General features: G+C 38.5%; 1 protein-coding gene across 2 annotated transcripts; it reads left to right on the plus strand.

Moving 5' to 3' along the window:
• The first annotated feature begins 106175 nt into the window (after positions 1-106175).
• Positions 106176-242881, plus strand: wdr11 (WD repeat domain 11). Of its 2 annotated transcripts, none has more exons than XM_026279099.1 (26): positions 106176-106380; positions 113362-113473; positions 116638-116791; positions 117182-117355; positions 117778-117970; positions 133355-133520; positions 136563-136674; positions 138390-138594; positions 147454-147554; positions 150419-150598; positions 158114-158198; positions 163028-163134; positions 167119-167194; positions 169233-169341; positions 172890-173014; positions 173849-173996; positions 191964-192070; positions 192289-192403; positions 211078-211249; positions 211654-211762; positions 216393-216455; positions 216736-216801; positions 220455-220644; positions 232265-232360; positions 234187-234352; positions 242648-242881. In XM_026279099.1, the coding sequence occupies exons 1-26, from the start codon at positions 106283-106285 to the stop codon at positions 242752-242754; spliced, it is 3336 nt and encodes a 1111-aa protein (XP_026134884.1). In that variant the 5' UTR covers positions 106176-106282; the 3' UTR covers positions 242755-242881. The 2 variants fall into 2 exon arrangements, with proteins under 2 accessions (XP_026134884.1, XP_026134885.1); XM_026279100.1 differs by having other exon boundaries at positions 136563-136665; positions 242648-242880.
• The last annotated feature ends 17268 nt before the right edge of the window (positions 242882-260149 follow it).

Here is a 260149-nt window from a genome sequence, read left to right on the forward strand (position 1 = left end):
TCATATATATCCAACAAAAGAATTTTTAAGAACGAGATTTAATGTTGGGGATTCAAATTTATGTCAAATATGTAAGGTAGAGATAGAAACGGTTGAACACTTGTTTTTTCAATGCAGTTTGGTAAACAAATTTTGGAATGATGCATTGAGATGGATGCAACAAAGAATACCTGTAAGGTTGATACTGTCGTGGGAATTTATTAAATTTGGGCTATTAATAAAGGATAAAAAGGTATCCTATGTTATTAATAATGTGTTGCTTTTGCTGAAATTTTATATACACAAATGTAAATTTTTCAAAATCCCTCCAAAATTAGTGGTTTTTAAGGAGGAGTTTAAAGTATATTTGGAGACCGTGAGAAGGATGAAAAGTCCTAAAGCAGTGTATTTGTACTCCTTATTGGAAGACTTTGATTTTATAATTTGAATATTGTCCTACTCCCCTACTTTATATATTTATTTGTTCATTTAACTTTATTTGTATTTTATTTAAATTTTTTCTTTTTCTTTTTCTTTTAGTTTTATTTTCACCTAGGCTTCAACTTTTCTTGCCTGCTGATGTGAATATGTATATTGTGTTGTAATATTTGTATGTACGCTCAGGTTTGATTGTAAATCTGAAACTTCGAATGCCTTTTTTGTTAAGGTTCAATAAATGTCAATAAAAAAAAAAAAAAAAAAAAAAAAGCTACATGCTAATAATTTTAGGAACATGCTAACGATATGTTAACAACATGCTAATCATGCTAGAAACATGCTAGCAACATGCTAATCATGCTAGAAACATGCTAGCTACATGCTAGTCGCATGATAATCATGCTAGAAAAATGCTAGCAACATGCTAGTAATGTTAGAAAAATGTGAACAAAATGCTAGCAACATGCTAATCATGCTAGAAACATGTTAGCAACATGCTAATCATGCTAGAGACATGTTAACGACATGCTAATCATGCTAAAATCATGCTAGCAACATGCTAGTCGCATGCTAGTCATGCTACAAACATGCTAACAACATGCTAATCATGCCAGAAACATGGTAGCAACGTGCTATTCAAATGCTAATCATGCTAGAAATATACTAGCTATGTAGCATGATTAGCATTTGAATAGCACGTTAGTCATGATAGCATTTGAATAGCATGTTAGTCATGATAACAATATGCTAGCAACATGCTATTAACATGCTAATCATGCTAGAAACATGCTAGTCATTCTAACAAAATGCTAGTAACTTGCTAATCATGCTAGAAAAATGCTAGCAACATGCTAGCAGCATGTTAATCATGCTAGAAAAATGCTAGCAACATGTAGCGGCATGTTAATCATGCTAGAAACATGTTCGAAACATTGTAGCGACATGCTAGTCATGTTAACAACATGCTATTTGCATGCTAATCATGCTAGCAAAATGTTAGTCATGCTAGAAACATGGTAGCGACATGCTAGTCATGCTAACAACATGCTAGTAACTTGCTAATCATGCTAGAAACATGTTAGTCGCATGCATTCTTTCTGTCAAACTAATCTATCTATCATTTTCTTCTTTTGAACTAATCTATATCATTCTTTCTAACTAGTCTATCTGTCATTCTTTCTAACTAATATATCTTTCTTTCTTTCAACTAATCTATAAACTTCTAACTTCTTTAAACTTCTTCAAACTTTCTGGTCAGGCTTTCTCAAGCCAACTTAAAGTATCTCTAAAAAAACTTTTTTTTTCTAGTTTTTATTTGTAATGATATTTTTCAATATTATCATTTGTTGTATTTTCCTGTCAAAATAGTAAAGTTCATTTAGAAATAATCAACTTTTTCGAACAAGCAGAAGATATCACAGTTTTGCCGGTAGTGGGCGTAGCTAATGCACAAATGGCAATTTCATTGGCTGGCACTCAACTACCCTGTTTTGATTTCAGCAAATCAGTTTGACTGAACGCAGACAACGTGATTAATATTCATGAACCCAGCAGCTCATTGTATATTGTTAGTATGGTAGTAGAATTAGTAATAGTGTTATCTTTTAATAATAATTAATATTACTTAATAATAAATATTACTTTTTTTTTTACAGAAAACCTCAATGACCAAAAATATCTAAAGCATCACCGCCAGTCTTAAGTTCAGTTAAAATGAAAAATATGCATTTATACATGGTTATCAAGTTTTAGCTCTAATCACTATAGTTCTAACATTAAATAGTGCTTAATACCATAATATAATGTTTGACTGACTGATTAAGAAGCTAAGATTTAAGAAGCAGTGCCATTTTACTAAGATAAGCCATTTGGAATCATATATATATGTATGTATATGTATGTATGTGTGTGTGTGTGTGTGTGTGTGTGTGTGTGTGTGTGTGTGTGTGTAAAATAGTATACAAGTCTGGCGAGTAAACTAAAAAGTTTACTAGCCAATGGCGATTATATTGCCAAGGTGTGTGTAGAGAGTTGTGTAAACTGTAAATGCAATAAACATTTTAATCATCTTGTCATGTCATGTTACTTCTGGATCTTTTTTATTGTTGTTTTATGAACAATCCTATTAAAATAAAATTTATAGTATGATAAATGTAAGGATATTGATCTGGAAGAAATGGGGCCATAAAGAACCTATTCATCAGTGGTTCTTTGAAGAACCTTTAATCTGTCGTGCATTATGCCACTTCACTCAGTCCTGTAGCAATGACCCTTGGGATGAGATTTCGAATACTACACTAATGCTTATAAAATGCCATGTTTATCAGTTTTGCTGGCAAAAATGTGTCAGATTAGGCTGCAATGCCGAATTTATGCTTTTTTCAAGGGAGCTGTCTATTCTGGAGGAGCAATTATTTGGCAATGCTTTCTTCAACTGTCAATAAGAAAGTGTGAAGACTTTCAAGAGATAATAAATAAATAAATAAATAAAAAACACAGGAAAACAATGCAATCCCATAGGTTAATGAATAAAAGCGAATTGGAGGATTCAACTAACCTTTAGCATTGAGCTGAGATTGAAAGTGTTTGTTAGAGCCACTTTGCACTCTAATAAATTGTGAATTCTATTCACAAAATCCATTGCTTAAACCATGTCTCACTTCAAAACACCTGCTTGATGGTATTAAGAGTAATCTAGACTGTGAGACAGTCTGAGATTTAAAGACAGAAATTTCAGTTCTATTGAACATGCTGACAAGTCTATGACACGTAAACCAAAAATTGCAAAGAAAACATTGCAAAGGTTTACGTGACCTCTTGTGCGATCTTGGCAAAAAGACTCATGATATATTTTTCAGAACTTGATGCATGATGGGGTACACTAAGCCTTGAATACCGCTCTGGAGGATTTAGTGGATTTAGTGTGTGTTAAGGGGATTGTTCTTTGGAATTTTTAAGATCTGGAGTCTTGCGCAGTCATTACTTCCTGTCGCGCACATTGCTCTCAAGGGGCCAATACCGCAAGAGTGGGTACATCAGTTTTACATTACAGACCAAAAGTTTGGACACACCTTCTCATTCAAAGAGTTTTCTTTATTTTCATTACTGAGAATTGTAGAGTCACACTGAAGGCATCAGGTGCTATTTGATCAAGAAGGAAAGTGATGGGGTGCTGCGCCAGATGACAGAAGGCAAAAGGGCCAACATGTGCTAAGCATCTCTCGGGGAACCGTTTCAGGTGACTACCTCTTGAAGCTCATCAAGAGAATGCCAAGAGTTATGTGCAAAGCAGTAATCAAAGCAAAAGGTGTTTCACACTTTTTTGTTATGTATATAATTCCATATATAATTCTACATGTGTTTTGATGCCTTCAGTGTGAATCTACAATTTTCATTGTCATGAAAATAAAGAAAACTCTTTGAATGAGAAGGTGTGTCCAAACTTTTGGTCTGTACTGTACATACATTCTAAATCATAAACATCTTAAAGACATTTTCTAAACATCTATTTGACATCTGAAAAGAAATGTCCAGCCACCACACCAGAGCCTCTCCACGGCCCTGGTCCTCCATTGTTCAACAGTCTGACATTGCTCCACAGTCCAGGCTTGGCATTGCCCCATGGTCCAGACTCACCACTGCACCATGGCCCTCTGCTCCATGGCCCAGGCCTGCCATTGCTCCATGGTCCAAGCCAGCCACTGTTCCACAATCCTGGTCCTGTTCCCCTTCACAGGTCTGGCCCTCTATCCTGCCCCTTGAATTTTGGTTTTATGTTAGGGGTCTGGAGCTGCCCTTAGAGGGGGATATGTAATTTGGTTTTTGGGTTTTGTTGGACTTATTTAAACAACAGGGGCCCTATTTTAATGATCTAAGCACATGGTTTAAAGCACATGGCGGAGGTGCACTCAGGGCATGTCTGAATCCACTTTTGTTAGTTTAACGAAGGGAAAATGGTTGGAGTGCCCGGGTGCATGGTCTAAATGGGTTGTCCCTATTCTCTTAACGAGTAATGGGTATTTTTTGGGCGTAATGTGCAAAAAACCAATGAGAGTCTCAACTCCTATTTCCTTTTAAAAGCCAGTTTTGCTCTTGCCATGACAGAATGCCTTCAGAGAGGAAACAGAGCTTCTTGTGTACAAGCAAATAGGTAGCCTAATAATGATACAACTATAATAGCATTTTTTTGGCTTTACTCTTGTTTGTTGTTAATATTTGCAGCATGTCTAATTTTAAAATGTGTATTCTCATATATGTATAATGGTTTGGAAATTTTACATGTGCGTTTATGCATTTGGGAGATGCTTTTATCCAAAGTATACATTTTATTGTTTTATCCCGGTCACTTGATAGAAGAATAACAAAGTGTGTCATTAAGAAGAACAACAAGTTTTGTTTATGATTGTGATCATCTGATGTATAAATAAATATCAGTTTGCAGTTTTAAGCAACATAAAGGACTATTTTTATACAGCTAAAATAACTGGAAGCGACTGACATGGCAAGCCTTGCACATTCAAATTGAATCTGTGCCCACTCTTATGTTAAAAATAAAGTGTTGCTCCTTTCTCTGTGATCATTAAAACCATACAAAACCACTCACTGAAAGTTTGTGGATTACATTGATTGCAATGTGTATAGCAGGGTTCTTCAATTAGGGATAATGCCCTGAAAATCCAATCAAACTTACCTCCCTGTATTTAGTAAGACCTTGATTAGTTTGCACAGTGTTGAACGTGAGGGATCCTGGTGTACAGTCTCATTATCTCTGCCTTTTATTTAGGTTCACAGAGTTCCTGGAGCCTTTTGAAAGAGTTATCCAACGTGAGGAACTATGGCTCTACAAGAACCCTCTGGTGGAATCAGACCACATCCCAAAGAGAGTCATGTTTGTAAGTATACGTCAATTTAGTACATTTCAGAACCATTGTGCACAGCTCATAATGGCTATGGTGATTAAATATGTGAAATCCACACCTTCACAAAATTCATCATTCACACGCTTCTACATTTTTCCATGTTTTATTAAATATTATGGCTAATTTGATCATGCTTCCAGATACCAATAAGACTGCATCACTTTACCTCGGCCAAACATATTTAGCATTTTGAAATCCAGCCTGTAAATGTGTCAATCACTAAGTGCACTGGTTGTTTTAGATTTTATACTACTTTTTTTTTTCTTTTTCTTTTTTTTTATGATGTTATAGGTGCACAAAAAAATAAATCTGACAACTAAAATGTTGTATTATCTTAAGGAAATTTGTTTGTTTGTGTGTGTGTGTGTGTGTGTTAGTTAAAAAGTTTGACATGGTTTTATTTAAAAGTTAAGAAATATGATAAAAGGAAAAAGAACAATAACTTGGAAAAATGCTCAAATTCATATTCTCCCTTCAGATCAACAAGAATGGGAATAAACACAGATGTTTATTTTTTTAATGTTTATTGCAAAGAACAATAATTGAGATGTAAAATGCACTGGCATGATCTCACTCTTCTTTAGATTTTACATTACTTTAAATCTTATCAGTTGCATCCATCAGTTTGAGCAGTTTTGGGAGGCTAGTATGAGAATGTATATGAGCATTTAATGATCATATAAAGATTTCTTTGCTCAGTCCATTGATATTGTCCTCAGTCATAATAAAATTGCTACTAGATTTTTTTTTTTTTTTTTTTTTGTGAATTTTTACTAGACAGACTACCAAGGTTACTTTGGTCAACCAATAAATTTAGTACCATGTTTCAGTAATCATTTTGACCAACTTAACCTGGTATCCCTCATTGTAGAGATTACTTTCTGTGGATGGTCCCACAAATGTCACAGTAAAGCTTTAGAATTTTTTGAAAATGCATCTCTCTATTTTTATTTTAGGAAAGCAGTATCTTGTGTCCATAGACAGCATGGAGACTGAACATATCTCAAAATAGATTCACATAATGAAGAGGCAGAAGAAGCCTTTGCTTTTTTCAGGCCAAACAGCCTTACAATAGAAAAACAGCTTTTTTTAAAATCACAATTATGTTGGGTTTTTGTGTGAAATAGGATGCTTGAAAATTAGACATTGTGTTCTTTTTTTCTTTACAGACAATTTCATTCCTCACCCCGTTGGCTGTGATATTTGTGGTGAAGATTATACAGAGGACAGACAAGACAGAAATTAAAGAGGCTTGTTTAGGTGAGTGCCCAAACCATGGTCAAAAGATATAGGGCCCTATTTTAACTATCTGAAACGCAAGTGTCAAAGCGCCAAGCGCAAGTAACTTTGTGGGCGGGTCTCGGCGCTGTTGCTATTTTCCCGGCGGGATAAATGGCCCTTGCGCCCGGCGCAAATCTAAAATGGGTTGGTCTGAAGTAGCTTCATTATTCATAGGTGTGGTTTGGGCGTAACGTGAAATAAACCAATCAGAGCATCATCCAACATTCCCTTTAAAAGCAGGTGCGCAAGTTCCATTATGGATTGCTATTATTATGGCGTATTTACCAGGCGCACGCCAGGAACGGTTCACAGCCGAGGAGACTGATGTTCTTGTAAGAGCAGTGAAAGACAGAGAAGTTGTGTTGTATGGGGATGGGAGAATAATTAGCCTGAATAATTTGTAAGCTAGATTTATGCCTATTTTTTCACATCTTTGTGGCACACCACAATGATTTCCGTCATCTCATGTGTTAATATTTTTTTAGTGTAACAATTTATGATTTGCAAAAATAACTGTTGCATCTGTGTAGATTACATGAGCAAAGTGTATGCGCGTTGTGCACGCTATACATTATGGTCAAGCATGCGCCCTTAAAATAGCATAATGAACAACGCGCAACGCGCCACTGACTTTAGACTAGGTTTTTTCTGGTCAGTGGCGCAATTGTTTAATGGAACAGCAAAATAGCACCAGGGATTATTTGCGCCGGAACACGCCTCCTTTTTTGCGCTGAACCGCCCAGGGAGCGCAAGTTCATTCACTAGTTTAGCGACGTGCTTCTGTGGAGGGAAAAGCGCGCTTTGCGCGGGTGCAAAATAGGAATGACACATGCGTCGGTGTACAAAGTCAATTGCGCTGGGTGCAAAATTATCGCAAAAAAACACAATTATCGCCTTGCTGGATTTTGGCCTCCCCAGATTCTCGTTGACGATCGGTAACCATTGATAAATTTAACTTTTCCCACAACATGTCAGGAGTAGGGCCACAACATCACCTCCATTTAAAATGTGAAACAAACACTCTTCTTGTTCGGGCTTCAGTTCACAAATGCCAGGAATATTCTCCACAACAAAGCGAATAGCATCCCGTGTCTCCATGTCTGCTGTCGTTTTCGATTTCCCTAACCTAAACTACAATCTTAAATTTGGCACTTAGCATCTACGTCACTGCTCTTAGCCCGCCCTCTGTTCATTGATTGGACGGTTGGTGCGGACCCGGAGGAAATCTGGGAGCTGGTTTGTTAAGTTAATATTTAATTAAGTTAACTTAAATTTTTAATTGCCATAAGCAAATTATAACTTTAAACATTTGATCAAACTCACAATGAATAATTCATCTTGCTCAGGATTTTAAGTTACAATCAATCAATCAATCAATCACCTTTATTTATATAGTGCTTTAAACAAAATACATTGCGTCAAAGCACTGAACAACATTCATTTGGAAAACAGTGTCTCAATAATGCAAAATGATAGTTAAAGGCAGTTCATCATTGAATTCAGTTATGTCATCTCTGTTCAGTTGAAATAGTGTCTGTTTTTACTTGCAATCAAGTCAATAATATCGCTATAGATGAAGTGACCCCAACTAAGCAAGCCAGAGGCGACAGCGGCAAGGAACCGAAACTCCATCGTTGACAGAATGGAGAAAAAAACCTTGGGAGAAACCAGGCTCAGTTGGGGGGTCAGTTCTCCTCTGACCAGACGAAAACCAGTAGTTCAATTCCAGGCTGCAGCAAAGTCAGATTGTGCAGAAGAATCATCTGTTTCCTGTGGTCTTGTCCCAGTGGTCGTCTGAGACAAGGTCTTTACAGGGGATCTGTATCTGGGGCTCTAGTTGTCCTGGTCTCCGCTGTCTTTCAGGGCAGTAGAGGTCCTTTCTAGGTGCTGATCCACCATCTGGTCTGGATACGTACTGGATCCGGGTGACTGAAGTGACCCTACCTAATTAATGCAGCCTAAAAATCCTTTAACGGATTTGGATATTAAAAGCATATTAGTATGTTATAGGTATGCCAGGTTAAAGAGATGGGTCTTTAATCTAGATTTAAACTGCAAGAGTGTGTCTGCCTCCCGAACAATGTTAGGTAGGTTATTCCAGAGTTTAGGCGCCAAATAGGAAAAGGATCTGCCGCCCGCAGTTGATTTTGATATTCTAGGTATTATCAAATTGCCTGAGTTTTGAGAACGTAGCGGACGTAGAGGAGTATAATGTAAAAGGAGCTCATTCAAATACTGAGGTGCTAAACCATTCAAGGCTTTATAAGTAATAAGCAATATTTTAAAATCTATACGATGTTTGATAGGGAGCCAGTGCAGTGTGGACAGGACCGGGCTAATATGGTCATACTTCCTGGTTCTAGTAAGAACTCTTGCTGCTGCATTTTGGACTAGCTGTAGTTTGTTTACCAAGCGTGCAGAACAACCACCCAATAAAGCATTACAATAATCTAACCTTGAGGTCATAAATGCATGGATTAACATTTCTGCATTTGACATTGAGAGCATAGGCCGTAATTTAGATATATTTTTGAGATGGAAAAATGCAGTTTTACAAATGCTAGAAACGTGGCTTTCTAAGGAAAGATTGCGATCAAGTAGCACACCTAGGTTCCTAACTGATGACGAAGAATTGACAGAGCAACCATCAAGTCTTAGACAGTGTTCTAGGTTATTACAAGCAGAGTTTTTAGGCCCTATGATTAACACCTCTGTTTTTTTCTGAATTTAGCAGTAAGAAATTACTTGTCATCCAATTTTTTATATCGACTATGCATTCCATTAGTTTTTCAAATTGGCGTGATACAATGGCAGTCACATACTCAGTTATTCCCGTGTTTTCATAAAATATACAATGAAGTATATAGGCTACATAAGAAATTAATTTTTTATTCATTATTGACAGCTTTTGTATATATTGTATTCTGTAAATATTGTACACGTGTTCACTTACGATTGACGTGACAAACTTTATTTTCCTGTTGCACAGTTACATAAACGGAGCTCTTTTCATTTTTTTTTTTAAACGAATCTCTATGAACAAATAATGACTTAAACAAAATATTCTAACTTAACAATTAGCTAAAATAGTTGGAATAATTATATTGCTCCAGGTCTTCAGTTAAAAAAACTGACAAAAAGGCACAACTTACAAAAAAGGACACAAGACGAACACAGATGCATAAAAATCGTATAAATCATATTGACAGCTTCTAAGAAAAAATATTAAGATTCAAATTAGCCTACAATCAGCTAGTAATGCATAGCCTACTTTTTTATTTAGCTCTACATAGGCTAAATACATTTTGATATTCCTACTTTAAATTAAGTTAAAATCCACAGAATAATTTAATTCAGTTACAAAAATGGACCTTAATCACAAGTGATTTACATAAAGCATATTGACAGCTTCTATAAGAAATGGACATGGACATTATGGACACACACTGAGCTATAACTTGGTTAAAGTGCATGCGATTATATGGGTAAAAGTATGCATTGAATTTTTTTTTTTTAAATAAAAACAGCACTATGACTGAAAGAAACAACATGAAAGTAGCAGTGTAGCACCTTTTAGTGCTACCAATGATGTGGCTAGACTCCTAGTAGAATGAGCCACCAGGTTCCCTGGAACTGGTAAGCTCTGGGTGGAGAATGCCTGTGCAATAGTGTCCACTATCCAGTGTGAGAGACGCTGCTTCGAGATTGGTCGTCCAATACTTTTTTTATGAAAACACGGGAACAACTGAGTATGTGACTGCCATAATTCATGTGTGTGTTCAATGTATGTGTAGAGTGCTCTTACTGGGCACAGACAAGAAAGGTCAAGACCTGTAGATAAGAAATCTGGGTTAGGTTTAAACGCTCGATCAGAGACAGACACACGAGTAATCTGTTCCATCTCAAAAAATCGTCACATACTGACAAGGCATGGAGCTTGCGCACTTTTTGCTGAACTGAAAACAGTTTTCCACGATAATCTAAGATCAGCCTGAGCCAATGGTTCAAATGGGGCATTAGTCAATGATTGAGGCGTTGTTCACCTTTAACCTGGCTTACACATAACATAAAATTGTGTACCTTTATTTAACGGTACAAAAATGGACCCTTCAAAAAGGGTACAAAACCGGCTTCGACAGGGTACAATCCTTGATATGACATACATACATACATATATATATATATATATATATATATAATTTACACACACACACACATTTATTTATTAACTTTATTGACCAAATGGGCAAACTGGCAACTTTAAAGCATATACCAGATGTGTAGAGGTTAATTAGTTACATTCATTAAGTGTTGCACAGAAACATAAAATAGTTAATAAAACACAACATCATAAAATGTACCTAGACAAACAAATATGGCGTGAAGATCGGAGTTGTGAAGCATTCATGAATGATGTTCCTCGTTGTCCCATCAGCGAGCAGGTACGGCTGTGTTGTCTCTTCTCAGCAGTCAAACTGTTCTTGTTAGTGCCTGCAGATAAAAGAGAAAAGTAACACTAAAGGTCAGCTATTTATTTTGATGACTGATTTTATTTATATTAAATGTGTTTTTCATATATCAACCATCTGGCAATATTTTGAGGCAGAAAATAGGTAGTGACAGAAATGTCCAAATGTACCTTTTTGAAGATGTTTTTCAGCTTGACAGGATGATATTTTTCCAGGTCCCTTGCAGCCTTGTGATGATGTGGGAATCAAATGAAATAGAAGACCAATGGATGCAATATCGCTGTCCATTCTAGATAACAGATATGACAAAATCAACAAAAAAATAAAATAAATGCATGAACACAGACTACAGTTACAGCAAAATACAGCAAAAATATAGATGTTCTTATTCTGAAATATAATCTCACCTTAGACAATCGGTTTCTTCCTCCTTTACAGCTGACCAGAGGTCAATTGGGTCCTTGAAGGTCCTGGGAGAAGCAGGGACTTGGCTTCTTGAAAAAAAAAAAAAAAAAAAAAAGAAAAAACAATGACAAAAACAAAACAACAATTAATGACAACATCTCTCTCAGGAACCATTCTGCTAAGTTGATTGTGTAGACACACTATGGCTTTGTTCACAACCTGGCATTAGCACACATCTTGGTTGACACATATGGCCATATAAATATATATTACAGGGTTCGTTAAAAATGAATATTTAATCAGTTTACTCAGCCTTTTGTTATCTTTGTAACACAACTGAAGATATTTTAATAGAATATAAGATTTCTGTCCCTTAACTACCACTTTATTACTTCATAAAGAGATCTAATCCATAAAGAGAAGTAATTTAGATGTTTCATGTGGTTTAGTCCAAATTTTCTGTTTATGTTCCTCTTCAGTCTCTTCAGAGATTTGGTCTGAACCACTCAATTCATTTGGATTAGTTTTATGATCTCTTTATGAACTTCTTGAAGTATTAAAGTGGTAGTTGTGTCTCATTCAAAATATTCATGTGTTCGGAAAATGAATGCAAGTCCTGCAGGTTTGGAATCACACAGAGTGGGAAATTATGACAATTTTTCTATTTTTGGGTCAGCTTACCATTTATCTTTTTCCAGTTTGATATCTTAAATTAGTAATTAGTAAATTCCAGGAGTAAACATAAACTAAAATTGTGTGCCTGCCCAGTTAAACTTTACATTTTCATATTCATTTGTGCGTTTTAAATTTCTACTGCACACAGAATAACAAATGCATGAGACAGACTCACACTTCTGGCGTCATCTTCAGCCTTCTGTTCCTTTCTTGAAGGTCTACATCACTCACACTCAGAGTCATCAGACTCACAGGAGCTTCCTTCTCTTGATACTGCAGAAGTCTGAGCCAATTCTATTGAAAAAGGATTTAAAAAAAACACTTATTTCAGTTATTTAAATAAGTAAATGTGGTGAAACAATTGTGATTACCCCTAATTATGAGTACGATGAGAACTGTCTATAAAACGGGTGTCAAATCATAAACTTTATTATTATTTTTTATATAGCCTTCATTATAGGCCAATTAAATGAAACATGCATTCAATATTCACATGGAGGCCTGAAACAATTTAAGTATTTATTTAATCTGATTATTAAATACATTTGTATTTTTACAATTTTTATTCAAGTATTACATTTGTACATAATTTTAATGAGTAACATGAGTAATAAGACATCTTAAAATGAACAGTGTACTACATTACTTGTTAATAATTTATTTATTATTTATAATTTGAAAAGAAACTATAGATAGATTCAGACGTATTGCTCCATTAACACGTAACCTTGTATATCTGGAAGCATTTGGGACACGATTTAAGCATTTGGGCCACGGACTGTACTTCTTTCTCCTACAGGTGAGGTAACGTTACGTTTATTTAAGTATCGTGAAAGTACGTGCATACTTAAATAAACGTAACGTTAATTGTCTTAAATTAAGAAAAACTTGATGATAGCGCGTTTGTGTCTTGATGCAGATATAAAATGACATGATATTCAGCACTGAGAACAAGCAACGCAAGACAGTGGCGAATATAAGTTTTTAAACGTGCTTTAGTCTCAGAGTTTTGCTTTAGATAACGTCCATCAAATGACTGGTAAATGTCCCTCGTTATAGCAGCTCTGGCTGCAGAAAGACTGCACATCTGCAGCGGCGAGACAGACACTTCAACACAGTGTTATGAGTCACAAAAACAAATTTGTTATTAGCGCGTAATGAAATGCTGCACTCAATGCTTTCAACACAAATACATTTACCATTTGATGAATTCTCTCATTTGAGTAGAAAACCTAATGAATGTAAATTTAGCTACTTCAGTCTTCGGTGCCAGACTCCAGTAAACCCAGGCCTCAGCGGGAACAGAGGCGAGAGGACGTGTCGACCAGCAGAAATGAAAGAACCGTAAAGCATAAATGACTTACATTGTAAGCACATTCCAAAAAGTTATTTTACACGTAACGTTAATTACCTTTTTTCAGGAAACCGAATGATGAGAAACTTTAACGCTTCTGTAACTGACATTTCTGCAACTCACGATCATCATTAAACCTGACAAAAACAATCGCAGTTAGTAATTTCTAAATGTACTACCAGATTCTCTCCACGTCTTTGCTGAACTACCAGAGCCTCTCTTGCCTATCCAGACTTGCTCTCCTGTGTCATCGATCCCACTGTTGTGGTCCTTGGTGCTGCCCTGGTGGGCTCCTGTCTTGACCACACGGCTGTGGTGGTCTTCTGCGCTGCCCTGGTGGGCTTCTGTCTCGACCGCACAGTTGTGGTGGTCTTCTACGCCGCCCTGGTGGGCTTTTGTCTCGTCCGCACAGATGTGGTGGTCTTCTGTGCCGCCCTGGTGGGCTTCTGTCTCATTCGCACGGATGTGGTGGTCTTCTGCGCCGCCCTGGTGGGCTTCAGTCTCGACCGCACGGTTGTGGTGGTCTTCTGCGCCACCCTGGTGGGCTTCTGTCTCATCCGCACGGATGTGGTGGTCTTCTGCACCGCCCTGGTGGGTTTCTGACTCAACCGCATGGCTCCAATTCCACCTTGCTCCAGCCTGGATTCCTGCCCTGTTGGTTCGGTCCTGGGCCACTGAACTTTCTTTTCTTTCATGGACTTGTGTTTTGTTGTTGTTGTTGTTGTTTTTTTTGTTGTTTTTTTGGCACTTCCTGTCTCTGTTACCCTCTATTACCTGGCCCTCCGTCCCTCCCCCTGATCATCCGCCGGTCCACCTCCCTCCTGGGTTCCTTGTTTTTGTTTTTCTTTCTGTTTCCCTCTATGGACCTGACCCTCCGTCCCTCCCCCTGATCCTCCACTGGTCCACCTCCCCCCTGGTCTCTGTGTTCCTTGGTCTCTTCTTGGGTTCGGGTGGAGCATCTGGTAGCTGCTCCATGGAGGAGGGAGTAATGTCACGCTGTCTGGTCTCTGTTTCCCTGAGTCTCTACTAGGGGTCTCACTTACCCATAGCCACCTCACCATAAGCACTACAATTCCCACTAAGCCTTGTCCATTCATTCTCTCCACGTCTCTGCTGAACTACCAGAGCCTCTCTTGTCTATCCAGACTTGCTCTCCTGTGTCATCGATCCCACTGTTGTGGTCCTCGGCGCTGCCCTGGTGGGCTCAGGTCTTGACCACACGGCTGTGGTGGTCTTCTGCGCTGCCCTGGTGGGCTTCTGTCTCGACCACTCAGTTGTGGTGTTCTTCTGCGGCGCCCTGGTGGGCTTTTGTCTCGTCCGCACAGATGTGGTGGTCTTCTGCGCCGCCCTGGTGGGCTTCTGTCTCGCCCGCACAGATGTGGTGGTCTTCTGCGCCGCCCTGGTGGGTTTCTGACTCAACCGCATGGGTCCAATTCCACCTTGCTCCACCCTGGATTCCTGCCCTGTTGGTTCGGTCCTGGGCCACTGAACTTTCTGTTCTTTCATGGACTTGTGTTTTGTTGTTGTTGTTTTTTTTCTGACTTTGCTGCAGCCTGGAATTGAACTACTGGTTTCGTCTGGTCAGAGGAGAACTGGCCCCCCAACTGAGCCTGGTTTCTCCCAAGGTTTTTTTCTCCATTCTGTCACCGATGGAGTTTGGTTCCTTGCCGCTGTCGCCTCTGGCTTGCTTAGTTGGGGTCACTTCATCTACAGTGATATCATTGACTTGATTGCAAATAAAAACAGACACTATTTAAACTGAACAGAGATGACATAACTGAATTCAATGATGAACTGCCTTTAACTATCATTTTGCATTATTGAGACACTGTTTTCCAAATGAATGTTGTTCAGTGCTTTGACGCAATGTATTTTGTTTAAAGCACTATATAAATAAAGGTGATTGATTGATTGATTTTTTTGTTTTTGTTTGGCACTTCCTGTCTCTGTTACCCTGATCATCCACTGGTCCACCTCCCTCCTGGGTTCCTTGTTTTTGTTTTTCTTTTTGTTTCCCTCTATGGACCTGGCCCTCCGTCCCTCCTCCTGATCCTCCCCCCGGTCTCTGTGTTTCTTGGTCTCTTCTTGGGTTCAGGTGGAGAATCTGGTAGCTGCTCCATGGAGGAGGGGGTAATGTCACGCTGTCTGGTGTCTATTTCCCTGAGTCTCTACTAGTGGTCTCACTTACCCATAGCCACCTCACCATAGGCACTACAATTCCCACTAAGCCTTGTCCCTTCATCACAGTAATTGAGCTCCTGTTAATTGCACTCAGGTATCTTCACTTGTTAGTCATTATCCTCCCTATATTAACCAGTCTTTTGTCTGCATGGAGTCCTTACTTTCCGTCACCTGGTTGCCTCGCGTTCCTAGTTTTCGAGTTCCTGTTCCTGTTCCTTTGTTTGTTTGTTTGTTTGTTTGTTTCTGTTTTGGACTGATGTTTGGTTACGACCCCGGCTTGTTTTGACTCTGATTTTGCATCACCCAATAAATCTCACACTGCACTTGGATCTCTCGTCTGCTGTGTTCCCGGACGTGACACTTTCGGACTTTCGAAACGAGCACTGCTTGTTCACATCATCTTGTTTTGGATATGAATAAATTGTCCTGTCATACATAGACTATCTAGTGTCTTTGCCCATGTGCACACACATACAGAGCATGCACACAGAAAAAGTAATTTAAAATAAATCTGATTAAAAAATAAATCATACTTGATCTATCAGCCAGATGCACATAAAAATGCATGCGCTCTTATTTCAGTGTTGTTGTTAATGTTGAGGTTGTATTTTAGCTTCATAAATTTAGTTTAACTGCCCTGTTAAAGAGGGCAATTTTTACCATTCAACAAAACTGTGTGGATGTATTTTAGATGCTTACATTATTCTTGCTCCATCCATGCAATAATTCTATGATTCAACTGAGTTTTCTATGTACTTAATACTGCTGTGTTCTCTGGTTATATCAATTGTATGACCCATTTCAGGAGCTGACAAAATTATGATTTAGAATCAGACATCAGTTGTGAAGGTAACCATTGCTGTGAAGGACAAATTATAGTGGATGGTTTAAGGCTGATATCAGATTGGAAAAGTCATTTACAGTAACTATGAATTCTGTCTAGGTAAAAAAAGTAACTATTAATCTGCCTGTCTCTTGTTTTTTTTTCTGTTTTGCAGCAGTATCTCTCACACTAGCTTTGAATGGCGTCTTCACAAATACAATCAAGTTGATCGTTGGCAGGTAATGTTTTCCTGTTTTCACCAGAACACTTCTGACCAGAAGGAATCTGGTTTAAAATTAGCATTCAGCTGAGCTGCTTTTATACACTTAACATTCCTTATTATATTTACATTCCTCACTCCCTCTAAATAAAAAAAATATTGTGAATAGAGATATGTAATAGAACATCCATACCTTGAAAACATCCATCCATTCAATCTTAAAACTTGCAGGCAGTGGGGTACCCTGGAAGAATGGCCAGTAGGACATTATATAAGCATCCACACTGTACATAAAGAGCTATTTTTTATTTGTTCTGTCATTCATAATCATGATTTTACCATTGGTGTTGATCTTGATCACAGGCCAAGGCCAGACTATTTCCACCGTTGTTTCCCTGACGGACAGATGAATGCAAAGATGCTGTGTACTGGAGAGCCAGACCTAGTGTCTGAGGGCCGGAAAAGTTTTCCCAGCAGCCATTCCTCCTGTAAGTGCCAGTGTCTACATTTAATGACTTATACATTTAATGTTTTCCAGTAAAGGAAAGTTAGAGCAGAGGTGCAAAAAAAAAAAAAAAAAAAAAAAACATTCTAACAGTACATAAATCAATGATTGATCAGCATCAGATTGAATACCATAATGCTCTTAAAGCTGCAAAAATGACATATTATTCTACAATTATTAGCAGTGACATCTATAATTCCAGAGCTCTGTTTAGAACAGTTAATAATCTTATTAAACCTCCTTTCCACAACAGTGTAATGAGTTTCTCAATTACTTTATCATCTAAAATTGAGAATACCTATAATTTTATTGCCGGTGAACTTGCTTCAGAATTTGTTGAGCTGCATCCTCCAAATCTCTCTGACTATGTCTTCGCAAGTTTCTATGCTTATTTATATATATATATATATATATATATATATATATATATATATATATATATATATATATATATATATATATATATATATATATATATTATTATTATTATTATTATTATTATTATTATTCAAGCTTTTGAAATTTACAGGGTTTAAACACAGTTGGCACATCTGAGCTAATACAAAATGCCCAGGTGACTATAAATTTGAATTCTCTACAAAGTACACATTAAAGTACATTATATAATTTTTTTTTTTTTAAATAAATAAATAATAATAATAATAATAATAATAATAATAATAATAATAATAATAATAATAATAATAATAATAATAATATATGCAACGTAGAATAAGCATACCAATATATTACATCACCATTGGGTAATTATTCAGTCTTTCCATGCCAGGTTCTGTATTCCCAGCTCTAGCAGATGTGTCTCTCCCGCCCAAAGATAATTGAAGAAAGGGTACCATATTTAATAAAATGTAAAAGGTTTATCTTTTAATTCTGTTGAAAAAGCTTCATATGGAATAAGGCCTTTGGCCGTGTTAATCCACTGTGCTATTGATGGGGGTTTGCCTGTTATCCAACAAACAAGTATGCATTTGCGGACACATTGGTGTAGGATTTGAAGAAGGTGGGCCCCCTGGAATTTGGATGGGAGTTCTTGGTTCATACCAAGTAAACATATCTTTGGTCCTAATTCTAATTGTAAATGAAAATGTTGTTGATTCTGATTTTATTTCCAAACTTCTTTTGTCAATGAATTCAACTACTTGTATATACTGGATCCTTTCCCTAATACTGTAAAACTGTTTGTTATATTACCCCATATTTTCCATCAATGTCTCACTTAGTGTACAGATTGTTTCTCCAGCATTAAAAATAGCAGCAGTTACACAAGTTCTAAAAAAAACCTGGGAGTGATATTGGTGATAATGTCCAATTATCGGCCAATTTCTAATTTACCATTCCTAGAGCTAGTGGTTGTTAGCCAACTCCAAACTCATCTTTACACGAATAGCCTATTAGAGACTTTTCAATCTGGAACTGTGTTGAACTGGTTTAAATCTTATCTTTCAGAATGTTCTGTTTGATTACATGGGTACTAATAGATCTCAGACTGTGCTTTTATGTCAGGGTGTCCCTCAGGGGTCAGTTTTAGGACCTGTTCTATTTAGTACTTACATGCTGCCTCTTGAGCAGATTATTCAGAAGTATGGCCTGGGCTATCATTATGTGGACAATACCCAAATTTATATTAGCACTCAGCCTGATCCCACTTCTTCCTCTTTAACTCTTTCTGCCTGTTTGCTGGAAATTAAGGCATGGATGAAACACAACTTTCTAAAAATAAATTGTTCTAAAATTTTATTAAAGGTCACTCCATCTAATTTTAATAAGTTCAGTAACTTTCAGTTTACAATACCCAAATATCTCCTTCTGCTCAGGTCCATAATTTGGGTGTGATTTTTGATGCTCAGTTGACTTTTAATTCTCACTTCAAAAACATAACTAAAGTTGCTTTTTTCCATCTTCATAACATTGCTCACATTAGACTCTTTCTTTCTAGGCCTGATGCTGAGAGGCTTATTCATGCCTTCATCACATCATGGCTTGATTATTGCAATTCTCTCTTTGGGGGTTTACCAGTGTTACGAATCAGCTCAAGGGGGAAATATAAATAATCAATCATAACTAGTTATGATAAGTTATAATTATTTAGATCCGCTGTAAGTTTTTACTTGGCCTCTCCGTGTCAACTACCTGTCAATTCTAAGAACATTAATTTCCTGGTTAAGGAAAAATAACTTTCTTACCATACAATACTACTCAGAGCATGTAGCAAAAATCTGCATGATAAGGGACTTCAGTTATGAGCAAACAATGAACAACCTCAAGTGTTATACGAATAAGAGTGGTTGTATGAAAGCTGTTATACTCCACAAAGCCATTCATCTGCTGTGTCGGGAAGCTGTTCTGGTTGGCGGTACGGCGCAAACAGCGGTGTCCCTTTCAGCGATTCCCCTGGGCGCTTCAACTAAGAGAGCAGATTTCCTAAAAGAGCAAATCGTGGACGATTCGCGTCTTTTTCAAGACGCCGTTTCGTCCGCGTCCTTCTGGATGCGGTCGTTTCCTGTTCTCTGACAACGGCCACGTTCGCTCTCTTCCGTGTCTGGGCATTCAGCACGCTGAAGGCGCGTTCGTGGATGGTTCATGCACACACTGCGTGTGTGACCATGGCAACGCTGTGATCGCGTCTCCCCTTTCTTAAAGGGAAGGGAGCAGACCCCTCTGTCACTACCCGTTCTGGTTTCTCTGTCCTGAGCAGAGGACCGCCGGCTAGTGCTCTGGGAGATTTGAAGGTGACAGTGAGAGCTTCTCCGCCGGGCCACGCCCCACGGACCTCTTACCCCTTCCGCAGTGTTTGTCCTGTGCGGCTGCTGGGTGATTTTGCTGGGCTGTCTTATGGCAGTCCCAACGGGTCATTCAGTTTGCCGCCGGAGATCAGATGTCGATTGCAGCATCGGGGATGGGCTGTTGACCTCTGTGGATGAAGATTCGGCGGGGCTGCCCCCCTCGGGTGTTGTCGCCACTGCCGAATTGGACCCAGAGTTGACAGCCATGCTTGCCCGGGCAGCTGTGAGCATCAGGATGGAGGTGAATGCACCGCCCAGCCCTGAGTGCTCATGGCTGTTTGATTGGTTCTCGGTGTGGAGCGCGACTCACAACCGCGTTTTACTCTGGTTCCTTTCTTCCCGGAGGTGCATGAGGAAGAGATGTAGTCGTGGATGGCCCCTTTTACGGCCGGAAGCAGCTCATTTCGTTCCTCCGTCCTCACTACCCTCGATGGCGGGGCAGCTAGGGGTGTGTTGACATTCCCCAGCAGGAGAGTACGATTGCGGTGCACTTGTGTCCGCAAAACGCCGCCACTGGGAGGGATAGTCTGTGCCTCTCACCCAAGGCCTGTAAGCTGTCGGCTGCACTCGCTACCAAGGCTTACAGTGCTGCGGGCCAAGCTGTCTCTGCTTTGCATGCCATGGCTATCCTGCAAACCCAACAAGCCAAGGCTTTAACAAATGCACGAGGGTAGGACCAACCCGAGGTTGATGCAGGAGCTGCGCATGGCGACTGACCTCCCCCTTCTGGGTGACGGAAGTCACAACGCAGTCCCTCGGGTAGGCGATGTCCACTCTGGTGGTTCAGTAGTGCCGTTTCAGGTTCAGCCTGGTCTGTATGAGAGACATTGACAAAGTGCATTTTCTCGATGCTCCCATGTCCCAGGCTGTCCTGTGTGGCAACCCTGTCAGGGGCTGTGCCCAGTAGTTCCTGACAGAACAACAGCAGACTGAGGCCATACAGCACATCTTGCCACGACGTGATCCTCCGGTTGCCACCATTCCGTCGCAGGCAGTGCCTCAGCCTGCTCGTCGCCGAGGGCGCCCCCCTGCGTCCTCCACACCAGCTCCGCCCCGTGCTGAGAGTTCTTCGAGGCCGGCGCATCGAGCCCCGCGCAGGAAAGCGGCGCCCCCCCATGTCACTCCCGGCTGCAAAGTCCTCGAGGAAGTCGACTAAGCGGCCCTGACATGGGCAACTCGGAGATGTGGAGAACTGCTCTTCAGGAGATGGCGAAGACAGCGCCACTCCTTCCCCCGGAGGAGGGCCGGGTGGAGAATCTTCTGGTTCTGTTCCGCCGCTGGTCGAACGGCCAGTGGCACCCACATTTTCATTGAAAGAGCAATTTCTCCTTCCTCCGAGTTGCAAGGCTCGTGGGCTGACAATGAGCGACGCACAGCTTCCTCATTCTCACCCACGACACCCCCTTTCGCCAGCGGCCAAGAGGTCGCGGTTCGGAGACGAATATGGCTGGGTTCCTTACGGGTAATCCCATATGTGTATTCTTCCACGGTAAGGTTTCCCTCTTGGCAAACCCGTGTCTTCCCTTGACAGATCATTCTGTCAGTCTCTTCTGGCAGCCGTTCCATCCCTACTCCAAGGTAGGACCTGCCTCAGAGACCCTTCCATATGTAGTACTGCCCCCTGGGTCAGTCCATATCGGTATATCCACATGTCACCTCCCTACGGGTAGGATGTGGTCTCCGTAGCGACCTTTTCCTAAAGGCTCGCTTCCCCATTGTCTTGCCAGCTGAAAGAACAAATAGGGAAGATTTGAAGCAATCTTTCACTGAAGGTTGAAATCCCTTCCATTTACTTTATGTGGGCGGAACAGCAGCATGGCCTTCTCCAGCAGCGATGTACTCACCCTTTGGCCCCTTCGGTACCAAGGTCAGTGTATTTGCGCTGGGGCTTTGGGAAGGTTACGACCTTAAGCGTAGCTTTTGTGGCACGCCAAGGCTTGCCAACAATTGCAGCGCCTCAGGGTTGTGACGAGGTTCAGGTTATGGCGTTTTCCATAGGACCCCATTTGTCGGTCCACATAACTCGTAGTGACCGACAGATAGGGAACGTCTCGGTTACGTTGTCCCCATGCCACAACCTTGAACCATTCGCTGTTGCCGGGACACGTTCTCGGCTCCTCAGCGTAAAACCTAATGAGTGGATGCACCTGTCGCCCTATTTATACCCGTTGGCACGGGGAGTGGCTCAGGTGTGTTAATCCACTTGCCAATTTCATTGGCGTGTTCTCTTAAAATCAGAGATGATTGGCCTCCCAAGTGAGACCCCATTTGTCGGTCGACATAAGGTTGAAATCCCTTCCATTTACTTTATGTGGGCGGAACAGCAGCATGGCCTTCTCCAGCAGCGATGTACTCACCCTTTGGCCCCTTCGATACCAAGGTCAGTGAATTTGCGCTGGGGCTTTGGGAAGGTTACGACCTTAAGCGTAGCTTTTGTGGCACGCCAAGGCTTGCCAACAATTGCAGCGCCTCAGGGTTGTGACGAGGTTCAGGTTATGGCGTTTTCCATAGGACCCCATTTGTCGGTCCACATAACTCGTAGTGACCGACAGATAGGGAACGTCTCGGTTACGTTGTCCCCATGCCACAACCTTGAACCATTCGCTGTTGCCGGGACACGTTCTCGGCTCCTCAGCGTAAAACCTAATGAGTGGATGCACCTGTCGCCCTATTTATACCCGTTGGCACGGGGAGTGGCTCAGTTGTGTTAATCCACTTGCCAATTTCATTGGCGTGTTCTCTTAAAATCAGAGATGATTGGCCTCCCAAGTGAGACCCCATTTGTCGGTCGACATAACGTCTCCGTTCCCTCCATCAGGGAACGAGGGTTACGTACGTAACCGAGACGTTTCTTAGTTCAAACAAACCTTTGTAAAAGGTGCATATGATACTTAATGTATCATTTAATAAGACTAAGTTTGATACTTGCAAGTCTCACCTGTTTGATAAAGAGTCCTGATGCATTACGGGGCTCCAGTTGATTTCTGCTGAAGAGAATAAATGAGACCTGTTCGAATCAGAGGATCTTGATGAATGAATAGTCAAGGCCGAAGCCTGTCACAAGCTTAGCGTGGTTTTAAGAGATCTTAGCTCAGCATCTTTTCCTGAAATTCCAGAATCTAAAAGACCCACCTGATCTGGTGATTGGTGATCTATATAGGGGGATGATGTCACACCCTCAGGATTTGAATGAGCCAGTGAGGAATGGTACCTTTTGGAGGGAAGTTTTACAACTCTTTGTTTGTAGTCTGGTGTCTTGCATGAAATTAGATTGGGGGGTTCAAGAGAAGAATCTTTAAGATTCTTATAAAACGAATGTGTCGCATAGGCATTGACATATAATATATACACTCTCATTTAGATCATGAAAATACGAACTCATAGATACCAAACATCATATACTGTAGATGAGGTGATCCATCATAAGCATTTATAAAACATATACAATACACAAAACACAATATACAAGAACAGTAACAGTATACACAATGCCCTATATGTGAATTAATTCAAGGAAAGGTTTTTCTTTGAATTGATCAGAGAAGAGTCCCTTTTTATGTGCCTTAGAGTGAGCTGCAAATATGGCTTGACCCCCCCAAAAACTCTAACAAAAGGTTTCTCAATGGTTTACAGTAGTATCAGATGTACTTAAAAACATACTAAAAGTTTACCAAAGTTTGACTCCAAGAAATGTCCCATTTTCAAAATCGTCAGGTCCTTAAAATTACCATTACTCCTTTGTATTCTTCCTAGAGCAGGAATACTGGTACCTGATACATTTTTTGGGCATGTCATATTCTATTTATCATATTTGCATGATAGATAATTGATTTCAAGTTAAATGATTACAAGTACAATTATATATTAAAGCAATTTTCTTTAAATAATTACATATTTCTCCTTTCTCATATCGTTTTGCTTAGTATTGGTGGTTTCAATGGTTCATAACCATTCTTTTGATTCCAATAAAGAATAAGTTAATTAGAACTGTGTGGTACTGTAAAATTAGTCAAAAATAAAAAATATTTATTTATTTATTTATTATGCTTCTTCTTTTTTTTTTACTTTTCTCATTTATAAATATATTTTTCTATTTTCTTCAGTTGTTTCCTCTTATTCTGTTTTTTTTTATATATATATATATATACTTTATTGCACTTTGACCTTCACTACAGGTGCTGGTCATATAATTAGAATATCATCAAAAAGTTTCTTTTTTTTCAGTAATTCCATTCAAAAAGTGAAACTTGTAAATTATATTCATTCATTACACACAGACTGATATGTTTCAAATGTTTATTATAACTATTGTATTTGTTCACGTTCTTATTATTATTATTATTCCTTCTTCCGACTAGGAGTCTATGGCAGCCCATAGAGCCAATTGCGGGAAAGTTGTAACGGTTTGACATTCTGATTTAACCAACATTTAGTACACCAATTTTGGTGTGTCTAAGTCATTCGCCACCAACTGTCCAAAATTTCACTTATATTTTGTTAATAACTTTTTAACCGTAAGGCCAATCAACAATTTTTTTTTCTCTGATTCCTGACCTCATGCCGATTCGATTGCACCCTATGAAGTCATTTTTCATCATAGAAATATGTCCGCCATTTAGAATTTTTTGAAAACCCTACTTTTTCGAACTCGTCCTAGACGGTTTTTCCGATTCACATGAAAATTGAACCAGATCATCTTCAGACAGTGCTGACCAAAAGTTATGGCATTCAGATTGATTCCGAACCGCTATTCCGATCGAGACGGAACCACCGTCAGGAGTTCGAAAGCATAGGTCGATAGCTATACTCCAATGCCCAAATGCGAAAATATTGATAGTAAGGGGTAGTACAATTCAATCAAAGTCATGTGTCAGTCATTTTTTACGTGTTTTTTCATACAAATGTCTATAACTCTAAAGTGAATTGAGATATTTTCACCAAAATTGATACACATATGAATGGGCTCCCTCTAAAGAAAAATAAAAAAAATGGTGGGACTCCATTGGTGCCTCTTGGTGGCGCTATAATAGAACAAAACATGAAATTCCCATTGACTTCAATACAGTTTTGTGAAATAAAATGCTATACTAAACAAATGCATTGGTGTAATATTATAAAACTCAGAATTTGCCAACAACACCATCCCCTGAAGGTACTCAAAATATTTCGAAACAGCTCCACCTAATGGTCAAAATTTATAACAAAATTTCCAAAAAGGCTAATAACTTTTGAATTAATCTGGCTATTGAAATGACGCTGGTCTTATTAGATTCCCTGGGTCAAGCTGAGAACATAGATACCAACTTTTCCTTATTTGGCCGAACTTCCGATTTTCACCAAAATTTATTCAAATCATCTTCAGACTGTGCTCACAAAAAGTTATGGATTTCGTATCGATAGACGCAACCGTTTTCGTACAGCGCCACTATGAACTTTAAGCACTGTGTCTAAATGAATCTAAGGCTATATATATTCAAATCTTTGACATACTGACACCAAACTTTGTATGTGCAATAGTCACCTCACACTGACCATTCCACACTAATTTGGTAACAGCTATTGGTTACACGTGAAAGGCCAATAAATCCTATTACTAGATGTTGTGTTTATTGTATTCAAGCCATTTTGCCTAAAATAATCTTAAAACGGTTTTAATTACTCATTCCTGCCGTTCGTCTGAAGTTTGCTTCTTTAGTGCTTGGCCCCGTTATTGCTGCTTGCAGCTATATTTTCTTTTAGTTTTGATGATTATAACTGACAACTAAGGAACATCCCAAATTCAGTATCTCGGAAAATTAGAATATTACTTAAGACCAATACAAAGAAAGGATTTTTAGAAATCTTGGCCAAATGAAAAGTAAGAACATGAAAAGTATGTACAGCACTCAATAATTAGTTGGGGCTCATTTTGCCTGAATTACTGCAGCAATGCAGCGTGGCATGAAGTCGATCAGTCTGTGGCACTGCTCAGGTGTTATGAGGGCCCAGGTTGCTCTGATTGTGGCCTTCAGCTCTTCTGCATTGTTGGGTCTGGCATATCGTATCTTACTCTTCACAGTACCCCACAGATTTTCTATGGGGTTAAGGTCAGGCAAGTTTGCTGTCTAATTAAGAACAGGGATACCATGGTCCTTCGTACCATCGTCACTCACTCACTTAAACCAGTTACTAGAAGCTTTGGCACTTTGTGCAGGTGCCAAGTCCTGTTGGAAAATGAAATCTGCATCTCCATAAAGTTGGTCAGCAGCAGGAAGCATGAAGTGCTCTAAAACTTCCTGCTATATGGATGCGTTGACTTTGGACCTCACCAGCAGATGACGTGGCACCCCAAACCATCACTGACTGTGGAAACTTTACACTGGACCTCAAGCAATGTGGATTATGTGCCTCTCCTCTCTTCCTCCAGACTCTGGGACCCTGATATCCAAAGGAAATGCAAAATTTACTTTTCATCAGAGAACATAACTTTGGACCACTCAGCAGCAGTCCAGTCCTTTTTGAAGCGAGACGCTTCTGACGCTGTCTGCCAGAGATGAGACCAAGTCACACATGTGCAAGTCTCAAGTAAGTCTCAAGTCTTAACCTTCAAGTCTCAAGTAAGTCCCAAGTATTTTTTTCTTGGGCAAGTCAAGTCAAGTCAAGTCACAAGCTATGTCAAGTCAAGTCCAAGTCAAGTCACCTTAATATTGTTATTTTACCTGCAGAATCTGATCTTAATAAAGTTAAAAGACAAGATATAAGTAACTGTCAGTAAATTAAAATAATTTGGATTTGCATTGTAAATACTCATGTTCAGTAAAATACATCATGGAATCAAACAAAATTGTAACTTCCTAAAATATTTATTTTTCACTTCTGCCAGCAGTGTTTGAAATGTTTTACATTTTCAACATTGAGTCCATAAAACTAAACATCCAACAGAGTCCTCTCTGAACACCTCTCTCTCTCTCTCTCTCTCTCAAACACAGTTTACATACAACATTAAACTTTGTTACATTTCTCCTCTCTCTCTCTCTCTCTCTCTCTCTCTCTCTCTCACACACACACACACACACACACACACACTCTCTCTCCCTCACACACACACACACACACTCTCTCTCTCTCTCTCTCTCTCTCTCTCTCAGAGTATAGAATATAAATATGACGTATTTTCAGTTGTTTCATACTTTTTTGTTATGTACAGTACAGACCAAAAGTTTGGACACACCTTCTCATTCAAAGAGTTTTCTTTATTTTCATGACTATGAAAATTGTAGATTCACACTGAAGGCATCAAAACTATGAATTAACACATGTGGAATTATATATGGAATTATATACATAACAAAAAAGTGTGAAACAACTGAAAATATGTCATATTGTAGGTTCTTCAAAGTAGCCACCTTTTGCTTTGATTACTGCTTTGCACACTCTTGGCTTTCTCTTGATGAGCTTCAAGAGGTAGTCACCTGAAATGGTCTTCCAACAGTCTTGAAGGAGTTCCCTGAGAGATGCTTAGCACTTGTTGGCCCTTTTGCCTTCTGTCTGCGGTCCAGCTCACCCCTAAACCATCTGGATTGGGTTCAGGTCCGGTGACTGTGGAGGCCAGGTCATCTGGAGCAGCACCCCATCACTCTCCTTCTTGGTCAAATAGCCCTTGATGCCTTTAGTGTGACTACAATTTTCATAGTCATGAAAATAAAGAAAACTCTTTGAATGAGAAGGTGTGTCCAAACTTTTGGTCTGTACTGTACATAACAAAAAAGTATGAAACAACTTAAAATACGTCATATTTATATTCTGTACTGTACTGTATATATGTATATATATATATATATATATATATATATATATATATGCATTTCTCATGATTGGGTAATCGCGGCAGCTACATTTGTTTTTCTGATTAATTGTTTTGCTCTATGAGAAAGACAAGGTAACAAAATATTCGGGGCTTATGCCCCCTTAGCCCAGCCCCAGCGCCGCCCCTGGAATGCGTATTTTTGAAGGCCTGCTAGTGGATCATTAGGGGCCGTTCACATCACGTCTTTTGCGCGTGCAAGTTCGTTATTTCCAATGTAGGCGCGCGGTATGCGCGCTCATAATGGAAGCAACGCGCTCACGACGCGCTGCACCGCATCAAGTTAAAAACATCTAAACTTTTCAGAATGCCGCAAGCGCACCGCAGTTCATGTGACAATAACTAACCAATCAGCTTCAACCTTTCCCGTATCAACGTTGAAAGCTCAGCTTAAGATGAAGGAACAGCTGATCATAGCTGTATATGGATTGCCATTTTGAAATGAATTTAGTAGCAGAGCTACTGCGAGAGATTTTTAGTGCTGCAAATCCATTTATCCTTTGCTGAAATTTCCGCGTCTTCAATGAGAGAGAGCGTGTCATGGATGCTTAGCAACGACAAACACCCCAGGAGCACTTCTTCCCGAGCGCTTTGCAAAGAAGGAGAAAGTGGCGCGACTAGCGTTTTCCACGCGTTTTTAGGCGCGAACTTTTGAAAACAAAAGCGATGACCCTCGGTACCTCTCATGCTGACATGTTGATGTGATGTGATATCTGATTTAAGTGGGCGTGGTGTGTGTAAGGTAGAGAGGGCATGACTGATGATAGTGTCCTGATCCAGTCACGACGCTATTCTCAGCCTGCGCTCCAGCTGAGTAATCAACTTTATTTTAAAAAATAATTTATATATTTTATATTCAAACTGAAAACATGATGTGATTAACACTCAAGTCATTCAAGTCATCGTGTCTCAAGTCAAGTCAAGTCCCGAGTCTTTAACTTCCAAGTCCGAGTCAAGTCTCAAGTCCTAAAAATAGCGACTCGAGTCGACTCGAGTCCAAGTCACAAGTCCCCATGTCTGCTGTCTGCTGTTCAAGATTGGCTTGACACAAAGAATGCGACAGCTGAAACATGATTGGAAATGAGCAACACCTGCTCGACCCACCAGGCTCGAGTCCCATGGAGTGGATCGGAAGGATACAAAAGAGGAGCGATGACAGTGAAGGACGAGAGAGGACCAGCCCTGGATTTTAGTTTGTGTTTGGTTTTTGTTTGTGCGCGGCAGTCGTCCGCGAGGGGCTGTTACTCTATTTTGTCTTTATTTTGGTATTAAAGTTTTAATTTGATTGTCCGCCGGTTCCCGCCTCCTTCTTCCCGTGATCATGGAGTTTATATTGTTACAAAGGCCTTTTCGGGTGTTTTGACTTAATTAGCTGACTATAGTGTGGCACCATGTGTCTTCAATTTTGAACCTTTTCACAATATTCTTATTTTCTGAGATACTGAATTGGGGATTTTCCATAGTTGTCAGTTATAATCATAAAAATTTAAAGAAATAAACATTTGAAATATATCAGTCGGTGTGTAATGAATTGATATACAAGTTACCCTTTTTGAATGGAATTAGTGAAATAATGATGATATTCTAATTATATGACCAGCACCTGTATATTTCCCATTATTCATCATAGTCTTCCTCCAATAGAGGTTGATTATAATGATTCTAACAATTCCCAACTTGACATGGTCCACAAGCAGGCATGCATGGCAGTCCACATGCCCTGCAACTGCACCGTTGTGTTCGGCAGTTGTGTAATAACAGTGGATCATCTGAGTAGCAGTTACATGACATAGGCTCAATTGTATACATCTCTGGTTCACCCCAAACAATGATAAAATCTTACAGTAATCTCACAAAATCATGTATTTCATAAGTATGTAATCATGTCAGTGCAATTTAGACATCGCCAATTGATTCATAGACCCAGAAAACATTGGGTTAGACACCAAGATTACTTGGCTAGGTCAAATAATGAAGCAGTTAGAATATTTTAAGGGCTCTCTGCCCATCTTGGACACCATCTTGAAAATCACACATTTCTAGTGGTCAAACGTTGGTAAGCTTTTTGTATGTTATCAAGTACACCCAATACTACAAAAAACAGCTGACAAACCTTTTGTTAGTTTTTTCTTTTTTGAGTTGTTTTTTTTTCCATAAATGGAGCAGTCTATTATGTGTCTGCTTTTGAGAGACCTGAGTTAAGAGTTGCTCAGCCACATTCCTAGGCGTTGTAAACCTAGGGTTGCCACCGTCAATACAGAAAAATAAGGGATGCCTGGGTGGGACAAACCCTTCGGGGCCACGATAACCACAGGTCCGATGACATTGCAGTGGTGGTAAATCACAACTTAAAACATGTTTTCATAAAATATTAATTGCTACTGAACTTTAGTAATTGTTTTAAATAATGTATTGTTAATTCTACAGTAGCCTATTGAAGAATACAATCATTAAAATTAGTTAAGTTGTTTATTTGCTTCACATAGGCACTGTTTTTTATTATTAAATATATCTCTCTTATCTCTTATTAAAATAATGCTTATGTGTCTGACTGTACACCTTAACCGTAATAAACAAATCGGTAACACTTAAAAAATAAGGTTCATTAGTTAACTACATTAATTAACATTAACTAATATTGAACTGCACTTATACAGCAATTGTTCATCTTTGTTCATGTTAATTTCCACTAGTGATGGCTGATTTGTGAACGAAACGTTCAATTTAACCGGTTCTTCTTAGTGAACCGGTTGAACTAGTTCACCAAATCGAACTGAAACATTTGAAACGGTTCACGTCTCCAGTAAGCATTAATCCACAAATTACTTGAGATGTTAACTTTTTTAACATGACTGACACTCCCTCTGAGTCAGAATAAACCAATATCCCGGAGTAATTCATTTACTCAAACAGTACACTGACTGAACTGCTGTGAAGACCGAACTGAAGATGAACACCGAGACGAGCCAGATAATGAACGAACACGCCCACTGCTGGAGCAGTTCTTGTTCTCGAGTCAAGAACCGGTTGCTTCGGCTTTCGGATCACCAGTAAACTCAACCGAGAATAGTTTCTGTCGGATGTGTCCGATTTGAGAAGTATTTTGTTAAACATCGGAAAGTGTGATAAAATAACTATATTTTATTTAGATTTTTTTTTTTTAAATGAATGTTTCCAATCTCTATATTGTATATAGTGTATAGGCCAAATGGGTTTTCAGAGAAGTTGGACAATAATAAAGACTCTTATGTTTAATAGGAATAAGGGATGATTTATGAAATATCTGTACTGTATTTATAGTTAATGATGATACATACACAAATTGAGTTTGTAGTAAACAGAACATGAACACGAGGAGAGCAGCTGATGACACTGAACTGCAGCACGTGCCGGTTAGAGCGATTCTCGTTCTCGAGTCAAGAACCGGTTGCATCGGTTTTCGGATCATCAGTACACTGAACCGAAAACCATTTCTTTCGGACACATCCGATTCTAAAACCAAGGAGCTGATTATATTGCGCATGCGCGATTCAGCGTGAAGCCAACTGACTCACAGCATGTCTGAACCGAAGTGATTCTTTTGGTGATTGATTCTGATTCTGTGCTAATGTTATGAGCACGGGTAATCCGAGGGCTTGGATGAAGGGCAATCTGGTGAAACGTAAGTTCATTTAATAACAAATACATCGCAATGGATTATGTTTAGTAGAAGTGGATCATGGTTTCTGCGCTGATGACACCTAATTTATTTACTTTATATCTTCAAGACTTAAATCCTCATATGCACATTATTGCTGTTACTGTATTTGGGTGTTGTTGCAAAACTCAAATGTAAACTTTTCATGATTATGAGGTTTTTAACTGACTAAAGTTATGATTACTGACTTTATATATTTGAATGTTTGATAGACGTGACGCCATTACGTCATCGCAAATGACGTCATTACGTCGAGCGTTAAAGAACCCCTGAACCCTGGAACAGCCTCCGCCATTCTTTCAAATCAACTCTCTGCCAAGAGACCCGCCCTCCTCTGTCTCTGATTGGCCATGAACCTGAAACAAACCAATTAATCCAATGATGGCAGCGAGTATTACCCAATCAGGGGCAGAATAGGACGAGTCTTCACAGAATGTCGGTGGGATGATTTGCATGAGATGCTGCACTGAAGACAACTCCGAAAATACGGGACAAAGCCCGTCCCATATTGATTGAAAATGGGACGCGCTATTTTATTCTCAAATACGGGACGACTCTGTATTTTAAGGGATGGTTGGCAAGCCTATGAAAACCCAGTTGTCATGAGCCTGGCTCTTTTTATCCTCTTCCGCCCTCTTCTGTCCACCGGCCTTTTAGCACACGCAATCATTCACTCTCCTCTTCCCAGCTGTTCCCTATCTTCTCCTGCTTTACTTTAAGTACATCACACTTGTACCCTTTTCCATCTGAATACATTTGCTACTTCTCCCTCTCTTCCTCCTGTCTCTTTGTCAGATTGTTCGTTAACCACTGATTAAGAAGTCTCATGTTGCTCTTCCTCTCTATTTAGTCCTGTCCTGTCCTGTCTTGTGGTGGTTTCATCTAGCAGCTAGTATTATTTGCTTTGCTCTAACCTATGTTCTGCTCTGTATCAGTGCTGCACTTGATAGAAATACTGCAGTTGCCCCGCTGTGCTTCATCTGTGTATGCTCCTGTGTGACCAGAGGCTAGCCACCATCTGTGCCTGAGCTTCCTCGTTGAACTCTGTCTAAGCTCGTATTCAAGAAGATTTCTCCGTTGCTGATTACTGGCCTGATGTTTTGGCTGTGTCCGTTGTGATTATTTTTCAAGAAGATTTCTGTTTTTTTCACCATACTGGTGGCTGCCTCATTTACCTTTTATTAAAAAACCTATTGACTGTCATTTCGCTATTGGGTCCTCTCTCACCTTATAACACCTAGTGTTATCAGAGTGTGGGCCTTTTGTTGCTAGGGAACCAGAGGCCTGTTCAGTCCATTTTGAGGTGACCGATTCCTTTAAGGAGAAGGGTCCATAGACCCTTTGGTTAATGGAGACAAGGGGATCTGCCAATAGCCCTTTGTTAAGTCCAATGTCTAATAAAAACGAGCCATGCCTAGCCGATCAAGCAACTCGTCAACCCGCGGCATTGGATACGCGTTAAATTGCGACACAGCATTCACCTTGCTGTAATCTACACAGAACCGGACTGAGCCGTCCGTTTTTGAGAACTAAAACTATCGGGCTCGCCCAGTTACTATTAGATTCTTCTATTACCCCCATGTCCAGCATAGCACCTAATTCAGCCTGAACTACTTTTTTCTTGTGCTCAGGTAAACGATATGGCCGGCTGTGAACTACCATACCCGGCTCGATCTCGATATGGTGCTTAATGAGGTTAGTACGGCCCGGTAGGGGCGAGAAGACGTCGGCAAACTCTTTCTGCAATTTCGTTAAATCAGTGAGTTGGGACGGCGAGAGGTGATCTCCACCTGGAGCCAGGGTGAGGGATTGTGATTTGATATTTGCCTCTGGCCCGAGATCATCCTCCACCCCAATCACCGTTGCCAACATCACTGATTCCGCCTCATTCCATTTTTTAAGGAGGTTGAGGTGGTAGATCTGATAATCAACTTTGACTAATGCAAAGCGATGTCCTCGTGCCGATCTCTCTAATGGCCCGATGAGGTCCATACCAATTCTCTCGAAGGGGACCTGCATTAAAGGAAGAGGGCGCAAAGGCACTTTTAGGGCGGCCAGTGGGTTCACCAACTGACATTCTGGACAAAGACGCGCACCACCTGCGCATGTTGTCATGAATGCCCGGCCAAAAGAAATGGGTCATGAGGTGATTTAGTGTTGCTGCCTTTCCCAAATGGCCCGCCATAGGGTTAGAATGAGCCGCATGGAAAAGCATTTCCCTGTAGCTCTTCGGAATTAACAATTGGGTTGTATTCATTTTTGTCCGAGCATCTTGGGTCACTCGATACAACCGGTCTTTTAAAATGGCAAAATACAGATAGGTGAGCGGGAAGGCAGGTTGGAGAGGCTGGTCATCGATGGAGCTGACCTGTTGAAATGCATGCTTTAACGTCTCATCCTGAGACTGCTCCAGAGGAAAGTCATCACGCTCCGAGAGAATCAGTCTCCCGATTTCATTCAGTTCCCCTGAAGCAGACCCCAGCGGTCCTGGCTTAGTTTCTCCCACCTGTACCCCTCGCGGTCTCCTTCTGTGCCTTATTTCCCCAAGAGGCATCCACACATAACGACCCCAATAAAACCGTAAACACGGGCCAATTTGTTCTCAAAATTAATCCACCAAGGCCGGATATGTACCCCCCTTGATACTCACAGGTATTTGGTACTCGCCAGCCTGACCGGGGGTGACCAGTGGGACGTCTGGGACCCGAATCATCGTCCCCACCTCCATCACTGGACAACTGTCCACAAAATGCTCTGGGTCCCCACAACGCCAACAGGCCAGCCCAGACCTACCCGCTGCCCCAGTGGCAGGGAGTGGATTGGAGAATTGGCACCTGGTGTTGTTCGCGGTGCAGGAGCGCGAGGGAGGCGATGATATCCGCTAACGGTGTGGAGGACGAGCTTTGCATGGCGGCGGCGGCGGTCCTTCTTCCTTCCCGGGTTTCGGCACAAGTGTAGTAAGTTCGTGCACGGCAAGGAAGAGGACAAAGGGGTCGGCTGGACTGCTGACGTATTTATTTAACAGACAATAACTAAAACTTTGCAAACACTAAATGGTGACTTTTATTCTGACACTGTGGCAGAGCGCTTTCGGTGTACTCCTTCCGGTTTCCGTCTCTGGTTTGGGTCAGCAGTCCGTCTCTCTCTCCCTTGCTTCCGTCTCTCCTGGCGTTTTATAATCTCTCCACGCCAATTACTGGAACAAGAAACAGGTGATGATAATTTTTGCCCAAACCACTCACTTACCGCTCGTCTCCTGATTCTCTCTCCCGCTGCAGACGTCGCTAAACCATGCCCCCCCTGCCACAATATTCATTTTACATTTTAACATATAAAGCGGTGTATGGGCTGGCTCAAGATTACATTTGTGACTTTGGTAATTCTTTCCAGACCTTCTCGCTCTCTCCGCTCTGCTGGTTGCTTTTCCATTTTGATCTTTGCCACACGGACTCAGACAACGCAAATGTATTAATTAATAATTAAAATATCTCTTTACTATTTCCCCCGACACATTCATGTTAATTACTTTTGCTGGGGCATTGCGACACACTTTAGCCTATTGCATGCATTTTTTTCTGTCATTTGCAAGAATATGTTTGCCGATTCTGCACATGACTAATTGATTCACTGTTTGCTGTGTAAATAAAATCAACACTCTTCCAAAATGCAGCTTCGATGTATAATATTTATAATATAATCAATATAACAATATTCCACACAGTAGCCTATGTGTGCTCTGCACATATATGGGCACAATAAAATGAGATTAGCTAAATGAGCCTGATCTGTAAAATAAATAAATAAATAAACGGCCTGAGCCTGGCCTGAATGGACTTATGGTGTCGGGCTCTGTCTGGCTTCGACCGGCTTCGACCGGCTTGCAGGTTTTTAGTTCCTGTAGCTAATTTTGCATAATGATTACAATATTTGTGTATTTTTTCAAAATATTATTATTTTTTTGCTGGCACCTGTTATGAATAAATAATGATGGCATTAAAACCGCCAGCAGTTGGTAGCATGATTAATGAAATTGATAAATGATAAATGACAAATAATTTGTTCAAAACGGCTGATTCAATTAGAAATTAAAGGAACACTCCACCGTTTTTTGAAATAGGGCTTATTCACATTATTTCCTACATTTAGATAGGTGGGCAAATGCATTTTTGTGTCAGTGCATGCATTGTTTTAGTTTGACCGGGTCGGCGTTAGCTTAGCTTAGCACAATGAATGGAATCCTTTGTTGCCAGCTAGCATGGCCTGAGTAAAAGTGATCAAAAAAATAAAAAAACCCACACCTAATTACTTCTTATGGCCTGCGTATTCACAACGAGTACAAATAGCGATCCAGATTAACACTAGGCGATTTCCTAGGCAGATATTGACTTGGGACTATATTATGGGGAAGCACAGGCGAAGCACTGCTACTTCGGCGCAGAGATATCACGCAACACATGAAAACATCAACTCTATGTGAATACAGGTATAATATGGGTCGATCTATACATGCGTCATGATTAAAATAATCACTTACTCTGTGGACAGCTGTCCATTTGGTCCATTCGGCGTGGGGCGTTTTTTCCAGTTCACTTTGTCACACCGGAAAAAAAATCGAGTACTGCAGAATGGATCAGCGCCGTGAAATCCTCTGTAGATGTGACACAACTTCGGGCACGCTCATCTTGATCTGACGTGTTGAGCCTGGTCATCAACTCTCTATAGCACAGACACTCTTTTTCCGTCGGCATAGATTGGCATATTCCCCCACATTCACACCACCAGATCATGTTGGCTCTCATCCTCACGTCCTCAGGCTGTTGAGCGATCGCAACTAATACACGCGCATATAAATTTCACTCGCGGCTGGCTTGACGGTGTTTTTCTGAAGTGCGGCTGGCTTGACCGCAGTCTCCTACTGTCGTTCTATTTCCAAAGCACGCAGCTCGTCTTCTGTAAACTCTGGTTCAAATAGGTATGGTTCTGGTTCTTGACTGTCTGAGAAGTCACCCTCTTCGTCTCTCTCAAAATCAGCCATGTTCATCGCCATTCGTGTACTGTAAGGAAAATAGCCAGGCAGCTACTATTCACGCCGGTATGTTGACGGAAGTCGTGGGATTTCATGTGTTGCGTGATATCTCTGCGCCGAAGTAGCAGTGCTTCGCCTGTGCTTCCCCATAATATAGTCCCAAGACAATATCTGCCTAGGAAATCGCCTAGTGTTAATCTGGATCGCTATTTGTACTCGTTGTGAATACGCAGTCCACAAGAAGTAATTAGGTGGGGTTTTTTTTATTTTTTTTATCACTTTTACTCAGGCCATGCTAGCTGGCAACAAAGGATTCCATTCATTGTGCTAAGCTAAGCTAACGCCGACCCAGTCAAACTAAAACAATGCATGCACTGACACAAAAATGCATTTGCCCACCTATCTAAATGTAGGAAATAATGTGAATAAGCCCTATTTCAAAAAACGGTGGAATGTTCCTTTAAAGTGAGTCCATCTGAACGGACTGTTGCATCACTGGCTCACTCGATTCGTTCAAAATCTGATGCATTCAAGGAACGAAACGGTTGCTGTTGTATAAAATTAATAGCACATTTGTACCCTCGCTCTTGTGCTGATATTCAGAAAAGTACATTGCTTGTGCAATGAATATAAAAATGGAAAAATTCATACATGGGTATTTGTTGTGTGGCAAAGTGGTAAACCAATAAAGATTTAGCATGAAAACGCCAACTTGGGTCTAGCCCAGGGAAATTTATTATTTTTTATTTTATTACAACACAGGTAACCCCATGATAAATTGGCAGGGGATGTAGATATACAAAATAGTTTATCACAATAAAAAATTTGGGGTCACTTCATCTAAAGTGATATCGTTGACTTGATTGCAAATAAATGCACAGACACTATTTAAACTGAACAGAGATGATATCACTGAATTCAATGATGAACTGCCTTTACATTTACATTTTACATTTAATCATTTAGCAGACGCTTTTATCCAAAGTGACTTACAAATGAAAACAATAGAAGCAGTCAGGTCAACAAGAGAACAACAACAGTATACAAGTCTCAGTTAGTCTAGTATAGAACACATAGACAGGTTTTTTTAGATAAATGAAACGGCAAGAAAAGGAAAAGTGCTAGTGTTAGTTGGTTAAGTGCAGGCGAAAAAGATGAGTCTTTAGATGTTTCTTGAAAATGAGTAAAGACTCAGCTGTACGAATTGAGATTGGGAGGTCATTCCACCAGCTGGGCACAGTCCAGGAAAAGGTCCGTGAGAGTGATTTTGAACTTCTTTGGGATGGTACCACAAGGCGTCGTTCACTTGCAGAGCACAAACTTCTGGAAGGCACATAAGATTTAACCAGTGAGTTTAGGTAAGTTGGTGCCGTGCCAGTGGTCGTCTTGTAGGCTAGCATCAGTATCTTGAATTTGATGCGAGCAGCTACTGGTAGCCAGTGTAACATGATGAGGAGAGGAGTAAAGTGAGCTTTTTTGGCATTATAATAGTCCAGTCTGGAGAGAACAAGAGCTTGGACAAGAAGTTGGGTTGCTTGCTCTGACAGGAAGGGTCTAATCTTCCTAATGTTGTATAAGGCAAACCTGCAGGACCGGGTAGTTGTAGCAATGTAGTCTGTGAAGCTTAAGTGATGATCCATCACAACTCCTAGGTTTCTGGCTGTCCTCGAAGGAGTAATGGTTGATGAGCCCAGCTGTACAGAGAAGTTGTGATGAAGCTATGGGTTAGCTGGAACCACCAGGAGTTCTGTCTTCGTAAGGTTAAGCTGAAGGTGATGGTCTTTCATCCAGCTAGAAATGTCCCTCAGACAGGCTGAGATGCGAGCAGCTACCGTCGGGTCATCTGGTTGGAATGAGAAGTAGAGTTGGGTGTCATCAGCATAGCAGTGGTAAGAAAAGCCATGTTTCTGAATGACAGATCCTAATGATGTCATGTAGATGGAGAAGAGAAGTGGTCCAAGTACTGAGCCTTGAGGAACCCCAGTAGCAAGGTGGTGGGACTTTGAAACATCACCCCTCCAAGACACACTGAAGGATCTGTCAGAGAGGTAGGACTTAACCCACAGGAGTGCTGTTCCAGAGATGCCCATCTTTCTGAGGGTGGACAGGAGAATCTGGTGATTAACAGTGTCAAAAGCAGCAGAAAGGTCCAGTAAGATGAGTACCGAGGATTTTGTAGCTGCTCTTTCTAGTCGCAGGGCTTCAGTAACCGAGAGCAGAGCAGTCTCAGTTGAGTGGCCACTTTTGAAGCCAGATTTATTGCTGTCCAGTAGGTTGTTCTGTACAAGGAACATAGAAAGCTGGTTGAACACAGCTCGCTCAAGTGTCTTTGCAATGAATGGAAGAAGGGATACCGGTCTGTAGTTTTCAAGAAGTGCTGGATTTAGAGATGGTTTCTTGAGCAGTGGGCTTACCCGAGACTGCTTGAAAGCTGAGGGAAATGTTCCAGAGTAAAGAGAGGAGTTGATAATATGAGTAAGCGAAGGTATGACTGAAGAAGAGATCACTTGAAGGGGGTGATTGGGGATCGGATCAAGTGGACAAGTAGTAGGATGATTGGACAGGAGAAGTTTGGAGACGTCCATCTCTGAGAGTGGGGAGAAGGAGGAGAAAGAGTGTGCGTCGGTCATTGTAAAGTTGTCCTCAGTCTGCGGTGTGGAGAATTGGTCACTGGTGGATCTTGTCTTATTTGTGAAGAAAACTGCAAAGTTGTCCGCTGTAAGAGTCGATGGAGGAGGTGGTGGCGGCGGATTAAGAAGAGAAGAGAAAGTCTTGAAGAGTGTCCGAGCGTCACAACAGCTGTTAATTTTGTTGTGGTAGTAGAATGTTTTAGCCGTGAAGACATTTGCAGAGAAGGAAGAGAGTAGAGGCTGATACACACTGAGGTCGGTAGAGTTTCTTGATTTCTGCCATTTCCTCTCTGTAGCCCTGAGTTTAGAGCGATGTTCACGGAGAACCTCGGACAGCCAGGGGGCAGATGGGGCGGTGCGTGCTGGTCTAGACTACAGTGGGCAAAAGTTGTCCAAGCAAGATATTAAAGTGGAACAAAGAGTGTCCGTAGCGCTGTTCGTGTCCAGAGCAGAAAACTGAGAGAGTGCAGGAAGCAATGATGAAACTACAGAAGATAGGCGAGATGGAGAGAGGGAGCGTAGGTTTCGTCAAAAGGTGACCTGCGTTGGAGTGTGAGGCACTTCAGGAGTAAGTGCTAGGTTAACAGTAATGAGGAAGTGGTCTGAGGTGTGCAGTGGAGCAACTGAAGAGTTGTCCACAGAGCAACAGCGCGTGTAGATGAGGTCCAGTTGGTTGCCTGATTTGTGAGTTGCTATAGTAGACACTAGCTTGAGATCAAATGAGGTGAGCAGTGTTTTGAAGTCAGCAGCCTGGGGTTTATCTAGGTGGATGTTGAAGTCACCAAGCAGTACCAGAGGAGTACCATCTTCAGGAAAGTTTCCCAATTGACCTGGGGGATGATAAATGACCACAAAGTGGATTTTAACAGGGTGGGTTACAGTAATGGCATGTGATTCAAATGAACCAGTACCTGTAGGTGATGGCTGAAGATCAAATTTCCCGTACCTCCACCCCTCCCAGTGGTACAAGGAGTGTGGGAACAAGTGAAATTAGTGGAGAGGGCTGCAGGAGTGGCAGTATCTTCAGGTTTGATCCAAGTCTCTGTAAGTGCCATGAGGTTGAGACCGGAATGAGTAGCAATAGAAGAAATGAAGTCTGCTTTGCTAACTAATGTGTGTAAATTTTTTTGTGTTCCTGTAGCTCAACTGGTAGAGCACTGCACTAGCAAGCAAGCAAGCACAATGTTGGGGGTTCGATTCCCCGGGAACACATGATATGTAAAAATTGATAGCCTGAATAAGTTGCTTTGGATAAAAGTGTCTGCTAAATGCATAAATTTAATATATTTAATTTAACTGCAGACTGGCAGTTCCAGAGATCAACTGGAATAGAGAGCATAGTAGTAGTAGAGGTCAGAGAGACAGGCCGTAGCTTTGTCAGACAGGCCATCCTGCAATGTACATAGCGTGCTCTCCGAGTGTTTAGTAGTGATAGTAGAGATCTGAAAGCACATAGTGACTACAAGTGTAAGAGATATTTGAGAACAAGCTATACAAAAAAGAAAGAGGAGAAAAGCAACACTCAAGTGCCCTGTCAGTGTCCTAGCTCGGTGGAGCCGCGCAGGTAGAGTCGATTGTCTTCACACTCGTCCGTCTTCACACTCGAGGGATCACACGAGGGCTGCTGCGGCATTTGTATTTGCCTGATTACCTTTAACTGTCATTTTGCATTATTGACACACTGTTTTCCTAATGAATGTTGTTCAGTTGCTTTAACGCAATATATTTTTGTTTAAAGCGCTATATAAATAAAGGTGACTTGACTTGACTTGATCCCTAATCCTACCCAATAACTAAACATAACAACTAATGATTCATAAGCAAACTTAACGATAAATAAGCAAAATTAATAAGCGAATTAGAAATTTATTGAGGGAAAATTTGTAGTTAATAGTGAATAAGTGTTGCCGTTGTAGTTTGTTTTAATTATTGTAATTAAAGCACTTTTCTGATTCTTGATTTCTGTGCATTTGCTGCAGAGCAAGCTTACAAGGCACGGTGCCAGTGGCATTTGTGAAAAAAGGGGAAAACCTGAAACAAAAATATAAAGTAATATAATTTTGTTACTTCTAACACAGAAATCAAATGACATTGTGCTATTAAAATAACTTATTTTATATTAAAATAGCCAGTGAAAGCATAAAGACCAAAAATCATTGAGGATGTGATTTTGGTCAAGTTTGCTCTGCTGGTTTCTGTTCATACAATGGAGCCAGACTTTTAGTAGCTTCAAAAGCATCATCATATAATGTCACAAAGCTTTTGAAAGTAGGCTCCATTTACCGATATTGTATGACCGCAAACCAGCAACCAGTAGTATTAACTTGACCAAAACCAACTTTTGTGTTCAGGAAAAAAAGCAATGGGATTAAAGAGGTTGAAGGCCAGTAAATAATGACTGAATCTGTATGTCTGGGTGAACCAATCCTTACATTCATGCCAAATGTAACTGCAACAATACATTGTCCTCAGACAGAAATAACTGACCAACTGCATTACTGTGAAACTGCAGTTTTCTGATCTTCAATCAACACTTCAATCTTTCTTATATTATTTGCAGTCCTGTCAAATAATATTACAGTAGCCTAATTATTTGTACTAACCTACAGTAAAAATGCTGTTTTTCAGTCCCATAACTGAAATGAGTTATTTTTTGTAAGGGACAATTTAATTTTCAGGTCAAGTCACCTTTATTTACATAACGCTTTAAACAAAATACATTGCGTCTGAACAACAACTGAACAACATTCATTAGAAAATCACTCTGTCAATAATGCACAATGACAGTTAGAGGCATTGATTTATGATGTCATCTTTGTTCAGTTTACATTTACATTCACATTTATTCATTTAGCAGGCACTTTTATCCAAAGCGACTTACAAATGAGGACAGTGGAAGCAATCAAAAGCAACAAAAAGAGCAATGCAATATAAGTGCTATAACAAGTCTCAGTTAGGTTAACATAGTACACGTAGCATGGGCTTTTAAATAATATAATAAAAAGAAAACAGATAGAAAAAAAAAGAATAGAGCAAGCTAATGTTAGAGGTCTTTACACACACACACACACACACACAATTGCATAATACATGAAAATAAAATAAAATATAAAAAGATTAGAAAGGTAGTTAGATTTTTTTTTTTAAGAATAGAATTAGAATAGTGAGTGTTAAAGTTAGAGGGTAAAATAAAGATGGAAGAGATGGGTTTTAAGATTCCTTGAAGATGGCTAAGGACTCAATCCGAGCATGGCTGCTCGGATTGAGTTGGGGAGGTCATTCCACCAGGAGGAAACATTTAATTTATAAAAGTCCATAAAAGTGACTTTGTGCTTCTTTGGGATGGCACAATCAAGCGACGTTCACTTGCAGAATGCAAGCTTCTAGAGGGCACATAAGTCTGAAGTAACAAATTTAGGTAAATGGGTGCAGAGCCAGTGGTAGTTTTGTAGGCAAACATCTTTGCTTGAATTTTATGCAAGCAGATATTGTAAGCCAGTGCAAATTGATAAACAGAGGTGTGACGTGTATTCTTTTTGGCTCATTAAAAATTACTCTTGCTGCCGCGTTCGCGTTCTGGATTAATTGTAAAGGTTTGATAGAACTGGCTGGAAGACCTGCCAAGACGGCATTGCAATAGTCCAGCCTGGACAGAACAAGAGCTTGAACAAGGAGTTGTGCTGCATGTTTCGAAAGAAAGGGCTTGATCTTATTGATGTTGAATAAAACAAATCTGCAGGATCGGAGAGTTTTAGCAATGTGGTCTGAGAAAGTCAGCTGATCAAAAAGGCTTCTAGCTGTTTTTGAAGGAGTTATGGTTGATGTGCCTAACTTGATGATGAAACTGTGATGAAACGATGGGTTTGCTGGAAGCAGTTCTGTCTTGGCAAGGTTGAGTTAAAGGTGATAGTACATCATCCAGCAAGAAATGTCTGTTAGACAAGCTGATATGCGAATAGCTACTGTCGGATCATCAGGATGGAATGAGAGGTAGAGTTGAGTGTCATCAGCATAGCAAGTGGTATTAAATGCCATGTTTCTGAATGACAGAACCTAATTATGCCATGTAGACAGAGAAAAGAAGTGGTCCAAGAACTGAGCCCTGAGGCACCCCAGTAGTTAGATGTTGTGACTTGAACACCTCAGCTATCCAAGATACTTTGAAGGACCTATCTGAAAGGTAAGACTCAAACCATTGAAGTGTGTTTCCTGAGATGCCCTTTGCCAGTAGGGCTGATAGGAGGATCTGGTGGTTAACCATGTCAAAAGCAGCGGACAAATCAAGCAGGATAAGTACTGAAGATTTGGAATCCGCTCTTGCCAGAGCAAGGCAGTCTCAATTGAATGTCCACTTCTAAAGCCAGATTGGTTGCTGTCAAGGAGGTTGTTGTGTGTGAGAAATGTAGAGACTTGGTTGAACACAGCTCGTTCCAGTGTTTTTGCAACTGGTCTGTAGTTCTCTAAAAGAGATGGGTTGAGGGTGGGTTTCTTAAGTAGTGGAGTTATACGAGCCTGTCTAAATGATAAGGGAAAAACACCAGTGTGGAGGGATGTGTTGATGATGTGAGTGAGTGCAGGTACAATTGCAGGAGAAATGGCTTGAAGGAGATGAGATGGAATAGGATCAAGCGGGCAAGTAGTAGGGTGATTAGAAAGGATGAGTTTTGAGACTTCTGCATCAGAGAGTGAAGAGAAGGATGTAAATGAGTGTATGTTTGCTGGTGATATGAGGTTGACCGATTGTGTTGTGGAAAATTGTGCACGATGTGTTTAATTTTATTAATGAAAAAGGTGGCAAAGTCGTCAGTGTGATGGGTATTGAAGAGAGAGGACTCAAATGCAAGGGCAAAATGACAGTCTTTAATTAAACAAGGGAAAGCCACAGGTAAATCCAACCAAGGAGTACAAACGATGAGAACCGAGGGAGGCCCGAAGGCTGGGTATAAATAACACAGGTGACCTCTGTGGCTGGAACGACCAGCAGGCTGGCTAGGCGGAGGCTAGACCGGGCTCAAGGGAGAACCGGAGATGAGAGCTCGCAGAGCGGGGAGGCCGCAGCGTTGGACAGCAGGTAAGGTTCTGTGGGGTGCAAATGGTGAGCACAGAGAAGTACGGGCAGTAATAGCAGTTAACTAACCCAACAACGATTATACAGGACACGACAGGACAAGACCAACTTCTAGTGAAGATGCCAAAGACAACAGCCTCATACGGAAGTAACAATCTGACAAAGAGACACGAGAACGAGAGGGTAGAAGTAGCCCAAATAACAAGGCAAGATGAGAACCAGGTGGAGGGGGAATTATCTTAATGAGAAGTGAAGTCAGCTGTGACACAGAAGCGAAGAGCGAGGGAGACAGGAGGGGAGAAACCAGCAGGGGGAGACAGAGAGAGAAAAAGAGAGAGATAGAGACAGGATCATGACAAGACCATGACAGTACCCTCTCCTCAAAGAGCGCCTCCCGGCGCTCCAGCGGGGAAATGCTGGCGAGACCGGAGGAAATCATCAATGAGCGAGGGGTCCAGGATATCCTTAGGGGAGACCCAACTCCTCTCCTCAGGACCATACCCCTCCCAATCGACTAAATATTGGTGACCATGACCCCGACGCCGCCTATCTATGATCCTGCGGACGGTGTAGACCGGGGACTCTTCGATACGAACGGCAGAGAAAGATGTGGGGGGGGGGGGGCGGGAGACCGGTTTAATGCAGGAGACGTGAAACACCAGGTGAACACGACGAAGATTCTGCGGCAATCGGAGTTTGACGGCGACAGGGTTAACGATCTTGATAATGCGGAACGGTCCGATGAAGCGGGGGGCCAGTTTACGGGAGTCAGACTGGAGGGGTAAATTAGATGTAGAGAGCCAAACCCTCTGACCCGCGACATAGCGAGGACTTTTGACACGCGATCTATTAGCAGCCACGCACATGCGTCTCTTAGAACGACATAGAGCAGATCTCACCCTCTTCCAGGTTCGCTTACAGCGGCTGATAAAGGCCTGAACGGACGGGCAGTGAGAATCGGTCTCTTGGGAAGAAAATAAGGGCGGTTGATAGCCGAGGCAACATTGAAAGGGAGAGATACCAGAGGCCGAGGAAGGGAGGGAGTTATGAGCATACTCAGCCCAGGAAAGCTGTTCGGCCCAAGACGAGGGATTGCGAAAGGCTAGACAGCGGAGCATGCGGGCAACAACCTGATTGGCTCGCTCTGCCTGGCCATTAGTCTGTGGGTGAAAACCCGAGGAAAGGCTAGCAGTGGCACCTATGAGACGGCAAAATTCTCTCCAGAACTGCGAGGCGAATTGCGGACCCCTATCGGACACGACGTCGGTGGGCAACCCATGAAACTTAAACACATTATCAATCATAATCTGGGCCGTCTCCTTAGCAGAGGGCAGTTTGGTAAGGGGAATGAAGTGCACCGATTTAGAAAAGCGGTCGACTACCGTCAGGATGACCGTCTTGCCGGCCGAGGGAGGGAGACCGGTGATAAAGTCGAGAGCGATATGGGACCACGGGCGAGAGTCTTGGTCTGGGCACAAACAGAGCAGGCGGCGATAAAACGGCGTGCATCACGTTCTAAAGAGGGCCACCAGAAACGCTGGCGGATAAATGCGATAGTACCTCGAACACCGGGATGAACCGCTAGTCTAGAGGAATGAGCCCATTGAAGAACGGCTAATCGTGTGGGAACTGGGACAAAGAGGCTGTCCCTAGGGCAGTTACGGGGAGTAGCGACGTGAGAGAGTGCGCGCTTAACCTGTTTCTCGATTCCCCAGACCGTAGCCCCCACCACCCGACCGGGAGGAATAATTGCCTCTTGGGGGGTGCGGCCGGTCGAGGGATCGAAAAGTCGAGACAACGCGTCCGGCTTACCGTTCTTAGAGCCCGGACGGTATGAAATGACAAAATCAAAACGCGTAAAGAAAAGGGCCCAACGCGCCTGACGCGAGTTCAATCTCTTGGCGGAGCGAATGTATTCTAAATTGCGATGATCAGTCAAAACAATGAAAGGGACAGAGGAACCCTCTAACCACTGCCGCCACTCACCTAATGCCAAGCGGATGGCGAGGAGCTCACGATTCCCGACATCGTAATTACGTTCCGCGGGGGAGAGGCGGTGTGAGAAGTACGCGCAAGGGTGTATCTTATTATCCGACGCTGACCGCTGGGAAAGAACGGCTCCCACCCCTACCTCGGAGGCGTCGACCTCAACGATAAACTGTCTTGAGCTATCTGGAGTGAGGAGGATGGGCGCAGACGTAAAAAGGGTCTTAAGCCGGTCAAACGCCTCCTGCGCAGAACCGGACCAACCGAAACGAGACTTAACCGAAGTGAGGGCGGTGAGTGGCGCGGCCACCTGGCTGTAGTTGCGTATAAAGCGGCGATAGAAATTAGCAAAACCGAGAAAGCGCTGTAGCGAGACACGAGAATCAGGGACGGGCCAATCGAGCACGGCCTGGACCTTGGTGGGATCCATGCTGATCCCCTCTGCTGAGATAACGGAGCCTAGGAACGTTATAGACGAAGCATGAAAGGAGCACTTCTCGGCCTTAACAAAGAGTCGATTCTCAAGCAAACGTTGGAGAACGCGGCGAACGTGCTGCACGTGAATCTGGAGAGAGGGCGAAAAAATCAAAATGTCATCGAGATAGACAAAAACGAATAAATTGAGCATATCCCGAAGAACATCATTAATCAGAGCTTGAAAGACAGCGGGGGCGTTAACCAATCCGAAGGGAAGGACTTTATACTCGAAGTGGCCGAGGGGCGTGTTAAAGGCGGTCTTCCACTCGTCCCCCTCCCGAATGCGTACGAGATGGTAAGCGTTACGTAGGTCGAGCTTGGTAAAGACTTTTGCCCCCTGCAGGATATCAAAGGCTGAGGACATCAGCGGCAGTGGGTAATGATTCTTTACAGTGATGTCGTTCAGCCCCCGATAATCTATGCATGGGCGCAATGAGCCGTCTTTCTTCTTAACAAAAAAGAATCTGGCGCCAGCAGGCGACGAGGAAGGAACGATTGTGCCGGCGCTGAGGGACTCAGATAAATAATTCTCTAAAGCCTCCCGTTTGGGAGCGGAAAGAGAGTAGAGCCTACCCCGGGGGGGCGTGGTCCCCGGGCGGAGATCAATAGCGCAGTCATACGGGCGATGGGGCGGAAGAGACATGGCTCGAGAACGACTGAAAACCCCCCGCAAATCGTGATACTCCTCCGGTAGCCCAGTCAGATCTCCTGTCTCCTCCTGCAACACAGAAACAGAAGACACGGGGGGAACAGCCGAGGCTAAACACTTAACATGACATGACAACTTCCAAGACAAAACAGACCCCTTAGCCCAGTCAATGTGTGGATTGTGAAGTTCTAACCAAGGGTGCCCCAGTACTAAAGGAGTAAAAGGAGACTGAAAAATAAAAAAGGAAATTGTCTCTTTATGGTTGCCAGAGACGGTCAGAGATAATGGGATAGTCTGTTTCTGTACCCTAGGTAGGGCGCTGCCATCAAGGGCAAATAAAAGGGTGGAGTCTCTTAGCGGTGTGAGCGGAATACCTTGTTGGAGCGCCCACTTCTCATCCACAATGTTTCCCTCGGCCCCAGAATCGATCAAGGCCACACAGGAGGCTGACGACCCCGCCCACTGGAGATGCGCTGGAAGTGTCGTGCAGGAAGTGGAAGGGATAGTCTTAGAGGTAGCGCTCGCCAGTAACCCTCCTCCTCCTGGTCGAGCGTTGGCCTTAACCGGACAAGAAGACACACAGTGAGAGGCACTAGCACAGTACATACAGAGGCGGTTATGAATCCTCCTCTGACGCTCCTTAGCTGAGATACGCAGGCCACCCAGCTGCATGGGTTCAGGTTCAGAGTGGGAGGGGCTGACACGGGGCGGCGAGAAAAGACTCTCCTCCAGGCAATGAGCATGACGGCGTTGATCAAACCGTCTCTCCACACGGATGGCCAGGTCGATAAGGTCGTCGAGCCGGGCAGGGATCTCACGGACGAGGACCTCGTCCCGCACCTCTGGAGACAAGCCCTCCAGGTAGCGAGCGGTCAGAGCGGGTTGGTTCCACCCGCAGGTGGTAGCGAGGGTCCGGAACTCAATGGAGAAATCCGGCACGGATCGTCTCCCCTGCCGAAGTGTGGAAAGCTGACGGGAAGCCTCCTCTCCATAGGCGGAGCGGTCGAAGACCCGGATCATCTCCCCCTTAAACCGCTCAAAGCTTGAGATGCACTCCGCCTCAGTCTCCCAGTTGGCCGTTCCCCACTCGCGAGCCCGCCCGTGGAGGAGTGAAAGAACGAAAGCAACCTTGGCCTTCTCCTTAGCATATGTGACGGGCTGGAGCGAGAAGACCACCTCGCACTGAGTAAGGAAAGCGCGGCACTGTGTTGGCTCACCCGAATAGGCCGGAGGATTATTTATGCGAGGCTCCGTCTGAACAGGAGGACAATGAGAGGCGGATGGCTGGAGACGGAGGTTGTGAACCTGGTTGGACAGCTCGGACATCTGGGCGGCCAAAGAACCGACGGCGTGTCGGGTAGCGGAGATGTCCTCCTCATGCTTCCCGAGGAGGGCGCCCTGATGCTCAACGGCGGTCTGGAATGGGCTGCCACTCGCTGAGTCCATCATTTTGGTCAGATTGTTCTGTGATGGGTATTGAAGAGAGAGGACTCAAATGCAAGGGCAAAATGACAGTCTTTAATTAAACAAGGGAAAGCCACAGGTAAATCCAACCAAGGAGTACAAACGATGAGAACCGAGGGAGGCCCGAAGGCTGGGTATAAATAACACAGGTGACCTCTGTGGCTGGAACGACCAGCAGGCTGGCGAGGCGGAGGCTAGACCGGGCTCAAGGGAGAACCGGAGATGAGAGCTCGCAGAGCGGGGAGGCCGCAGCGTTGGACAGCAGGTATGGTTCTGTGGGGTGCAAATGGTGAGCACAGAGAAGTACGGGCAGTGATAGCAGTTAACTAACCCAACAACGATTATACAGGACACGACAGGACAAGACCAACTTCTAGTGAAGATGCCAAAGACAACAGCCTCATACGGAAGTAACAATCTGACAAAGAGACACGAGAACGAGAGGGTAGAAGTAGCCCAAATAACAAGGCAAGATGAGAACCAGGTGGAGGGGGAATTATCTTAATGAGAAGTGAAGTCAGCTGTGACACAGAAGCGAAGAGCGAGGGAGACAGGAGGGGAGAAACCAGCAGGGGGAGACAGAGAGAGAAAAAGAGAGAGATAGAGACAGGATCATGACAAGACCATGACAGTCAGCTATTAGAGATGAAGCAGGAGGGGGAGGGGAGGACAAAGAAGTGAGGAAAATGTTTTAAGAATTTTAGACGAATTGTTAATTTTGTTATGGTAGTATGTCATTTTAGCAGTAGAGACATTAGCAGAGAAGGAAGATAGGAGTGACCGATACACATTAAGGTCAGTAGTATTTTTGGATTTGCTCCACACCCTTTCAGCAGCTCTAAGCTTAGAATGGTGTTGAAAGACATGTTAGTCGACTGTGGATTGGTATATGTTTGTGTGTTTTAAGAGCTGTTATTTCTTCAGGAAAGCTCTGAGCTTGACACTCTCTCAGTAGTAGCAATTCTGCTTCACGGTGATCTATGAGCTGGGTGATTTCCGAATCATCTGTTACCTTTCGACATGTCTGTCGAGTTGCCTCCACTAACTCTTTCCATGTGCTGAACTGAGTAACATCTGGAAGGGTTTGATCTGGCTCCGTAATGGTTAGGCAGCAGATAGTGAAACCTTTCAGTTCAGGTAGCTCTTCTGACTTTACCTGTTCATGTCTCTTTGGCCAGTGCTCATGACCCAATTTTAAAAATGATGACCCCTGACTCCAACGACCAGGCCCAGTAAAACTTAAGAGTGATTTATCCCTTGTGATATCGTCTGCTGGGTTATGCTGCGTGTCCATGTAGCACCAAGCACTGTGCTCTGTCAACTCCTGTATTTCTGAGACTCGTGTTCCAACAAAGACTTTGAACCTACAAGAATCAGACTGTAGCCACCCTAACACAGTTGTAGAATCTGTCCAGAGAATTGTCTGCTCGATGGTAAGAGTGAGTTCGTCATTCAAAAGCTTTGCTAACAGTACTCCCGCTAATGCTGCGCATAATTCCAAGCGAGGCATGGACTGTTGCCTCTTGGGAGCAACTCGCGATCTAGCCATTACAAAGTTAGTATGAATGACATCTTCGGTGGCCTGTACTAAGTAAGCCACTGCCCCATATGCTCTCTCAGATGCGTCACAGAATAAATGGAAGTCATACTTTTGGTGAGCATTGTTGGGAACTGATGAATTACAGCGAGGAATGGTTATGGCACTGAGATGCTGTAACTCACTTTCCCAGGTGTTCCAGGCAGCATGAAGATCAGGCGGCAAGTTTGGGTCATCCCATTCTCTTTTTTTTGGACCATAGCAGTTGAATGAGCACTTTTGCTCAGGTGGTGAAAGATGTATTCCACCACATTCACTGCATGGCTTTTTGAGGTTGCATATCTCGGGTACATGTAATTGTGCACATCGCCAGCATCTCTTTCCATCAGAAATCCACTTCTGAAGGTCAGTTACCGACTGCTCTTTGACTTTATCACAACGGGTAATGTAGTGCTCTTTACTGTTGCAAAAGAGGCAGTGTACCTTGAATGGTTTCTTAAGCTTAAGCTCTTTAGAAGAAATAGAGAGTGCTGTCACTGCTTGGGATGCACCATGATAAACAACTAGATTCGAACCCTTTGGTTTAACCAGGGGTTTCTCTTAACTGACCCCTGGAAGTCTCATGCTGGTAACGCTGTACTAACCGAACGGACAGTCTCTGCTGCTGTGCCTTAACCTGCAGCTGTAGCAGTTGTGTATTTAGGAAATTATTTTGTGATTCCACTTGCCATGACCATATTCTTTATTGAAGTTTCTTTTTAATATCTGTCATTTTCCCTTTCTCAGCGTCATGCATTGCTGCCGCACGCTGGTTTATGTGCTGCACGAGTCCTCATATTTCCATTTGTGTTATACAGGTACATGTTCCATTGTTAGATTCGTAAAATGTGCTTAAGTGAATGTAAATTGCACCAGTCTGCATGAGATGACACAGCGCGTCGTGCATTGGTGCCGCACGCTGGTTTATGTGCTGCACGAGTCCTCATATTTCCATTTGTGTTATACAGAATAAACGAGGATCTGCTGGCAAGAACTTTCGTAGTCTGTCTTTCGTTTAAACACAACGCAGAAAACACCGCTACAACTGGTGCCGTGATCGTCGCTTCACTCTTCGTGGGATCGGATATTACACGTGAGTGGAGAAGCTGCTGGGGTGTTAGGCCAATGAGTGCACCGCTGCAACGTGACTGAGTGGATGAAAGGTTCGCCATTTGACAATATAAACTTTGAACTGGATACCTGATTCGTGAAATCTTCTTAAGTATTTAGTGGACTGAAATATATATATTTTTGTATTGAATTCATTCTTTAAAGGACTTTAAATACTACCTTGGGTTAATTTAGAGTGTTAATCGCTGGAATTCTGAATTATATTGTTGATTTAAATTCTATAGATTATTTTTTTTATTTACTTATTTTTGTTATTGCAAAAGAAAAGAGAAAAAAAGTCATTGTGATTTGAATAGTTGATTCAGATATGGATGGATTTAATAGTCAGAATGGTATGGGAAGGGGGCGAGTAGTACTGAGGTTTGCGCATGCACATCAGATTGGTGGGGCTGATAAAATAGGTCCACTTTTCTCAACCCCTATTCATACAAGAAGTGTTGATGTGCAGACACCTATTGTGTCACAGTCTTCTGCCATCTCGGATGATTCTGTGCAATTATCTGATTTGAATGCTGTGCCGCTGAATCTGATTAATGACATAGTGAAACAGATAGGCAGCAGCACTGGCCAGAATATTGTCACCTGTCTTGAATCTGGGGTTTTTGGCCAAAACAAACAAAGTGATTCAACTTTTAATATGAGTGAATTGTCAAAAGTTAGCTTGGTTGTTAAGCATGATGTTAATGGGCCTCTATGTTTCAGAGGTGATGGGGAGGAGAAAGTTTCTGTTGATGAGTGGGTGGAGAGTGTAAAAGTGTACTTGAGGAAGCGTGAAGTGCCCTTAAAAGACCAAGCTGACGAAGTACTGACTAAGTTGCAGGGCAGAGCATGTGATGTGGTGAAGGTTGGACTGAGAAGTAACCCATTGATCGACCTCAGTAAGGGTCCAAAGCCAGTTTTTTACCTGCTCAAACAACATTGTGGTGAAACAGTGTGTTCGTGCATGCCGTTGGCAGATTTTTATGCCACATTGTCTTTGCAAAACGAGAAGCCATTCGACTATTGGATTCGGCTGCACAATGCTATTGACGTTGCTGTGGAAGGACTGAAGAGACAGGGGAAAACTCTAGATGACCCCTTTCGTGAAGTTACTGTAATGTTCATCAGGAACTGTCCGGATCCAGAGCTGTCTCTTATATTCAAATGTAAGCCTCTGCACGAATGGGCTGCAGCTGATGTGCAGGTTAGACTGGATGAGTATCAAAGGGAGAATAAGCTTCAACAATGCAAGTCTAACACACATGTGAGTGGCATTGCATGCCATGCTCAGTCAACTGACGTTTTGTGTGCCTACGGTCGTGGTTTGGAGACTGCTGCTGCTGTGGTTCCTCCATCCCAGGTGACTGAGCAGTCTAATCAAGATCAGTCACTGAGTCGAGTGATCAGTCTTTTGGAACGAGTTTTGGATCAGGGATCTTGTCAGCAGACAACAAGAGTGTTCAGACCTCAGTATAAAGGAAGGACTGCTGTACCCAGACAAAATGCAACATGCCAATTATTTGGTGATGCAAGTCATGATACTTTTTCGTATAACCCGTCGTATAAACCGTCTTTGCTTTAACTGTCATGCCTCTGGCCACAGAGCATCAGCTTGCTCTGCAGGGACTGCCAACAAACCACTCAACAGAGTAGTCCGGACTCTGGCCAGCTGGGAAACTAGATGGCCCACATGAGGAGGGGACTAGTGGAGGGCCATGTGTAATGTCCCCTGACAGTGAGGATATTGATTTAGAATCTGTTTATTCTGACTTTTGCAGTAATGTTGATGATAAGACAAAAGTGATTTTTCAAAATGTGCAGAGACTAAACACAAATGATGAATTGTTCTTTACTGATGTCTTGGTACGGGATGTTGTTTTGCTTCGAGGGATGCTTGATAGTGGGTCTATGGCCTGCACTATGAGTTCTCGTGCCCTTTCAAAACTCATGGAAGCAAATGTACTTTCCTCCGACGATGTGGTCTCAACAATGCTCACACTAATTGGCTGTGGTGGTCAAAGAACTAGCCAATTAATATCAATTAATATATAATATGAATATCACAAGATTATAAGAGTTGATCTTCAGCTTAGATACCTTATGTATCAATTTCCCATTATCTTGATATCTTTGAATTTAATTTGCTTAACTGTGGCTTTGACTAGTGACCTCAATATAGGAAGTATACAGTAAAATAGTAAATATCCTGTCATTAATGCAATTCCTAAAAACTTTCCCTATTTAGTTATAAACTATGCTCCCCATGCTCCTAACTGTAAATCGAACCAGTCTTACATTTTATTATCTTTTCCAACATTTTCTTTATCTACTATTCTTAGCCTTTTCAATTTGATCATTACTTCATTAAATGCTCCCTTCTATAAATACAGCATTTTCCCCAAACATAACACATACTTTTCCTTCTTCAATTCACAAATCTTGAGCTTTTCTATTTTGCTCCTTTCATTCTATTTGTTGCTCTATTTTCCCTTCAAATCTTCCTACATCCATATTTCCCTTCTCATAACCTTCAAATTCTTCATCTACCATTACTTAAAATTCTCTTTCCATTTTTTCTTTTCTATTTGTTGGCTCATATCTGCTGCCAAGTATTTTGATCTCAGTAGCAGTCCCATCATTCTCTCATTCCATCTTCACCAGGGAGACTCTTTGCGAGTCGTTGCAATGGTCTTTCCCTCGTTCGCAAGGGTGGGTCATTACTAGCACGCCCTTCATCCCTCACTTCATGCTGTGTGGAGTTGTTGAAGCTGGTTGGGGTATTTTAAGGTTAGAGATGTGAACTCAGGTGTCACTCTGTAACCGTTTTGCTGATTAATGCAAGGCTCTTCCTTGAGCTCATAACTGCACCCTCACTGGTTCTCTTTGATGGAGCGAAGCATTCCTTGGCCTTACTGGGACTGCTGTGACCTGTAAATGGAAAACTTAATTTTTTGTTAGTGTTATCAAGCATGCTAATTTGTTCATCTTGCCAGTCGTCCTTCTTGGTGTGACCTGTGGAAATGTAATGTGGGTTGAGGGCTGTCTTGGCCCCTTTTTGAGTTTTCACAATTTCAGTGCTGTCTTTACTATTTTTTTTAATTCCTTTCAATTTTATTCTCAACAATTTGCTTATTCAGTTATCTCTTTGTTTTGTAAACTAAGTTCCACTATATTAATGGATAATTTATCTAGGCCTATGTTGCTCGGTAGCATAGGCCTTTTGCCCTGGAAAACACTCAACCCACTGTATTTATTTTAACAGTCAGAAAGACAATATTTCATCCTTTTGACACAATCAGCTCCATCATGATATGCTGAAAAGAAAGTTAGATGTGGGGTTGACAGAGCAAGCTTGCTTTGCTCTGCCTTCCCATGTTATACGCTGCGCATGTGTGGCACTGTTTTTCTTTCTGCCACAACAAAGACCTAGGTACTGACCAGGAAACTTAACCAAATTCATCCATGGTCATTATTTTTCTGGGCATAAGTTTGCCCTGTGGGCCCACATTCAAATTTGTATACAGCTGTTTGGGCAAATTAATTGAATTGCCTCAGTGTCTCGGTAGACACTCTCTTTCATGCCATACAACACCATCATTCATACTTTTTCACACACTTTCACTCCCCTTTTTTGCCAAAAACTTTTCTTTTCTTTCTTTCCTTCCTTTTTCCAAAATCTCATAGATGAATTTGTTTAGAATATTAGGTCTAGGCATTGGGCATTTGAAAGAGCCAATTTTCATTTCTCAAATGTCATGTGTTTGTCTAATTTAAAGTTTAGTCAAATACTTTTTTGTTATTGCTCATGAGCAACTCTGAGAACCGGATTGGAGATCTCTGCATAATCTAGGATCCATGGCCATCAACATTTCCATTTTGTTATCCCCAGTGTTGACAGTATATGTTATTACATGATTTTGGATCTCTGGAATAATTTTTTATTCAATATTATTTTATTCAGTTTTACCTTAGAAAATTACCTTTAAACAAAATGGAGTGACCAATATTTTTATTTTCTCAACAATATATATTTTTTCTATTGTTCATCAAGATACCCTTTTTCATTTTATTTATTTATTCTCTTCTTTCCCAAAGAGCTCAGCATTGTTGTCAAGTATTCAGTTGTGCACTTTCCCCCAGTTGGTTAATGAAACAGTCTTACTCTGCCAAATCCAGCTCCATGTTTATCTGATTGGTGAGTCAAGTACTCACTTCTGTCTGTCAAAATTTTTTTTTTCTTTAAGACATGAGGCTGGATTGGTACCTATTGAAAAGCAGATTGTCAGTCTGTGATGGCACTCAAAGACCTAATGTTGTGGTGTACGGTCTCCGTTGTTTTTCTGCTTCTTCTCAGTCTGGCTTCTGGTTGCTTTCTGCCAGAGTTTTGCATTTCATAATGTTCTTTTCACCCTCAGGAAAAGTCTCAAGTGAAAGATTCACCTTTTCCTGCTTTAATTCAGTCTTCTCCTTGCTGAAGTGTGTTCTTCTCTTTCAAGAGGGGAGGGGAACATCCATCAGCCCCTCCCTCTTCTTCTCTCTTCAGCTGTTTGCTGCTTTGCCATTCCTCGACAGACTCCATTTCATTGCTTTCCTTTGTCAAGGCACTGTTCCGGAAGTCATCTGAAATTTGAACACTCAGAGACTGCATTAATCAAATGTACCTATGTAACTTCTGACCAAATTGTTTCTAAGCCGTCAGCTCTTTTTCTAATTTTCACTTTTCAACCTCTTCTTTCAGTGGTCCTTTAATAAAACAAAATCATCTGGTTGAAAACTTCAGTTCTCTTATTCTTTGTTAGTAAAGCAAGTTCTTCATTGCAGGAAAATAGCAAGCATTTTTTCTTCTTTGCAAAATGCAGAAACCAGCTACCTTTATTATCTACGTATACTGCAATAAAATAAAATAAACCTTCCTTTTATAACAGTCAGACATGCATATGGTAAAATAAAGACTTCGATCATAATTTTTCTTCTATATTTGCATACATGATTCAGAATAATCTGGTATTTGTGAATTAATGTTTCCTAACCAACATATTATTGTAAATAAAATAATTAAATCTAATTCTTTAAGCAACTAGTTCCCTTCCTATTATAAATGCCTATGGCTTTTAAATCAAAATGTCTATTAACTTGGTCACCCAATCTTGCTTTCATTCCACATTGCACAAGTTATTTCTTTTATTTTTGACATTTACACAAGCCCAATCTCTGAAGCTCTGTAATGGATTAACTTTCATACTGTCCCAGGGATAACAAGACACAAATTTTAGATGTCTTCACATATTAGATTTAAAGTTTTAAGCACGTGCATCTTTTAAATTAATCTATTCAGACAAGTTATTAAATAATAAATGCATATCTTATTTTAATTAATTTATTATTATTTCTATATTCCACCATATCTGTCATCTCTATATTAGTCTATTTCTTGGAACATTTGTATTTATTTTTCTCTAAAACAACCTTCATACAGTTAACTTTATTGTTTTAGGGCTCCTGCACTTATCCTTTCTCAACACCAGTCTCTGTAACCTGATCACTCCCAAGTGGTGGTCCAGGAGGGGAGAGCACCTCTTGCTCCACCCATGTAATACAACTTTAATGTGGAAACTTCCTCCTTTGTTCTCACTCCCACTGCGCTGAGCTCAGAAAATTTTTCCCCCTTTCACACAGACATCCAAAATGCAAAAATCTATTATAGATCTTGGTTCAAACTTTATTGATACTATTTTCCTAACCTCATTCACACTTTCTGCACTCTTTATTGAGCCAGAGTGCTTATTCTTGCATACTTTTTCCCTTTATTTAAGGGATAATCACACATTAATTTTCCTTTTATTATCAAGGCTCATCATAAATTCATCCCTCTCAAGTGGATACTAGTTGTGTCCAACTCCACCCAGCCACCCTGAAGTGACGGTCCAAGAATGGTGCGCAACTTTTACCCACCCAACACAGAATTTATTTGTTCACACATTCATTCGTCTGGACACAGATACATCCACACAACAAAACACAGCTCTACCTAGAGCTCCTTAAGGGCCCACCTATTTCTGTCCTTCGAGAATTTCACTTACACATTCTCAAAGCGGTATCCGTGGGACTTTTCCTCACGATTCCTTAATCTGCTTATCCGTTTATCACTGTCCTACCTGGCACAGCTATCCAATAAACACAGACCCACAGCATGCCATGTCTTTCTGCCTACACCATATTTGTCTTAAATCGAGGTTGCCTTCCAAGGCCTTCCTATTAATAACCCAAATATGTGCATGCAGTTATTTCTTCTGGAGTAAAACCCCTTTTTCAATTTAGATATCATATTATTTTTCTAACTTTGGAAGAGCAGATTTTAAGTGTCTTTACCACTCAGAACTGACCAGTCAACAACACACACTAATTATATAAGCAAAAATGCTTACCTTATTCTATGGTGGCCACCACTGTGTGTGTGTTGCCCATCAGTCAGCTCAAAAGCAGTCGTCCACTCTGCTCCTTTCCAGTCCCATCTGGGGTGCCAAATCTGTGGTCTATTTTGCCGGTTCTCCAAAGAATCGAACTCAGTCAGGGATTTTTCTCTCAGAAGAAAAGACTTTATTTTAAGCAAAACAAAGCCGAGAGGTCCTTGCAAGGAGATCTCCCGAATGCAATTTGGTTTCTCCTTATATACACTATATGGGGCGGTTCCACATAGTCAAACTTTTCCTTATGCTTGCAATTTTGATCCCTCCCTAGGGAGGAGAGGCCCCTTCTTGTTTTGGTAAAACGGAAGGCCCTTGTCTGGCCATATGTTTCTCCTCAGTTCTGAACATTCCAGCACGTAGGCAACTTTCTATCCATTACCTATAGGATTATAATGGAAAAACAACTAGCAACAAAAATGGCTTGATTCACATTGATTATTCTTGATTGATTAAAATCTTACTAATAAAAATCTTCCACATTGTCCAGTGACAAAACCCTTTCTGCAGGCAGTACAGTCGTTGTGGAGCCTAGCACAGCTCGCACTGCACCAAGAAATGTGTTGGTGGGCAGAATAGTCGTGTCTTTATGGGGTGATGGCAGTACCCCAGTTAAAGTTATCAACCCATCAAACAAGCCTATCTGTCTAAGACGCAACTGCAAGCTGGCTGATGTTTACACCTGCATGGCGCTTGAAGACTTTGACATTGACTGTCTTGACATGTCATTTCAACAGGTGAAAGATCTGCAGTGTAATGAAGTGGACACTGAAAGACTGGCAAATTGCAGTAGTAATTCTTGTGAAATGGAGAGACAACACTACATGCTGCATGATCTTACTGGCTCATCACTGTCTAGCCTGGGGCTCCAGGATATCGACACTGACTCAAACGCTTTGACACCTTACTGGAGAGGGAAGTTGGTTGAGCTGTTGGTTAAGTATGAATCAATATTTTCTCATCATGGTTTAGACTGTGGCAAGGCCAAAGGCTTTGTTCATAGAATCTGCCTAAGCGATACTAAACCCTTCCGACTTCCCTACAGAAGATTGTCACCATCACATTATGAGAAACTGCGTGAGGCCCTGGATGACATGGAGGCGCGCGACATAATCAGAAAGTCAGCGAGTGATTATGCGTCACCTCTGGTGTTAGTCTGGAAGAGGAATGGTGATCTGAGGCTGTGCACGGACTTCCGCTGGCTAAATGCGCGCACAGTTAAAGATGCACATCCTCTTCCACACCAAGCGGACGCACTTGCAGCTCTGGGTGGTAACGCATTCTTTTCTACAATGGACTTGACATCAGGTTATTATAATGTGGAGGTGCATGAGGATGACAAGAGATTCACAGCTTTTACTACGCCATTTGGTCTCTATGAGTATAACAGGCTTCCTCAGGAGCTATGTAATAGCCCTGCGACATTCATGAGGATGATGATGAGCATATTTGGTGACCAGAACTTTATGAGCATGCTGTGTTATCTCGATGACATCCTCGTTTTCGCCCCTGATGAGCAGCTTGCTTTGGAACGACTAGACATGGTATTCCAAAGACTTCAGGCTCACAATCTAAAACTGTCCCAAAAGAAGTGTCACTTTATGAAATCGTCTGTTAAGTTCCTTGGTCACATTGTGAGTAGTGATGGCGTGGCCACAGATCCTGAAAAGGTCAGAGCTATTGTTGACATCACAGAACAGGATCTTATGGAAGATGGCACTAACATTCCATCACAGACGAAAATAAGGTCATTTTTGGGGATGGTGGTTTTCTACCAGCAGTATATTGAAGGTTGTTCTCGCATTGGTAGACCCCTGTTTGCTTTAACATCAGGCATGAGAAAACCAAGGCATAACAAGGGCCTGAAACGTGTAACAGCAGGCAGAAAACGTACCTCTGCTGACTGGACTCAGGAATGTAGAGATGCTTTTGGTGCGCTGAAACAGGCTTTACTCGAAAGAGTTATTTTGGCCCATCCTGATTTTGATAAACCTTTCTTGCTGTCTGTTGATGCTTCCAGTAATGGGCTTGGGGCGGTGCTTTCTCAGGTAGGGGTGGGTGGAGAGGTTGCTCGCCCCATAGCCTTTGCTAGCAAGTCACTTAATTATGCCCAATCCAAATATCCAGCACACAGGCTAGAGTTTTTTGCTCTCAAATGGGCAGTTTGTGACAAATTTAGTCAATGGCTCAAGGGTCAGCAGTTCTCAGTGTGGATGGACAACAACCCACTGACCTACATTCTTACAAAACCTAAGTTGGATGCTTGCGAGCAAAGATGGGTTGCAAAGCTTGCTCCATATAATTTTGACATCAAATACATCCCTGGGCCTAAGAATGTAGTAGCAGATGCCCTTAGCCGTGAAGCGTTTGTGCGACCCAGTGTGTTCCACCGACTTACCAGAGTGCCCTATGGAGCTTTATTGGAGGAGTCTCAAGTAGTGAACCCAGAGAATGTCCAGGATGTTCCGCTGGTCATGTTACCCTTTCGAAAAACAAGCACAAGAGGAGCCATGTTCAGATATTGAGGTGAATCATGTTGTTTCCTATGAGAAACCTTTTGTCTCTCGGGAGGACGTTTCTGCCATTTTGAACAGCAGTAGGCAACAGGAAAATCATGTTCAACAATATGCTTACCTGCTGCCACAGTTGATTGAGTCAATTATACCATCTCAGCCATTGGATCATCCAGTATTGTCACGGCAGGAGCTGACAGAATTACAACATGCTGATCCTGTTCTGAGCAGACTGTTTTATTTTGTGGAGCGCAAGCGTAGGCCATCTAGGAGGGAGCGGAGTAAGGAATCTCCTAGCGTACTTCGGTTTCTGAGACATTGGAACAAACTATCAGTCAGAATGGGTTTGTTGTATCATGTGTCCAAGGATGTCGTCTCCAAAAATAAAACTTTTCAGTTTATTGTGCCTGCTGCCCTTCGAGATAAAGGGCTTAAGGGGGTACATGATGAAGCTGGACACCAGGGTCAACACAGGACACTCTACCTCACTAGACGTCGGTTTTACTGGCAAGGAATGGAAAAAGATGTGAGACAGTATGTGCGATGCTGCAGAAGATGTGTAGTCAGTAAGTCACCAGAGCCTGAGGCAAGAGCTCCACTTGAGAGTATTAGGACATCAAGACCTCTTGAGCTTGTTTGTGTAGATTTTTGGTCTGCTGAAGACTCCTCTAATAAGTCTCTGGATGTCTTGGTCGTGACGGACAATTTTACCAAGCTGGCTCAGGCTTACCTCTGTCCTAACCAATCGTCAAAGGCAGTAGCGAAACAGCTATGGGACAACTTTTTCTGCATCTACGGCTTCCCTGAGCGAGTACATTCTGACCAGGGGGCCAATTTTGAAAGCAATCTGATTTCTGAAATGCTTTAGCTTGCAGGTGTTCAAAAATCCCATACGACCCCTTACCACCCAATGGGTAATGGGGCAGTCAAGAGATTTAACCGCACATTAGGAAACATGATTCGTGCCTTGCCACCTAAAGCTAAGCACAGATGGCCTCAAATGTTGAAGTCTCTCACTTTTTGCTATAATGCAACGATTCATGAAACGACCAGTTATCCTCCATTCCAGTTGATGTTCGGTAGAACTCCAAGGTTGCCTGTTGACATGATGTTTGACTCTGCACTTTTTGATGAACAGGTGGTTGACTATGACCGATATGTGCAGTCTTTCAGAGATGATCTTGCACAGGCTATGAAACTGGCCCAATGCTCTGCTTCTAAACAACAACAGAGGCAAGCAAACCTCGACAATAAGAAGCTCAAAGGTGCTCCAGTGAATGTTGGCGACAGGGTACTCCTGGCCAATAAGGGAGAGCGTGGCAAGAGGAAGACTGCTGATAGATGGGAGAGTCACATCTACATAGTGACAGGAATGAACGATGAAGTCCATACATTTCGTATCCGAAATAGTGTGACTGGTACTGAAAAAGTTGTTCATAGAAATCTCATTATGTCAGTGAACTTCCTGCCTCTGTGAAAGGACATGTCTGATGATGATACTTGTAAGAATTTCGCCTCAAGCAGCTCAAGTCTGTCTATGAATGGAAATGTAGAGCTTGGTTTACCTGTTGATGAGCTGGACGAGAGAACTGTGTCATGGGTGTCTGAGCTCCCAGTTTCCCAAGACGCTAGCCCCTCTGAATCTGATTCTGTCCAGTTAAGTATAGCTGACCAGCCTACTTCCCTAACTGTTTCATGTGATGCAGCCGACAGTAGAAAGACAATTGAGACTGACTGCAGGTCTTTGACACATGAAACTGACGATGACAAAAACATTGTTCAGGCTGATGAAGGTGTAAATACTGATACTTTAGCCGCTGACCATTTACAGCGATATTCCAGAGCACTTTCCAGTCAGGGTGGGTCACTGACAGTCAGAACCAGATGTGGGAGGGTGGTTAAACCAGTCATTAGACTGATTCAGAATATGCATCAGAAGGTTTTGTCTGGGTTGTAGTTTTTTTTTTGTTGTTGTTGTTTTTTCTCTGGTACGGTTGTTTCTGTATATAAAACTGATTAACTACGAGGGTAAAATTGTGATTGAATTGAGATGTATTAAATATTTGTGATTTATGGTACCTTGTGAGGAGGAAGAGTATTTAAAGAGTGAATCCGGAGATGGATAAGCTCTTATGAAATACTGTGCAAAAATGAACACTAAGAGTATGTAATGTGTAGCAGGCATGTTATTCCTGTGAGTGTTTAGAGGCTTTGCAACCCTCTTGCATTTCTAATTCTGAAAAGAATAGTCTTAAGACTGGAGAATTAAGTGTTTCATGTGACATTCAGTATTATCATTTGGTACCATGGTACAAATGATTTTTTTCCCTTTTATTGTTATTGTTATTTTTTTTTATTTCCTTGTATTGTTCTCTCATATCTGGTATATGTACCTGTTTTTGTTCTTGGGTGACTGCAGCATTTTGTTTTTATGTTGTGCTCTTTTATTTTGTCATGTGCAAGTGGAAGTCAGCAGAGGGGAATGTAGCAGTTGTGTATTTAGGAAATTATTTTGTGATTCCACTTGCCATGACCATATTTGGGGTTTCCTGCCGCCATGCTGACTTGGGGGGTTGGCGCACTTTGCTGCTTACCAGTCTGCATGAGATGACACAGCGGTAGGTCACGCAGGTTTTTGCAGCGAGTCAGTTAGGGCCGTATTTCATATAACAGATGAATTCAAATGATATATCTGTATGATTGTGATCTAAAGCCCCTCTGTAATGCGCAGCCACATGTTTTGTTGATAATTTTTCTTTATTGAAGTTTCTTTTTAATATCTGTCATTTTCCCTTTCTCAGCGTCGTGCATTGCTGCCGCACGCTGGTTTATGTGCTGCACGAGTCCTCATATTTCCATTTGTGTTATACAGAATAAACGAGGATCTGCTGGCAAGAACTTTCGTAGTCTGTCTTTCGTTTAAACACAACGCAGAAAACACCGCTACACAGCCACCCAGCAAAGTCCTGTAGATTATAAGGGTTGAGACTTATGGAGTTAAGCTTTCCCTGCTGTTGAAGGAACTCAATGAAGCCATCCCGTAGAAACTTTGGCAGCTTGCTAAGTAGGCGGTCTACATGCGAGCAGCAATTAAGCTCCATCCATCTTGGTCCTTCTAGGGACAGCAGCATACTGACTAGGAGATGAACTCGCAAAGCAAAGCTCTGAAAGCTGTGGCTATCATTGGGCTTGACATCTGGTGATGTGAGGATGGCTGCTATCTCACTTTGTGCCAGTTGATGTGGCTGGCCGTACTGTAACTGAAGTGCTTCCATAGCTGCTGAATATGGATATGGGTGATGTCGCCAGGACTGCGCTATCATCTGAGCTTCAGGCAGTTTAAGATGTTCCAACAGTACATGATATTTATACTTCTCTGTTAGTTATGCGTAAGGCTCAAGCAAATTGTCCAATGCCAGCTTCATATTTGCAAATTCTCTTTCACTGTCACTTGTGAAGTCTGGAATTTTAGGTTTAGGTGGGCTATACAATGTCCACTGAGCTGAACCTGGTGGGGCTGCTGTCTGGGTTGGTAACAGCTGTGGAGGGACAACAACTGCAGCAGGGCTCATGGAAGGGAGTAAGCCAGGAATCATGTTTTGGGAAGGTAACGTTGATGGCATCATTGTTTGATAAGGAGGGACATGACTGGATGAAGTAAATACATTCACTGGCTCTATCTTTGAATGTGGTGTTACAAGATAGCCGTGAGATGCCATAAGATGTTGATAGACAGGGGATGGCGAAATCAGCTGTTGTGGCTTAAGGGGCTGGAATGATCGTTCAGTGTCATGAGTCAAAGCTCGTTCCTGCCCAGGGAGAATTCTGGGAGAATGAGATGGGAAAGGCTCATATACTTGTTGTTGTGAAAGATGTGAAACAGGAGATGCTATGCCAGATGAGATGGGAGAATAAAGTAAACCTGCAGTCTTGGATTGTTGTGGATGGATCGGAGTGTATCCAATATTGCAACTCTGTAATTCTGCTTTAGAGATAGCACCTGTCTCACGTGACTTTTCTTCATGTATCACTGGGGTGCATACCGTAGCCTGTGTGCTGACATTTGCCACTATGTCATGTGGGTGTATGTGCGGAGGGCTTAATGAACTAGAAGATGCGTGAAAAGATGGTGGTGATGCAATAGCCTGTACTGGTTCATTGTCCTCCTCATCCTCTTCCCTCAAGAAAGATTTGATGTGTTCCATCATTTCGTTTCGGTGGTGCTTACGTTTCTTAAGTTGGAAGAAGATTGTCCATTTCAACTGTCTCTTCTTCCTCCCTCGCGTTCATGGATTCCATGAGTTTAGTCAATGAGTCCATACTCAGTACATATGCTTGACTTGGACTAGGCGTGGCTTGACGTATACCTTGATTGGATGCTGCATCTGCTTGACTTGTATACACTGCGGCTGCTGCTCCTCTATGCTCCTCTGACTCCCTCTGAACAGGACTGGAGGAAAGGGCAGGTCGGTGATGGATGTCAAGGATGTAATCTTCAAGGTGTCTGGGGGCTTGACATCGCCGTGACAGCCTTGCTTGTGTATCAGCATGGAGAAGTGATGTTGGTTTATCATCTGATGACATTCTGAAGCAGTCAAGCTCCTGCTCGAAGGACCATTTGTTGGGGATTGCCCCACTGATTGCTATTTTTTAATGGTGTTAACCACTTCAAGACTCTGATCAGGGAGGAGTCATCAGATTTCGTTTCCACTTTTAATTTGTGCAAGTTTCAACCTTGTACACATGACAGTATACAACTGAGGTAGTTTCTGTAATAAACAAATAAACAAAATAAATGACTTGTCTACATACTGTTATGATTCAACAGTAAATTACAAATGAAACATTATCAACAACTCTCATATATCCACTTAGAATACTAAGAAAGCAAGGATATAACTATGGAAATAAATATAATAGCATAAATCACATTATGCTACATTATTATAACAACAGATAACAAACTGTAAAATATAGGATCATGCACATAAGGGAAAGAATTAAACATATTCATATTTCAAATATTAGTGGTATTAGCATCCGTGCTAGCGCGAGTGCGCTGATAATTATACAGATCACAAAACAGCGGCAATATTGGCATAGTGCCAGAAATAGTTGCCGCGTGCACAAACATTCCCCATTAAACATAGAATCATTAACTTTAACTTGCACTCAAGGATGTAGCACACGAGTGGAAAATCTGCCAACTCCAGCTACAAAAAACTCTGGCTGCTGCGCTTGCGTAGCAGAGAATATCTCACTTAACGTTAGAATCGTATCTGCTTCAAACTATGTACAGCGCATTTTCCGTAACTTAACAAATTAGCAGAATAAATTACGGACAATAAGAGAAAAACCATAAAGAATTCACAACACTCGGTTTAGATCAAAAGAGGCAAGCAGAGTGTGGAAATCAGCATATAGAGGTTTATCTAGGTGGATGTTTAAAAATCTCAAAGCATAACTAGGGGGAGTACCATCCTCAGGAAAGGTTCAGAGCAACACATCTAATTCATCCAAAAAGTTGTTGTAAGGTGTAGCAGTGTCCTCTGGTTTGGTCCAGGTCTCTGTTAGGGCCATGAGATTAAGCTTTGAATGACTAATAATAGAAGTAATGAAATCTGCTTTGTTTACAGGAGACTGGCAATTCTACAGACCAATAGAAAAAGAAAGTAGTGTATTAGCAGACATAGGCAAAGTGCGCAGGTTGTTAAGAATGTGTTGCCTACATTGTGTAATGTGGGGTTTGCGAGTGGTAGCGATAGTAGGGATCTGGAAACACATAGTAAGAATAGGTTATAAACAAAAAACGACTGAAACAGAAATAAAACAAGGAGAAGCAAAAAAAGACATTAATCAAAACAATACTTATATTCCCTGCCGATGTCCCTGCCCGTCGGAGTTGCAAGGTAGAGTCGATGGTCTTTACACTCTTCGGTTTTCATACGAGGAGGGCCTAACTGGAGGGCTGCCGCGACCGCTGCTGTGGTATACTAATCTTTTTTATACCCGACAAAATGGAAATTGAATTACGCACTTTACTGTTAAGCACAACAAAAGCTGATAAACAACAAAGCACACAACACTGACAACGTATGCGATAGAGTACGAGACCAAATGCAGCACGACTCAACACAGTAAACAAACAAGTGTTTCCTAGCAATGACAACTGCGCTAAACACTAATGAGACAAAAAATAAATACACTTACAATCTGTTTTTAACTCCCGCTGATTTAATTGCTTCTCACAAAGAGTATTTCTTTACACTGTCTTGGGTAGTGTAACGATGACTGACTCGACATGGGATCCATTTGCAAGCTTTTATTAGAACACTCGTAGTCGTACAGGCGAAGGGTCAGGATCAGCAAACACAGTATAATAGAGATATCAGAATCGTAGTCAATACCAAGCAGTGGGTCGGGGTAACAAGCAAGTATCACAGTCCGTATAACAATCTGGGTTCAAAGGTAGGCAGCAAAGGTTCTAGGGTCGATAAACAACAAGGGTTTGGCAACTGGGATAGCAAGACAGGGTAGAACGCTCAGAAATGTTAGCCGTGGCAGAAACAAGACTTCGCAATGAGGTGACGCAAAGGTCTGGCTTATATGGCAGTCTCTGATATGGAACACCTGGCTGGTGATCAGTCCAAGGTACGGGGCTGTTGGGTAATGTAGTGAGTATCAGTGTAAGTGAGTGTTTGGATGCCTGTAGGTGTCAGTATTCGGGTGATGGTACCCTCTGCTGGCCTCTGGAGGAACTCACGGGGTTCGTATTCGTGACAGAGCCCCCTCCCTGCGAACGCCTCCTGGCGTGAGGTGGAGGGCGACGTCGGGGTCTTCCTCGAGGTCGAGGGGCCGGTTTCTCTGGATGTTCTCTATGGAAATCAGTGGTTAAGTTGGGGTCAAGAATGTCCTCGGCATTGACCCAGGAATGTTCCTCTGGACCGTACCCCTCCCAGTCAACCAAGTATTGGAGAACTCGTCCCCGACGTCTTGAATCAAGCAGCTCTCGCACCTGATAGGTCTCCTCGCTCTCCACCTGAACCGGTTGGGGACTCTGCTCACGGGACCTCCCCTCACCCTCCTCCTCAGGGGCAGCAGCGGGCTTGAGCAGTGACATGTGGAAAGTAGGAGAAATACGATATGTGTCAGGCAAAGCAAGGCGGAATGACACAGGAGTGATTTGTTGTGTGATTTTGAATGGACCCACGTACCTAGGACTTAACCTTCGGCATGGCAATCTCATCCGAAGGTCTCTGGTGGACAGCCAGACCCATTGACCAGGTTGGTAAGTGTGTCCAGGGCGTCGACGACGGTCGGCCTGTTCCTTCAGGCGCCGTACAGCTTGTTGAAGGTGTACGTGGGCCTGATTCCATGTGTTCTCGCCTCGTTGAAGCCAATCAGTAACAGCGGGAACATTGGTGGGTTCACCTGACCAGGGAAACATGGGTGGTTGGTACCCTAGAACGCATTTGAAGGGGGTGATTCCAGTGGAAGGCTTGATCAGGGAGTTCTGTGCATATTCGGCCCATAGGAGAAAACGAGACCAGTCCTCTTGATGGGAGCTGCAGTAGGAGCGGAGGAACCGAGTGAGCTCCTGGTTGAGGCGTTCCACTTGACCATTGGCCTCGGGGTGATAGCCAGACGTGAGACTTACGTTGACCCCTAGGGCTTGAAAGAAATCCTTCCATAAGCGAGAGGTGAACTGAGGGCCTCTATCCGAAACAATGTCGTCAGGTATGCCGTAAAACCTGAACACCCAATTACACAGGAGTTCGGCGGTCTGAAGAGCAGTAGGGAGTTTGGGTAGAGGTATGAGGCGACAAGCCTTGGAGAATCGATCGATGATCGTGAGTATGACCGTGTTACCCTGGGATAGGGGTAAGTCTGTGATGAAGTCTATGGCAAGGTGTGACCAGGGTCGTTGAGGGATAGGAAGAGGTTGAAGGAGTCCAGCTGGCAGTTGACGAGGGGTTTTGTGCATGTTACACGTCTGACAGTTCTGAATGAATTTAATAGTGTCGGGGTTAATGGTCTCCCACCAGAAGCGGTTCTTGAGGAGATGGAGTGTGGCTGTGATGCCGGGGTGACCAGAGGCAGGAAGACAGTGAATATGACTCAGGACCTGATCATGGTGAGGGGCAGGTACGTAGGTTTAATCCGGTGGACAGGCGGCTGGTGGTGCTTCTTGTGAATTGTGTTGTTCTATAAGAGTCATGATATCCCACTGGATGGGAGCAACCACCACATGGAAGGGCAATATGCGTTCGGGGACTGAGATGGAGGGGTCGTCATCATGGATACGTGACAAAGCATCGGCTTTAGTATTCTTGGAACCTGGGCGATAAGTGACATTGAACTGGAACCGGGAGAAGAACAAGGACAATCTGGCTTGGCGTGGGTTGAGTCTCTTGGCGGAGCGTAGGTATTCCAGATTTTTATGATCCGTAAAGACGGTGAAAGGATGAATAGCCCCTTCGAGCCAATGTCTCCACTCTTCAAACGCTGCCTTCATGGCTAACAGTTCTCTATCTCCCACATCATAATTCCTCTCCACTGGGTTGAGCTTGCGGGAGTAGAAAGCACAGGGATGAAGTCTCTCCTGAGGGCCTGGTCGCTGTGAGAGAACGGCCCCAATGCCAGTATTGGAAGCGTCAACTTCGACTAAGAAGGGAAGAGAGGGGTCAGGGTGATGCAGGATAGGAGCGGTGACAAAGCGTTCCTTTAATTCCTTAAAGGCTTGACGGGAGGCCTCGGCCCAGGTGAGACGATGTGTACCTCTTTTGATCATGGAAGTGAGAGGACTGACGACTGTACTGAAATTTCTGATAAAGCGTCTGTAGAAATTGGCGAATCCCAGGAACCGTTGTAGCTCCTTGAGGGTCTGAGGCTCTGGCCACTTGAGTACAGCAGGGACCTTACTGTCGTCCATGGCAACTCCCCCCGGACTGATGACATAACCCAGGAAGGTAGTGGATGTGGTGTGAAACTCACACTTCTCGGCTTTGGCGTACAGTTGATGTTCGATGAGGCGCTGTAGCACAGTTCTGACGTGTTGAATATGATCCTGTAGGGTATTGGAGTAGATGAGAATATCGTCAATGTAGACCACAACAAACTTGTTCAGCATGTCCCTGAAGACATCATTAATGAACGCCTGGAAGATGGACGGACTATTGACCAGTCCAAACGGCATAACCCGGTATTCATAGTGCCCGTTGGTTGTAGAAAAGGCCGTCTTCCACTCGTCACCCTCTCTGATGCGAATCAGGTTGTAAGCACAGCGTAAGTCAAGCTTGGTGTAGTATTGAGCTGTGCGAAGTTGTTCTAATGCAGCTGGAACCAGGGGAAGGGGATAACGGTGATCTCGTTGAGACCACGGTAATCAATGCAGGGTCTCAAATTGCCGTCCTTCTTTTTGACGAAGAAGAAACCAAGTGGAAGTGGAAGGACGTATGAAGCCTTTCTCCAACTCCTCCTTGATGTATTTAGTCATGGCTTCGGATTCTGGGAGTGACAGTGGAAACACACGACCCTTGGGTGGATTGTGACCTGGTAGAAGATCAACAGCACAGTCATGGGGTCGATGAGGTGGTAAGGTGTTTGCTTGGGTTTTGCTGAATGCTGCCTTGAGGTCGTGATATTCCGCTGGTAGGTTGGGAACCTCGAATGACTCCTTGTTAATCGCCAACGAGCGCACTGGAAGAGGAGAATGGTAGATAGACATTTTGTTTGACATTTAGTGCTCCACTTTAATATCTGACCTTCCCTCCATGATACTAGCGGATCGTGCAGTCTCAGCCATGGTAGTCCCAGAATTATGGGTGTATTAGACGTGGGCAGAACGTAGAAATGAATGACCTCCTGGTGCAGTAAACCGGCTGTGACGGATAGACTTTGTGTAAGGTGAGTGATGATACCAGTTCCCAGGGGACGACCATCTATGGTAGCTACAGACAGAGAGTTAGCACAGGGTATTAACGATACTTTGTTTGTTCTTGCAAACTCAGCTGACATGAAATTCCCAGCCGCTCCAGAATCCAGTAAAGCAAATGTGGTCACTTGAACGTTGTTAATGGTTAGCTTCAGGGGTACAATCACACAGTTTACTGGATGGAGAGAGTGTAAGGATTCACTCACCAATTTGGACGAGACAGATGAGGGACGTGAAGGACAGTTGGCTCGTTGATGACCTGGGGATCCGCAATACAGACATAGACGATTAGCCAAGCGACGATTCTTCTCCTCAGATGAGAGATGATAGGTATTAACTTGCATGGGTTCAGAGTCCTCGACAGACTGAGCTGCTCTAATGACAGTACTGACATGAGAGCGGGGTTTACGTGAACGTTGCAGATTGTCAATTGCTATCGTCAACTCGATGAAATCGTTCAAACCTCTCCCCTCATCTCGACATGCTAGTTCAGCTTGTAATTCATGACTTAAACCCTTTCGAAACAGAACTTTTAAGGTGTCACTCACCCAGGTCGTTTGTGCTGCCAATGTGCGGAAGTTCATAGCATACTCAGCAGCTGAAGATCTCCCCTGAGAGAGCTCTAGCAAGCGTTCGCCAGCACTCTTTCCCTCCTTGGGATGATCGAAAACCTCACGGAAGCGTGTGAGGAAATCGTTGAAGGAGGAGAAGGATGATCCATCCGTGCGCCATACAGCGGTAATCCAGTCAAGAGCCCTTCCGGTTAACAACGAGCAAACAAAGGCAACCTTACTGTTGTCAGTGGAATAGAGCATGGGTTGTTGTTCCACAAACAGCGAACATTGTAGTAAGAAGCCTTTACATTTGTTAGGGTCACCGTCGAATTTCTCAGGAAAAGCCAGTCGTGGGTTAATCTGAGAGGGCGTGGGAACCGCATGTGCAATGGCGGCCGCTGGTGGCGCGGGTGTCGTGACAACAGGACTATGGAGATTCTGAATAGCCTTCACCAATTCCTCCGTGACGGCGGTAAGACGATTTAACTGTTGCTGATTAGCAGCGATCTGACTTGCCTGAGCTGCCAGGTTGGTGCAGAGATGTTCATAGGCTGCTGGATATTGTCCTGGCGAAGTCTTCTGTAACGATGACTGACTCGACATGGGATCCATTTGCAAGCTTTTATTAGAACACTCGTAGTCGTACAGGCGAAGGGTCAGGATCAGCAAACACAGTATAATAGAGATATCAGAATCATAGTCAATACCAAGCAGTGGGTCGGGGTAACAAGCAAGTATCACAGTCCGTATAACAATCTGGGTTCAAAGGTAGGCAGCAAAGGTTCTAGGGTCGATAAACAACAAGGGTTTGGCAACTGGGATAGCAAGACAGGGTAGAACGCTCAGAAATGTTAGCCGTGGCAGAAACAAGACTTCGCAATGAGGTGACGCAAAGGTCTGGCTTATATGGCAGTCTCTGATATGGAACACCTGGCTGGTGATCAGTCCAAGGTACGGGGCTGTTGGGTAATGTAGTGAGTATCAGTGTAAGTGAGTGTTTGGATGCCTGTAGGTGTCAGTATTCGGGTGATGGTACCCTCTGCTGGCCTCTGGAGGAACTCACGGGGTTCGTATTCGTGACAGGTAGTGCTTGAACGCACTTTACTGTTTAGCACAACAAAGGTCTAAGCAAGCACAAAACACTGACAACGTATGCGATAGAGTACGAGACCAAATGCAGCACATCTTAACACAGTAAACAAACAAGTGTTTCCTAGCAATGACAACTGCGCTAAACACTAATGAGACAAAAAATAAATACACTTACAATCTGCTTTTAACTCCCGCTGATTTAACTGCGTCTCACAAAGGGTATTTCTTTACACTGTCTTGGCTAGCGCTTGAACACACTTTACTGTTTAGCACAACAAAGGTTTACGATAATTTGTAAAAAAAAAATCTGTCATTGTTACAGAAAGACTAGATAATCACTTTTCAGAATCCAACATAAAAATTTTGAATTAGCGTATAGGGTACCAAATTATTCGGTTTATACCATTTTTGCTGATACCTTTACCATTAATACAACAGCACAAATTCTCAAAATCTCCATTCAACCTCAATGTTAAAGAAAGAAAGAAGAAAGTGACGTGACATGATATGATATGCAGCCAAGTATTGGTGACCCATACTCAGAATTCATGCTCTGCATTTAACCCATCCGAAGTACACACACACTGTGAACACACACCCAGAGCAGTGGGCAGCCATTTATGCTGCGGCGCCCGGGGAGCAGTTGGGGGTCCAGTGCCTTGCTCAAGGGCACCTAAGTCGTAGTATTGAAGGTGGAGAGAGAACTGTACATGCACTCCCCCCACCCACAATTCCTGCCAGCCCAAGACTCGAACTCACAACCCTTTGATTGCAAGTCCAACTCTGTAACCATTAGGCCACGACTTCACTGTTTTTAGTTGCTTTAGTAACATTAAAAGCCATTGTTAATATAATACATATTTTTAAATGTAAGAAAAAAACAACAACTCTTATTTATATTTTTTGTTACCTCACGTTGATAGTGCAACAGGTTGGCAGAGAGTAGGAATGTATCACAGAACACTAAGAGACTCTGGAAGATCCAAAAGCACATTTAATAAAGGAATAATAATTTTAAAAAAAATAGACACCACACCAGACAAAAGGCAACACAGAGAGAAGAAATGCAGTACTACAGCAACCAAAGTTCAGTCAACATGTACATGTATTGTTGTATTGTATACATGTATTGACATCAAGTTTTGGTACAGCAGGCGGAAAACTAAACATAAAACATGATATATACGTATATGGGTCAGCTAAAAAAAATCACCCACAGCTGAAAGCTATGAAGATGGTCCGGGCAAAGGGTAATGGGAATCAAAGTCCACAACCAAGAGGCAATGATCCGATAGGAGTAGCCCCAGGTGGCTGTGGCTGTGACAGAAAGTAGTAAGAGTGCCCAAAAATCGAATTTACATTTGTGACTTTTCATGTAATTCACAGAAATCCAGGCTCTGTTATGTGCATTTAGAAAGATTAGAACATTAGAACATTGATTTCTCCATGTCCCTTTCCTGATTATTTCTACAAAATGGAAATAATCTGTTATAGGCTCTTTAATTTCCCTTAGTAAAAATGAATATATCAGACAATAGTTACAAAATACAAAAGTAAAATTATTTCTGAGATGTCTGAGAATTAATTGTAGAGCTTGGTTCTATAAGTATGGACCATTTCTCTTGTTTCAAATGTTTATTTGTCATAATTTGCTATATCCAGAAAAGTATACCAAAAGATTAATGGGTGATTCTCAAAAAATAAGATTTTTTCGAGATAAATGAAGATGTCTTTCCAAAAAAAGGACACCAAGGGAGCCCATATAACCACATATGAAAGAGAGAGAGAGAAAAAAAAATAGAATTTTAAAGTATTTGTACAGTACAACAGAAAAGAGATTTCAGAGGTTTTTTTTTTCTTTTACATTTTAGAGGAGTCAAGGTGTGATAGCGAACAGGACCACATGGAGAAGCCAAAAAATAATAATAATTGAAAAACGAAAATGAAACCAACTGCTTGCTGATTGAATATGTCTGTAGACAGAGCCATTGATAATCGTGTATGTGTCTGGAAACAACGTGAATGTACGGAAATGTCTGTGCTGTGCATAAATACAATGTTATCAGTGCATCAAGAGTTAGTCATACATTATTATAATGAACTCATGCATGCTTACTATACATCTCTTGTACGCCATCGCAGTCGTCTTCACCTTGATTGCAGTCTTCGTCCATCAAAACTTTACCTGTGAGACTGGTTATCCAGTTGAGTAATTGTAGTTTGTGTCACATCTGGCCATACAGTGGTGGGAAAGGGTGACAATCCGTTCAGTTTGTACTTCACATAGTGCGTGGAAGGCTACGTGTGAGGGCTCACGCTCTTCAGAGACAATCACTATGACAGAGCTCTGCAATCTCTGATATAATCATCCTGGTAATGCGTTAATGATGACAGCCCTAGAATGTCTTAATACATTGTGATCTCATAAACATTTTTTTATCTATTTAATATTGTTGCCATCTAGGAGACAAAATTTAGATAAAGATGTGTGTGATGTGCTGTTTCCTACTTTATATGGTTTCTTACAGGACTTTGTATTTACCTTTAATTTTTTCTATTTCTGTTTCTTTTGCCTTTTGTTTTAGTTGCTTTCTCTGGTCTGGGCTTTACTTCATTCTACTTGGCAGGCAAGTTGCAGTGCTTCACAGCTGCCGGACGTGGGCGCAGCTGGCGTCTCTGTGCCATGATCCTGCCCCTCTACAGTGCAATGATGATTGCCCTGTCCCGCACCTGCGATTATAAGCATCATTGGCAAGGTCAGAGGTTTGCAGCAGTGTTTCACAAAAGCAGTGTTTTGCTTAGCTAGGACTGTATGTGTGCGTCATCATCTGGTAGTCAGAATTAATGCAGAAATCCAGATGGAACTAATGCAAAACTATTATAAATGAACACATGATCATTGACAGGACATCTTGAGAAATTGTTATGGGCAATTTTAAAATCCTGTGAATAATTATAGATACCTTATTACAAATGTTTTTTTTTTTTTTTTTTTTTTTTTTTTTTAGAATGTATTTTTTAGAATATTTTATTTTATTTTGTTTTGTTTCATTTTTTTTCTACCAAGTTAAATTTAACAACATATAAATACAAGTAGCTATGGAGAATTAATAAATGAAACGCATATTCACTCTCTATCAGTAGTTGTCAGTTAGAGAAATGCAGAAATAATGTGGTTACCATGGGTTGCATATAAACAACAAAGGCTGTGCAACTTTCTATTTCTGACACCACTTGTAATGTAGAAGAAATTAAGTCAAATGCTATTAACGTTTTATAGCCCTTTTTAAAAGACTTAAATACTTAAAAAGTCTTTACTTTATTTTCAATAAATTAGTACTGTGATGAATGTTTTAGGAATTATTAAATTATTATACAATTAAAGTTTGCCTGGAACATGCCTAGAAGCCACTGCTCCCTTATAACATGTCTGGAAATTTATTTATTTTTATAATTATTTACTAATGCAAAAAATACTAATGCAAAAAATGTTTGTTTTTTAGTTTAGCCAGATTGCATTTATCTATTATTGTTAAGAGTTAAATAAACATCACCACATATTTTTTGATTAATCAGCAATATACAACATGCTAACATCAAACTATTGAAATCAGATGTCAAGTTTAATTAAAGCTGTATATTTGTGACCTGTGGAAAAAAAAAGCAACTTATGTAGGCAGAAGATGTAAGGCAGCTCCCTATTTGAAAAATTGGACAGTTTAATATAGACTTGTGCTAATATCATCAAGGTAATTAACTTTTTTACAGGGATTTAACAGGATCAAACATACTTCAAGACCTGTAGAGCATAATACTGAGTGTGCATGGTTTCCTGGAGTTACTTCTTTGTGATTAAAGCATTGGCAATTGTTTACCAGCTTTAACATCGTTTGTACAGTTCACTGACCTTATTTATTTATTTATTTATTTTCAAAGTTATCAATTAGGCCTGTGTATCATCAAGAATGACCCTGGCGCACAACCAAACAGTCACCAACAAAAACAGCCTCAGACATGATATGAATCCACATGATCCATTAAATTAAATGCTAAAAAATGTAATTATCTCATAATTTAGGGAAGAAACAACCATATTGGAAATATGCTAACTCAGCGCAACTTTAATTTGTTCAGCAAGAACAAATGAAGAGTTCTGTTTAAACTCTTGCTTCACCACGATCTGAAAGAGAAAACTGACCGTAGCAAAAGACACTTTATGCTAATTTTGTGTTTTTGGCCTTTCACAGCATCATTATATATATATATATATATATATATATATATATATATATATATATATATATATATATATATATATATATATATATACAGTGGGGATCGAAAGCACCCCTTGCAGAATCTGTGAAAATATTAGTAATTTTCAAAAAATAAGAGGGATCATACTAAATGCATGTTATTTTTTATTTAGTACTGTCCTGAGTAAGATATTGTACATAAAATATATTAACATTTAGTCCACAAGACAAAAAATTGCTGAAATTATTAAAATAACCCCACTCAAAAGTTTGGGAACCCTTGGTTCTTAATACTGTGTTCTGTTACCTGATGATCCACGACTGTCTTTCTGTTTTGTGATGGTTGTGCATGAGTCCCTTGTTTGTTCTGAACAGTTAAACTGAGCAGCGTTCTTCAGAAAAATCTTTAAGGTCCTGCAGATTCTTCAGTTTTCCAGCATCTTTGCATATTTGAACCCTTTCCAGCAGTGACTGTATGATTTTGAGATACATCTTTTCAGACTGAGGACATTTGAGGGACTCAAACACAACTATTTAAAAAGATTCAAACATTCACTGATGCTCCAGAAGGAAACAAGATGCATTAAGAGCTGGGGGGTGAAAACTTTTGGAATTTGAAGATCAATGTAAATTGAACTTAATTTGTGTACCGGGAAACATACAAGTATCTTCTGTTGCTTACGAAGGGCAGAACTAAATGGAAAACAATTATATTTCAACAAAATAAGAAAAATTTGGCCATCTTCATCGTGTTCAAAAGTTTTCACCCCCCAGCTCTTAATGTATCTTGTTTCCTTCTGGAGCATCAGTGATTGTTTGAATCTTTTTAAATAGTTGTGTTTGAGTCCCTCAAATGTCCTCAGTCTGAAAAGATGTATCTCAAAATCATACAGTCACTGCTGGAAAGGGTTCAAATATGCAAAGATGCTGGAAAACTGAAGAATCTGCAGGAGCTTAAAGATTTTTCTGAAGAACGCTGCTCAGTTTAACTGTTCAGAACAAACAAGGGACTCATGCACAACCATCACAAAACAGAAAGACAGTCGAGGATCATCAGGTAACAGCACACAGTAGTAGTTCTATCATACACTTTATCTCAAGTCTTGATGATTTATTACCCTGATTTATGGCCTGATTTATGGCCGTACAGTCCGTGTAGATTGACAGGTAGTCAGAAGTGTGCATGGTCAGTTTGGATTGATTTATGACTATAAGGCCTGTCAGTCAAAGCGGTTGCCATGCCACTGGGTCCTGTGACCCTTGATTGACATGGCAGAGGTGTGTAAATCAAAAGATCAAAGAGATCTCAGATTTGACTTGTGTTGTGTTTATTACTGGATATATGCTGGTTGTATCTTTTACCAGAGCAGTGGGGGATTTCTTATGATGGTTGTATCTGTAACCAGAGCTGTGGGGGGTTTCTGTGAAGTTCCTTTCTGGCTTGTTGTTCACACCTAAAGACAGTGGGAGGTGTTTGGGTTCTTCCTGGGAAAAAGAAATGGCTGTGCAAAAGTGAGGGTTTTGACGTCTTGACAGGATCAATGTTTGTTTGATCTATATGGTGTTGATACCTAGGCACCGACAGGCCACATGCCCCCCGTCTACAAACACATTTGAAAAGGAGGACGATGTCTGGTGTCTTTCCAGGTGAGAATTTCAAAGAGTGAGAGAGACAATTATCTAAATCATCAACTAACCAAGCCGCTGAAGAGATAAATAACTGAATGTTATCTGGAATTAATAAAATCAAACAGGCATTCCTTAATGTTAAGAAAATACTATCCATAATATGTGATGTGTAAAAGGAGTTGAAATCTCACGCTAATTTTAAAACCAACTCTAAACACACACACACACACACACACACATTGGTTTTCCCTGTTCTATGGGACATCCCGTAGACGTAATGTTTTTTAGACTGTACAAATTGTATTTTGCATCACCATACATCAACCTTACACTTAAACCTACCCCTTACACAAAATTTCTTTCATTTTAAGATTTTCAAAAACACTTCATTCTGTATGATTTATAAACATGTTTCCTCACGGGGACAAAAACAATCCCCAAGGATTTTGGATATTGCCATCATTGTTCCCCATAACATGGGGTATACCTGAACCACACAAACACACACACACATACAGTAAAACTGAGTAAACTAAATTTTATTTATGAGCAAATTCGTATTTGTTGTTTTTACTTTGTGTTATGTAAGAAATGTTTTAATTTAATAATCTAACCTGTAGTATGTGTACTGTAAATGAACAAATATACATTTGACTTAAACTCAGTAAAATAATTACACCTTCCATTTTAAACATGTTTAAAATATTAAACACTTTGTGTGTCACTAAAGTAAGGCACACTGTCTATTGTCTTAAAAAATGTTTAAATAACCTGATGACCAGCATTGTTTCTTTAGATCATTTATGCACACAAGTGCTTTTTTCGCACGAGTAGAAAACTCTTTGGATGTGTTTGGCAAAAACATCATTTCTACATCTTAAATGCATGACTGAACTTTTCTCATTTGACAGAAATACTATTTTCTAATTATTTACCCGGCCTATAACACGTGGTGTAAATGTTCTTACCTAGAACAGAAAACATACACTTTGACTATTTGATTATTTTGTAGGCATCATGTAATGTTAAATGGTTTGCTAAAAAAATTTTTAGCACCAGCAGCTGTGATTATCAAAATTAAAGAAATGTACAAGCTAAGGATGTTTCAACTATCATCATTTCCTTTTGACTCTGATAAACTGGTAATGAATTTTCTATGCAAGTAACACTATATACAGTTCTCATACTATTTGTGTAGATAGCTGTACTAAAACATTTATGACTATTTTTGCATGCCAGCAAATTATGTCAAGGGTGTTTCACATCTAAGAATCACAATGTTTTGTAAATTACATTTTTCTTACACCTCAAGATTTAGCCATATCAAGATTTTGGACGGCCGTTCACAATTTGTTTGTTGGACTGTATGTTTTTAGGTGATCTTTGTGTGGTGTCATCATAATAGGAATAAATGAAAATTAAGAAATTGAGTTACAGTTTTTCTCTCCGAGATATTTCTTTTAGTGCAACTTTGTGTCTGTCCAAAAAGTGTGATCACATGAAGCATCGACACAAAAATGAAGTCTAGCTGTTTTACACTTAAAACTATTACAACCAATACAAATCAAACTGTTCCACTGAAAGCTGCACACTCGTTTAAGTTTGAGCATGTTAAAGTTTCCACACTCCAGTGTAGATACATTTTATCCATAACCTTTCCTGTATTCACGTGACCAAATCACTAAGAAAGAGAGTATAGCAAGAAAGCAAATGTTTACAATGCATATAAAATTCAGAATACAATTGTTAAAAAAAATTATGTTGATTTGTAAATGGTATTTTTTATTAATCTACTAGATTAAGTCATCTTGTTCAGATAGCAGATGAAACCATTCACATTTTGTTTGTTTGGCCGTTTTTGTTTGAAGTTCATGCTAACTCTCGCATGGGAAAGAGAGCAGGGTGAGCACATCCTATTCATCTAAGAAAAAGTATTAAACATTTGACTGAACTTTTTTATTATTTTGACAAAACACAACAACATTAAAGAATGTTATCAGTTCCTATGGCCATCTTCTTTGACTCAAATAAAGCAACATCTCTGGTGTACATAAGCATCTACAATGTGTGTATGTGCTAAACATCTGTTTCTCCACTTCTGCCAGATTTGTTAGATGGGCTTTTGTTGTAATACAGACACATTTGAGAACTACGATGTTCTCACTTTTGTAATGGTTATAGAAAAATTCAAACATAACTTTTGCATACGTAGCAAAACTGACTAAAAAAATCACTGAATTATGAAATGCAAAAGTGTGTACAGCATTTGGCAAAACAGGATTTTAGCTGTAATGAGCACATAAGACAAACATTTTCTATGTGTGACTTGTAAATATATATTATTTTATTTTATTTATTTATTTTTACCAGAGATAGTTGACTGATCTGTTTACATGTTGTTTTGCAGTTTTCTGATGAAGAGTTTTCTCTGACTGTGGTCAAACATACAGTGCCTGTTCATAGGAATTTTTACAGCATAACTACAGCAAAAAAATATTTCCCCTACATCTAGAGCTCTTGTTCATATAGCTGATGATGATGTTCACATTTTTATTTGTCGTACTCGTTAGTTTCAACATTTCTACTGGACATTAAAGAGTAGGCCTATGTGTCCTCGCTTTATGTCAGAAGCATTAGCATCTACTGTGTGCTAAGATTTTTCTGTTTTCTCCACTTTTGGTGGATTTGCTAGAGGGACTATGTGACCTTGTTGTAATGTGATTACGTTTAAGATCCATAAGATTGCACTAAACGCCCTTGAATAGGTTATAGACATACTCTTTTATACAGGAAATATGTTTCCACAACAGAAATATGTATCAGAATAACAAATACCTAATAGTGAAATCCTCTCTTCTAAATCATTGTGAAAACTTTTAATGTCGATCCGGCCCACCAGCCGTGTATCTTTTTCATTGTTTTTTAGATAAAGACTATTCCTCGAGTTTGGTCAAACAGGCAAAAACTTGAACAAAATAGAGTGCAAGATGATGAAATTATTGTCAAGAGAGTGTTTAAACTGAGATAGTGATGCACTTTAGAGCTTTTTCTGGTCTACCAGTGTCACAAAGACACATAATAGCCACTACCTCAACTTGAAAATGAGTCCTGCCATTTTCTGTTCTGACTGTTACACTTAATACAAACTCATCTATTACACTTAAAGTTAGACATTAAAAGTCAAGGATGCCACAGGAACTATTTCCTTTCTCTGTTTCTCTAAACATCACACTGGTAAATAAACCAGAGATCACATGTAGAAAGAATTCATTGAAAGGGGCATGTTTTAGTCCATTTTAGATGGTCTGCACCAACACATGTTTTAGATGTTTTAGGTATTCATCAGACTAACAGGTTTGATTCGGGAAACACACACGACTGGAACTGCGTGTTGTCATGACTGTCTTTATAATTGATCTACTTTTACTTTTAAAACAACACAGTGAGAAATTATGGTCTTCGACAGCATGGGCCCCTGAAATGTTGTATTATTTCTTTGTTTTCACAAAATATCTAAACATTTATCTATCTTAAAATATTAGTTATTACGTGTTTACAAAGTTGTCGTGTCCGACGTTTACATTTTTAAGAACATCTGATATAGTTTATCATCTTTTAAATTTTATAACGTATATTTCACCAAACCTTGACGCCTGAAAAATGGGTTTAGCATCAGTCCACATTTCATTTGTTAGCCAGAAAATGCAAGTGAGCCGAGATTTCATTACTGAGATTATCTACATGATGTGAAACTAGCTCACAGTTACATTAGAGTTTTGGGGTTCTAGTTTATGTTGAATAGTGTTTGTTACTGTTCCACATGTTTAACACCACATTAGTCCATTGTGAAGATATGTACTGTATAAAAAGTTTTTCACTGTAGTAGTCCAACTCTGAAACCAGACCGAACAAAAATGAGCTTGAGCCTTAGTTGTGGCAGAATTAAAATGTTTTCTTTTTATCTTTCCATGATTTGTGCGTGTTGTTCTGAACCACGGTTTCATTTTAAACATCACAATCGTATTGTATTGTCATGCATGATTGTAAAGAGTTTTGTGTGTGTCAGTCTCTGGATTTTTTTTTTTTTTTTTGCAAACAGAACTGGTGTAATGTTAGCGAGCTCTTTGTGTTTCCTGCTTTACCGTGTTTATATACGTCAGAATTCTTTAAATTTGCTCGATTAAATTAAGTATTTAACACAGTTTTGGGTAATGTGCGTGTGAATATAGAGGATCTTTACAAATATTTTTTCTTGAAATAGCCATGAATTCATGACTCTGAATCAAACTGCTTCTTTTAAATATAACATTAACACATTAATAATAATTATAGTTCTCGGCCGATTTGTACATTATTAAATTATATTAGTGGTCATCACAAACTTAAGGTGTAAACAAAACTACCTTGCAACAGTGTGCTTTAGATTTACTAGAAAGATCATTTGAATGCTTTGGTCGCAAGGAAAACATACATTGTTTAAGAGAAAATAATCTCACTGAATGTGCTAAAGCATCCAATGTTTTATGGCTACTGAAGGTGTCACATCCTTGTTTGTTTCACACCTGTGGGCTCTTACCTACATTCCAAGTGTGATATTTAAAAAAGGTTTAGGGGCATATAGTTGACCACAGAAGACTTTCTGCATGCTCCTGTTACAATGGCGGCCGCTGCTCCAAACAGTCCTGAAACATCTAGAAGAATGATGTGTGTAACACCGCCAAGAAGTTCTGCTGAAATGAGAGAGGAGCTGACTTTTGTACCAAGGAAAAAATCAAGGGAAGAGCATAAGAAAGGTTCTCATTGAAGATGAAGATATTGTGAAACAAGATTTCACTGTGTCTTATGATCGTGTGGGGAGATTTGTGTTTGACAAAGAGTTGCAGATTGTGAAGCTCTACGTTTTGGAATCTCATGCAGATAAATAAACGTCGGGAGGATTTTGAAACAAACTTTGATTTTGATGACTCTGATCGTGACTGGCCTCTTCCTGAGGTCAACCCTTACAAATGCTGCAAAAAGAGACTATATTTTGAGCAATGTGACATACTCATGTTGAACACAATTTTTTCAATGATAAACAAGCTGTTTCAGTCAATTTAAATTTATTTTAAAACCGAATGATCAGTCAGATAATAGTGTATTCGGTATAACAAACCTGAACAATGATGTTGTAATGTTTCTTTTTCAGTGTTTACTCACCCTTCTATGTGTTCCTTGCTCTATGTTTAATAAATGGCTGTTGGATTAAGTTTTCCCAAGCCACAATACATTACTGTTACTTGAAACAAGTGTCTTAACAAAAATCCTAATAAACCTCGTAATCTATAATCAAAATATCTTCCAGTGAAAATGACAGAATTCTCTTTGGTGACATAAACTAGGCTTCGCCGGTCAAAACACATCCCTAATTAGGCCCCTTCACCCTCCTCCACTTTTAGAGTGCAACACCCCCATCTCAACAACCAACCAAGCAACATTTGAAACGTAGAAACAAGACCACCCATTTTATTTTGTTTAAATGTACAGAAGATCCACCACTACTTCCTCGTGACTATGGCTAGTCTTCTTCCCCTGTGAGCGGCTGACCTCATAAACTCTGCAGTTATCGCAGGTTTTCCTAGATCTGCGAACAAGGGGTTTTACAGCACGGTCAACGGAGCTACTGCAACATCTTGTTGATCAAAACATTATCTACATGGGCTGACAGAATCAGCTTCAACAATCAAATTTGTCTGAAACTGATGCACTCTCTAATTTTTCAAATAATAAGGCTTCGACGGATCTGAACCATAAACCAGAAATTGAAACTGAAATTGCACAAGGCCTGGATCGTCGTGGATTAATACAGTCAGTCCAGATTCTGGGAAATGGTGACAGCATTCTACAGTATATTGATTAGGGTACAAAGTCTATCTCTTGAATTAAATTCTGAAAAGGATGTCTGACGCAGGGCAAAAGCAGATGGATTGCAACTGGAGTTCTGGTGCCGCTACGGATGATCAGCTGAAGTGCGACTGCACCCCGGGGGAAGCGTGTCATGTAACAGACTACATAGACACTATGTTTAAACAGCATTACCGAGAACAAATGATCAAACTGATGCATGCTGTCATAGAGAATCCAAATCATGATTGTACTGGGGATACCAAGTGTGTAAAAAATCTTAAGAATGAAATGAATGTTGTAAGAAGCCTGAAAAATAACCCATGGCCTGATTTGACTAGTATGTTTATTACCAGTAAAGAATCAGTCTGTGTAACGACTAGAAAAATTCTGGATGTGGTGTCTGAATGTGACGATGAGATGGACATTAACGAGGTTCTCTGTCTGTGTACATGTGTAACAGATTTATGTACATTGTTGGTTTCAAAAAATTATGGTTCCATGACATGTGTCTTGGGGGAAGTCGTGGCCTAATGGTTAGAGGGTTGGACTCCCAATCGAAGGGTTGTGAGTTCTAGTCTCGGGCCGGACGGAATTGTGGGTGGGGATAGTGCATGTACAGCTCTCTCTCCACCTTCAATACCACGACTTAGGTGCCCTTGAGCAAGGCATCGAACCCCCAACTGCTCCCCGGGCGCCGCAGCATAAATGGCTGCCCACTGCTCCGGGTGTGTGCTCACAGTGTGTGTGTGTGTTCACTGCTCTGTGTGTGTGCATTTCGGATGGGTTAAATGCAGAGCACAAATTCTGAGTATGGGTCACCATACTTGGCTGAATGTCACTTCACTTTCACTTTCGAAATTGTTCAAACCTACGTCAACTACATAATAGAACAAAACATGCTGGTCTGTAGAGATTTTCTTTTCTGGCTAGACCACCTGTAATGTCATTATTACTGTTTGTTAGTAATGCCAATTTGACCATTTTCTTCACTATTTCAATGTATGAATGTATATTCAAAAATGTATTGTTGAAATAAAATGTTGAATCACATTTCGTGGTTTATAAAACAATAGGTCTGAACTCATGAAAAATGTGTTAATGTTATATTTAAAAGAAGCAGTCTCGATTCAGAGTGTTACATGGCTATTTCAAGAAAAAAATATTTGTAAAGATCCTCTATATTCACACACACATTACCCAAAACTGTGTTAAATACTTAATTTAATCGAGCAAATTTAAAGAATTCTGACGTATATAAACACGGTAAAGCAGAGAACACAAAGAGCTCGCTAACATTACACCAGTTCTGTTTGCAAAAAAATAAATAAATCCAGAGACTGACACACACAAAACTCTTTACAATCATGCATGACAATACAATACGATTGTGATGTTAAAAATGAAACCGTGGTTCAGAACAACACGCACAAATCATGGAAAGATAAAAAGAAAACATTTTAATTCTGCCACAACCAAGGCTCAAGCTCATTTTTGTTCGGTCTGGTTTCAGAGTTGGACTACTACAGTGAAAAACTTTTTGTACAGTACATATCTTCACAATGGAGTAATGTGGTGTTAAACATTTGGAGCAGTAACAAACACTATTCAACATAAACTAGAACCCAAAACTGTAATGTAACTGTGAGCTAGTTTCACATCATGTAGATTATCTGGGTAATGAAATATCGGCTCACTTGCATTTTCTGGCTAACAACTGAAATGTGGACTGATGCTAAACCCGTTTTTCAGGCGTCAAGGTTTGGTGAAACATATGTTATAAAATTTAAAAGATGATAAACTATATCAGATGTTCTTAAAAATGTAAACGTCGGACACGACAACTTTGTAAACACGTAATAACTAATATTTTAAGATAGATAAATGTTTAGATATTTTGTGAAAACAAAGAAATAATACAACATTTCAGGGGCCCATGCTGTCGAAGACCATAATTTCTCACTGTGTTGTTTTAAAAGTAAAAGTAGATCAATTATAAAGACAGTCATGACAACACGCAGTTCCAGTCGTGTGTGTTTCCCGAATCAAACCTGTTAGTCTGATGAATACCTAAAACATCTAAAACATGTGTTGGTGCAGACCATCTAAAATGGACTAAAACATGCCCCTTTCAATGAATTCTTTCTACATGTGATCTCTGGTTTATTTACCAGTGTGATGTTTAGAGAAACAGAGAAAGGAAATAGTTCCTGTGGCATCATTGACTTTTAATGTCTAACTTTAAGTGTAATAGATGAGTTTGTATTAAGTGTAACAGTCAGAACAGAAAATGGCAGGACTCATTTTCAAGTTGAGGTAGTGGCTATTATGTGTCTTTGTGACACTGGTAGACCAGAAAAAGCTCTAAAGTGCATCACTATCTCAGTTTAAACACTCTCTTGACAATCATTTAATCATCTTGTACTCTATTTTGTTCACGTTTTTGCCTGTTTGACCAAACTCGAGGAATAGTCTTTATCTAAAAAACAATGAAAAAGATACACGGCTGGTGGGCCGGATCGACATTAAAAGTTTTCACAATGATTTAGAAGAGAGGATTTCACTATTAGGTATTTGTTATTCTGATACAATTGTCTGTTGTGGAAACATATTTCCTGTATAAAAGAGTATGTCTATAACCTATTCAAGGGCGTTTAGTGCAATCTTATGGATCTTAAACGTAATCACATTACAACAAGGTCACATAGTCCCTCTAGCAAATCCACCAAAAGTGGAGAAAACAGAAAAATCTTAGCACACAGTAGATGCTAATGCTTCTGACATAAAGCGAGGACACATAGGCCTACTCTTTAATGTCCAGTAGAAATGTTGAAACTAACGAGTACGACAAATAAAAATGTGAACATCATCATCAGCTATATGAACAAGAGCTCTAGATGTAGGGGAAATATTTTTTTGCTGTAGTTATGCTGTAAAAATTCCTATGAACAGGCACTGTATGTTTGACCACAGTCAGAGAAAACTCTTCATCAGAAAACTGCAAAACAACATGTAAACAGATCAGTCAACTATCTCTGGTAAAAATAAATAAATAAAATAAAATAATATATATTTACAAGTCACACATTGACAATTTTTGTCTTATGTGCTCATTACAGCTAAAATCCTGTTTTGCCAAATGCTGTACACACTTTTGCATTTCATAATTCAGTGATTTTTTTTAGTCAGTTTTGCTACGTATGCAAAAGTTATGTTTGAATTTTTCTATAACCATTACAAAAGTGAGAACATCATAGTTCTCAAATGTGTCTGTATTACAACAAAAGCCCATCTAACAAATCTGGCAGAAGTGGAGAAACAGATGTTTAGCACATACACACATTGTAGATGCTTATGTACACCAGAGATGTTGCTTTATTTGAGTCAAAGAAGATGGCCATAGGAACTGATAACATTCTTTAATGTTGTTGTGTTTTGTCAAAATAATAAAAAAGTTCAGTCAAATGTTTAATACTTTTTCTTAGATGAATAGGATGTGCTCACCCCGCTCTCTTTCCCACGCGAGAGTTAGCATGAACTTAAAACAAAAACGGCCAAACAAACAAAATGTGAATGGTTTCATCTGCTATCTGAACAAGATGACTTAATCTAGTAGATTAATAAAAAATACCATTTACAAATCAACATAATTTTTTTTAACAATTATATTCTGAATTTTATATGCATTGTAAACATTTGCTTTCTTGCTATACTCTCTTTCTTAGTGATTTGGTCACGTGAATACAGGAAAGGTTATGGATAAAATGTATCTACACTGGAGTGTGGAAACTTTAACATGCTCAAACTTAAACGAGTGTGCAGCTTTCAGTGGAACAGTTTGATTTGTATTGGTTGTAATAGTTTTAAGTGTAAAACAGCTAGACTTCATTTTTGTGTCGATGCTTCATGTGATCACACTTTTTGGACAGACACAAAGTTGCACTAAAAGAAATATCTCGGAGAGAAAAACTGTAACTCAATTTCTTAATTTTCATTTATTCCTATTATGATGACACCACACAAAGATCACCTAAAAACATACAGTCCAACAAACAAATTGTGAACGGCCGTCCAAAATCTTGATATGGCTAAATCTTGAGGTGTAAGAAAAATGTAATTTACAAAACATTGTGATTCTTAGATGTATAACACCCTTGACATAATCTGCTGGCATGCAAAAATAGTCATAAATGTTTTAGTACAGCTATCTACACAAATAGTATGAGAACTGTATATCGTGTCACTTGCATAGAAAATTCATTACCAGTTTATCAGAGTCAAAAGGAAATGATGATAGTTGAAACATCCTTAGCTTGTACATTTCTTTAATTTTGATAATCACAGCTGCTGGTGCTAAAAAAATTTTTAGCAAACCATTTAACATTACATGATGCCTACAAAATAATCAAATAGTCAAAGTGTATGTTTTCTGTTCTAGGTAAGAACATTTACACCACGTGTTATAGGCCGGGTAAATAATTAGAAAATAGTATTTCTGTCAAATGAGAAAAGTTCAGTCATGCATTTAAGATGTAGAAATGATGTTTTTGCCAAACACATCCAAAGAGTTTTCTACTTGTGCGAAAAAAGCACTTGTGTGCATAAATGATCTAAAGAAACAATGCTGGTCATCAGGTTATTTAAACGTTTTTTAAGACAATAGACAGTGTGCCTTACTTTAGTGACACACAATGTGTTTAATATTTTAAACATGTTTAAAATGGAAGGTGTAATTATTTTACTGAGTTTAAGTCAAATGTATATTTGTTCATTTACAGTACACATACTACAGGTTAGATTATTAAATTAAAACATTTCTTACATAACACAAAGTAAAAACAACAAATACGAATTTGCTCATAAATAAAATTTAGTTTACTCAGTTTTACTGTGTGTGTCTGTGTGTGTGTGTGTGTGTGTGTGTGTGTGTGTGTGTGTGTGTGTGTGTTTGTGTGGTTCAGGTATACCCCATGTTATGGGGAACAATGATGGCAATATCCAAAATCCTTGGGGATTGTTTTTGTCCCCGTGAGGAAACATGTTTATAAATCATACAGAATGAAGTGTTTTTGAAAATCTTAAAATGAAAGAAATTTTGTGTAAGGGGTAGGTTTAAGTGTAAGGTTGATGTATGGTGATGCAAAATACAATTTGTACAGTCTAAAAAACATTACGTCTACGGGATGTCCCATAGAACATGGAAAACCAATGTGTGTGTGTGTGTGTGTGTGTGTGTGTGTGTGTGTGTGTGTGTTTAGAGTTGGTTTTAAAATTAGCGTGAGATTTCAACTCCTTTTACACATCACATATTATGGATAGTATTTTCTTAACATTAAGGAATGCCTGTTTGATTTTATTAATTCCAGATAACATTCAATTATTTATCTCTTCAGCGGCTTGGTTAGTTGATGATTTAGATAATTGTCTCTCTCACTCTTTGAAATTCTCACCTGGAAAGACACCAGACATCGTCCTCCTTTTCAAATGTGTTTGTAGACGGGGGGCATGTGGCCTGTCGGTGCCTAGGTATCAACACCATATAGATCAAACAAACATTGATCCTGTCAAGACGTCAAAACCCTCACTTTTGCACAGCCATTTTTTTTCCCAGGAAGAACCCAAACACCTCCCCACTGTCTTTAGGTGTGAACAACAGGACTTCACAGAAACCCCCCACAGCTCTGGTTACAGATACAACCATCATAAGAAACCCCCCACTGCTCTGGTAAAAGATACAACCATCATATATCCAGTAATAAACACACTATGGACTGTACGGCCATAAATCAGGGTAATAAATCATCAAGACTTGAGATAAAGTGTATGATAGGACTACTCGCAGTATTAAGAACCAAGGGTTCCAAAACTTTTGAGTGGGGTTATTTTAATAATTTCAGCAATTCTTTTGTCTTGTGGACTAAATGTTAATATCTTTTATGTACAATATCTTACTCAGAACAGTACTAAATAAAAAATAACATGCATTTAGTATGATCTCTCTTATTTTTTGAAAATTACTCATATTTTCACAGATTCTGCAAGGGGTGGCCAAACTCCCCACTGTATGTACGTATATATATATATATATATATATATATATATATATATATATATATATATATATATTTACTTGACAATTTGCATGAAGACACCTCATTTCAGACAAACAACTGCAACCAGATACTTATATGTGTGACTTTATATGGACCTGCCCACTGAGGATTGCTGAGTATTAGAACAGAATTAATCTGGGCTGTGTTTTCCAAAAGCAAAAATGGTCGCAATTCCGTCATTACCAATATAGTTAAATGGAATCAATGACCGTAGTTAGCTAACGATGCTTTTGGGAAATGCACCCCTGGACAATAGTGGCATGGACCATTAAACTTGATGTGTCCAATCTGGTCCAAGTAAATACAAGCTGTGGACTCATAAAAGCTTGGCCTGCAGCAATTTGATCTAATGAGTGTGGGTTTGTTCCAGGGGCAGTTGATCAGTCTAACCAACACGAAGGTGGTGTTTAAATACTTCCTTCCAGGGTGGCATTAAATGGCAGAAACCATTAGTTAAGTCAATTCAAGTCACCTTTATTTATATAGCGCTTAAAAAAAAATACATTGCGTCAAAGCAACTGAACAACATTCATTAGGAAAACAGTGTGTCAATAAAGCAAAATGATAGTTAAAGGCAGTTCATCATTGATTTCAGTGATGTCATCTCTGTTCAGTTAAATAGTGTCTGTGCATTTATTTGCAATCAAGTCAACGATACCGCTGTACATGAAGTTACCCCAACTAAGCAAGCCAGAGGCGACAGCGACAAGGAACCGAAACTCCATCGGTGACAGAATGGAGAATAAAACCTTGGGAGAAACCAGGCTCAGTTGGGGGACCAGTTCTCCTCTGACCAGACGAAACCAGTAGTTTAATTCCTGGCTGCAGCAAAGTCAGATTGTGCAGAAGAATCATCTGTTTCCTGTGGTCTTGTCCTGGTGGTCCTCTGAGACAAGGTCTTTACAGGGGATCTGTATCTGGGGCTCTAGTTGTCCTGGTCTCTGCTGTCTTTCAGGGCAGTAGAGGTCCTTTCTAGGTGCTGATCCACCATCTGGTCTGGATACGTACTGGATCTGGTGGCTACGGTGACCTCGGAATAAGAGAGAAACAGACAAATATTAGCGTAGATGCCATTCTTCTAATGATGTAGCAAGTACATAGGGTGTTATGGGAAGTGTTTCCTGTTTCGGTTTACCTAATTAATACAGCCTAAAAATCCTTTAAAGGATTTGGATATTAAAAGCATATTAGTATGTTATGTATATACCAGGTTAAAGAGATGGGTCTTTAATCTAGATTTAAACTGCAAGAGTGTGTCTGGTCTTATTCCAGAGTTTAGGCGCCAAATAGGAAAAGGATCTGCCGCCCACAGTTGATTTTGATATTCTAGGTATTATCAAATTGCCTGAGTTTTGAGAGCGTAGCGGATGTAGAGGATTATAATGTAAAAGGAGCTCATTAAGTTGAGAAAGCCAACTTACTGAAATCCTATTTAAACTTCTTCTTCTTCTTCTTCTTCTTCTTCTTCTTCTTCTTCTTCTTCTTCTTCTTCTTATTTTTCTGGCCGGAAATTTTTTGGACACTAACTCCTCCTAGACCGTTCAAGCTACATACTCCAAACTCGGGTCAGACCTTCATACTGTTCTGACTTGGTGTGCTATATCTTTTCAGACTGGTTTGAGTTATGGTTTTCTTAAAAATTAATATTAAAAATCATAAAAATGCCCATAGACTTTCATTGACAGGATGTTCAGTTGACCCAAGCTCCAAATCCCATTAGACTCAATCAAGCTTTGATGCTTATCAATTTAAACTCATTCAAACTCATCTAATCTATCTATATATCTATCTATCTGACTATTTCTATCTATAGAAATATATCATAGATCATAAATAATGGTAAACTTTGATACCATGGTAAAAACTTTGATACCAATAATGGTAAACTATGGTAAATCATGGTAAACTATGGTAAATCGTGGTAAGCTATGGTAAATCATGCTAGAATCATAGTAAATCATACTTGAACATGGTAAATCATGGTATACTATAGTAAATCGTGGTATACTATAGTAAATCATGGTAAACTATGGTAAATCGTGGTAAATAATGGTAAACTATGGTAAATAATGCTAGAATCAGTAAATCATACTTGAACATGGTAAATCATGGTATACTATAGTAAATCAGGGTAAACTATGGTAAATCATGGTAAATCATGGTAAACTATGATAAATCATACTAGAATCAGTAAATCATACTTTAACATGGTAAATCGTGGTAAATCGTGGTAAATAATGGTAAAATATGGTAAATCGTGGTAAACTATGGTAAATCATGCTAGAAAAAACATGTTGGTCGCATGCTAGTAATGCTAGCAAAATGCTAATCATGGTAAAATCATGCTAGCAACATGCTAGTCCCATGCTAATCATGTTAGAAACATGCTAACAACATGGTAATCATGCTAGCTAAATGCTAGTCACATGCTAGTAATGCTAACAACAAGATAATCATGCTAGAAAAATGCTAACGACATGCTAACAATATGCTAATCATGCTAGAAATATGATAGCAAAAATGCTAATCATGGTAAAATAATGCTAGCAACATGCTAGTTGCATGCTAGCGACATGCTAACAATATGCTAATCATGCTAGAAATATGATAGCAAAAATGCTAATCATGGTAAAATAATGCTAGCAACATGCTAGTTGCATGCTTATCATGCTAGAAACATGTTAACAACATGTTAACAACATGTTAATCATGCTAGCAACATGCTAGCGAAATGCTAATCATGCTAGCAACATGCTAGTGAAATGGTAATCATGCTAGCAACATGCTAGCGACATGCTATCAATATGCTAATCATGCTAGCAACATGTTAATCATGGTAAAATCATGCTAGCAACATGTTAGTCCCATGCTAATCATGTTAGAAACATACTAACAACATGCTAATCATGCTAGCAACATGCTAGTCGCATGCTAGTCATGCTAGCAAAATGCTAGAAATATGCTAGCAACAATGCTAATCATGGTAAAATCATGTTAGCAACATACTAGTTGCATGTTAATCATGCTAGAAACATGCTAGCGACATGCTAGCAACATGGTAATCATGCTAAAAACATGCTAGTCGCATGCAAATCATGCTAGAAACATGTTAACAAAATGTTAGCAACATGTTAATCATGTTAGAAACATACTAACAACATGCTAATCATGCTATAAAAATGCTAGCAACATGCTAATCATGGTAAAATCATGCTAGTCGCATGCTAGTCATGTTAACAAAATGTTAATCATGTTAGCAACATGCTAGCGACATGCTATCAATATGTTAATCATGCTAGAAACAATGCTAACAACATGCTAATCATGGTAAAATCATGCTAGCAAAATGCTAATCATGTTAGAAACATGCTATCAAAATGCTAATCATGCTAAAATCATGCTAGCAACATGCTAGTCGCATGCTAATCATGTTAAAAGCATGCTAGCAACATGTTAGTCGCATGCTAATCGTGTTAAAACATGCTAGCAACATGCTAATCATGCTAAAATCATGCTAGCAACATGCTAGTCACATGCTAGTCATGCTAGAAACATGCTAGCAATATGCTAATCATGCTAGAAATATGCTAGCAACAAAAATCATGTTAGCAACATGGTAGTTGCATGTTAATCATGCTAGAAACATGCTAGCAACATGCTAGCAACATGGTAATCATGCTAGCAACATGCTAGTTGCATGCTAATCATGCTAGAAACATGTTAACAACATGCTAGCAACATGTTAATCAAGCTAGAAACATGCTAGCAACATGCTAATCATGCTAGAAAAATGCTAGCAAAATGCTAATCATGTTAGAAATATGCTAGCATCATGCTAATCATGCTATAAACATGCTAGAAACATGCTAATCTTGCTAGAAAAATGCTAGCAAAATGTTAATCATGGTAAAATCATGCTAGCAACATGCTAGTCCCATGCTAATCATGTTACAAACATGCTAACAACATGCTAATCATGGTAAAATCATGCTAGTCGCATGCTAGTAATGCTAGCAACATGTTAATAATGCTAGAAACATGCTAGCGACATAGTAGCAACATGTTAATCATGGTAGATACATGCTAGCAACATGCTAATCTTGCTAGAAACATGCTAATCATGCTAGAAAAATGCTAGCAAAATGCTAATCATGTTAGAAATATGCTAGCATAATGCTAATCATGCTAGAAACATGCTAGAAACATGCTAATCATGCTAGAAAAATGCTAGCAAAATGTTAATCATGGTAAAATCATGCTAGCAACATGCTAGTCCCATGCTAATCATGTTACAAAAATGCTAACAACATGCTAATCATGGTAAAATCATGCTAGTCGCATGCTAGTCATGCTAGCAACATGTTAATAATGCAAGAAACATGCTAGCGACATGGTAGCAACATGTTAATCATGGTAGATACATGCTAGCAACATGCTAATCATTTTAGAGACATGCTAGCGACATGCTAATAATGCTAAAATCATGCTAGCAACATGCTAGTCACATGCTAATCATGCTAGAAAAATGCTAACAACATGCTAATCATGCTAGAAACATGTTAACAACGTGCTAGTCAAATGTTAATCATGCTAGAAATATACTAGCAACATGTTAGTCATGATAGGAGGATCCAAGATGGCGGAATGAGAGGTCTAACTTTTGCGGGCTCTGTATATTAGTTGTTATTTAGTTCCCAGATTTTGACATTCAAAGATGCAGCAAATATAATGAACACGAGTAGAGTAGCTGATGAATCTGAACTGCAGCACGTGCCGGTTAGAGCAATTCTGGTTTTCGAGTCAAGAACCGGTTGAATCGGTTTGCGGATCATCAGTACACTCAACCGAGAATCGTTTCTGTCGGACGTGTCAGAATTGAGAACCGATGACCTGATGATACTGCGCATGCGCGATTCAGCGTGAAGCCAACTGACTCACAGCATGTCTGAACCGAAGGGATTCTTTTGGTGATTGATTCTGATTCTGTACTATGTTATGAGCGCGGGTATTTCGAGGGCTTGGATGAAGGGCAATTGGGCGAAACGTAAGTTCATTTAATAGCAAATACATCGCAAATGGATTATGTTTAGTAAGTGGATCATGGTTTCTGCGCTGATGACACCTAATTTATTTACTTTATATCTTCAAGACTTAAATCCTCATATGCACATTATTGCTGTTACTGTATTTAGGTGTTGTTGCCAAATTCAAATGTAATTTTTTCATGATTATGAGGTTATTTACTGACTAAAGTTATGATTACTGACTTTACATATTTGAATGTTTGATAGACCTGACGCCATTATGTCATCGCCAATGAAGTCATTACGTCGAGCGTAAAAGAACCGATGAACCGGTTTTTTCAACCGGTTTATTGAATCGAACCGTCCGAAAGAACCGGTTCGCGGAAAAGAATCGAACTTCCCATCGTTAGAGCGTTCCTTAAAGAAGGTTACGCTTTGATTGATAACCGGCGTGTGGACCCCGAATGACTGATTTAATGCCTTGTAAACTGAGGTAATGTTTGACTTGATGACAAGTGCTTTTCTGGTTTGTTGCATCTTCTTTGTTGCTGAGAATTTAAAGGAACATATTCTTCTCGTTCCTGCGCATCGTCCTTATTGTTTGGTTTATTGAGGTTCGAATTAATGGTGTTATCTTAATGGTCTAATCTAGTATATACTAGATTAATACTGGATATTTTAGACTATAGTGACTTTATTAACACAGACAGTTATATTATGTTTTTGGACTTTTTTTAAGGCATTTGACACTATTGAACATCCCTTCCTTTTAGAATCTTTACGTTTTCTTGGATTTGGAGAGAAATTTTGTAGCATTATCAAAATGTTTTACACTGATATTAGTAGCTATGTCTCGTTAAATTCTGGTATGACTTCTAGTTTTATAGTGTCAAGAGGAATAAGACAAGGTTGCCCCATTTCTCCAAAACTTTTCATTTTGACTACTCAGTTATTAACATTACTTATTAATAATTCACATGATTTACAAGGTATTATTATATTTGATAAAGAGTTTAGGTTAAGCCAATTTGCTGATGATAGATCTATTTTTCTAAAAGACAAATCTATGATTGAAAAAACAATTAATATCATTCAGACTTTCTCTAAAGCTTCTGGCTTAACTCTTAATTTAAATAAATGTGAATTACTTCCAGTTCATACAAGTGTGGATTCTACCATTAGTAATATTAAAGTTGTTCAAGAAGTAAAATATTTTGGAATCACAATATCTAAAAACCCAATTAGAAGACAAGATGTAAATATTGCCAATCGAATCATTGTTATGGATAAGTCCTTAAGTCATTGGTTAACCAGAGATTTAACACTATTTGGTAGAGTTATTCTGTCTAAAGCTGAAGGTATATCCAAATTATCTTATCTTTGTCACTCTCTTTATGTCTCCTCCAGCAATATTAGTAAAGCCAACTCTGTTTTATTCAATTTTTTGTGGAGAAATAAAACCCACTATATTAAGAGATCTCAACTAGTCAGAGATTATAATGAAGGTGGAATTAAGGCCATTGACTTTGAGGCACTAGTAGGTGTGTTTAGGATTAAGTGGATTAAAGAGTTTCTTTCTCAACCAAATTCAATGTGGTTCCACATTCCCAGAAGGTTGTTCCATAAGTTAGGTGGCCTGGAATTTCTTTCAAGGTGTGATTTTGAAGTTAATAAAATCCCTCTTAGATTGTCTAATTTCCATAAACAAATCCTTCATTTTTGGAAAATGATATTTACACAATTTTACTCCCCATAGATCCACACTCTGGAATAATAGGGTCATTTTAATAAATAAAAATCATTATTTAAGAGGAATTGGTTTGAGAAGGGCGTTTTATTTGTGACTGATATCCTTGATCACAGTTCCTTAGTTTTGAGAGTTTCAAAGAGAAATACGATGTGGCTTGTACAACAAAAGAATTTGACAAAATCTGTAAAGCCGTTCCTCTTCCCCTTTTACATTTAATTTGTGGTATTTTAAAATATTACAATAGCAAGCCTTCTCTTCCGGCCCTACTGATTAATGGTCTAGATTTAGTTGATAAGAAATGTAATAATAAGGTAATGGGTTTGGTGTTAAGATCTAAAATATATACAGATTTTAACAAACCACTGCTGGTTCCTGAATTTCTATCGCAGTCCACTATGTGTCACGGATTACGCTGCCTGAAGGAACACAGAGCCGAGGATAAACGAAATAAGGCTTTTATTATATCCAACACAGGGGATATCCAACATGGAGCACAGAAGTAGACACACGTTAGTAGCAAATGAAGAGACCCGACAAAACAGAACTGAAAGGACAAGGCTTATGTACAGCGGATAATGGGGAAACACAGGTGGATGGAATAACTAAATTAACACACATGAGGAAGAGAATAGACACACCTGGGAACTAATCAAACCAAAACACGGAAAGACAGAAACTGGGTCACGGGCAAAAACACACTAAATGAGTCCAGGTGTGACAGTACTCCCCCCTCCCGGTAGGTGCGTCCTCGCACCGTAGAAACAACAGGGGGAGGCGTGGGTGGGAACTTGGGAGGAGGTTCCGGTGGAGGACGGACTCCCAGGAGGGGGCCAGCAGACAGGGACCACAGAAGGAGGAGCCAGGGAGGAGACGGAGGAAGGAGCCAGGGAGGAGACAGGAGCAGGAGGAGCCAGATGGTCCACCAGAGACCAGCCAGGACGGAGATCCAAGGTGGAGTCGACGGCGGGAGGAGCCATGGTGAAGGAAGGGTCGACGACACCAGGGGGCCGAAAGGCGGAGACTGCACCGGTGGGTGAGGAGCCCAAGATGGAGCAGCACAGCCGCAGAGCCAGGGTGACGACGAGGATCCGGAGGGCCTAGGTGGAGCTGAAGGCTCAGGCGACCAAGGTGGAGGCGGGGTCCTGGCAGACCGCTGTGGAGCCTGAGTGACCGAGGATGGAGGTGGAACCGGAGGGAAGGAGGAGCCTGACAGAGCCGGAGGGATGGAGTGACGAGGTGGAACCAGAGGAGTGGAGTCCCGAGGCGGCAGATGGTCGACGACTGACCAAGGTGGAGCCGGAGGGACGAGGGAGCCCGGTGGAGCAGGTGGGATGACAGGCCACGGTGGAGACGAGGGAGCTAAGAGCCAAGGCGGAGCCGCTGGGTCGAAGGACCGAGGAGGAGTCCAGGGCTCGGAGGCTGGAGGCGGAGACAGGGCCTTAACGCGCCAAGGCGGAGCTGGAGACTGGCAGTCCAGCGGCGAACCATCGCGCCCCGATGGCGCGGACTGAGGGTGAGCTGCGGGACTGACTGGCACCAGCAGGGATGACGAGGAACTGGCTGGTCTAGGAGGAGGAGAGAGGAGAAGGATGGGAGGAAGGACAGGAGGATCAGGACTGGACGGAACCAGCGGAGAAACAGGAAACTCAGGGCTGGGCGGAACCAGCGGAGACACAGGAAACTCAGGGCTGGGCGGAACCAGCGGAGACACAGGAAACTCAGGGCTGGGCGGAACCAGCGAAGAAACAGAAAACTCAGGGCTGGGCGGAACCAGCGGAGAAACAGAAAACTCAGGGCTGGGCGGAACCAGCGGAGAAACAGAAAACTCAGGGCTGGGCGGAACCAGCGGAGAAACAGAAAACTCAGGGCTGGGCGGAACCAGCGGAGAAACAGAAAACTCAGGGCTGGGCGGAACCAGCGGAGAAACAGAAAACTCAGGGCTGGGCGGAACCAGCGGAAATGGAGCAGAGGAAATGACTGGAGGAGGTAGGAGTGGGAGACTGAGAGGGTATACAGGGGAATCAGGGCTGGACGGAACCAGCGGGGAAACAGGAAAATTAGGGATTACCTCCATAGACCAGTCCATCAGATCCAGAACTTGCTCCATATGACTTTCAGAGACTGTATACGGCTCACCCTCAGTCGCAGGAGTGTGGGCAGGGCTTTCCTCCACGCCCTCGATCTCCACGAGGACTCCCACGATGCACGGTGTTGCCGGCTCACACACCTGGTCAGTCGCACTCTCGAGATCCTGTTTCCTGTCAGTGGATGGCTCGGGCTCTGCGGCTGCGGTGGGCTCTGGCTCCGTGCGGCGTGATGGTGGCTGGCTGGTCTCTGGGTCGGGAGTGGGGCTGGCGAGGTCCTCTATGGGGCAGATGGTGAAAGATGAGCCATTTCTCGCCAGAGTCCACTCCATGAATGCGGCGAAATCCTCCCGAGGACCATCTTCGGACGACAACGCTCTGCATTTGGAGTTCAGGCTGGTGTTGTAGAAGGTGCAGAGCGCGTCGTCCGGGTAGCTGGTGGCATTAGCTAATAGCAGAAACCATCTGGTGTGGTCCTCGAGAGAGCGTCCTTCCTGCTCCAGCATGAGGAGGAGGAATCCGGGGCTAGAGAGGGGATCCATCAAACACTACAAAACAAAAAGACTGAGAAAAAACGAAAGCAAAACGGAGGGAAAGACGCAGTTTTAAACTTTCTTTTTTATGGTCGGGTCTTCTGTCACGGATTACGCTGCCTGAAGGAACACGGAGCCGAGGATAAACGAAATAAGGCTTTTATTATATCCAACACAGGGGATATCCAACATGGAGCACAGAGGTAGACACACGTTAGTAGCAAATGAAGAGACCCGACAAAACAGAACTGAAAGGACAAGGCTTATGTACAGCGGATAATGGGGAAACACAGGTGGATGGAATCACTAAATTAACACACATGATATTTTTTGAGTTCTGTGAACTTATCAGGGTTTACAGTGTATCTTGTTGTTGTGTGGTTCAATAAAATAAAAAAATAAATAAAAAAAATGTTAGTCATGATAACAATATGCTAGCAACATGCTAATCGTGCTAGAAACATGTTAGTCATGCTAGAAACTTACTAGCAACATGCTAGTTATTCTAACAAAATGCTAGTAACTTGCTAATAATGCTAGAAACATGCTAGCAAAATGCTAGCAGCATGTTAATCATGCTAGAAACATGTTAGAAACATGGTAGCGACATGTTAGTCATACTAAAACATGCTATTCACATGCTAATCATGCTAGAAACATGCTAGCAACATGTTAGTCATGCTAGAAACATGGTAGCGACATGCTAGTCATGCAAACAACATGCTAGTAACTTGCTAATCATGCTAGAAACATGTTAGTCGCATGCATTCTTTCTGTCAAACTAATCTATCTATCATTTTTTTCTTTTGAACTAATCTATATCATTCTTTCTAACTAATCTATTTGTCATTCTTTCTAACTAATATATCTTTCTTTCTTTCAACTAATCTATCAATCTAACTTTAAACTATAAACTTCTAACTTCTTTAAACTTCTTCAAACTTTCTGGTCAGGCTTTCTCAAGCCAACTTAAAGTTTGTCTCAACAAACTTTTTTTTCTAGTTCAAATACTGAGGTGCTAAACCATTCAGGGCTTTATAAGTAATAAGCAATATTTTAAAATCTAAACAATGTTTGATAGGGAGCCAGTGCAGTGTTGACAGGACCGGGCTAATATGGTAATACTTCCTGGTTCTAGTAAGAACTCTTGCTGCTGCATTTTGAACTAGCTGTAGTTTGTTTACTAAGCGTCATAAATGCATGGATTAGCATTTCTGCATTTGACATTGAGAGCATAGGCCCTAATTTAGATATATTTTTGAGATGGAAAAATGCAGTTTTACAAATGCTAGAAACATGGCTTTCTAAGGAAAGATTGCGATCAAATAGCACACCTAGGTTCCTAACTGATGACGAAGAATTGACAGAGCAACCATCAAGTCTTAGACAGTGTTCTAGGTTATTACAAGCAGAGTTTTTAGGTCCTATAATTAACACCTCTGTTTTTTATTCATTAGGTGAATCGTGTTTGCTGAAGAATCATATGTCAGTAGCAAAACATTATCTTCTCTTGTCAATAAAATAAAAAAGTTAAGTAGAGCCACAATTAGATATAGCATAGCTTTAGGGTAAATTATGCTTGTGTCTTATATAAAGCTTTGTTTGCTGTAAAACACAATTCATCCTCTTTGTGGTTTATTTGAATTAGTCATGGTAATAACAATAATAGAATAATTAAAACATAAAGTAGTATTATGTTAAAGATTACATAAGGCATTAAGAAAGCCATATGGATTAATGGATATATGGAACAAGGTCCTTCTTGCAGATTTTTTGAGACTATGTCTTACTTAGTAAACCTTGATTTGTTCCTCACAGATGCTTTTGTTGGGGGATTGATTGGCCTCTTCTTTGCCTTCATCTGTTATCGGCAGCACTATCCACCCATCCTGGACATAGACTGCCACCTGCCATATGCTAGTCTTGTTGTAGCGACTGCCCACAACATGCCACCCTCCCAGGATCAACTTCTGCCCACGGATAATGCCACCAGCCTGCCTCTGGAGGGCATCACTGAGGGACCAGTATGACTAATAAAGACACCCAAGGCTCACACCCCTCTGATGCTCTACCACACCAATGTTGTACATTTTACTGGCAATTTAATATTCCAGTGAATTGGGCAGTTAAATTTTGTTTCACCATTCTCTCTCTCTCTCTCTCTCTCTCTCTCTCTCTCTCTCTCTCTCTCTCTCTCTCTCTCTCAATCACTAAGCAGAGTCACAGCTCCTGCTTACTGATCAGTGATACTTAATTTAATTACTGAATATCAGTATTGGCAAGTTGGAACCTTGGACAGTATGTATGAAATTGGTTAGTGCAAGAATCTTTCTTTAGCGAGCAATATTGAGAACCTTGGTACACAGAAGTCATAATTATTCAGTATATATATACTGAGGAACCTCTTTTATAAATCTTTTTTTGTAAGGGCTTCTATTACGCAAATAGCAGTGAAAGAAGTTGATCTCAGACTGAAATTCATATTCTAAGAGGTTTAATCCATAAATCTGTAAATCTTGGATTGGAAATCCTGAATCAATTAATTATTTGTTTCCTTTATACTTTTTTGTGTGGATTCAGTAGTGGTTGTGCATGCATGTTAATAGCTAGTGTGGAAATTATGTACCGACTGTGTACCGTTGCTTTGCCACATATCAAATACAAGGCAAAAAGGAACTGGAATGGCACAACAGACTCACTAGCAAAAAAATACCAAGGAATTATTATATATTTTCTTTCACATTGTACAATGATCAAATCATTTTTTTTTTTTTTTACTGAAACATGTTATTACTCAGTACCTGTCTATCAAAGTCACATCTTATTCCTATGTGATACCTCAAAAACGTGAGGTATATTTTGTCATTATAGCATGATTTGGTTCTGGAAAGATGGAGGGAGAAAGACATGTCCAATGTCTTTCAAATATTTTGAAACCTCTAAAAAATGCTTACTTTACATTTATATATATCAGCAATTAAACATACCTGAACTAGCTAATTAAGGTCTTATTGGGCATATTAAAAACATCCAGGTAGGTGTACTGAGGCAAGTTGGAGCTAAATTTTGCAGGACAGTGGCCTTAGATCTGGGTCTGGATTCATGAATATCTTCTTTAAAAAAATAAGTTATAATAAGAATAAACAAGAAACTTATTTAAGATAATTTTCAAGAAGTTCGCAAGAATGATCCTAAGTGCAATTCTTGAAAAAACCTGAAGTTGTCAAATATGTTCTTAAGATTCTTAAGAATGTCAGTCTTTATCTGACTGAATAAATGCTGAAAACTTATTGATATACTAAATGAAATTAAATTGTCTTTTTGTGCCGCCTAGAGATGACCCTAATAATCATAATAAGCACGCACCCTATTTTTGTTGGGACCAGATTGACGGGCACTCAGCTTCGCTTTTTTAAATGCTCTGTGATTTTGAACATTTCATTTAAAGAGCCTTTTTATAAGATAAATCTGTTTCATTAAACCGTGCGCCGTCTTTTTGCACTCTCCATAGAATGAATGAGTACTGTTGGCCTACATGTGTGTGCACGCTGCTACAATCAATGCATATTGTATATGGCCGTATTCATATGCACGTATGTTATGTAATCAGATTACTTTTTTCAAGTAACTAGTATAGTAACATATTACTTTTTAATTTACAAGAAAAGATATGTTACTTTGGTATGTTATATATATATATGTTACTTATGGTGCTCTGTCCTCCTTCACTGTCATAACTCCTCCCTCTATCCTTCTGGAGCTCCTCCGTGGGACTCGAGACCGGTGAGTGGCGCAGGTGACACTCATTTCCAATTACCACCGGCCTCGCTCCGATACCATGGCTCTCGGCCCCGCCCCACTCGTCACATTTGAGTGGAAGGAAAAGTGTGGAAGAAAAAGATGCACAACCAAGCCTTATGAGGATTGTCAAGCAAAATCAATTCAATAATTTGAGTAAACTTCACAAGGAATGGACTGAGGCTGGGGCCAAGGCGTCAAGAGCCACCACACACAGACGTGTCAAGGAATTTACTGAACCACAGACAACGTCTGAGGCGTCTTACCTGCAATATGGAAAAGAATAACTGGACTGTTGCCCAGTGGTCCAAACTCCTCTTTTCAAATGAGAGCAAGTTTTGTAATTCATTTGGAAACCAAGGTCCTAGAGTCAGGAGGAAGGTTGGAGAAGCTCTTAGCCCAAGTTGCTCTTTTAAATCATATTATTTAACAAATAGAAGTTTCTCTTTCAGATTAGGTAGTTTTTCTTTGTTGCCTGCTAAACTCTGATGACATTACTCCAGTTTTTAAATCGTTGCAATGGTTACTTGTGGATCTTAGAACTGAATTCAAAAAATCTTCTGTGTTTTTAAATCCATAAATAATCTGGTTATCTATCACATCAATTTTATCCATACAATCCTACACAAAATCTGATCAAAGACTTCTCCCTTTCACCAGATCATGATTAAAGCATAGAGGGGATTGAGCCTTTGGGGTTCCTGGCCCTAAGCTGTGGAACAGCCTTCCCAGTCTTTAAATGTTTTTAAATCATCTCTTAAAACCTGTTTCTTTTCTTTGGCTTTTAATGTATTGTGAGTTTACGGTATGAATCTGTGGGTTGTCATGTGTTCTATGTCTTTGTTTGTTCAGCGCTTTTGTCAGCCGTGTTTGCTGTTTTTAAATGTGCTACATAAATAAAACAAACTTGAAACTTGCTTGAAATCCAGTGTTAAGTGTCTACTGTTAAGTCTGTGATGATTTGGGGTGCAATCATCTGCTGGTTTTGGTCCATTGAGTTTTTTGAAAACAAAACTCACTGCTCCGTTTACCAAGAAATTTGGTAAATTGGAAAATTGTTGCTTCCATCTGCTGACCAGCTTTTTGAAGATGCTGATTTCATTTTCCAGCAAGATTTGGCACCTGCACACACTGCCAAAAGCACCAAAAGTTGGTTAAATGACCATGGTGTTGGTGTGCTTGACTGGCCAACAAACTAAACAGACCTGAACTCCATAGAGAATCTATGGGGTATTGTCAAGAGGAAAATGAGAAATAAGAGACCACAAAATGCAGATGCAGATGGAGCCCAGGCTTCCATTCCACCTCAGCAGTGCCACAAAATGATCGCCTCCATGCCACACCGAACTGAGGCAGTAATTAAAGCAAAAGGAGCCCCTACCAAGTATTGAGTACACGTATGGTAAATTAACAAATTAACTTTCCATAAGGCCAACAATTCACTAAAAAAACAATATTTAAATATATATATATATATATATATATATATATATATATATATATATATATATATATATATATTTAAATATTGTTTTTTTAGTGAATTGTTGGCCTTATGGAAAGTTAATTTGTTAATTTACCATACGTGTATACGTGTATATATACGTGTATATTTTTTTACGTGTATATATACGTGTATATTTTTTTTTTGTCTCATGAAGTATTCTAATTTGTTGAGACAGTGACTTGTTCAGTGTTTCTTAAATGTGAACTAAATCAGCACAATTAAAAGAACCAAATTAAAATACTTCAGTCTGTGTGCATTGAATTTATTTTATACACAAGTTTCACAGTTTGACTTTTCCATGACATTCTAATTTATTGAGATGCACCTGTAAAATGAGTTATTTTATGCATTTAAATGGTATAATTTTCTCAATTTTTTTTGTAGTATAAGTGCACTGTGCTCACATTTATTTGTGCATTTAATTATAAATAAAAAATACATATCTTATTGTGCCTTATACTGTGATATCGAATTGCAGGATATATTTAGTACATGTATTTGAAATACGTTTTTGTTTGCTTTGATAACGTGCAGTTTGCAGCATTAACCACCTTATTGGTAATTTCATAACTTAGCTGACGACAGAGCTAGGTATGCTCATAGTTTTTTTTTTTTGTTTTTTTTTTGTATGCTCATAGTTTCTTGAGCGATTTATTTATGATGACGTGATACAGAGCGTGCGACACATATTTGCGTACTAAAACGGCTAGACAGGAAAGTGTGTTTTACTGAATTATAGTATGAACGACATCTCATCATACCGCTGTTCACAGTTGTTCTACTGAAGCTCATTTGGCTGCTTTAGCTTTTCAGCGAAGCTGAAGTGCGCGTATGAAAATTAACCCGGTCGTTTATCATAAGATATTCGGTATGCGGTTCCGCATCTTAATAAATGCATTTCTTGTCAAGAAAAAAAGGTACAAAAACTGCAGTTTTGATTGGGGTGGCTATATATATATATATATATATATATATATATATATATATATATATATATATATATATATATATATATATATATATGTATGTATATATATATGTATATATATATGTATATATATATGTATATGTATATGTATATGTATATATATATGTATATATATATGTATATATATATGTATATATATATATGTATATATATATATATATATATATATATATATATATATATATATATATATATATATATATATGTATATGTATGTATATGTATGTATATGTATATATACATATGTACATATATATACATACATATACATACACATACATACACATACATACACATATATATATATATATATATATATATATATATATATATATATAGCCACCCCAATCAAAACTGCAGTTTTTGTACCTTTATATATATAGATATAGATATAGATATAGATATAACAATTACTGCACTGTAGAAATGTTAACCAGGGGGTACTATAGATTTGACGGAACATTTTCTGGACGGAACAGTAATGAGACGCACCGCTAACACTTCCTAACGTCTATGTTCCTAACACAGCTCGTCAATTCATTACTTTTAACGAACCAAATACGTTCTTGTAGTTTTGACATATGGCTTCAACCATGATTCCATACACTGTCAATATTAAACTGGCTGCACGAACATTGACCGGAACCCTTAATTTACAGAACAAGACAGCAGTAGATTGGTGAGTAGCTTTAGCTTCTGCACACAATGCTAACTGTCAACACAAATACACATTCTCTCAAAATGCTTAAGTGCTGTAACGAAGTATTATTTCTACATTCGTTAAATTTCACCACTGATTAGTAGAATCTGCTGACTTTAGCAATCGTTGTTGCATTATATATCAATGGTGACCATTCAAATATGGGGGGAAAACACTTTTCTTTTCTCCAACATTTGCAGGCCTGTAACTCAAGAAATTTTACATATATTATTTACAATACCTGTTAAGATTATTTATTTATTTTTTGGCTTTTTTTATCTTAATTTCCAAGGCTCTGTTTGGTCACATACCAGTGATACTGGAATCTCAAGATGGCTCCATGTGTAAAATGTTAAATACACATAATTGAAATGCATGTTGTTTCCCTTTATCAAGACAATTGCATGAAACAGTCCTGTCTGTGTGAAATAATAATTATTATTTCAATAATTTTATATCATAAATTGTGGTTCTTAATAAACTTTTCTTTTAGAATCTTCATTTTTAAGGCCCTATATTGTTCAGTCCATTTGAGATCAGAATCTCAATGCGGCTTCATGTCCAAATGGTTTTCAATGGTTGAAAGCCAATTGGGATTTTTTTTAATCTAGTTATGACTGTTGACACCACAAGTATGCAAATAATAACAATAACCCAGGGTTTAGGAATATATGGTGTGACATAACAGATTATGAATAACCAGGATTATTTGTTAACTCCTGATAAGATATGAGCAGTGCCAACTTACCCATGATTCCATTAACTCAGGGTTCAGAATTACTTGGGGTTCTATTTCAAGTGTGACAGACTTTAAATGTTTCAAAGTTTGAGGTATTATCAGTAATTCTGTCCTTAATTAGTGTTATTTCCCTTAGAAGTGGGTTCTACTTGATCTATTACTCTGCTTTACGTGTTATAACAATTATAATAAAAATCTAATACTTTACCCAGGTGAGGCAAATCTTGGCTTATCGATGTGAATATAATGTGTGAGGAGAGCAACCACACTTCCCTGTGAGGCATGGGATTTGTTTCAAATATACAATACAGCATGCAAATTAAAATACTATTTTCTATGTTGAACCATCATTAATTCATTTTAAATCCATTTAAATAATTTTCAATGTTTTTAAATTCCTTAAATAATAATAACTAATAAGGCCTTGAAAATTATGTTTCCAAAAGACAAGTTTGTTAACCAGAATGTAAAATCATTCTGAGATATCTTTAATACTTCTTGAGTTACAGACATGCACAATTAAATAATATATATGGCACTGAGAGCTATGCAGTTGTTTTGATAGAGGGAACCAAGATACATTTATCGTCTCAATGTTACTTGTTTTTCAGATATTCTTCTTTACAAGAAAATAAATAAATAATGTGTCACCTGTATGCAAAGTGACCAACATTTGTTTTTGACCGCTTAAATTGTGTGGGGCTACAATTGAACAATTTCCTGTAGCCGTATTTAAAGCTCTATATCTAGAGCCTTAAAGTTGAAGATAATTAAATAAATGTTTAAAAACAAAACACATAAGGGCATTAAAATGTCTTTAATTTGTTATTATATATTTTTTGAGTTACATGCTTGCAAACTTTGGAGAGAAAGAAATAAAATAAAAAGTGCTTTTTTCTTTTCATTTTGTAACGTTCACTATTGGGATGTACTGCAAAAAAGTTTGCTGAAGTCAACACATTTTACGAATAGGCCTACCAATCACAGTGTAAAAATAATTTCAGTAACTTTAGAATCTTTATCAACAAACATTATCCCAGAATACTGTGTCTTTCTTTGTCCATTATTGTATTTTTCTTAATTGCGTGTTGGATGTGCTGTCAGTTTTATTTAGTTTGACTGGAAAATTCGCTACGTTGAAGTGCTCTTGTTTTGCTGGTGTCTCAGAAGGCTTTGATTTCTGACTTTGCCCATAAGATATTTACTTGATGTATGTGCTCTCTATCGGCTTTGTACACAGGTGGATGGATTTTTCTTAATGGCTTGGATATATCAAGAGTTTAATTGTCCTCTAAGCATAACTGTGTTAAATATGAATTTTTAAAATTATCTTAAATTGGGTGTATCTCATTAAACCTGGCAAGTACATGTCTGTGTTGTATTTTAAATTAACATTAAGGAAATAATATTTTGCTTAATGAAAATTATGCAGTTTTTAGGACCTTTAAGTAGGGCTAGGCGATAAATGTTATTATATCAAAATCACATTTTTGCTCAATATTTTACAGCTTTAATCTTACAGCCGATCAAATTGTAGAAATATTTGCAACACAACAACAGCCAGTCAGTGTATGTCGCTAATAACTGTGGATTGTTTGCGTGTGGTGCATTTTTTTGTCTGATATATAAACAGTGTTACTATGTCCCAATTCGCCACCTTATACTGTGACCTGAAAGTATGTACTCTTTTTATGAAAAACAAAAAACAAAAACAGTTTTGAGTGTTTAGCAGAATAGTAGGAAAGCTGTGGGACATACAACTTCATCATAATGGTGTCTTTAATGGACTGCTTTCTGCTTCTTAGTTACGTGCATTCCTCATCATTTAAACTGCCCTGTCAGTCATCATAAATCCACATTTAGTTTAATTTTATTTCTTACCATATTGGAGAGAAATGAAGAGGCACATTAATCTGCCAGTCACGTGTCTTTTCTTCCAGAGAACTCTACTCATAATGAGTTTGCATAATGATGCATTTATAAGTTAATGACCAAACATATCTTAAATAAAGTTCACAGTGTTGTTGTAGAGGAAATAAAATGTACATAACATTAAAGGCCATCTTTCAATTTAACTGTATACCTTAATTTATACAGAATCTTGTATGAAAATGTTAATTTAAAAAGACATACATAATAATACATATGTTTTACAACACCCACGGGCAGAAATTAAGAAAAAAGGTTACCTATTCTAAGCTACGCTCCAAAAAAAATGCCTTTACCCAAAGAATGCGTCATATGACGTAACGACAGGCAAACATAGGCGCTGCCGTCCTAGTTCTCAGTGTGGGTTTAGGTCATGGGTGCCCAACCCTGTTCCTGGCTGTCCTGCAAAGTTTAGCTGTAATCCTAATCAAACACACCGTCCTGCCATTCATTTTTAAGTGAGCCTGAAGACCTTAATTAGTTGCTTCCGGTGTGTTTGATTAGGATTTGAGCTGAACTTTGCAGGACAGTCGATCGCCAGGAATAGTATTGAGCACCCCGGGTTTACGCAGTCTGAGAGGTGGTAACAGAAAAGAGAGTTTGTCGTTATCGTTATTATAGTAAGTTTTTGTAACAATGACTGTATTTACATGAACAGCATATTCCCGTCCTAACCGGAAAACACTAACTGCTTTCATGCACGCACTCCGCAGTACATGCAAGCTCATTTACATAATGTCCGTTGGAAATACTAAGAGGGGAGTAGTATAACAGCCGGCTAAGTTCGGAATTCCAGATGGCCGATTATGTTGTTCAGATATACGGCCCAAACACTTGACTTCTGAAGCAGTCACTGATTAAAAATCCGCTAGCAATTTCAAAAAAAAAAAAATCACGATAAACTATGTTGTGCAGAAATGCACAGCATTTCCATCCCTGTCCAGACTAGCTGACCGTCAAAGATGTAAGCTATAGCCTACAGCATTCATTTAAAATCTGTGATCTAAATTAAACATTTTAAGACACGTGTTGCTGGCATAGATGGTGACGATCTACATGGCTGCTTGAAATACAACAAAGTCGACAGCAATATTGCTAAATATGATTTATTAAAGATACTGCAATGTGTTAAACATGCCATAATTGGCTATAGCCTGTGGTCACTCCACCGATTCTCGTCGCACCACAACTCTATCTCTCTTAGCCTTCCCCTTAACTCTGCCTGACCCCTCTCTCGCCTAGGCGGCTCATGATTATACAGCAATGGCCCATCGTAAGAGTTGACACTAACCCCAACTGCAACCTCTTCACTGTCTGACTCCATTATGAAGAGATGAGATTTACCAGCCGTTGCGTCACTTCCGGTCACGGCGTTTTTGACAGCGGAAGTAATTTTACTGACAATTTCTTTTAAATAACTTTTTAATGCACATTTATGATTAATTTCTTCATGCAAATTGAGTTCCTACACTGTTTATCTACACGTTCATTCACAGGGATCTTCAACTTGAAAGATGGGCTTTAAATAAATATTTTGTCATAGGCTAGTTATTGATCATTAATCACCATAAATTAAAAGGTTGTTTACCCTGTGGACTCAACAACTTGCTTGTGAATAAACAAGTCATGATTAGCGTATTTTCTGGACTATAAGTTGCACTTTTTTTCATAGTTTGGCTGGTCCTGCAACTTATAGTCAGGTGCGACTTATTTATAAAAATTAATTTGACATGAACCAAGATAAATGAACTAAGAGAAAACATTACCGTCTACAGCCGCGAGAGGGCGCTCTATGCTGCTCAGTGCTCCTGTAGCCTACACTAAGCAGTAGGGCTTCACAATTTGTCGTTTAAGCATTAATATCGCGATGTACGAATCCACGATAGTGGATAGAGAGCGCGCGCGCGAGAGAGCGAGCGAGAGAGAGATCATGCGCGCGTGATAGAGAGAGAGAGCGAGAGAGACAGAGGGAAAAAATTTGATTAGATTTCATATTAGGGCTGCACGATATTGGGAAAAAATGACATTGCGATATTTTATTTTTCTGCGATATACATTGCGATTTTTTTTTTCTTACAAACAAAAATGGGGTGAGCACACTTACATTCTCATTTTAAATGATTTAAACATTAATATGCACGAGGGAGAGAGAGCAATACAGAGCTCGTGTTGTTTGAAAACGGCTCGCTCTCTCTCGGTCTCTCTCTCTCTCAATTCAATTCATATTGCTTTATTGGCATGACATATAAAGGTACATATTGCCAAAGCATTGTACATATCAGAATAGAAACAAACAAAACACAAATACATATATATTCATAAGAAAAAAAAAGAAAAAAAATTACATGCAAAATAAATCCATATACATTTCTATAAACATTGATGGTACTTCTAATGTACTCTCTCTCTCTCTGTCTCTCTCTCGCGCGCTCTCTCTCTCTAGCAGCAGCGCGCCAGCGCCGCGTCAGGCACGGTTCTGGTGTGTAAAGACACAGAAAACGCGAGGCTTCTGGGGCGCTTCAGACACGCGACGCTCACGCCACGCAGCCAGTGTGTCACCGGTCTCTGTCTCTCTTGCGCACGCTCTTTCTCTCTGTCTCTCTCACGCGCTCTCTCTTTCTCTCTCTCTCTGTCTCTCTCGCGCGCGCTCACTCTCTCTCTGTCTCTCTTGCACTCCCTCTCTCTCTGCCCTGTTAAACTTGCATGTGATTTTCAGTCCTGTCAATGATAAACTTTCACTCTATGATGGTTTAGCTGTGCAGTTAATCCGCGAATCACATTCGTCAAGGGCCGGGGAGCAGCTGGCCCATACAGTTAATGAATAACGGATCAACTACGACAGCCTAAATCGCACATCCTGCGATGTGACTCGTGGATTCATACATCGCGATATCGATGCTTAAACGACACATCATGCAGCCCTATTTCATATCGCAATATATATCGCAGAAAAATTAAATATCGCAATGCAATTTTTTCCCAATATCGTGCAGCCCTACTAAGCAGCATATAGCGCCCTCTCGCGGCTGTAGACGGTAATGTTTTGTGTAATGTAATGTTCTGGGTCTGTATACCATCAGAACATAATTCAAATGAAACAATCAAAATGAAATTGAAGTGCAGACTTTCAGCTTTAATTGGGGTTGAACAAAAATATAATGTGAAATGTAAATGGACAAATTAATATAATCATAAATAAAATATTTTGCAGGCAGTGACTCCCTGAAGTCTGGAACCCATGGACATCAGTAAAGACTGGATTTCCTCCTTTGTTATGCTGTTTCTTCGGCTGTTGTTTGTTAGTGGGTCTTTCTGCGTGTAGTTTTGTCTTTGGCAAGTAATATGCATTTGAAATCAGGAGATTGACGTTTCAATTTTATTCCTTTCAATTCCTAGGTTGCTTTTGAAGTATGTTTTGGGTCATTGTCCATCTATACTGTGAAGCACCCATATAATAAACCTCACCATTGTGGTCTTTTTTTTTTTTTTTTTTTTTTTTTTTCCCTAATGTTCATTCACTCCTTATGAATTGTTTTGTTTTTGAAGCCTAATGATGACCTGTTTCACTTGCATGGAGACCTCATTTGACCCCGTTATGTGGGTTCACAGTAACAGCTTCTAAATGCAAATGCCACACTTAGAATCAACTCCACACCTTTTACCTGCTTAATTGATGAGGAATAGCCCACACCTGCCCATATAACAGCTTTTGAGTCAACTGTCCAATTTTTTTTATGAAAGAGTTGTAGTAACCCTTCTTCCAATTTGGATGTGAAAACCCTCAAATTAAAGCTGAGAGTGTGCATTTTTATGTTTTACTAAACGGCTAAAATAAAAAATTGTGCTTCTATCCAAATATATATGGACCTAACGATACATGCTTTCCCTTCTCTGTTAATGGCAAATTAATGTCATGTCTTTTGTTTTTTGTTTTTACCATGAGGATTTGCTCATTGAATTTTGTTGTACAAACATTCAACGTTGACTATACATTATTAAATTAAATTCATTTCAACTCAATACAAATATTGTATGATATAGAAAAAAATATTAATATAATATTTTTTGCCATACTGCCCAGCCCTACCTTTAAGTTATTTGTGTTGTGGTTTTTAAGCACTCCAGCCTCATTCATAACTGTAATGTGGAGAACAAAACAAAAAACAAAACAAGTAAATAGGGCTTTTTTTATTTATTTATTTATTTATACATGATTGTAATTTCTTAGCATTTTTAGATTCTCTCGGATACTGTATTCTTCTTCCTTATACATTTCCTCTCTCTCTGCTTAGGGGATGGCAGGGACTGATTGCTCAAGGCTGTCACTCAAGTATCCTCATCATTGATCCAAAAACAGCTCAGGCCATTCAGGTCCTGGAGAGACACAAAGCAAGTGTCGTCAAGGTGGGTTTTTAAATGTTTGTTCAAACATGGTCACACAGTCACACAGCATTGTTCAGATGACCAAAACAGAAAGTAGAATAGTAAACATATGATTTTCTTGGTTAATTTGCTTTAATACCAAAAGAACATTTACCATCACAGAAGTTGATGTTATAATATCAAATTTCATGGCAAACAGAGCTCACCATTTATTGTGGATTCTTGTAAAGCATTATAAGTGCCATCAAGTTGGTTTTAGGGCTTCAACTGACGATTATTTTGGTTATTGAGTAATCGGTCAATTATTCTGACGGTTAATCGAATACATTTTAGTGAAAAAATTTTTTTTTATATTACTTACTACCTCCAAAAAGAAGTGTGAATTAATTCCCATCAGTTGAGGCTTTTCTTTATTGGAAATTCTAAAATGGAGTCAAAAGATTAGCACAAAATTTTATGAAAAGGCATAATTAATAAATATTTATAAACAAATGACAGGCCGCATTATGCCATTTAACACAAAGGCAGCGTAGTTCATGTAATGATAAAAGCCATTATAGGCAAATGTTATGAATGGCCAGGATAGGCAAAGTTAAATAATAATATTCATACTTATCTAATGGTCACACTAGGCGATATTGTGCAAAGGCAAATAAAGGCTGTAATGTAATAGTCTCCATAATCTGGTTCATTTGAGTAACAATAAGAGAACAGGAAATGACAGGAACCTCTTGCTACTAACTTTGCTTAAAGGTCCCATGACATGGATTATTTACCTTTTTCATGCTTTTTAAATGTTTCCTTAGGTGTACTTATATTGTTAGTATGATTTTTACATTTAAAATTTAGAAATAAAAAGCATTTTTATATCCTGATATTAGCCCTCTGGCTTGATTGCTCTGTTTGAAGGGAAGTGTCTGCTGTGAGTAAATGACAACTGTTGTGATTAGGTGACATCTTTGCATGCGTATTACATGTGGAACCCCTCTCAAATATATATATATATATATATATATATATATATATATATATATATATATATATATATATATATATATATATATATATATATAATTTTTTTTACTATTACAGGTGTCGAGATTAATGAATCGTGGAAGTGTTGAAGTGTTTCTAATTATTTTTTCGATCTTTTCACATCACATGAAAGGCTGCAGTGTTGAGCATTGAGTAAACAGTCTGTTTATTGCGGGAATGCAGTGATCTCGTCATTATTGCAACATGTTTTCTTCCACAAAATGCTTTCACCACAACTAACAGCAAACACATGAGTGTTTGAGCTTTTTTTTTTTACAGTAAGAGCGTTGTTGTGCAGCATAACAGCATCATTCATTGTAACAGCAGTTTAGGCAATTGTGCAGATATACTCGTGATGTGTGACAGCTCAGAAAAGTTCTTTGATCGCTCTCTGTAGTTAAATCACAATTTAAATAACAGATTTGTTTCATGCTACTAAGAGAAACAACATGAAGTTGATCGTATAGTCACTGGCTTGATTCACTGATGCATAAACGGTATTAAACAATTTAGAAAGAAAATCTGTGTGAACTTGAATAATTAGCTACACATCAGAAATCACTGATCACAGATCAGGCATTAATGAACACTGTTACTCTTTGTTTGTGGTGGTGCTGTCGAATCCATATCATAAAACTTTTGTAACGCCTGTGTTGACATTGCGACTGAATTATATGTAAATATTTGGGCGGGCAAAGCAGAGAAAGGAGAGGTAACATTTCTCCTTATAACGTCACAGAGAGGAGATTCAAGATCAGCCTGTTTGAGCTTCCATTTTCTCAAAGGCAGAGAAAGATAACAAAATCTCGATTTACACCGATTCAAACTTCTAGAAACTTGGGGACCATATACAGGCTAGGGGAACTCATATTAATGTTAAAAATGGGACCTTTAAGAGAATCTTTTGTCTTATGTAATCCTTTTTACCTAAACTTCTAAATACAGTGTACTTCACCTTAGTTTTTCATGTGATGCTATGCTAAAATCAGCATTTTTCAAACAGATTCTTAAATTTGTAATCCCACAATGCCTATATACTTTGAAATTTACTTTTAATAATCGAAGGTTGAAGGGTGAGTAGGATGTGACATAGTTGTACTCAGTTTTATAAAGTACTTATGGCATTATAGAGCAAATCTTTCACTGATTGTTTACAGTTTAATGGAATATGCTACCATAATTCAAGCAGAGCATCATGAGGTGTAGGTTAAGTGACATGGTGACCCATACTCAGAATTTGTGCTCTGCATTTAACCCATCCAAAGTGCACACACACAGAGTAGTGAACACACACCCGGAGCAGTGTGCAGCCATTTTTGCTGAGGCGCTGGGGAGCAGTTGGGGGTTCGATAACTTGCTCAAGGGCACCTAAGTCGTGGTATTGCCAGCCCGAGATTCGAACCCACAACCCTAGGGTTAGGAGTCAAACTCTCTAAACACTAGGCCACGACTTCCCCTACATAGGTTGTAAACAAGCCTGCATTTACCAGCAATATGGAGCCCTGCTCTCTGTTTTCTATCCCTGCAGTGCACTTTAATCCTTTGTACAATGTGAAGCAGGCATGTCAAAAACATACAAAAATACAGGTGAATAGTGGAAATCTGTAACACATGAAGAAACACAATTTACACTGATGTTCTGGTCTTTAGCACCCAGATTTAATTTATTTTCACAAGCAATCAAACATTTATTTCATTTTTACCTTTTTATCTGTTGATAAAATCTGAACATAATTTTACTCTTACTGTTTTAGTGATTGATTAATGGTTTCTTGGCTGTACTTGATTACTGTTGGTGCTTAACTAGTGTTTAAACTCTGGGTTAGGGAATTAATATCAGTAACCCAGTGTATTAAAACGTCACAGCATAACCTGTCCTGTATTATTTATGCTACTGACATGAATTATACCTCTTATTATGTGGCTTTTTAAGGAGTTATGTTTGATTACTTTTCTAAACAAAAACTGAAAATTATGAGGCCATGAATACTTAACGATATCTTAGGTGTGGTTTCTTTTTACTGGATCAACTGCTTAGGAACACGCTTGCAATTGCTCAGTACACGTCAGAAACTGCATCAGAATATAAAAGTGGAATATTTGTTTTGAATACTACTTTTTTTTGTTGTGTACTATTTTTACTGTATTAGGTAAAATGGTCCAGAGAAAACTATCACCACAGTCTCAGCTCACCCTACTCTCTTCGCCTGGCATCTGCAGATGCAGCAGGGAAGATTATTGTGTGGGATGTGGTGAGTGGTATGGCACACTGTGAGATCCAGGAACACACCAAACCTATTCAGGGTAAGAACCGCATGTACTAAGCTTTTGTTAAAATAAACTCTGGATTGTTTATGTTAATGTGCTAGATTACCAAGAAAGAAAAAAAAAAGTGATACATGGAATATTATATATAATTTTATTTGATTGGTAAATATTTATGTAGACCATTTAATATTTTGATGTTTTTTTATTTTTAATTATTCACATTTTCATGGTGATTTTTTATTAAATAGTCATTAGTGGGAAATACAGTAATTATTGTTAAAATATATTTTATATAAATTAGTAATATGCTAAAGGCAGCGCAGCATAAACTGCCTTAGTGTATAAATACTTAACCGTTAAATATGACAACATTTTCATTGATATTGATATTCATATATATATATATATACTAATACCTTGCATCAGATATGGACTGGCTGTGGGCTCAGGATGCTTCTCGTGATCTTCTTCTGGCTGTCCACCCTCCCAACTATATTGTTCTGTGGAACGGAGACACTGGCACCAAGCTGTGGAAGAAGAGCTATGCTGAGAACATCCTGTCTTTTTCCTTTGACCCGTTTGAGCCCTCCAATCTGGCATGTGTGTATTCTATCATATTATATTCATAAAAGTAATTAGGGATGCACAGATACAGTTTTTGAAGTGACAATTGAATTGCGAACAGATCTGGATCTTGAGTTTGGTCTTTCTCTTTAAGTAGTTTAGATCAATTAACACAGCTGAGATACATTGTTTGATAATTAATAAATAAATTGAACAAAAAAAAAAAATTACTTTTTAACATTATATGACTATGTCTAACTGTATTGTACTAAACCTTTCAACTTTGCTTATGTACTGGTTGCTGTATCCTTGCTCAGTACAAAATGGTATTGTGTATCACTAATACAAGTTATTATTTAATGGTGCATGATGTATGGTGTATTATAGTTTAATGAAGTAAATACCAATTTGCTAAACTGTTTTTCTATTTTTTGCTGTTTATTCTTTCTGTGTCGTAGTGCTGACCAGTGAGGGAATAGTGTTCATCACAGATTTCTCACACTCTAAACCACCGGGTAGTGGAGGTAAAAAGGTTTATATCGCCAGTCCTCATTCCAGCCCTGCCCATAGCAAACCTGCTGCAGCTCAACCCACCGGTGCCAAAAAAGCCCTCAATAAGGTCAAAGTGCTCATCACCAATGAGAAACCTACGTAAGTTTACCACACGCCAGAAGCACCATAGGACTTAGGTATTTTAAGCAGTACATGCAGAATGTTTTAATGAGAATTTGAAATAATTTGCAAGGTGTTTCCAGTATTTAATGCAGATTTGAGGAGTAATTTTTCAGTTCTGAAAAACTTAATAATCTATTAAAAAAGGTAAAAGGTCCAGGAAAATCCTGTTCTCCTGAGGGGTAAAAATTTTTTTTATTTTCCTATAACCAAGATTGAACAGTTTACCAATGAAGAGTTTACCAATTTAGTACCGGTTCTGTTCTGTCTTGAATGACACTGCTTGATTTCATTTTGACACTACAGCAGTTAGCTATGGTGTATATATATATACGTGTGTGTGTGTGTGTGTGTGTCTGCGGTCCAGCTCACCCCTAAACCATCTATATATATATATATATATATATATATATATATATATATATATATATATATATATATATATATATATATATATATATACACACACATACATACATACAGGTGCTGGTCATATAATTAAAATATCATCAAAAAGTTGATTTATTTCACTGATTCCATTCAAAAAGTGAAACTTGTATATTATATGCATTCATTACACACAGACTGATATATTTCAAATGTTTGTTTCTTTTAATTTTGATGATTTTAACTGACAACTAAAGAAAATCCTAAATGCAGTATCTCAGAAAATAAATTGTGAAAAGGTTCATTATTGAAGCCACCTGGTGCCATACTCTAATCAGCTAATTAATTCAAAACACCTGCAAAGACCTTTACAAATGGTCTCTCAGTCTAGTTCTGTAGGCTACACAATCATGGGGAAGACTGCTGACTTGACAGTTGTCGGAAAGACAACCATTTACACTTTGCACAAGGAGGGCAAGACACAAAAGGACTTTGCAAAAGAGGCTGGCTGTTCACAGAGCTCTGTGTCCAAGCACATTAATAGAGAGGCAAAGGGAAGGAAAAGATGTGGTAGAAAAAAAGTTTAAAAGCAATAGGAAAAACCGCACCCTGGAGAGAATTATGAAAGAAAAAACAATAAAAAATTTGGGGCAGATTCACAGAGCGGACTGCAGATTCAAGAGCGGACTGCAGCTGGAGTCAGTGCTTCAAGAACCACTACACACAGACGTATGCAAGACATGGGTTTCAGCTCTCGCATTCCTTGTGTCAAGACACTCTTGAACAACAGACAGCGTCAGGAGCGTCTCGACTGGACTGCTGCTGAGTGGTCCAAAGTTATGTTCCCTGATGAAAGTAAATTTTGCATTTCCTTTGGAAATCAGCGTCCCAGAGTCTGGAGGAAGAGAGGAGAGGCACACAATCCACGTTGCTTGAGGTCCAGTGTAAAGTTTCCACAGTCAGTGATTGTTTGGGGTGCCATGTCATCTGTGTTGGTCCACTGTGTTTTCTGAGGTACAAGATTAACACAGCTGTATACCAGGAAGTTTTAGAGCACTTCGTGCTTCCTGCTGCAGACCAACTTTATGGAGATGCAGATTTAATTTTCCAACAGGACTTGACACCTGCACTCAGTGCCAAAGCTACCAGTACCTGTTTTAAGGACCATGGTATCCCTGTTCTTAATTGGCTAGAAACTCGCCTGACCTTATCCCCATAGACAATCTATGGGGTATTGTGAAGATGAAGATGCAATATGCCAGACCCAACAATGCAGAAGAGCTGAAGGCTACTATCAGAGCAACCTGGGCTCTCATAACACCTGAGCAGTGCCACAGACTGATCGACTCCATGCCACGCCGCATTGCTGCAGTAATTCAGGCAAAAGGAGCCCCTACTAAGTATTGAGTGCTGTACATGCTCATACTTTTCATGTTCATACTTTTCAGTTGGCCAAAATTTCAAAAAATCCTTTCTTGGTATTGGTCTTAAGTAATATTCACATTTTCTGAGATATAGAAGTTGTGATTTTCCTTAGTTGTCAGTTATAATCATCAAAATAAATAAAATAAATAAACATGAAATTATGAATAGTAGTATTATTGAAATATATCAGTCTGTGTGTAATACATGAAAAATGAAAAAGTTTTTCTTTTTGAATGGAATTCGTGAAATAAATAAACTTTTTGATGATAATCTAATTATATGACGATCACCTGTGTATATATATAATTTATTTTTTGCAGATGTAAACATTTTTACAAATCTAACCAAAGGCTCTATGGACCCTTCCACCAAAATGCAACTATCACCGCAAAAAACGGAGAACAGGCCTCTGGTTCCATATCAACCAAAGGCACACTATCTGATAACACTAGGTTTATTACTCCAAGGAATGCGGCAAAGCAACTCTTAACTCAAGTCTCTCAAAAACAGACACATAATGCCCATAAAAATGGACTCTAATAAGTTCATAAGAAAACCTCTCTTTGAATGAACAGACATATCCTTTAGGTCATTGTGTATATTACTGCTTATATTGTCTGTTGAATTTGACTGTTTTATGCATGCTTATGATAGAACCATTTATGTTTATGTAATCTTACCTATATGTAATCTTACCATGTTTAGTATCTATGAATTTGTCTTCTGATGAACTAAATGGGTGTATACTATATGTTGGTACATCAGCAATATATTAGTATTCTAAGAATCTTGAAGATTCTTCTCTTGAACCCCCACTCAAGTTCCATTTCATTGTAAAACTCTTCTTCAGAATTTCAGCCTTTCTCATTGGACAAGCCCACCCCCAGAGGCTTGAAACTTCTCAGACCTTAAAGGCCTCACATCAGTGACACATCAGTTCTTTTATATTCAGGAATTTCAGGAGAAGATGCTGAGCTAAGAGCCTTAAAAACCACCCTAAGCTTGCGCCAGGCCTAGTTTTATTAATTGATTCATTAAGTATCATTTACATAGGTGTGTTTGAACTAAGAAACTGATGTTTCCTACAGGCCGTAGATCTGCTGAATATCAAATGGTAGCTTCATGTTTTTATTTCTCTTCTCTTTGCTGCTTAAGCTTTAACCCTTTTTTCTAAGCCCACTGTATGCATGTGTGTTGATGTGTATGTTAGACTAGATTAAGTGTTTATGTAGTTAATACTGTCTAACTTGTATCACACTTGAGGTTGTTCATTGTTTGCTCACAACTGAAGTCCCTAATCATGCAGATTTTCAGAGTAGTATTGTACAGTAAGAAAGTTATTTTCCTTAACCAGGAAATTAACATTCTTAGAATTGACAGACATTTGACACTGTAGGTCAAGTAAATACTTAGCGAATCTAAATATTTATAATTAATCATAACTAGTTATGATCGATTATTCATATTTCCTTGCTGATTCGTTGCACAAAAGTATTATTATACTTAGCTGATTCGCTACACATAAGTATTATTATACTAAAGAGACACTGTATTAAATATGTGCATTCATTTATTGAGACTTATCTTTTACCAATTTTACATTTCAGTTACTGTGGTCGTGATGAACAATTTTTAGTGCTTTCTACTCCAGTCTTGTGATCTAACCAGATATCCGGTTGAAACATAGACGATTTAGAAATGGCATGACACTCCAACAAGACAAATTTCTTTTATTAGGGCTGTGTATTGCCAAGAATCTGGCGATACGGTATGTGTCACGATTCAGAGGTTGCGATACGAAATGTTGCGATACATTGTGATACTGTCAGCAAGGCGATATATTGGGATATTTCTTATTTTAGGAATAGGATATATTTTTAGGAAAGCTCTCATTAAGAACACAATTCAGTTCAGTGCTATACAAGTTTTTGTATTTGTATTTGAATAGCACTTTTTACAATACAAATCGTAGCAAAGCAACTCTACAGAAAATAAATTTTCGCTTGGCAGAAATGTACAAAAAAATCAATTAAAGACATAATCAAACCGACAGTGAACACTATTAACAGCAGTTATATAACTCGATGCAATCAAAATTTGGTTCCGGTTTACCTAAGTAATGCAGCCAAAAAAATCCTTTAACGGATTTGGATATTAAAAGCATATTAGTATGTTGTGTGTAAACCAGGTTAAAGAGATGGTTCTTTAATCTAGATTTAAACTGCAAGAGTGTCTGCCTCCCGAACAATGTTAGGTAGGTTATTCCAGAGCTTAGGCGCCAAATAGGAAAAGGATCTGCTTCCCACAGTTGATTTTGATATTCTAGGTATTATCAAATTGCCTGAGTTTTGAGAATGTAGTGGACGTAGAGGATTATAATGTAAAAGGAGCTCACTCAAATACTGAGGTGCTAAACCATTCACGGCTTTATAAGTAATAAGCAGTATTTTAAAATCTATACGATGTTTGATAGGGAGCCAGTGCAGTGTTGACAGGACCGGGCTTATATGGTCATTCTTCCTGGTTCTAGTAAGAACTCAGTACATCCGTCTAGTTACAAATTGTAATCTAAAAAATTATTTGTACCGTTTTTGGTCCAATGATTAATATCTTGTTCTTATCCAAATTTAATACGAGAAAATTATTGGTTTTTCAATCTTTTACATTTGTAACACACTCTATTAGTTTAGATAATTTAGAAGTTTAATCTGGTCTCGTTGAGATTATATAGCTGAGTATCATCAGCATAACAGTGAAAACTAATCCTGTATTTTTAATAATATTACCAAGGGGCAACAAGTATATTGAAAATGGAAGGGGACCTAGGATGGATCCTTGTGGCACTCCATATTTTACTGTTGATAAATGAGATGACTCCCCATTTAAATAAACAAAATGGTAGCGATCAGACAGGTAGGATCTAAACCATCTTAAACCCTGCCCTTGAATATTTTTATAGTTTTGTAATATATCTTTGAGTATTTCATGATCTATGGTGTCAATAGCAGCACTAAGATCAAGTAAAACTAGCAATGAGACGCAAGAAGCAGGTCATTTGTAATTTTAACAAGTGCAGTTTCTTTGCTATGGTTGGGCCTGAAACCTGCCTGAAATTGTTCATTATTATTATTTCAATTATTATTTCAATTATTTCACCCTCCATTACTAGAAGCAATATTAATGCTAACATTAGTGGAGTGCCCTAATGCTAGTATTTCCTATTACTCTCACTGTCGTGCAAGTGAACAACGCCTTGTGGTGCCATCCCAAAGAAATTCAAAATCACTCTCACGGACCTTTTCCTGGACTGTGCCCAGCTGGTGGAATGACCTCCCAATCTCAATTCGTACAGCGGAGTCTTTACTCATTTTCAAGAAACATCTAAAGACTCATCTTTTTCGCCTGCACTTAACCTACTAACACCAGTACTTTTCCTTTTCTTGTCTTTTTCATTTAATTAAAAAAAAAAAAAAAAAAAAAAATTATATATACCTGGCTATGCGTTCTATACTAGACTAACTGAGACTTGTCAGGGCACTTGTATTCTGTTGTTGTTCTCTTGTTGACCTGACTGCTTCTATTGTTCTCATTTGTAAGTCGCTTTGGATAAAAGCGTCTGCTAAATGATTAAATGTTAATGTAAATGTAAATGTAAGACTGCCATCTAGCAGTCAGGATGTAAACTTAAAATGAAACTGCCATAAATCTTGTATGATTTTTCTTTTTTTTATATATCGATATTCTGTTTTTGAGAACTTGATAGATATTTTCTTACACCCCTACCTTTTATGCAAAACTATCTGTGTTAACAGATCAAGTATAATATTAGGACCTTTTAATCATCTTGGAGAGTTGCTTAGATTTATCTGTAGTAACCAAAGGCAACACACAGTTTGAATGCTGTATGGAGGATATCAGACTGCCACAGCAGAGAGAAGAGTTGAGAGAACTTGACTTAAATATTCACCTGTCACTTTACTCAGATTAAACTGTGAAATGGCTTCAAAACACTTAAAATACAATGCACGAAATCATACTCCGCTACTAAACTTAACCTCGGTTCCCTGAGATATGGGAACAATTTCTTCGTCTTGCTAGACGCATATAGGGAAAAGCCTTTTCTTCTCCTGAAATAGATCTCTTCAAGGTGTAGACGCCTCTTGTAGATGGGGCTCTAATCTCTGAAATTGTGTTTAAGACTCTCTCTGGGAGGCTCGAAGGCTCATGTCGATTGGCCAGAGGTGCAGGGCCCATCTTCGTTGAAAAACGCAAGCCACGAGTAAACCAGAGCAAGACTTGTACTCGTGGTAAGAGTGGTCTGTCTCAGCAGTGCAGCCTCAGCGTTCGCGTGGCCCAGGCAATAGGCACGTTAAAATTTTATCCATCCGAACCCCCTTTAAATAATCAGAATGCATTTTTTTTTACCCAACCCATGGATACAGGAAAAATATAAATATATTTGCTGTGTAAATCAAGCTCTGCTAGCAGTAGGTGCTTTATGCTTTGTTGAAAAGCAGGCAGCTTGAATGCCAGTATAAGAAATCAGGTTTGACAGTTCATAAGCTTTTGTATGACGGTCATTTGAGTCAACACGCTGAAGCACTCAAAGCAGCAAGAACAAAGTACTTTGTACTCATCTATTATTAGTGATGGTGCTGCAAACCCGAACAAGATTTTTAAGACGATCAACAGCCTTTTTGCACCAATCAAATCACCAATTTGTTCCTCTGTGCAGGAGTGTAACAAGATTCTCAGTTTCTTCATAGAAAAATTTTAAAATATCTATAAGTCTATCAGTTTGGTACCCTGCTCTGCAGTTCCTGTGATCTTTCCACCTAGTTTTCCCGAAAGTGCATTTTCTAGTTTTAACATAGTCACTAATGATTGTATTCTGAAATTAGTGATGGTAATGAATACAACTACATGTACTCTTGACCCAATCCCAACATCTGTTCTAAAGGGGTGTCTCTCATCAATTTGTCCCCTCATCTTGAACATTGTGAACACCTCCCTCACTACTGGTCAGTTCCAAAAGCCCTTAAAGTTGCAGCTATTACACCAGTCCTTAAAACGCCTGGATGTGATAAGTCAGATCTATCTAATTACAGACCTATCTCATACTTTCCCTTTCTTGCTAAAGTTTTGGAATGTGTTGTTGAGGCACAACTCCACTCACACTTGTCTTCCAACAAGCTTTTTGAACCTTTTCACTCTGGGTTTAGAAAGGGACACAGTACAGAGACAGCCCTGGTTCGAGTTATGAATTATGTGCTTGTCTCAGCTCACTCTTGAGCCTCCGCCATCCTGGTCTTGTTGGATCTTATTGCTGCATTTGATACAATGTGCCATTCTATCTTTATAAACAGGCTGGAGAGATGGCTTTGTATCACTGGTACGGTACTTAACTGGTTTAAATCTTACCTCACTGATCGTACCTAGTTTGAACTGAATAGGTCTGTGTGATGAAGCGACCGCCACTGCTCGCTTCTGGTGAAGGGAATTAAAGGTAACTTGGGTCCGTGTGGATGTAAATGAGTGATGGCTTACTCGCAGAGCACTCTCGTGCAAGGTGTAACTTATTTACAGTAACAAAAACACAGACGGTCCACAGTGAAATATATATAGACAGGTGAACACAAAAACCTAAAAAGTACCAAAATAAATAAAAATAAACAAAGATGAAAAACTTTCCAAAACGTATCCACAGTAAAAGGTTTGCTTGAGGCACCGCAATTGCACTTTCGCTCTGACTTGGTTAACAAGTCCTGATTATGTGTCTGGCCTCCCTTTTTATAGGCCAGACTCCGCCTTCTTTGAGAACACCCATTGAGAGGTATAGATATATATTTAAATTCTTACCAGTTACATTAAACCCACCCAAAATGTTTATCAATCCGCATTTCTCACTGGTAATTATCAAATAAAAACATTTTAATAATACATCATTATTAACAACACCGAAACACATAAATACCAAACACTTAATTCACATATAATCCCCCCTTAATCACAAGACAATGGTTTCACCGGCTTTGCCCATACAACAAACAAACAAACGTACGAAGACACGTGAACAAACACAAGACACGGACGATGTGTGTGTGTGTGTATGAAATGATCGGGTGTACTTATGGACTGAAGGGGTAATGTGATGTGGAGAAATGTCCGTGATCCATCGGACTGGCGTGTGCACCCGCATTGCCGATGGAGAAACAACAGGTGAGGACGGGAATGAAGAGTGAATGGGGTATGTATGCAAATATGTTTGTGTGTGCGTGCCAGTGCTGCTCCCTCAGCGGTGACAATAAGACAGATTTGTCACATTACCTTCCCCCTCTTCAAGCCGAGTACTGGCCTGAAACCTGGACAGATAGTCGGCAACCACGTTTAGCCTTCCAGGTCTGTGCCGGATCTTAAAGTTAAAGGGCTGCAATGAAAGGTACCATCTCATGACTCTGGCATTGTGATCTTTCATCGAATGTATCCAGGTCAGGGCTCGGTGACCTGTCTCCAGGTCAAACTCTCTTCCGAGGAGGTAATACCTTAAGCTTTCCAGGGCCCACCTAATAGCGAGGCACTCCTTTTCAACTGCTGAGTAGCGAGTCTCCCTTGGCAAAAGCTTACGGCTGAGGTATACAACTGGCCTCTCATTTTCCCGGGTTCCCTGCACGAGGACTGCCCCAAGTCCTGTAGCGGAGGCATCTACCTGGACTAGGAACCTTTGCGTAAAGTCAGGACTTTGCAGGACCGGACTGGAACACATCTTCTCCTTCAGAGCTTGAAATGCTGTCTCACAGTCTTCGGTCCACGGGACCGGATTTGCTATGCCTTTGCTCAGCAGGTTGGTCAGGGGTGCTGCAACAGAGGCGAAATTCGGGACAAACCGTCTGTACCAGCCCACCAGTCCTAGAAATGACCTCACTTCCTTCTTGGTATTTGGTCTGGGACTTTGCCGGATGGCTTCCATCTTGTCAACTTGAGGACGTAGTTGCCCATTGCCCAGATGATAACCCAGATAGTCTGCCTCTTGTTTTGCCCACTCACATTTTGTCACATTTAATGTTAATCCCGCTTCTGTTATCCTTTCCAAGGTCTGTCTCATGTGCTTTAAGTGCTCTTCCCAGGAGTTGCTGTGTATGACTACATCATCCAGATACGCTGCAGACCACTCCTCACATCCTTGCAAGACTCTGTCCATTAATCTCTGAAACGTTGCCGGAGCTCCATGCAGTCCGAAAGGAAGCACAGTAAAATGGAAGAGCCCCAATGGAGTCTTGAAAGCGGTGTAGGGTCTGGAAGTTGGCTCTAGGGTTACTTGCCAATATCCTTTACAGAGATCTAGGGTAGTGATGTACTTGGCTTTTCCTATTCTCTCCAGCAGATCATCTATCCGTGGCATCGGGTATGCATCAAATTTGGATTAGGCATTGAGCTTACGGAAGTCGATGCAGACACGTAAGGATCCATCCTTCTTTGGGACTATGACCATGGGACTGCACCAGTCACTCAACGATGGCTCAATCACTCCCAACTCTCTCATCATCTCAATTTCCTTCCTTAGGGGTTCCACCAGTCTCTCAGGTACACGATAAGGTCTCTGTCGGAATGGGGTGGAGTCGGTAAGGTGTATGGTGTGGTGTATTATCTCTGTCTGTCCAGGCCTCTGACGAAACAGAGTGGGGAACTGGTCTAGTAGGTTCTGCAATTCTTGGCGCTTGTCCTCTAAGTGAGTTAGACTCACCACAGATGCTTGCCTCTCTGCAACCTCAGACCCATCTTCCTCCTCCACATCCTTCACCATCCCTGCCATCAATGCTGACTCAGGTTTTTTTCCTGGTGATTCCTTCCATTCTCTTAACAGTTTAAGGTGGTAGGTTGGCTTTGACTTCCCCTTGTCAGGATGGTGGATCTCGTAAGTCACTGGCCCCATCTTACGGACCACAGTGTATGGCCCTTGCCATTTCGCCAGTAGCTTGTGTGTTGAGGTTTTGGTAGTAAGAGTAATACCTTTTGACCTGGTTGGAACTGCCGTAGTCTTGCATGCTGATCATACCACCGCTTTTGTGCTTGTTGTTTCGCCTGCAGGTTTTCTTTCGCTTGTTCCCGGTACTGCTCTAGACAGTCTCTCATCTCCAACACATACTGTACAATGCCTTTCTCCTTGGTTTTGGCTGCAGGACTCTCCTCCCAGCTCTTTCGCAGGAGATCCAGCGGTCCTTGCACTTGCCAACCATAAAGTAGCTCAAACGGTGAGAAACTTGTCGATGCTTGAGGAACTTCTCTGTAAGCAAAAAGGACAAAAGGTAACCACCTGTCCCAATCTCGTCCCGTGTCTGCAACAAACTTCCGCAGCATATTTTTGAGGGTCTGGTTGAACCTATCCACCAGGCCATCGGTCTGTGGGTGGTATGGGCTTGTTCTAATAGTGGTAATGCCCAACTGTCGGTTCAGTTGCCCCATGAGCTTTGATGTAATGTTTGTCACTTGGTCCGTTAAGATCTCCTCTGCTATTCCTACCCTGGAGAAGAGTTGTACAAGGCAATGGACAATTTTTGGTGTGGTGATGGTACGGAGTGGGAAAGCCTCTGGATACCTCGTTGCATAGTCACTGATTACCAGGACGTACTGGTGACCTGTACTGCTTTTCTCCAGTGGCCCCACAATGTCCATAACAATCCGCCTGAAAGGTTCAGAAATCACAGGGAGAGGTTGCAAGGGTGCTTTGCTCCGCCGGGTCACAGCACTGGTTTTTTGACATATAGTGCATGTGTTGCAGTGTGTCAGTACATCAGTATATAATGTTGGCCAGTGAAAACATGAGCTGATGCGTGCATATGTCTTTTGTTGGCCTAAATGCCCAGCCCACGGAACTGTGTGTGCTAAGTGCAAGACAAGTGGACGACAACAAGACGGGTCACATCATTGACTTGCAAATACAACACATTATTCAATAGCTCATACCTCTCATTACACAGATTGGATGGTTTATCAGAAGCAGTTTTCTAAAACAAAGGTTTCAACGTCTCATCATTTCTTTGTAACTCGGCAATATTCCCTGGTACCTTCCAGCCACTAACATCGAGACCCTCTACAGAAGGCTCAGAGACTGGGGTACCGAGGTACTTCTCAAGCCTTCTTTGTCTGCGTGACTTTTTCAGGCCCTTAGTCCCGCCTTGCGACAGACTACAATCAAGATCTGGCAGTGGCTCAACTGCTCAGTAGTTCAAAGTCTCCCTCTCTTGGCACAGTACCCTGTCAGGTTAGCTTTACACGCAGGACATACTGCTGCTTTGTGCCCTGGCTGCTGACAGTAAAAGCATAGCAGTTCTTTCCCCCCTGCTGACTTTGGTTTTTGTACATTGTCTGACAGTTCAGCACGACCCCTCTCAGCCCCAAAGTGCATGTGGACAGTACCTTTAGATGGTTGAGTGCGTGGACCCCCGCGATGAGCGTTCTGGTATTGCTGAGCCAGCTTAGCCGCCGCCAGTCCTGAAGTTGGCTCATGCTCTCTTACCCAGGTGCGAGCATCATATGGAAGAACTCGGAGTAGTTGCTCAAGGATAATGGCTTCACTAATCTCATCCTTGGAATGCTCCTTCGGTCGTACCCATCACAGATATAGGTTCTTTAGGCGATGATAAGTCTCTGATTGCGACTCTCCAGCTGGAACAGTAGGTGTTCGGAACCTCTGCCGATATGTTTCTGGTGAGATGTTGAATTTCTCCAGCAATGCCTCCTTCAGATCAGCGTACACCTCTGCCTGCTTCTCATCCATCACCAGGTACGCCTCCAATGCTTGCCCCGTCAGTAATGGAACCAGATGATAGCTCCACTCCTCCTCAGGCCACCTCCAGGTCCTGGCTAGACGCTCAAACCGCCGAAGATAGTTCTCAATGTCTTCCCCTTGCTGAAAGATTGAAATTTTCAGTTCAGCTCGATGCATCGGCTCTCTCAGTACCGGAAAACTTATGGAGTCTTCGTCGTGTGCTGCGCTGCGTTGTGTGGATACCCTCTGTGTAGCTGGTGTTGTTAGATCCATTCGCAAGCGGTCATTGTCAGACAATGGTTCAGCAGGCCGAGTCGACTGCTGGATAGACTCACGAAGACCCCGTAGCCCCTGCATATATCTCTCTTCTCTCTGCTGCTGGGCATCTAGGAACTGATGCATTAGAAAAACAATTCCCTCACCCGCTGTAGCGGTGCTTGAGGCACCACAGTTGCACTCTCGCTCTGACTTGGTTAACAAGTCCTGATTATGTGTTTGGCCTGACTTTTTATAGGCCAGACTCTGCCTTCTTTGAGAACACCCATTGAGAGGTATAGATATATATTTAAATTCTTACCAGTTACATTATACCCACCCAAAATGTTTATCAATCCGCATTTCTCACTGGTAATTATCAAATAAATGCATTGTAATAAAACATCATTATTAACAACACCGAAACACATAAATACCAAACACTTAATTCACATATAATCCCCCCCTTAATCACAAGACAATGGTTTCACCGGCTTTGGCGGCACTGGGCAGGCGCGACCCCCCTGTTTTGCCACAAGTATCCGCTCTTCGTCTGCTCGGTTTGGCCGACACAACGTTTACCCGCCAAAGCCCGACTATGCCCATCCAACAAACGAACGTACGAAGACACGTGAACAAACACAAGACACGGACGATGTGTGTGTGTGTATGAAATGATCGGGTATGCTTATGGACTGAAGGGGTAATGTGATGTGGAGAAATGTCCGTGATCCATCGGACCGGCGTGTGCACCCGCGTTGCCGATGGAGAAACAACAGGTGGCGATGGGAATGGAGAGTGAATGGGGTATGTATGCAAATATGTTTGTGTGGGCGTGCCAGTGCTGCTCCCTCAGCGGTGACAATAAGACAGATTTGTCACAATCTGTCATGGTGTTCCTCAGGGATCTGTAATGGGTTCTATATTGTTTAGTGTGTATATGCTTCCGTTGGGACAAATTTTTAGGAAAAATGGTTTGGGGTATCACTTCTATGCAGATGACACGCAAATTTACATCAGCTCCAAGTCTGATCCTACTCTCACCTCAACAGTTCTTTCAGAGTGTGTGCTGGAAATAAAAACGTGGATGCACCATAACTTTTAAAACTTAATTTTTCTAAAACAGAGGTTCTACTCATTGGCACACCAGCGGCTATTCACAAGAGTAGCAATCTTAATTTGATTATGGATGACAGTGTAGTACCTCCATCTGCTCAGGCTCGTATACATGGAACTGCCCCTTCTTATATTTGTGACTTAGTCACCCGATACAGGCCTTCTCGTTCCCTTCGGTCCGCTGATTCTCTTACTCTTCAACAGCCTCCCTATAGATTAAAATCTATGGGGAGAGAGAGCTTTCTCTGTTGCTGCACCTAGGTTATGGAACGCACTTCCCATTGCTGTTAGAGAGGCTCACACACTAGCCAGTTTTAAGAAGCTGTTAAAAACTCATCTTTTTTTCAAATTGCTTTTATGGACCGTCAGTAATATTCTACTCTGTACTATAATGAATATTTTATGATTTATACTTTTTACTTTGTATTGGATTTATTGTAGTTTTTAAATTTTATTTGTTTGTAGCGCTTTGGGTTCTAGAAAAGCGCATTATAAATAAAATGTATTATTATAATATTATTAAAGTGGGAGAAACAGGTTTCCCCAGTAACGCTGTACACAAAGCATTTTTCAAACAAAATATTCTAAAGATAGTCTTCCTTCAGAAATACAGCTACCGTATTTTCCACACTATAAGGCGCACTGGATTATAAGGCGCACCTTCAATGAATGGCCTATTTTAGAACTGTTTTCATATATAGGGTGCACCATCTTATAAGGCGCCTAGAATAGAAGATACTGCATTCAAATGTTTGACTGGGTTTGTGTTATGCTTCCACTAGATGGAGCTGTGCTAAAGGGAATGTCAACATTTTGACAGAGCGCCTTGATCCATATATAAGGCGCTCCGGATTATAAGGCGCACTGTCGTTTTTTGAGAAAATGAAAGGATTTTAAGTGCGCCTTATAGTGCGCAACATACGTTATATAAAAACACCCGTGCCTCGTTGGGGTTTGTAAATGTGCTGTACGTGCTCATGTTTATTCAACAAAGTCTTTTGGAAAATCCTTCAGTTTTAATATTGCGAGCACCACAAATAAATAAATGTATGGTAAGCACATCCCACAGCACAGAGCCTAACTTCTACTCATCACCTTAACTTTAACTGCGTTTGTAGCTAGCGGCATTGCCAGACTTGATGAAACGGTCTATATAAAGCTTGAAGTAGAGCTGCAACTAACGACTATTTTTTCTGTCGACTAATCTAACGATTATTTTTTCGATTAGTCAACTAATCTAACGATTATTTTTATTACAATCAATAATTAATCTAATATTCTTTTTTTTAATTAGCTAATGAATCATTTGGATAACTTTACCCAAAAAAATATAAGTACAACTTCTAAAATAATATTTCAACCTTTATTCATTTTCAACTTATGTGGTTGAAGTTTTTACAGTATAAAATAAATAAGAGGCAAAGAAAATGATTTTACCATGGTAAATATGAGCTTATGATAGCATTTATAATTAAACCACAGTAGCCATAAATTTACAGTTGTCTGAGACGTCATGAAATGTTCTGTAGCATCAAAAACCATAAAATGTAGTCAGGGTTCTGCTATGGTTTATCATGGTTTCCAGAGATCTGGAGCTGATTCGGGGTAGCTCGGTGGTTTGTGACTGTTGTCTCGCGGTGCGCTGCACTGCATCGAATTAATATCGAAGAATATTAGACCTGAACCAGGAAGTTGGTCACCAGATCACACGGTAACCAGTTAAACCGTAACACCGGAGAGCGCCAAGATGTTTTCCTCTGAGGTGCTCGAGCATCGCAGTTGTGCTGCCGTGGTTTACCATATTGGTTTTACAGAGGGAACAAAGGGCCATTTTATTTGTCCTCTGTTTAAAGTATTCCCATACTTTTGATAACAGTGGTCTCTGTTTTTGTGATAGAATGCAACTTTCTCCATTCCAAGTATGCCATTATGCGAGATGTAAACAAACAGTGTAATGCGTTGTTGCAGCACTAGCTTGAAGCATCAGAATCGCCATTGGCATCGGGCAATCACCATGACAAGAAATTGGTACTCCGTATCTGATGCAAAAATCCTGATCAGAGCATCCCTAGCTAGCACATTTTCATTTCTTCTTCGAACAACTTGTAGTGTTTGTATTCTTAGCAGCAAAGAAGAATTGATTTCCGAATTGCAGCATTAAGCAAACCTAGCAGGCATAACTAGGTCTTCTTTAGGGAAATGGTATCGGATCGGTTCATGGGTTCAGTACTCACCAAAACCGATGCCAGAATTTTTTATGGTATCAGTGGCATTTCCGATACTAGTATCGGAAACGAAACAACCTTATTATAAATATACATCACAGCAGGTTGGGCCATAGATGAACATTGGAACATACAGGATAAATTGATGTTTTAAATGTGACCTGGCTATGTGTGTTTGTTTGTGTGCAGGGCTGAAGCAGTGACTCTTAATGACTGTCTCCAGCTGTCATATCTGCCGTCTAAGAGGAACCACATGTTGCTGTTGTACCCCAGAGAGATTCTCATCCTAGACTTGGAGCTCAGTCAGACCGTTGGAGTGGTTGCCATTGAGCGCTCTGGCGTGCCATTCATACAGGTGTGTATGGGAAGGGAATGTGAGAGTCTGGATTCTTGTAAAAGAAAGGGTGCTTTTTTCATTTTGAAGTGCTTTTTTTTTCTTTTTTTTGACATGCACTATATAAATAAGGGTGACTTGACATGATAGTATTTTTTTCCTCATGCACCATGAGGACTGTGGTTATCTTTAACAAACACTCGTGCCACAGAAATAGCATCCTCGATTCAAGCACATGGAAGACATAAATATTTTATCCTCCCCTTCTTTTGAAAATGAGAAGAAAAGTCTAAAGGCACAGAGAGACTGCTCGCTTCTGACACCTCAAAAGTGTGCATCCGATATGTGTCTTCACGCTTCACATACATTTGTCTTTTCCTTTTAATGGTGATTGGCAAAACACCCTTGCAGGTGCATAATGCCACCTACTGCATGACACCTGTGTGAAAATAAAGGTTCAGTCTTAGGATAGCTGATACTGATCAGTAAAAAAAAAAAAAAGCTTAATTAGCCCTAATAATTATTCTTGATTTTCTATTACCAGAACCCAGATTCAGACTAAATAACCACTTGTTGTTAATATTCAACATAAATAGAGACAGTGGAATGTGTACAGTAGAGTTGCTTTCGTCATTAAAAAATTACTAAATATCATCGTCAACGAACTTTTATCATGTGACGAAGATGAAACGCAACGTAAATGCTGGTCATGTGATGATGACTATAATTAAATATATACTGCAATATCGTTGACGAATAAAAGCAAGGCTAAATGTGGTTTACATAATACAAACTATTTTAAAATGTTTCTTCATTTTCGTTGACCAAAATGAGATGAAACAAAATGTTATAATGTTATTTTGTCTAATTTAGTTGCGTTATTATTATTATTTTGCAGTATTTCTGTTGACTTTAAAGTTGACTTAAAAAAAAAAATCAGAAGTCGTTCAAACCCTAAATAGTATAAACAATATTTTTCAGTTAAAATCAGTTCATCATCGATTCAAATGTTCAGATATTATTATTCAATTCCCGTGGTCTTGTGCGGATGGCTGTTTATGTGGCAAAATCTTCGCAGGGCTAATCTTGTTGAATTTACCATTCAATCTAAAAATCTTTGTCTCTATCCTTACTTACAAGCTAAGAGAAAAGTCAAGATGATGCTAATGTTGCTTTTAATAAGCCCTCTCTGTTTTGTGCTTGTGTCAAAATGGCAGATATATTACACAGTGATAAAATTGATTTCGAGACCAAATGGTCTTTGCTTTGCTTGTCTCAAAAAAGGACAATTAGCAAAAGCCTGTAAAACGCAACTTACTTGCCAAATATGTTCCAAGAAACATTTAGGTTGAGTGGCTTGGAAGTTAGTGGGCTGGACAGTGACAACTTTATAGAATTGCCTGAAACTTTCATACAAAGTTCAATTCCAGTAAACCAGGAGAACATACCAAGTAGGGCTGCACGATTAATCAAATGTGAATGTCTTGTCAGTAAAGTTGTTTCTGTGATCAGTAGTAAATCTCTTGCATGTGTTTTCAGATGGAGCAGCATTTACTACACAGAGCAGTAGTTCACTGATAACCTATGCAAAATCGGGTTCATAATTGCAGACAATGTAATCGTGTGATTATGAAATTGAAGAAATCGTTCTGTGATTATGGAAGCTGTTTGCGTAGCTTGTCAGTGAACTATGGCTCTGTGTAGTAAATGCTGCTCCATCTGAAAGTATATGAAAATACCACATTTAATAACATGTTTAACTCCAAATTCACTTCATAGTTTCAGTCGAGTGTTTGAAATAAACCCTTCTGTGAGATGAGGTGGCTTCTTACACAGAGTATGACACATTTCATAGTAAGTGATAAAGTCTGTCGATTAGCTTTGAATTATTGTATACTTTATTATAATAAGACCAACTCAGATAAGCCATATATTGTAGTTGTGTGTTTATTAGTCACGCTGAATTAATGAAAGCAGTTAAGTCTTTTGCTTGTACAGCAACTGCTATAGCCATTTCCTGGGTGCCTTTTGCAAGACGCATTTGGAGTTTCAGCTCGAGAGTGCCCTCTGGCCTTCGGATGGAGATTTACTGCTGGTCATAGAACCGTGCTTCACTGAAAGATACACATAACAATCGCAGCTTCTGCTTTTTCTGTTTATATGCCAGTTAAGGCAAGGCAAGGCAAGTTTATTTATATAACACATTTTATACGCAATGGTAATTCAAAGTGCTTTTCATAAAAGAAAGTAAAATAATCATGAAGAAAAATAATAACAAAAATAAAACAAGCAATTTTAAAACTTTTAAAATGATTAAAACATTTAAAAACAGTTAGAAAATGATTTTACATAAAAAAAAAGAAAAAAAAAAGAAATATGCAATCTGTTCGGACATAGCACAGTGCTCATTCAATAAATGCACAGCTAAAAAGATGCGTTTTGAGTCTAGATTTAAATGTGTCTAGTGCACATCTGATCTCTTCTGGAAGCTGATTCCAGAGCACTCAGTGATCTGAGTGCTCTGTTAGGTTTATATTCAGTGAGCATATCTGAAATATATTTCGGTCCTAGGTCATTTAGTGACTTATATACGAGTAAAAGTACTTTGCTCAGTAACTGGTAAGCTCAGATTTTCTGGTTAGGGATGCTCATATTGGCCGTTTAACCGTTAACCGAATATAATGTATGGGGGGGGGGGGGGGTGAAATGTTTTTGTATATGGGCCCAGGGCTGACTTGCTACGCCACTGCTTGTGAGAAACCAGGCTTAGTCGGGGGGCCACTTCTCCTCTGGCCAAACGATACCAGCATGTTGTGGTTTAAATACAGGCTACAGTGCATGTCAGATTGAGCAGAGGACTCGTCTGGTTCTCGTGGTCTCTTGCAGATGGTTGACAAGGTTTTCACAGAGGATCTGAATTTAGGGTTCGTCTAGTTTAATATGGTCTCTGCTGACAGGGATCTAGAGGTCATCAAATCACATCAAATTTAAGACTTTATATTTAAGAAATTTATATGATTTACATGAAACATTGAAGACTAATGCTTTCTGTCTTGTGTGTAGGTGATTCCTTGTGCACAGAGAGATGCTCTATACTGCCTCCATGAGAATGGTTGCATTACACTGCGTGTGTGCCGTTCCACAACACCTTCTCCTAATGAAACAGGCAAGACAGGTTTGGTTCCTTTACATCTATCCTTTCATCTGGGGGTAGGGCATGTAATTTTTTGACAGGAATTATCGGTTTTGGATAATTATATTAATTAAATATTTTATAAATGACAGGTACTTCATCTGTGACTGCACATCTTGAATTGTATATTGATGCAACCAGGGCAAGCTTGAGGTTATGTTTGGGTTATATTATGTAGGGCTGCTCCGATCATGATCGGCCGATCATTATGCGCATCTCGTCAGTAAAGCCGGTTCTCTAATCAGCGGTAAATTCAATCAGGTGCGTGATTTCACATAGAGCAGCTATTACTTCACAGAGCCGTTGTTAACTGAGAAGTTGTGCAAATCCACATTCATTTTCAGCGTTTATTTGTTCATCTTCTCGGTTAACAACGGCTCTTGTGTAGTAACAGCTGCTCTATGTGAAATCATGCACCTGATGGAATTTACCGCTGATTAGAGAACCAGCTTTACTGATGAGATGCGCATTAACGATCGGCAGATCGTGATCGGAGCAGCCCTAATATTATGAAGTTACTCAAAATACACAAACATTTAAATATGCTTTTAGGGTTAATATAATTTACAATTAATATGCAACATGTCTAGACAAGTCAAAGTTTAGATGTAATATTAAATAGTCATCACAATACAATAAACTGGATGTCTTCTCTCAGTTGAGAGAAGCCTGAAATTACATTGAGGAAAAAAGAGAGAAATTTATTAGTATTACAAAAATGTATTGTCATAGCCTATATGTGTTCTCTTATGTCAGATTCTTAAATTTAAATCAATAAATTTAATCTGAATGAAAAGACGTTGGACCTTAACAGTCAAATGAAATATCAACAAAATCCATAGATAGATAGATTCTGCATAATTTTAAATATATAAAAAATAAGTTTAAATATAAAATTTTAATGTAGAAATATTAAATGATTGCAAAATAAAATTATAGGCTACTTTTTTATATATGAAACTACAACATCCATTAGGTGATTGAACAGCCATTGATTTGAGTTGAAAACTTAAATCAATTGATTTGTTTAAAATGCTAATTGATTATCTTTGCAAACGATTGCACTTGTAGTCTGATTGAATCATTTACTGGTCTGTGTAACACTGAGGAACAAAACATTTGAGATCACACTCAAAACATATCGCATAATTTAGTGGAACATTATTATAATATAGAATCATCCTCTGTAAAAAAGAAAAGAAAAATGAGGTGTGAACGTGAAAATGTATAAATTTTCTAAATGTGTACTCATTTGGGCTAAAGGCTTAATGAAGCTGTTTATAGTAGCCATGTGAACAAATTGACTGGTGCAGTCGCAACACAAGATGTAAGTCCTTTTGTGTGATATAATCATAAATACCAGTTTATGCTGTTCGATTATGGCCTCGAAGGTCGTAGTTGGAAGTTGTTAGCCTGATCTGGCCCATTTAGCCCTTGCATGTGCAGTGAAAATGTGGCTAATCATTTCTGAATGGCATAATCAAACAAATGTAAACGGGCAAAGGCAGGCACTCTATAAGGTGAAGCCCATGGGCTGCTGCCCAGTGAAGCCCATTGGTAAATCCAGCCATGGATGCAACTAAGCTTTGCTTCATGTTGTACCAGCAACACCCCGATGTTCTTCAACTGTTTTTACTTGAGTTATGATGAGAAGTGTGGTAATTTATCTCAATGTGTGTTATTTTCTGTTGTTCCAGTGGCCGATCCAGAGCAGAATGTTCAAGAGCTGGTATATGATCTCCGCTCCCAGTGTGATGCCATCCGTGTGACTAAGACAGTTCGGCCCTACCGAGTGGTGATCTGTCCTGTCAATGAGAACAGTGCTGCACTGATAGTCAGTGATGGAAGGGTAATGCTGTGGGACCTCAAAGCTAATGCCAGTAAATCTTCATCCAGCCTGAGGTACAGTTATTTAACACTCTGCATTCGATCCCCGCGTATACTTGTTATGAGGCATTTTCTCCTGATAACCCTGAAAATATCTTAAAATACACTTTCAGTTTTGATCATACAGATAAGAGCAATACGTCAATCGAATCTGTAAAGGGTCTACTTTTGTATCCAGACATAATAACAACAAAACTTTGCGCATTTATAAAATAAAGATAACAAACAAGGTGTTTCTTCATTTGGAAACGCGTCATTAAAATGAACTGTAACTCAGTGTATACTGAACAAAGAAACATGAGAGACATATCTATAGAAAGCTTGACATGTCTGTTTTTAAACTAAACAACTACTGAAAACAAATATTCTGTGATAAAGTAATCCATATGAAAAAAATGCGATGTCCATCTTTCACGTCTCCCTTCATTATATTTAATGCGACCACGCCCCCGCGCTTGAACGTGCTTTTGAGATTATAATGTTTCACTGGAACGCGCGGCTTGTATATGCCCATATAGAAAACAAAGCAGAGAGACAGTTCAAGTTTTTATTTTTTAAAATTTACTGTTTGCTTTGTGATGAGAGGAATAAGACATAATTCACCCGAAGAAGATGTGCTGAGGATTACCTCAGGAATTTAGATTTCCTCAGAAAAAAGAATGAAGCGCTTTATTCAACAGAGATCATAAACCTAAGTCTCTTTTCTTTTATTGATATACTTATGAATTACATTATGTGTATTAGGTTTCACATAATGTGTAAACATTTTACTAGTTTTCCAAACTATAATTCCTGATTAAATGTATAACCAGGTGAAACATTATGAAGTTTCAATAACAATATACACTATACCATTCAAAAAATTGATGTAAATAGTATGCATGTAACAAATAAATGTAAGTGTAACAAATGTAAAAAACAACGCTGTTCTTTCAATTTATCAAAAAAATTTAAAATTAATAAAAAAATATTCTCAACTCTTTTCCACATTAATAATAATAATAACAATAAATGTTTTTATTTGTATTTTTTGTAGAAAATCAGTGTGTGACTGGAGCAATGATGCTAAAAATTCAGCTTTGAAAGTCAGCTTTGATTGTTCCTAATAAACTGTTTAACTGCACTCTCAAGTGAATATTAAATTATTTTGTGGGATAATTAAATATATTCTAAATAAACTGCACACAGATAGCACTCTGGTAATTTCCCGGAATTGCACAGTATGAATGGGGCTTTATTAGTTACTCAGACAGTTACTCCGCTTCAGACAGGTACTCTCTGCCACCTTCTGGTGATTGAAATTTCAAATTTAAAAAAAGTAGCTTATTTCATTTTACAATCATTTAATATTTCTACATTAAAATGTTATATGTAAACAACATAATTTATGCTGAATCTATATGGATTTTGTTGGTAGTGATTTAATTTGTTAATAGTCTACATGTCTTTTTACTTGGATTGAATTTGCTTAAATTTAAGAAATTTGACAAAAGAGAACACATATAGGCTATGACCAATGTTCTGTCTAATAGTTTTTTCTTGTTGAGCAAAACTTTTCTCTATTTGGCGGACATTTCTGCCTCTTGAGCAAAGACTATGGCGTTATATTTTTGTCAAAAGTTATGAGGGTGTAAGACATGCTCACGAGCACATTGTTAATTCACACGCGCAAAAATGAACCTTCATCTGGCATGATAAAAGTACTCGCGCACAAATTCAACAACGAGAGGTGTACATGTAGCTGCGACCGAGCGCCTGGCATACTCGCATAGGTTAACTCTGCTTGTACAGTGGAATCCTGCTCACGCGAAGCAGGTTTCTTCTGTTTTGCTCGCGCAGTGGATTTCTGCTCGCTCAGCTGATTTCTGCTCGCTCGAGTCTACATGACTTTTGACAATTTTGGGGCGGAAACCAAAGGGGGCACTGCCCCTCTTATGATTTGTCACTTTCACACAGGGACATCCTTGTACCTTGATTGACAGCTCTCATTACAGGAAGCACAGAGTTGGGTTAAGTTACCACCGAAGAAGAGTGGGAATGAATGAGATTTCTAATATACATAAAATGTATCTGCACGTATAAAATGCTGCGCAGATCATAGTTAAACTTAAATCAATTACCATCCATGAATATATTTGCGAACGATGAAGCCTACGTTTTGTTAAGTAAGTTAACATTAACTATACATATTTTTGAGCAACAAGTAACGTAACTAGCTAGCCTATTCGTTCTGTAGCTAACGCCTTAGCCAACACTTGTGATGCTGATCGCCCCACACTCATTTTAAAACTTTTCATCTTTAAAAACTGCATCTTAGACAATTAACGTTAGGCTAACTGAACCATAACATAATTGTTTACACATTTAAAAGTACATGTGAAAACAATTATGTTATGATTCAGTTAGAAAATATGTAACATTAATGTTAACTTAACAAAACGTAGGCTTCATTGTTCGCTAATACACTAAAAATGGCTGGGTTAAAAATAACCCAATTGGCAACCCAGCGCTGGGTAAATATTGGACAGAACACATGCTGGGTTAAAGTAAACTAGCATGCTGGGTTATTGAGAAAACCCAAGTTAGAGTCATTTTTACCATTTGTGTGTTTGCATTTTTTTGGTTCTGGGTTATTCTTGCTGTGTTTTTCTCAGAATTTCACTTTTGCTTAACAAAGCAACCATGGATTAATAAATAATGAAGAATACAGGTTATTTAGACTGGTAAAAAATAATTTTAATGGCATCTGACATTCACAAATTTGTACCAATGACAAACAACGTGCAATATTCCCTTTTTGTTTGTTTTCAGCAAATCCCCCCCTCAAAAAACAAATACAGTTGCACTAAATAAGAAAATTATTTCTGAATGACCTGTGTCTAGCTGTTTGACTATTACATTTTGACATGTTTAGCTATTTAAATACACAGTGAAATGACATTGACAATTCACATTTTTTAAATTTAAATGTAAAATAATTTAAAGATGTCCTAAAATGTATATTATAAATTTATATCATGTCGTTACAAACCCGTAAGACCTTTGTTCATCTTCAGAACACAAGTTAAGATATTTTCGATGAAATTCGAGAGCTTTCAGACCAGGGTGAATAATTAATGACAATTTTACATTTTTGGGTGTACTATTGTCAAACACTTAAGATTTGAAGCAAAGATCCACACCTGAGAGCATTGTCCTCTGTTATAGAGCTTGTCTATGGAAGGACAATTATAGAGCCTGTCTATGGAAGGACGATTTTCAAAAGGAATTGCAAATTATATTTTCAATTGCGTTTTCCACATGTGACACATTGTGACCTAATCCAAACACAATTGCAAATCTTGAACAAAAACACTGTTTCAAAAACACTGAACAAAAATGACCTTTTCAGTTTTCATGAATGCACAGGGACTGCCAAATTTCAAATGGAAAAGCAAAGTCCGTTTGCAGCTGTATTTTCCATGTATTATGAGTAATAAGCCTGTCATATTAAACAAATACTGCATCATAGCAGCTTTACAATATTAAATAGGAAAATAGTGTGTAATAATGCATAGGGACAACAGTAAACACTCAGTTTTCAGTTAAAGTCAGTTCATCATTGATTCAGTGATGTATCGTCCCTCTGTGCGATCAAGTCGATGATATCGCTTGATATTAATTGTCCCCAACTAAGGAAAACCAAGGAACCGAAACTCCATCTGTGACAGAATGGAGAAAAAAACCTTGGGAGAAACCAGGCTCAGTTGGGGGACCAGTTCTCCTCTGACCAGACGAAACCAGTAGTTCAATTCCAGACTGCAGCAAAGTCAGATTGTGCAGAAGAATCATCTGTTTCCTGTGGTCTTGTCCTGGTGGTCATCTGAGACAAGGTCTTTACAGGGGATCTGTATCTGGGGCTCTAGTTGTCCTGGTCTCCGCTTTCTTTCGGGGCAGTAGAGGTCCTTTCTAGGTGCTGATCCACCATCTGGTCTGGATATGTACTGGATCCGGGTGACTCCAGTGACCCTCTGAATAATAGAGAAACAGACTAATGTTAGCATAGATGCATCATAAGAACAAGTACATGAGGTTTTATGAATTACCATGTCTGTTTTTTCACTGTATCGCACGTTACCTGCCAAAACTCAAATGGGATCGCAATTACTTTAGCATCTGAATTTCCAATGACTCACATTGAAAGCTGTCAATTTTTGTCAGAGGTGGGACCATACTATGGAGTGTTTGTATTGGGAGGTGACGTCACTCAAAGACAATTGTGCAAAATGCTTTTCACCTGATGAATAAAATATAGGGTAAGATGCAAAAAGGTCAATCAGAGTAGAACTGCAATGTTGTCTGCTGACGTGTATCAGAGTGTAAACAGTGAGAGATTTGGGGTAAAAACTACAAAATATCTCCCAATACAAACATGCCCCATAGTATAGTCCTACCCTTAACACAAATTGACAGCTTTCTGTGTAAGGCATCTGAAATTCAAATGCTTTTCAATTGTGTTTGGACTATGTCACAATATATGCGTCCACATATGGAAAAATGCAATTAAATATACAATTTGCAATTCCTTTTGAAAATTGTCCAGAATATCCTTACCTGTCCTTTGATTATGATCAATGGCTGAGAGATCTGCTGGCATTTTTAAATCGCCACGACAATTTGATGGGGTTTTGTGGACTCTGCTCAGTTAAGGAATTCCATGTTTGTTCCAACCTATAAAATAAAGTAAAAGGAAATACAAAGTGTTTTAATTTGTTAACTGTTAATAACAGTGATTCAGTTCAATTAACTGTGTGAAGTTCATCATGAAATTGAGTCCATCATGATTATTTGTTAAATTCACCTATGAGTTGGTCTACAGAAGCAGAATATGCTCTAGTGATTGGCTGAAAGGTGTGCTTTCAAACGGTCTAATCAATGGGATGTTCCAGTCATTATAAATCACAGGTTTATGTTAATATGCTGGGCTGGCTATATCAAACACACAGTCACTGGCACAGTAATGGCGATCACACTGCATGCGCACACAGACATTCCTATGACAAGTCACGCAGGTACTGGGCTACTCCCCAGCTTTAAAACAGTCCATATATAAACACTTATAGGTCAAAAACACGATCTGGAAATTGGGTATATGATGTTTACGCTCATAAATTATGTAATCTGAACATAAAGTTACAAAGTGCAGCTTTAAGCACGAAACAAAAATATATGTGCGTTTAAGTTATGTTAGGGTTAACGTTAGTTGATTATAATAGACAAGCAATTATGTAAAATGTACAATAAACAAGAACTTACCGTTAGACGCCTCAATAAGACTGCACTCGAGTTTTTCTCTCACAAATGTATCCATGTGCTTTTCTGACAGGAAAAAAAAAAACATTTTGAATTATAACTTGTATGTAAAAAGACTTTATAAACCACAAAAGCATCAAATCACCTCACTAACTCGGCCTATGTCACTCGCTGTGCGTGCGCTCATTTTGAAATGCCCTGAGACATAAAAAAAAAAAAAAAAAAGAAATGCCCTGAGACGTCGATTCTTTACCGGGAATTACCATAGACAGTAAAAGAGGGAATCACTTTGTTCGAGAATAACTGAACTGGTTTATTTGAACCGGATCGTCGGTTCTTTTAGACCTGCGGTCCGACTATATTGTACGTAATTTGTATGATTTACATGTCGATATGGACAAATGCAGGCGTTTACATTAAAGCAGAAAGTCGTATTCACTTATTTGAACTCATTTGAATCACTTAAATGTTAAATTCGCTTTTCAGTGTCACAAACTAATTTCTCCTCTATTTTCACAGATATTCGCATATTTCAGCCATCCGTCACTGTCTGAAACTTAATAAAACTGTATTAATCTGTCGTCTTAGATACCTTAACATGATTATGCAAGTAACGTAACGTAGGTTGCCCGTTTGAGGTAAACAGTTCATCATTTAACGTAAATAATGTTGGCCTATAGAAATTTAACAGTATTGCTGCCGCGAAAAAGTTATAATTCTGCCAATTTAAAATATTAAAGAAAACATTAAATAAAATTACCTTAAAACCATTGAAAGCCCTGGCTTTGCCCCATTGTTCTTCCAAAATGACAGTTAGGGAGCGATTTAAAGGGGAGGTGAAATGCTATTTCATGCATACTGAATTTTTTACACTGTTAAAGAGTTGGATTCCAATGCTAAACATGAACAAAGTTTCAAAAATTAAGTTGTACGTTTGAAGGAGTATTTTTATTCCCAAAATACTCCTTCCGGTTTGTCACAAGTTTCGGAAAGTTTTTTTTGAGTATGGCTCTGTGTGACGTTAGATGGAGCGGAATTTCCTTATATGGGTCCTAAGGGCACGTCTGCCGGAAGAGTGCGCGCTCCCGTATAGCAGAGCACTGAGAGCACAACAGGCATTCACTGATCAGAGCGAGCATCGCGAAATGTCACAAAAGGAGTGTGTTTTTGGTTGCCAGGGCAAGACAACCCTGCACAGATTACCAAAAAAAAACAGCATTAAGGGACCAGTGGATGGAGTTTATTTTTACAGAGCATCAACGGAGTTGTGCAAGTGTTTTTGTTTGTTCCCTGCATTTCGAAGATGCTTGTTTTACAAACAAGGCCCAGTTTGACGACGGATTTGCGTATCGTTTATTTCTTAAGGATGATGCAATCCCAACGAAAAAGGGTCACGATCGTGTGTTGGAACCACAGGCGGTGGGTAAAACTGCTTAAAATATCTCTGCCTCCTTTTTAGTGCGTCCGCCTACCATGCCGGAGACCCGGGTTCGTTGCTGCTGCTGCTCTCGTTCAGTTTCAGCCTCGGGATCTGATTCTGGATCATAAATAAACGGCTGAATCTGACTGTAAGCCATGGTTTGTTTTGGATGATGTTTTTTCCCTCACGTTAATGTCACAGCTTCCACATGCTCTCAACGCAAAAGCCTACTGGCGCTCCTGATTTTTTAGCTCCGCCCACACGTCATGCCTCCAGCCGGTCGTGTTTTTCCCGGAAAAATCAGTACAGACTATCTTTCTCTTGTGAATATAATAAAATAGTTATGAAGGATGCAGTACTACTCTATAGGTACTCAAGATTAACAGGATATTGAGGGAAAACGAGCATCTCACCCCCCCTTTAAACATCTTCAAGGCGCGTTAAATAACCCAGCGCTGGCCTGAAACAACCCAGCGACGCAACCCAGCAGGTTTAACCCATAATTTGTGCGCAAGTAATTTTATCATGCCAGCTGAAGGTTCATTTTTGCGTGTGTGAAATAACATAATGTGCTCGTGCGCCCAAATAAAACCTTAAGCTGGGCTTCCAGCCCCTAAGTCCTGCTATGGACATGAGGCCTGAGCCTTATCTCATCTGACCGCAGTTCACTATTGCTCTACTGAAGCTCCCTTGTCACCTGTAAATTTTCCATACTCATTTGACTAGCGCCTAGCACTGAGGTGAAGTTGGAGTGTGTGTCTGAAGGAAAAAAAGAGACAAAAGTTGCTGTTGTGAGTGTGGTTGCCAACTCTACCGCCGCCCTTGCGTTAATTGCATTAAATTCTTTTTTTTTTTTACACGTTAAACTGAAAAAATTAATAGCCTATGTTAACTTGCTAATTTTGACAGCACTTAAATGGACAGGTGCTGGTCATATAATTATAATATCATCAAAAAGTTGATTTCACTAATTCCATTCAAAAAGTGAAACTTGTATATTATATTTGTGCATTAGACACAGAATGATATATTTCAAATGTTAATTTCGATGATTATAACCGACAACTAAGGAAAATCCCAAGTTCAGGATCTCAGAAAATGAGAATATTGTGAAAAGGTTCAATATTGAAGACACCTGGTGCCACACTCTAATCAGCTAATTAACTCTAAACACCTGCAAAGGCCTTTATATGGTCTCTCAGTCTAGTTCTGTAGACTACACAATCATGGGGAAGACTGCTGACTTGACAGTTGTCCAAAAGACGACCATTGACACCTTGCACAAGGAGGGCAAGACACAAAAGCACTTTGCAAAAGAGCCTTGCTGTTCTCAGAGCTCTGTGTCCAAGCACAATAATAGAGAGGATGAAGGGAAGGAAAACGTGGTAAAAAAAAAGTGTATAAGAAATAGAGATAACTGCACCCTGGAGAGGATTGTGAAATAAAACCCATTCATAAATGAGGGGGAGATTCACAAAGAGTGGACTGCAGCTGGAGTCAGTGCTTCAAGAACCACTACGCACAGATGTATTCAAGACATGGGTTTCAGCTGTTGCATTCCTTGTATCAAGCCACTCTTGAACAACGGACAGCGTCAGAAGCATTTTAAGATAAAAGGGACTGAAATGCTGTGGAGTGGTCCAAAGTTATGTTCTCTGATGAAAGTAAATTGTTCCTGTAGCTCAACTGGTAGAGCACTGCGCTAGCAAGCAAGCAAGCGCAAGGTTGGGGGTTCGATTCCCCGGGAACACATGATATGTAAAAATTGATAGCCTGAATGCACTGTAAGTCGCTTTGGATAAAAGCGTCTGCTAAATGCATACATTTAATTTAATTTAATTTAAATTTTTGCATTTCCTTTGGAAATCAGGGTCCCAGAGTATTGAGGAAGAGAGGAGAGGCACACAATCCACGTTGCTTGAGGTCCAGTGTAAAGTTTCCACAGTCAGTGATCTTTGGGGTGCCATTTTTATGTGCTGGTGTTGGTCCACTATGTTTTCTGAGGTCCAAGATCAACACAGCCGTATACCAGGAAGTTTTAGAGCACTTCATGCTTCCTGCTGCTGCTGACCAACTTTATGGAGATGCATATTTCATTTTCCAACAGGACTTGACACAAACTTGTTTGTTTGTGAGATTGACCTACAATCCTTTTTTTTCAGTTCTGGCTTGCCTCCTTTGTATTCTCCTGTGAATTTCTGTGGGACACCTTTACATCAGAGTCAAAAATGCATCCCGGATATTTCTTTGAATACAATGATAGGTAAGATATTCATCCTCCCACATACACACACGCACACACACATTCCTTCTAGCTTCTAGATATACCACACATAAAGTGTATCAAGAATCATTCTTCTGCCTTTGATTTGAGTATATATATTTTCAGACAGAAGAACCTGAGGTCACACTCTGCTATCTGTCTTTGTTCTGTTTTTCAGATAACACAAAATATATGAATCATGATGGTTGACTTGTTAAAAATTTCCAGAACATATAAACACGAGAAGAGTCAGACACTTGCACTTCTGCTATTGACATCATTTGCAGTCTTTTATTTTTTTCTATTTATTGATTACTTTTTGTTTGAATCTCTCAACATTTTACAACAATGGCCAGGGGGTGAAGAAAAGAAAAAATAAACTAAATTACAATGTCCATGCAATCTCCACCTGACGACACTTGCAATCCACACTAATCGTGCATGTTGCCAGTGGAGACAAGACACTGCGATGGTGACTTTATGATTAAAACTAATTTAGTACTGTAACGTACAGAGTCCTGCAAGAAAAAGACAAGACCCTGCAAATCCGTGGCCACAGGACAGCAGAATATTAATATACATTAAGTTCAATTAAAAGACCAAACTCGATATATAGTAATTATTTAATGTACTACAAGGCAAGAAGATGGCAATGAACACAATGCACAAACTTTGTCAAAACGCTTAATGTGGCACAATAACGGACTAAGATGATAAAGATAATTCAGTAGGCCTAGCCTATATATCTTGTTGTTGACTCAAAGTATATGCAGACCAGCAAATATGAACATGCAATATGAAATGATTTAAGTGATTTTAAAAGGATAAACTCCATAGAGGTAAGCAGCCGAGTACAGAACGCAATTTGTTAAATTGTATGTTAAACATTTCCTACAATAGGAAATCATTATAAATAAAACACATAATATAGCATAATGGACAAAGACAGTGATATAAAACCCCTGTAAACAGTTGATTCTATATAGAAAAATGCTCAACGCGAAACATTGTGTGTTGCGTTTATTCTGGGCACACTTGCTTGCCTGTACATATTAGTTATGTTTTTTAATAATGTAGAGGAGTATATTGAGTTTGGCCTTTATTAGTCCATTGTGTCACATATTATGCCACGTTCTGTTGTATGTGAGGAAAATACTGTATACCGTATTTTCCGCACTATAAGGCACACCGGATTATAAAGCACACCTTCAATGAATGGCCTATTTTAGAACTGTTTTCATATATAAGGCACACCGGATTATAAGGCGCATAGAATAGAAGATACTACAGTCAAACATTTGACTGGGTTTGGGGAATGTTTGACTGGAGAATGTCAACATTTTGACAGAGTGCCTTGATCCATATATAAGGCACTCCGGATTATAAGGTGCACTGTCGTTTTTTGAGAAAATTAAATGCTTTTAAGTGCACCTTAGTGTGGAAAATACGGTACTCAATACGGTACTAATTACGGTACTAAATACGGTATATTTAATTTGATATTTAAATAGCATCTTAATGCATTAAGTGATGTTTTTACCAAATGTTTATGTTTTTCTACAGGAGGAAAACGCTTAGCGAGAGACTTTGCCCTTGCGTTCATGTTCTGCTGTTCTGGCTACGGATTTGCGGGTCTTGTATTTTTCTTGCAGGACCCTGTGCATTATAGTCCTAAATTATTTTTAATCATTTAATCACCACCACAGCATCTTGTCTCCATTGGTAACACGTACAATTTGTGTCAATTGCCAGTGTCGTTGCAGATAGCGGAGAGTGCAAGTAATTTAGTTTCTTTTTTTCTTGTCTTCACCACCTGGCTACTTTTGTACAATGAGAGATTCAAACAAAAAATGACCAATAAATATAAAAAAATAAAATTAAAAATTAAAGACTGCAAGTGACATCGAGTGCAAGTCTCCAGCAAGACCCTTCTCTCACCTGTCTACTGTTGAAAATTATTGTTAGATTCAATCAAAAAGTTATAAAATAATAGAACGAAATTAAAAATTAAGACTGCGAGTGACGTCGCTAGCAAATGCGCAAGTGTCTGAGAGTGCAAGTGCAAGTCTGCTGCCAAACCTTCTTGATAAGCAGTCTTAATTATGTATATATATATACATATATATATTCATATATATATATATATATATATATATATATATATATACATTTGAAATATTTAGTTTGTGTTCACATGTGTCCATAATCCACATAGATATATATAGATAGATAGATAGATAGATAGATAGATAGATAGATAGATAGATAGATAGATAGATATTTAGGTAGATAGATAGATAGATGCTACATCTCAGTTAGTTCAATAGTAATAGGAGATATATATATATATATATATATATATATATATATATATATATATATATATATATATATATATATATATATAAGTATTATTAAACAATCTGAGAGGAATGTTTACACAGGGTGGATTATGGACACAGGTGAACACAATCAATGAACAATTTGAAACCATAGAAGCAAACGAAATATTTCAAATGTAAACTATGCAATTGTGCTTGAGGAATATCTGGTGTACTTGCAGTCCTGTATTAAGACATGAAAGTTTGTCAAACCCAGCAATTATATTTTTACTTCTGAAACCTCCTCTGTGCTCCATACCATTAAACCATTTGGTTTCAGGAAATTGTTTGTGTGGTTTGCGAATATGACTGAATAGTAGATCAGATCTTTTCATTTCATTTCAAATGAGCAGAGCAAATCTGGTCTTTCATGATCTTTATTTAATTGTCTAATTCTCTCATTTGGCTATACAGCAGCTTTAAAGAGCTGCTCTGTTGTTTGATATGGTGTAAGATCAATTATGTAATCTGTCCCTATTCCAGGTCACAGTCTGATTTCTGGAGTGGACTCCCCACGACCTCAGGCAAATCAACAGGAAGTACATCTGAAGTTCCTGTTGACAGGCCTGCTGTCTGGCCTGCCCATGCCCCCATTCTCCCTAAGGATGTGCCCTCCACTTACCACCAAGAACATCAACCACTACCAGCCCTTATTGGCTGTGGGTGAGTACTTCAAATTAAAATACCAGTCATTTAAACATGCCACAGGATTTATACTTTTTTTTATTTATTCATTTATCAAACGCTTTTATCCAAAGCGACTATCAAATTAGGACAACAGAAGCAATGAATTGTAGTATTAAAATAGCTTAAAACAGATCCAAAACTAAAAGCTAAAACTTAAAAATACTGCCTATAAACATTTTTAAAGGAAATAAATTAAATAAAAATGACAAATGCATACAGCAAAATTTCATTAACTTAACATTTATATGAAAAACTAAAATAAAACAAAAAATAAAAAAAACAATTGGTATTGGAGTACAATGATGTAAGAAAATATACAAAAAAATAAATAATATATAATTCTATAATACTAAAACTTAATAAAGACAACCTGGGACCTATAGAGACATAATAAATTCAGACATAATTTAACTAAAATTCAAATAAATAACAAAACAAATAATACAAATCAGACATCAGTAACACACATGTGCGAAAAAAAAACAATATAGTAAGAAATAAAAAGCTATACTCATCCTTTGCCAGTGTGCCTGCCCGGTAGAGTCGATGGTTTTTACACTCTTAATGTGACAGCTTTTTTTTTTAATATATATATATCCGTCTACAAAAATACTACATTTCTTCAGCTGGACACACTTTTCTTATTTTCTCCACAACAAATGGCTAAGCAAACACAGACACTAACAAGATACACGATACAGAACTAGACCAAACACGATCTCAGCACGTCTCTACACCGTAAACAAAACAAGCATTACCTTTTAACAACAACTGCACTAAACACTAATGAGACAGGTAAATACACTTACAAGCTGCTTTTAACCTTCACTGATAAAGACTGCTTCTCTCAAAGAGTATTTCTTTACATTATTTTCTGCTACCGCTTGAACACATTTTCCTTATTTTCTTCACAACAAATGGCCAAGCAAGTGCAGACACTGACAAGATATGGGATATAGAATGAAGCCAAACCACTGATGACTGGATTGCTCATCGCCTTCTAAACTGCCAACACGCAGTGAAACCACCAGAAGTGTTCGATCCGCCATTTTGCTAATCCTTACCGGCAGAGAGCACCATTGAGTCACTTTCAAACCGCTGACCTAAAATCACCAAATTTGAAGCAATTCAGTCAAACGGGCTTAGTTTTTATGTTATGTGTATGTAAATTAATGTTTACTTCATATGTTATCTGCAGTGTTTACGGTCTTTTGGGGCAGGATAAGTGATTTATTTAAATCGTTTAGGTGGGTGTGTCTGCTGGGCACTGCCGACACAGGTAACATTCCAACACAAAATATAGCCTATTTCTTTATGAACATAATTATTCAGGAATTATTAAACATTAAAGTATTAGTATCTAAAATGGATTTGAATATATTACACTGAATAATACAATAGCCTCTTTTAATATTGCTCTATACTGAAATGAAAAGCTTAACTTACTTCTTGGAAATAAAGCTTCATGTCTTTAAATCCTTACTATATATAGTCAATTTCTCTGAATACATTATGATGTGTATATTTTTACTGTCCTGATTGAACAACATTTATTTCAGACTCTCCAAAATCACGCATATGTTTATTACCATTTCCATGTGAAATGTTGTAAGCTAAATTAATAACATATTTAACCACCTTTTAAATCATTAACTGCTTAAAAATGAATGCTGTTAATTAAATCATTGTTGCTATATTTGCAGTTAGCTACTGTACGAATAAAATCACTATAACTAAATTAAATAAACAATGAATTACTGTGCAAGTCAAATAAAGGTATACAAAGCATAAATCGTTCTTCATATTTCAGAATGAACACTTTGTCGTTTGTTATATGTTGAGGTCTTGTCCATCAGATGTTTATAATGTTCATGATGTTAGCTACTGTAATGAACATAGCTTTTTTATAAGTTGGGAAAATTCCCAACATTTAAAAAAAAAAATCTATTTACATGCCTAGGGTGTTTGCATTGTAGTAATTAGGGGTGGGACAACGAAAAATACGTCGACAAAAAATATGTTGACGCAAAATATGCGCATCGATTCGTCGACCTGTTTTTATTTCTTTAAAAAACGTTTACCTTATGTGCGCTGAATATACGCGATTGTCAGATCAACATTCAGTCCAACGTTATATAACCAATCCAGGGGTTTTTCTGCATTGATCTTTTTTTTTTGCATTGATCTTATTTGATCGCTGCGCCTGACAGGGCGTGTACGAGAGAGAGCCCCGGCTGCGGGCGCACACTCACAGTCTTCAAACAACACGAGCGCTTCTTGCTCTCTCTCTCCATTGTGCATATTAATCAAAATCATTAAACACGATAGAAAAAGTGCGGAACGCCAAAGTTTCACGTGGAGCATTCAGAGATTTTTTTTTCTCCATGACAGGCTGCTGGCTCCCTGTTAATTTTTATTTATTTATTTTTTTGGAAAAGCACTCTCTGTATTAGCTTAAAGCCCTCAAGTTTACATTGGTTACTGTATTCTTTCAATTGCTCTAAACAAGTATTTTGGGTGACCTTTTTATTGAATGCTAGACATCAAGATGTTGTTATTTTCATCTGAAAGAATAACTTTTTTCAGTAAGCTAGGCCCTATGTGTTCAGTAAGCTTGTTTCAGTAAGCTATGTGTTTTCAAGGCTTCAATGTTTTATTGAATGCTATCTCTATAAAAGTGCAAAGTAATGCATTCTTAGTCAGTCTTTTATATTGTAATTTTAAGAGCAATAAACATATATTGCAATGTTAAGGAATTCATGTTTTTTTCATTAAGATATGTAAATCAACATGTATAAATTGTTAGTAGTCAATTAATGGGGAGATAATCAAAATCGAATCGGTCTGAAAAAAATAATCGTTAAATTAATCGATGCATCGAAAAAATAATTGCTAGATTAATCATTTAAAAAATAATCGTATATCCCAGCCCTAGTAGTAATGTACAGAGATACTTCAGAGATACTACAGAGGTACTAAACGATGACTTATATGATGTTTTCTCATTAAAATCATACAAATTCCTATTAATTCAATAGAACGTTTACACACACTAGGGATTATCAATATGGCAGCGCGGCAGCTTCGCTTTCATGACGTCATGAGCAATCCAGCTCTATATTATGCACAAATCCAGCGAAACACGGAAGTAAAGCAGTGCCGTCATTACTGCGTGCCGTGCTGCTAAGGAAGTAGCAGAAGTAGTGTGTTGGTCCCGTACGAAAAGTTATTTTTATTTAGTTTTTTTAGTACGTGTGCTGTCCAGTAATGCCGGGAAGAGTGTGTTTTGTGGTTGGCCGTTTTAACAACAGCACAAAACTACAGGTCTGGAATAAAACTGTTTGTGAAATTCATGAACCTTTGTTGCACATTGACTGCGCATGTTTACGGTTATGCGGATTACACAGAGTTCCCGGTCGAGCGGAGGAGTATTTATTGTTTGAATTTTGTAATAAAATTGACAGAATCTGAGAGCTGAGGTTTGTTTTTCTATCATAAGTAACTTGCTCTGTCTAATCTGTCAGTCTCAGTGTCCTCTTTGCTTCGCAATTTTTCTGTGCGTGAGAAAATGGATGTGTGGCGTGAGAGCGTATGAAAAGCGTCAATTGTGTGTGTCTCACATTTTATTGTATTTGTGTTAGTTGTTTGAAGAGTAAAAAAAAAATCTGTGGGTCTTGACGCAATTACATTCGGCAAGTCGGTCGGACTAAAAGGGGAAAAAAATTATTAATTGGGTCGGTCAGGTTATTGGCAAACAAGAATATTTTTAAGGATGGCCTAATAGTTATTTGAAACTTGTAAACATATTAGCAACACAGCTAGTAATGACAGCGTCAGTTTTATTGTTGTCATCAATTAATGCACTTTGTAATAAAATTACATATTTTTACATTATTACAGTAGGTTGTCAATAAATGACCTTTATCAGTAAGTTTTGGCCACTGCCTGACATCATCTACCCAATGTTCCCTTTCACCAGACATTTTCTTTAATGAGCAGGATCCGCTTTCATTGAAATGTCATTTGAGGGCACCGGCAAGTGTCACACTGTCACACTTTGACGGCAAGATGGCGGCGCCCATAGAGTTCGCATCGATTTGTGTATAGATCAGTGGGTCAAACGCAATATCAGCATGTCTCCACACAGTAAACAAAACAAGCGTTACCTAACACAAAGTCCTTTTAGGCAAGTCATGCCACTCCGCCGCCATCTTGGCAACGCCTCCGGGCAGCTATTTCAGACTAACAAGACCGGGCTCCTATATAAATGAATGGACAGAGAGTTAGAACTGCACCTTCAATGGTCACCAGGACATAAAAACTACATGTATAGAAACAATAGTAAAACAAAAGTAAAATATGATAAAAAAGGCTTAAATGTTTCCCGACTTGACTGTTAAAAGCAGACGTTTGGGTTTCCAGCGGAAGCGGCGGGACATGTGCATACAACTGCCATTTGCCGTTACGGGTTTTCCTTATATAGTTGCATTGAGGATTGAGGAAATGGCATGTCTCTTATAAATTGTCTCTGATACACACAAGCCGTTTTTAACCTTCGCTGATAAAGACTGCTTCTCTTAATATTTTTTCACTGTTTTCTGCTGGCGCTTGAACACACTTTACTTATTTTTTTTTTTTAAACAAATTGACGAGCAAGCACAAACATTGAATGCAATACAGAACGAGACCAAACATGATATCAGCACATCTCCACACAGTAAACAAAACACAAAGGATAATACACACACAAACAGCAAAGTGTTGGTGTACAATCTCAGCCCTTAATAAATACAACATAAAGACATTTTAAAATCCTGCACAGTGGCTTCCTGGCTTTGTCTTGGGTGCTGTTTGCTTGTGCCATGAGCGTCAAGCCCAGAATATGTTTAGTTTGGCTTGAATGCTTTTTGTATGGAACTGGCTAGGAGTTGGGTGGAAGTTATAAGAAGTCAACAGGTAAATGTTGATTATATTTTATATTAGTCCGTAGTATTTTGAATGTCAAAAGTTTCCGCTAATGAAAAATAATAAAATTTATTTTATGATCAGGGGTGTGCAATATTTACACGAATAGCATCTTGTTTTTGGATGTGTGTCATGCTTAGCTCATGCTTATGTATATCAAACATAAAGCAAAGGCAATCTGTTTAAACACAAAATGCAGTTTTAAATTATATTATTTCTATTAAACAAAACAGTTATCTAATATCAATCAATCAATCAATCACCTTTATTTATATAGTGCTTTAAACAAAATACATTGCGCCAAAGCACTGAACAACATTCATTTGGAAAACAGTGTCTCAATAATGCAAAATGATAGTTAAAGGCAGTTCATCATTGAATTCATTGATGTCATCTCTGTTCAGTTGAAATAGTGTCTGTTAAATAATATCTGAATAACAATATTGTAATGATATTATCTCCATACTCATCGGGAAGAAGGAGGCAGGAATCGGTGGACAATCAAAATGCAACTTTAATAATCACAAATAAACACAAAACAGCGCACCAGCCCCTCACGGACGACTGGTGCGCATAAATAAAAAGCAAAACATAAAATAATGGCCCAGGCCTGGTCCTCTCTCATCCTTCACGGTCGTCGCTCCAGTTTTATATCCTTCCTATGTGGGACTCGAGACCTACATCTCTACATCTGGCCTCCCTCCTCGTTCCCACGTCTCTTGGCCCCGCCCCACTCGCCCCACAAATATATTTGCCCCTGTAGTTACTAATTACAAAATCTATGAAAGTGCATTCATGTGGTTCAGCTGGACTAGATGCAATTAAATGTTCAATTAAATCAACACTTATCTAGAACTTTTCAACAGCAAGAATTTGCAAAGGGAAACAGCAAAGGTTCTTGGACTCTAAATAACTACAGTGAGAGCCATTATTTCCATTATATTTCTTTATCCTCCAAGAACACAGTGCAATTCGGGAAGTCACAAAAGACCCAAGGGGAACTGCAGGCCTCTCTTGCATCACTAATGATCACTGTTCATGACTCCACTATTTGCAATATACTGACCAAAACTGGCATTCATGGAAGTAGTTGAAAGGTGGAATGACCTCCCCAACTCAATCCGAGCAGCTTCAAGAATCGGCTTAAAACACATCTCTTACATCTTTATTTGACCCTCTAACTTTAACACTCACTATTCTTATTCTTTTCTTTAAAAAAAAAAATCTAACTACCTTTCTAATCTTTTTGTATTCTATTTTCTTTTCATTTATTATGCAATTGTGTGTGTGTGTGTGTGTGTGTGTGTGTGTGTGTGAAGATCTCTAACACTAGCTTGCTCTGTTCTTTTTTTATTCTTTTTTCTTTTTTCTTTATCATATTATTTAAAATCCCATGCTACGTGTACTGTGTTAACCTAACTGAGACTTGTTATAGCCCTTATATATCATTGCTCTTTTTGTGGTTTTTGATTGCTTCCACTGTCCTCATCTGTAAGTCGCATTGGATAAAAGCGTCTGCTAATTGAATGAATGTAAATAGATGTAAATAAATGTTTAAGGACCTCATAAGTCCTCAGAATATATCTGGTTGCTATGTGTTTATTTGCAGCACATGTGTTGTCAAACTGATGATGATGTTTTCTTAATTTGCTGGTGTTTCTTCAGTGCCATGATCTATCTCGGCCACCATACATATCTATTTTAGGACTGGGTATCACCAACAACCTCATAATTTGAAACGCATCACAATTCAATTTAGGGTTGCACAGATTGTCAATGTGTTGTCACTAGTCAGTGCATTGCATCTGTGTAGGATGTTTGCTGGTCACAACTTCAGTTGTGCTTGTTCAGTTGTTTTCAGTGGAATTCAGCTGATGTATGGTCACAATTTAATAAAACATATTAATGAACATGCACGGATCAATAATATCACTGCTGAGCATAAGAAGTAGAATCATGATTCATTCATTTAATCTACACATTTCTATGAAAGCTAACAGAAAAACCTACCCTCAACATAAACCGTTCATAAACCATCACTCAGCCCTCTGAAACAGTTTACTTCCTCTTATAGACTTCCTCATTTGCTCTCACTAAAATCTCTTCTCAGTGCCAGATCTGACTCGTCTTTCCTCCACTGATTAGATGAATGATGTTCTGTCGAGTCTGAGCAGGATGTTTTGTGAACAGTGTCATTAGAGATTTTTGATGATGTTTAATATTTATTATAATAATTATTATTATTATTATATTTTTGCGATGATGATTATGATGATTGGTATTTGCAATAAAAGACAAAACAAAACAAAAATGTAAGTAATAATTAAGGTGATTAGAATGAAAACTGTGATCTGTTGACAAGAGATACAACAACTAAATCATTACCAATTATTATTTTTATTAATAATAATAATAATAATAATAATAATAATAATGACTTACTGAGTGTGATTGAAATAATAATCCAGTCATATTAATTAGCCAACTGCAGCATTTATTTGTGTGTTTTGTGTGTTTGCCCATTAGGTTCCAGCAATGGCTCTGTGCTGGTGTACAACTTGACCAGTGGCCTCCTGCACAAAGAGCTAAGTGTCCATTCTTGTGAAGTCAGGTAAAAAGCCATGTTTTTCTCTGGTATCATAGACCTGTACATGCATTCTGTTGTGTTAGAATATCATAAAATAGTGGCAACTGAACACAATGTACTAACAATTCAAGCTGTGTCATAATTCATAATGGCAAGTGAATTTCATAAAAAAAAAAAAAACAGAAGTGGTTAATTCTAGTGAATAGCAAACCAGTGAATTCCAAGAAAGATATCCAGACAAAGCCGGCAACTCTTGCCGATATATTTATTTCTGTTTATTATTTGTATTTTGGTACCAACTTCATCTGGAATTTAATACAATGTAAACTTTTGATTATAGCTTCTATTTATGCCACCACTTCACAAAAAAAGGAAGGAATAAGAACATTATTTAACACATTACTTAATATGCTGGTGTAATTTTGATTATTTTTATTGTCATTCTTTAAACAAATTGTTCTTGCCACATCGCGGGAGAGATTAAATAATGAGCTATATTTTATTTGCTATATAAAAAATCAAATGAAAACAAAAACTGGCACTGCACAAGAGAAACTGGCAAGGGAACTAACACAACCAACCTTCAACATAGACCAGAGGTGTCCAGTCTTGCTCCTTGAGGTCCATCAGCTCCACCTTGCTTGCCCTGAAGTTTCTAGTGAGTCTGAAGACCTTGATTAGTTGGTTCAGGTGTGTTTAATTGGGGTTAGAGCTAAACCAAAGCCGCTAGAAGGCAGGCCTGCAATCTTTTGCCAAAAAAGCATAACTGCTAATGCTAACGCTTCCACTTTAGCAATACATGGGAAAGGAGACCAGAGGCCATTTTTTATTATTTGTATTATTATTATTATTTTTTTTTTTTGGATGTCAATGGAGGAAAGGCTTCACTACATTAAAGATTTTTAGAGGAAACTATTCATCATTTCATTAATCTACAGCCTACTGGCTAATCTTCAGCATATTTTACACTATACAATACTTTTGGGTTTAACTATTTGTAGAGTTTACACTGAAGAATATATATATAAGACTGAGGCGGGATTCAGTTAATGGCACTTATCATTTATTCCTATGTAACTATTAATGACGATTGAGTTCCGCACAACTCTAAGCCAAAGTCAATAGCGTCAAGACTGTAATGTAATTGGTTATTAAGGCACACGTGATTCAAGTTGACCATTACTCTTTCTGCAATAGTAATACAGGCATGTACTTAGAGTGTACTTTCATATGCAAGTGCTGGGGAATATAAGGTAACTACATGGTCAAGGTTAGGTTTAGGTGAATGTTCAGGATTAGTAATTAGTTATTACCCAGTTATTGTAAATAACAAGTAGATGATATGTACACAGAAAAAAAGTGTAAAACAAAGTGTTATTGCAACCTATTTGTATAGAAATTCAGAAAAATAAGTGAACAAATGAAATCAGTCAAATTTTTGTTTTATATATATTTTTATATTTCCACAAGATCTATAATAAATGTATAAAAGATAGATAGATTAGCTTGAGCTGTTACACATGCATAAACATTGCCCATATGTGTGCTAAAGTTAAGTAGCAACTATGACAAAGTTAACATAACAAAGAAGTAATAATTGTATTACATTAGAAAGTCTAAGGCTTCTTGAAGATTTCCAAGACACTAAAAGTTCCTAAAGATAGAGCTGCTTAAAATGTGTTGATATTTGACATTTGAGAGTGTCGAAGAAGCACAATGCCTCATTACCGTATTTTCCGCACTATAAGGCACACTGGATTATAAAGCGCACCTTCAATGAATAGCCTATTTTAGAACTGTTTTCATATATAGGGCACACTGGATTATGAAGTGCATAAAATAGAAGATACTTCATTCAAACGTTTGACTGGGTTTGCGTTATGCATCCACTAGATGGAGCTGTGCTAAAGGGAATGTCAACAAAAGCTTGATCCATATATAAGGCGCTCTGGATTATAAGGCGCACTGTCAGTTTTTAGAAAATTAAAGGCTTTTAAGTGCGCCTTATAGTGTGGAAAATACGGTAAGAATACGGTAGAAATGTTGAAAATTAACATAAAAAACTATTTGCCATAAATTTTCAGAAGAATCTTTGCAATAGCATCCTCTCAGCATTTTAGGGGATTTTCCACGACTGGCTTCAGAGCTGTTTAAAGGTCCCATGGCATGGATTATTTCCTTTTCTTTAAATGCTTTTTAATGTTTCCTTAGGTGTACTTATATTGATAGTATTTGATATAAAATTTAGAAATAAAAAGCATTTTTATATCCTGATATTAGCCCTCTGGCTTGATTGCTTTGTTTGAAGGGGCGTGCCTGCTGTGTAAACAAGAACTGTTGTGATTGGCTGACATCTTTGCCTTCGAAATGTGTATTACATGTGGAACCCCTCTCAAATATATATATATATATATATATATATATATATATATATATATATATATATATATATATACGCTATTTCAGCTGTCGAGATTAACGAATCGTGGAAGTGTTGATTATATAATTATTTTTTCGATCTTTTCCCATCACATGAATGGCTGCAGTGATGAGCATTGAGTAGACGGAGTCATTATTCCAACACGTAACATAACCATGTGACAAAAACTGATTTGGCTTTATTAAAATGTGTGCATAATACCCTTAAATAAATATTCTAAATAAGTTGTTCAGATGAACAAAACATGAGTTTTTTTTTGCATAATTAACATTTTAATTGTTTGGTCAGACAGTTCATATTATAATATATTCACATTAATAAATCAGGGATTAAACGTGGAGTTATGTTCTGTTTGCTAAATATTAAAACAAGCATATGTGCACAGTACCTATAACTGCACTTTGTATCTGCTGATTGCTGATCGAGGTTTACATGCTCACTGACCCAGTAATATAATCTCAATCATTTCATTCACGAATGAGATGTGTCAGATCATTAAACTTGTTTACGAATGAGAAGATCTTTCGATCTCATTCAGTGAAGGGCAGATTCGTTCACTACATTCAACAAATCACATACTCCGAGAAATATGAGCTAGTGGATTACGTAAACGAGAATGATTCAATCACCTAAAAGATTTGTGCTCGAATGAACTATCACCAGTGCAATTTCATATAGCCTGTATTAAATATTTGTAGTATATATTTTCATATTTTATTAGGTTCTTTGATAAGGTTGCAATACGAAGGTCTAAGTAGCAATGCATCTTCCGTGATGTCCCGATGCACGGGGCGGGTAAATAAATGTTACTTTATTTGCGGGGCGGGCCAAATTATTTCATAAAAGTGGCGCTTGGGTTGGACAAAAACCCGACCCGCACATCAATAGGCTGCATGTGTGAGCACAAGTGATACTGTGGCCGCCGGTCCACAATTTAGTAGAAAAAGATGACGCTTAATAAAGATGACGTGCAATAAAGCTCACTGGCTGAGTTTTTTCCTCTGAAAGGAAAGGTTGCACAACTGACAGAATAAGTTACAATATCTGAGATATTGCTGCTAAATTTTATTATTTATTTATTTTTTACCTTGAATGCCATTGCTTAAATTGATATTATTTATATTTTGATATTCAATCTTCTTAGTTCAGAAACATTGTTTAATATAATTGCTGTTCATATTTGTATTCAAAGTTCAGAATCAAGATAGTTATTACTCTGTTTCTTATGATAACTAAGATAATGCTGCTCAGTATATTCTTTTTTTACATTGAATGTTGCTCTATTTTTTATTTTTTATTTTTTTAGATTTTGATGTTGCATATTTTTTTCAAATGTTTAACATATATATTAATATATGTTCATATGTTCATTTTTTAGTGTGTTATATGATTAGAATGTTGTCCCGATTTTAAAATAAAGCACAGCAATGATATTTGAGAGTGTATTTTCCCCTCTCAGGAAAAGTATAGGAAAAGTATTGAAATCGCAATTCTTAACTTGGTGTCGGTATCGAAACATTAATTTGGTTTCATGACAACAATAATTTACAGTTTTAGTTATATGAAGTTTGCACAAAACTAAATAATTATCTGAGATTTCATCACTTGGCTTCATAATTTCAACACCATCAACATAAATTCTATGTGACAGTATTAGATTTAGAGTATGATTTTGACAATGAGTAGGTCCTAAGACGTGTTGTCTAACCCCAATAGTTCCAAATGTCTAAAAATGCTGATCCCAATGCATCTTTTTCATTATCAACATGGATATTAAAATCACCAGCAATTAAAACTTTATCTACAGCCAGCACTAACTCGGATGCAAAATCAGCAAACTCTTTAATAAAGTCTGTATGGTGCCCTGGTGGCCTGTATACAGTAGCCAGTACAAACATCACAGGGGATTAACATTTGTTTCTCTGGATAATGTTATATAAAGCACCATTACTTCAAACAAGTTATAGTTGAAGCTTTCCCTCTGAGAAATCCTGAAAACATTGTTATAAATTGAAGCAACACCTCCCCCTTTACCTTTTGGACGCGGCTCATGTTTATAACAGTAATCTTTGGGGGTAGACTCATCTAAAATAATTGGACTGCCTATTGTAGCCCTTGGAAAAAGGGATATGGTTGGATGAATATTTTATAGTTCAATATAAAGATACTGTATATAAATACATTTTAGACCATGTAACTTAGTGTATGTTATTGGGATGTGAAGATACTATCAAACAGCATAACATTTTTTTTTTTAACCAAATCACTTACCCTGCCTTTCAAAAGCAACATCACAGTAATAAACATGAAAAGAGCTGTATCAATGCAAAATTAATAACATATGAGCCTCTGCTGATTAGATTTAAAGATGAAATGTTCTAATTTTGTTCTCTGATAACTTCATCTCTTGCAGAGGAATCGAATGGGTTAGTTTGACTAGTTTTCTGTCCTTTGCCACCTCTGTTCCCAACAACCTTGGGCTTGTGAGGAATGAACTGCAACATGTGGACTTGCGCACAGGTAAAACATACACACAGAAACCTGTATTGCACACTGGTATTTTCAAGGTGATTGGAGAAATTACACCCGTTCATACCAAGAAAGCTAACAATAATGATAACTAGTTCTATCATGTCAATTCTTGGAAATATTGGCATGGTATGGACATGACAATGTTAATGTATTTGGTTTGGGTGGAATAGATCTGCCACAGTGCTGCTGCTGCCAGTACATCCACAGAAATTATGCTGCTGCACATGTAACATACATGAAATTAACCATAGCAGATCTATACAGGTGTTGCTGGGAAAGGTGGAGGGTTTATAGTTACCAGTATACTATATAGTTACCATAATTATATAATGGGGTGGGATGGTACACAGAGGTCATGGTTCGGTACATACCTTGTTTCGGGGGTCATGGTTCAATACAATTTCGGTACAACAGGAAAAAAAAATATATTTTTTATGCTTGGTTTCTTTTCATTTATTTTTAACAGACAGTAGTACAAAGTAATATTAATACATAAATAACAATTTAGAACAACATTAAAAGCTGAAAGCCATAAATGTACAGTTTTCAGATTAGACACATATATATGAGAAGTTTAGAGATCCATCAAGTAATTTCCAACAAATACAAAGTTCAGGTTTGTCTGTTTATTGTGTGAGGAAAATGAACATAGTAAAAATTCTAAATAAATGCAAAGAAACAGTTTGTCATTTTTGCTTACCCCATTTATTCTTAAAATATAAAAAAAAATCACTGTCAGGAGATAATAAAACAAAGTGCTTAATACTTAGGCTACATTAACACTGCAAGCCTTAATGCTCAATTACGATTGATTTTTGCTCAGACCTGATTTTGTATAGCTGTTCACATTGTTGTTTTAATTGTAGCCAATATCAGATTTTAAGTGTGAACAGACTGTAAAAAATTATTGTGATTTATCAGTAAAGAAAGTAAAAATGCTACAGTAAAAACCAGTTTCTACTAAAGTTTCCATATTATAAACAGTGAATAACTTTAATAGGTCTAAATTTACATTTAATGTAATTTTACAGTAAAATTGTTTTTGTTTTTTAAACAATTGTACTATAAAAACTAGGGATGTCAAATTTCGATTATTTCCATGATCGATCGTCGTTTAAATTAACGATCAATTAATCGATTAATCGTTAACCATAATACTGCAAAATGCGTCTATTGCAGGCACGCAGTCAGCGGTATGACAGGATGTGCAAAAGCCACACACACACACAAAACGCTTTCTCACTTGAATTAAAGAGGTTTTAGTCTGAATAAAATGCTAGTAGCAGGATTATAAAATGAATAGATGCGATTATGATCATTTGATCAAATGAAGAGAGCGCGCCATACTTTTGAGGTCATTTTACTTTGTTGACAGTTTCCAATCCCGCACGGAGAACGCTGAACGCGCATCTTTAAATGGTTTTGTGGTGCTCGTTGTTGTATTTTAAAGCACAATTGCAATGTTTTCAACTGACATTATTGTATAAAATTATCCGAAATGTGGAGCGCGTGTGACTGCGCTGCACATTAAGTGAACTACATCGGCGATGCTGCACCAAAACACAGTTGCTCACATTAATTTGATCCTGCTGGATTCTGTCCTAGAAAATGTCAGATTTTTAAAAATCCGGCATACAGCGCATTAGATCGTGACAGTGCATGCGTGCAGACGAGGATGAGCGAGCGCGGCTTTGGCTAGATTTATTTGGAGGTTATTGCTCATGTCTCATTCGGCACAAATCGAAATGTTTCCATATTCGCAATGTATTTGAATGTTAAACTATTATTTATAATGTAAACTAGGCTTGTACTTAACACGCATTCGCATATAGACGGAAAAGATGATCCTCTTCATATGAGCAAAAACGTCCTTGGCATAACAGCAGAGTGGACCGGTATACTACGGTCTATTTAAACTGAATGCTCCAGGAATGTGTCGGTCACAGCGCCTATTAATCGCTGTTTTAAATCCAGCAATTATTTATTTAGAAATGATAAGATCTGATTATGACAAGTGTGGTATAAAAGCTTTGTTTATTAGAGGAATAATAGGTTAACTGGAAAATGTTAGATCGCGACCATGCTTTTGGACCCCATAGTCTTCATTTACGCGGCTTTGTTCTGGTTTGCCGGTTGGTCACGAATTTCCACAAATTCAGTATATTTAGGCATTGTTTCTTTTCCTAAATCTTCATAGTCTAACCCTCTAATTTCCCAGGTTTATTTTATTATCTTTCGCTTTTAATAACTGTTTTCGCATCTCTTACTGTGGTAAACATGGGAAGGGAAATTAAAGATTTCATGAATTAAGAATTCGTTCGATTTATTAATTTGTTCCCTTATTTCACTTAAATCATGGGTTATTTAGGGAACAAAATTAATGAAACATGGACAATTGCCACATTAATAATTCGTAGGAATGAATTAACAAGTTGTAGGAATGAATAGACTACCTGTCCTGTCACTGTGTCCCGCAGCCCTGCAAAGCGCACGATATAAAACAGTTATCTGATGAAACGATTAGTAACTACATTTCTATTGCATTTAATGTTGAAGAACTTTTATGTTGTTTCTATTTTAATGTACTTTAAAGTTTAAATCACATTAAAAGCTTAATTTGTACATTGTGAATGAATGATGATGCTTTTATATATCGTCACCGTCACTCACAGCCGCTCGCACGTGTTGAGTGCGCATGAGCCGCACGCAGCCCAACATTGAATCGGTTAACCGACCATCGATAGCCTTAATCGATTGCATCTCTTATCGACAATTAATCGATCATCGATTAATCGTTGACATCCCTAATAAAAACATACGTTACATTTTAGAATCTGTAAACTTCTTTAGTAGACCACAAACAGCTTTTATTAAAATCAAGCTGCCAAAATTTTAATTACGTGCACCTTTATGTCAAAAGATCAAGTAAGTACTGACTCCTTTAAAAGTTGTCATTATTTCATTAATTGAAGAGTTTAAACAGTCAGATGTCAAGCAAAACAAAATAGTACAGACTGCCCACTCATGTTTCTTTGTCACCCTTCAAGTCCTTAACAATTCTGCCCTGCATGAACTATATTGTTAACCCAATTAACAAAATCTTCAGGGACTTTTACAACCCTGTTCTTTTTCAATAATAATCTCCTTCTGGACGACAAAATACCTTCAAGTTTTGCTCTGTTTTTTTTTTCCCCCTCTCTCACTAAGTTGGGTTTAGCCCTTGATAGGCTGGAGGCCCAGTACACACTTGTGCAAATAAACACACAACAATAAATAAATCTAATAAATTATGTAAATATACAAACAGGTTACAACCCCATTAAGCCACCACAGTCTTTACTACTTATTTAAATACTGTAGGTAGTCAACCAAAATAAATAAAAAATGATTACCGTGAAAGGGAAAATTATAATTAATACAGAACAAGCCTAGTTTTCTAAACCACATTTACTTTGTCACTACAGTGTCCACATTAATGTTACAAATAAATGTTTGAAAATTATATTTTATAATTCACTGATGCATTTCAGCAGGTCATGCATGTATTTATTTATTCATTTTCTTTTGAGACATAGCCCTACACTCCATCAAAATATAAAATTTACCATGAACAAGAAACAGATTCTATGATTTAATAAACAAAAAAAAGTTAAATAAAAAAATTATAATAAAGAAGATAGATAGAGCAATTACCACAATGACTAACCATCACAACCTACTTGTGCAATGACTGAACAACAGTGGAGGAGAAGTTTGCTGTTCTCCAAGTATCCACATAATTTGTAAAATAACAATAACAAATAAATAAAATAAAAAAGCTTTGGATTAACATTGTTAACCGTGGGTTATTGTGCCTCCAAGTTTGGCATTTTCAAAGGCGCACCTAGCATGTTCAGCTAGTTAAAAATGTCATTCATCCATTAATTTATTTATTTATCACAAAATGAATGTGTTGTGCTTTCTCTCTTTTAGGACGGTGCTTTGCATTTCGAGGTGAACGTGGCAATGATGAACCAGCCATTGAAATGATTAAAGTGTCCCATCTGAAGTGAGTAACAGATTTTTTCCAGTTGCAAACACCTCAGTGAGCACTTACACACTTTAGTCCCTTTGGTTTCCCTAAACAGCAATGCATTTTGTGTTGACAAATACAGACACACACAAACTACTTTCATTTATTATTTCTTTAAAGGTGTATAGGTTGTGCACTTTAACCAGCCTTGTACTGCCTCTCTTTTCTTTCATTGAACTATTTTAACTATGGGAATTCCTGAGTGATTGTTTAACCATGCAATGGCAATTTTATTTATTTATTTATTTATTTTTATTATCACTTTTTAAAACTGCAGTTTGAAACTGTTCAGTCAATCATCAGTCAATCAAGAAAATAAGACAAATATAAAATATATATAAAATATATATCCTGCAAGATGTATCGTCACCCATAGGTGGAGGGTAAACCAACTCCAGGGTAATGCCTATTTCACACATAATCCGTCTGCAGTGCGTATACAGTCCGTGTGCGTTTCGTATGTGGTGCTGAAGCAGCACGGACTCATTGTGCTTTCACACAGGACGTGTTTGCAGTCCGCTACAGATCCGTAGCTGTTTAAGCACACAACACAACATTTGTCCATTATTTTGATATCAAATCATGTAAAAAAAAATAAAATAAAAAAAAAAAACTTTTTCAGCATGGTGATACTCTTTCATCACAGTACAGTAACATTCTTTCATAGACATATTTAAATTCAATTATAAACAACTTATTACTCATGCATTTGACTGCTAGGTTATTAAAATAAGTGCTGCAACACATTTAAACACAACATTTAGGCTATCACAAACATTTAAAATTAAAACTCACCACTGACAGAAACAGTCGACTCTCATGCCTTTTGCATTTAAATCTTTATTACACACAATCCAACAGGTCTTAAATAACTTCTCTTTTTCTTGTTTTAAATCTAGTCAAAACCCATGTGTTGCGTGTGAAACACAGTAGGCTTTAATTAGTATACATTTATTGTGAAATGACTGCATTTCCGTGTCAATCCATGTTCATTTTTACCGCGAACAATGAGCTGTCACTTTAATTCAGCGCGTGCAGCACAGCAAAAACAGACTCCGTATGTAAATGATTGCTGCACTGCTGTAGACGCACTGCTCCTGGAAAGCACTGACGGACCGCAACCGCGTGCAGTGTGAACGCTGGAATCCGTTAACATGGGTGCGTTAAAAAAACTACGCAACGCATACGCACCGCAGATGGAGTATGTGTGACACGGGCGTAAGGCTAAAAGTAGCCAAATGTGTTAAAAATCATAAACCCAGGTGTCTGCTATAAAAAATGTTTAATGGGACTGAATTTGTATTCAGTGTGATTACAATTTAATAAAAATGTTAGAAATGTATAATTATATAATGTTTCCTTTCCATGGTTATTCAAACAGTGAATAAATTATATATAGAAAGTGATATTATCACTTACATTGGTCTAATGTGAGTTTAAGCAACTCTCAAAAAAAAAAGAACTTATTGTTATAATCACTGAGGCTTTATACACAAAGAAATTAATATCTTATTTACATTGTACATACATCTGCTCTTTGTTGTTTATGAGAGAATTTAGCGATGACTCATCTGAACTTTTCTGATTAGCCATTGCATTCCTAAGCTCAACAGAATTGTGTGTGTTTGGTTAAATTGCACAACACTTTAAAAACGCCCAAAATGAAATGCGATTCAATATGAGCAGATCCTAAGATCTTAAGGTTTTTTTTTTTTTCTTTTTACAAATATCTCAAAGCATTGCATTGACCATTTTTCTGTGCTCCTGAATATTTCTGTGATCTCTATTTGCAAGTTATGTGTGAGCATGTACTTCAATGAAGTCTGATATTTACCTGTACAGTAGATGGTTTTAAAACACTTTTTCTTCCCAGTCAGTATCTAGTATTCAGACAGACCTTGGCATAAGGGTACTAAGGTTAATTTTAATGTAGGAAACACTTTTTGATCTAATGACAATTTCAAGTAAAGTTTTGAGAACAAAATAAATGTATGTGTACATGGGTCTTCTTTAGGCAGTACCTGGTGGTGGTGTTCAGAGATAAACCTCTGGAACTCTGGGATGTGCGCACAGGAACCCTTCTGCGTGAGATGGCCAAGAACTTCCCTACTGTCACTGCCCTGGTACTGTATCAAACTCACAATGTTCCACATTGCTTATAGAGTTTGTTCTTAAAATATTAAGTTGTTTTGAACTATGGGTAAATATGTGTTAGCGACTAGAAATTAGAACGTTTGAGATGATTTTGAAGCATAGCAAAATCTAGTTAACCCTCTGGGGTTCTTCGGTCATTTTTGACCTGAAAAATTTTAAAAATCGTAGCTTTATCGGAATGGTCCGAAACTTGGTGACTTTATTGGTACTTGGTATATGAACACCCAAAAAAAAATTGGGGACAGGATTTGAAAAGTCCAAGTGGTCGTAAAAAAAATAGTCACACTCAGGGTCTTTGGGTCAAAAATGACCCGCCATAGGAAATGAATGGGAAATTTGCAAAAATATGAAAATACTGAGTTTTTTTGTGTGTACAATCTACAAATCAGCCACAATGCAGAAAAAAAGCACACAACAGTGAAGGGGTGAATCTCTAAAACATCAATAGTGCAAAACAGACAAAAAAATTCACACACACACACACAAATGAAAGTGTATCAGTGCAAAAGTTAATTTTGGGAAATTTGTGAAATAAAAGCAATTATTCATCAATGTAAGAAATAAAGTGCACAGCAATGACAGCATGAGGCTGTAAGCCATCAAGGTTGCAAAATAGACACACTCACTCACTCACACACACACACACACACACACACACACACACACACACATAGGGAAATATGAGACTGGTGAAACTGTAACAGAGAAATGTGAGAATATGTGAAATAAAATCAATGAATCAAATAAAGGGAAGACATTGGGTCCAAAATGCAAAAGTCACATACCATGTCTCTCTCTTGAACACATACACACACACACACAAACACACTTTTTTTTGGGGGAACACTCATTTTTGACCCGAAGGTCCTGAGCGTGACTCCTAAATGAAGAACCCCAGAGGGTTAACACAGGAAAATTGGATGTCCCTATGTTTAGGTAATGTTTGTGCTTCAATGAAGGCTGTGCTTTGCTATAAAACAGTTATTAAATTGACTGGAATTGACTAGCCACACTCTTGTCCATCAAGAGGGTTGGGATCCTGCAGGTGTTCTTTGTCAGTGCAACATTCCTAGAGTTCAGTCAGGGATATTCTTACATGATCCTGACACCAAAGTTCCCACTACTCCTTTTAGGTACCAAGTGGTGACCCAGCCTTGGCGTTACAGTGTGTACCTTGCACATCTATTTGGGCTGCACTAAGAGCTTCATGCACTCTGAGAAGCTCTTCTTCTGTTTTATTTGAAAAGCAGAAGGAAAGGCTCTTTTTAAACAGAGGATGGCCCATTGGATTGTGGATGCCATTTCCTTGGCATACCAGACCCAAGGTGTGCTTTGTTCCTTAGGAGTCAGAGCACACTCTACAGGGAGTCACATTCTTCTTAGCTTGTGCAAACGACGCCTCTCTAGCAAACATCTGTAGAGCAGCAGGCTAACCATAACCCAATACCTCTGCAAGATTCTATAATTGCTGGGTTGAACCAGTTTTGTTCCGTGTGTTAGGTATGTTTTCTGTCCATGTATCCTCTGATACCCTGCTGCTGTCGAATTCAATGGAGGAATTCAAGGCCAGGCCATAATGTCAGCTTGTGGACACGAAGCAGAAAACAAAGTCATAATCTCAAAAATCCAGTCATGAAACTTACATTTTAATATGGACAGTCATGGAATTTGTCAAAGTTAGCATAAATTAATCAAATCAAATCTCCATATGGACCAGTATCTGTAAATGTTAAGCCGCAAAAGTTCTCTGCGTGTCTCTGTGTGAATTAATGAATGGCAGAGACGTGCGGGTTTGTTTACTACATAGACTGAAGCGCATGACGCTTGCATTAATTTCAGCATCTGAGCTTCTGAGTTCTCTCTCCATCAAGCAATCTGAACTTTTCGGTTCATCTCAATGGTAGCACAGCGCATCTGTATTTGATGCTCTGCAAACTCTTTGTGAAGGCGCACGACTCACCGTCGCTTTACAGATAGCACTGTCTCACATATGCAAAGAGAGAGAGAGTGAGAGTCTTACCACGCTGAATCTACACGCTATATGTAAACTATTCTTTGTTGTCTTCTTCTGTCAAAATAATGGAGTTCATTTAGAATTATTCATATTCATTTTCGAACAAGCAGAAGACACACTGGTTTCTCATGAACCCAGCAGCTCATCAATTCATAGTGCATTGTATATACATTAGTATGATAGTAGAATTAGTAGTAGTATTATCTTTTAATAATAATTAATATGATCTATTACTATTTTTTTTTTACAGAAACCCTCAATGACCAAAAATATCTTAAGCATCACCACCAGTCTTAAGTTCAGTTAAAATGACAAATATGCATTCATTAGGCCTAAAAGTGAATTTTTACATAAAGGCATTGTGCTAGAAATATTACTATTATTTAGTCAAATGTATGTGATACTGCTACTACTGTTGAAAAAAAATATTTTTTTACATATTTTTTTCTTAAAGAAATAAATCACAATATTTCTTCCATGTTTTAATTTTAATAGCAAATTCCCTTTATTTACCAAAAATAAAATGTGTTTAAATTTCATGAATTAAAAGACAAATAAAATTTGGGTGAAACTTGTTTACTGTTTTTCATAATTATATAACTTGTAGAAAAACTTGAACCTGTTAACTGTCACTCACGTTTTTGAAGATAGACTTGAATGTGCATGATACAAACCTAAATTTTTATAATTCATGACTGAAAACATTTTGTAACATGATTTTGATGTGCCATTTACATGGTAATGCAATGTCGGATTTTAAAATTGGTTTTAAAGGATGAATTTTGAGATTTTATGTTTTCAAGTGATTTATAACTTCTGATGATTTCTAAAATGTGATAGAGAAAAAGGCAACGAGGAAGTCTTTTTTTTAAACAAAGGTCAAAACTCCTTTTGTAATGTAGATTTTTGAGGGTGCACTCTTGTCATAAATTAATCTATTTCTTTTCCTACATAATTCTTAACAAAAAATATTGGTAAAATATATATTTGGGAGTCTTAGACCTTTCCAACGATATATAGTTTGTCAAGATTAGATTAGATTAGATTAGATTAGATTAGATTATAGTATAGTCAAAGTAGGCGTCCCGTATACGGGACGGGGTGACAATTAACAGGACACAATTGTAAATAAGTATAAGGAATGGCATTGGTTTTATTTTTAGTGCTAAAAAGTTATTATTTTTTTATTAGCATATTTTTGTGTTTTGCTTTGATACCGAAACTGATACCGAGAACCGTGGATTTTCACTTTTATCTGTACCAATACTGAAATACTTTGGTACCGTGACAACACTACCTTGTATGTATGGAGGAATGGCACATGTAAATTCCACGCACTTTATTTATTTATTTATTTATATCACATTTATTTATTTTTTAAGTATCACGTTTGTTTGGGGCTCCCGAGTGCCAGTACATAGTCACAATGTCTATAGTCAGCAGTAACCAGAATGTTATGTATGTTTCAATGTGATAAATGATAACATTTATTTGTGTTAACAGGAGTGGTCTCCTTCTCATAACCTTAAAAGTCTGAAGAAAAAGCAGCTAGCTGCACGAGAGGCCATGGCCAGACAGACCACCCTCGCTGATGCTGAACAGAGCAGTGTAGAATCCTCTGTTATAAGGTCTGAATGGCATTTACTGATCTTCTTGTTGTTTATTCTTCTGGAGAACACAAAAAGAGATTTAGTGAATAATGAAAACAAATATTGACCAGAGCTCCAAAATCTTCAATTAAGCAGAATTAAATTATTAATATATAAAACTCCTGAATTATATTAAAAATCTTATGAAGTACAGAGAGATTGAAAATTAATAAGTCTGTCTAAGTGCTCAATGCTGAAATTTAAGTTATTTATTGAAAATATTCCCTTCTGCATGAGCTTAAATGTTATTTTTGCTTATGCTTATTTCAACTTGGTGCATGAAGATGCTTTGAACCATGTTTGATGACATCGATGCCAAATAGCATTGGTTTTCAACATGCCTAGTCATGCCATGTTAAGTTTGAATATGCTTGAAGAATGAATGAGATTTCAGCGGAGGTGATGCCTTTCAACAAATAATTAAAATTGTAGACTGTTTATTTCACAAAAAAATAAATAAAGAATAATTTCAACTTGATTTTAGAGCACGATTAGAAACTTAGCACACAGGGTGGATGGGCGACTCTTATTAAACGTAGTGTGCCTTTTGCCATTGTACAGTTCTATAGTAAAAGTTTCCAATATTCTTGTATAAAAAAAATGGTGGACTGTACATTCTTCACCATTTTTCATTTTGTGTTCCATGGAAAGTGAGTAAAATAGGTTTATAGCATTTATAGCACAGGTTTCTAGAATTGATTCACTAATTATTGTTAAATTAGTATTTTGTTACTGCACTTTAAATTCTCTAGTCTAAGTGGTTTGTTGTTTCAATCTGAACTCTTAACAATACTCTCTGTTGTTGTTTGTCAGTCTGTTGCAGGAAGCTGAGAGTAAATCTGAAATGAGTCAGGGCATATCAGCTCGAGAACACTTTGTGTTTACTGACACAGATGGACAAGTCTATCACATCACTGTGGAAGGCAACAATGTGAAGGACGGGGCACGTATTCCACCTGATGTGAGTGTCCTTCATATGTGTTTTGCATTCTGTGTAACTGACAACTGTGGAGTCGTTTTATTATTAATTTTTTATCCTGATCAATTTTATTTTGTTTTCCTGTACAAATGTACACAAAGTTTCAAATTATTTTGTAGCAACTATTTACTTGCTCTTATACATGATCTTGAAATGTTTTCAATTTGCTGTTTGGTGAAACATTTAAAATTTGTCAGGCCAACACAGACATGTCATTCAACAAAACCTAGACAAATGATAGTCCAAACAATAAACATTCACCAGGTGCTTACAGACAAACACTTTAGACTTTGGGTGATCAATCCCAAAAATCCACTATAGGATTCTGATGAAAGGTCTCAAAAGTGGAATTTTCTTCAAATATCCACTCAATAAGTATATTAGAATAAAACCACTCGTATTAAAAAGTCCCTCTAAAGGGACTAATTTTTTATATTTTTATATAATAATAATAATAATAATAATTATGTCTAACCAGCTCAAAAAAAAAAAAAAAACAATTATGGAATATTATATTAACAGACTATCCAAATTTTTATAAAACCTTTAGAAGCATGGTTGTGTCTGTCACTTTAAAGGTGCCATCTGTAATGTTTGGCAAAAAAAAAATCAAGTCATACTCCACATTTCATAACAGATGGGGGCAGTATGCATCAATAAAGTGAATTGGTCTACTCTAGAGTAACAAACGAGAAACAGCATAGTCTCTATGCTCCGCCCCTACCTTCACAACAACACTACAGCCATAGCCGAAGCCTAACTGTGCGTTCACACCGCCGGCGTCTAGAGCATCAAAAATCGATCTTGCCGCTCTGCTCACGACGCTGCAGAAAGATTTGTGAGCGCTCAGACGCTCTGACGTAGATCGAATGCTTATTTTGTATTTAAAGCGGCCGCAAAGCAAACAAGCTTGTTGATCTCGTGCAGACTAACCACAAGGAGCTTTAAGTTAACCTCAGTAAATATTGTTGTGGACGAAATATTATGATCCTTTACTTAAAATGAACAATCTCAGACACCTTGGTCCACGTATCACTTTGAATTTATTTTTGATGTCCCTGTATGCAAACAGGGACACATCATAGATTAATACAAACGCTAAACAGCAATAATCAACCTGTCCTTTATTCTGCTTGGGAAATAATGTGCCAACTCTCAAGCATTCAGCGTGAGACACACGCAATTGACTCTTTTCACACGCTTTCACGCCACACATCAATTTTTTCACGCACAGAAAAACCACGAAGCAAAGAGGACACGGAGACCAACATACTAGACAGCAGGTTAGTTATGATATAATAAAATGGGTAACGTTAAGTTATAGCTAGCTAATTATCAAATGCAGCTACGGTTAGCCATCGCTAACATTAGCACGTTTATCGAACAGCCTTCGATACATTGCTATGTTATAACTTCCCGAAAACAAATACACAACCATATAAAACAAACTTTTATCGAAATACTAACAGCATCTAACTTACTGTTAGAAATGTTGCAAGTTCGGAGTCGAGCCTCATTTCTTTATGGTCCATCAGTTGTCTCAAGCGATTGAAAACAGTGCCGATGTTTACTCTGGGTCGGCTCCTTTTCTTATCGGATTTGATTTGTGATTCCGAGCACGGTTTTTTCCCTGTAGCGGGTGGTGGTGGTAGGGGTCTCTTGCCAAGGGCTTGAGACATCATTTCTCTCTCTTCCCTGAACTGAAATGAAGTAGTAGTGGGCTGTACTGTTCAAGTACACGCCCACAAGCCGTGCGAGTTATTCGTGTATTGCAGGTTGGCTGGTGGTTATGTTGCCCGCATACCGCCTCCCATGGCCGAAACTGGTATTACGACACCTGTCGGGCCGGGGCTAGTAATGCTAATGCTAATTAAGGTTGATATCTCTGCAGCACTATAACTTAACATTTTTTTTATGACATCATCGCCCTTATTTCTTCTCATTCTTTTGATGCATGAAGGTCATGTTATGGATATTTTTACCTCAATTTTTGCATATGGCACCTTTAAAGGTATGGTGTACCCAAAGATGAAAATTATATAATAATTTACCCAGGGTGTTCTAAACCTTTCATGTGTTCAACACAAAAGAAGATACTTTGAATAATGTGGGTAACTAAACAGCTGCTAGTCCTCAGTTACTTCCACTGAAGATTGTCAGAGTCATTGGGGAACAGAAACTTTTTCGATACTCGCTTTCTTAAAAGTTATTACAGCTGGAACAACTTGTTGTTGTGTAAACGATGACAACATTTTAATTTTTAAGTTAACTATCATCGTGAGCAACTGAAATGCTTCCCTGCAAACTATGATGTCACGCTGTCTGATCTCAATTTCCCTGAGTCTCCACTAGTGGTCTCACTTCCCCATAAGCACCTCACCGCAGGGTTCATCATTAGATACAGGACAGACCATTAATAACTTACCCATTCAACCCTACATCTGGTAAGCCTAGTGTTTAATGAGCTCTTAATGTTTTAAACCTCGCAGGTTTATCGCATGCTGCGCTTGTGTGAAAAGGACTTTAATGGCACGCGTTCTGAAGACTCCTTCTCTATGGAAATAAAGATTACAATTTCACGCACAAATGAGCTTCTCTAATACTTCTTCTAAAATTGATTTAATAATATCTGCTATTAGTATTATAAACAGTGCAAAATACTTATTTGTTTATTCAAATATTTTGCCCTGTGTAAAATACTGGACAAATCGATTCCGTATTGATTAGATACGGGACGTATCATTTTACCTTCAAATAAAAGATGATTCCATATTTCAAGGGATTAGTGGCAACCCTAGTATCAACATTAGTAGAATCAGACACAAGAGAAAAAGAGTAATTAATAGGGCCCAACCCTTTAACAACCTTTGTGGGGCCTTTCCGTTTTGCAGAAAGTTTGGCCATAAAGCCATCATCTGCTATGGATAAGAGGTGAGTCAGTACCTAAACTGTATCCCCAACCTGCAATTGAGTCTCAGGGCTTAAAGTTCTCAGCTGGCATTGTGCCAGATCTCCGGTGTGCAGCATTTGGCTGGTAAAAAGAAATAACCCTACATAAAAAAAAAATAAAAAAAAAACCTTGTTGATATCACTTTCCAATCCATGAGTTCGCCTACCAGTGGTATGAGAGAAGCATAGCTGTCACCTCACCAAACCAAACTTACTTTACTAGCCAGTCAGAGCTTATAAAAGTGAGACACGCAACACGTTGACAAAGTTGCGAGGCGCAATGGTCAAAGATGTCCATCTAGCGCATATTAAGCAGCAGAGCTTTGTAAACAGTTCAGAGTAATCATGTCATTACCAAAAGAACGACATGAAAGCAAGAACGTTCAGGATTTTTCACACATGATCTCTTAATGGTAACATCCCCGGTAATTTACCAGTAAAGACTCTATTTGGGGCTAAACTCTTCCTTTGTATATGCTGTATTTTAAATTGTTTAATGTTCATCTGGGGAAAAACATTGTGCATTATCTCAGATTTGTAACATAAACACACTTGAAAAGAAGACTACGTATGCACTTCTTACCTCCTACCAGCACCCTCTGTTTCAAATCCTCATGATAATGTCATACAATCAGTGTTGATACATTATGTGTACCCCGGATGATGATAGGGTTGACTTCACAATTTTCCAGATCAGACCATGCAGTATGCCCTCCTACTTGAAGTAAGCTAATGCTGGTAGACATCCAACTTCCGGTTGAAGGGGAACGCTGGTGCATTTGGCTGCCGCTCTTTTCTCCCATTTAGTTTGTGATAACGGTTTTGGAGCTTTGAAGACCGCTGTGTCGTCTTAATCTATGGTGATGTGGGATTAGGCATCACACGTTGGATTATTGCTTCTGAGTTTCTGCTACCGGAACCAACTCTCCTGTTACCCTGCTCTGGATTTACACTGCTGCGAGGCTGCTGTTAGTGTGGATTCCTCCTGCATGGTATTAAGGTACACTGCTTGTTGAAACTAAAAAAAACGACTATTTGACAAATGAGATTTATACAATCTGCGGAGATGCTGGAATTCTCCGATGTAAACGCTACATACACTGATCTTCAAGGGGCAGTTTTACACATCTATTATCTGATGTTGTCTCCTATCCCACATTTTTTTGTAAACCTCAAAGGCTGCCATACAGACCTGTTAGGATTAACTAAAACAACTTGTCTGCGCCCACACAAAAAGATCTTCCTCTGGCATTTTCTGAGTCTCCGCGCCTGTTGAAATCGGCATTTTTATAATCTGTCAACAACAACGCCTTTGTCTTTATCAGACATCATTGTGGGAAAAAAATGTGACCTTTTATATCTGATTGAAACATGGCACAAGCAGTTGGATGGTCATCTTTTTAAAGGGATAGTTCACCCAAAAATCTAAATTATGTCATTAATACATGTCGACCCTCATGTCGTTCCAAACCTGTGAGATCTCTGTTTATCTTCGGAACACAGTTTAAGATATTTTAGATTTAGTCCGAGAGCTTTTAGTCCCTCCATTGAAACTGTGCGTATGGTATATTGTCCATGTGACATCAGAGGGTCAGTTAGAATTTTTTGAAGCATCGAAAATATATTTTGGTCCAAAAATGACAAAAAAAAAAAAAAAAAAACTACGACTTTATTCAGCATTGTCTTCTCTTCCGGGTCTGTTGTGACAGAGTTCAAAACAAACAGTATGTGATATCCGGTAGCCACATTAAAAAAGTTAACAGCTTAAGTCATTTGTGGATTAATGCGTGTTGGAGACGCGAACCGTTTAAATGATTCAGTTCGATTTGTTGAAGTGGTTCAAAAAGATCCGGTTACATCGAAGGATTCGTTCCCGAACTGGATATCACAAACTGCTTTGTTTTTAACTCTCTCACAACAGACACGGAAGAGAAGACAATGCTAAATAAAGTCATAGTTTTTGCTATTTAATGAAGTGAAGTGACATTCAGCCAAGTATGGTGACCCATACTCAGAATTTGTGCTCTGCATTTAACCCATCCGAAATGCACACACACAGAGCAGTGAACACACACACTGTGAGCACACACCCGGAGCAGTGGGCAGCCATTTATTCTGCGGCGCCCGGGGAGCAATTGGGGGTTCAATGCCTTGCTCAAGGGCACCTAAGTCATGGTATTGAAGGTGGAGAGAGAACTGTACATGCACTCCCCCCATCCACAATTCCGTCCGGCCCGAGACTAGAACCCACAACCCTTCGATTGGGAGTCCAACCCTCTAACCATTAGGCCACGGCGGTTTTTGGACCAAAGTGTATTTTCAAAGCTTCAAAAAATTCTTACTGACCCTCTGATGTCACATGGACTACTTTGATGATGTTTTACTTACCGGACTAAGTCTAAAATATCTTAAACTGTGTTCCGAAGATAAACAGAGGTCTCACGGGTTTGGAACGACATGAGGGTGAGTATTTTTTTGGGTGAACTATCCCTTTAACTATATATACTTTTTAACTATATAGCGCTTTTAACAATATAGTTTGGAACAAAGCAACTCAACAGCATTAAATAGGAAAATAGTGTCGGGACACTTTTTGCTTTATTGACACAACAAAGCCTATATGCTTTATTGACACAGGCAGTTCATCATTGAACTCAATGTCATCAACAAAATCACTTTTAAATAAGTGTCCCCAACTAAGCAAGCCAGAGGCGACAGCAGCAAGGAACAAAACTCCATCGGTCACAGAATGGAGAAAAAACCTTGGAAGAAACCAGGCTCAGTCGGAGGGCCAGTTCTTTTCTTGTCAGAAGAAACCAGCGGTTCAATTCGAGGCTGCAGCAAAGTCAGATTGTGTCAAAGAATCATCTGTTTCCTGTTTTTTTATTAATTTTATCATATAAATGTTTCTCATTTTTTTATTAATGCCAGTGAGCAAACAGGGATAGTATATTCATTTACAATCGATTATTTACACGTAAAAAAAAAAAAAATGACTAAAGGGAATCAAAATAGTTTTAGGGTTTAATTAATGTTTCAGTACACACAAGTTAATGTATAACAGTTATATACATCATAAAATTATATAAATAGTTACTTACCTTTCCTAATCATGCAGGCTGCCACTGATGTCCACTGAGACACTGACTGACCATTAAAATTTAAACAGAGTGAGGCAGGAACCATATTTAACCCAACAGTTGGGTTATAACCCACTCCCTTACGCCGTAGACTGACATGGACCTCTCCAAAAATCTAACAGCATGTCAATTCTACCTGGACCTCAAGCGCTGTTATTGGTCTTCTAGAATCCCTGCCTCCGTATGTGCTTCAGTTTTGTGTGTGTTTATGTGCACTTTAATATATTTTAATGTTACACCTTCTTATATAAAATAAAACAAAGCAGATATATACATAGCATTATACATCAGTAGTTGTCCACGAAAAACAATCAAGTCATTGTGGAGTTGGAAAGAATGAAAGTGAAGTGACATACAGCCATGTATGGTGACCCATACTCAGAATTCGTGCTTTGCATTTATCGCATCCAAAGTGCACACACACACAGTGAACACACAACCAGAGCAGTGGGAAGCCATTTATGCTGCGGCGCCTTGTTCAAGTGCACCTCAGTCATGGTATTGCCGGCCCAAGACTCCAACCCACAATCTTAGGGTTAGGAGTCAAACTCTCTAACCATTAGGCCACAACTTCCCCTGTTCCATTGTTGTCTCCTTTTTTACTTTTAAACAATGATTTAATGATTTGATATTTATTTGCAACAAGCCGCTTCTTCAGCTTTTGCCATGGTCTGCGGGTTACACCAGCAACATGCCTGTGGACACTGCAGACTAGCGGTTTGCATGTGTACTGCACATCGACACGGACAACGATGAAGAAGTATAAATGAAAACTGACGCATAGCCTTCAGCGTAAAGACTCAGCTGCTCAGATTGGGTTGGTTAAGAGTGAGGAGGAAGTGATCAGAGGTGTGCAGTGTAGAACATGGAGCACATGATCAGTGTCTTGTGTAAATAAGGTCCAATCCATTTATGTAACATATCTCATTTGTGCATTAATGACTATATTGTTATATTAAATGTTATTAATTAAAGCAAAGCAAGTTACTTTACCTGTGAACACCATTGTTGACTCTGCTCCCCTCAAATACAGTGCGGAAATGGTGGGACAATTTGTTATAAAGCTGTAAATTATAATCCGAATCACACATTGTGTGAGAAAGTAAAAGTTACACCCAAATAATAAAAAAAAAATTCCTCAATACCTAAATGTTTATTATTTTCATTCTTGTTGCCTGTTATCAAATGCACATTTTGTAAAGTACTATAAATGAAATATCCTGGATACAGCTCTACATACCCCTCTGTATGGATCAAAAGAGTTTTAAAACATTCCCTTTCAGTGTTTTGAGAGTATAAAATCTGCAGTTTCAAACTTTTCTGATGAAAGAGGAGATGAACAGAAAATTGCTCCCTTTTTTGTTCTTATTATCCTTTCATCTCCTGCAGGGCTTTTTCACAGTGTACTTATTTCTGATAATTTGATCAGATCCATGTTTTTTTCTATTTCACTGCATATTTTGTGTTTACATGCAACCCATATCTCTTCTCCAAAATAATTATCCCTTAAAGGTCCTATGACATGAAAATTTCACTTTCTGAGGTTTTTTAACATTAATATGAGTTCCCCTAGCCTGTATATGGTCCCCAAGTTTCTAGAAATTTGAATCGGTGTAAATTGAGATTTTTCTATCTTTCTCTGCCTTTGAGAAAATGGAAGCTCAAACGGGCTGATCTTGAATCTCCTTGTTGTGACGTTGTAACGAGAATTGTTACCCTCCCTTTCTCTGGTTTGCCCGCCCAAATATTTACATATAATTCAGTCGCAATGTCAGCACAGGCGTTTGAATCAGACTTTTATGATATGGATTCGACGGCACTGGCACAAACAGTGAGTAACAGTGTTCATTAATGCCTGATCTGTGATCAGTGATTTCTGATCTAATCATTCAAGTTCACACAGACTTTCTTTCTAAATTGTTTAATACTGTTTATGCATCAGTGAATCAAGCCAGTGACTTAACGATCAACTTCACGTTGTTTCTCTTAGTAGCATGAAACAAATCTGTTATTTAAATTGTGATTTAACTACAGAGAGTGATCAAAGAACGCTCGCTTTTTTCCGGAGCTGTTACACATCGCGAGTATATCTGCACACTTGCCCAAACTGCCGTTACAATGAATGACACTGTTATGCTGCACAACGGAGCTCTTACTGTATACATGTGTTTGCTGTTAGCTGTGGTGAAAGCATTTTGTGAGATAACGTGTTGCAATTGGGTTGTTAAGTGATGACGTAAGAAGCGCTATTTCCGGGTCCAAGCCTCAACTCACTTCACTTGAGAATACGACCTCAGCAGCTGTTAATGAGCACTGTTTATTCATATTAATCATTTAAGCTAAACGCTTTCAAACGTATGGTATACACTACAGTCTCCGTGCTCACAGCGTCCCAAACACAAATAATTTTGATATATATTTTTTATATTTATATTTTCATTGTCTGGCTATCTGGGACTTCGGTATGGAGTTAAAGGTTAAGATTATAACTTTTTCGCTAATATTCTATCACATTGTGAGTTTGCATTAGCACCTTTTGTTGTTTTCTCATGGTAACTGATAGAGCGTTTGGACACGGAAGCGCTGCTACGTGACGTCAGACTTAACAAGCGAATAATGACGAGATCACTGCATCCACACGATAAACAGACTCTGTCTACTCAATGCTCATCACTGCAGCCTTTCATGTGATGGGAAAAGATCGAAAAAAAATAATTATATAATCAACACTTCCACGATTCGTTAATCTCTACAGCTGTAATAGTAATATATATATATATATATATATATATACAGTGGGGCTCGAAAGTTTGGGCACCCTTTGCAGAATCTGTGAAAATGTGAGTAATTTTCGAAAAATAAGAGAGATCATACTAAATACATGTTATATTTTATTTAGTACTGTCTGAGTAAGATATTGTACATAAAAGATATTAACATTTAGCCCACAAGACAAAAAAAATGCTGAAATTATTAATCAGAATCAGAATACTTTATTAATCCCCAAGGGGAAATTCTTTGTCACAATAGCCCGCCTTTCAAGCATAAGAAAGTGAATAAGTAAAAATATAAATAGTATAAAAGTATAAATAAACATAAATATAAAAAGCAACATGGAATATTTCACATATAAGTATTAAAGATAATATTACACAGAAACAGGGATATTGTCAGTTAAAAATTAACTAAATGTCAGTGTATCAGGCACTTAGAGGGAGGCGTTATAAAGTTTGATGGCCTCAGGGAGAAATGACTTCCTGTGACGCTCTGTGGTGCATTTCGGAAGAATAAATCTTTCACTGAAAGTGCTCTTGTGTTGGAGCAGCACATAATTAAGTGGATGGGATACATTGTCCAGGATGGCATGTAATTTGGACAACATCTTCCTCTCAGACACCACCGCCAGAGAGTCAAGCTCTACCCCCACAACGTTGCTAGCCTTACGGATCAGTTTATTGAGTCTGTTAGCATCTGCAACCCTCATCCCTCTGCCCCAGCATGCAACAGCAAACATGATTAGGGCTGCAACTAACGATTATTTTGATAATCGATTAATCTGTCGATTATTTTTACGATTAATCGATTAATCGGTTTATGTACTTATATTTTAGTTTTTTCCATTTTTTCCCCAAGTAAATTATTAATAAAGGGTCTTTATCATTCAGCATAGATTTTTAAGAGATTTTAACCATTTAGCATTGACATATCCTCATCAAAAATATACCTGGAGTTGTTTTATTATGTTAGTAATCCTTTGTAGAACTCTTCTGCAATCAAAGCACTGACCCATACTCTAGCAAAATTCACAAGGAGATTTCAAATATTGTTTTCACCATGGTCCTTAGAGCTCCTAAAGTAGTTTAACATCCCAAACAAAGCTTAAGGAATCTTTGAGAACATATTCTCACGAAGTATAAGGATAAAACAGAATAAAATTGCAGTGCATTGTATTTTATTATTTACTGGGAAAAAGCTTTATAGCTTATGCTGTGAAATTGTAAACAATCCTTCGAAAAAAAAGTGCCAGTGGCATGAAACCTGAATGGAACTCACAATTTAAAGTAAAATCCATCAGAAGGTTGTCCAGAAAAAAAAAATTGGGACACACACAAAAAACCTGCTGTGTGAAAAAGAGCAGTGAATACTTTGTAAAGAAGTGCATTTTAAATATACTCAAACATTTACCTCTCTCATTCAGTCATAATTAGGCTGCAAGTCTGAATTATGAACTGGTAAACGACAAACTGATCACATAACATGTTTGTAAAGCTTTAAATGTTAACTGTTAAAAAGCAATGTTATCAGCTTTTACGACTAAACATTTGCAAACAACCTTGTACTGGAGAATCTGCACAAATAAAATTCTTAGGGGCCGTTCACATATCGCACCTAAAAACGCGTGGAAAACGCTAGTCGCGCCGCTTTCTCCTTCTTTCCAAAGCGCTCGGGCAGAAGCGCCCCTGAGGCGTCTGCCTTTGCTAAGTAACTATGACGTGCTCTCTCCATGACGTGCCCTCTCCATGAAGACCCGGAAATTTCAGCAAAGGATAAATGGATGCGGTGTGGACGCGCCTGGAAAAACGGGCGCATCGCACTGCGTGCGTGTCGCGACCGCGTCGCTTCCATTATGAGAGTGCATACTGCGCGCCTACATAGGAAATAACGAACTTGAGCACGCAAAAGACACGATATGTGAACGGCCCCTTAAACAGTTCAGTAGTGCAGAGTTTACAGGTTACTCTTCATTTTGAAGGCTCAAAGTAAAGTACTCCCACTTCCCGCTGAATGCTGCAGAGACGATGTTCGGGAAGCACGTGACATAAAACGAGGCCAGCTATTGGCTATTCGCTACTTCACCTGCTGTACTGGCTGAGTAAAACCTCCGGTGGCTCATTACTGCCACACTTTGGTCACCGCAGATTTGAAATATGCACGAAATGAGCCGCTTATGGCAAATAACATTTATTTAACGACGAATCGATTACTAAATTAGTTGACAACTATTTTAATAATCGATTTTAATCGATTAAATCGATTCGTTGTTTCAGCTCTAAACATGATAGAACTGGCCACCACAGACTCATAAAACATTCTCAACATCGTCCTGCAAATGTTGAAAGACCTCAGCCTCCTCAAAAAATAGAGACTGCTTTGGCCCTTCCTGTAGAGAGCTTGAGTGTTCTTAGCACAGTCCAGTTTCTTGTCAATGTGCACTCCTAGGTATTTATAATCCTCCACAGTGTCCACAGGGACCCCCAGGATGGAAACTGGATTCACCGGTGTCTTTGCTCTCTTTAGATCCACAACCAGCTCCTTCGTCTTTGTCATGTTGAGCTGCAGATGGTTCTGCCCGCACCATGTGACAAAGTCCCTCACCACAGCTCTGTACTCGGTCTCATCACCCTCTCTGATACATCCAACCACAACAGAGTCATCAGAAAACTTCTGAAGATGGCAAGACTCTGTATGGTAGTTGAAGTCCGTGGTGTAAATAGTGAAGAGAAAGGGAGAGAGGACAGTCCCTTGCGGGGCCCCGGTGTTGCTGATTATGCTGTCTGATACACAGTGTTGCAGGTGAACATACTGTGGTCTGCCAGTCAGGTAGTCAACAATCCAGGACACGAGGAGCATCCACCTGCATCGCTGTCAGCTTCTCACCCAGCAAGGCCGGCCGGATGGTGTCGAAAGCACTCGAAAAGTCAAAAAACATGATCCTCACCGTGCTCGCCGGCTTGTCCAGGTGGGGGTAGATACGGTTGAGCAGAAAGATGATAGCATCCTCAACACCAATTCTGGGCTGGTATGCGAACTGGAGTGGATCCAGGATGGAACTAACCATAGGCCTCAGCTGCTCCATGACCAGTCTCTCCAGGGTCTTCATAATGTGGGAGGTCAGTGCCACGGGTCTGTAGTCCCTGGAGTTACTAGGACGTGGCGTCTTTGGCACAGGAACTATGCAAGATGTCTTCCACAGTACAGGGACCCTTTGGAGATTCAGACTCAGATTGAAGATATGATGAAGTACTCCACACAGCTGGGAGGCACAGGCTTTAAGCACCCCAGGACGAACACCATCAGGCCCTGCAGCCTTATTTGAGTGTAGTCTCCTCAGCTGTCTTCTAACCTGCTCAGAAGTGAGGCACACAGAGATTGGAAGAGGAGGAAGAAGAGATGAGTCATTTGGCTGGAGAGTGCTATTAACCTGTGGGGTGGAGGATGTGGGTGAAAGGATGTCCCAAGAGGAGGAGGGAGGACAGTGAGGAGGAGAAGGGAGTAGTTGGATAATAGGTGAGACAGCCGCAGAGTTAGTGGGTACATGTGCATGAGAGACAGTATCAAATCTGTTGAAAAACAGATTAAGTTCGTTGGCCCTGTCCAAGCTGTGCTCAACTCCACTGCAGCCATTCGATCTGAAGCCAGTGATGTTCCTCATGCCGCTCCAGACCTCCCTCATGTTGTTTTGCTGGAGTTTACGCTCCAGCTTCCTCCTGTACTTCTCCTTAGCCTCTCTGATCTTCATCTTTAGCTCCCTCTGAATGGCCTTCATCTCCTCCCTATTCCCGTCTCTAAAAGCCCTCCTTTTGGCATTCAGAATGTCTTTAATGTCCCTAGTTACCCACGGTTTGTTGTTTGGGTAACAACGTACAATTGTTGCTGGGACAATGCTGTCCACACAGAAATTTATGTAGTCCGAGATACACTCAGTAAGCCCTTTTATATCCTCTCCATGTGGCTCACAGAGTGCACTCCAGTCTGTCACCTCGAAACATCCTTGAAGTGTTTCATAGGCCTCATCAGACCATCTACTCACAGTCCTTGTGATCACAGGCTGCCTTTTCACCAGAGGCACGTAACAGGGATTGATGTAAACCAGGTTGTGGTCTGACCTGCCCAGGGGGGGAGGGAGGAAGAGCTATATGCATCCTTGACGTTAGCATACAGCAGGTCCAGGATCCTCTCCTCTCTAGTGTGGCATCTCACATACTGGGTAAAGTTGGTTAGTGTGTTCAATTCATATTGACGTGGTTGAAGTCACCCGAGATCACTATGAGGGCACTCGGGTGTTTAGTCTGAAGTTCAGCAATGACGGAGTAAATAACATTACACGCCGACGTCGGGTTAGCAGAGGGCGGAACATAAACAGCAATGGCAATAGCATGTGAAATTTCCAGTGGCAGATAATATGGCCGGAGTCCCACAGCAAGCAGTTCAGTGTCCGGGCTACAAATACGCTGTTTAATCGTAATGTGACCTGGATTACACCATCTGTTGTTAACTAGAACGGCAAGCCCCCACCTTTACGCTTACCGCTCTTGTTGCAGTCCCTGTCAGCTCAAACAATCTGAAAGCCGTTGATGGAAACATTGTGATCAGGAATATCCGAGTTTAGCCAAGTCTCCGTAAAGCACATTAAACTACACTCCCGGAACTCCCTCTGACTCCGGGCTAACCCTGTTAGCTCGTTCATCTTATTGGCCATTGACTTCACGTTGCCCATAATGAGAGAGGGGAGACACGGCTTAAACCTCCTTCTCGTAAGTCTCTGTTGTCTGGAGCCCTTTCTCTTCCCTCGCCGCCTTATTCCACCTCTGCAACCTCTGTGTGTCCTCCTCCAGATCTCAGTGGGGATGTCTATGGGTCTGTGCGCCGCAGTCGGCTTCAGCGCGATCAGCTGGTCCCGGGTGTAAACAAAGCAGCCACGAACAATTCCGTGGCTAACAAAAACTTTCTCAAACTGCATGATTAGAGAGAGTCTATTTTAAGTTAAATTACATATAGATCAAATCACACCAGTGAAGTTTAAAATTAGAATTAAAGTTAAAAATAAGGTGACGAAATGACGGGGCAACTGCAACAGGCTGCATGCAAGCTGGCGCATGCGCACTATATAAAATAACCCCACTCAAAAGTTTGGGAACCCTTGGTTCTTAATACTGTGTGCTGTTACCTGATGATCCTCGACTGTCTTTCTGTTTTGTGATGGTTGTGCATGAGTCCATTGTTTGTTCTGAACAGTTAAACTGAGCAGCGTTCTTCAGAAAAATCTTTAAGGTCCTGCAGATTCTTTAGGTTTTCCAGCATCTTTGCATATTTGAACCCTTTCCAGCAGTGACTTTATGATTTTGAGATGCATCTTTTCACACTGAGGACATTTGAGGGACTCAAACACAACTATTTAAAAAGGTTCAAATGTTCACTGATGCTCCAGAAGGAAACAAGATGCATTAAGAGCTGGGGGGTTAAAACTTTTTTATTTTTTTCCATTTAGTTCTGCCCTTCATAAGCAACAGAAGATACTTGTATGTTTCCCGGTACACAAATTAAGTACAATTTACCTTGATCTTCAAATTCCAAAAGTTTTCACCCCCCAGCTCTTAATGCATATTGTTTCCTTCTGGAGCATCAGTGAATGTTTGAATCTTTTTAAATAGTTGTGTTTGAGTCCCTCAAATGTCCTCAGTCTGAAAAGATACATCTCAAAATCATAAAGTCACTGCTGGCTCAGTTTAACTGTTCAGAACAAACAAGGGACTCATGCACAACCATCACAAAACAGAAAGACAGTCGAGGATCATCAGGTAACAGAACACAGTATTAAGAACCAAGGGTTCCCAAACTTTTGGGAATCAACTGGCCTAAAGAGAAATGGAGGAACATTTTGTGGACTGATGAGAGTAAAATTGTTCTTTTTGGGTCCAAGGGCCACAGGCAGTTTGTGAGACGACCCCCAAACTCTGAATTCAAGCCACAGTACACAGTGAAGACAGTGAAGCATGGAGGTGCAAGCATCATGATATGGGCATGTTTCTCCTACTATGGTGTTGGGCCTATTTATCGCATACCAGGGATCATGGATCAGTTTGCATATGTTAAAATACTTGAAGAGGTCATGTTGCCCTATGCTGAAGAGGACATGCCCTTGAAATGGTTGTTTCAACAAGACAATGACCCAAAACACACTAGTAAACGGGCAAAGTCTTGGTTCCAAACCAACAAAATTTATGTTATGGAGTGGCCAGCCCAATCTCCAGACCTTAATCCAATTGAGAACTTGTGGGGTGATATCAAAAATGCTGTTTCTGAAGCAAAACCAAGAAATGTGAATGAATTGTGGAATGTTGTTAAAGAATCATGGAGTGGAATAACAGCTGAGAGGTGCCACAAGTTGGTTGACTCCATGCCACACAGATGTCAAGCAGTTTTAAAAAACTGTGGTCATACAACTAAATATTAGTTTAGTGATTCACAGGATTGCTAAATCCCAGAAAAAAAAAATGTTTGTACAAAATAGTTTTGAGTTTGTACAGTCAAAGGTAGACACTGCTATTTTTTTGAACACACCCCTTTCAACTAATTGCCCAATTGCACAGCCTTAAGAGCGTGCATATCATGAATGCTGGGTCTCATTTGTTTTCTGAGAATCAATTGAACCTACTGGTAACTTGTTTGCCACGTAGCAATAAAAAATATACTAAAAACCTTGATTATTCTGGTTAGTCACATTGTACTGCTATTATTTTGAACAATACTGTATGTTAAACATATAAAGAGTTATAGGACTGTGATAGCTTTGGACGTGTTGATGGACTCGGTCATTTGATAATTTTTCTGATTATCTGATCCGGACTGAGTCTTAACAAAAACATGATTTTCCTCAGCTTTGTATTTACATTTTTGCTTTATTAAATGAAATGTTCCTACATTTAAGTGTTGATTTACATTTACATTTAGTCATTTAGCAGACATTTTATCCAAAGTGACTTACAAATGAGGACAATGGAAGTAATCAAAAACAACAAAAGATCAATTATATACAACTGCTATAACAAGTATCAGTTAGCTTAAATGCAGTACAAGTAGCAAGGGATTTTAAATAATATAAAACAGAAAACAGATAGAAAACAGATAGAACAGAAAAAGAGTAGAGCAAACTAGTGATAGAGGTCATTTTTTGTTTGTTAATTGTATAATTAATGAAAAGAAAACAAATAGAATACAAAAAGATTAGAAAGCTAGTTAGATTATTATTATTATTATTTTAGAATATAATTAGAATAGTCAGTGCTAAAGTTAGAGGGTCAAATAAAGACGGAAGAGATGTGTTTTAAGCCAATTCTTGAAGTTGGCTTAGGACCCAGCTGCTTGGATTGAGTTGGGCAGTTCATTCCACCAGGGGGGAACATTCAATTTTAAAGTCCGTAAAAGTGACTTTGTGCTTCTTTGGAAAGGCACAATCAAGCGATGTTCACTTGCATAACACAAGTTTCTAGAGGGCACATAAGTCTGAAGTAATACATTTAGGTAAAGAGGTGCAGAGCCAGTGGTGGTTTTGTAGACAAACATCAGTGCCTTAAATTTAATGCGAGCAGCTATTGGTAGCCAGTGCAAATTGAAAAACAGAGGTGCGACGTGTATTCTTTTAGGCTCATTAAAAATGTATCTTGCTGCTGAGTTCTGGATTCATTGTAAAGGTTTGATAGAACTGACTGGAAGACCTGCCAAGAGAATATTGCAATAGTCCAGCCTGGACAAAACAAGAGCTTGAACAAGGAATTATGCAGCATGTTCTGAAAGAAAAGTCCTGATCTTCTTGTTGAATAAAGCAAATCTGCAGGACCGGACAATTTTTGCAATGCGGTCTGAGAAAGTCAGCTGATCATCAATATCTCCAAGGTTTCTTTCTGTTTTTGAAGGAGTTATAATTGATGTGCCTAACTTGATGTTGAAATTGTGATGAAACAATGGGTTTGCTGGAACCACAAGCAGTTCTGTCTTGGCAAGATTGAGCTGAAGGTGATGGTCTTTCATCCAGCAATAAATGTCTGTTAGACAAGCTCAGATGCGAGCATTTACTGTCAGAACATTAGGATGGAATGAGAGGTAGAGTTAAGTGTCATCAGCATAGCAGTGGTATGAAAAGTAATGTTTCTGAATGACATAACATAATTATTCAATGTAGACAGAGAAGAGAAGTGGTCCAAGAACTGAGCCCTGAGGCACCCCAGTGGTTAGAGGTTGTGACTTGGACACCTCACCTCTTCAAGATACTTTGAAAGACCTATTTGATAGATGGTTTGTTTTGTTTGAAAACAGAGTCAGTTTATTAGGAACTTTCAAAGCTGAATTTTCAGTCACATGATCCTTCAGAAATTCTTCTAATATTCTGAATTTCTACTAATATATATATATATATATATATATATATATATATATATATATATATATATATATTATTATTATTAATGGTGAAAAGAGCTGAGAATATTTTTCTTCATTTTAATATACGTTCAGATATTCATGCAACAAAATATTCTGGGCCCATGTCATTTTTGTTAAAATAATAATAAATAAAAAAACGCTAGCTGACATCGTAAAAAAATAAAATAAATCCTGGCAGGGAAAGAGTTAAGACCACGCCAAAAAAAAAAATTACGGATTTTATATTGATAGACAAAGCCATTATCATTTAATGCATCATTAAATTTGATGTCATGATTCCAAATTAAACCTGGATATCTGCAAAGCTTTGCCATATTGACAACAGACTGTGTTATTGTCACCCCACACTGACCAAACTGAAATGTTTCTTGAGCACCAAAGCAGCATATTAGAATGTTTTCTCAAAGATTTACATTTTTATTACATCTTAAAATAGATTTAAATGGAAAACATTTTATTTTAAATTCTTATTATATTTCATAATGGTAGTGTTTTGACTTCATTTTTGATTTTCTGCATTTCAATTTGAAATTTTTACTTGGCACTATATCAAATAGCAAATGTATTTGAAAACTGGTAATAACAAATATCAACATATTACTTGTGTGCAAGAAACTAACATTATTCTACTCTCTTCCAGGGCAGTATGGGGAGTATTGCCTGTATTGCGTGGAAAGGAGACACCCTAGTTCTGGGAGATGTAGATGGAAACCTAAATTTTTGGGATCTAAAAGCTCGTCTTTCAAGGTAAAAATGTATTACTAAAGACTCTGTAAGTAAAATGTTTCTTAATGCATGTGTGTGTGCAAATTGATTTAATTCCAAAACTCAGTAAACTACTTTCTTAGACCACATCCTAATTGAAATGAAACCTAATAAAGGTCTCAGTTGGAGATATATGTCTCTGTGCATCCCACACTTGAGTTACGTTTAGCCTGTATGTTATACTCATTTACATTTTTCAGGGCTGTACCTACACACCGCGGGTGGGTGAAGAAGATTCGTTTTGCTCCTGGGAAAGGCAACCAAAAACTCTTGGTGATGTACACAGATGGAGCTGAGGTCTGGGACACCAAAGAGGTGTGTGTGTGTGTGTTGTTTTTTTATTGATTGATTGATTTTGATATTCACAAAGCTGCAGAGACCAACTTTTACCCAGGAATTAGGAGAAATCTTAAAGCAGGGTTACTCAAATCTTGCCCTGGAAGACCAATGTGCTGCAGAGTTTAGCTCCAACCCTGATCAAACTGGCAAATTTTCTCAAGAAAAAAAAGTATCTAAACTAATACTGTAAAATATTACCTGGGAGTCAATAATATGGAAGGTTGAAATTTGCTTATTTGTATACAAACACTTAAAATATAGTAAAAACAATAAATAAATAATAATAATAAAATAAATTATATTAAAGGGTTAGTTCACCCAAATATTAAAATTATGTCATTAAATGACTCACCTTCTTGTCGTTCCAAACCCGTAAGACCTCCGTTCATCTTCGGAACACAGTTTAAGATATTTTAGAGATAGTCTTGAGAGCTTTCTGTCCCTCCATTGAAAATGTATGTATGGTCAGAACGAGTCAATCTTTTGTTCGTTATCTGGCTCAGCTCGGTGTTCATCTTCAGTTTCACAGCAATTCAGTCAGTGTACTGTTTGAGTAAGAAAGCTCTTGGACACAAAGCTCTTACTTTTAACAAGAATTTTATCCACAGTCGATCCAAAAATCAGATATAATTGATTATAATGTTTACTAGTGGGTGCAGGACAGTAGTTCATTTATGTAAGTGAGTATAGCCAAATACAGCGATCTGTGAAATATTATACCCAAAAATTCTTCATACGGTAGACTACCAGTGAAATTGATTTAAACAAATAAATAATAATAATAATAATTAAATTAGGGACCTGACCATGTTTTGCTTAAAGGGACACTAAGTAGGAATTACTCCCATCTAGTGGTGAAATTGTATTTTGCATTCAAACTAATTTTGCTCTCCAGCGCCTCGCTTTTTCAAATGCGCGTTGCATCTACGGTAGGCGATATGTACCAAAAAGCTTTGACAGGATGTCTTCTAATAGCACTTCGTCGAGTTTTCCTTCAGGTGAACAGGTGTGTTATTTCAAACAAACTGCAACATGACAACTAACTAACGAATGTTACAGTATGAATTACTGACTGTGGAAAACATGAAATATTGTAATTAGTAGTTATGTCTAATTTATTCGTTATATTTTCTGAATTATATGCATTTAGATATAAAAGAAAATATTATAATATAGATTGTAACACTGACTTACCTGTCGAGAAGAAAACTGGCCACTTCAGCGTCTCTTTTGAAATCTTTATCAAGCATTAGCTCTTTCCACCTAGAAAAAGCTTCCCCGACAATAACTCTTGTTTTCTGTAATCTACGGTCACGTTTCCTTTTACGTTCTATTTTTTACTGTTTTGGCGACTATGTTTTCTTCTCCTGTGGCGCGGCATATGTATGGTCCATAATAAGAATGCAATCCAGACTTTTAAACTTGCCGGTGCAGTTTCAAGCACCTCTCACTGCTCTGCACCTGCGTTTCTGGCTCTGACCGAAAGCGCGCTGTGGAAACGCGTTGGCTTAGTACTTTTTGTCCCTCTCTGCTATTATAGTTTTGCAAGATGGCGGAACTACATGGAAGCCTCCGTCGACCTACCCGTCCCATGTATATAAAGATAATAAATTCTTCATTTACAAGGATTAGTTTAAACATTGGCATAGGTATTTGTACACCATTGAGGGCATATTTATGAATAAAAATATTGATTTTAGATAATAAAATACCTAAAAAGTTACTTATTGTCCCTTTAAGTGTTTCTTTCTTTAATTGCTAATGCAACCTTTTCACACCACAGACTAAACAAAATTAAGCATTGCTTGGTAACTGTTCAACAAAGTATTGATAGTTGTGTAAATATTGTCATACTGACAGTTGTCTGCAGTTTTGATTGATTCCATTACATATCTTTCTATCGAAGTTATCTAACATTATCAAGAGTAATTTGTTCTGACACAGTTTAACTCTCTTAACTCTTAACTTTCTAAACTGTAGCAAATAAACTGATAATGTGAGAAATGTTGAAAGTGTCTGAATACATTTTGGTTTGACTGTATTTTATTTTACAGTGAAGACTATGCAGTGCTATTTTAAATGAACAACAAAAAAAAAAATGTAAACATTGTGTAAATAGCACAAATAAATAAATAAAAGAAGGAACATACAGTACAAATTAAACCATTTCGAACAGGGCCCACTGTACAACCTTCACCAGGACCCCTCTAACCCCAGCTACGGCCCTGGGTTAAGGTACCAAGACAGAGCAATGCACGGTGTCTACTGTAAGAAATAAAACAAGTGAAAAAAAAAAAACAAAAACATTTTAATCAGAATCAGAATGAGCTTTATTGCCAGGTATGTTTACACATACGAGGAATTTGTTTTCGTGACAGAAGCTCCGCAGTACAACAGAATGACAGCGACAGAACATAAAACACATAATAAAATAATAAAAAATACAAATAAGTAGACAGTGAATGACAATATACAAATGACAATTGTAGGCAGGTATATTACAAAATGCAGTTATGTATGTACTAGGGCTGTAGTACTCGAGTCCGGTCTTGGACTCGAGTCCGGACTCGAGACATTTTTCTGTCGTCTCGGACTTGTCTCGGACTCGTTGCATTTGCACTCGGACTTGTCTCGGACTTGGCCATTGGACTCGCCAAGTCTTCTAGTTGGTCTCAACGAGTCCAGCAAAAAAAAAAAAAAAAAAAAAAATTCTCCTTCAAAACAAAAACACATTTGCATGATTTCGTGACTGAAAACGTGTGGAAAACGCTAGGCGCGCTGCTCTCCTTATTTCCAAAGCACTCTGTAATCTGCGCTCACGCTCCAGTGGCGTCTGCTGTTGCTGGGCAACCATGACCCGCTCTTCATGATGACGCAGAAGTTTCAGCAAAGAATAAATGGATTTCCAGCACTAAACATCCCTTGTAGTAGCTTTGCTAATAGATTCATTTACAAAATGGCTATCCTTGTACAACTATGATCGTCTGTTTCTCCATCTTGGCTTAGCTTTCAGTATTGTTCCGGGAAAGGATGTTCATGAGCAGCGGTGCACTTGCTGCGACCTGAAAAGTTTAGATGTTTCTAATTGAATTTTATACCTGTTAGATTGTGTTTTATTTACGTCTACACCCAGATAGCCTTAAACCTTTACAATAATTAAATACAAATTATTGTTGTACAGTATATGGGGTTGCAAGACTACTGATTTCTGCTAGTAGATATTTTTAAGAAAAAAATGCTTGAGTAACTCGACTACTCGTGGTTCATGCTATTGTAAATGAAAACACATTAAATAGTTTTTTTTTTTATCAATCAACACATATTTATGTATAGTCTTATGCAACAATTACATATGTACATTTTAAAAACTTTATAATTATGAAATTACATATTTAAATTTTCATGTAACAGCCAGTATTTGTATCTGTTACAATCACAACACTTTTCGTATCTGCATTCGGATACAACATCATACAGTTACTTGATAAGACCCTTATGACTTTTTATATATATTTTTTTCGTAGTTATCACTGAACAAGTATATCGTGTTAAACTAAAATAATTATTAATTTTTAAAATAATATTTATCATGCAAGCAGAGAGATGTAATTACAAACGTTAAGTGATTATTTGAACACGACTGGATCCATTCAATGCGCACATTTTCATTACGCAGAACACTTTAAGCGAGTCTTAATGTTAAAGAACTTCACTCAACAGATGTGTGTGTTCCGCGCAAACCAGCAAAAGGTAAAGATGCAAACATGTAGGACAAGTATCCGTGTCTAAGCTGATTATTAGCCTACTCTTGAACTGATTTGGTTTTTGAGAGACTGAGATGCGCAATGCTGCTGTTTGATTGGTGAGCGCGCTGTGCTTATTCATTCGTTTCACATCGTAGCCTAAGTTTTAATTCATTGCCCTTTAAATATATACAAATACTATAACGTGTATGATGTATTATTATAGGTAAAATTACTCTTGCAACGCTCTGATTTCTGAGAGATCTGTGTTTGATTTGCGCTCTTTTCACTCATAAAGTTTACATTCATTCACTTCTGGCGCTGATGCCCTGGCTCACCTGTTATCTAGCAAACACCAGACTGTGGTAGCTTCAGTTGAGTATTCAGGCAGAATTATTCCTTGTCCGTTTTTCGTTTTTTAAGCCATTAACCTTGCCATTCCGAATAAGGTATTCGGCTTCAGGCACAACCCTAATTATTACATTACATATTTTATTTTTACATGTAACATAGGTCATATAGTAACAGCTCCACGCAATATTGTAATTCTAAAATTCACATCGTACTTGCCAACACTTTGTATGCATTATGGTTAATACATGCTGGAGTAGTCGATTGTTTCCGACAGTGCTCGACTAGTCTATGCAAGCACTAGCACAGTATGACAAAAATATCGCTGTATTTATGTGCGCATGCCCAGTAGAGCCAAACCTACTGTATGACTTCTAGCTTTGCTGCGCGCATTTGTCACATCCCGAGCTTTGCTTGTGTCTGTGCACTGTGCCAAGGCATCAGTCATATACATTTTTGACCACAGACATGTCAGCAAAAGCAGCATTATAAAGTAAATAAAATGAAAATAAAGTACATACAAATAATTTGACCTTACAGCTCCAAACTCTGTTCTAGAGGGCCAGTGTCCTTTATAGTTTAGCTCCCAGGGTCGGACTGGGGGTAAAACCAGTTTGATTACCAGGCCCCAAAGGAAGAGAGGGCCCTTGAAAAGTATGAATCTGAAATATATTTTATTTTACCTGGATATTTTCATGAGTGGGGGGCATGGGGGCCAATCAGGACTGCCTAAGCATAGGGCCCGGGATCTTGTGAAACGCCCCTGTTAGCTTTAACTCTAATTATACACACTTGAACCAGCTAATCAAGCTCTTACTAGACACACTAATCTTCCAGGTGTGTTAAGGCCAGTTGGAGCTAAACTTTTCAGGACATTGGCCCTCCAGGATGTAGTTTGGAGACCCCTGTCCTACAGAGTTTTTACTTTGCACATGCTTTTGATCATTATAAATAATAAAGTCAAATTATTTTCTTAGAATAAGAGATATGCTGTCTCTCGCATCACATACATTATCAGTAGTTAGGTGTTAATGTGTGGTTTTGAAGAAGACCCTTTTTTCTCTCATTTGGACTCGGTCTTGACTTGGACTCGAAAATTTTGGACTTGACTTGGACTCGAACCTCTTTGGACTCGGTCTTGACTCGGTCTCGACTAGTCCTGGACTTGGACTTGACTTGGACTTGACAAAGCTGGACTTGACTACAGCTCTAGTATGTACATATATATTGTGTGCAAAAATTAAGTGTATACTAAGTATGTGTGTTAGATAAATAAAGTGTATGTGTATATAAATATAAAGTGTAGTGTGTTCGCAGTTATTGTCAGCTGTTCATTAGATGGATTGCCTGAGGGAAGAAACTGGTCCTGTGCCTGGTCGTTCTAGTGCTCAGTGCTCTGTAGCGTCGACCAGATGGCAACAGTTCAAAGAGGGAGTGTGCTGGATGTGAGGGGTCCAGAGTGATTTTGACAGCCCTTTTTCTCACTCTGGACAAGTACAGTTCTTGAATAGATGGGAGAGTTGAACCGATGATTCGCTCAGCAGTCCGGACTACCCTCTGTAGTAGGGGTGTCACGATTTTGATTTTAAATCGAAATCAATCGAAATTAAGTCACAGTCTCGAACTTCGAATTCAAAAATGGAATCGTCGATGCTGCCACGCCCCCATGTTGTATGACGGCAAATCAATGACAAAAATAACCGAGCATTCAACTGATGCTGGCGTGCGCGCTATAGGGCTTCCGCGAGAGGAAAACTGAATCGGATGCGAAGAAACGGGAGCCCGCGAGCTCATTTCAAACTCCCGCGCGCGCGTGACATGTACTCTGCGCGCAATAAAAGCCCTCGCGCAAACTGGAGCCCGCATGCTCATTCCCCACATCCTCGCGCTCGATTATCTCACCTCTGCTCGCGCGAACAATTTTATTTTTGTCAGTCGTGGGGCAGGGCTTGCTGTTTTAGTTGTTATGTCAAATGTCGTTAGTCAGTATTCGACGCCTGTTAGAAAATGAGTAATAATTCACTTGACTTGACCCATGTGTCAAACACAGACGAGGACACAGAGGATTCAGTGATAAGGTAGTTTAATGTGAATCAGAGGTTTCAGACACAGGTGAATCTTGACACGTGGATAGAACGGTGACAACACAACTTCCCTTATGGTGAACGGTGATCCAGATGGTGCTCAGATGAAGACGATGGGGACAGGAAGACTGACGAGGATGAAGAGGGTTCAAGAGTTCAGGTAGGTTTAATAATGGCGTTCAGGCAAGTGAGGAGATCGGTGCAAGACCAGACGATGAGTGATGGTGACTGATGGCTTTATATGTGGTTCTGGTGATGATGCACAGGAGTTCAGAATTCGGGTGATTGGGGACGAGTGGGTGTGGCGTAAGTGTCCGATTCCGGGAGTGTAGAAGGTGTGGCTGTGACAGTACCCCCTCCTCCACGGGCGGCTCCTGACGGCTGGGATCTTGTGCGACGACGGGGTCTACCTCGGCCACGGGGAGCGGGAGATGCACGTGAGCCGAGTCCCAGACCCTCTCGCTCTTTCGGAACCAGTGATCTACCGCTGGGACCTACGAGGGCTCACCTGACCATGGGAAGAGCGGAGGTTGGTATCCAAGGACACATTGGAAGGGGGTGAGCCCGGTGGTAGATTGCTGGAGGGAGTTCTGAGCGTATTCGGCCCAGGGTAGGTACTGGCTCCAACAGTCCTGGTTACGGTGGCAGTAAATCCTCAGGAACCTCCCCAGCTCCTGAATCTTACGCTCCGTCTGGCCGTTGGTCTGAGGATGGTATCCCGAGGAGAGACTGACGGACACCCCTAGAAGACGGAAGAAGGCTGACCAGACTCTAGAGATGAATTGGGGGCCTCTGTCGGAGACGATATCTTCTGGGATGCCAAAGTGACGGAAGACGTTGTGGAATAGTGCCTCTGCCGCTTCGAACGCAGTGGGGAGTCCTTTGAGAGGGATGAGTTTACATGATTTTGAAAACCTGTCGACCACTACCAGTACACAGGTGTAGCCTTGAGAGAGAGGGAGGTCAGTCATGAAATCAATGCCGATATGGGTCCATGGACGTTCAGGAATGGGCAGAGGCACCAGTTTACCTTCCGGGAGTCTTCTAGGGGTGTCTGCTATGGCGCAGATGGAGCATCCTTTGAGGTAGCCGACCGTATCCAGAGCCATCGATGGCCACCAGTAACGCTGTTGTAGGAGCGAGAGGGTCCGCCTCCTGCCTGGGTGTCCAGAGCCCGGAGAGGTGTGAGCTAAGTCCAGGAGGGTAATCCGATGTTGAGGGGGGACGAAGAGTTTCCCTTCTGGACCTCCCGGCGGAGCAGGGTGTTGAAGGTTTTCCTGTGCAATCAGATGATCAATACTCCACTGGATAGGACTAACTATCATGGCTGGAGGGAGGATTGGTTCTGGAGATTCGGGTTCGGGATCTGCTTGATGAAGACGGGAGAGGGCGTCGGCTCTATTGTTCTGGGAGCCAGGGCGATAGGTGACCTTGAAGTTGAATCTCGTGAAGAACAAGGCCCATCTAGCTTGGCGATGATTCAGTCTTTTGGCTTCACGGAGGTATTCCAGGTTCCGGTGGTCGGTTACCACCTCGAAAGGGAACTGGGCTCCCTCCAGCCAGTGACGCCATTCTTCCAGAGCCAGCTTAATGGCCAGTAGTTCATGGTTACCGATGTCATAATTCTGCTCCGCCGGGGATAGCTTCTTCGAGAAGAAGGCACATGGATGGAGTCGTGGTGGATTCCCCTGCCGCTGGGAGAGGACTGCTCCGACCCTGGTGGATGAGGCGTCCACTTCCACGATGAACTGGTGGCTGGGATCAGGGTGGATGAGGATTGGAGCGGTCTTGAAGGCTTGTTTGAGCAGGTGGAAAGCTTCAGTGGCCTCGGGGTTCCAGGACAGAGACTTGGGCCGGTTCCGGAGGAGAGAAGTTAGAGGGGAGCTGAGTAAACTGTAGTCCTTGATGAATCTTCGATAAAAGTTGGCAAAGCCCAGGAAGCGTTGAAGTTCTTTTATGGAGCCGGGTTGAGGCCAGTGTGTGATGGCGTCCACCTTCCCCTGGTCCATCTTCACGCCACATGGGTCGATGATGTAACCTAGGAACTGGACTGAGGGCGTATGGAACTCACATTTTTCGGATTTGAGGTAAAGGTGGTGTTCCCGGAGTTTTCGGAGTACGAGGATGACATGATGGATATGTTCTTGCTTGGATGTGGGGTAGATGAGGATTTCGTCGATGTAGACAATTACGAACTTGTTAAGGTAATCTCTGAAGACTTCATTCATGTAGTTTTGGAAGACTGATGGACTGTTGGATAACCCATACGGCATGACCCGGTATTCATAGTGCCCGGAAGGAGTGATGAAAGCGGTCTTCCATTCGTCCCCCTTCCGGATGCAGATTAGGTTGTAGGCGCTCCTCAAGTCCAGTTTCGTGAAGATCCTGGCTCCGCGTAGTTGTTCCAACGCCGCTGGGACCAGGGGAAGAGGATAACTGAATTTGACGGTTTGTGAATTGAGGTGGCGATAATCGATGCACGGCCTCAAGCCTCCGTCCTTCTTGGCCACGAAGAAGAAGCTGGAAGCGGCAGGGGAAGTAGATGGTCGGATGAACTTCTGAGCGAGGGCTTCCTGTATATACTCCTCCATGGCCTTCTGCTCCGGGATGGACAGGGGATAGATTCGTCCTTTAGGAAGGGTTGCTCCAGGCAGGAGGTCAATGGCGCAGTCCCATGGCCTATGAGGTGGTAGCTTCGTTGCCAACCGCTTACTGAACACATCCTGGAACGCCCGATATTCAGGAGGGATGATATGATCCATCTTCGTGTAGGGGCTCTCCACTGATGTGGACTGGACTGGTAGGGAAGACTTCCTTAAGGGAGGACTGACCTTGGGGATTTTAGCTGGAGGAGTGATGCAGGTATGATGGCAGGACATTCCCCATTTCAGGAACTCGCCAGTGGGCCAATGGATGTGAGGTTGGTGGAGGTTAAGCCAGGGGCGTCCCAGGATGATGTCTGCGGTGGATTCCTCCAGCACCATGAACGTGATGTCTTCTTCGTGCAGGAGTCCCACGCGGAGGATGATTGTGGGGGAGAAATAGTGGACACGACCCTTGCCCAGCGGCTTTCCCTGTATGGTGGTAACTTTGAGTTCGACAGGGCTTTGGTGATGTTTGGCGTTGAGACGAGTTAAGGTTTGCCGGTTGATGAAGTTCCCCGCCGAACCGGAGTCGATGAGGGCTTGTACTGAAACAGAAGAGCAAAGGTGTCTTAGAGTAACCCAGGTCTTAGTTAGATGAGCAGTTTGAGGAGGTATATGGATGGTACTCACCGCTGGGCGTGGAGGTCGAACTGGACAGGATGGTAAGAGGTGTCCATCTCCCCCACAATAGAGACATAGCCCGGCGTTGATCCTCCGCTGACGTTCCGATGCGGACAGATGGTGAGAGTCCACTTGCATGGGTTCAGGTGCTGGAGGAGCGACAGATGGTATAGCGGGCGGAGGAAGTACAGCGGGAGTGAGCGGATGACAGGCAGTGAGTCTCTGGGCAACTCGAATGGATTTCTGAATGAGATTCTCTAGTCCTAGTGAGTCTTCGTACACAACTATCAAACTTTGTATCTTGTCATTCAATCCGTGGCGATATGCTGTAATTAAGGCAGTTTCATTCCAGCCGCTTATGTAAGCGAGAGTACGGAAGCGTATGGCATAATCACTCACAGATTCATCTCTCTGTTGGTGAATGGTAAATAATTGGTCATGGACAGACAATGCAGAAGTTTGATGGCCAAAGACGGATTTTAACTGGGAACAGAAGTTAGTGACGGATCCAAGGGCAGGCGAGTTCGAGTCCCAGAGAGATTCAGCCCATTGGAGGGCCTTACCTGAGAGTAGGTTGATGATGAAGGCTACTCGACTGCGTTCGGAGGTGAATAAATGAGAGTTGGATTCCATATAGAGGGAACACTGGAGCAGGAACCCGCTGCAATCCTCCGCCGTGCCGCTGTATGTCGCTGGTTTGGCCATGGGACTCGCAGGGGCAACTGAAGAAGTGACCGGAGTTGTAGCGGTGTTTGAGTTGTTGACAGCCGGTGAAGAAGGGGGAGTTTGTTGCATCAGTGAGGACCGTACAGCATGAACCAGTTGCGTGAAGGGATCCGCGGTGCGGTCCTCGCCCGTGTCCGAAAAGCTCTGCATGCGGTCTGGTCTTCTGTCAGACACAGACGAGGACACAGAGGATTCAGTGATAAGGTAGTTTAATGTGAATCAGAGGTTTCAGACACAGGTGAATCTTGACACGTGGATAGAACGGTGACAACACAACTTCCCTTATGGTGAACGGTGATCCAGATGGTGCTCAGATGAAGACGATGGGGACAGGAAGACTGACGAGGATGAAGAGGGTTCAAGAGTTCAGGTAGCTTTAATAATGGCGTTCAGGCAAGTGAGGAGATCGGTGCAAGACCAGACGATGAGTGATGGTGACTGATGGCTTTATATGTGGTTCTGGTGATGATGCACAGGAGTTCAGAATTCGGGTGATTGGGGACGAGTGGGTGTGGCGTAAGTGTCCGATTCCGGGAGTGTAGAAGGTGTGGCTGTGACACCATGACTTCATCAGTGGACCAGATACATGCGAGTAATAATTTATTTTGCTTGTTTAATTTATTTTTGTCTTTAATGTAATTTAATGCATTGTTTATAGAGTAGATCTTTTGTAGATACTTGATTAACTGGAATTCTTCTGATTGCTAGTGATTGCAGTCTTGTAATAAGAGATACACATATTTTACAGACTGTAATGATGCACACACACACACACATACTGTACATACATACACACATGAGTATATATAATATATATAAATAAATCTAAATGAATGACAGTGAAGTGTTTAACAAGTGTTTTATCTTTAATCTTTTAAATAGATACGTCGTAATATTTGAAGGTTAGTTTAGTCATTTTTTATTGTTTTTGTTTTGTTATGAACTTGAATGTCATCTTTTGTGAAGAAGACTGCACTTACAAAAGAGAAACTGGATGGCAGTTTATTTTAAGTTTTCAATTGACTAAAGATATAAGTTATTGTTACATTATGTTGTTAATAAAAGTTTTAAATTTGACAGTGTAATGTGGTACATTGCAAACAAAGGTCAGATATTATATTACATAAAAGTCTAGTTTGAAAAATGACAATCTGTGCTTTAAAGAGAATAAATGTAAAAATCGAGAATCGAATCGAACCATTACCTTAGAATCGAAAATGCAATCGAATCGAGGATTTGGAGAATCGTGACACCCCTACTCTGTAATCTTCTGAAGTCAGATTTAGAAGCTGAGCTGAACCAGACAGTTACTGAAGTGCAGAGGATGGATTCAATGATGGTGGAGTAGAACTGTTTCAGCAGCTCCTGTGGCAGGTTAAACTTCCTCAGCTGGCGGAGGAAGTACAACCTTTGCTGGGCCTTTTTCACAATGGAGTCAATGTGAATGTCCCACTTCAGGTCCTGAGAGATGGTGGTGCCCAGGAACCCGAATGACTCCACTGCAGTCACAGTGCTGTTCATGATGGTGAGTGGGGGGAGTGCAGGGGGGTCTCTCCTGAAGTCCACGATCATCTCCACTGTTTTGAGCGTGTTAAGCTCCAGGTTGTTGAGACTGCACCAGACAGCCAGCTCTTTTACCTCCTGTCTGTAAGCAGACTCGTCACCGTCCTGAATGAGGCCGATGAGTGTGGTGTCGTCTGCAAACTTCAGGAGCTTGACAGAGGGGTCCTTAGATGTGCAATCGTTGGTGTACAGGGAGAAGAGCACAGCCCTGGGGAGCTCCGGTGCTGATTGTACGGGTGCTGGATGGGTATTTTCCCAGCCTCACTAGCTGCTGCCTGTCTGTCAGGAAGCTGTTGATCCACTGACAGATGGAGGTGGGTACAGAGAGCTGATTTAGTTTGGGCAGGAGGAGGTTTGGGATGATCGTGTTGAAGGCCGAGCTGAAGTCCACAAACAGGATCCTCACATAAGTCCCCGGTCTGTCTAGGTGTTGCAGAACATAATGCAGTCCAATGTTTACTGCATCATCCACAGACCTGTTTGCTCTGTAGGCAAACTGAAGAGGATCCAGCAAGGGTCCAGTGATGTCCTTCAGGTGGGCCAGCACCAGTTTTTCAAATGACTTCATGACTACAGACGTTAGAGCCACAGGCCTGTAGTCATTTAGTCCTGTAATTTTGGGTTTCTTAGGGATGGGGATGATGGTGGAACGTTTGAAGCATGAAGGGACTTCGCACAGCTCCAGCGATCTGTTGAAGATCTGTGTGAAGATGGGGGCCAGCTGGTCAGCACAGTATTTCAGACAGGCTGGTGTAACACAATCTGGACCTGGTGCTTTTTTCCTTTTCTGCTTCCGGAAGACCTGGCGCACCGCATCCTCGCTGATCTGAATTGCAGGTGCCCCACCTGAGAGGGGGGATGCAGGAGGTGTGAATGGTGAGAGTGCTTGATTGGAGAGGTGTTCAGGATGGGTTGCAGGAGCTGTTAATGGTGTGAACGGTTGTTTGGAGAGGCATTAGGGTCTGGTTGCAGGAGTTGTGAAGGGTGTGAATGGTTGTGTGGGGAGGCGTTCAGGGCAGGTGATGGGTGTTCTTTCAAACCTGCAGTAAAACTCATTCAGATCGTCTGCCAGTCGTTGATTCTCTACAGTGCTGGGGGGTGGTGTCTTGTAATTGGTGATCTTCTTTAGACTTTTCCACACTGATGCGGAGTCGTTGGAAGTGAACTGAGTCCTTATTTTTTCAGAATAATTCCTCTTTGCCACTTTGATCTCTTTTTCCAGTGTGTATTTAGCCTGTTTATACAAGACATTGTCCCCCTTCACGTAAGCATCTTCTTTGGCCTGACGGAGCTGTCTGAGTTTTGCAGTGAACCACGGTTTGTCATTATTGTAAATTAGTTGAGTCTTTGTAGGAATACACATATCCTCACAGAAACTGATATATGATGTTACGGTCTCTGTGAGTTCATCCAGATCGGTGGCAGCAGCTTCAAAAACACTCCAATCAGTGAGGTCAAAACAAGTTTGTAAATCCTGCTCTGCTTCATTAGTCCATCTTTTTACAGTCCTTGATACAGGTTTAGCTGATTTTAGTTTCTGCCAGTAGGACGGTATAAGATGAACCAGAAGGTGATCAGAACGTCCCAAAGCTGCTCGTGGAACAGAGTGAAATGCATCCTTTATTGTGGTGTAACAGTGATCTAATATATTACTGTCTCTTGTGGGACAAGTAACATGCTGTCTGTATTTTGGCAGTTCACGGGACAGATTGGCTTTATTAAAGTCCCCGAGAATGATTAAAACAGAGTCCGGGTGTTGTTGTTCTGTCTCTGTGATCTGATCAGCGAGTTTCTGTAAAGCTGAGCTCACATGAGCTTGCGGAGGGATGTAAACACTGACCAGAATGAACGAGTGAAACTCCTGCGGCGAATAGAACGGCTTGCAGTTAATGAAGAGTGTTTCGAGATTTGAGCAGCACATCTTCTTTAACACAGTTACATCTGTACACCACCGTTCATTGATGTAAAAGCATGTCCTGCCGCCGCGCGATTTCCCAGTTGATTCTGATTCGCGATCCGCTCTAAACAGCTGAAAGTCCGACAGATGGAGCGCGCTGTCCGGTATGGTGTCATTCAGCCAGGTTTCCGTGAAACACAGAGCAGCAGAGTGTGTGAAATCCTTATTTGTCCGAGAAAGCAGAAGGAGTTTGTCCGTTTTGTTGGGTAGAGAGCGGAGATTTGCCAGATGGATGCTAGGCAACGGCGTTCGAAATCCGCGCTTCCTGAGTCTGACGAGCGCTCCCGCTCGCTTCCCCCGTCTGCGCGTCCTGAAGCGCTTGATCAGCGCCGCCGCTCCTCCGATAACAACGTTCACTAAAACATCTGAATAATTGAAATCCGGAAAAATATCTTGTGGTGCGTTCTGCCGAATGTTCAGCAGTTCTTCCCTGGTGAAACTGATGGCAGGAATATAACTAAAGACAGGACAAACTAACAAAAACACAAAAACATATGCAGAGCTCGTCACGGAGGCAGCCATCCTGTATCGGCGCCAGCGTAAGGCATGTGGTTTAAAAGATGGCAAGCACATCTGTATGCAATACAGTTTCATTATTGTTCATTATTATCACAGCGGCTTACTATAAATAATTTGTGCAACCAAATCATGTTTTGCGCCAGTAATTGAAAAAGTTAATAGCGCAAGTGCCACCAGTGGAAAAGGTTAGTGTAGTTCCCTGCAATGGTATAAATAATTGTTAATATTATATTCAAAATAAGTGATATACATTTTAGACACAAAACTGTCAATATGGAATGTTTGCTCTGTTTGACTAACTATTGTTTTTATGACTTACAAGAAAGAATGTGAGGGCAAAATAAATGTATATAATTTTATGTTTGTAGTTTATTTTGAATATACAGTACAGACCAAAAGTTTGGAAACATTACTATTTTTAATGTTTTTGAAAGAAGTTTCTTCTGCTCATCAAGCCTGCATTTATTTGATCAAAATACAGAAAAATGTTTAATATTGTGATATATTATTACAATTTAAAATAATTGTTTTATATTTATTATACTTTAAATTTATTTCTGTGATGCAAAGCTGAATTTTTAGGAACATTATCACATGATCCTTTAGAAATCATTCTAATATGATGATTCATTATCAAAGTTGAAAACAGTTCGGTTGCTTAATATTTTTTCAGAACATAGGATACTTTTTTGGATACTTTGATGAATAAAAAGCAAAAAAAAAAAAAAAAGAAGCTATGTTTTTAAAATATAATTATTTTGTAAAAACGACATACACTACTGGTCAGTAATATGGGGTCAGTAATTTTTTTTCCTTTTTTTTTAAATAAAATCAATACTTTTAGTAAGATTTATATTATTAGAAAATATATTTTTTTCTTTTGAATAAATGCAGTTCTTGTTAACCTTTTATTCATCAAATATATTAGACAGCAGAACTGTTTCCAACACTCATAATAAATCAGAATATTAGAATGATTTCTAAATGATCATGTTATAGACTGGATGTTACATGTGGCACTGAAGGCTGGAGTAATGATGCTGAAAATTCAGCTTTGCATCACAGGAATAAATTATTTTTTTAAAGTATACTCAAATAGAAAACCTATTATTTTAAGCTGTAATAATATTTCACAATATTACTGTTTTTTCTGTATTTTTGATCAAATAAATGCAGGCTTGATGAGCAGAAGAAACTTCTTTCAAAAACATTAAAAATAGTAATCTTTCCAAACTTTTGGTCTGTACTGTATTTAATTAACCCACAAAATAATTTGAGTTTAAACAGTTTATGAGGAACAATCAAAGCTGACTTTCAAAGCTGAATTTTCAATTACACGATCCTTCAGAAATCCTTCAAATATTCAGATTTTCAAAAAAAAAAAAAAAAAAAAAAAAAAAATTGTTGTTATTATTATTATTAATGCTGAAAAAAGCTAAGAATATTTTTTCAAGTTTTTTTTTTTTATATATATAAATTGAAAGAACAGTATTGTAACATTCATCATATTAATCGTTTTTATTTATCATTGTGTGTGCTAAATAAAAGTTTTAAATAGAAAAAGTTTTAAAATTTTAAAATTAAAGTTTTAAAATTTCTATACTGACTCCAAGCTTTTGAATGGTATAGTGTATATTTAGTGTATATCTCGTGATTATGATTTGTACTACTAAATATGCAAATAATATTTGACCTTCTATCGTCTCAGTCTGTAAAGATGAGCTCTTGTCCTTCAAGGCAGCCTGAAGTAAACTTGTGTTACTAAATGACAATAATAACCCGAAACAAACTGTAGCACACTGTAACATGAAAAACTTGTATCGATGTTATTGGTTACTTCAGTCACACAAGCTTACATCAAGCTGCCTTGAAGGACAAGCGGACGAGGAAGATGACACCACGCTCCATGTCTCTGTCTCCTGAAAGCTCATCTTTACTGAGACATTCGAAGGTCAGAAATTATTTATATATTTAATAACACAAGGCACAACGTATTGCATACAAATCACCACAAGAGCTTTTTTTTTTTTTTTTTTTTTTTTTTTAATGCAGAGAACAAAAAAAAAAAAAAAAGAATAAAAAGAGGGCCAAAATCTAAACAAAATTAAACAAGGAGATCAAAGGCAGAGCAAATCTAACAGTCCTTATAGCTTTCTTATTAGACACTGAGATTACATTCAAATAGTTTTCCATTTCTTTTAGGTAAAGAAGACAGGTTTACAGTTGGAGAATTTGCATTTATGAATGTGAAATTTGTTGAGGATTTTTTTTTTTTTATTAATAACAAAACGTTATTAAAAAAATAAAAAAAAGTTAAAAAAAATACAAAAATAATTTGTAGGTTCGGAGTCATAATACCCAAATATGATGTTTTTCATATGTACTGTGAAGCCTGGCAAATCTTACAGTTGACAAACCAATATCATCCCAAAGTTTCATCCAGGCCTATCTAAAGGGTTAATGGTCCCACCTAGTGATAAACTGTAAAAATAACAAATGTTACCTCTTCCCAACAGGGAAAACCACCAATAATCAAGAATCTCACACACACACAAACACTATAATTTGCTGTTATATTAGCATCCACTGAACGACATCCCAAAGAGCACTTTGAGTCTAATGGAGTAATATTGTTGTAATATGGATGGTAATTCCTTTGTTTACGTGTCATTTCTTCTTGGACAGTATTGTTTGTATCCATTATGAAATAACTAAACGCTAAAAAAATTGGTTTGCTTCATATGTGAAGTTGGCAATTATAAAAGAGCAGAAGTCGTGATTTAAATAAATTAGGCAATAACTTGCCTGGTTTGGATGAATCTTTGTGATTTCTCTTTGTTTCATCAACTCAACATGTATGTGATGAAAGCATAGACTGTAAAGAAAGATGGACGATGTGTCTCCACTTCCCTCCACTATAGAAAAGTGAAGCCAATGCATCCTGAGTAAATTACGCCATTTAGAGCCTGAGCCTGTGCAGTAGAAATTAGTTTGGAACCTGAGTCTGCACAGTAGTGTCGTGAGGTGGAGCCACAGTATCAAACTCCCACAGACTCAATCAACCACAACAGGATGCCCCATTTTTACATCATCAAATTATTAGATAAAATCAAAGTTATCACAAAAAAAATAAAATAAAAAAATAACATATATCAGCATGATAACTAACTTAAATTTAAATTAGCATTTAAAAAAAAATGTGTTGTATGCTTGCTACAGCATACAACACAACAGGACACCACCTGACAGCATCCACTACGGCACCACAACCACTCCTTGAGGCACCAATAGCCAGGGAGGCACCAACAACCTTTTGAGCTAATTTACTTTAGCCATATGTTTAATTCTAAGTGTAAGTGCCACACCTCAAATTTAACATCATTCAGGGTAGGGGTGTAAGAAAATATCGATACACATGAGTATCGCAATATTTTGTTTGGCGGTACTGTATCTAGTCTTAATATGTTTCTCTAGTAATGGAGAATGAAAGAATTGTCCTCTAATTGCTGTTTCAGTGTACAAAGCTGAAGTGTGCAGTCATTTGAGCTTTTGTAGTAATGTCCAACGCGGGAATGTGTAACGGGCGCCGCCTTGGTTGAACCGCTTGCTGTGTCCCATGTGAAGAGGCTCATGCGGGGCGAGGCAGGCTGCAGGGTTGCCGGGTGGCTGCAGCTTTCTCTCATTTTGGGGGCGTATTGTGCAGTTGGGGTGGTGCTTGTGTCGTGGCTTAGGTGATTCCACGTGGAACATAAATACAAACTGAAAAACCTGTGAAAATCCAAGTGGAAATGTTCAACATCTTTATTTAGTTGTTTTACAATTCTTAAATTTTCTTCAGGAATCCTGTAAGCACTTACTTTTACATTGATATTAGCAGATGCAATTCTTTTATTCAGATAAAAATATTGTTGTTACACTTGTACACTTAAACTGTGAACCTTTAATCAGGGTCTAAAAATATATATGGTCTTTTTATAAAATACATTTTATACATATTATGCATTTAACTAAAAGATCCTGTAAGCACTTTAATTTATCCCCCTTTCCTCATACTGCAGAAAAAGTGGTTCAATAACGTTGACTGTTACAGGGACTGATTACTGCAAATGCAGATCCCATTGTGTTCTGGTTAAATAATTTGTATTTATTTATTTATTGCTAAGGTTTGCATACGGTGGTGTGTTCTCCTGAAAATATATCCTATTCCTTAAATAAGAGATATCCCAATATGTCGCCTTGCTTACAGTAACCCAATGCATTACAATGCATTGTGTCGCAACCCCTGTATCATGATATGTATCACACAGCCCTAATTCCTGGGATACTGGAGCCTATTCCAGCATCTTGGGCCACAGGTGGAGGAAACACCCTTGCACACAAACTCCACTTAGAAAGGCCTCCTAGCTTTCTTTAAAGATTATACTGTCATATACTTCTACAGGTGCAGATGGCGAGCAGCATCCGAGTGGGGCGCAATGTGAATTATAAGATTCTGGATATTGACTGGTGTACATCAGATAAAGTGGTGCTGGCATCAGATGATGGCTGTGTGAGAGTGCTGGAGATGGCCATGAAGTCTGCCAGTTATAGAATGGATGAGCAGGACCTGACGGGTAAGTTTTTAAAAACTGTCAGATTACAGAGTTCTAGTGTAAAAACTGTTGTGTAATTAATGCTAAATTTTGTGTTCTAGGGTTTGTGTACAACAGTTATAATTAGTTTAAATTTATAATGGAACCTTCTGGTTTTGGTTTAAAATACATATAAAAACGCAGAAAACAAGTGACCAGAAGACATTTAACATCCAAGATTGACAGATTTATCCCAAGTTTAAATTAAGTACAGTATAAGTTAATGGAAAGTCCCCAATTGGATATCTGATGAATGTGTTGAGGACTGCATTAATTATTGTGTTTGTATGCGCATACAGTATGCTTTGACATATTTTATTTTTCTCCCTATTGGTGTACAATAGACTTTTATCGTATATGTATGTATGTTCCTGTCTCTGTTTCAGATCCAGTATGGTGTCCTTATCTCCTATTGCCACGTGCTGCTTTCACACTGAAGGCCTTCCTTCTACTGCAGCCATGGTCCAACAAATTCACCATGGACATTACTCATGTGTATGTGACAGCTTCATAATTTCTTCACATCTGTATCCATTCAAAAGTCTTTCACAGCACATTTTATTCCAGTCTGTTGTTCTAGCTATTTCGTTGCTGGTGCTATTGACAAAATCTTACCTTTAGGCACTAAGGCTTTATTCCTAGACAAGCTAAAAAAAAAAGTAAAAAATATCCATAAAAGGAAACATCAGAACACCAGTACATTTGCACAGACTTATTACGGGAACCTGTACTTTCTTTTTGGTACTCAATGATTTTGGAGTTGATGGTTACATAACATAAAAAAAAAACATTATGCGATAACTGATCACGAAAGAATTAAAAAATCAAAATATATTATCCACTCTCCCTGTATATATTATTTCGATTTCTTTAAGTATAACAGTGTATTGGGTAAGATATACCCAAGATAATAATGAAATCAATTACTTAGTTTAATAAACAGTAAATATTGTCATTGAGCTCCATGGTTGACACCTTATGGGCATGCTGATCAAGCAGACAGTAATTAAGTGTGCATAGCAGTGACAGGAATAAGCGAACACTCTTTCCTTTGTGTGCATACCTAGTTTTATACACAAACATAACGGTGGCAATGGAGATTGCAAATGCCCCCATGTCAACAACATTAGCCGCTTTTCCACTGTCGGGCCAGTGCGAGCCAGGGCTTAAAACGGGACGTGCAGGGCTAATAGCCTCGGGCCAGTAGCACCGAGGCCAAAAAAAGTGCGGTGTTTCCACAGTCGAGCCTGAAGCTCCGCTGCGCCTCACTAAAACCCGCCCTCTACACGCCTCTCAGGAACAACTTCATGTAACCCCAAATGGTCACATTTAACATGTTTACTATGGTAACATTAATGCCTAGTGTGTATAGTCTTTTGCATCGCTTATAAATATTTATAAAATAAAAACAAAAAATATAAGCGCTAAAATAACAATAAAACGCTTATAAAAACAAAAACGCCCATACCCCAACAGGACCTCACCCCTATTTTGATAACTCCACCCCACACGTACATGCGACCCTGACAGCGACAATGGAAGAGTCTGCTTTTTTTATCTGCCATTTCCCGCTATCTGTAGTTGATCTTCTCATATCAATCCTGTGCACTCACTAGACACGCCCTTACTGCTAACTGGCTGTGAGAGTGTTTTGGAACTCAGTCCAACACTGGTCAAAAGCATTTTTCAAAAGTTACAAGTTCAAATTCAAATTAGGTACCTACTCAAACAGAATGTGATTTCAGCTTATGATTTTCTGTCTTGTGTAATCCGTCATGTTTAAAAAGGATCAAAAACCATAGAATTTACCCCACTTTGTGGAGCTTGATTTTTGCAGTGATTAACATGTTTCTTACATTATACGACTTGCTACAATTTGTTTAACCTTAACCTTACGCAATGCGAAGCCTTTTTCCTTCTCAAGCATATTTGGAAGATGTATCTGTGTCTATATTCCAGGATGACTATACCAAGAAACACTATGCCAAATTTGTGAAATAGTGGTTCAGTGAGAATTAGGTATACTTTCTTGTATGAATTGGCCACCAGAGAGTCCTGAGCTTAACCCTATCAAAAGTCTTTAGGATGTGCTGGAGTCAGCTTTACAGAGTGGTTTGACACTTGACTTTTTTTCTTTTTTTGAGCAAGCAGTGTAAAGTTGACTCTAGCCCATCCCAAATCCTTTCAATAGGAAGTCATCGTGGAATATGTACATTGGTATAGTACTGTGCAAAAGTCTTAGGCCTCTATTGCCCCCCCCCCCCCAAAAATGGTTTTAAGTCTGTTATTTATGTTTTGCTGTAGTGTGTCAGTAGGAAATATCATTTTACATTTACAAACATTATTTTTGGCTTTAAATGTCTGACAGCAGCCAGCGCTCCACACAGAGATCTGATATCATCATCATCCAGTCTTCCAGGAATGCCATGAAGAAACAAAACAAACGGAGAGACTAAATCCAGAAGAATTTTGCCAATGTCTCCAAAACACTTCAAGAAACCTGCAAAGCTACAGTACTGAGCAAAGTTGTAGGCACTTGTGTAAAAATGATGTAAAGTGAGGATGCTGTCAAAATACCACGCGGTGACCACATAAATATGCATAAAAAAAGAACACACTTGTGCATTGTTTTTCAGGTAGCTTTACAGGTAGGTTTCTTGAAGTGTCTTGGAGACATTGCCACAGTTCTTCTGGATTTAGTCTGTCTCAGTTTGTTCTTTGAGATTAGATCTCTGTGTGGAGCACTGGCTGCTGTCATACTCCTTGTGCAATCAAAAATCTCACTGGATTATTACAATTTATGGCAAAAATAATGTTTGGAAATGTAAACTGATTTTTACTACTGACACACTACAGCAAAATATAGAAATAACTGACTTAAAATCATTTTTTGTTGGTGAAAATACTAGTGACCTAAAACTTTTGCACAGTACTGTACATCTTCCAACATGGTTAGAGATAAAAATCTACGCACTGCAATATATGTTGAAGTGTGCCCCCTAAAAGCACAAGCACTCTAATCCCCCAGTTACTATGATCTAGAACCACCACTGATTGTCAATACCTGCAATAGCATAATAGCATATTGATTGAACTAGTATTATTCTGCTGTTCCCTGTAACAAATTGCTTCAACTGTTTTTTTTTTTTTTTTTAGGGTTCTCATGATTGTTGAAAATCTGGAAATATTATACCTTATGATATTTTGTCTACTAAATGTTGGAAATATTGCTCCTTTTGATTACTTGTGCAGAGTAAAACTTGCTCATAAGCCAGTTATTTCATAAGTGGTTAGAGTTTGTTTCATCACATCTGTTTTCAGTGTTGGGGAAAGTTACTTTTAAAAGTAATGCATTACAAGATTGCGTTACTCCCTAAAAAAGTAACTATTTACGTTTACATAGCTACTTTTTATGGAAAGTCATGCGTTATGTTACTTTTGCATTACTTTTTAGATATTTTTCTATTTATAGCAAATGTAAAAAAGTTTAATGAAAAAAGGTTGAAGGAAAAGTAAATTCACGTCTGTACAGTGGAACACAGGAGAGGAAGGTTCAACAATCTTCAGCAATAATAATATTTTTAAAAAACTATGAAGCACAGCTGTTAGTTTTCTAAAGTCATTTTTTGCATATTAGTATGGTTGAACTGGATCATAAAAGGCCAGCAGCAAAGACATTAGTTAATAAAATGGGATTAGATACTTTTTTTTTTTTTTTTTTTTTTTTTGCGAATGGGATGAATTAATACATATTAACATTTAGTCTAGAACTACATCATGTTCACAGTGCACACAACGCCTCTGTACTTCAGTTTTCTCCACATATGGGGACAAGAGACTTGTCAGTCAATAAATGGGAAAACAAAGTACCTAGCATTACTCTTGTTTTTTAAGAAAAAGAAACATTGTTTTCTTTTGTGATTTCATAATGCATGCATGGAGGCCTGTTCAGTCAAAGTTCAAAAACATGCATATCATCTGTTTTAAATGGAAATGTACCTTCTCAGGGATTTATGTATGACCCTTCATTTTGTATTTCGAGGCTAGGTTCTTCCTTGTTTATTATTATTGTTATTATCATTATCATCATCATAATCATCATCATTGTGCCATTTAGATCAAATTCATTGCAGGACAGTTTGGATAGATTTGCAGATTCCCCAGGGGGAAGTCCAAATTTGAATTTCCAGATCTGGAAAAAATCATGGAATTATGGAATTCAATATTTGTCCTTTATTTTTCCACCTATATATTGCTAATTTCAAGCAATATATTTACAAATTGATAAGTATAATAATAATAATAATTATTATTATTTACATTTATATAGCGCTTTTTCTAGACACTCAAAGCGCTTTACATAGACGGGGGGTATCTCCTCATCCACCACCTGTGTGCAGCATCCACCTGGATGATGCGACGGCAGCCATAGTGCGCCAGAACGCCCACCACACACCAGCTTACTGGTGGATAGGAGACAGAGTGATGAAGCCAATCGGTAGACATGGGGATTGTTAGAAAGCCATGATGGTCAGAGGCCAATGGGCGAATTTAGCCAGGATGCCGAGGTCACACCTCTACTCTTTCCGAAAGACATCCTGGGATTTTTAATGACCACAGAGAGTCAGGACCTCGGTTTAACGTCTCATCCGAAGGACGGTGCTTGTTGACAGTATAGTGTCCCCATCACTACACTGGGGCGCTAGGACCCACACAGACCACAGGGTGAGCACCCCCTGCTGGCCTCACTAGCACCTCTTCCAGCAGCAACCTAGTTTTCTCAGGAGGTCTCCCAGTATAATTATTTAACTCTATAAACTGAAACAAGTGCCTGAAATTCTGATAAATATCTCCCTCATTAATATTTATTTAATTATTTGATGATAAATGCCTGGAAAGGTCTTAGAAAAGTCATGGAAATTCTTTGGTCAATCAAACGGTGTGGCAATCCTTGTTTTGACAGTTTTGTTTAGTTAGTGTATTGTATTTTGATCTATCCCTATCACAATTTCAGAAGGTAGTAAAACATATTCTCATGTAACTACCATGCAAACTAGCCTTACATTGTACATCTAAACAGGCGAAAGATGAACTCATGGCTTGAATTCTGTGCTTCCATCCTTAGAGACTACATAGAAAAAAACGAAATCAAGGGACTGATCCAGGAACAGCTCAACTCTCTTTCTAAGTATGTATACTCCCAGAATAGAGCAGAACACTATTTCTACAATTATTCTATAATTCAAGGGAATTAATGTTTATTCAGGGAAATTAATTTCCAAATAAATACTTATAAATAAAAGCAAGGACAAAATTATCGTCAAATATCTTTTATATAATATTTGTTTTAAATGCTGATATGATGTTTTATTTAATTTTTGTTAATGTATTTTATTAGTAGTAGTAGTAGTAGTAGTGTTATCATCATAATAATTACCCTGAGCATGCATTATTCTCTTCCCACCCAGTGACATCAAAAGTGTTCTCCAGGATCCAAATCTGAACTTGCTACAACGCTGCCTCCTTGTGTCTCGGTAAGTGTCTATTCAGCAGTGTTTTGCACCATTTTAATTGAGAATGCATTTCAAATGATTTACAGGAGTGCACAGACTGGTCCTGAAACTCTTATTGTATTGGTTAAGATTTTCTGATTCTTTTTCAGTTCCACAGTCATAGGGTGTACTCACACTAGGTCCAGTACGCATGCAGTGTGAGTGCTAACCACGCTGGAGCATGGAACAGATAGTATGTTGTGTGCGCTACTGTCATCATTATGACCGCAAACATATTCTATTACTACTGCTACACTACACTTAAAAAATGTAATTCAGTCAAGTATATTTAGGTTTGTATTGGCTCTGGTTCTTACCTTATTGATTAACAGGAAATGTAGTTTGCGAGTAAAGCTGCAAATTATTTCATTAGCCTCAGCTATCTCTGTAATAATTTTCTGATACATAAAAGTGAAAATCAATCCACGTCATAAATTATAAATTAATTATTATTATTTATTCTGCAGAATATTTTCTGCATTATCTAATACATGAAGTAAGTGTGCTCCGACCCAGAAAGATTAGTGCAAGTGTGAGTGCAGACCAGCGGGGGAGTGAGGACCCCCCTCCTCACTCCCCCGCTGGTCTGCACTCACACTTGCACTAATCTTTCTGGGCCGGAGCACACTTAATCATAATCGTGTTCGGGCTCGGTTCAAGGCAAACCGTACCTAGTATGAGTACACCCATAGAGACCAAGCGGCAACCCCCGCTCTCTCTCATGAAAAAAATTACAGCCTGGTACAAAAAAATGATACTAATGATACTCATACTATTACAAACTTTATAAGCCCCACTTGTGATTAAGGGCATGATAAATTCCAGCTGTTGACTTCACATTGCTTTCATATGCAATTTTAACTCCCAATTTCCTATTCACAATCATTCTGATAGCTTGTAAAGGCAGCATCAGTTAAAAAAGACAAACAATGGTAGCTTTAGCAACATTAGCCTTACAGAGTGCAAAGAAGGTCTTTCAGAAAGGCAATTTGGAAAACTAACACATGATACTTATTTCTTCTGGAGGTGTAGCTGGATCACAAACAGATGGCACTGCTCCATCCTTCAGAAGAACCTTTGTGCAAAAACTGCTTTGCACTTACCATCATTCCCAAACCAGTCCAGTGTAAATGATTAGCGCAGACATAAACACATTTCGGTAGAGTTGAAGGAACATCTTCAAAAACAAAATGAATCCACCTCGTCTTCAGCAGCTCAGATTCCAGGAGTCAGTGGAGAGAGCTATGTGGATTCATACATCAAGCTACAGAACACCTAAAGCACTTGAGAGACATTCTCGTCAGTGCAGCATTAATGGACTGTGAACAGCTCGCTGTGTACTCGCTCAGGGTGGTTCTGTGTATAAACGGCATTGTCTTTCAACTTTCGTGGGTTTGGCCTGTGGCTAATTTGACTATATTAGCAGCAATACTGAAAACAGGTAGTTTGGAGACACTGCTTTTTACTTATGGAGATTAAAACAAAAGGAGTGGGTGGATTTTTATCATAATAGGGTGGTTGTGTATACACACTCCCAACACACATTTATGTCCAAGCAACATGTGAAAGTGAATTTTGCATAAATAGGTCCCCTTTAAGCAACAAGCTCCTACCTTTTTGCCAATTTTTGATGATTGCGAGTGATGCGTGGTGACAAGCTGCCAAGGTGGTGACGGCCTGGTCCGCACACTTTGACTTTAAAACTACGGGTTGACATCCCGGACACTTCGTAAATGTTTGGTAGAGACACATAACTTAGTACAATAGGCAGTCCACCAAGTTAGGAGTCTCCCACCCCGAAATATTCAGGCTCATGCACATGTCCTTCTGACACTAGGTGGCACTGTAAAAAAAAAAAAAAAAAGGGTAATTTTGGTTCATATTTCTAAAACTGAGATCGCTATAGTGTAAAAAAAAAATTATGAATCCTGAAGACTTTCATTTTCCTCTATAGTATTTTATTTTGTTTATTTTTAATTGTTTTGATTTGTCTTGGGGGAAAAAACAAACAAACATTCTTTTTCTAACTCATTCCAGACCATTGGTTCAATTTGTGTACTGTACATTTGTCAAAAAAAATTTATACTTCGAAGTGTAAGGGAAACTTAAAAATTTAGCTCAAAGGGCATTAATATTGATAATATTGATATTTATATGGAATTTTGCACACACATAATAAATAGCAATAATGGAGATATTTTAATTATTTATTAGTTTATGAATCTGTGTCTGCTGCAGTGATGAAGTTAACAATGCTGACTTACCATCTCCGCATCACAGTGGACTCGCCTTTGGAGAGAAATACACTTTCCATATGTATAACATAATCAGAGTATTTGTTTTTGATTTGAATCAGTTTGTTGCCTATATGCTGAATTTTGTTTTATTTTTATGACATACTCCAGTTTACAGAGACTGGGACTTGTTTTCTTTATTTTTTACAAAAGCACAATATTTTGTGGATATTGCAAGTGTACAGAAATAAAAGTAGATCCAATCTTATCAGGAAAAAAATGCAAATGATTGTGCCAGAACCTCCAACTCAAGCAGTAAGAATTCTAACATTATAGTATAAGGTCATATAAAGTTGAAACTACCTACATGTCTCGGTGTCAAATGATAAGTCATATTTGAAGTTGATAAATGATAGACCAATGTTTGTATTTCCTGCCTGATACTGCAATTACCTCAAGAACCAGCCATTAAGGATCTGTCCATTGGCGACTAACTGACTAATAAAATTTTGTTCAACTAAGCCTTTTCTTATTGACTAATGGTTAGTCGACTATTATTATAATTTTTTTTATATATATTTTTTTTATAAAAGTGCAGTCTGTAACGGCACTAGATTGACCACATTTTAAGCATCTCTTTTTTTCTCAGTAACCCACTTATGGTTCTGCTCAGGAGTGAAAGTCTGAAAAGTCACACTGACTTTACCTCTTTTCCAGCCTGAGCTGTATACTTTCAGTCATGCTTCTGCACCCTTCATCTGTGAGACTGCTTTAGCACTGTGTTGAATGCTGGATCTGGTGCTCAGCCAAGGATGGCACTCTAGGTCAACAACATGTGACTTGAATCGCTTATCTCTTTTGGAAGGAGAGCATTGATCTACTCTGCTGACCACTGCTGATTTACCTGAACTCCCAAGTTTTAAAAAATGGTGCCTTTCAAACTGTGCTATTGACGTCATAGTTTCCCTTGTTCATAGATAACCTGTCCAAAATGCTGTGAATACAGATGATGTACTGTATACGAGTGATACAAACAGTGCAGTGACCCAGTGCTATTATACTAAACAGCTTCACAAATGTTTTCCACAGTCAAGTCAAGTCACCTTTATTTATGTAGCTTTAAACAAAATACATTGCGTCAAAGCAACTGAACAACATTCATTAGGAAAACAGTGTGTCAATAATGCAAAATGACAGTTAAGGCAGTTCATCATTGAATTCAGTGATGTCATCTCTGTTCAGTTTAAATATTCAGTCCACATAATTAAATTTTTTCCACAACAATCAATGCCATATATAAAAAATAAAAAAAAGTGTGAAAATGTGTGTGTGACAGCTTCTTACTCTCTGACAGCAGGAAAAGCCTCATTCCTTTTTTTTTTTTTTTCTTTTTTTTATTAGGCTGTTTGGTGATGAATCAGACCTTCAGTTTTGGACAGTGGCTGCTCATTACATCCTGTCCTTTGCCCAGAGCTGCCAGCCCAGTGGATCTGCCCCAGAAGGCCGAACACCAACTGAGGGCCAACAGAGCACCCCTTTCAGCCACCTGGACATTTGCCACGACACCCTATGTGAAAGCTCTTTCTTCCAGGTATGAGCTGCTGACAGTTCTACTGAACAATACATGGTTATGGATATTATGGAAGAGAATATAATAGCCGAACCACCAACTAAAGAAGAATGCTCTGTGTCTTTGTACCGTTGCTTGGTCTTCACTCCATGTAAACCTCATGTCCTCAGTTACCACTACAGTGTGATGTTTTTAAATAATACTAATTGGAATATGTTGTATGTCAGGGATTATGTGTGGCCAAATTGTGGTTATTTTCATCAGTTACAACTCCTTAGCACAAGCTTTCTGCCCACTTCAAATCAGACACAGATATGAAGTAGTGCAGTAAGATCACATTTATTTGAATTAAAGAGCCACACAGATGGGAAATCAAAAATTACCTGTATTACAGTGTATGATGTAGCTGTCCATCTGTGTAAACAATGTGCAAATAATTAAACCAAAAAGTACACGATTTATAAAGTTATTGGCTTCTAAAGTAAGGAGTCGACTCTGAATCGCTAAAACAAGTCGTTATAGATTTCAAATCTTTTGCCCATCTCTATGTACGTCACTAGGAGCACTTTGCATAATAATCTCCGCCTACCGTGTTGGGAGAAACGGAACTCTGACCTGCCCCCACACCCCACACACACCCCCCACACACACACAGACGCTCTGGTTGGTGTGAGAGCATCATGTCGAGGAGACCGTTTGTTTTATTTTCACTGCCAAAGAATGGCACTGATGACTGCTTTTCTAATCTCGGTGAGTACAGTGGGATTTTCAAAGCGTTTGGCCATAAAAGATGGTTCATTACCAACTTTATTTAGAACAACGAGCATCTCCGAATCACAACGCGAAGTATGATTATGAAGTTATGTGTCTGTTTTCTCCCGAACGTCCTATCAGTATGTGTGCTGTCTGTAGCCTTTGTTTGTGCTGATCGCCATGTACAAACACGTCATTAAATTGAAGCGTAACTCCGTGAATACTCAACGAAGAGACAGGAGAGAGATATCTATAGAAAGCTTGACATGTCTACCTTAAAACTAAGCAAGTGCTGCTGAAAACAGATATTCTGTGATAAAGTAATCCATATGAAAACAACGCGATGTCTGTTTTTCATGTCTCCCTTCGTGTCCACACCCCCGCGCTGAACGCGCTATTCCGATTCAAACTGAAGCGCGCGGCTTGAATACACACAGAAGAAAAAGCAGCGAGACTGTTCAAGTTTTTTATTTTACTGTTTGCTTCGCGATGAGAGGAATAAGACATAATTCACCCCAAACAGATGCTAACGCATAGTTTACCGTGGAGGTGTGTGCGGAACAACCAATCAAACCTGACTATGTTAGTTGACCAATCAGAACACAGTATGCTACCGAAAGGTGGGGTTTAAGGAAACTGAATCTTTTGAACAGCTTCGCGCGAACCGTTTGGGGATCTCTGAGAATTGAGGTAATTTTAAAATGATATTTTGACAAAATGACAATGTTTTTTAACCTTGGATGGATTTTAACCTAATGTACAGGACTTATAAACAGTGATAGGAAGCTTAGAATATTCATCTTACTGGCTCTTGAATTATTCAATTTATTGAGGGAGAGAGAGATGACAGTTGTGTTTATGAATTACCTGTGTCTTCGTTTCTCTTTCTCCAAACAATGAAGCTGTGAGTTTACTATTTATTTTTTTATTTATTTTTTTAAATTGAAATTTTTTTTTACAAAAAAAGCGATGTACCGCTTTGTCGCTGGGGAATATTATGTAGCGATCCAGTATCTAAGCTTTTTGATTAAAGTCAAGGAGCAGCGCTGACAACAAGTTTCTGTGCTACTTGAATGTTTCTGTGATCTCTCTCTATCTCTCTATCTATCTCTCTCTCTCTCTCTCTCTCTCTCTCAGGTGAGATGGGTGTTTGTGTGTATCAATGAAAGCAGTCCATTAACCCTCTGGGGTCGTCAAATGTGGATACACGTTTTTGGCATCTTCTTCTGATAACACTGAAAAACTTATAGTCCACTTTCAGTTTTGATCATACAGATAAGAGCAATGCATCAATCAGATCTGTAAATGGTGTACTTTTACTTGTATACACACATAACCTCAACAAAACTTTGTGCATTTATAAAGTAAAGAAAAGACGGCTGTCTGCCGTCTTGGTCTGAGTGATCTTCATTAAGAAATGCATCATTAAAATTAACTGTAACTCAACAAATATGCAACAAAGAGACATGAGGTATATTTAGAAAGCTTGACATGTCTACATTTAAACTATGCAAGTCTTATCGAATACAAATATTCTGTGGTAAAGTAATCCATATGAAACCAACATGATGTCCAGTCTTTTACGTCTCCCTTCATTTCTTTTTTACAAAAAAAGCGATGTACCGCTTTGTCGCTGGGGAATATTATGTAGCGATCCAGTATCTAAGCTTTTTGATTAAAGTCAAGGAGCAGCGCTGACAACAAGTTTCTGTGCTACTTGAATGTTTCTGTGATCTCTCTCTATCTCTCTATCTATCTCTCTCTCTCTCTCTCTCTCTCTCTCAGGTGAGATGGGTGTTTGTGTGTATCAATGAAAGCAGTCCATTAACCCTCTGGGGTCGTCAAATGTGGATACACGTTTTTGGCATCTTCTTCTGATAACACTGAAAAACTTATAGTCCACTTTCAGTTTTGATCATACAGATAAGAGCAATGCATCAATCAGATCTGTAAATGGTGTACTTTTACTTGTATACACACATAACCTCAACAAAACTTTGTGCATTTATAAAGTAAAGAAAAGACGGCTGTCTGCCGTCTTGGTCTGAGTGATCTTCATTAAGAAATGCATCATTAAAATTAACTGTAACTCAACAAATATGCAACAAAGAGACATGAGGTATATTTAGAAAGCTTGACATGTCTACATTTAAACTATGCAAGTCTTATCGAATACAAATATTCTGTGGTAAAGTAATCCATATGAAACCAACATGATGTCCAGTCTTTTACGTCTCCCTTCATTTCATCTAATGCGACTATGCCGACGTGCTAAGCACACTATAGATATTATAATCGTCCACGTAAAGCTTGCGACATGTATATGCCCACATCACAGCAGAGAAAGCAGCGAGACTGTACCTCACGTTTTTTTACATTTTACTGTTCGCTTAGCGCTGAGAGGAAAAAGACATAATTAACCTCAAGAAGCTTTGGATTACCTCAAAAAATAAGAATGCAGTGGCTTGATCCAGCAGAGATCATAAACATGAAGTTTTTTGTTTTTTTTATTAACCTACTTGTATTAGTTTTCACACAACATTTTACTGGTTAAACTTTTTCCAAACTGTAATTCCTGAATATCACAATAATGTAGTTTATTTGTGTAAACGCCATGTTTGCTTTTTTATTTTTAGATGTGAACAATATACACTTTGGAAATGGCAGGCATGTGATATTAATTTATGTATTTCAACATGACACAGAACAGTCAAAAGCATTTGAACAGTAAGATTTGTAATGTTTTTGTAAATAATTATCTTCTGCAATACATAAAGTTGCATTTGATAAAAAGGCAGTGGTGTATAAAGTACCTGAAAGTCATACTCAAGTAAAAGTACAGATATCTTAACAGAAAATTACTTTGATAGAGGTTGAAGTCACAATTTGGAATATTACTTAAGTAAAAGTCTTAAAGTATGTGATATTTATTGTACTTAAGTGCAAGAAGTATTTTTTTAATCTTAAATGTACTTAAGTATTGAAAGTAAAAGTACAAATAAGTGCAAAATGGAAAAGAAGGTGTGTGTGTGTGTGTGTGTGTGTGCGTGCGCGCGCGTGCGTGCGCGTGCGTGCGTGCTTGTGAATATATGTAAATGTTCATTTTTGGGTAAGAATAAGAAGCACTTCTTCCAGTACCTAGTGTCTTTTAATTCCAACATACAAAAACATTTTGGTAATCTGCATCTGAAATAGCATGTATTTACTATTGGTGGGCATAGATTAATTTTTTTAATCTAGATTAATCCCATTGTGATCTTGAAATTAATCTAGATTAAAATGGCTCATTCGAATTCTGCCGAAGGCATTCAGAATATGTGTGTTACCCAAATAAAATTGACAAACAGCAAGTCTTTGAGAAGGGGTTTATCAAGCTAGGTGGTGCATTAGAAAAGGGGCTCATCTCCTGTTTCCAAAATGCATCACAAAGTGCTTGAAAAAGCTGTAAACTAATTTCACATTGCACATGGTGCAAACAACCTTACGGCTGTTTCATACATACTCCGTCTGCAGTGTGTATACGTTGCATATTTTTCTACGCACCCAGGTTAACGTATTCCAGTTGCTTTCCAGGAGCGTTGCGTCTGCAGCAGTGCAGAGATAATTTACGTACAGAGTAGCGAACTACAAACGTGTCCTGTGTGAAAGCACATCGAGTCCGTGCTGCACCACATACGTGACTCACAAGGACTGCATACGCAGTATGTGTGAAACAGGCATGAGCAGGGCTGTAGCTGGGATCAGTGGGGACCAGGTGAAGGTTGTACCAGTGGGCCATGTTTGAAATTGTTTAATTTGTATGTTTGTTTATTTTTATTTATTTGTGCGATTTACACAATGTTTAAGTTTTGGTTTAAGTTTGTAGGTGTCAAGGTACGGAAACCAAATAATTAAATGTAAAATAACACTGGATAGTCTTCCATGTAAAAATGAAATATACAATCAAACCTACATTTATTCAGACACCTTCTCATTTCTCACATTATTACAGTTTTGCTATATATGAAGAGTTTGGTTCCAAAACGCTATAAATCCAAAATTGTTAAATTGAAAAAAAAAAAAGGCATTTTCTTTCCCAAAAGTTTGTATGAAAACTGTTATTTTCTGTTTCAAACTGTAATATATCATTATGAGTTTGTAATAACATTAAAAAATCAAATCCATATTTTGATTTTAAACATTTATTAAACAAAGACATTTTTTTTTCTCCAAAATGCAATATATCCATAACACATTTTTCCCCAAAATGCTACAAATCCATTTCATCAACAAAAACTCACTTTCTGTATGAAATTGAGCAAAGACATAACAATAAATAACAAGGAAAGGTTGTCTATACATATGACAAACCCCAAAACTTGAACAACATCACTTATATTAAACCATTAAACCAATTTTTAAAAGTACATTCATCTCGCTGCCTTTTTCAGATTGCATTCATTTCAGTCTGATATTAATGCTGTTAATAGCAACATTTCAAATTCATCCTGAACTCATGCATAACATTAGAGCAAAATTTTGTTTCTGTTGCATTCGTCTTGTTATTCTGTACACTACATTCATTAAATTTTCAAAACAATGTACGAAACTGTACTATTATTAAGTTAAATAGTTTTAAATAGTAAGTTATCTATACAAGTCCCAAACTTGGACAACAGATTTATAAAAAAATACATCCATCACAATGCTTCATAAAAACATGTTCATAAAAACAATATGTCTGTGTCATTAAAAAACATAACAATATTTCTGTGCAAAATATAACTTTAAATAAACAATACATCTGTGTGGGATTGTGCAACATAACTAGGCTATAAGCAACCATGACAGTCAATTTACATAATTATGCCAACTTGAACAAATTTCTTATAGTGGAACACAGATATATGAAATACATTAATCATGCAAGAAACTTTGCACATGTAGAACACGCGTCGGTGGCTGGATGTCCAAATGCAAGGTTGAAACTCTATCGGAAAACACTGTAATAGAGAGAGTAGCTAACAGCATCATGATTTTGCTGCTTGAACAAATCATGCATTGTTTTTACGCTGAGGTCACTGGGAAGGTATTTCCGCCCAGGTGCTCCTCTTCTGCCATAGTGGCTTGCCCTACAAGTGAATGTTTGAATGTGATCCATCACAAGTTTCTTCTTTTCTTCATTTTCTGTAACTTTGCGAGCACCACCCCTACGTTCTGGTCCGGCCTCAGCATTCTCTGCATAATATCTTGCCACTCGAGCTACTCTATCTTTGCCAATACCTGCAACGACAAAAGTTAAAATAACATTTTATTTCTTTGTTAAGAGGAAACTGAGATAGCATAGGCTAGTGGCTCATCAGAATATACAGTGGCAGTCAACCACAAACCCATTTCAGCTTGGCCTACAAACCAATAACTTGAATAACTTTTTACATAATATCTCACTTTTAGCATGTTATTTATTTATCTTAATAAAACAAATAAACTCACCCAACGCTGCACAGAAAGTTGCCTTGCAGACAGGAACCTTCATGGGATGATCCTTGGAGAGCAAGTAGTACTCGTTCGTGACCTCCCTCTCCTTCTGTGCATCTTCAGTTGCCACCTTGGGACGTCTTCGCTGTACCCCTTTTACTGTTATCAGGCGTAAAATTGCTTGGTCTTGTTCGGCCTTCGTGGTATGACAGTAGAGAGTGTCTGAGTTTTTTTACAAGATCGTCAGCTGTCAGTTTGTCGGCATGACAAAAGTTTTTTTATTCACTGTGAGAACAAGCAATCGCCGGTATTTTGCCACCGCCTGAGTTTCTGACTCTCTTTCTGACTTCACTTTCGTGGTTGTCTTTTGACGGCTTCCGCTTCTTTCCCACAGACGACATGACCACTGGCTCCTCAATACCATCAAAGTTATTCATTTTAGTAGCCTATATAAAAACTTAAAAGTCTGGGGCGAGTGTTTACCGGCGTCTACTGAGAGGGTGCCACCATGACAGTTTGCGTCATGGAATGGTGCGCGGTGATTGGTTGAATGGAACTGTAGGGCTTTGCGGAAAAACAGGACTGCCGTTTGTCTCTGTTTGAGAAAAAAAGGGAAGAAACAGGGCAGCGAAACACGGCGGATATCGCGTTTTGTTAAAAACTGATTATCGAACTTTGAATAGAGAGTCAATGGGGAGCTTGTTTTGGCAGTAACTCGTTTTTTTTTTTTTTTCAAAATTGCCGCTTATCGCGTTTTGGAACCAAACTCTTCATATATAAAAAATGATATCTGGTGTCTGAATAATTTTTGGTTTGACTGTTAAAACTATAAAGTAATTCAGTCAAGAGCGAGAGTGATTTTCATTTTCATTTTCTTGGATTGACATTACAGCAGCCAGTTGCTAAATTAGGCGCGGTAACTTTAAGAGACGATGAACGCATCCAATATATTATACATCCCATTTTTTCCCTCAACTGTTTACTTTCACTTAAGAAATAACTGACAGTTTTTTCAAGCGTAATTTCCAAGGTGGATACTTTTACATATTTTGTATGTATTTGTCGGCACAAGAGCAAAAATAAGCAAATTCGATGTTCAAGTGTTTTGAGATGCCTTTCTCTGCGTGAGCCCTGAACACCAGAACACCACGGTGCTGAATTAGGCTCTTTCACATCTCTTTGTTTGTTCAAACTGCGATTTGTATTTGTTCATTCGGGTGCAGGGGGGACTTCGAGGAGAACTTCGCAGAAGAGAGCTCGGTTCAGTGTCGCTGTCCGTGATACGCGGCTCTCGATCTCTCTCGTGCGCAGTGTGCACCGAACACAGCGCGCGAGTAACCAGCTGCACTGTTCAGCTTTTCCGCATCTTGTGTTTGGATGCTTTAATGTTTAATTCGACAATCGGTAAGGCTTAAAAACACGTGAAAAAGATAAGCTTTCGTGACGATGCACAGCAGTGGCCCGTCAACTGTCCTGAGCATCTCTTTAGGCTTGCCTCAGCCAGTCGGTTATATAAAATATCAAGGTGAAAGTCATCATAGCTTGCTTAGTATAGACCCAGCTCCCAACCCAACTATGAGAATAGATTAACGGCAATATTTTTTTTATCGCCTGATAAGAGTCTCACGCCGATAACGGCCCACCACTAGTATTTACACAGTTTATGCATTTCATAGGGGTCATGGATGCATTTAAACTGCAGATACAGATGTATAAATAGGCCTTAATGTTTTGTTTGTAACATAAAATGTTGAAAACTGATATATGAATTAATTGTGAACATGATAAAATTAAACAGGAAGTGACAGCAAGTGAATGTTAATGAGAGAGTTATTGAGATTCAACCGATTCCTTCAAACTGCTGATTCATTCAGAAACAAAGCATTTGACTGTGTTAATGAGTGAATCGCTGAATCATTTATGCAACCGATTTGTTTAAAAAGCTGATTCATTCAATAAGTAAACACCATCCATTGCTCAGAGATACAAAACAGTGCTTTGATTAGTTTGGAACCATTTTTGTTAGCAAAATTTAGCAAAAACAAGCAATATTATGTCTAAAATGTAAGTAATTTATTGCTTTACTGAACTTGCATAACATTATTATTTAATGTGTTCATGCATCTGCAGAAAATCTGTACTCATTGTGTGATATAGATTAAGGTAACTATGCCTACATGATATTATATAAATATAAAAAGCATAGACAAGGATTTTTGCGGTCTACAATTTAGAATGCCTATTTTTTAAATAGACTAATAAATCGATGTGTGTGCACTCTGTGTGGTTGGTGATATTTGGAGGCACGTCATTACAACAACACTTACCAACTGTTGCGAGTGCTGAACTAGCAAACGCCAGACCACTGATTCGTGCAGTCTGTGTTATTCTGACTATTTTGTAGTAAGTAACGAATATACTTAGGGGAAATGTATCAGAGTAAAAGTATACATTTTAATTAGGAAATGTAGTGGAGAAAAGTTGCCTGAAATAAAAAAAAAAACTCAAGTAAAATACAGAAAATACTTAATCCCAAAAATACTTAAGTACTGTAACAAAGTAGTTTTACTTTGTTACGTTACACCACTGCTAAACAGTAGTATTGTGAAATATTTTTACTATTTAAAATAACTGCTTCTGTTTAAATATATTTTAAAATGATGTTTATTCCTGTGATCAAAGCTACATTTTAAAATTTAAGTGTAACATATAGTCAGTATATATAGAAATTAAAAATTTAGTACACAGGACATTTATCATGGTACAAATAATGTTGTTCTTCTGAACTTCGTCTATTCATAAAAAAAAATAAAAAATAATAATAATCTCAGCTCTTTTCAACATAATAATAATACATGTTTTTTGAGCAGCAAATCAGAATATCAGAATGATTTCTGAAGGATCATGTGACTGGACTAATGATGCTAAAAATTCAGCTTTGATCGTTACTAATAAACAGTTTAAATGAGTTAGCAAATTAATATTAAGTTATTTTGTGTGATAGCTAAATATATTCTAAATAAACTACAAACAAAAAAATATGCTAATTTATTTTGTCCTCACATACTTTCTTGTAACTTTTCCTTCTCAGTCACAAACCTGACTGAAAGGCTCATTATTGCAGGCCATTGTCTTCTCGGGTGTGAAACACAGCATTATGCATGATAGTTGACGCTTACACCGGTTGTCACTTACCCACTGTGTCACTACTCCCACTGTTGTTTAGATTTTTTATAGTAATAAAAGTAATTTATTTAAGTTAGAGAACAGACACTACATTTAAAACTGCTAGAAGCTTTATGCTGTGTTCACACCAAACGCGAATAGAGCGTCTGGTACGAATGATTTCAAAGTTAAGTCAATACAAAGGCACATTTACACGGGTCTGGAGGCCTAGGAGTCACTCATTTAACATGGAGGAACGACTGATGTCGTCAGTGAGCAGTTGACCGGAGCTATATGACAAAAGTTCATATTATGTATACAAGTATAATATGTAAGCAGCATGTATGTACATGATCGTGTTTAAAAAAAAAAAAAAATGTTATGCGTGGTTAGTGAAAGAACAGCATTTTGTTACATTTGTTACAGTTACATTTATTTGTTACATTTATATTTTTTACATCAAGCTTTTAAATGGCATAGTAGTGTATAATGTTATTGAAACTTCATAATGCTTCACTTGATTATACATTTATACATCGTTATGTGAAAAATTGTACAAGCATATAAATAAATAAAAAGATACTTACTCTTTTTATGATCTCTGCTGAAAAAAGCATTTCATTCTTTTTTTTTTTTCTTTTTTTTTTGAAGAAATCCAAATCTCAAATGCTTAGGTAGTCCACATCACATCTTTTTGGGGTGAATTATGTCTTATTCCTATCATCGTAAAGCAAACAGTAAAATAAATAAAAACTTGAACAGTCTCGCTGTGTTGTCTTTTGTATGGGCGTATTCAAGCCATGCGCTTCACTGAAACATTGGAATCTGAATAGAGCATTCATCGCAGGGGCGTGGTCGCATTAAAAGATAATGAAGGGAGACGTGAAAAATGGACATCGCGTTGTTTTCGTATGGATTATTTTATCACAGAATATTTGTTTTCGGCAGCACTTGTTTAGAAGTAGACATGTCAGGCTTTCTATAGATATATCTCTCATGTCTCTTCGTTGAGTATTCACTGAGGTACAGTTCATTTTAATGACAAATGACGTGTTTGTAAATGAAGATCAGAGCAGACAGAGACTGCAGACAGCACACCTTGTTTGTCTTTATTTTATAAATGCACAAAGTTTTGTTGTTATTGTGTGGATACAAATAAAAGGGATGTGTCCCAACTGCTCTTCTCCATGTATAGGAATAAATGCATTGCAAAAGCCCCTGAAATTTGCAAATGAAACTACCATCATCAACCTCACAGACAATGGAGACAAGTCTGCTTACATGCAGGATGTTAAAGAGCTGGTTGTCTGGTGCAGTCACAACAACCTGAAGCTGAACACACTCAAAACAGTGGTTAAGCTACCAAATCAGACATCAAACAACAACAGCTGACAGTCAGGACTGCTCAGAAGATTACTGGTTCCCCCTTGCCCAATCTCTCTTTCAAATATTGGTCAAATATTGGTATACAAAACACCGACTACCAGAACAGCCAGGCACAAGAACAGATTTTTTTTTTTTTTTTTTTTTTTTTGTAGGCTATATTCAGCCTTAAAATTAAAACTTTGATAACTGTACGTTATCCATTATTACTGACACATTTATTCATGGCATCTGAAAACACCGTACATTTGTAAACTACATAAACTATACACTTGTAAATAATATTCTGTACATTCTGTACAAATATTTTTGTGTGTGTGTTTTTCTCTATATTTATACTTCTGTATTATATTGCATTTAATGTTTTGTTTTTTGCACAATACGGTTCTATTTCATCTCTACTGTGCAATTCCTATGTATGTCTGCACTGTCATTGCATTGAAAGCTCCTTGAAAAAACAAATTCCTTGTGCAAATTGCAAACATAATTGGCAATAAAGCTCTTTCTGATTTATTTAGACTAATAGGGGCAAATAAAAATATGTATTGTGCAAAATTTTAAAGAAAAAGTGTGTAGTTATTTGTAGGGGATATATAGAAAACCTTATTCTAAATATTACATTTTAAATCAAATCTGATTTTCTTCAAAACATATAGATTCCCACTCCATCTGATTAAAAGCTCCTCATTATCAATGATTTTATAAAACAATTGTCAATTCTAGACACCTGTTTGGAAACATTTATTATATTTGCAGCTGGTGCTGCAGAAATCTCACCCTTCATATTTAAACAAATGGTTTTCTGTGTTTTTCCTCATGCTGTTCATCAAAACATCTATGGAACACAAAATAGCTTAAATAACTTTTTCTCTCTATCATTTAGAGGTTTCAGCTGGAGCGTGTTCGTCTACAAGAAGTGAAACGATCCAGCTATGAACATACAAAAAAGTGTGCTGATCAGCTCCTGCTGCTGGGACAGGTATGCAACAACATATATTTGATGAGTGTACATTACTACATTATAATACAGTAAAAAAAATTCAGTTAAAGTACTAACTCAAAATACATACATATATACATATACATATATTATCTATATTATATTAGCATAGATAACATTGTTTTTGGGTGTTATGGGAAGTGTTCATGGTCCTGGTTGACCTAATTAATGCAGCCAAACAATCAGATTTGAATTATAGAAATGTGATAGTGTATTATGTGTATACCTGATTAAAGAGATGGGTCTAGATTTAAGCTTAGAGAGTGTGTTTGCCTGCCGAACAATGTTAGGTAGATTGTTCCAGAATTTGGCCGCTAAATGGGAGGAGGATCTGCCACAGTTGATTTTGATATGCTAGGTATAATCAAATAGAGTTTTGAGATTGCAACAGACGGGAATGAATATGTCATGTGAGCTCACTCAAGTATTGAGGAGCTAAACCATTAATGGCTTTATAAGTAATTAGTATGATTTTAAAATGTATTCATTTTGGACTAGCTGGAGTTTTTTTTTTTTTTTTTTTTTTTTCATTGAGAATGCAAAACAACCACACAATAAAGCATTACAATAATCTAACCTTGAGTTCATAAATGCATGGATTAACATTTCTGCGTTTGACATTGAGAGCATTGGTTGTAAAATTGAAAAAATGCAGTTTTACAAATACTGGAAACATGGTTTTCAAAGGAAAGCTTGCCATCCAAAGCACACCTAGGTTCCTAACTGATGACGAAGAATTGATAGAGCATTCATCAAGTACTAGATAGTGTTTTAGGTTATTACATGTGGAGGTTTTTGATCCAATAATTAAAACTTACTATGCATTCCTCCATCATCCTGGAGGGATGAAGACCATCACTTTTCAATAGGCCTGGTCTGCCCCAATTAGACACAGTGCTCTAGAAGGTAGGCCTATGTCTGGTGTTAATATATTTATTCATCATAATTGGCATAATTAAAAAAAAAATTAGTGTAGTCTAAAATTTTCAAACTTAAATGTAGAATTCTGCATTCATAGAAAATTCAATTTATAACTGTAGTAAAATAATAAATATACTTAATAAATGTTTATCTTGCAGTGAAGATGTATTGCAATTATAAAATGTTCCTGTCTTAGATGTATAATCTCTAATAATAATACATTATTATTATTATTATTATTATTATTTACATTTACAGTCGCAACTTCTATCCTTTCAAGCAGATTTTCACTAAATTAGTAAGCTCCCGACAGCATCAGGTGTTTTATTAATGGTGAGTATAATTATTTAAACCAGTCGTCTATTACGATGTCTCTACAAAAGCAGTTGCATGAATACTTTTACATTTTTTCATACAAAAATGAAACCATCAACAGAAATACTGAATACGTATTACCCTCCATGTTTAAAAATACAAGCGCAGCTGTTTAGAGGTTATTGATGTCACAGAATTTACTGGTATTGTGGAATGGATGTGTGAATGGTGCTTTTCCGGACTGTGTGAACAGCGCATTTTTGAATTTACCGGTAAAGTCGTTCCGGTAATTTTACGGCAATTTACTGGTATTACTGTGTGTAAGAGGCTATGGTGTAATAGATTAATTAAGGTGGTCTGTTTACAACATGGCATCACCAAGTGATGTGTGTGCTATGTGGATTTAGCACTTCCTGTGGCAAGTTGTCATGGTAACCAATACATGCTAGTGCATTTCAAGCAGTGTCTGCCTGTTTCAAAGAAGTTGCCCACAGTTTTTATTTTCAGTCTTTCAAGACTTGTTGCATTAATAATGATCAAAACAAACCTATCTTTTCTTTCTTCATCAGACTGACCGTGCAGTGCAGTTGCTTTTGGAGACAAGTGCAGATAACTCCAGCTACTACTGTGACTCTCTCAAAGCCTGTCTGGTGACAACTATCACCTCATCCGGCCCGTCTCAGAGCACCATTAAACTGGTGGCCACAAACATGATTGCCAATGGAAAACTTGCAGGTATAGCAAAGAATCAGTCTTGTTTGAAACCTGTATGTTTTTCTTTCTTGTATTGAAAACTAACATAGATGTTTGTCTAAGCTGTTTTTCATTATAATTAAAACTAGGCCTGTCACGATAGTCAATAAATCAATTAATCGCCGCGATAATTTCTTTTTTCAATTTTTATTAAAAAATGTAACATGTCATGATGTGGGGTTAGTTTAGTCCAACAAAAAATGTTATTGTGACAGGCCTAATGAAAACAAACATTGATCAGTGGCTGTAAATTCCAAAAGAACAAAACAAGGATCATTACATTAACTCATTAAGAGAGTCTTAATATTTAGTAAATTTCACTAAACAGATGTGTGTGTGTGTGTCCCCCGTTTCATGCATTCAAGTGAAGGGGTAGGAGTGTCTCGATTCTCTTTTGGTTGGGGTAGGGGAAGAGGAAGAGCCAGATAGCCCTTCAAACGAAGATTTTTCGGGACCACACTTCAGACAAAGGGCTTTTAATTATATTGGCAACATGGCTGCTACAGCGAACAAAAAGACACATAAATGTACACTTTTCTGGCATAAATAAAGATTTTAATGAAAATTAATCATTTGTTTTATGTTACATGCTTAACGTCATATCATTACAGACTGCATGATAGTGCCACAGCATATGTCTGATCAGGGCGATAACTGCTATAGACTAATCCCCCCAAAAATTAGAAATCTCTAGGGCTGTAGTACTCGCCTTTTTCTTTGTTTGTTTTATTTTTTTAGATTTTTTATATATGTGAGAGTTTGTTTTATGTTGAATGTGAATGCATCTACATGATTACCTTACAAAGCATAAATCTGTATTCAGATTTCAGGATGAGCACCTTGACATTTACAGTATATGTGGCTTGCTTGCAATTTTAAGAAGCGGGGAAAATTCCCAACTTTAAATAACCATATACATGATGAGGATGTTTGTATTGTAAAAATAAGGAGATTTCAGACATAAAAACACTGACTCATTAGGCAAAGTTTACTCATTAAAATCGGATGGCACTGTTGGTTCACTTTTTATGATGTGAGAAATTTAGTTCTTTATTATTAATAAATGTAAGTTTATAACCATTAAAATTTGAAACCACATGAATGTGGTTCAGTACAGTAAGTGGCCAACCAAAATGATGGTTCTACCGCTGCACGTGCTGCCAACGCCGCATCTGCACAGTGCATTTCAGGCTTTTGACCACCGAGTGGCGCTTTAACCACAAGTTATCAAACAAGCGCATCAAATAACTTTTTCGCAATAGCTGTCAGCTTTGCCTCACTGATGTGTGACATTTGATAGCTGCAATCAGGGAAAATTAAAGAAAAACACTGTAGATAAAAAAGTTTTTAATATTCACAGATTAGATTTTATTATTTGAAGTTATGTGGATTTCTTAGAATGAATTCAAGCAGGATTAATGTCAAGCCTATGAGCCTATGCTTATATTTTCTCTAAGCTGCACAGTCTAACACCATATTTTAGATTTGACACATTTAATAGGTGTGTAGTATTATTTATATAATATAAATGATGTGTTATTATGAGAAATTATGGTTTACTTTGCATCGGAGCTTTTTCTATTTTAGTGAGCTAGGTTGCATGGATTTATATGCAAAATGTAAATATTCTTACATATTAGGCCTATATTTTAATTTATTTTAAAATTATTTTAATAAAACAACATGCATAGACTGTAGCCTAAGACTCACTGAAGTCTAAAAAAATAAACTCACTGTACATTTTCTAATGTTTTTTAAGGATGTTACAATGTTATATTATAATGTTATTGTTGTTTTACTTCCTCCTTACATTTACGTTTACAAACCAACATTTTACAATTACATTCAGTTCGTAATCAGTCCCTTTGCGCCACCTGGCGGTAGTTTCACAAATTATTTTAACATGCGACCAACTTGCAGTTGATGCCGTGGCCCTGTGGGGGCGGTACACACGGCGGTATTACCCATTCTGGTTGTCTACCTACTGTATGACGGTGTTATAATGTGTTAGCCTGGATGCCCACCATCTGTAGTTATTATGGGATAATAATCTGTAGTTATTGTGGGATAGTCTTAGGCTACACAAATATTGGCACCCTTGGCAAATATGATCAAATAAGGCTGTGAAAATTCATCTGCATTGTTAATCCTTTTGATTTTTTATTTTAAAAATTCACAAGAATGCATCCTTTCATTGGATAATAATAATTTAAAAACGGAGGGGAAATATCATTATGAAATTAATGTTTTTCTCAAATACTCGTTGGACACAATTATTGGCACCCCTAGAAATTCTTATGAGTAAAATATCTCTGAAGTATATTCCCATTCATATTCACAATTTTGAGCAGTCCAGCATGATTATAAACATGAAATTATCCAGCCATTGCTTCCTGTTTCACAGAAATATAAAGTGGAGGGAAAACAATGCCCAAATGCCCTTAATCATTCATCACAATCAGAAAAACCAAAGAATATATTTCTGGTGTGCAGCAAAAGATAATTGAGCTTCACAAATTGGTGAAGTGGCTTTAAGAAAAGAGCTAGAGCAGTGACAATTCCCATTTCCACCATCAGGACAATAATTAACCCTCTGGAGTCTAAGGGTATTTTTGGGGCCTGGAGAAGTTTTGTCATGCCCTGATATTTGTGCTTTTTTCAGTTTCTTAGAACTATCTAAATGGGTAAAGTCTAATATCACTGTAATCAGCACAAACTGGCCTATAATAATATTTGAAAAGCTTGTATGTACATGATTGTATTTTTGAGAAAAAAAAAATGTTATGCATGGTTAGTGAAAAACTAAAAATGTTAAATCACTTGAATAAGGCCATAAAACACATACATAACATTGGTTCCCGGGATTGTTGAGAACTGGAGCTTGTAGCCTAGAATTTTTCTTTCTAAATTATGTGAAAATCATCTTGTTTACTCATTCACAGAAAACAATATATTGATTTAAATTTTCTAAGACACTTTTTGTTGGTAAAAGTCATACGAGTTACATTTACTTCGTTACATTTACTTGAGAATTTTTTGGGGTAACTAATACTTTTCGGAGTATATTTAAAGATGGGTTCTGTATACTCTTAAGCACTATTCGGATGGGACTAGTTTTCTAAACTACGTTTGAGTTTCGATTCTTACCACCTGACGTCTGTGATTTTCATGTACCAATTCGGACGGGACTAACATCTCCGTGTTTATTACAGAGGTGGGAGGGTCTGATTTGTGCATCTGGGCGTCACAGAGATCACGCCCTCTGTATGCGTGCATTGCATTCATTCAGAATGATTGCCTTAGTATTATTACGCAATAAATACTAAATGGCTAGTATAACAAAACCATGTTAATGTGTGGTTCCTTTAGTTTAACTTGTTTTCCTTTTATTTAATTAAATGTAATTAAAACATTATTTAACTGAGTACATAAATGAACGTGAGTAATCTTACCTGATGCTGATATTACAATAGCCGGTATTAACAGTTTACGCGATCTTGCTCTTTTATTATTTTAATATTTTTTTTATTATTATTTATTGGCCGCTAAGCAAATCTATCAAACATCCGCGCGGTAAGAGCATCTACGGTAATTCACGTTGGCCAAAACACACAAGGAAAAGCGCTGTGAAATAAAATATCACCGGCAATCACAGACATTCGCATTCGGACGGGATTAGTTTTCTCAGAGGATAACTGAGTTTGCTGAAAAACGGTAGGTAATTTGCTCTGGAATTATCACAGAGGTTGTGTGAGAAAAACACCAAGTACGTCTGTGAAATGCAGATTTCTCTAACGACCCCCTGTAGTTCATTCTTTTGAGTCAATTCTGTTCAAAGGCTGTGACATTAGTTTGTTGTACGTGTGTGGCTTATAACAGAGGGGAGTCAAGTTGAATGCAGCTTCCAAAAGACAAAAAATAGCCGATTAAGATTTTATTAATTTTATTACAATCACACCGGTGCGAGTACGTTCAGCAAGTCATATCATCAGCTGCTAAATTCAGATCTGTGGTCGCTTGCTGGCGCTGAGCCAGAGACAGACGCATTTTTATGCAATGACCAATCAGAGGTGTTCTGATGATTCATCGCCAAAATGCCGGTGCTTCCTTCAATCGCTCACTGACTGAATACCTCTTTCTGGCGAATTCTCTCATCAGAAACGACAAAGTGCAGATGTGTGTACGAATCTATAATTAACAGTTTCAGTGATTTTAATGGGAGTTTCTGAGAGTGATTGAAATCTAGATTGTCAGTGAAAATGATCTTTAAAAATGTAAATGTTATTTGCTCTCTTTCTGAACAATGAAAGATTAGTAGCAATATTTATATCACATTAACTTTCAATGTTAAATTCACATTTAATATAAAGTCAGTCGTATTAAAAATATGTTATGGCATGACACCTATATCTGTTACTTAAGTAAACAGACAGGGTTTTATAATAAATTACATAAATTGGAGTAAAGGCTGATGAAATATATACATTTATACACACACAGATACATTACATACATTTTATCTATATATCTAAATAAAAATAGGCTCAGTATATATGACCCAAAGTAACTAGTAACTAACTACTTGAGTAAATTTTTTATCCGATACTCTTTTACTCTTACTCAAGTAACTATTCAAGACTCGTACTTTTACTTGAGTAAATATTTCTAGAAGTACTTTTACTTGAGTAAAGTTTTTGGGTACTCTACCCACCTCTGGCGAGTAGGCGTCAACTATCATGAATATCATTGTGATTTACACCTGAGAAGACAAAGCCCTGCATAATGAGCTGCATAATGAGCCTCTCATTCAGCTGTGACACTGAGAGGGAGGTGTTACAAGAAAGAATGTGAGAATAAAATAAATCTATATAATTTTATGTTTGTAGTTTATTAAGAATATATTTAATTATCCCACAACATAATTTAATATCCACTTGGGGGAGCAGTTAAAACGTTTATTTGGAACAATCAAAGCTTACTTTCAAACAATTTGTTTGGCATCCTTCAGTCACACAATCCTTCAGAAATCCTTTTAACAATCTTATTTTCTACAAAAAACAAAAAACAAAAAAACATTTATCATCATCATCATCATCATCATCATTATTATTATTATTATTATTAATGTTGAAAAGAGCTGAGAATATTTTTCAGGTTTTTTTAGGGGGAATAAATTGAAAGAACTGCATTGTTTTTACATTTGTTAGAGTTATCTCTATTTGTCACATTTATATTATTTACATCAAGCTTTTGAATGGTATAGTATTGTAGACTGTTATTGAAACTTCATAATGTTTCACTTGATGATACATTTAGTCAGGAATTATAGTTTGGAAAAAGTATTTGGAAAAAGTCTAACTAGTAAAATGTTTACACGTTATGTGAAAACTAGTACAAATAAATAAAAAGAGACTTACTCATGTCTATGATCTCTGCTGAATAAAGTGCTTCATTCTTTTTTCTGAGGAAATCCATTCCTCAAATCATCAACCACATCACATCTTTTTGGAGTGATTTATGTCTTATTCCTCTCATCGTGAAGCAAACAGTAAAATAAAATAAAAACTCGAAGAACAGTCTGGCTGCTTTTTTTTTCTGTGTGGGCGTATTCAAGCCGCGCACTTCAGTTTGAATCTGAATAGCGCGTTAAGCGCGGGGGCGTGGTCACATTAGATATAATGAACGGAGACATGAAAAATAGACATTGCGTTGTTTTCATATGGATTACTTTATCTCAGAATATTTGTTTTCGCCAGCACTTGTTTAGTTTAAAAGTAGACATTTCAGGCTTTCTATAGATATCTCTCTCATGTCTCTTCGTTGAGTATTCACGGAGTTACAGTTCATTTAATGACGTGTTTGTAAATGAAGATCAGACCACACAAAGGCTGCAGACAGCGCACCTTGTTTGTTATCTTTATTTTATAAGTGCACAAAGGTGTTTTGTTATGTCTGTATCCAAAAAAAAGTAGACCCTTTACAGATTCGATTGATGTATTGCTCTTATCTGTATGATTAAAACTGAGAGTGTAATTTAAGTTCTTTTCAGGGTTATCTGGAGAAAATGACTCAAAACGCATATATGCGTTAATCGACTTCAAAGGGTTAAGAATTTCCAATCAACAGAAAATGTTAGAAAACTGCCTGAAAGAGGACATGTCTATATCATCCTAATGCATGGTGAGGAGGTCAGTTTGAGTGGCTAAAGACTCTCCAAGGATCACAGCTGGAGAATTGCAGAAAATATTTGAGTTTCTGGTTCAGAAAACCTTTAAAAAAAATTGTCAAACAGAACCTACATCAACACATGTTGTTTGGGAGGGTTTCAAGAAAAATTCTCCTAGCTCATCCAAAAACAAACTAAAGCATATTCAGTTATCAGACACGACTGGAACTTCAAATCGGACTGGCTTCTATGATCAGATGAAACTAAAAATTAGCTTTTTAGCAGTAAACACTCAAGATGGGTTTGGTGAAAACAGGGATAAAAAGTACCCCATGTGTACAATGAAATATACAGCTGTATTTTTGATGTTGTGGGCCTATATTTCTGCTGGAGGTCCTGGACATCTTGTTTAGACACATGGCATAATGGATTCTATTAAAGGGGGGGTGAAATGCTATTTCATGCACACTGAGTTTTTTACACTGTTAAAGAGTTGGATTCCCATGCTAAACATGGACAAATTTTCAAAAATCAAGTTTTACGTTTGAAGGAGTATTTTTGTTCCAAAAATACTCCTTCCGGTTTGTCACAAGTTTCGGAAAGTTTTTTTCGAGTATGGGTCTGTGTGACGTTAGATGGAGCGGAATTTGCTTATATGGGTCCTGAGGCACTTCTCCCGGAAGAGCGCGCGCTCCCGTATAACAGAGCAGATACGAGACATTCACTGACCAGAGCGAGAGCGAAATGTCACAAAAGAAGTGTGTTTTTGGTTGCGAGGGCAAGTCAACCCTGCACAGATTACCAACAAAAAAAAAAACATCAAGGGACCAGTGGACGGAGTTTATTTTTGAAGAGCATCGACGGAGTTGTGCAAGTGTTTTTGTTTGTTCCCTGCATTTAGAACATTTTCCAAAACCGCTAAGTGTAACGGAGGCCAGCGAGTAGTGCTGTGCAGGTAAACCTCCCCGATCCCAAGAGATGCACTAGCAACAGACGCTAGTGGCTGTAGCCATTTAGCCTCCGTGTTAGAGGAGACTCGGGTTCGAGCCCCGCTCGGAGTGAGTGCGAGGAGCGTCAGAAAGGACCCGGGAGAGAGGGGATACATAAGCAAATGTATACAGTTTCAATACATACCATATAGAGATGCTGTTGTAGTCGTTGCTGCTGCTGCTCTCGTTCAGTTTCAGCCTAGGGATCTGATTCTGGATCATAAAGAAACGGCTGAATCTGACTGTTAGCCATGGTTTGTTTTGGATGATGTTTTTTTTTTTTTTCTCACGTTAATGTCACAATTTCCAAACGCTCTCAACGCCAAAGCCTACTCGCGCTCGTGATTCTTTAGCTCCGCCCACACGTCACGCCTCCAGGCGGCTCGTGTTTTTCCGGAAAAAATCGGCACAGACTATTTTTCTCTTATAAATATAATTAAACTAAAGACTTTTTGGAGATATGAAATGCTCATTTGAGTACCTATAGAGTAGTACAGGATGCAGTACTACTCTATAAGTACTCAAGATTAACAGGAGATTGAGTGAAAATGAGCATTTCACCCCCCCTTTAAATACCAACAGATAAAAAATCAAAAAGTGACTGACTCTGTTAGAAATCTTATAATGGGCCATGTTTGAATCATTCAACCGTACAATAATCCAAACACAAACCTCAAAAACAACACCAAAATGGGTCACTGAGCTCAAAACCAAGCTTCTGCTATAGCCATTCCAGTCCAGGAGTGAACTGAAGAGGAGAAGCTGGGAATCTGAAGGGTCTGGAGTGATTCTGGATGAAGGAATGGACTCTGATCTCTTGTTAGGTGTTCTCTAACCTCATCAGGCATTATAGGAGACAGTTTTGAGCTGTTAAACTGGCAAATGGAGGTTTAAAAAATAATTCAATAAAAGGGTGCCATTAATTGTGGCCAATGTGTATTAGAGAAAAACATTCATTTCATAATGATATTTCCCCCCATTTTAAATCCTTATTATCCAATGAAAGGATACATTTTTGTGAATTTTTCAAATAATCCAAATTAATACTTTCAACAGTTTTTATTTTTTATTTATTTATTTATTCGTCTCCTCACGGTTTCTCTCTACATCTCTGTCTCTTAGAGGGTGTGCAGTTGCTCTGCCTGATCGACAAAGCAGCAGATGCTTGCCGTTATCTGCAGACGTATGGAGAGTGGAACCATGCTGCCTGGCTGGCAAAGGTACTTTGAGCAAACACAATCTTGAGCCATTGATAAATAGATTATTCATGGTATATTCACAATTAATTTGCTTGCAATATAAAACTGATTGACACTGTGTAAAAACTGCAGTTTAATATATGTATATAGTTCTGAGCCCATATTTATTAAGCTTCTCAAAGTGCCATTTTAACCCTCTGGAGTCTAAGGGTATTTTTTGGGCCTGGAGAAGTTTTGTCATGCCCTGACATTTGTGCTTTTTCCAGTTTCTTATAAATATCTAAATGGCTAATGTCTAATCTCACTGTAATCAGCACAAACTGGGCTATAAGCCAATGGGTGCAGGGCCCTATTGTTCCCCTAAGCATTATTCTTATTATTATTAGGGCCCGAGCCAATGGGCGCAGGGCCCTATTGTTCCCCTAAGGATTATTTAGGGCTCAAGCCCAATGGGGCGAAGAGCCCTATTGTTCTTCTAAGGATTATTAGGGCTCACGCCTGGAGGGCGAGAGCCCTATTGTTTACCTTAGGATTATTTGTTATTATTAGGGCTCAAGCCCAAAGGGCGAGAGGCCTATTGTTTTCCTTAGGATTATTTTTTATTATTATTATTAGGGCTCAAGCCTGGAGGGCGAGAGCCCTATTGTTTTCCTTAGGATTTTTTTTTTTTTTTTTTTTTTTTTTTTATTCTTCTAATTTTTTTCTAAGGTTTCGGGGGCTTTTGGGGTCCTTAACATGCTCAAAAACTCTTGAAAATTGGCACACACCTTGGAACCTGCGGCCATTAGGGCCGGGCAGAGTCTGATACACGGGCGTGGCACAGGGGCTCTACAGCGCCCCCTGTAGTACCGAGGGCCATATATCATGCATACTTGCACGTATACATATGAAACTTGGTACATATATATAACTCATCAAACCAAACAACTTTCACACTGCATGTCATAAGCTCCGCCCAACAGGAAGTTGGCTATTTAGGGTTTTATGAAAAACACATGCTCTGGAATTTGATATACTCCTCTGAGGAACTCCACCCGTTCACCTCAAAACTCGGTGAACACGATCTCAAGACATTGGGGATGCTAAATTGCGAAGAGATTTTTGATATCTCGAACGGTTTGCCCGTGGCGAGGCGTTGAAATTATGGCGAGAAATGAGAAACAGGAAATGTATAATAACATCCACATACATTTGCTGAATTTGATCAAACTTAATTGGTTTGTTCGTTGTATGATACCAATCGTATATATGTGACTTTTAGGAGTCAAAGTTATAGCGCCACCAACTGGCAGCAGGAAGTGAATCATTTTCAGAACGCTTTGAATTCAGCATCTTATTTTTACTTGATTTGCTTCAAACTTCATCAGAATAATGACAAAACACGGCCGAAGACAATCTGTCGTGGGGATATTTATATCTAATATAGTGTTGCCATGGCAACGTGTCAAACTTGAATGTTCTGTTCTGGTGATTTTGAGGCAGATAACTAGCTCAGATTTACATGAAACTCGAAACAGATATCAGTATTAAAGATAGCTAGACCATGGCAAAAGCTTTTAAAAGGGTGTGGAAGAGGCACTCTATAGCGCCACCTTTTGTCAAAAGTGGGGGGATTAGTTTTAGCTACAGACACCAAACTTGGTACATAAATTGTTCTTATCAAGACGGACAACTTTCTAATTCGCAGTCATAAGCTACGACCAACAGGAAGTTGGCTATTTTGACTTGAATATGGATTTTTGGGAATTTTCTTTTGTGAATTAATTCATACTCCTCCCAGGGGAAGTACACTATACACACCAAACTTTGTCTACATTAAGAAAAACCATTGAGGAACTTAAATTGCGAACGGATTTTGGTTAGCTTGAACGGTTTTGTCGTGGTGAATTTTTGAAATGACAGTAAAAAGGGAAACATTAATTGTCTTGTATGTTTAAATTGCAGCTTCCAAACACTTCAAAGCATTTTTTCATACAAAGATCAAATCATTCTGAGGAAATATGCATAGTTTCACGACTTTACAACACTGTATGGATAAAAGAAAATTAAAAAACTGTCAGACTTCTCAACTTACATGATCTCACTCTGGCCACCCTGTCTGTGTGAGGGAAGGGAGGGGGAGAGGGAGGGGGGGTGTGAGGGGGTTGGTGACTGTGACAGTGTGTGTGGACTGTAGGGAGGGGCTGTCTGGCAGAGAGAGAGAGAGAGAGACCTAATCATCCCTTTAATAATCAGGAAAAAAAAAATCTGTATTTTAAATTGTTATTGTTTTTGTTGTTGCTAATGGTGGTGTTTTTTCCTTTCATTACAGGTTAAGAAATCTCTTAGGCCTTATCCTTTTCTGACAGTTTTAGGGATTTAAAAACATCCTAAGAACCCTAATTTGTGCTGCAAATAATAATTTCAAACTCATTTGATACTGACCTATGACAACCTGTGACGTGACATGACATTTATTAATCTCATTGATGTAACAGTAAAACTCTTCAACTGACAGATTAAGCTGCAATGCAAGCAAAACTATTTCACAAATGCTTATAGGTCATTAAAATCATTACAAAACACTAATACATTATTTAAGGATTTGGTAACACTGTAAAATAATGTCTAATTTGTTAACATTAGTATATGCAATGGTAACACTTTATAATAATTGCACTCATTAGCTAAGCATTAGTAAATAGTTCATGATTATAAAGCCTTTTCCCTTAATAATAGTCATTATTAAGCAGTAATACATCTATAAATAAATTGTTCTTGGTTTAAAAGCACATATATTACAAAGGAGATTAAAGTCTCAGTTGTCTTATAAAATAAATAAATAAACACAACCCAGTTTGATTCAGAATTCAGAAATATTTATTTCAAGATGCAATAAAAGGAAACTGTACACTTGAATAGCTTTTATGCGATTCTTGAAGGATTAGCATCACCTCCTCTTGTAAGATGGTTTGAGGAATATATCTTCGAGATTGTACCGCCGCTCCCTATATGCATAGTATGCAGTCTTCTTAGGGCACCAACTCCCAGAGGGGGCACCATCCCAGTTGCTCAAAAAAAACCAAAAAAAAAACATGCGCCATTCTCCCATCCGCCCTCACGACCGCTCAGACCTCATGTTTGCGGATGAATGTTCGTAATTGATGGATGGACATCTATGCCTGGGTATAGGACATCAGCAATCCGGCACAGAGAAAAGAAAACTAAAGAAAATAAAACAGGCATAAAGTTGTCTTGACATTGGACTTTCTAGAGTCTCAAATTTAGGGACCGTCTCTAAAGTTACATGTGATATTGTTATACACTTTTCTAACGTCAGTAGCATTTGAAGAGAATGACTTACAGTCATAAAAACAACTGTAATTGTTCATCTAGGTGACAGCTATAATGCACAATTAAATTGAATGTTTGATATTTATTACAACAAACTGTAAGTCATATGTAAATTATGCTACTTTTTCACATGGGCTCAAATGCAAATTTGAAGCTCAATAGCATTTGAGAAGAAAGACTTGCAGTCATAAAACAATTGTAATGTGTTCATATAGGTGTCAGCTACAATGCACACCTTATACATTTTTTATAGATATTAAAATAAAGTGTTACTAAAGTTATATATATTGTTCTGTGTATGTGATTTCAAAGTCTAGATTGGTCGGATTAACCCTTTAACTGCCGCATCCCTTAAAACTTGATTGTCAGAGGGTTACTGTAAATGCTTATGCCCGCTGGGCACAGTTATCCTGATGCCACCGGGGTGGCGTTGCACTGATGGCTTGAGCCCGACATCGCTGCTTGCAGCTATATTTATTATTATTATTATTATTGGGCTTTTGGGGCCCTTAACGTGCTTAAAAAGTCTTGAAAATTGGCACACAGATTGGAACCTGCGGCCATTAGGGCCGGGCAGAGACTGATACACGGGCGTGGCACAGGGGCTCTACAGCGCCCCCTGGAATATGGAGGGCCATATATCATACATTCTTGCTCGTAGACGTATGAAACTCGGTACACATATAAATCTCATCAATCCAAACAACTTTTGTATTGCATATCATAGGCTCCGCCCAACAGGAAGTTGGCTATTTAGGGTTTAGTATTCAAATTTTTCGTCAAAGTTGTGGGGGCTTTTGGGGTCCTTAACATACTCAAAAACTCTTGAAAATTTGCGCACACTTTGGAATCTGTGGCCTTTAGGAGCCTGAAGAGGCTGGGACCCGGGCGTGGCACAGGGGCTCTACGGCGCCCCCTGGAACACAGTCAGAAATGTTGATGTATAGCTCACACATACTTGCACATATTCATATGAAACTCAGTACACATATAGATCTCATCGTGCCAAACAACTTTCGTATTGCATGTCATAGGCTCCGCCCATCAGGAAGTCAGCTATTTAGAGTTATGTAAAAAGCGCATGCTCTGGAATTTGAAATACTTGTCATAGGTTTTTTTCTCGATTGCCGCCAAACTCGGTCAACATGATCTCAAGACACTGGGGATGAAAAATTGCCAGGGGATTTTTGATATCTCGAACGGTTTGCTCGTGGCGAGGCGTTGAAATTATGGCGAGAAATGAGAAACAGGAAGTGTCTAATACCGTCCACATACATTTCCTGATTTTAATCAAACTTCATCAGATTATTCATTGTATGATGTCGATCGCATATATGTGACTATTAGGAGTCAAAGTTATAGCGCCACCAACTGGCAGAAGGAAGTGTGTCATTTTCAAAATGATTTGAATTCAGCATCTTATTATTACTCGATTTGCTTCAAACTTCATCAGAATAATGTTAAAACACAGCCGATATAAATCTGCAAGGGGGATATTGATATCTAAAAAATTGTTGGCGTGGCAACATGTCAAACTGGAATACTTCTCAGGTGATTTTGAGGCAAATAACATACTTAGAATTTCACAAAACTCTGAACACACATCAGTATTTCTGATAGGAACTTAAATTGTGAATGGATTTTGGATAGCTTGAATGGTTTTGCCGTGGTGATTTTTTTAAATGACCTTACAAAGGGAATCATTATTGTATTTTTAAATTGCAGCTTCCAAACACGTCAAAGAATTTTTTCATACAGATGAAAAAGTCATTCTGAGGAAATATGCATAGTTTAACGACTTTACAACACTGTATGGATAACAGAAAATTAAAAAACTGTCAGACATCTCATCTCACTCTGTCCCTCTGTTTGAGTATATGTGCTTCAGACTTCCATTGTCTGAGAGAAATTGCGCCCCTACAGGTTCAATTCCCGAACTTTTACTTTCACTTTTAAATCGGTTAAAAATACAAATAAATACTTAGATTTAATTCACACTGACAAGCTAAACCAACATATCTGATTATTACCGGTTCAGGGCTCATGGATAAATTATTTCTGGCCAGAGATACGTGAGAAATAGGAGAGATGAATCACCGCTGTGATCACGAGCGTCTGGAGTAAAGAGCTCAGAGAAAACGAATTTATTCCTGTTTTAAAGCTTTTAAAAATAAATTATTACAGCGATATCACACAATCAACCAATTAGAACACACCAAGAGCTAAATTCAGATGTTTTTGAACTGTTTGTGTGAAAATGAAATATTTGTGGCTGCCTATCTGAAATCACCGCTCCGATCAGCGCGTACAGTGTCGAGCTCAAAACAAACGAATTTATTCTTGTTTAAGAGCTTTTTTAAATAAAATATTACCACAAATGCACACAATAAACCCATTGTAACACTACAAGAGCTAAATGCAGGTGTTTGTGACCCGTTTAAGTGTGCAAGACTATTTGAAAGCGCGACTGGCAGAATAACATATCTCTTGAGCTGCAGGTTTCTGGCTTTCGTCGTACGAACGAACACATCACGGACAAGATTATTTCAAAATACATAATAGCTTGGCGAATATAAACGAAAACAGCCACGTGAACATAAACTGGATCTACTGGATTTGAATATTAAAGTGACCACATTTACCACTTGCTTCTGTCTTCAATTTTAATCTATATAAAAAAGGAAACTCATTCGACTTGGCTGCTTTTTTAATGTGTGCGTATTTATTTATTTACCTTTTTATACATTTTGTATAATTTCATAGTTTGTGTATTACAATTATAAAAACAAAAATAAATTTAGCCACTCACATAGAAATAGCTTAGGCCTTAACCTTTTTCTGACAGTTTTAGGGATTTTTAAAAATCCTAAAAAAAACTTATTTGTGCTGCAAATAATAATTTCAAACTCATTTGATACTGACCTATGACATCCTGTGACATTATATTTATTTGAATTTACATAATCTCATAGATGTAACAGTAAATCTGTTCAGCTCACAGATCAATACTAAGCTGTAATGCAAGCAGAACTTTCACAAATGCTTATGAGTCATTTAAGGATTTGATAACACTGTAAAATAATGTCTAATTTGTTAACATTAGCAAATTCATTGATAACACTTTATAATAACTGCACTCATTAGTAAATAGTCAGTTCATGCTTTATAAAGCCTTGTCCCAATATTAATAGTAAGTAGTAAGCAGTTTATAAATACAGCTATAAATAGCTTGTCCTTGGTTTATAAGCACATTTATTAAAAAGGAGAGTAAAGGGTCAGTTATCTTCCTATGAAAAATAAAAGATAAAAATAAACAAACAACAACAACACAGATTGATACAGAACTCAGAAATTTTATTGTGGATTTATGATAAAATCAGCCTGTAAATGATTTCATACTCCTCCTCATACTACTCCATACTCCTTTTTCAACATGATGCCAATATACTGAGATGTTAAATTGTGAATGGGTTTAGGATAGCTTAAATGGTGTTGCCATAGAGATTTATTAAAGTAACATAAAAAATACAATAGTTATTTTACTATATCTTTAAAATTTTTCATTCTAACTCTTCATAATTTTTTATATAAGTAGAAGTCCTCATTTGAAGGAAGCACAGTAAGTTTCATAGCTTTATCATTTTCAAGAGCCAGCATAAAATTAAAACTATCATAACTTATAAATCAAGCTTGCAATTCTTAGTACCTATAATGGCCACCAGAGGGAGCTATAGGATTACTTTTAAATAATTATTGGAGAAACGGGTATGATTTAAATAATTTATAGAAATCTTTCAAATAAAATAATATGTATTTTAGGAATTTTACTGATAAAATGACCCTCACTTAATTAGAATAACAAGCTGAAGTATTGTGAACTGTATATTAAGAATAATTCTTAATAGGCTTTATGGACAGATACGTTTTAAGTGACTCTTGAAGGTTCAGCACCACATCCTCTTTTACCACTGTTTAAAGAATTAATCTTACAGAACAGGTGTGAATGAATTTTGGATAGCTTGAATGGTTTTGTCGTGGTGATTTTTTGAAATAATAGTAAAAAAGGAACCAGTAAAAAAAAGTGCAGCTTCTAAACACTTCAAAAAAATGTACACATAGAAGACAAGTCATTCTGAGGAAATATGCATAGTTTCATGACTATACAACATTATATGGATGACAGAAAATTAAAAAACATACATCTGATGTCACTCTGTCCCTCTGTCACTGTGTGTGTGTGTTTGTGTGTGTTTTAAGTGAATTAGGTGTGAAACTATCAGTGAGCATTTAGTCTCCAGCGCCAACATTTTACAGAACTGCCACTTTCCTGGAGTCTCAGAATTACAATGTGTCAGGTTCTGAGAAATCAAAGATTCCAAAAAATGATTTAATTAGAATACCATGAAGTATTGTGAAATACTATATATTAAGACTTTATATATAGGCTTTATGAACAGATTAGAGTGACTCGTGAAGGACCAGCACCACCTCCTCTTGTCCGATGGTTTGAGGAATATATCTTCCAGAATCCGGGATTAAGATTTAGGAGCTCATTTTTATTCCACCTCCTTTCCTGAAAGTCTGTCTTGCAAAATTGACTAAAAATGAATCTTCACATTAATTCCTAATTATTTTGCAATTATTTTTGTCAGTTCTTCTTGACCTGTTTTTTTTCTTCTTCTTCTTTTCTGACCTCATGACCCAGTCAGCATTTTTGTACAATGGTCAAGTCTTAACTTATCCATTTCTGCATTGCATTTGTGTTTGATATTTCTCATGGGTATTTCATAATTTTCGACTTTGAGTTAAACAGTTTGAGTTAAAACTCTTTTTTAGCGCATTTCATCTGTAAAAGAAAACATGCCTAATGATTCTGCACACATGAATATAAGGAGTTTTTCTCTTCCAGCTTTTCTGGACTATTGTATAGCACTCATAAATGATTAAATAAAAAATAATGGTAGTTATTAAGATTGATATGGTTTGGAATTGGTAAAATGTGCTTGGAAAAAAATCACAATAAAACTATGTTTTAATGTTTAAGTTTGGAATATTAACTGACATGAATGAATGCTATATAAATATTGTTCATGTTAACATAATGTTTATAAATGAAATCTTATCGTAAAGTGTTACTATATTGTTCTCTGAATGTGATTTTAAAGTCTAGATGATTCGGATTAACCCTTTAACCGCCATATCCTTTAAAACCTCACTGCCAGAGGGATATTGTGAATGCATGTGCCCGCTGGACACAGTTTACCTGATGCCACCGGGGTGGCGATGGCATTGGTGGCTTGAGCCCGCCATCGCTGCTTGCAGCTATATTTATTTATTATTATTATTATTATTATTATTTATTAGGGCTCAAGCCTGGAGGGCGAGAGCCCTATTGTTTTCCTTAGGATTATTTTTTATTATTATTATTATTATTATTATTATTATTATTATTATTAGGGCTCAAGCCCAAAGGGCGAGAGGCCTATTGTTTTCCTTAGGATTATTTTTTATTATTATTATTATTATTATTATTATTATTTTTTTTTTTTACGTCTCGGGGGCTTTTGGGGCCCTTAACGTGCTTAAAAAGTCTTGAAAATTGGCACACAGATTGGAACCTGCGGCCATTAAGGCCGGGCAGAGACTGATACACGGGCGTGGCACAGGGGCTCTACAGCGCCCCCTGGAATATGGAGGGCCATATATCATACATTCTTGCTCGTAGACTTATGAAACTCGGTACACATATAAATCTCATCAATCCAAACAACTTTTGTATTGCATATCATAGGCTCCGCCCAACAGGAAGTTGGCTATTTAGGGTTTAGTATTCAAATTTTTTGTCAAAGTTGTGGGGGCTTTTGGGGTCCTTAACATACTCAAAAACTCTTGAAAATTTGCGCACACTTTGGAATCTGTGGCCTTTAGGAGCCTGCAGAGGCTGGGACCCGGGCGTGGCACAGGGGCTCTACGGCGCCCCCTGGAACACAGTCAGAAATGTTGATGTATAGCTCACACATACTTGCACATATTCATATGAAACTCAGTACACATATAGATCTCATCGTGCCGAACAACTTTCGTATTGCATGTCATAGGCTCCACCCAACAGGAAGTCAGCTATTTAGAGTTATGTAAAAAGCGCATGCTCTGGAATTTGAAATACTTGTCATAGGTTTTTTTCTCGATTGCCGCCAAACTCGGTCAACATGATCTCAAGACACTGGGGATGAAAAATTGCCAGGGGATTTTTGATATCTCGAACGGTTTGCTCGTGGCGAGGCGTTGAAATTATGGCGAGAAATGAGAAACAGGAAGTGTCTAATACCGTCCACATACATTTCCTGATTTTAATCAAACTTCATCAGATTATTCGTTGTATGATGTCGATCGCATATATGTGACTATTAGGAGTCAAAGTTATAGCGCCACCAACTGGCAGAAGGAAGTGTGTCATTTTCAAAATGATTTGAATTCAGCATCTTATTATTACTCGATTTGCTTCAAACTTCATCAGAATAATGTTAAAACACAGCCGATATAAATCTGCAAGGGGGATATTGATATCTAAAAAATTGTTGGCGTGGCAACATGTCAAACTGGAATACTTCTCAGGTGATTTTGAGGCAAATAACATACTTAGAATTTCACAAAACTCTGAACACACATCAGTATTTCTGATAGGAACTTAAATTGTGAATGGATTTTGGATAGCTTGAATGGTTTTGCCGTGGTGATTTTTTTAAATGACCTTACAAAGGGAATCATTATTGTATTTTTAAATTGCAGCTTCCAAACACGTCAAAGAATTTTTTCATACAGATGAAAAAGTCATTCTGAGGAAATATGCATAGTTTAACGACTTTACAACACTGTATGGATAACAGAAAATTAAAAAACTGTCAGACATCTCATCTCACTCTGTCCCTCTGTTTGAGTATATGTGCTTCAGACTTCCATTGTCTGAGAGAAATTGCGCCCCTACAGGTTCAATTCCCGAACTTTTACTTTCACTTTTAAATCGGTTAAAAATACAAATAAATACTTAGATTTAATTCACACTGACAAGCTAAACCAACATATCTGATTATTACCGGTTCAGGGCTCATGGATAAATTATTTCTGGCCAGAGATACGTGAGAAATAGGAGAGATGAATCACCGCTGTGACCACGAGCGTCTGGAGTAAAGAGCTCAGAAAAAACGAATTTATTCCTGTTTTAAAGCTTTTAAAAATAAATTATTACAGCGATATCACACAATCAACCAATTAGAACACACCAAGAGCTAAATTCAGATGTTTTTGAACTGTTTGTGTGAAAATGAAATATTTGTGGCTGCCTATCTGAAATCACGCCTCCGATCAGCGCGTACAGTGTCCAGCTCAAAACAAACGAATTTATTCTTGTTTAAGAGCTTTTTTAAATAAAATATTACCACAAATGCACACAATAAACCCATTGTAACACTACAAGAGCTAAATGCAGGTGTTTGTGACCTGTTTAAGTGTGCAAGACTATTTGAAAGCGCGACTGGCAGAATAACATATCTCTCGAGCTGCAGGTTTCTGTCTTTCGTCGTACGAACGAACACATCACGGACAAGATTATTTCAAAATACATAATAGCTTGGCGAATATAAACGAAAACAGCCACGTGAACATAAACTGGATCTACTGGATTTGAATATTAAAGTGACCACATTTACCACTTGCTTCTGTCTTCAATTTTAATCTATATAAAAAAGGAAACTCATTCGACTTGGCTGCTTTTTTAATGTGTGCGTATTTATTTATTTACCTTTTTATACATTTTGTATAATTTCATAGTTTGTGTATTACAATTATAAAAACAAAAATAAATTTAGCCACTCACATAGAAATAGCTTAGGCCTTAACCTTTTTCTGTCAGTTTTAGGGATTTTTAAAAATCCTAAAAAAAACTTATTTGTGCTGCAAATAATAATTTCAAACTCATTTGATACTGACCTATGACATCCTGTGACATTATATTTATTTGAATTTACATAATCTCATAGATGTAACAGTAAATCTGTTCAGCTCACAGATCAATACTAAGCTGTAATGCAAGCAGAACTTTCACAAATGCTTATGAGTCATTTAAGGATTTGATAACACTGTAAAATAATGTCTAATTTGTTAACATTAGCAAATTCATTGATAACACTTTATAATAACTGCACTCATTAGTAAATAGTCAGTTCATGCTTTATAAAGCCTTGTCCCAATATTAATAGTCAGTAGTAAGCAGTTTATAAATACAGCTATAAATAGCTTGTCCTTGGTTTATAAGCACATTTATTAAAAAGGAGAGTAAAGGGTCAGTTATCTTCCTATGAAAAATAAAAGATAAAAATAAACAAACAACAACACAGATTGATACAGAACTCAGAAATTTTATTGTGGATTTATGATAAAATCAGCCTGTAAATGAATTCATACTCCTCCTCATACTACTCCATACTCCTTTTTCAACATGATGCCAATATACTGAGATGTTAAATTGTGAATGGGTTTAGGATAGCTTAAATGGTGTTGCCATAGAGATTTATTAAAGTAACATAAAAAATACAATAGTTATTTTACTATATCTTTAAAATTTTTCATTCTAACTCTTCATAATTTTTTATATAAGTAGAAGTCCTCATTTGAAGGAAGCACAGTAAGTTTCATAGCTTTATCATTTTCAAGAGCCAGCATAAAATTAAAACTATCATAACTTATAAATCAAGCTTGCAATTCTTAGTACCTATAATGGCCACCAGAGGGAGCTATAGGATTACTTTTAAATAATTATTGGAGAAACGAGTATGATTTAAATAATTTATAGAAATCTTTCAAATAAAATAATATGTATTTTAGGAATTTTACTGATAAAATGACCCTCACTTAATTAGAATAACAAGCTGAAGTATTGTGAACTGTATATTAAGAATAATTCTTAATAGGCTTTATGGACAGATACGTTTTAAGTGACTCTTGAAGGTTCAGCACCACATCCTCTTTTACCACTGTTTAAAGAATTAATCTTACAGAACAGGTGTGAATGAATTTTGGATAGCTTGAATGGTTTTGTCGTGGTGATTTTTTGAAATAATAGTAAAAAAGGAACCAGTAAAAAAAAGTGCAGCTTCTAAACACTTCAAAAAAATGTACACATAGAAGACAAGTCATTCTGAGGAAATATGCATAGTTTCATGACTATACAACATTATATGGATGACAGAAAATTAAAAAACATACATCTGATGTCACTCTGTCCCTCTGTCACTGTGTGTGTGTGTTTGTGTGTGTTTTAAGTGAATTAGGTGTGAAACTATCAGTGAGCATTTAGTCTCCAGCGCCAACATTTTACAGAACTGCCACTTTCCTGGAGTCTCAGAATTACAATGTGTCAGGTTCTGAGAGATCTAAGATTCCAAAAAATATTTAATTAGAATACCATGAAGTATTGTGAAATACTATATATTAAGACTTTATATATAGGCTTAATGAACAGATTAGAGTGACTCGTGAAGGACCAGCACCACCTTCTCTTGTCCGATGGTTTGAGGAATATATCTTCCAGAATCTGGGATTAAGATTTAGGAGCTCATTTTTATTCCACCTCCTTTCCTGAAAGTCTGTCTTGCAGAATTGACTAAAAATTAATCTTCACATTAATTCCTAATTCTTTTGCAATTCTTTTGTCAGTTCTTCTTGACCTGTTTTTCTCTTCCAGCTTTCCTGGACTATTGTATAGCACTCATAAATGATTAAATAAAAAATAATGGTAGTTATTAAGATTGATATGGTTTGGAATTGGTAAAATGTGCTTGGAAAAAAATCACAATAAAACAATGTTTTAATGTTTAAGTTTGGAATATTAACTGACATGAATGAATGCTATATAAATATTGTTCATGTTAACATAATGTTTATAAATGAAATCTTATTGTAAAGTGTTACTAAAGTTATATATATATATATATATATATATATATATATTGTTCTGTGAATGTGATTTTAAAGTCTAGATGATTCGGATTAACCCTTTAACTGCCATATCAAGTTCAAGTTCTAGTTCAAGTTCAATTTATTTGTATAGCGCATTTACAACAGCCTCCTGGCTGACCAAAGTGCTTTAACATAAGAGCAAGAATATTACACATACATAAAAATAGACCAGACAAAAAATTTAAAACCACCCATTTCAAAATGTAGCATAACACAGTAGTCAGTACACTAAGGAAAATAAAAAAGTTTTTAGCAAAGATTTAAAAATAGACAAGGAAGGGGCCAGTCTGATCTCTAAAGGCAGGGTATTCCAGAGTCGTGGCCCAGCCACTGCAAATGCACGCTCCCCTCTACGCTCCCCTCTATCCTTTAAAACCTCACTGCCAGAGGGATATTGTGAATGCATGTGCCCGCTGGGCACAGTTTACCTGATGCCACCGGGGTGGTGATGGCATTGGTGGCTTGAGCCCGCCATCGCTGCTTGCAGCTATATTTATTATTATTTTTCTTCAAGGTTTCGGGGGCTTTTGGGGCCCTTAACATGCTTAAAAAGTCTTGAAAATTGGCACACACATTGGAACCTGCGGCCATTAGGGCCGGGCAGAGACTGATACACGGGCGTGGCACAGGGGCTCTACAGCGCCCCCTGGAATACTGGAGGGCCATATATCATACATACTTGCACGTAGACGCACGAAACTCGGTACACATATAGAACTCATCAATACAAACAACTTTCGTATTGCATATCATAGGCTCCGCCCAACAGGAAGTTGGCTATTTAGGGTTTATTATTCATATTTTTCGTCAAAGTTGTGGGGGCTTTTGGGGTCCTTAACATACTCAAAAACTCTTGAAAATTTGCACACACTTTGGAATCTGTGGCCTTTAGGAGCCTGCAGAGGCTGGGACCCGGGCGTGGCACAGGGGCTCTACGGCGCCCCCTGGAACACAGTCATAAATGTTGATGTATAGCTCACACATACTTGCACATATTAATATGAAACTCAGTACACATATAGATCTCATCGTGCCGAACAACTTGCGTATTGCATGTCATAGGCTCCGCCCAACAGGAAGTCAGCTATTTAGAGTTATGTAAAAAGCGCATGCTCTGGAATTTGAAATACTTGTCATAGGTTTTTTACTCGATTGCCACCAAACTCGGTCAACATGATCTCAAGACATTGGGGATGAAAAATTGCCAGGGGATTTTTGATATCTCGAACGGTTTGCTCGTGGCGAGGCGTTGAAATTATGGCGAGAATTGAGAAACAGGAAGTGTCTAATACCATCCACATACATTTCCTAATTTTAATCAAACTTCATCAGATTATTCATTGTATGATGTCGATCGCATATATGTGACTATTAGGAGTCAAAGTTATAGCGCCACCAACTGGCAGCAGGAAGTGTGTCATTTTCAAAATGCTTTGAATTCAGCATCTTATTTTTACTCGATTTGCTTCAAACTTCATCAGAATAATGTTAAAACACAGCCGATATAAATCTGCTGGGGGATATTGATATCTAAAAATATTGTTGCCGTGGCAACATGTCAAACTGGAATACTTCTCAGGTGATTTTGAGGCATATAACATGCTTAGAATTTCATCAAACTCAGAACACATATCAGTATTAGTGACAGCTAGACACTGGCAAAAGTTCATAAGAGGGCGTGGAAGAGGCACTCTATAGCGCCACCTTTTGTCAAAAGTGGGGGGGTTAGTTTTAGCTACAGACACCAAACTCAGTACAAAAATTGTTCTTATCAAGACGGACAACTTTCTAATTCACAGTCATCAGCTACGACCAACAGGAAGTCGGCTATTTTGATTTGAATGTGGATTGTTTTTTACATTTAGCTGTGAATTAATGCATACTGCTCAGAGGAGAGTAACACTATACACACCAAACTTGGTCTACATGTTGAAAAAACATTGAGGAACTTAAATTGTGAATGGGTTTTGGATAGCTTGGATGGTTTTGTCGTGGTGATTTTTTTAAATGACAATAAAGATGGAATTATTAATTTTCCTGCATTTTTAAATTCCAAACACTTCAAAACCTTTTTTCATACAGAAAAAAAGTTATTCTGAGTAAATATGCATAGTTTCATGACTTTACAACACTGTATGGATAACAGAAAATTAAAAAACTGTCAGACATCTCATCTCACTCTGTCCCTCTGTTTGAGTGTGTGTGCTTAGACTTCCATTGTCTGAGAGAAATAGCGCCCCTACAGGTGCAGTTACCGGACTAAAAAAGGGAGGAGACTGTCTTTTGGTTTCACTTTTAAATCGGTTAAAATACAAATAAATACTTGGATTTAATTCACACTGACAAGCTAAACCAACATATATGATTATTATCAGGTCAGGGCTCATTAATAATGGATGTGTGGTCAGTGATACGTGAGAAACACGAGAGATGAATCACCGCTCTGAGCAGGAGCGTGTGGAATGATGAGCTCAGAAAAAAACGAGTTTATTCTTGTTTTATAGCTATTAAAAATAAAGTATTGCAGCGATATCACACAATTCACCAATTAGAGCACACCAAGAGCTAAATTAAGATGTTTTTGAACTGTTTGTGTGAAAATGAAATATTGCGGCTGCCTATCTGAAATCACTGCCTCCGATCAGCGCGCACAGTGTCACAAGTTCAAAACTAACGAATTTATTCTTGTTTAAGAGCTTTTTAAAATAAATTATTGCCATAAATGCACACAATACATCCATTATAACACAACACGAGCTAAATGCAGGTGTTTGTGACCCGTTTAAGTGTGCAAGACTATTTGAAAGCGCGACTGGCAGAATAACATATATCTCTCGAGCTGCAGGATTCTGCCTTTCGTCGTAAGAACGAACACATCACGGACAAGATTATTTCAAAATACATAATAGCTTGGCGAATATAAACGAAAACAGCCACGTGAACATAAACTGTTGAGAAATAAATCTGAAGTGGATATACTGGATTTTAATATTAAGTGACCGCATATACCAGCTGCTTCTGTCTTCAATTTTAATCTATATAAAAAATTAAACTCATTCATCTTGGCTGCTTTTTTAATGTGTGTACGTATTTATTTATTATTTTGCTCTAACAAGACTTAATCTATATTTAATTAAATCAATTACATTTTATTTACATTTGATTTTTCCATTTCTGCATCTAAACGCCTAAAAACCTAAAACATGCTCTATTATACTATTGTTAGCAATTTCTTTATCGTCCAATTTATCTGGTGTACACGCTTTTATTTTCATAATAAACTTGTTTGTTAGATTATACACAGTTATAGTGGTCTATAATAAATATTGACAGGTTTTATTCAAGCTGTTTAGAATGATTGCCGTAGGCTAATTTTTTAAAATGTAAATCCCAAAAAAAAAAAAAAAAATAATAAATAAATAAAAAACATTGGAAAAGAATAACTTGTACTTTTTTATACATTTTGTATAGTTTCATAGTTTATGCATTATAGTTATAAAACAAACAAATTTAGCCACTCACATAGAAATCTTAGGCCTTATCCTTTTCTGACAGTTTTAGGGATTTTTAAAAATCCTAAAAAACCTTATTTGTGCTGCAAATAATAATTTCAAACTAATTTGATACTGACCTCTGACATCCTGTGACATGATATTTATTTGAATTTACATAATCTCATGGATGTAACAGTAAATCTGTTCAGCTCACAGATCAAGACTAAGCTCTAATGCAAGCAGAACTTTCACAAATGCTTGTAGGTCAATAAAATCATTACAAAACACTTACAAATCATTTAAGGGATTTGATAACACTGTAAAATAATGTCTAATTTGTTAACATTAGCAAATGCATTGATAACACTTTATAATAACTGCACTCATTAGTAAATAGTCAGTTCATGCTTCATAAAGCCTTGTCCCAATATTAATAGTAGTAGTAAGCAGTTTTATAATACAGCTATAATAGCTTGTTCTTGGTTTATAAGCCATTTATTAAAAAGGAGAGTAAAAGGTCAGTTATTCTTCTATGAAAAATAAAAAAATAAAAATAAACAAACAACAACACAGATTGATACAGA

Source organism: Carassius auratus, chromosome 13, assembly GCF_003368295.1.
Source record: "Carassius auratus strain Wakin chromosome 13, ASM336829v1, whole genome shotgun sequence".
NCBI classification, from domain to species: domain Eukaryota; kingdom Metazoa; phylum Chordata; class Actinopteri; order Cypriniformes; family Cyprinidae; genus Carassius; species Carassius auratus.

Excerpts from the sequence above, each read along its gene's own strand:
- wdr11 (XM_026279099.1), top strand. The coding sequence starts at position 106,283 with ATGGCTTCAACCATGATTCCATACACTGTCAATATTAAACTGGCTGCA. Across the intron at positions 173,997-191,963 it reads GGGCACGTATTCCACCTGAT|GGCAGTATGGGGAGTATTGC; the intron begins GTGAGTGTCCTT and ends ACTCTCTTCCAG. Across the intron at positions 211,763-216,392 it reads ACCATGGACATTACTCATGT|AGACTACATAGAAAAAAACG; the intron begins GTATGTGACAGC and ends TTCCATCCTTAG.